General features: G+C 57.1%; 14 protein-coding genes and 6 long non-coding RNA genes across 109 annotated transcripts; 10 read left to right on the top strand and 10 right to left on the bottom strand.

Moving 5' to 3' along the window:
* Positions 1-8,613: 8,613 nt before the first annotated feature.
* Positions 8,614-14,269, bottom strand: AQP8 (aquaporin 8). The gene is made up of 5 exons (XM_086854874.1): positions 13,617-14,269; positions 11,431-11,557; positions 10,721-10,935; positions 9,025-9,159; positions 8,614-8,699 (listed from the first exon to the last, which is right to left on the bottom strand). The coding sequence occupies exons 1-5, from the start codon at positions 13,856-13,858 to the stop codon at positions 8,657-8,659; spliced, it is 762 nt and encodes a 253-aa protein (XP_086711000.1). The 5' UTR covers positions 13,859-14,269; the 3' UTR covers positions 8,614-8,656.
* A 5,386-nt stretch (positions 14,270-19,655) lies between these two features.
* On the bottom strand, positions 19,656-38,106 carry LCMT1 (leucine carboxyl methyltransferase 1). 3 transcript variants are annotated; one of them, XR_015277278.1, is made up of 12 exons: positions 37,992-38,106; positions 37,042-37,133; positions 36,412-36,533; positions 34,283-34,359; positions 33,439-33,500; positions 26,935-27,037; positions 25,591-25,711; positions 24,108-24,209; positions 23,333-23,424; positions 22,076-22,173; positions 20,246-20,459; positions 19,656-19,999 (listed from the first exon to the last, which is right to left on the bottom strand). XR_015277278.1 is itself a non-coding variant. In XM_086854003.1 (11 exons), exons 1-11 carry the CDS (start codon positions 38,066-38,068, stop codon positions 20,437-20,439), a joined length of 969 nt encoding a protein of 322 aa, XP_086710129.1. In that variant the 5' UTR covers positions 38,069-38,106; the 3' UTR covers positions 19,656-20,436. The 3 variants fall into 3 exon arrangements, 2 of the variants coding, with proteins under 2 accessions (XP_086710129.1, XP_086710128.1); XM_086854003.1 differs by having other exon boundaries at positions 19,656-20,459; XM_086854002.1 differs by lacking the exons at positions 19,656-19,999; positions 20,246-20,459; positions 22,076-22,173; ... (2 more) ...; positions 25,591-25,711; positions 26,935-27,037 and adding an exon at positions 30,081-30,716.
* On the top strand, positions 27,301-28,375 carry LOC111936198 (uncharacterized). The gene is made up of 2 exons (XR_002868071.2): positions 27,301-27,388; positions 28,207-28,375. It is a non-coding gene; the product is annotated as an uncharacterized LOC111936198 (long non-coding RNA).
* LOC147650091 (uncharacterized) lies at positions 31,835-35,504 on the top strand. The gene is made up of 2 exons (XR_015277279.1): positions 31,835-32,232; positions 32,448-35,504. It is a non-coding gene; the product is annotated as an uncharacterized LOC147650091 (long non-coding RNA).
* A 405-nt stretch (positions 38,107-38,511) lies between the features above and the next one.
* Positions 38,512-78,912, top strand: ARHGAP17 (Rho GTPase activating protein 17). Of its 21 annotated transcripts, XM_086853981.1 has the most exons (23): positions 38,528-38,668; positions 55,655-55,694; positions 59,269-59,373; positions 60,461-60,537; positions 61,632-61,743; positions 61,944-62,020; positions 62,689-62,800; positions 63,509-63,577; positions 63,734-63,815; positions 65,928-66,055; positions 66,433-66,544; positions 67,082-67,163; positions 67,576-67,656; positions 68,284-68,397; positions 68,748-68,839; positions 68,962-69,118; positions 69,259-69,276; positions 70,347-70,559; positions 72,369-72,532; positions 73,185-73,775; positions 74,863-74,886; positions 76,456-76,500; positions 77,933-78,039. In XM_086853981.1, exons 1-21 carry the CDS (start codon positions 38,616-38,618, stop codon positions 74,883-74,885), a joined length of 2,502 nt encoding a protein of 833 aa, XP_086710107.1. In that variant the 5' UTR covers positions 38,528-38,615; the 3' UTR covers position 74,886; positions 76,456-76,500; positions 77,933-78,039. The 21 variants fall into 21 exon arrangements, with proteins under 21 accessions (XP_086710105.1, XP_086710126.1, XP_086710107.1 ...); XM_086853986.1 differs by lacking the exon at positions 74,863-74,886 and having other exon boundaries at positions 77,933-78,912; XM_086853982.1 differs by lacking the exon at positions 76,456-76,500.
* On the bottom strand, positions 70,006-72,369 carry LOC147650090 (uncharacterized). Its single transcript, XR_015277276.1, has 2 exons — positions 71,048-72,369; positions 70,006-70,396 (listed from the first exon to the last, which is right to left on the bottom strand). It is a non-coding gene; the product is annotated as an uncharacterized LOC147650090 (long non-coding RNA).
* Positions 78,913-80,184: 1,272 nt separating the features above from the next.
* On the bottom strand, positions 80,185-96,254 carry SLC5A11 (solute carrier family 5 member 11). 3 transcript variants are annotated; one of them, XM_086854001.1, is made up of 18 exons: positions 96,134-96,254; positions 93,774-95,684; positions 93,174-93,680; positions 92,184-92,346; positions 91,323-91,394; positions 90,600-90,704; positions 89,932-89,991; positions 89,434-89,538; positions 87,169-87,274; positions 86,025-86,105; positions 85,429-85,634; positions 84,343-84,478; positions 83,893-84,000; positions 83,508-83,658; positions 83,150-83,318; positions 82,854-83,069; positions 81,660-81,786; positions 80,185-80,478 (listed from the first exon to the last, which is right to left on the bottom strand). In XM_086854001.1, the coding sequence occupies exons 4-18, from the start codon at positions 92,313-92,315 to the stop codon at positions 80,264-80,266; spliced, it is 1,989 nt and encodes a 662-aa protein (XP_086710127.1). In that variant the 5' UTR covers positions 92,316-92,346; positions 93,174-93,680; positions 93,774-95,684; positions 96,134-96,254; the 3' UTR covers positions 80,185-80,263. The 3 variants fall into 3 exon arrangements, 2 of the variants coding, with proteins under 2 accessions (XP_086710127.1, XP_023792782.1); XR_015277275.1 differs by lacking the exon at positions 93,174-93,680 and having other exon boundaries at positions 81,660-81,840; positions 81,921-83,069; positions 95,578-95,684; positions 96,134-96,214; XM_023937014.2 differs by lacking the exon at positions 93,174-93,680 and having other exon boundaries at positions 95,578-95,684; positions 96,134-96,226.
* Positions 96,255-98,806: 2,552 nt separating this feature from the next.
* Positions 98,807-126,739, bottom strand: GRID2IP (Grid2 interacting protein). Of its 6 annotated transcripts, XR_015277306.1 has the most exons (22): positions 122,540-123,167; positions 119,502-119,753; positions 117,718-117,803; positions 117,267-117,336; positions 115,994-116,088; positions 114,882-115,065; positions 112,769-112,923; positions 111,152-111,250; positions 109,779-109,873; positions 109,096-109,213; positions 108,030-108,343; positions 107,500-107,913; positions 106,595-106,682; positions 105,558-105,647; positions 104,492-104,688; positions 103,390-103,545; positions 102,850-102,936; positions 102,365-102,494; positions 100,962-101,080; positions 100,291-100,455; positions 99,226-99,864; positions 98,807-99,189 (listed from the first exon to the last, which is right to left on the bottom strand). XR_015277306.1 is itself a non-coding variant. In XM_086854140.1 (21 exons), the coding sequence occupies exons 1-21, from the start codon at positions 126,336-126,338 to the stop codon at positions 99,793-99,795; spliced, it is 2,988 nt and encodes a 995-aa protein (XP_086710266.1). In that variant the 5' UTR covers positions 126,339-126,739; the 3' UTR covers positions 98,807-99,792. The 6 variants fall into 6 exon arrangements, 5 of the variants coding, with proteins under 5 accessions (XP_086710266.1, XP_086710263.1, XP_086710261.1 ...); XM_086854140.1 differs by lacking the exon at positions 122,540-123,167 and adding an exon at positions 126,325-126,739 and having other exon boundaries at positions 98,807-99,864; positions 105,558-105,635; XM_086854137.1 differs by lacking the exon at positions 122,540-123,167 and adding an exon at positions 126,325-126,738 and having other exon boundaries at positions 98,807-99,864.
* A 10,170-nt stretch (positions 126,740-136,909) lies between these two features.
* ZDHHC4 (zDHHC palmitoyltransferase 4) lies at positions 136,910-145,947 on the top strand. The gene is made up of 7 exons (XM_086854923.1): positions 136,910-137,164; positions 138,190-138,319; positions 140,631-140,704; positions 141,843-142,021; positions 142,108-142,233; positions 142,960-143,204; positions 143,642-145,947. The coding sequence occupies exons 2-7, from the start codon at positions 138,197-138,199 to the stop codon at positions 143,924-143,926; spliced, it is 1,032 nt and encodes a 343-aa protein (XP_086711049.1). The 5' UTR covers positions 136,910-137,164; positions 138,190-138,196; the 3' UTR covers positions 143,927-145,947.
* On the bottom strand, positions 138,894-142,044 carry LOC147650089 (uncharacterized). The gene is made up of 3 exons (XR_015277517.1): positions 141,967-142,044; positions 141,207-141,326; positions 138,894-140,907 (listed from the first exon to the last, which is right to left on the bottom strand). It is a non-coding gene; the product is annotated as an uncharacterized LOC147650089 (long non-coding RNA).
* Positions 142,070-153,563, bottom strand: E4F1 (E4F transcription factor 1). Of its 50 annotated transcripts, none has more exons than XR_015277486.1 (20): positions 153,045-153,475; positions 152,550-152,689; positions 152,325-152,421; positions 151,512-151,717; positions 151,179-151,299; positions 150,757-150,909; positions 150,135-150,301; positions 149,604-149,831; positions 149,195-149,300; positions 148,411-148,628; positions 147,403-147,601; positions 146,621-146,781; positions 145,809-145,871; positions 145,324-145,650; positions 144,294-144,385; positions 143,624-143,707; positions 143,350-143,509; positions 143,055-143,209; positions 142,707-142,764; positions 142,070-142,479 (listed from the first exon to the last, which is right to left on the bottom strand). XR_015277486.1 is itself a non-coding variant. In XM_086854918.1 (14 exons), the coding sequence occupies exons 1-14, from the start codon at positions 153,178-153,180 to the stop codon at positions 145,303-145,305; spliced, it is 2,343 nt and encodes a 780-aa protein (XP_086711044.1). In that variant the 5' UTR covers positions 153,181-153,559; the 3' UTR covers positions 144,429-145,302. The 50 variants fall into 50 exon arrangements, 4 of the variants coding, with proteins under 4 accessions (XP_086711044.1, XP_086711042.1, XP_086711045.1 ...); XR_015277480.1 differs by having other exon boundaries at positions 149,195-149,303; positions 153,045-153,413; XR_015277498.1 differs by having other exon boundaries at positions 145,330-145,650; positions 149,195-149,303; positions 153,045-153,413.
* Positions 153,564-153,685: 122 nt separating this feature from the next.
* Positions 153,686-157,049, top strand: PGP (phosphoglycolate phosphatase). The gene is made up of 2 exons (XM_086854929.1): positions 153,686-154,325; positions 154,933-157,049. The coding sequence occupies exons 1-2, from the start codon at positions 153,698-153,700 to the stop codon at positions 155,256-155,258; spliced, it is 954 nt and encodes a 317-aa protein (XP_086711055.1). The 5' UTR covers positions 153,686-153,697; the 3' UTR covers positions 155,259-157,049.
* A 566-nt stretch (positions 157,050-157,615) lies between these two features.
* BRICD5 (BRICHOS domain containing 5) lies at positions 157,616-162,574 on the top strand. Its single transcript, XM_023937011.2, has 6 exons — positions 157,616-158,152; positions 159,901-160,035; positions 160,393-160,545; positions 160,709-160,807; positions 161,600-161,753; positions 162,364-162,574. The coding sequence occupies exons 1-6, from the start codon at positions 157,742-157,744 to the stop codon at positions 162,456-162,458; spliced, it is 1,047 nt and encodes a 348-aa protein (XP_023792779.2). The 5' UTR covers positions 157,616-157,741; the 3' UTR covers positions 162,459-162,574.
* Positions 162,575-162,850: 276 nt separating this feature from the next.
* On the bottom strand, positions 162,851-169,388 carry MLST8 (MTOR associated protein MLST8). 4 transcript variants are annotated; one of them, XM_086854926.1, is made up of 8 exons: positions 167,952-169,388; positions 167,205-167,428; positions 166,305-167,079; positions 166,153-166,228; positions 164,384-164,536; positions 164,171-164,295; positions 163,766-163,929; positions 162,851-163,332 (listed from the first exon to the last, which is right to left on the bottom strand). In XM_086854926.1, exons 3-8 carry the CDS (start codon positions 166,448-166,450, stop codon positions 163,214-163,216), a joined length of 783 nt encoding a protein of 260 aa, XP_086711052.1. In that variant the 5' UTR covers positions 166,451-167,079; positions 167,205-167,428; positions 167,952-169,388; the 3' UTR covers positions 162,851-163,213. The 4 variants fall into 4 exon arrangements, with proteins under 4 accessions (XP_086711052.1, XP_086711051.1, XP_086711053.1 ...); XM_086854925.1 differs by having other exon boundaries at positions 166,305-166,467; positions 167,377-167,428; positions 167,952-168,393; XM_086854927.1 differs by having other exon boundaries at positions 166,305-167,141; positions 167,339-167,428; positions 167,952-168,354.
* A 228-nt stretch (positions 169,389-169,616) lies between these two features.
* Positions 169,617-176,202, top strand: LOC111936190 (hexosaminidase D-like). Of its 5 annotated transcripts, none has more exons than XM_086854909.1 (15): positions 169,617-169,941; positions 172,290-172,486; positions 172,692-172,797; positions 172,936-173,167; positions 173,289-173,398; positions 173,724-173,811; positions 173,909-174,073; positions 174,147-174,330; positions 174,437-174,508; positions 174,616-174,820; positions 174,912-174,994; positions 175,196-175,274; positions 175,441-175,542; positions 175,670-175,759; positions 175,869-176,202. In XM_086854909.1, the coding sequence occupies exons 3-15, from the start codon at positions 172,703-172,705 to the stop codon at positions 176,050-176,052; spliced, it is 1,689 nt and encodes a 562-aa protein (XP_086711035.1). In that variant the 5' UTR covers positions 169,617-169,941; positions 172,290-172,486; positions 172,692-172,702; the 3' UTR covers positions 176,053-176,202. The 5 variants fall into 5 exon arrangements, with proteins under 5 accessions (XP_086711035.1, XP_086711036.1, XP_086711037.1 ...); XM_086854910.1 differs by having other exon boundaries at positions 169,724-169,941; positions 175,670-175,751; XM_086854911.1 differs by lacking the exon at positions 169,617-169,941 and adding an exon at positions 170,655-170,781.
* Positions 176,203-178,633: 2,431 nt separating this feature from the next.
* On the top strand, positions 178,634-210,162 carry CASKIN1 (CASK interacting protein 1). 2 transcript variants are annotated; one of them, XM_086854906.1, is made up of 21 exons: positions 178,634-178,806; positions 194,179-194,230; positions 195,974-196,071; positions 196,175-196,320; positions 196,406-196,501; positions 196,714-196,844; positions 196,916-197,024; positions 197,342-197,450; positions 197,552-197,646; positions 197,728-197,845; positions 199,271-199,486; positions 201,222-201,329; positions 201,438-201,556; positions 203,379-203,466; positions 204,616-204,713; positions 204,836-204,946; positions 205,019-205,120; positions 205,559-205,697; positions 205,768-207,882; positions 207,986-208,379; positions 209,034-210,162. In XM_086854906.1, the coding sequence occupies exons 1-21, from the start codon at positions 178,713-178,715 to the stop codon at positions 209,128-209,130; spliced, it is 4,635 nt and encodes a 1,544-aa protein (XP_086711032.1). In that variant the 5' UTR covers positions 178,634-178,712; the 3' UTR covers positions 209,131-210,162. The 2 variants fall into 2 exon arrangements, with proteins under 2 accessions (XP_086711032.1, XP_086711033.1); XM_086854907.1 differs by lacking the exon at positions 199,271-199,486.
* A 963-nt stretch (positions 210,163-211,125) lies between these two features.
* TRAF7 (TNF receptor associated factor 7) lies at positions 211,126-239,289 on the bottom strand. 4 transcript variants are annotated; one of them, XM_086854921.1, is made up of 21 exons: positions 238,988-239,289; positions 229,851-229,969; positions 229,607-229,664; positions 228,469-228,560; positions 224,335-224,451; positions 222,989-223,081; positions 221,307-221,340; positions 219,855-220,038; positions 219,095-219,229; positions 217,884-218,101; positions 217,626-217,699; positions 217,090-217,138; positions 216,856-216,983; positions 215,783-215,865; positions 215,357-215,396; positions 214,959-215,075; positions 213,812-213,934; positions 212,986-213,105; positions 212,570-212,701; positions 212,326-212,445; positions 211,126-211,798 (listed from the first exon to the last, which is right to left on the bottom strand). In XM_086854921.1, the coding sequence occupies exons 2-21, from the start codon at positions 229,929-229,931 to the stop codon at positions 211,784-211,786; spliced, it is 2,013 nt and encodes a 670-aa protein (XP_086711047.1). In that variant the 5' UTR covers positions 229,932-229,969; positions 238,988-239,289; the 3' UTR covers positions 211,126-211,783. The 4 variants fall into 4 exon arrangements, with proteins under 4 accessions (XP_086711047.1, XP_023792775.1, XP_086711048.1 ...); XM_023937007.2 differs by lacking the exon at positions 238,988-239,289 and adding an exon at positions 235,968-236,129; XM_086854922.1 differs by lacking the exon at positions 238,988-239,289 and adding an exon at positions 231,848-234,628.
* A 260-nt stretch (positions 239,290-239,549) lies between these two features.
* On the top strand, positions 239,550-240,186 carry LOC111936188 (uncharacterized). Its single transcript, XR_002868068.2, has 2 exons — positions 239,550-239,922; positions 240,041-240,186. It is a non-coding gene; the product is annotated as an uncharacterized LOC111936188 (long non-coding RNA).
* Positions 240,187-240,606: 420 nt separating this feature from the next.
* RAB26 (RAB26, member RAS oncogene family) lies at positions 240,607-267,389 on the bottom strand. Its single transcript, XM_086853978.1, has 9 exons — positions 267,128-267,389; positions 263,525-263,635; positions 246,587-246,628; positions 245,883-245,949; positions 245,534-245,586; positions 243,797-243,862; positions 243,587-243,643; positions 243,261-243,337; positions 240,607-242,804 (listed from the first exon to the last, which is right to left on the bottom strand). Exons 1-9 carry the CDS (start codon positions 267,350-267,352, stop codon positions 242,702-242,704), a joined length of 801 nt encoding a protein of 266 aa, XP_086710104.1. The 5' UTR covers positions 267,353-267,389; the 3' UTR covers positions 240,607-242,701.
* Positions 253,850-256,990, top strand: LOC147650087 (uncharacterized). The gene is made up of 2 exons (XR_015277266.1): positions 253,850-255,605; positions 256,417-256,990. It is a non-coding gene; the product is annotated as an uncharacterized LOC147650087 (long non-coding RNA).
* Positions 267,390-269,509: the final 2,120 nt, after the last annotated feature.

Genomic DNA, 269,509 nt, shown 5'->3' with positions numbered 1-269,509 from the left:
ATTACCCGGGTGCCTCAAATCCCGGGATATGGAAATCCTCAGATGGATGTTCCTGCCGTGCTTTGGCCTCTGGCCACCCCCAGCTTATCCCGGGGCCTGCCCTCGGTGCATAAATCCCTGCACGCAGATGCTGCACAGAAAATCGGGCTTGGGGCTGTGGCCCTGTGTCGCCGCTGAAGAGGAACAGATCACACGGACACAGGTCGAGGTGTGGTGAAAAGAAGAGAAGTTTATTTTTCCTCCCAGGATTTATAGGTTTGTGACCACGGCCAGGGATTGGATGGTCAGGATAACACTTTCCCCCTGCACTGGCCATGAGAGATGCCCATCACAAGACGTGGAACAGAAAGAATGTACACATATCTATGTTTACAGTTCCTGTCCTGGGAAAGTCCTTAGGAAACCATGTCAGCAAGCTCAGAAGCTGAGTTTTCAGGGAGACAGCCCTGGGCACCGCGCTCTGCTCCCCCTCCCCGGCAGCTCCAGCGGGGCCGCCCCGGGCACTGCCCAGCACGAACGAGCCTGGGACGAAGCACAAACCCCGGCTGGGGCTCGCTGCTCCTCACCGCCTTTATCTCAAGTTATTTCCCAATTTTTTATTATCCCGGCCCGAGGGCGAGCGGGGGCTGCGGCCGGGAGTGGCAGAGTCCTGCGAGCTGTCCCCTGGCGTCCCCCGCTGCCACAGATCATCGTGTCCCTTCAGCTCCTCACTGCCAGGAAAAATATTTTCATGCAGAGGACAACCTACCTGCCATGAATTTCCAGAAACATTTTGAAAAAGTTTCATTAAGAAAAAAAAAGGGAAGAGCGAAAAGAAAGTCCCCAGAAAGACTCGGGGCTTCACCAGTTTAGAACCCAGAAGAATTTTGGAGTGGAAAACATCTGCATGAGGCTTTCCCTGCTCTCTGGTGAAATGACTCGGGCTGGTTTTGCAGCGGTGCCTCGGCTGCTCCTGGGCTCGCTGGGCCCGAGGGCACCGCTGGGGCAGCAGGTGGGGGGTGCTGTGTCCCCTGGGCTGTTCCTGTCCCCTGTGCTGTCCCCTGTCCCCTGTCCCTGTCCCCTGTCCCTGTCCCCTGTCCCTGTCCCTGTCCCCTGTGCTGTCCCTGTCCCCTGTCCCTGTCCCCTGTGCTGTCCCTGTCCCCTGTCCCTGTCTCTGTCCCCTGTCCCTGTCCCTGTCCCCTGTGCTGTCCCCTGTCCCTGTCCCCTGTGCTGTCCCTGTCCCCTGTGCTGTCCCTGTCCCCTGTCCCCTGTGCTGTCCCTGTCCCCTGTGCTGTCCCTGTCCCCTGTCCCCTGTGCTGTCCCTGTCCCCTGTGCTGTCCCCTGTCCCTGTCCCTGTCCCTGTCCCCTGTGCTGTCCCTGTCCCCTGTCCCTGTCCCTGTCCCCTGTCCCTGTCCCTGTCCCCTGTCCCCTGTGCTGTCCCCTGTCCCTGTCCCTGTCCCTGTCCCCTGTCCCCTGTGCTGTCCCCTGTCCCTGTCCCTGTCCCTGTCCCCTGTGCTGTCCCCTGTCCCCTGTCCCTGTCCCTGTCCTGTCCCTGTCCCTGTCCCTGTCCCTGTCCCTGTCCCTGTCCCTGTCCCTGTCCCTGTCCCTGTCCCCTGTCCCTGTCCCTGTCCCCTGTGCTGTCCCTGTCCCCTGTCCCTGTCCCTGTCCCCTGTGCTGTCCCCGGAGCCCCGCTCCTGCCGCCGCCTCTCTCAGGGATGGGGGCCCGGCTCCGGCCGAGCAGGGATTTTCTGCAGTAAATCCCAGCAGGTTGTTTTACTCCACGAGCCGCGAGGTTTATTTATCCCTCCCTCACGCTTGCTCATCTGTGTTTGTCAGCCAGATCCTACCGGTTGCCATCTGCAGGAAGCTGTAAATTGTTTTCTGGCTTTTCCCTCTCGGCTGCGGCTCCTGCAGCTCCTTCCTGCTCCTCTCGGGGCTGGGGATCCGCAGCACCCGGCGCTGTCCCCTGGGTGACAGGTCCCCGTCCTGCAGGTCCTGGGGGCACAAAGCTGCATCCATGGGGTTTTTCCTTGTCCATCCCGGGCTGCTGAGGCTCGGGTGAGCCCCTGTCCCTCGGGGTGACAGTGACACACTGGGGCTCGGAGCCCACCGCATTCCCAGCTCTCCCTCTCCATTCCCTCTCCCGATCTCCCCATGGAACTGCTGCCTCTGCCCCCCAGGACAGCCGGGGGTGTCACCAGGCCTCCTCCCTGCTCCAGGAACGGGAGGGTGAATCCTCCGTAACCCCAAATTATCCTGGATCACATCCATCATGTCCTGCGAGCTGTTTTATTAACTCTCGGATGCTGAAAGCCTTTCCCCCCGCACCAGCCCTGTTCGCTCCGGACGGAATTTCCTCCCCTGAAGGACTCTCTGGGCTGGCAGCGGGTTCTCGAACGGAATTCAATCCCGCTGCTCTTTCCGCTGGAAAAGGGGCGCTCCAGGGGAACTCCCCACCCGTGGGGACCCCAACCCGTGGGATCCCGCAGCCGTGGGACCCCCGCCCGTGCCCGGGGTGGCCCCGGGCGGCCGCGCTCGCCCCGCTCCGCCCGGCTCGGGATGTCACCGTTCCCATGGCAACCGCAGCGCTGCAAAAAAGAAAACAAAAAAAGGCAGGGAAGGAGCTGAGGGAAGAGCCGGAATGGGAGGGGGCTGGGAGATGAGCAGCCCTGGGGGGTTCGGTTCCCAGGGGTCACCCCCGCCCCACAGGCACCTCCGGGATGGGGCGCGCTCGGGGTGCGGGAAGCACGGCAAGCACGGCGGGGACCTCAGCAGGGCCCTGCGGCCACCCAGGGGCCCAGGAGGGAGGGACCGGGCCCGGGACCCCGCCAGGCCGGCAGCACCGCGGCTGCTGGGGCAGGGGACAGCCCCCTCCTCACCCCCCGGCACCGCGCACCCGCCCCGACACCCATCCCGCGGGGCTGAGCGGGACAGCCTTCCCCTCATCCCGGTACAACCTTCCCCTTATCCCGGCAAAACCTTCCCCTTATCCCGGTACAACCTTCCTCTTATCCCGGTACAGCCTTCCCCTTATCCCGGTACAACCTTCCCCCCATCCCTGCACAACCTTCCTCTTATCCCGGCACAACCTTCCCCTCATCCCTGCACAACCTTCCCCTTATCCCGGCACAACCTTCCCCTTATCCCGGTACAGCCTTCCTCTTATCCCGGTACAACCTTCCCCTTATCCCGGTACAACCTTCCCCTTATCCCGGTACAACCTTCCCCTTATCCCGGTACAACCTTCCCCTGATCCCGGCACAACCTTCCCCTGATCCCGGTACAACCTTCCTCTTATCCCGGTACAACCTTCCTCTTATCCCGGTACAGCCTTCCCCTCATCCCGGTACAACCTTCCTCTTATCCCGGCACAGCCTTCCTCTTATCCCGGTACAACCTTCCTCTTATCCCGGTACAACCTTCCCCTTATCCCGGTACAACCTTCCCCTTATCCCTGCACAACTTTCCCCGCTTCCTTTCTCCCGAGCCTGGCCAGGGCCGAGCTCCGGACGCTCTGTTCCTCTGGACACCGGAGCAGAGGCGGCCCCGGCAGCACAGAGGGGCCAATTCCTGCTCCATCAGCAGCCCGAGGCTTCCTTTCCCAGCCCCGCTCCTCTCTGTACCACGCTGATCATTTCGATGGAGCATTTGTTTTAATTTCCCCAATGAGGAAGCAATCTTGTAAATATTGTGCAGTAATTAAAATGGCTATTTATTGTGCAGCGCTCTGGCTGCTGCCAGCACAGAGCACCATTAACACGATTTCCCCTTCCCTGCCCTCGCTCCGGCCGTCCCGCGGCTCCGCTGGCCCTGGCCCTGGCAAGAGGAGCTCCCCAAGCCTCGCTCCTGCTGCTCACAGGGGGGACACCTGGGACCCCCAGAACACGGCAAGGAGCGAGGGCAACACGGGCTGGCACCGAGGATTGCCTGTGCCACCCGCCACTGCCACTCTCGCCGGGTTTGCCTGAGCACAAACGAGTTCTCTGAAGCTTTCCCTGCTGTGGTTTCTGTCTGTTTGCTCTTCTCCACAAACATTCAAAGTGGCAGAAGCTGGAAAAACAGCACTTGCAAATAAACGTCCGTGCAAATCCATTCTAAAAGCCCTTTAAAATGTAAATCCCTCAGCTCGAGCAGCGCTGGGCACAGAAAGCCTTCGGTGATGGGGGGAGAGAGGCTGGATGTCGGCAGGGAGGGGGGTCTGCTCCCCCTCCAGCGGGGAAATGGGGCTCCAGGGGTCCGGGGGTCCCCAGGGGACGCCTCTGTGCCAGGGACCCCAAATGGGGACCAATGCCAACGAGAAGAAGTGAAAGAGCAAAGGACACGGCACAGCAGTGAGGGGTGTGACACGGTGATGGGACACATGACACAGAAGTGAGGGGTGTGACACCGTGATGGGACACACGACACAGCAGTGAGGGGTGTGACACCGTGATGGGACACAGCAGTGAGGGGTGTGACACCGTGATGGGACACAGCAGTGAGGGACATGTTGAAGCGTTGAGGGCCGTGGCACATGGCTGGGGATGTGGCACAGTGGCAAGGGATGATGCCCAGCCTCGGGGCCCTGCAGGCACAGCCAGGTCTGGGAAGACAGGAGCCCATCCCACCCCATCCCATCCCATCCCATCCCATCCCATCCCATCCCATCCCATCCCATCCCATCCCATTATCCCATCCCATCCCATCCCATTATCCCATCCCATCCCATCCCATCCCATCCCATCCCATCCCATCCCATCCCATGGATCCCATCCCATCCCATGGATCCCATCCCATCCCATGGATCCCATCCCATCCCATCCCATCCCATGGATCCCATCCCATCCCATGGATCCCATCCCATCCCATCCCATCCCATCCCATGGATCCCATCCCATCCCATGGATCCCATCCCATCCCATCCCATCCCATCCCATCCCATCCCGCCGATGGCGCGGCTGCCGAAGCTTCCCCAGAATTCCATCCCCACTCCCACTCCTCCATCGCCTCGCTCCCAGCTCCTACATGCAGCTGCCAGCTCACGAGCAGAGCTGGCTCCGCACGTCATCGCCCACCTCCGCTGTCCCCCGTGCCGAGCCCACGCAGCCCCCGGCCCGGGAGCACCCATGGGAGCCCCCATGGCACCGGCAGCTCCCGGGGCTGCCGCAGACACCGGAGATGAGCTCGGGGTTTGCTCTTTGCAGCTGCTCCGGGTCCGCCTCATGGGCAAAACGAGCTAAAAGGATTCATTCACCTTTTCTTTTTCAGGCTGTGATTTCTCCAGCTGCAGAAAACCTTTGGAGCTGAGCAACAGGAGAATTCCCAGATGCCTCACAGGGCATGTTCTAAAAGTGTTCATCCATCCCATCCCTCCCCAGCCTCGCTCCTGGCACCCCTCAGCGTGCCGCCTTTGCTCGGGGAGCTGCTATTCCAGGACCAGGCTTAGGGGGAACACACTGCCAGACCCCTCCAATCCTGCTGAAGGGAGGATTTGGAAGGGAAAACTCTGGAGGCTGATCCTTTCCCAGACTGCTGGTGAGCAGCAGGCACAGGGAAGAGCTGGGTGTTCTTCTGCAACCCCCCGATTGTTTTCCCCGTGTCCCCAAAGTGCTGGCAGCAGGCACAGCTGGTGGGACCTGGGCCAGCATGTGCCTGATGTCTGTGCAGCCTTTGGAGTCTCTCCCAAGTGCCCTGAGCTCATCCCAGCTTTCCATCAGGGGCTGAGTGTTGGTGCCTCAGCAGCAATGAGCAGCCCCTGACTGCCCGTGGCACCAGGACCCTGCACCCATCCCCTTCCCTACCGGAGCCCTTTCCATCCCAACAGAGCCTGGAAAACCCCAGGCAGCATCCCAGCAGATCCATGTGCCGATAAAAACACGCTGCAGACCCATGTCCAGGCCTGATCCAAACTTAATTGAATGGGAATGAGATGTATTTTATGTCCTTAAAGTACATTAAGTGCTTGGAAGTTAATTGGCATTTAATTAGCATAAATCAAGCACTTTAATAATACTCAAGGAAAAACAATGTGATGTTACAAATGCTTGATCAAAAGTCACCCTGGCAAATTAAAGATGAATGTGCCCAACACATCAGCACACGAGGCTGGGCACGGGCTGTCCCCGCTGCTGTCCCCTGCTGTCCCCAGGGACCGCAGCGGTGGCACCACTGCCCTGGAAGGACCTGCCAAGCCCCCCTGCCCTGCAGCTGCTGGGAGAGGGGCCTTGAAACCACTGTGCAGCAGGGAGATGGGGTGTGGGATGGATCTGGGATGCAGGAGGAAATTGGGATGTAATGGAGTTGGGATGTGGAAGGCACCCAGGGTGCAGGATGGATTTGGGATGCAGGAAGGACCCGGGATGCAGGATGGACCCGGGATACAGGATGGACCCGGGGTGCAGGAGGGCTCCGGGATGCAGGATGGACCCGGGATACAGGATGGATCCAGGATGCAGGAAGGCTCCGGGATTCAGGAGGGCTCCGGGGTGCAGGAAGGCTCCAGGGTGCAGGAGGGCTCCGGGGTGCAGGAGGGCTCTGGGATGCAGGAGGGCTCTGGGATGCAGGAAGGCTCCGGGATTCAGGAGGGCTCCGGGGTGCAGGAGGGCTCCGGGGTGCAGGATGGATTTGGGATTCAGGAAGGCTCCGGGGTGCAAGAGGGCTCCGGGGTGCAGGATGGATTTGGGATACAGGATGGATTTGGGATTCAGGAGGGCTCCGGGATGCAGGATGGATTTGGGATACAGGATGGATTTGGGATTCAGGAGGGCTCCGGAATGCAGGATGGATTTGGGATACAGGATGGATTTGGGATTCAGGAGGGCTCCAGGATGCAGGATGGATTTGGGATTCAGGAAGGCTCCGGGGTGCAGGAGGGCTCCGGGGTGCAGGAGGGCTCTGGGATGCAGGAGGGCTCCGGGGTGCAGGAGGGCTCTGGGATGCAGGATGGATTTGGGATTCAGGAGGGCTCCGGGATGCAGGAGGGCTCCGGGATGCAGGAGGGCTCTGGGATGCAGGAGGGCTCCGGGGTGCAGGAGGGCTCCGGGGTGCAGGCAGCAGCAGCGGTGCAGGGGGTGCCCGGTGCAGAGGCAGCCGCAGCCAAGCGCGTTTCCTGCGGGGCCGAGCATCCTCTCGAAAGAGGAAGGTGGCACAGCCCGGGGGCCCCGGCCCCGCTCCCACCGAGAGCCCCGAGCGGAGGCGGGGACGCGCTGGGGTCCCCACCGCACCCGCTCCCCACGGGCTCCCTTTGGGGAGGAAGCAGCGATTCCGCTCCATGTTTGGTTCGGCATTTTTTGGGGCGTTGCCATGACAACCGTCCCAGTGACATCTTCATGCTATTTGTCTCCTTCTGGGGGCTGCATCCTCTTCCTCCCTGGAGGAGCCGCTGCCGGGTTCCCGGCTCAGCCGGAGCCCCCGGTGCCTCCCGGTGCTCCCGGCTCCTGCCCAGCCCCGGTGCAGCGATTCCCCCTCCCCGAGCCGGGGATGCTCCGTTCCCGGAGTTCCCGCACTCCAGCATCTCTGCAGCGTTGTCCTTCTCTGAAAACGCAGCTCTGTGCGTGCCTGTGCCCCTGTGGGGGTCACCTCCCGCCACGGGAAAACAGAAAACAAGCTGAAAATAGAGAGGTGACATTGGCAGCGCCTGCCAGCCCCGCGGGGACAGCGGGAAGCTGGGAACTGCCCTGTCACAGCAGAGAGAGCGGGGAGGCGTCTGCCCCAGACCCGCAGCCCCTGCCCGGGGAAGGAGCTGTGACCCCGCTCAGGGCAGCCGGGCCCTTTCCCACTCCTCCCTCCTCCTTCCAGCCCCATTCCTGCACTGGTGCCCCGGGGCTGGGCAGGGTGGGCGGCCCAGAGTGGGGGCACAGCTCACCCAGCACAGCCCCTGCCCCAGGGGCCCCTTCGGGGGGGAGATCTGGGAAAGCAACAGGCATTTCCCATGTTAAAATTCCACAAAATTGGGAGTGACTTAAGGCAGGGAGCGCGGGGGGTTCCTGTCTGGCACCGGGAGTGCTCTCAGCGTGTTCCAGTGCAGCCCCCCCGGTGCCCACGAATCCCCCCGGGAGCTCGGGGGCCGCAGGATGAGTCAGGGCAGCGCTGCCGGAGGGGATGGATGCCCGGCTGACGCAAAGCTGCTGCGCTGGCTCCTCTCCCCCTGCCCACACAGCTCCATCCTCCCCTTCCGCTGACTCTCCTGCCTCTGGCAGCCCCTCTGCCAAGCAGCCCCGCTCCATCCCACCTGCCTCTGGCCCACCCCGGCACCTGGCTGAGTGCCTCACCCCTTGGTCCTCCTGATGCCCCGAGGGGGCAGGGACAGGACTGTCCCCAAAGCTCCTGTCACCCTCTGGGGCAGCAGCCAGGGGCAGGAGCTGCTGGGCATCGTCCCGGCCAGTCTGAGCGGGGGCACTGGTGCCCACCCAGAGGGCACAGGGCTCCCCGGCTCTGGGGGTGCCCGGGCACGGCTCGGGGGTCACACTCTGTGCGTGGGCAGTGCCAGAGGAGCCGGGGACACCACGGACACGGCGCTGCCAGAGCCCTGGGACCGTGGCTTGGCTGGGAAGTTTCCATCCTCGCTCCAGCAGCACAGGAACCGTGGCTGGCCCAGGGAGATGCTGAGGAGGGCAGGAGGAAGGGGAAGGAGCAGGGGCAGGAGGTTCCACACCGGCTGTGCTGGGCTGCACCCATGGACAGGGCCCTGTGCCCGCTGTCACTTCAGGAACAGGCGCGTGGCCTGGTCACCCAGCAGGAACCTTTGGGGAGGTGAAAGAGACAGAAATTGGGGGTCAGCGCTTCTGCCATGGCAAGGATATGACAAGGACATGGGGACAGCATCGGCCCAGCACCAGCCTGAGGCTGATTTGCCACACGAGACAAGGGTGAAGCAAAGGCACGTGTGGACACAGGCTGGAACTTTGCTGTCATCCTGTCCTCAGGGGAAGGAAAAGGGAAAGGAGTCCCCAGCCCTTGGACAGCCCTCTGGAAAAGCCTCAGCCTGGAGCCTTGTCCGATGGAGGAGGCAGCAGCACAGGGCAAAGGGAGGGTGACAGCCCCAGTGTCACCGCAGCTGTCACCTACCTCAGCAGCACCCCGACGAGCAGGGCAGCCACCATGGGCCCCACCCAGTACACCCAGTGGTAGTCCCAGCAGTTTGCCACCAGAGCTGGCCCGAAGGCTCGGGCTGGGTTCATGCAGGCTCCGGACACACCGCCCCTGGAAGGGAACAGAGCGGCTGTGTCATGGCAGAGGGACACGGGAGCAGCTCCTGTCCCCTCAGTGCTGGGACAGGGCAGCAGCGTCCCCTTCCCAGGGCCCCTTCCCAGGGCTCCATCCCAGGGCTCCATCCCAGGGCTCCATCCCAGGGCCCCTTCCTAGGGCTCCATCCCAGGGCTCCATCCCAGGGCCCCTTCCCAGGGCTCCATCCCAGGGCTCCATCCCAGGGCTCCATCCCAGGGCCCCATCCCAGGGCTCCATCCCAGGGCTCTGGAGGGCAGCGGGATTGGAGCACCCTGAGCCACGTCCTGCTCGGTGATGAGGATGGCTTTCCACGGGGGATGGGTTTCTGTGGCAGGCAGGCTCAGGGACCAGCCCGGCCCCAAGAGCAGCTGCTCAGCAGCCCTGGCGTTCCCCCCCAGCCCCTGGGGCTCCCCGGCCGGGGGAAGCCTCAGTGCCGGTGTCCTGGGGCACAGCAGAGCCCGGCTTTGCTCGGGGAGGGCTCCACGCCAGGCACGGCTCACACACAGGAGCGGGGCGGGAGCTGTAAGCATTTACAGCTTAAAGGGGTAAATATTTGCCGAGGGGTTTGTGTAAACACGGCCCGGGCTCCTGCCAGAGCGGGTGGGCGCTGCCTTAACCCGGCACTGCATTAACATTTCTAATTGCGCTCCTTGTCCCGTCACGGTGGCAGCGCGGCCGGGCTGAGCCTGGAGCGCTTCCAGCGGGGACACGAGCGACACAAAGCCTGTGTCAAAAAGGGACGAAAAGCTGTGTTTGCTCAGGGCTTCCCACCGCAAACACAGCCCGGGCAGGTCATCCCCACGGCCCGGGCTCGGGGATGCGCGAGGGATCCGGGATGCGGGAGGGATCAGGGATGCGGGAGGGATCAGGGATGCGGGAGGGATCAGGGATGAGGGAGGGATCAGGGATGCGGGAGGGATCAGGGATGCGGGAGGGATCCGGGGTGCGGGAGGGATCAGGGATGCGGGAGGGATCCGGGGTGCGGGAGGGATCAGGGATGCGGGAGGGATCAGGGATGCGGGAGGGATCCGGGATGCGGGAGGGATCAGAGATGCAGGAGGGATCAGGGATGTGGGAAGGGTCCGGGATGCGGGATCTGAGCTGAGGCTGCTCCTGCACCCAGCCCATCAGCTCTCCCAAAACTGCCAGAGCTCCCACTGCGCTCATTTGATGGCCTCCCTGGTGTGCTCGGAGTGCCTCAGTTTCCCCGGCAGCAGGGTCTGTGCGGTGCTGCAGGAGGGGGGGTCCCATCCCCGCCTGTCCATCCCACCCCACCCCAGACCCGGCTCTGTCCGGGACCCTGGTGCAGCTGCTCGGGGTGGGATTTGGGCTGTCCCCAGGTGTCCCCAGGTGAGCGGTGCCAGGCGGAGCAGGGTGCGGCGGTGTCCCCGTGGCAGGCGGAGCAGGGTGCGGCGGTGTCCCCGGGTGTCCCCAGGCGGAGCAGGGTGCGGCGGTGTCCCCGGGTGTCCCCAGGCGGAGCAGGGTGCGGCGGTGTCCCCGCGCCTGTCCCGCAGCACGGGGGGGACAGGAGGCTCACCCCGCCAGGATGTCGGCGGTGACCGTGAGGCCGATGCACAGCGGGGCCAGCGGGGTCCTGCTCCTGCCATTGATGGCTCCCATGCAGACCACGAGGAGCAGGAAGGAGCTGAGCACGATCTCCCCGAGCAGGACAGCGGGGACCTGCTCGTCAGCCGTGATGCCACCGAAGGCTCCTCCGCTGGCGTTGCCGAAGCGCTCGCTCGGTGCCACGGCCTGCGGGGAGAGCCGCGGTGGGCACCGGGCTCGGCCGAGCCCCGGGCCGCCAGATGGGCTCGCTGTCGGGGCAGCGGGGGCGGAGGGCGGCTTAAAGAGGAGCTAAACTCGGCACTTGGCGGGGGAAAGGCAGCCCCGAGCGCCTGGCGAGCGCACACGGGCTGGGGAAGGCGCTGGGCAGCTCCTGGGACCGGGGGATCCGGGCAGGGTGAGACCCCCGGGGCTGGGAAGGGGCAGCACCGAGCCCAAATGGCCCTGAGGGAGCAGAGCTGGGGCAAGGAGGGCAGGGAACCGCTCCGTGTGAACGGGGCAGCGCTGCAGGGACACCCCGGCTCCTTCTGCGCCTCCTCAGCGGGCACGGCAGAGCTCCGGAGAGATTCAGGGGGTGAGCCCGGCCCCAGAGCCCGCAGCAGCCCGGGACAGCTCGGGCAGGGCAGGGCAGGGCAGGGGGGTCCCTGTGCCCCAGCCCTGGCACAGACACCCCCGGCTCCGTACCTTTGCCAGGCCGGCTCCGATCATCCCTCCGCAGAGCTGGGACAGCCAGTAGGGGATGAGCATGGTGATGTGGAGCCCCCCGAGCAGCCACACGCCCAGCGACACCGCGGGGTTGAAGTGGCCTCCGCTGCCGAGGACAGAGCAGCATCAGCCCAGCCCAGCCCAGCCCAGCCCAGCTCCCTCCCGGGGCTCCCTCCAGGAACCACTGATGCTTTTCCAGTCCTTCCACGCTGCACAGGAGCAGGATCCGGCTGTTTCCTCTCCCTGCAGAGCAGCAGCAGCAGCCGGGCCCTCCTGCAGCGCTGCCAGGGTCGCTTTTGGGGACAGGACTGGGGATGTGTCACTGCCAGGACGGGGGTGGGCAGCAGGGATCCCCCAGAGCTGCAGGGACACTGGCAGGGCTGGCAGGCAGGGACAGGGACCAGAGCAGGGCCCTCAGTACCACAGCTAAATCCTTCACCTCGAAAAGCACAAGCAAGTCAGACACAGAGACCCTCTAATTAAAACTGATTACCATGAGACACAGGTTAATGAACAGGTTTCATAACTGATCAGCCTGATAATTGCTGCTGATGAGTCAGAGAGTCTGGGAACGATAACCACATCTGAGTGCTGAGCTGGGATGAAGCTCTCCAGGAGAGCAGGAGCTGCACTGCTCGGGGATGTGCTGCGGCTGCAGCCCGGGCTGGGGGAGCCTGGGGGCTGGGGGGGGACCTGGCTGCACACAAACCCCACCTGGGGGAGCAGCCTGGCAGGGAAAACCCTCCCGAGCACGGCTCCTCTCCAGCATCCCTGGGAACAACCCTTCCCCGGCAGGGTGGGCAGTCCTGGCACAGCTGGGGCTGCACTGGATCCCTGGCGGTGCCTGGACAGGGCTGGGAGCTCCTGGGACAGTGGGAGGTGTCCCTGCCACGGCAGGGCTGGAACTTGGTGGGATTTAAGGTCCTTTCTAATCCAAACCACGCCAGGCTTTCAGGGACCTGCAGCTCCTCACCACAAAGGTCCCCTGTCCTGCTGCCCTGGTTTCACCATGCCGGGGTTTGGGGTGCAGGGGAGCCCCCCTCAGCTCTGCCACCGTGGGTCAGGGGTCCCCACTGCACAAACCTCACCCTGGGCCGTTTTTCCTCCTATCAGGCACTGATAAATTCTCAGTCCCATTGCTCTGGGGTTTGCTCATGATCCTGGCCAAGCCACCCGGGGCAGCCTGGGGAATCCCATCCCTGTGTGGAGCTGACACAAGGGAAGGGAATGAAACTCCCCAGGGACTTTTTCAGCTTCTTCCTTGTGAGTAAATCTATATCTCAGTGCCACACAGCATCTTTATCAATGAGCAGATTTGTCTAAATGTTGCTTCTGAGTAATTGAAACCACTTTTTTTTAACCTGAAAATGCCTGGAGAAGGAGCACAGTTGGGTCAAAATGTTTTGCTCTGGCATCCTTGTAAAAGGAATCATCTCATCTTCACAGATAATCACAAAATCATAGAATGGTTTGGGCTGGAAGGGCCCTTAAATATCTCCAGCTTAAAGTTCCAGCTCCCAGAACATTCCTGTTTCAGCTTGAGCATTTTTATAAAAGGGGCTAAAAATCAAAACACTGCAATCCAAAGGCAGGTGGACACCCCCAAACCCGGGGTGTTGGGGGTGCCACCCCCAATGCCACCACCCCCCAATGGGCCACGCTGCCAGCCAGGGGCTCCATGGCGAGGCAGGGGGGCTGCAGGGGCTGCAGGGGCTGCAGGGGATGCAGGGGATGCAGGGGCTGCAGGGGATGCAGGGGCTGCAGGGGATGCAGGGGATGCAGGGGCTGCAGGGGATGCAGGGGATGCAGGGGATGCAGGGGCTGCAGGGGATGCAGGGGATGCAGGGGATGCAGGGGCTGCAGGGGCTGCAGGGGATGCAGGGGATGCAGGGGATGCAGGAGATGCAGGGGATGCAGGGGATGCAGGGGCTGCAGGAGATGCAGGGGATGCAGGGGATGCAGGGGCTGCAGGGGATGCAGGGGATGCAGGGGCTGCAGGAGATGCAGGGGATGCAGGGGATGCAGGGGATGCAGGGGCTGCAGGGGCTGCAGGAGCTGCAGGGGATGCAGGGGATGCAGGGAAGAGCCCGAAGGCAGCGGGCAGCAGCCATGGACGCTTCCCCTGCCCAGGTGCAGCCCCAGGGCCAGCGCGTGGTGTCCCTTACCTGATGTCCCCCAGGACAGCGATGGTGACCGCCAGGGCCAGCCCGTGTGCCAGGGCGGGCTGCAGCCTCCCCGTGCCCCCCGAGTCCTCCACCACCGACAGGCAGCCGATGAAGATGAAGAGGGCACTGCCCAGCAGCTCGGCCACGCAGGGCTGGATGTGGCGCTCGTACCAGTGCGGCCGCGAGGGTTTGGGCTTGAGCTCCATGTCCATCACGTCCTGCAGCCGGTGGGGCCCGGCCATCGGCAGCTGGGGCACGGCTGGGGGATGCTGGATGTGCAGGGCAGGGCTGGGGGATGCTGGATGAGCAGGGCTGGGGGTGCTGGATGAGCAGGGCTGGGGGTGCTGGATGTGCAGGGCTGGGGGTGCTGGATGAGCAGGGCACACCCAGGGGTGCTGGATGTGCAGGGCTGGGGGTGCTGGATGTGCAGGGCTGGGGGTGCTGGATGAGCAGGGCAGGGCTGGGGGATGCTGGATGAGCAGGGCTGGGGGTGCTGGATGAGCAGGGCTGGGGGTGCTGGATGAGCAGGGCTGGGGGTGCTGGATGTGCAGGGCTGGGGGTGCTGGATGAGCAGGGCACACCCAGGGGTGCTGGATGTGCAGGGCCCAGGGCTCTCAGCAGGGACAAGGGCCCCAGGAGGCTGCCAGGCTGCCCCGGACTTGTCTGAAGAGGCAGCTCTGCAGGGAGGCTCTAAATACAGATTGGATTTGCATTGCTAAGAGAAAAAAAAGGGGTCATAAAAGCTGTTGGGCCGGCCCCCAGGGATATCAAAGCTCGTTATCACTGCCAAGCCTTGGTTCAAGGCTTGGGGATTTTTTCCTTGGTTTTTTTGTGGCTGTTGCTGGTGTAGTTTTAGGGGGTTCTGCCAAGATTCAGGATGTGGTTCCTGCCATGCACACCTGGAGTGTGGCACCTGCTCAGCCCTGGGGGCTCTGTGCCTGTTGGAGGGGAAGAGCTGATGCTGCCATCCCAGAATCCCAGACTGCTTCAGGTGGGAAGGGAGCTCTAAGAAACGGGACCATCCAGTGCCACCCCCTACCCTGGGCAGGGATATCTTCCCCTGTCCCCATCCAGCCTGGCCCTGGACACTTCCAGGGGTCCAGGGGCACCCACAGCTTCTCTGGGCACCTGTGCCAGGGCCTCCCACCCTGTGAGTGAAGACCATCAATCAAAATTCCTCTAACCTCAGCCCACGTCCTGCCTGGAGATTCCAAGGCTGGGAGTTCATATCCCTTGCAGTGCTCTCAAATAAAGATGTGAGCAAGGGTGCCAAGGGATCCACCAGGCACTCCAGAAGTGATCAAACATTGATTAAACCATCCCTGAACCCTCCTCATCCCAGCAGGGATCACTGCCTGCAACACCAGGCTCAGCCCAGGCACCAGCATCTCACACCCCACAGCTCCCAGCACGACCAGCAAGGGCTCCACTGGGAGGGGTTTAAGCAGGGCTGAAGGAGCCCAGACGTGATCTTTGGAGTATTTATCGCGAGGGATTCGTGTGACACGTACCCAGTGGTGGGCACTGCCCAGGTGATCCCGGTGCAGCTCCTGGGAGCAGCAGGAACGTGCCCACAGCCCGGGCAGGGATCAGCCCAGCCCTCCAGGGACGGGCCCTGCAGCCTTGAGCAATGTCCTGCTCACAGCCCCGTGTTTGTGGCGGCTGCCTGAGCAGCGGGGTTTGTAGGAACTCCTCTCTTGTAAGCAGGGTAAAGAACGCCACCGTGGTTTATGATGTTGTCACAAGGCACTGGGGATGGGAAGGAAATTTCCACTCACCTGTCCCTGTGGCCACAGCACAGACAAGGGTCAGGCAGGAGAATCCCAGTAAAGGCACCTCTGAAGGAGCCTCCATCAGCCCATTTCCCCTCCCAAGAGCTTGCTTCCTACGGCCAACAGGTCTTGGCACCAGTGTGTAGATATCACTGGGATGTGGAGAGTGAGAGCTGGGTTTGCCTGGTCCCTGTGAACCCCCAGGCCTGGGGGATGGGGAAATGCCTGATTCAACCCTGTCAGCCCACAGGGCACCATCTCCTGGGGCCAGCTCCCAGCAGGCCTGTGGCATCCATCTGTCACCAGCCCAGAGCTCCTTTGGGAAGAATTTTAACTTGGGCAGAAGGAATCCAGATTTCATTTATTTTGGGGGTATTTAACAGGAGAGATTGATGTAGCACATATCCAGATTTCAGCTGGTCCTTCCTTGCAGCAGCTCCCACGGTGCCACAGGGGTGCTTCCAGTGCTGCCAGGAGCTGAGCTGTCCCAAATCCCAGATCCCAGATCCCAAATCCCAGATCCCAGATCCCAGATGCCAGATCCCAGATCCCATATCCCAAATCCCAGATCCCATATCCCAAATCCCAGATCCCAGATCCCAGATCCCAGATGCCAGATCCCAGATCCCAGGTCCCCAGTGGCACCAGCAGCAGGGGTGAGTCCCAGGAGCACCAGGACAGGTTCCTGGCCAGGGAAAAGGCAGCCAAGTGGCCGATCCAGGCTGCTGCTCCCCATTCCTGGCACAGGAACGCTGCCAAGGACGGTGCCACTGAGGCCAGGCTCTGTGTCCCAACAGGTGGTGGCCGCAGAGCACGGCAAGGTCACAGCCCAAACGCGAGGATTAACCCCCTGTCCTTGGCTTTTAAACATTTACCACTCTTGAGGGAGCGGGGATGCTTGCCTGAGCCTTGCAGAGGAAACGCTCCTCACTCAGGTGACAAAGACATGAAATATTGCTGAGCACAGGCCTGAAACAGGACAAAACAAAAGCACAGCCTTGAGGGAAGGGTTTCCCTTGGCTGGCAGCTCCAGCCTCAGCAGCTGCCGGGCGTTCAGAGGTGCCAGGGACACGCAGAGGACACAGCCCCGCTCTCAGAGCCATCACTGGAGATGAAATCCTCGGCACCAAGGTTTGCTCAGTAAGACACACGGAAACTCTGCCCGTGGGAAAAGGCGTGGGGATGAGAACAGATAAATCTGTTCATATCAGCAGACACTTATTTTTGTCCTTGTTTGGGCTTGCACCGATTTGTTAGATAAGTGACAATAGCAACTGTGTCAATTAGTACAGGAAGTGGTGGCACCAAACAAGACAAGGCTTCCAAAAATACTTTTTAGGAATCACAGAGAACGTTTCCCTCATCCATCCACCTGGGCAGGAAAGCCAGAACAGCCCTGTTTTATCCACCCCACGTTCCACTCCTCATTTCACCGTGCAGATCTGCCACTTTTCCTTTGCTTTTCCATACAAACCAAAGCACACAAAAGAGGGTCTGTACAGAAAACCAGATTTGAGGGTTGGATGATCTTTAATATCCCTTCCAATCCAAACAGTTCTGGGATTCTAAACCCAGACCACTCAAACTCCAAAAACCACTTAAGCAGATGCTAAAGGACATCACCAAGTACTGTCAGCACTCAGTCACAGAACCCTGGTTTGGGTTGCAAGGGATGCTGAAACCCATTGTGCCAGGGCCTCCCAGGGAAGAATCTCATCCTAAAATCCAATCTAAACCTCCTCTCTGGCAGTTTGATTCCCCTTTTTCCCCTCACTCCATGCTCTTGAAATCCTTCACGTGCTGGTCCATTTTAAAGACCAGAATCCCAGCTGCTGTCTGTATAAAAGTTATTGCAAAGTGTTCTGGTGCTGCAAGGGAAGACCCCAGCAAATCCAGCATCGGGGTCAGCTCGAGAAGAGCCATAAAGAGCAGAGCAGCTCCTGTGGCACTGCCTTATCTTCCCGTGTTTATCTCGGAGAGTCCCCGGGATTACACAACTGCTGCTGAAAGAGAACTTGCAGAATGATTTGCAGCTCGTAGCTGTGGCACAGGTGAGGTGACCTCTGGCCCTCCACTGAGCCCACGTTGTGTAAGAGTTTCCCCTCCAGTCGCTGCCTCGGTGCAGATGGAAATTTCCAGGATCCTTAATGCGGACTGGGCGTTGTCTGCTGGGGAGCAGGGACGGATTTGTGTCAGTTCTGCACTCACAGACTGGCGTTTGAGCGGGGAAAATTACCACCCAAGTAGGATGAAGCCATTCAGGCCTTAATTCTGCTATTTAAAATTCTTAATTCTGGTGTTTGGAATAAAATCCACCGAGCTCCCACAGAAGGGATGGATGCTCCTGGTCCCACACACCCCTGCAATGAGCTGGCCCCTGGCTGTCTTGTCAGCCCACCTGCTTCTCCATCCTCAAAAACCACAATCTCCTGTGCCCCAGCAGCTCAGAGACCTGGAAAATTGTGTAAACTCAGAATGGGGAGCTGGTAAATCTGCAGAGGGGCTGGAATACCAGCACTGCTATTCATTCTGCTGGGCAAGCCCTGGCAGGGACTCAACAATTTAACTTCTTGGAAGGCAATTTCTTCTATCCATCCTTGAAGAGTGAGCAGGGCACGCTCGGGGATGGGCGATGTGGCTGGGACACAGGCACAGGGCAGACCAGGCAGGCAAAGCCAGGCCAGCAGCCAGCACCGAGTGTGGACGGGCAGGGGGAGTTCCTGGCTCCTGCTGGAACAATCCGTGCCAGGGACCACTGCCTCACCTGGCCACAGACAGGGCCCAGCCTCCTCCTGAGCAAAGCTCCCCATCCCACTCCCCACTCTGGGGAACCCTTCCTGAGCACAGCTGCTCTGCAATCCCTCCCTGGGTGGGCAGGACAGGCTGCCCAGAGCAGCTGGGGCTGCCCCTGGAGCCCTGGCAGTGTCCCAGGCCAGGCTGGACAGGGCTGGGAGCAGCCTGGGATGGTGGAAGGGGTCCCTGCCATGGCAGGGGTGGAACTGGGTGGGCTTTAAAGGCTCCTTCCAATCTAAACCATTCGATGACTCTTAGAGATGAATTCTGTCGGCCCAGCAGCACCAATCCCCCGGGGAAAGGCCAGGCTGGAGCAGGAGGGAGAGGCAGAGCTCCAGGGGCAGCTCCAGGGATCCCCCATCCCACGGGCAGCAGCAGCAGCAGGCAGAGGCCGCCTCTCCTGCCTGGAACAGCCTCCTGAGCCAGCAGCTCCTGAGCTCCAGCAGCACCCTCCACATCCAAACATTCCCTGGAGAGAGCTCAGAGATTTGTTTCTCTATTTCAGTCAGCACAAGGCTGAGCACCGGGCTGCCCACCCGTCCTCCCCCACGAGCTGCCAGGGATCCTGCTTCCTTTGATCCTGCTGCAACCCCGGAGCACAGCCTGACCCAATTTCCTCACCACTGCTGCCAGCTCCGAGGAGACACTCTGCCAGAGTTCCTGGGAGTGATTTCCCTTCTCCCAGCCAGGTGCTGAGCAGCTGGGACAGGGCAGGGGCACCGTGGTGCCCTCACCCCACGGCAGCGGCTCCGCGCCGGGCTGGGCTCCCCACGGGGCAGCAAATTACACAGACACCCAAAATAGAACTGATGAGCACCAGGATCTGCCTCCTGCCAGCACAGACATTATTCCCAAACACAAAGGGATGAAATTGTGACAAAAAAAAGACACAAAAGGCTGATGGAGCTCAGGACAGCTCCGCAATGAGCCGCGCTCCAACGCGCCGAGATGAAAAATGCACCAGCTCAGGGGATGCTCCTCAGGTGGGACCAGCTCCAGGGGAACAGGTTTGGATGTTCCAGGGCAGCTGGGACTCCAGCTTGGCTCAGAAAGATGCTACAGGAGGCTCAGGGAATGTGGTCCCAAAGGGGATCTGGCTAAATTAAATGGATAATAGAGATGGGCTTTCATGCAACTCTGAATTCCTCATTTAATTCCCAAGAAATGAGCAGGACAGTGTTGGTGCATTAGTGACTGCTCAGGAAGGCTCCTGCAGTGCAGAGGGGCTCTGGTGGGGTTTGGGTTCATTTTTAACCCCTGAAGGAAAGGTCATTTCACAGGATGGGTTGGGTTGAAGGGACCTCAAAGCCCCCCCAGTGCCACCCCTGCCAGGGATCCAGGGACAGCCACAGCTCTCCTGGGCCTGCCAGCAACTGCTTTGAAAGATATTCCTGGTGAGGCATTGGGTGAGAGCAAAAATGTCACCAAACCAGACAGGAACAGGTCATTTCTAGCAAGAAAGACAGGAGACCAATTATAAATACTAAACATTTATTATTTTTCTCATAGGAAGGTTGCAAGATTCAATTTCAAACAACAGGACAAGGGCTTTCATTGCTGTTGGGATTCTGTTTTGCTTCTTTTAAGGGGAAAGAGAGAAGGAGGAACTGGTGTAAAGATACTACCAGAAGCAGTGCAAATTGAGATTAATTTCTTTCTTCAGCATCCCAGTGCTGAAACCACAAGCTAAGCCTTTCCCAGTTCAATCAAACCCATTTTCCAGTTTCTTGTACATTGCTGAACACAGCCAGGACCCTCCTTCTCCTTCATTCTTCCCCTCCAGGAACACCCAGCAGTGACAGTGAGCAGCAGTGAAGCCTGGAGAAGCCAACACACTTCATCAGAATCTGACCTGACCAGAACAGAATGCACAGAATTCCCTCCCTGCCCACCCAGGGCAGGCTCCCTCTGCTGCAGCTGCCCAGCGCTGCTCCCCAGGCTCCTGCCACCAACACCGGCTACACATCCACAAAAACACGGGAGAGGGAAACCAAAGAACCCAACAACACTTCACTTTCAGCTTTAAACTAAGGAAGGCAAGCTTTACACAGGAGTTACTGACACCTTGTGCACCGTTAGACAGCTGGGAACGGGAGGCAAGTCCTGCTCACAGAAAATGTTCCTTGAAACCACCCCAGGGCACCAGGCCCGTCCCCAGCAGCAGCAGCAGGAGCTGTCCCAGCCACAGCCCGGGGCTGCCACGTGCAAATCCCATCCTCTCCACGTCCATGGGGCTCCACAGGGCTCCCCTCCCCTCAGAAGTCGATGTTTGCCAGACCTGTGTGGAGAGAAAGAGGGATTTGGGGGAAGGAAGGAGGGTTTATCATTCCCTGCCCTTCACTGAAACCAGGTCAGCTACACACAGCAAGAAAGATGCTTTAAGAGTTAATTCATTTTTTTAAACTTAAACATAAAGGATTTAGTGTGAGGAAAGCAGGAAACGGGTTGGGCTGCACTTTTTTGGTTTTTTGACCCTTTTTTGATTGTGATTTAATTCATTTGATGAAGTCAATTTGCAGGAGCACTGGAGTTATTCATGGCAGAAGGAACACCACAACATTCAGGAACCTCAGGGTCTGCCCATGAAATGAAGACAAAGCAGGGGAAATCACCACTAACGAGGGCAGTAAATCCACACTGGATAAAAAAGCCCTGCTTTAGATTGAGCCATATCCATGTCCAGTGATGATCACCTTTGAGATCACTGCCTGTTTTAACTTCTCCCTGCACCCCTCAGTTCCCCAAACTGTCCTAAGCCCTTCTCTAACAACAGCAAAAGAACAATGCTGAGATCCCCAGCACAGGGGAACTTTGGGGCCTGAGCTCCTCTAAAAATGAGTTGTGTATTACAGTCCCCACTTCTCAGCCTGAAGGAATCCAATGCAGAACACGGCTTTTTGAGCTCAGAGCTCTGGAGGATTCAGGAGAGCACCACCACAAGGCAGCAGCTCTGTCACAGCAGCAGCAACAGGGTGTTGAAGAGCTCCTTTCACCAGTTTTTATTTGATTTCACCAGCTCTGTCAGAGGCTTTGCTGCCCAGCCAGGCTGCAGAGACCAGATCTATTCCTGTTTGCTGAGGAACAGTCAATAAAATCTGCTCTTGGATGCTCTGTCAGGAGCAGGGGAAGGGCAGAGAGGATGCAGCAATGATACAAGTGGCAGGCAGAGGTTTTCTGGAAAGACTGAAGTGCCTGAAATTGCAGCCAGAAGTAGAGACAAACTGACTGCAACAGAGTTGTCTTTCTAATCTGGACAAATACAGGCTGTGGCCATCCATCCCTCAGCCAAACAACCATTCCCCTCATTTCATCATTTCTTGGGCAGCAGCAACATCCAAATGCTACAGAAAGCCTAAATCAAGTCTCTCTCTCACAGAAATTCCAGTCTGGGAGAGGCAGAATTTTAAGGACGAAAGGAACATGTAGAAGAGATAATTTCAGAGGGAATACTTTTCCCTGGGGAGAAAGTGCTGTGAAAACTTCAGTGTCAGATGGCTGCAAATGGGGACAGAGCAGAGAAGCCTGGGATAAGTAATACAAATTTATTTTTGTGTTGTCAGGACACTGTGCCTTCATATACCGTGTGCCCATATGGCACTTCCCATGCATGGGATTTGTAAACCTTTCAATTAGCACTGATGGGATAAAGCAGGCAGTTATTTAAAGTAACCCATACGGCATCTTCTGGTGGAAAAACTCCAACTCCCCTGTACTGGACAGGCTTCCCACTTGGATGCCCAGAAAGCCTCCCAAGGCTGGGGAGGAACAATCCCCAGCTGGGAGGGGCTGCAGTCCTGGAGCAGGGGGGCTCTGAGGCACAGCTGCTGTGACATCCCAAGCCCAGCCCTCCCACAGGACATTTCCATGGCAGGATCACCCCCAGGAGAACATTACCCAGGTTGCTGCTGTCCTTGCAAGCCCAGCAGATGCAGTAGTGCTGCATCAGTTGTTCAAACAGTTCCTTTTCATCCAGGAATTCAAGGGCTTCTATTCTGCAAGAGTAAAACAAAAGTTGGGATTTGAGCTGGACTCTCAGCAGGATTTTCACTGAATTGTTCACTCCATGGGAGTGAAAACTGTGACCAGAAAGGCAGTTACCTCTCCAGGGAATAATTACAGGTATTTATCCATGATGCCACCCCTGTCAATGTATGGAACAAGTGACCCACAGGTGCTTTCAGCTCCTCATCCCTGGGACTCCCTGTTCCAGGACTCATCCCTGGAACTCCTCACAAAACCAGGGCTGCAACTGAGGCTCTGAAGGGGCCAAAGTTCCTAAGTGAACTCCCAGGTGTGAAGTGCTGCAAAGGAACACTCTGGGAAAGGCTTTTCTAAAGAAAAACCATTTGCCTCACTGCTACTGGAGGACAGAGTTTACATAACCCTATTTCCTGGCATGTGGAACAAGTGCAAGGAGCTGAACAGATCCAAGGTAGCCAAAAATGCTGCAGAGAAAGCACGAGCTCTGTGTCTTCACCAGTGCCATATGGTCCCACCACACATCCCTGTTCCTATTTAAACCACCTCTGATTTCCCCTCTCACCTGTTCAGTTCCAGGCTTGGAGAAACCCCCATACGTGAATATTTTGACCAAGGTAACTTGCTCAGCTAATTCCAACTATGAATGACTCACAGCATTTCACATTTCACATTATATCCCTCAGAAGACACTCCTTCAAATTTCCCAGTGTTTAGCATTTAATGCAGAAATATTAACAAAATCCAGGCAGATCAGTGACTGTTAAACAGCCTTTAGTCCCTGCTCTGAGCTCTGCAGAGCCAGCAGTCCCCCCCTCATGATCTCAACGTGTCATGGTTTAACCCCAGCCAAGATCTTCACAAGGAACATCTTGGGGACTGCAAAAAGTCAACACAGCATTTCTGTGGCATCTCCCATCTGCAGATTTCTGTCATGAGAGATGCCTTCTGTCACACCCAAATAAGCCACCACTACTTCCAGCCTGCTCCTGGCAGCGTTCACCCTCTGGATCATCAATCCAGGGATTATCCTGGAGCTCTGCAGAGCTTCAGGCTCAGCAATGCTGTGTCTCCCTGGGCAGCACCTGCCTGCAGCGTCCTCCCCGTTACACTTGGATGGGAAGGACCTCGGAAATGGTGTCTGCAGATGACTTTTGGGTCCAAAAGTGGTACCTTTTGACATCAGCCTGTGGCAGGAAGCTGTACACCTTCATCATATCGATGGCACGGGCGTTTTCCCAGCCATTAACCAGCAGCCGTTCCCTCTGGAAAACAAAGGGCAGCACAGCTCTCACAGGGTTCCAGGGAAAGTCCCTGAGGACGGCAGGACAGCGTTGCCCTGTAAGGATTTCTCTGGGAGCTGACTGAGCTGTGCTCTGAAGAGCTCCCAAGCTCTTCCCTAACCCTGTGCTGCTGAGCTGTGCAGGGTGAGCCCTGAGCAGGAGCTTCTGTGCAACACTGACATTCAGCAATCAAAGAGAAGCTCTGGGGTGACCTAACTGTGGCCTGCCAGGACCTGAAGGAGCCAACAAGAAATGTGGAGAGAGACTGTTTACAAGGGCTGGAGTGCCAGGACACAGGGAATGGCTCCCACTGCCAGAGGGCAGGGCTGGATGGGATTTTGGGCAGGAATTGTTCCCTGGCAGGGTGGGCAGGCCCTGGGATAGAATTCCCAGAGCAGCTGTGGCTGTCCCTGGATCCCTGGCAGTGCCCAAGGCCAGGCTGGACAGGGCTGGGAGCAGCCTGGGAGGGTGGAAGGTGTCCCTGCCACGGCAGGGGTGGCACTCCATGGTCTCTCAGTCCCTTCCAAGCCAAACCATGCCCCGATTCCACAATAACGTGGCCAGCAAAGGGCTCAGTGGGTCCCTGCTGAGCCCCCCAGGGCACACTCACATCTCAGAGCCAGGCTACCACAGCCCAGCCCCAGCCCCCTGAGCTGTGCCCTCACCTGAGAGTCCAGGGAGCTGCAGAGCTCCACCCCGGCCAGGTTGCACTGCCGGCGCTGCAGGTTCTCGATCATGATCTGCCCAAAGCGGTCCCTCATGTTCACCTCAGGGAGAGAAGGACACAAAAGTGGAGACAAAAATGTTCCCCCTTCCCAGCACAAGGGAACCGTGGGGAAAAGCAGGAACCCGCTCAAACCCTTCCAGCTCCTACGTCACAAAAGGCACAGCAGGGCAGTGAGTGGCACGGCCTCACAGCAGCTGTCACTCCACACTCCCTCCTCATCCTCCTCATCCTCCTCCTCGGGAGCTGCCCCAGGGACAGGGGCAGGGGACAGTGCCCAGGGGCAGGGGACAGTGCCCCAAGAGCGGGGGACAGTGCCCAGGGACAGGGGACAGTGCCCAGGAGCAGGGGACAGTGCCCAGGGACAGGGGACAGTGCCTCAGGGACAGGGGACAGTGCCCCAAGAGCAGGGGACAGTGCCCAGGGACAGGGGACAGTGCCCAGGGACAGGGGACAGTGCCTCAGGGGCAGGGGACAGTGCTCCAGGGACAGGGGACAGTGCCCAGGGACAGGGGACAGTGCCCCAAGAGCGGGGGACAGTGCCTCAGGAGCAGGGGACAGTACCTCAGGAGCAGGGGACAGTGCCCAGGAGCAGGGGACAGTACCTCAGGAGCAGGGGACAGTGCCCAGGAGCAGGGGACAGTGCCCCAGGAGCAGGGGACAGTACCTCAGGAGCAGGGGACAGTGCCCAGGGACAGGGGACAGTGCCCCAGGAGCAGGGGACAGTGCCCCAGGGGCAGGGGACAGTGCCCAGGGACAGGGGACAGTGCCCCAAGGGCAGGGGACAGTGCCCAGGGACAGGGGATAGTGCCCCAGGGACAGGGGACAGTGCCCCAGGAGCAGGGGACAGTGCCCCAGGGGCAGGGGACAGTGCCCAGGGACAGGGGACAGCGGGGCTGGCAGCACAGCTGCTCTGCTTTCAGCCCTCACTAACTCCCCCAGCCCTGCAGCAGCCATTTACAGCTTGCAGGATCCTGTCACTAACTCCTGGAGCCACCCAGCTCCCCCGAGGCAGTGCTTTACCTCCACAGGGAGACACAGGGCTCATGCTGATGTGCTTTTTGCTCCACTTTGCCAAAGAACACAGAGGTAATTATGTAATGTCATAATCCAGAGCCAGCACTCAGCATCGTTTCTTTCTCCTCTGCTTTAGCTAAATCAATATTCTATGGTTTTTTCCACGTATGGATTAAGTCTCAATTATTTTGCTTCAACATAGTCCAGAAATTGTCTTTCAGAATAGCAGTATTTTCTCTATATTGGGCTAAGCAAGCTACAAGTTAAAACACATTACTACAGAAATTCAGCAGAAACTGCTGTTTCTACAAAAGGACATGGCCCACTCTCATTCCTCAACAACTCCCACCTACGAGAGCAATTTTAATGCCAACAATGCAGGTCTCAAAATGCCCCTTTGGCTTTACCTGCTCATAATTAATAACCATGGCCACGGGGAAGGTGCTTGCTGCCCACTTGAGCAGGTTTGCAGACTGCTGGGGGGTCATGTAAACCAGCACACACTCGGCCACCAGCAGCGTTGGCAAACTGCAAAACAAGAACCAAAGGAGAGTGGGATTTCCAGCAAAAGAACGAGAAAAAGCTAAAAAGGATCGTGAGCAAGCAAGTCACTTCGTGTCCACAGAGTTTCCTGAAACAGCTCCATCTTTTATGAACCAGACACTGAAGTCTGAATGAAATCTCCTCATCACATTGAGTAAAACTGGGATTTCTGGCAGCTGAGAATTAATGAACTACAGGAGACTCCCGTGGTTGTGAACCAGGGATTTTAGGGATCAGTCTCCCCAGAGTCAGCCCTGAGCACAGAGCAGTGGGCATTCTCCAAGTCCTCTGTGACAGCAGGAACTGAGGTGAGTTAAAATTCCCTCTGCAGGACAATTGTGCCCTGTGGGCACAGCTCACAGTCCTGCAGAGATCAGTGAAACCAGGCATTAATTACAAATTGAAAAAAGAAAGTTTTCTCTTAAAAAAAAAAAAAAAAGTTCTGAGAAGAATTTTAATTAGACAAATTTGTTCACTTATCTCTAAAACAATTTTCACATATTATTATCTAACAAAATGTAATCTATAGTTTGCACGTTGCCTCTTCCCCCTCCATCCACAAAACAACAAAAATAGACATCCACACAAGTGATTCTTCTTCACAATTATTGAGTTTGCTTTTAATTGCTGGAATGAAAGGGGAAAAAAAGTCACTAGAAGCAGGAGAAATTCCACAAGGAGCAGCAATGTAGGCAAGCAAGGCAACATTTCAGAGGATGGAAGTGTAAAGAATTAAATGGCAATTTGATGCATTCTGCTTCCCCATATGCTCTCTCCCACCCAGCCAGATCGCTGCTATTTATATTGCTTAGATTTTAAAGGTCTGTCCATCATCCACTCAAAAACTCAACTCCTGCCCCCCCAGAGCCTCATGCTGAACAAGAAAACCCCAGAGGAGCTTTGGGATTCAGACCCCAAGGACTCCACTGCAGTCCCACCCAAAGGTTCAGGGAACAACAGGGGTTTAAGAGGAGGCCACAGAAAATAATTACAGAGATAAAACTCAGAGAATCCTGGAATGGTTTGGGTTGGAAGGGATCATGGGGACCAGCCAGTGCCACCCCCTGCCATGGGCAGGGACACCTTCCACTACCCCAGCTCCAAGCCCTGTCCAACCTGGCCTTGGACAAGGGATTCCACAAGCTTCCACTGAAAAAACCAAACCAAACCAAAACCAAAGCAAACCAATGGAAACCCTATGATCTTACTGTACATCCAAGCTGTGTTTTTTTAGCTTTTCCTCCAGATCTGATGAGAAACGGAGGTCTGCCCCCACTATGGAATATCGACTGGAGTCCAGGCTGTGGGAATCTGCAAGGCAAGAATTTGGAGAGACTAACGTTAAAAATGAGAGGCTGCTGGAGTTCTGAATCCAAAAAAACTACACAGGAGCTCATGGATTGGGAGCCAAAGCTTGGTGTGTTGTACTGAACTCTGAGCAGCAAACTCTTCCCCTTCAGACATGAATTCCCTTCCCAGTTGTGTTTTGCAGTGCTCCATCTCAGCAGACCCTGCACTGAGCCTCTCCCTCTGCAGCCACGCTGAAGCAGAGAGGTTATCCCAGCCGTTACCATGGCTCCCAGGAATGCAGAGAGAAGGAAAATGGCAAGATTAAAGGCAAGATTTTTGTTTTGTTTGGAGTGTCTTCTCAGATGGCACAAGGTATGTGTATAGGAACTACAGGAAAGTACATCAATTTCTGAAAAACTGACAATATTTCAAATCTTAATAACATAATCTTAATAACAAGATTATTATTATATCATATAATGATATAGCTATATCAACATCAATTAACTATCTATGTAGTTAAATAATAAATGTGGGGAGCAGATATGGACTTGGGGCCAAAAGAAGTTATCATTTAGCCTTTTGGTATGATTTAATGGTGGTATTTAAGGAAAGAGTCAAATTATTGAAGGGACTCTGAGCAACAGATATTCCCCTGGGATACAACAGGATCCTGTGGGTTCTTGTGGACGCATCCCAGCACGAAGGAGGGACAAATCCCAGAGTCCAGGGAGCCCCTGCCATGCTGGCACAGCTGGGAGGAGGCAGCAGAGCCTCCTGCCATCAGGAATTCTGACACCCAGCAGCAATGAACGCACCCAGAGGAGCCCAGTGCCCACAGGAGGCACTTCCCAAGGGCTCCACCAAACCCACCCAGAGCCAAAGCCCTGCAGGAATACTGGCATGGCTCTGGAACACCTCAGATATCCTGGAGGGGGTTCCAGACCTCCCTGGGCAGCCCCTTCCATAGACCACCCTTTCCATGGAGAAATTCCTCCTGGTGTCCAAGCTGAGCCTCCCCTGGCACAGCTTGAGTGAGGAAAGAAGCGAAGCCAAGTGGCTGAAGGGACAGGATGAAAGGGGTTTCCATTTCAGGAGAGGGGAACAAACAATCTGGGGACAAGTGTGGGTTTTGCCAATTATTGTATCAAGCACTGATCCAACATTCCAGAGGATGCACCTCTGTTTAGTTTTCAAGTGACCACCTCCCTGAAAGAGGCACCAGCAAATGACAACAGCTGCCATTCCAGCAACACTTGGGAGCAGATCCAGGAATCAGAAACAGTTCAGAAAGAGAGTTACAAGGGAAAAAAAAAGAGAAAAAAAAAAAAAAAAAAAGTTGTGCGGCAAATGATTCAACATTTTGAGTCAAGGCTTTTTCCATGTGCATGTTCTGTAATAGCTTTACTACTTCCCACACCCTTCTATTTAAGTGATTACATCAAGGCCATGATAATGGCATCAAAAAAAGCCACCCAAAAACCCCACCACACACAGGGAAGTGTTTAAATAGGGATTGGTTTCTGTCCATGGATACGGCACAGCGAGCGTCAGCCACCACAATTAGTAGGGAATTAATGCCAGCTCCCTGTCCAGCTTTGGAGCTTGGACACACAAATACATCAGTAAAGAACAGAAATAAAAGCCAGAAATAAACCTCAAAACTTTTTAAGGAGAGAAGGAGCACAAACACACCAAGGTGGAAGTCTGATCCGAGCGTTTTTATCATAAAATCCCAAATTGGTTTGGATTGGAAGGGACCATCCAGTGCCACCCCCTGCCATGGGCAGGGACAGCTTCCACCGTCCCAGGCTGCTCCAACCTGGCCTGGAACGCTTCCAGGGATCCAGGGGCAGCCCCAGCTGCTCTGGGAACCTGTGCCAGCACCTCCCACCCTCCCAGGGAAGGAATTCTCCTCAGTAGCTCACCTAAATTCCCCCCACTTCAGTCTGATCAGACTGAACAAGGCAAACCTCAACTGCTCCATCACCTCCCACTTCGGGAGCAAACAATCACTGATGGCAGCTGCAACTGCCACTGTTCCCAGCCTGGAGGCCAGAAATCCATCCCCAGACAGCCCAAAAGCTGCAGCACTGCTGGGACATGGCTGGCACAGCTCTGCCTCACTGCAGCTGGAGACTCTGGGGCTGGGCTGTGCAGGGCTGCACTGGGATGTTCCCTGGGGGTCCCTCCCCACTCAGGATGTTCTGTCAATTATGAAGACACCAATCTGCTGCCCAAGATCAGCAGCTGTGCTGCCAATGGATTTTACAATTCCTGCCCATCCACAGGGCAGCTGCAAAAGGAAAACCAAGTTCCAGCTTGGCAGCACAGTCATATGGTCCCCATTGATTTCTTCTGAGGAACAACAGTTTGTTTTAACTGGATTGATTTTGTGTGTATGTTCAAGCCCCTGTGCTCATTCTCACTGCAGTGCTGTGACTCAGGCCACAATGCTGGCACTGACATTTGGTGGCTCAAACCACTGAAAATCCCAAATTGCAGGTACCAATTCCTACCCAGGCACCACCACCTCGTGTTGGTTTCTAGTGAGGTTGTTTGGTTGGGTGTTCTCCTCTAGAGAGGGGATTTGTGTGGGACAAAGATTCTCTCTGCACTTGGCTGAAATGAAGGTTTGAGAAACACCAAACTCAGATTTAATTTGAGAAATGCAAGGGAGGGGGGAGAGAAGGGGAGAAGGATGAGCCCCACAACTCCACCCACCCCACCCAGGCTCTCCTGGCCCAGGCTCAGGGTTCAGCTCTCCAGGGATAATCAATAGAGAATGCTCTGGGCACACACTTGTATGTTTATTTTCCATGGCTTTGGCACAGAGGTAACAACACGAGTGGTTCCAATTTCACAGTCATAGAACAAGACAAGCTTGTAGTAACTGAGTAGTAGCAGGAGCTGCTTGTAGCTGCCTTTTGACCTCAGCACATTGAATCTTTTCTTCCCAGCAATGTTAGGAGAAGAAACTGCTGTGCTGAGGGAGCCCTCCCTGCTGCCAGGGCAGCGCTGCAGCCTCCAGGCACACCAAGCTCTTCCTCTGCCACAAGAATCCAGCTTTCTTCTCTTACTCTCTTCTCACATTAGTGCAACAATTTCCTGGAGGTTTTCCAAGAGACAGCATGCAGGATACTACTGACTCAAAGTGATTTCATTAGGATTTTCAGGCTAAGGTCTCTGGCAGCTTTACAGAGCAGCAGCCTGTGCTGCATGCTGCTCTGCCCCAGCTCAGGCTTCACTCCACCAGCCCAGCAGGGCACTGCCACACACCCAGCTCGTCCTGCAGGCTCAGGGTCAGCCCCTGCAGGTCCCCCTGACACCCACCCTGGCTCACAAGGAAATCTGGGGATGGAGGGAAGCTCAAACAACCAAGCTGGCCCAGAAGGTGTGAGTGGCACACCAAGGGAACAGCTCACCAGGGGCAGTTTGTACCTGCCCAGAGCTGCAGCACTGCCCTCCCAGCACCAGCAGCATCCCCCAGCAGAGCAGGGAACCTTGAGAATGATCTGCTGGGTACTGCCCCAGGGCTGCCTCTGCTTTCCCTGGGGCTGGGACGGGCTCACCTCGCTGCATTCCTGGGCACCACCTCTGTCCTGGAGCTGCTCTGGCCACAGCTGCCCAGCACACGCTGCCCTGATGCCACTCAAGCTGAGCATTGGCAGCAGCTCCTCATCCAGGCTGAGCAGAAAAGCTGGGAGAGAACCTGAATTGTGTCAATCTGCATTAGCACAGCTCAAAACCAGAATTCCAAACCATCTAAACAAATCATTCCTGGTACATCAGGGACAGGAGTGTGAGCTGATGTGGGGAGGAAGGCACAGGGAGGGACAGGACTCTAAAATCCTGCTCCACATCCCCACAGGAAGGAGGAACATTTGCCTACCTGGCAGTGCTGCTCCCCTGTGCCAGGTGGAATTCCCAGAACACTGCACAGTCTAACAGCTGTGCCAAAGGTGCCCCTAGGATGACACCCAGCCTTCCAGAGGCCAACAACAGCTCCAAAGGAAGAGTCGAAGAGAGGAAACACTTCTCAACACTGGCACCTAAGTTATTTCCTAGCTTTTTCTCAAAAATACTTAAAATCACTTTGTATTTCTGGGCCATTACTGAGCTCATGCTTTCATCCATCTATTTATTCTAATACCCAGATCCTGCAGGAAGGCAGCAATAATCATTTACATGTGAGGCACAAACTGTTTTCCCCCCATGTGCATCACTTTCTATTAATCCACATTGAAATCATCATCAAGTCACTAATTTCACAAGATACTTCTACAGTTCTTTACCACTCTTCAGAGTTTGGATTTGCCAACAAGCTGCCACTTACTAATCACTGTATTTTCCCAATTTTTTCTTAGTGTTGAACAACAACATACCCTCAAGCACAGATCTCCATCTCCTCCATAACAAAAATTAACAACATATGCTCGCCCTCCATCCCAGCTCCTCATCCATATGAGAACCATTCCTTCCCCACTGTGCCATTTCTTTGGCAAACTTTGCCATGGGACACAGTCAAAACACATTCCTGAAATCCAAGCACTGTGCTGATGTCCTTTTCCAATAGACAGGTTGACTTAGAGAGCTCCAACAGATCTGGGAAGCACAACTTACCTTCCCAAAAGCCACGGTGACTCTTCCTCAACACTTCTGATTCCTGTGTTCCACAGTCTGTCTGTTAGAGCTCCTATGATCTGTTCAGTCCTCCTGGCTTGGGGCTCCCTGGATTTCCCCTGGAGCCCATCTGAGTCACAGCCACAACCTTCCAGCTGCAGACAGTTTTAAATGAGAGGGCACAGACCAACCAGCAGCTGAGAGAATTCCTTGACGAGTTCCTTTAGATCTGTAGGAACTCTCTGCTCATCTGTTTGTCTAGCTATTCCAGCACCTCTCCTGCTGGCACATCCCCACAAAGCAGCTCCATTCATCCTCAAACCAGAGCTCACAGGGATCTGACCAGTGCCTGGGGTCACCTCAAACTGGAGTTCCACAACACTTCCACCATCTCCACACGTCCTGGACACACTGCTACACCCCCAAAGATCCAGCAGAGCCTACATCAGCCTGGCAACAGCAAGGTTGAGGTTTCAACAGCCAGCACTGAGAAGGAACCAGAGGAGCAGCTCCAGAGAAACCAGTTTCACCAGTACACCCCAGTGCTGTGGGAACTGGCTGTTAACAGCCCTAGATTCCAACAGTGCAGGCTGGTAAGTCTGCAGGTGTTTTGCTGCTCCAGATGTTCCTGCAGCTCTTGAGGAACACAAAGGCTGCCCCTGGCATGGACTGGGGGTGCCTCTGGGCCAGAGCTGCTGCAGCAGATCTCCCTGGGCTCAGGTGGCCCCAGCAGGGCCTGCCTGGAAGCTGGGGGTCCCCAGGAGTCCTTTTCTGAGCTGGGGCTCTGGCCTTTCCTCTTTCTCCAAAGGTACAAGGGAGATCTCTGCCCTCCAAAGACATCTGCAGGGCTGGGAAGTGAAGACCCAATGATGTGCAGCAGTAAAATCTGCAGGATGTGCCCAGAGCCCGGGCTACAGCTTGCCCAGGGGCCACAGGTGGTTACTGCAGGCTCTGCCAGGGCCACACCTGCACACACAGAGCACTTGCTGTGGTGGGTGTAGGGAATTACTGCCCCTCCTAAACTGTCCAAGGCAGCTGCTACAGCTCAGCATCTGCACTGAGAACACAAACTCAATGGAACCCAGGGAATTTTCCACAAGTAAAAAGGTTTTCAAGTGCAATCCTAGCACAAGCATACAATTCCAGAATGACTTGGGCTAGGAGGGACCTTAGAGACCATGGAGTGACACTCCTGCCATGGAGGGACAGCTCCCACTGCCTCAGGCTGCTCCAAGCCCTGGCCTTGGACACTTGCAGGGATGGGGAGTCCACAACCTCCTGCTCCATAATGAGCTTAGAAAACAAGAGAGTACAGCCACACCACTCCACCTGAAATTATTATCCTTTTAATACCAAAATGTAACAAACAGCACTCACGAGCCTGGACTGTGCAGGCTGTGTTTCTGCTGTGAAAACTCTGCTAAATGTAAAGATTTGTACTCTTAATGAGACAGAAAGCAGATAAACACTCGACAGATATTTTAATCCAGTATCCATGCCTCTCTGTAGCACTTTTTCCTTTCCTGTGACAGAAAAGGAACTACATATGAGAGAAAAAGAAAAAAAAACCAACAACTTTCTGCCAGAATAAAACCACTTAAAGAGAAGACATTTCTAACATGACATGGAACAAATGGGCAAGAGTCTGTAAGAAAAGAAAAAAGCCTCTTTTCCCTCCCAATTCTCTGTCCAAACAGCATTTCAAACATTAAAAGCCTGCCCACATAGCAGAACAAAATGATCAGAAAAGTTTTAAAAGTGCTGCAGTACATCACTGACTGAGTTTGAAGATGACTCACCTATTAGAAGAGAGTCCCCTGAATGGGATTCCATAATTGGTTTTGACAGGGGAGGTTTTGATCTGTGGGAAGAAGGAAGAAGCATCTCAGAGCAGTTAAGCCTGTTGAACAGTGTGCTTACAGTTTTTTTCTTATCATATATATATATAAGTGTGTGTGTCTGTGTGTGTGTGTGTATCAAAAGCAGCCAAGGGAATATCTCTGCCCTCTGCTGGAAAGGAAAACCTTTGCAAGTTTGGTGAAGTTTGAGCTGAGTTTCATACACAATTTCTTCAAGTTTGGAGAAAATCTTCCAAGAGAAATCCAGCTGCTCTGTAATGTGTCCTCAATAACCCTTAATGGATCCATTCCTACAGGATATTCCCATGCTGTCCTGCCTCCAGCTGATCTGGCACTTTTGGGAATTCAGCACTGTCCTCAACACTAAGAGAAGGCTTAATCACCTCTGCCCTAATTGAGTGTCCCTGGCACACAGCAAGCTCTGCTTGGTTCCCTAAAGCTTCCACACCTCACCTTCCCCAGCCTGGGACAGTGGCTGCAGAGCCTGCCTGCTAATGAACCTTTATTCAAAATGAAATTCATGGAATGGTTTGGGAAAGGACCTCAAAGCCCATCCAGTGCCAGCCCTGCCATGGCAGGGACACCTCCCACTGTCCCAGGAGCTCCCAGCCCTGTCCAGCCTGGCCTTGGGCACTGCCAGGGATCCAGGGACAGCCCCAGCTGCTCTGGGCACCTGTGCCAGGGCCTGCCCACCCTCACATCCCAGAACATGAAGAGTTTCTCAGCAGAGATGAAATAATGACACAGCCAGTCTCCCACAGCTGAACACAGGCCTCAGACTTACTTGATATTATGTATTTTTCTTGCAACGATCATTGGAAAATCCACTTCAAAATATTTTCTAGGGAGAAGATTTTCATCCTGGGAATTGCAGGAAGACACTAGAATTAGGGACACTCAAGTTTCACATGCACAGGACAAGACAGAACCTCAAATCCTGAACAGTTCTGGTTTGGCTTACGTTGGCATTTGTATCAGTGCTGTGACAACGTCCCACAGATTAAAACCCCCTAAAATCCAGCAAAAATTGGCTGAGAAACATCAGAATGCCCTCTAAGAGTTAAAGAAATTATTTAACACTTTATGTAATCACAGGATCCCAGGACAGCAGGGGGTGGAAGGGAGCTTTGGCGCCCATGCAGCCCAAGCCCTGCCCAGGCAGGGTCACCCAGAGCAGGTGACACAGGAACGTGCCCAGGTGGGGCTGGGATGTCACCAGAGAGGGAGAAAAATCCAATCTGATCTAATCCCAGACACCAGGTCACTGAAACACACACTCCAACCATGTGTTCTGGGGAGCTGGGAGAGCACAGCTACAGGAATCTGCCACAGCATTTACCCCACAGCCTTCCAAGGAAAGAACAAGGCATGGTTTGCACACCCAGACAGTGACCACACTCCAGTTCTCCTCCAGCCCACAGCCAGAGCACCAGCACACCAGCCTGCCTGGACTACAAAAGAGGGGAGAGCTCTTCATTCCATGCTGGCAGAATTTCCCAGCCTGGTGGAGAAGCTGTGCCAAGTCTCTCCCCTTTGTGATGGATGCTGCTGCCTGTTCTGGCTGTCAACCCTGGGTTTTGAGATGAAAGCAGCACTCAGAGCACTCAACGCTCCAGGAACTGGCTCCCAGCTTCTGTACATTCATTACACCACACCTGCTCTCTGCAAGGACAAAGAATTGGAATTACAGGCCCCACTTCAGCTTTTAAAATCACCGTTACCAAAACAGGACATTGGCAGAGATTTTATAGGAATGCAGGTACGATAAAAGCTTCACATCTCATGGAAAAAAAATAAATCAGAGTTGTCTCCCTTGCACTGATGGAATACAGTGAATTGTGACCAAGCAAAATGCTCCTCAGGCTTCCCTCCAGAACCCAAATTTACCAATGTAAACGCTAATGAGAAGACAATTCACTCAGAGGTGTGTTCATCCAGAACAATATTGTCATACAACACTTGAATAACTGAATTTCCATGAATTACACACACACACAAACACTCCTGTGCATGGAACAGGGTTCCCAGAGCAGCTGTGGCTGCCCCTGGATCCCTGGAAGTGTCCAAGGCCAGGCTGGATGGGGCTTGGAGCAGCCTGGGACAGAGGAAGGTGTCCCTGCCCACAGCAGAGAGTGGGACTGGATGGTTTTCCAGATTCCTTCCAATCCAAACCACTCTGTGATTCCATGATTTCCATGAATAAACTCACAACTGAAATCCCAGGGGACGTGAGGGAAGTGTGGCAGTGGGTCAGGGAGTGATCCTGCCCCTGCACTCATCCCTGGTGGGGCACAGCTGCAGGGTCCAGTCCTGATCTCCAAGAAAGACCCAGAGCTGCTGGAGAGGCTCCAGCAGAGGCCACAGAGAAGATTTGGGGTCGGGAGCATCTCTGTGATGTGAGACTGCAGGAGCTGGGCCTGCTCAGTCTGGAGAAGGGAAGGCTGAGAGGGGATCCCATCAATCCATACAAATCCCTCCCAGGGGTGGCAGAGGATGGTGCCAGACTCTGTTCAGTAACAGGACGAGGAGCAATGGCCACAAACTAAAACACAACTTCCACCTCGATGTGAGGAAGAAACTCTTTCCATGAGAGAGGAAAGAGCAGAGCCCTGGCGTGGCAGAGCCCTGGAACAGCTGCCCAGGGAAGGTGTGGAGTCTCCCTGAGGAGACATCCCAAACCCACCTGGACACGTTCCTGTCACCTCCAGGTGACCCTGCCTGGGCAGGGGGCTGGACTGGATGAGCTCCAGAGGTCCCTTCCAAGCCCAGCTCTCCTGGGATTGTGTGAGAGCTCCTGCTGTGCTGTCCCCCTGCCCTGTGAGACAGAGCCAGCCTGGAGCAGCCCAGAGCAGCCCCCCACAGGTCCCCCAGCCCCGTGTCCCCTGCCAGGCCTGTCCCTGCAGCTCTCCTTACCTTCAGCCTCCAGAACAGGGTGTCCATGCCAGCCCCAAGGTTAACAATCTGACAGTTGCATTCTGTCTTCTCTAGGAAAGCCTTGATCAGGTAACTGACCCCGTGCACACGAGCATAATAACCTGCAACACACACAAACCCTGTTACTGCCACACAACACTCGATGTTTAACACTCAGCAACACCTCCAGGCAGTCTGCAGGAAGAACAATGCCCTCTTTTCAAGATACCTAAGGGCTTTTGCTTTTCTTTTTTTAATTACAAACAAAACCTCATGCACTGATGAAACTCAGCTCCTTGGGTAAATGGAACTTTTAGTCAAGTTTCACCTCAAGCAGAGCAGAATAATTCTACAGCTGCAGAGACCCAACTGTCCTGGGTCAAACCAACACTTCTGACTGCACAGAGGAGTCAGAAACACTGGGACACACAGAGACAGCCCATTCAGAACACAGAGAGCAAAGGAACAGAGTTTTGATTCACAGATTGATATTTAAGAGATCAGCTACAACACGGAATTTCTGCTGTGAAGACACCTTGTCTCAATTCCTGCACACGTTCCCTCCCTTCCCTGACTCCCAGCGTGCACAGGTTTTCTCAGGACACGTGAGGTGTCCCCATTCCAACTTGCCTCTGTTGATCTCAGGTGCTTTCCTTTCTTTGGCTTGTCTCACAAAATACTGGATGTAAGGGTCCTTCCAGTAGCCAACACTCACAGCAAACCTGTGCAGCAGCAGGGAAAAGAGAGGATGATGAAATGAGGCCACCAAAATTTACCCTAAGAGATAGAGAGGCTGGAAAAGTCCCTCTGGCCTGGGTGTGCACATACAGACATGCTTTAAAAACCTGTTCTCTTAATTCAAGTAGTTCCACACATATATTATATGAAGCTTAGTTAGAAATTTTAGCTGTTGCCATATTCAACAAGCATCTCTTTAATGGCTGCTTCACTATTGGATGAAATTTTGCAAGCAAAGACCCAAATCTCAAATATTCTCTCCTGGGGGACCCAGAAGATGAATTGTTTGTCTCCAGACACACAAATCAGGCTTTACTTCTGCACACCGTTACATGACAAGGCGTTTGCACTTATCCCAGAGCTCCTACACATCACTTTAGCACAACGTTACTGTTTTAACACAACTTCTGAGTTTTCCAATTGATTCCGAAAGGAAAACTCTCCACCCAAGCATCTGCTGCTACCGAAGCCAAAGGGGCAGCCGGACCGACCAGCAGTAACAGAGCACAAATTCACACGCAGGCACAAGGAAACTCATCCCGTTCCAGAGCGCATCCTGCAGCAGGAATCTGGAAACTTCGGGATGTTCCTCCCTGAGGCACCCGGAGCTGCCCACACCGCTCGGAGCCGGGGCTCGGAGCAGCCCTGCCCGGGGCACCGGGGGGATCTCCCGCACACGCCCCGGGCCCGGCTCCGAGCGTCACCCTCAGCCGCGCCCGGGCCACGGAGCCCCGCCACCGCGAGAGGCCGGGGCCGCTCCCCCGGAGCCGCCCGAGCCGAGCCGTCCGCACTGCTCAGCCCCGGAGCTGCGGCCGGTGCGGTCGCTGCCCCCGCTCCGGTACCGTTTGCAGACGGACGCGTCCTCGCAGGTTCCCCGCACCGCCTCGTCCGCCTCGTCGGGGCCGGCAGCGGCCGCCATGGAGCGTGCGGGGCCCGGCCGCTGCCACCGCCCCTGCGGCCCGCCCCCCGCCGTCCCTCATTGGGCAGCGCCCGCCGGAACTCGGCAGCCATTGGTCCGCGCGCCCACCCATATGCACAGCGCCCAATGGGAGCGCGCGGCACGCAGCGCCTCGCCCAGGAAGCGGCGGCGGGAGCGCGAGGCGTACCGGGAGCTGTAGTCCGGGAGCCGCTCGGCGGTAACGGCGCGGATCCGCGGCTGGGGCCGTCCGGGGACGGGCGGCCCCGACCGAGAGCTCGCTCCGGCCGCCCCTCATAACGCTGCAGCACCCGGTGCCACCGAGAGAGCGGCGCAGGAAGAGCCGCGGCGCCGCGCAGGAGCGGCATCCGGGCTGCGGGCGGGACATCCGGGCTGCGGGCGCGGATCAGGCGCGGGGCGGGGGCGGGGCCGGAAGCGGCGGGGGCCGGGCCGGGCCGGGCCGGGCGGGCGGTGCAGGGGCGGCGGCGGGGCCGGGGGCGGCCGGGGCACAGCGGCGGGGCCCGGGCAGGCCGGGGCAGCGGCCGCCGCCATGAAGAAGCAGTTCAACCGCATGAAGCAGCTGGCCAACCAGACCGTGGGCAGGTGGGCGGCGGCGGGACGGGCGCGGGGGGCTCCGCTCCGCAGGCTCGGGGGGATCGCGGGGAGGGCTGAGGGGCGGCGGCCGCTCGGGGGGAAGGCGCTCGGTCCGTGCCGGTCCCGGGGCTCTGGCTCGCCTCTCCGGGGGTCGCAGCCACGCCGGGCGGTTCCGCCGGGCCTCGGGGATCCCGGGCCCCCTCCCCGAGCCCCCGGGGCCATTTGCATCGGGCGCTTCTTGGCCGCGCTTCGGCGGCATTCGCTTCCTTTCTGCCGGTTAAATTGGAAGTATTTGCTCTATTTCTTGCTTTCTCTCACATCTAAGAAGCCATCAGAAGGTGCCTTCTCCAGGACTTCATTGCCTCCCCACTCAATTCTAACAGAACTATCAGGAGCCCTGTAGGTACAGCTGTCCCCAGTTTCCAGCTCTTGGACTCTGGGAAGGTTTTAACTCGGTGGAACAAATCTGTGCCCACACGGGGAAGTGCCCTGCAGCAGCAGCTGTCCCTGAGCTAAACATGCAAATGTCACCGCACTGCTTTTCTAGCAGAAGTTAATGCTTTCCTGCAGAAACTTCCTTCTGCTTTCACTAAAGATTTAATCTGAAAATCAGTTCCTATATTGAGAGTATAAATTGAAAGTCTGTACTGATACTGAAAGTATAAACTTATTATCGGAGTTTATGTCTTGGTGGCCTCCTTTCCAGTAACTCCCTTAACAGGGTGTTTGTTTTGCTTGGAGCCCACACAACCCCTGGCAGGTGTGCCAGCTAATAAAGCCCAAGGAGGAGATTTTTAATAGGTTTGTTTTGCTATTAAAGAGGGAACAACTTCCCGACCAGCCTTGTCCTCTTGTTCCTGTTTCATATGAATCAATGGATTTTTTATGTTGTTGGCATTCCCTGTTTGCATGTGTTGGCCCCACAGCTCCAAATCCCGAGTGGAATTTGGAGTAATCCGGGTTGTACTGAGCAGGATAAACAGCTTGGGGTGTTTTGTGCTTCCAGGGGCGAAGCTGAGCGTGGAGCAGCGTTGGGAGGTGTGGGTGGGGAGCTGGCAGTGACCTTTGGCTGTGCAGGTGAGGGCTGTGGGGCTCAGGTGTGGTGTCTGGGCAGGTTCCTGTCACACACCTGTGCCACAGAGTCTGGGGTGCCCTGGCAGCCGGGGCATGCACGGGCTGGGGGCAGTCTGGTTCCATTCAAATGCAGACACTGCTGTCATTGGTTTTCATTAAAAGCTCTATAAATGACACCGAGTCATTTGGTATTCATTAATTGTGACTATTTCATGTTGCTCACCTGCTCACATTCCACGTGCAGGACCTTATTTTGTTTCCCAGAGTAAAACCCTGTAGTAGGGATGGCCTTTAACAGGCCTTTCAAATCTGCTTTGAGAAGCACTGCAGGACTCATGGAAGTCATGGCAGACACTCAGCAGGATCTTACAGGCAGTGTTATATGTTCTGTTGAGTTAGTGAACTCGTTTATTAGTTTTTTGCGCAGGGACTGAATGAGGAGACGAGTCCTGCCTCAGGAGGATCCCTGTGGTTGTGTGCAGAGCTGGTGGCTCGGTGTTCCAAGGCCCTGGATCCTGGGGGACCCTGCAGGGAAGGAGCTGCTCCCCAGGAGAAGCAGCGTTGGGAGGCGTTTGGGATCTGTGTCACATCCCCTGGGGCTGGTCCCTGCCTGGCTGCTGCTTCTCCTGCTCTGCTTTTCCCTCCCTCAGAGGTTCCTGGGGTGTGGGAGAGCAGCCTCCTTACCCTGAGCTCAGCAAGGCTGAGTGGGGCTGTTTGATTGAGGAGTGACACTGCCCTTCTTCCAGCCAGCTTCCAGAGCTGCCATCCTGGGCCTTGGACCCCAAATAGCAGACCTGGCATCAGGGAAGTAACATCTTAATATGGGAAATAAGGAAAGATGGGCAAGAGCTCCAGCAAAACCGAGGAATGGCGTTTATGAGAAGCCTGTGAGTCCACAGATGGAATTTATGGAGTTAGGAAATACATGTAGGAAACTAATTAAAGAGGGGATTAGCTCAGTGGAACAGGATTCCACAATAATTAATAGATGTGTTAAATATTTTGCAGCAATTATCTCATGTCTGTTCTTGGCTGCCTTAAGTGTTCAATCTGCTGCTGAGGATTTTATGTTTCATATATTGGACAGATTTGTTGTCAGTACTGCTGAGGGGAGCAGCACAAGCTCTGGGAAACCTAAAAAGTGAAATATCAGAGCTTGGGCCAGGTGACTGAGACACAGCCTGGCACTGGAGATGGCATCACAATGTTCTCAGGGCAGCCTTAGCTGGAGGAGTGAACTGGGAGTGCCAGTGTGTCTTGGTGCTGATGGCATCCTCAAGGCTTTCACATCCAGTCAGGATAATTCCCAAAAAGCAGGGCTGGGACCTGCAGGTGAGCAGAGGCAGGGCTGGCCAGGAAATCATTAGTTCCACACGAGCTGAATGAATGCATTGCTATGAAGTGGCATCTTGCCCACAACAGGCACAGGGCTGATCACCCAGGGGAACGAGCTCAGAGCTGACTTGATCTTGAGCTGTGTCCTGAATCCAGCTGCAAACAGCTGGGAAGTTGTAGTTAGGCTGAAAAAAAATTAGCTGGGGAGGGAATGGAGAAGAAGAACTTCATGAATTTCAGGTGGCCTGTGATTCCATAGGGGCCATATGCTGGGATTGCTTTTCATGGGATTTCTGTCCTAATTCCTCTAAAGCTTCATCTCTTTGGAGGCCCAGGGCTTGTATCCCCCAGGAACAGCTGTGTGTGCTTGGCCTGGGCACAGAGCCCTGGGATATGGCACTTGTGACTGGCTCAGGACATGCTGTCTCACACCTGAGGAGGTGAGGTTGTACCTTCCCTTGGGATGCTTCCTCAGCAGATCCTCACTCCAGCAGAGCACCTGAGTGTTAGGCTCAGAAACTTAAATGATGCTATGTTTGATGTCAGCAGAGTAATTCTTCACGTATCTACAAGGGCTTGTCTTGGTTTCCATACCCTTTTATAAATTACAAAGGAGACAGATTTGATTAGAAGCTTGGGAATATCCTTCTTTGTAGCTGCAGTCATCCCTAATGAAAATAAATGTTCAGAGCTATTGTCATCAAAGCTTTGCACTGATACACTAATAAGCATTTGAACTACATAGCTGAGTAATTTCCATGAGGAATGAGCCCATGGAGAGGTCTGGATCATGCTGTTTGCTTCCAGAGCTCAGGTTGGTAATTAATGACATTTCAGGCTGTGACAATCTCCACGAGCCGGCCTTCCGGCCTCTGGGGACCCACTCTGCTGCTGTTGTTATTGCCATCAGGTTCTTCTTCATCTTTTAGGGGCAATCCCTGAGTACCATTCTGATTAAAAATGATTCCAGACAACTGCTGGGGAGGTTTGGGTCTGGTGAAGTCACCCAAGATCAGACAGGTGGATTTTCTTACTGCTTTTGCTGGGAGAGATACTCGATCTGCCCTGAGGCTCTTGCAGTAATTTAAACCAGGGACAGGCAGCTCTGACTAATTAGAAATCTGGAAAAGCCCACAGAGTGCCTCAGAAGGCTCTGGTTTTATGCAAGAGGCTGACTTACTGTAGCTTCTGTGCTCGTTTCCCACTGCTCAAATACAACTCCTTGTGTACAAATAGTTTTTTCCAGGCCCTGTACTCATGGCTTTGCTGTGACTCACCAGGAGTTTTTGAACACAGCTTTTAATAGCTCCCGTCCTGCATAAAAGTTACTGTGCTGAACTATATTTAGTGTTTCTTCAAGCCACTTGGCAATGTGAGAGTCTTGAGTTGGAACATAATTATTACATTAAGCAAGTTATGTTAAAATGCCTGTTATCGAGCTATTGTACGAGGAGGAGCTGCCTGCATTTGTCTGTATGTGGAAAACCTGCTGGAAAGCAATGATTTCTAGTAATAATTCATGGAAAATGTGGATGGTCCAAATTATTCCTTTTATTTTTCTTGCTAAAGCATTATCCATTGATACTTGTCTTTCCCAGAGTTGTTCTGTGTATTATTACTTAAGGAAGGTTTTTCTGCTTCTTCATGTTGTGTTGATAGTACTTTGAAACTCGCTTTTTCAAGTGTCCAGGGTGGTAAAACAAGAGTGCATCCACCTCTCTCAATACTTCCATCAGTATAACATTAACCCTACAGTGCCATTTAATATAAAAAAAAAAATTCTTATTTGATGTTTTGCTGGTTTTGGGGTGGGGGGAGGAAATTGAGTATGACCCCAGTACTTGAAAATTTCTGGCTCAAACATCCTTTAATAGAAGTTAAATCTGCTGAGCGTTATTTACTTGCATTGCTTGTTGTGTTTGGCAGAGATGTTTGAAGAAGTGGTAAACAGCATTGAAATATTTCATATTTACAGGGAGTTTGCAGGTTGCCATTTGTCTCCATTGGAGTGCTCATGAAAAGAAAAATCTCATTTCAGTGTTTATAATCGTTATCTTAAGCATTTCCTGTTTATCTCCAAATGAAGTTCCAGGTCTCTAATTAGGAAATTGCATTAGGTCTTTCTGCGTGGCAGCTGAATGCAATGACGGGTTTAAAGGAGTCTGAGTGTGTTTAATGAGGGGGATGCTGGGCAGGGTTTAGGGCTGCAGGTGGGAGCAAAGTGTGGGGGATGGCAGCTGTTAAATAAATAAATTAAATAACAATTACAGGGGGACTGGGGCTGTTGGACAGGGAGCACAGCAGGAGCTGCCTGGCTGCAGGATATTCCTTACCTGGCTGCTCCCAGGGCACTGGGGGCTCTGCTCAGTCACAAATCCCAGCAAAGTGGAGATTCCATGCAGGGGTGGGAGCAAGGAAAGAGCTCGGTTACCCTGGCAGCGCTGCTCAGCCCCAGCAGGGCCAGCAAAGTCTCGGTGTTGGAGCCTTTATCTGCTTCCTGCACCCTTTGGGGACCTCTGACACAATGTAATGGCTTGTGCAGCTTGGGAGTTGGATTTTTCTTCCAGGACAAACTGCTAATTATAGAAAAGCAGGCAGCTATTATGTGTTCAGTTTGGGGCTGCTGCTTGTGGCGAGCTTTGGCACAAGCTGGGGGGTTTGGGTCTGTATTGTCACAGACATAAATCACAGATTATAGCAATAATTCCAGAAATGGATGTTTTAAATTGCATCCAGGCTGTGGTCTAGATTGACTTTTGTGAGCATGTCTGTTGATCCCATTGATTAATATCCACTTAAAAGGTGATTGCTGAAGCCAAAAGAAAAAATCACCTGAATTTACTGAAGATGAGGACTTTGTAGCAAGTTTCTGTCACTGTTCTGTCTCAGTGAGGAGCTTGGTGAGGCTGAACTGCTGCTCTGCTGAGCTGGAACCCCTGGTGGGACCAGAGGTACTGGCTGTGAACAGGAAAGAAAACAATTTATTCTGGCCTGGTTTTGGTGTTTCCTTTAGGTTTTGTAAAGGCACTGAGTTTATCAGGATCTTATAATTCCTCATGGGCCACGATGATCTCATGTTTAAAGTCCAGGTCATTAAGAATCCTGAAGATTAGACACTTAAGAAATTACGTTGTGTTTTTAAGGAACCTCTTCCTTGTGCCCTTACAAGGGCAGCCCCAGGTTTGAAATCAGTGAGTAAATAGTTGCTCAGCCCTCAGTTTAGAAGCCTCATCGCTTGTGATGTGCTTCCAGACCACATGAAACCTGGGAATGCCTTTCCTGGGCTGCCCAGGTGACGTGGGCAGGGTGTGATGCTCAGGGAGGTGTGGGTGGCATTTCCCACCCGTGTGCCCCGAGCCAGGGGTGCCTTCTGCGTGGTGCCATCTGACAGCACCAGGGGTGACAGCCCTGGCACCCAGTGTCCCTGCCAGGCTGCCCTCTGGCACTGGGAACCATTCCCTCCTGGCCTGTCGCTCCAGGATTCTGTGAACAGCCTCTCCCCATCTTGTCAGCTCTTTCACGTGCTGGAAGGCCACAATTAAATCACCCCAAAGCTTCTCTTTCCCAGAGAAAACTAAACAACAAACTAAATTTTGTTGACTTGAGTAATAAATGTTGTGAATTCCAGTAGGAGCCAGCTAAAGCCTGTCAGTGAAAAGAAAAAAGTAAGTACATAACTTTGTGTCGGCCTCGTGTGTCAGGTGCTGAGTGGGCAGTGGGCAAAATACTTGAGATTTTTGTTGCAGAAAAAGAAATGAAAAGATTCCAAGCTGGGGGATTTAGGTAATATTAATTGCCTTCTTGCATGCGTGTCCTCTTCTCCTTTGGCTCTGTTCAAGCTGCTGCTTGATGAAACAGATGAGATGATAAAATATTCACAATCCAGACAGACACCGTAGGATCCGCTCTGGCTGGGTCAGCCCGGGCTCTCTGTTCTGCCGGGGGTCAGGAGTGGGTGAGGATAAAGGGAGCCTCTGTCTCGAGAAAGCCTGCTCTTACAGTGCCTTCAAATGCAGAATAAAGTGTCCTCTTTCTGTGCAGGTGCCTCTCAGGTGCTTTCAGGAGGGTTTGAGGTGCAGGGCAGTGCCAAAGCTGGCACACCGTTCCCGTGTCGCGTAACCAGAGCCTGAGTCACCATTCCCAGCTGGAACGGTGCTGGGAGAAACCCTCAGGGAGGCAGAGGGAGCTGGGGGAGTGGGAAGGGATGTTACTGTCCATGGGGGTTAGGTGCACCCAGGTTTTGGTGTCTGACAGAACAGCAGGATAGGAAGGTAAAAGTACACCTGAATCCGCTCTGGTGGCAATGGCTCAGCTGAAGGCACAGGAGGTGCCTTTCTTCCTCCCAATATTTATTCATATAAAAAAATAATCCCCATCAGGGATGATTCCTTAATTCTGACTTGATCTGATGAGGGTTCTTCAGAGTGAATAATTTTAATATCAGGTTATGCCCAGAGTAAAAATCTTGAAATAGTCATGATTTGATCTGCTAAAATAGCCAGAAATGATGTAACAGTCTGTTTCAGCCTGATGCTGTAATGGGATACACTTAGAATTGATGAAAGCAAATGTATTTCTTAGCCACTTGCATGGTATTTTTAGGTTATGAGAATGGATCTGTGGCCAGAGCTCTTGTTAGAGGTCGTTGTATCAGCAATGATGAAATGCCAAATGACAGGATCTTTTTAGGAAGGGGTTAAATAAAAAGTGTCTTTACGTGTTAGAAACGTTTTCTAACATTCTGCACAGTCTCTAGAAAGAAAGAAATTGTAACTGAAATGAAGTAGCTCCAATTTTTGGCATTTAGGAGACCCTCCAGCCCACGGTGGCTTTTCCAAGGCAGCACTTGGCCACGGCACAGCTCTGAGCTACAACTCTGGGAGTTTGATTAAACACCAGTCAAACTGGGTAAGGAAGTCTGATTTCAGTAACTCAGAGCCAAGTGCCTTCACAGCAGTTGGTGGTGACAGACCAAGTGATACCCAGTGATTTGAGCAGGTGACTGTACTAGATTCCTCATTTTTCAGGCTGTTTGACTGTCGTAGGTACCAGTCTTGATGGCTAAACTCGATCCTTGGACTCTTCCAACCCAAACCCTTCCAGGATTCTGTGGTTTTAATTAAAATTTATTCCTTAGGAACCAAATAGCTTTAGAACCTTTGGAGTGTGAAGCTGCTATTCCATGGCTGATCCCCAGGACAGTCGGGATACTTGTGCAAGGTCTCCTTGGCTGGTTCCTTCTCACCAGGAAACAGCTCCTCAAAGCTGGGTGAGGTCACAGCGCTCCTCTCACTGAGGTGGAGCCTTTCTTTCCTGGACAGGGATTGTTGTCTGGTGGAGTTAATTGCACTGCAGAGTGACAGGGACATCCTGGAGCGAGTGCAGAGGGGTGAATCAAAGGGCCAGCGGGGTGCACACGCCGAGGTGCAGAATGGCCAAATGGCCTTTGGCTCTGAAGGATCGATGGAGGAGGAGTTTTTCCTTCTGTCCTGCAAATTGTGATGTGTTTCACACTGCTGCACTGAAATTTCTGTGTGTGTAACCTCACTGGCTTCTCAGGATCCCAGTGATGCTTCCAGAGTGAAATTTAAAATTAATTAAAGGGTAAGTGGTAGCTTGTACAGTTGAATATTGCACAGACCAGGCAGGTCACTGGAGAGAGCTGTTAATGCTGTTGAACACACAGATAACACATCCTCCGTGTTTAGAGCTAAGAAAGGTACTTTAGTCAGTGACAGGAAAATGAATTTCAAAGGTGGGCCGGTGTTTAGGAGATAAATTGTCCTGCAGGCAGTTTGAAAAGTCACGGCTGAGATATGGCTGGGGAAATTACAGCAGCTATTCCAATGTGGACTCTTCACATAGAAATATCAAGAAATTGTTAGGAAACATTGATCCCCAAATTAAAAATTTTATTTTCTGTAGGAAATGAAGCTGCTAAAAAACTGATATTCTCAGAGAAACCAATGTGTGAGCTGAGCTTGCAGCTTCTGTGAGCATTCAGCTGCTCTGCCCTGCTGCAGAGCGATTTCACACGCAGATTAGGTGTTCTGAGCTGCTGGTTTTTGTAGGAACAGAGCAGCAAGCCAAAGTAATCCTGCTTTTGTAACAGCAGGTCCAGGCGTGTGTTGAAGTGCAGGATCATAAACCTCCATTAGTGCGAGGCTCCCGGTTCCTTCTCAGCAAGGCAGGGCTTGAGTTCACTTGGTTTTGTGCTGGGGCAGCCTCGTGGCAGGGTGGGAATGGCCCAGCTCTGTGTGTGCTGTGTCCAGGCAACGGGAAAACAGGAGCCGTGTCCAGCTGGGATCCCGGGGATGCCTCCTCCTGCTGAAACATAATCAAGGGCTCAGCCATTAATTGTTAATCACGGCCGCGCTCAGGAAATCAGCGCAAAGGCTCCCTTGTGAAATCGTGTGCACAGGGAGTAATCCCTGGTTTGTGCCCAGCTGATTTTATATAACTTCAGACCTCCAAATTCCCTTACAGCCTTTTTACTGCTATGTCAAAGCTTCCAGCTCCTTTTTGCAGCCTGACTTTCTATTCCTGCTTCATTGTTCTGCCTTTTCTGCATTTCCTTGTTTTGCTTCTTGTGTTGATTCGGTTTGGTTCCTTCTCCAAGGCTTTCTCTTGCCAGTTTTTGTGAATCCCCAAACTTAAAATAGATAATAGTGGGCAATACATTAAAAAAGAGCAGTGTTACCTTTGGTGAAACAATCATTTCTGGACTGGAGTTCTTTGACACTTACCCAAGACTGAATCCCTGGGTGCCCTGTGCCAAGCTCTCACCCCCTTCACAGAGAAGAATTTATAATATCTGATCTAAACCTCCTTGCTGTCAGTGTGAAGCTGTTCCCCCTTGTCTTGTCAAAGTTGAAAAAAAGCAACCAAATACGCCAAAGACGCCCAGGGTTTTTTCAGCAGTTCAGTGAATTTTGTTCATTCCTGTAATGCATTTTTTTCCTATTCAGACATGTCTGTCCTGTAAAAAGCTTGTCTGTGGAAAAGGCGGTGCTGCTTCTTGCAGTCCTTTCCAGCAATTGACAATGCAAGACTTCTGGGAAATTAAAAATGTCTTGAGTTGGTGGCAATCCACCTGTCTCATGGCTAGAGTGGAAATCGGGATTTGTCTGGAAGTTCAGGAGATGTTGGAGGGTGTTTTGGTAGTTTTTTAAATTCCCTTTTCACGTGTGGAGGAGTTCTCGTGTCAGCAGCTGCTTTGGCAAGGGGACCACACTCACTTAACTGAGAGAGCTGCCAGGGCCAGGGGAATGGGAATCCCTGAGCCCTGCTGCTGTCCCTTCCCTCTGCTCCAGCCCTCCCAGCTCACACCTCTGGGCTCTGCCTGGAAAATCCTGGGAAATCTCCTGGCTGGTGCTGGGAGCTGCTGCCAGTGGGGATGGGATGCTCCTGCTGGAGATGAGCAGGACACAGCCAGGTCTGGCAGCAGCTCTGATGTCACCTGTGGGAATGAAATGTCAGCCCCAGGCTGCGCTTTCACCATCAGTTGAAGCTGATCTTAAGTAGCTGCTGTTGCTGAAAGGGACAGATTTCCCTGTCCCTGTCCTGTGCTGGTGGCCAAGGAGAGGCCCAAGGCTGCTGGGAGCTGTTTCCTGTTGCTGGATATGATTGTGGTGTTGGTGGTGCTGGAAGGAGCCACACCTGACACTTGGGATGGAGCAGTGTTCCAGGCAGGGCCCCTGGGAGGAGTGAGGGGCAGCTTTGGGGTGGGGTGACTGGAGCTGGCACAGCCTGGAGCCCAGGGGAGCCCTGGGGAGCCCAGGGGAGCCCAGGTGAGCCCTGGAGAGCCCAGCTGAGCCCAGCTGAGCCCAGGTGAGCAGCGCTGCTGGCCTGAGGTGCTGCAGGATCACTCCTGGTGCCAGGTTAAATTTCACCTGGAGCTGCTGCTGTGGCCCAAAGCACAGCAATCCCTGTGCTGGCACCATCTACTGTTGTGTTGGAAATTACACCTGACATTCAGGAATAACAATTCAGGAGTTATTTGGGTTGCTTTCTGCTGGACTGTGTCTTATAGCAGAGCTGTACCCAGCTACTTTTACATAAATGATTCTGCATAAATAAGAGGTTGTTGCTTGCTTGGGAGGGAGAGACCTTGTGTGAGAATAAACTTCTAAATGTAAATAAATACCTAGCAGTTAAATATTAAAAGCAGTTACCAAGACATGGTGTAGATGGTGTCTTTTTATTTTTAATAAATTATGGTAATAAACTGTCATGTTTGGAAAGCTCAAGTTCTGTAGTAAAGCATAAGAAATGTAGATTGTGGTACTTAAGGGAGAAAAAGCAAATCATAAGAAATACATCATCATTTGATAAGCTACACCAGAAACTTTAAAAGGTTTGTCTCAGGTTCTTTGGAGTTTTTTGGTTACTAATTTATGACAGCCTGTCATTCTTATTTTGGGGAACAAAACATGAGACCACTACAGGATTTCACCTTGCCTGGATTTTAGCAGTTAGGATGTTAATCCCCTGCAGCAGCACTTCACCTTTCCTTCACAAGCTATTAATAGTTTCACCAATCAAAATGCACTTTTTGAAAGAAGTCACATTGTTATTTGCCTGACAGAGATTTGGGGTTTTTCAAAGTCAAAAAGAATATGGGGGAGAGCTTTAATAGCTGTGACTTTGTCCCAGGTATGAAATGGGAGGTCAGCAGTCACCACTTGATTTCCTGGGATAGCAGGTGATTGGAACTGTATTACTGAAGTGCAAATTTGTGTTTGTACCCAGAAGTTGACAAGCTGTTGGACTCATCAGGTGCTCACTGAAACATCTCTTCCTTCCCTCTGTAAATGGGCTTCTACTTTTAGACCACAATTGTATTTTTGCCTGTAGAAAGTTCATTTGAAATTCCTCTCAGACTTGCAGTGCTGTGGCTGAGAGGGATCTGCCCAGTTTTGTTAGACTGAAGCCAAAAGTGCTTTTGTTGAACCACACTGTATTTGGTGGAATTCTCAAGATGTGATATTAAAACCACTCAGTGTGTGTTTTACAAGGAGGAACTCTGCAGGGCCTTGCTGCAGTGCCTGTTCCTCCAAAAGTGGCCCGAAAATAGGATTTGGCTTGAGTTGAGGTTGTTCTCCAGAGCTAAATTTACTGCCTCGCTCCAGAGACCAGCCTTGGATCCATCTCACCAATGCAGGAATTTCAATCCCCTCCTGTGAGGAGTGTCCTGGCTTTCCCTGCTCTGCACAGGAGCACTCTGCTCTCTTTCCAGGATGATTATTTCCCTGCAGCCTGCCCTGCCTCTCATTAAAGCAGCTCCAGCTCCCACCTCCAGGGCTGAGGTGGAAGAGATCAAAGCTGAGCTCGGAGAGTCAGTGACCGAGCACAGTTTGATGGGGGAACTCAGTGGAGATAATGAAGAAGGAAGGCAAAGCAGCAGAAATCTTTCTTTATTCACTCACTGAAGCCTGAATTGTAGTTGTGCAGCTCTGAGGTGTTTGGATCACTGAAATGTTTTGGAGGTGATGCACCATTTTTAAAGCAATTCTAAAGGACTGGAAGCACAGGAGCTGCAGCTGGTGGGTGAGTTCCAAAACAGCAGCCTTTGGTGGGATTTCTGCCTCACTGAAACATCTGTGGTCACCAGATTTACAATTAAATCAATTCTAATACATGTGAAAAAGCTTACATTTTTAATTTGGGTGAAAAATGAGGATAGGAGGCAAACTAAGAGTCATGCTTATAGCTGGTTGTGTGTGGTGTTCCCAAAATACTAATACTGAAAGTGAGTGCTGACTAGCACCTGACAGTGTTCTCTGAGTTATTTTTGAACATTTGAAACCCACTTCAGAATATTGATGAGTACCTTGAGTCATGCTGCTTTCCTTTCAAAAATCAGCCGAAGGTCAAACAGGCAGGAGTGAGTTGGTGGTCCTGAAACACCTTGGAGTTGGATTTTCTGTTTGTCTTGGTGAGTGTTTGAAAAACAAACCTTTTTGAAGGGAAATTGTCATCTAATTCTGGATTCCTTGTTTTGGAGAGAGCTGCTGATTCTTTCATTTTTCCTGGCAGCAAGTGCTGCCTATTGTATGTGGAAAGCAGGCAGGATGTGCTGCCAGCCCAGCAAGGTGCTCGCTCTTACCTCAGCAGCCAGCTCAGCTGGTTACTCCTGGTAACAAACACAGCCTTTGTTTGGGGAGAAACCAGCCAGCAGGGAAGGCTGGCTCTAGTTCTGTCTCCAGTTTGGGTGGATGGCTCCTTGCTTCCACTGAAACCTTTCCAGGCTTGTGGACTGGTCCCTGCCCTCCCGTGGCATCACCTCTGCCAGGGCCACCGCCCAGCAGGGTGAGTCAGGCCTTCATGGTGACATTTCAACTGAGTCACTTCTTCTGCTGGCAATGGCCAAGCTTTTATGGCTCATGTGTCAGGTTTGCTCGCCTCCCTTCCTCGTCAGCCTTTCAGGAGTGTGCATTTCATAGAATCATGGAGTGGTTGGGTTGGAAGGGGATTTAAAGCCCATCCAGCCCAACCCCAACATCTCCCACTGTCCCAGGCTGCTCCAAGCTCTGTCCAACCCAGCCCTGGGCACTGCCAGGGATCCAGGGGCTGTGCCAGGGCCTGCCCACCCTCCCAGCCAGGAATTCCTTCCCTGTATCCCATCCCGCCCTGCCCTCTGGCTGTGGGAAGCCATTCCCCCTTGGCCTGTCTCTGCAGGCCCCTGTAAAAAGTCTCTTGCAGTGGTTCTGTAGCTTTGACCTGCCTTGGGGACCAGCCCTGCTTCAGTGCTGATGCTCCAGTGATGGGCAGGACCAGGGGGCTCTCAGATGCTGTTTAGGTGAAGCATTATTTATTTTAAATCTCCAGTGGCAGGTTTAATAGACCCTCTTCATTTTACACAAGAAAATGTAAATTCTTTCCTGATGGAAGATAACACTTTTATCTCAGGAATTCCCAGCTGCTGTTTCGAGATGCACAGAGGCATCTCTTCAGGCCTGGAAGTGTGAAGAAGCTGCAGAATGACCAAGCAAAGGAATCAGTTTTTGATCTGTGGGGTGGGAGCTGTTCTGCCCACCCTGCCTGGGCTGAGGCAGGCTTTGAGCCCTGGGGTCAGAAAGAAGGGAAAAACGGAATTAAAAGGAATTATACCATAAAACACTCTGACAGGAGTTCAGTTAGGGGCACATGGAATGCATTTTAAAAATGTCACAGCAAGCCAAAGTATTGTGATTAACATGTCTGGAATAAAAAAATAGAGTCTTTCCCTGTAAAACCAATTGGCTTTTTGCTTGGGGTGTGTTAAGGCCATGCCACCCTAAGCAGGAAATGGCACCAGCATTTCTGTTCCATATCCTGTTTCATGCTAAGTACTGTATTTGGTGTCTTGAAAAGAAAATTTGCTTGAAGAAACAAGAGTTTTGTTAAAGATGGCAGTTCCTCAGTGTCCTGGGATGGTGGAGAGCAAGGCTGGCTCTGCTCAGGGATTTGGCTGAAGCTGCTGGCTGTGCTGTGCTCGGAGCCTGCCCTGCCCTTTGCTGCCTGTTCCACCCTGGAGCTGTGTCAGGGAGGCTGTTTGTCCAAAGGGTGAGCTGGGGGAGCTGATCTGGCTGAGGAGCAGCTGTTTCTGTCAAATTCTTCCACTTACCCTATCCCAGCTGCACCAGGGGTGGTATCCTGCTGGAGAGGGACCCTGCAGGCATGGGGAGCTCTGAGTGGGCAGGACACTGCTCTGTGTGAAAGTTCTGATTTCAGAGAATTCAGTAGTTTTATCCCCTTTTGTGATTAAGAGGATTATTACAGCCATAACAAATGATTATTCAGTTGTGTTTTTACAATCAGTCTCTTAAAATGCACTGCTGACTTAAGAGCTCAGTACCAGTTGATTCATGTCAAAGTTCTTGTGGTGTAGCAGAGAAGCTTCATTTCTCAGAAGCTCCTTTCCCTGGGAGCAGCTCCGTTCTGCTCCTGTGGAGCACTGCCAGCCTGGCAGATATTTTGGATTTGGGCAGCCCCAGTGGTGTTGCTGTGGTAGGTGGGGTGCCAGCCCTGCATGCCCAACATTCCTGGGCTGCTGCTGCTGTGTCCCATGTGCCAGCAGCACCCCTGGGACACACCTGTGCCCAGAGAGGAGGATCCTGTTCCAGGGGGCTGCCCCCCGAGGCACAGGGAGCTTGGAGGGGCTCCCCAGGGCTGCTTCCCCCGTTAGGAATGGCTTGGAGAGAGCTCATCTTGCAACCCAGCTTGAACTGCTTGGACTGAATGGAAATTCAGGGAATGGAAACAGCCCTGGCTGCTGCAGCCTGGCCTTCAGAGCCTGGGGCTGGGCTGGGCTGGGGGAAGAAAGAAGCCCCAGTGCAGGGTCTCCAGCCTGGTGGGCAGTGGGGAAGCCCTTGGGAGCACTCTGCAGCTTCCAGTTCTTCACTCCAGAAGGATTTCTTCATTGCTTCAATTCGATAAGGTGCAAAATAAACACTAACAAGGGCTGAGGACAGAAGTTTAGCAGTGAAAATCTGTTCTTTTTGAGAAGTTTGCTGCTTCCCTGGTTAGCTGGCAGAAGGAGTTAGCATCCCTCGAAGCTTCAGTGGGATGGAAACTTCAAACTGGTCATACCTGTAGTTCCAAGGGAGACAGGGGTTAATTCCAAGGGAGACAGAGGTTAATTCCAAGGGAGACAGAGGTTAATTCCCAAGGAGCCAGGTCCCTTTGATGGTTTGCTGCTTTCCCCTGTGCAGAGAGATGGGCTGTGCTGCTATCACAGGGTTGTGTTTTCTCTTTCAGGGTTGTGATTACTGAAAAACAACATTATTTAGTGGCTCTTTCTTGGCTTCCTTATTAAAGGTGGAATGTGGGCCTGCAGGAAGGGTGAGGTCTTCCCTCGGTGCACTTCCGAACCTGACATCAGCAGCAGGGGCTGTTGTGACTGTGCCACGCTCCTGCTGCCAGCCAGGGCTGGGGACAGATCCCACAGTGGAGATCTGCATTGGCCACTGCACATTTAGCTCCTGGAGGAACCAGATCAGTGTAAGAACAGAGCTTAAGAGAAATGAGTAAAATAATTTTGCACTTCACATAATTATCCATAGAATGTGGGTAAACCACACTTACACTGGGAAGGAGCTTCTGCAAGCACAGTACTGAGCCATCATTGCTTTTCACTCCAGTGGAGAGAATATCCTAGGAAAAAGGAAGGGAAGGATAGATCAAACTTTGTATTACTCTAAAGTTGTATGGAAGCTCTATTCTATAATTTGAATTAAAGTTGTGGCTGCAGCAGAGTAGGTTTTACAGGGATAAAAAAATAAATACATATCTGCATATAAATAATAAGTATAAATAATTGCTCTTTAACAGGATGTAACTTCCAGCAGACAAAATATTTCTGTTTGGGTGGGAGAAAAGTTTATCAATCTTGTCTGTGTTTTCCTCATCAAATAAATATTCCAGTGCTGTCAGAATATTTCAGCTGCTGTTGTCAGAGTCTGGCTGAGGTTTTGAGCTTTTACCTTATTCTGGCATTTAATAATTAACACCTTATGGTTCACAACTAGTTCAAGCAGATGATGTGCTGTAAAATTGAAGTCAAATAAATGCTTTAAAAACATAGACCCAAACCTGAAGGAATCTTGTCCTTGGAGGCTTTTGGCACGTTCAGCTGCTGAGGCCTGAGCAGGAACACGAGCTTTCCGTGCGTGCCCAGGTTTGCAGAGGGTTATTTGACAGATTGCAGGATCTGATAAAGTCTGGAGTAGCTGAGGGACTCTGGCAGCAGCAGGGGAAACTCTCTGAACAGGAAAAGTGTCCTGGAGTCCCTCCAAGTGCTCCTCGGTGTAGGTGTGTAGTAACGGTGAGCAGCAGAGAGGGAGAGATCAGGGTGAATTTATCTTTATTTTATAGGCCTGGCAAAGGGAGAATCAATCAGTGTTAGAGCCAAAGAGCCAACAACAAATAAACCTGTGTCAACATTAAACAATTTAAAGTTTGTGTAAGCTGGGATGACAAAAGGTGTGGAAACGTGTGTGTAAAGACAGGAGTGTGTCTGGAGCGTTTGTCTGGCGGTGTGGAAGCAGCCAGGGGTTCTCTATTGAATTCAGATTTTCCTGGGAATACCAGGATTAATTTCTGATGGGCTTTTCAAGTACCAGACCCTCTGTTGTACAATTAGGGAGCTCAGCAAGATGAGGTGATGGCAGGTTTGTGGTGAAGGGGTTGAGGGAGGTTTCAGGCTGCCATTCCCACTGCTTTGAGGGATAAAACTCTGCAGTGCTCCCTTCCAAAGAGGTGAGGACGGCTCTCCTGCCCTGTCGTGGTTTTATATTCCTTTGTATTCATGTGCACTGGTTGCAGTTTGCTTTGGGCTTTTCCATGTGCAGTTGGAAATGGCATTTAGAGCTTGGTGCAGTGGATTTGTGCTGCAGGCTGGGCATTCCAGGGATGTCAGGGTTCCCCAAACTCCCTGTGCTGGGGGCCAGGGCTGCCTGTGACGTGGTGAACACGGTGGTGTTTGCAGCAGTGGCAGTAATACGATTATACCCTGGAACTGAGCAGGTTTTGTTGGAATTGTGGAGACAATCTGTGACCCTGAACATGCCAGTTGTCTGACAATGATCTTTTTTCCTCCCATAGGGCTGAGAGAACAGAGGTACTCAGTGAAGACCTGTTGCAGGTATTGTAACATGTTCCATATGTCTTATATTTTTAATGTTGTGATGTGTGAGCCTGCTGAGGTTTGTGGAGTACCTCATGTGGGGAAAAATACTGCATGTGTCAGGGATGGAACCCTGGGTGTCTCTGACTTTTCAGCACATGAAAAAACAGGGGTACATTTTGAGTAGAAAAACTCAGTTACTTCTGTTTCTGAGTCCAAGCACGTGGCTTGGTGGAGGAGGAACCATTCTTGCTCTTAATGAGATGAACATGTCTGATAAGCCCATGAACCATTGGTGCTGATGACTTGCCAGTCTGTCTGAGGAGGATGAAGAAACCCTGGCTGGTTTCTGTCCTCACTGCTTTCACCTGAACAGACCAGCTGGGCCTTAAGAGAAGTGGCACAAAAATCATTCCAACTGCTCACTAATAAAAGTCTGTTAGTGCTTTAAGTGAGTGTACAAAAGCTTCTTGTTTAGCTGTGATATTTGTTCTCAGATCTGTCATGCTGACATCGATTTGTTTGCAGACTTGTCATCTTTGTGCAAATTTATCATCTCATCAAACACGACTTTGACGGTGGAGTTTAAACTGCAACTGTCACATTAACAAGGGTGACTGATTCCATGGAGCAAATCTGCCTGCAGACTTGTCCTACATAGTTGTCTTCCTCTGGTTTCTTTATGAAGGGTTTATAAAAAGAACTCAAATGAGTGAGGGAAGTCAGGCTGGCTGTTGCTGGGACCTGGAGTGTGGTGGTTATTTCTGATTAATCACAAAGCATCTCAGCCTGCTGGAGGTCAGGGCCTGGAGGAGGAACAGGGGAGTCAAGCAATGATGGAAGTGCTTCTGGTTCAGAGCTCTCCAGCTGCTCAGGTTCAGGTGGCAGCTGTGGGAGTGTGACAGCCTCCAAACATGAATTCAGCACAAATACGTGGAGTTACAGAATCCCAGAATGGTTGGGTTGGAAAGGACCTCGAAGCCCATCCAGTTCCAGCCTCCTGCCATGCCAGGGACCCCTCCCACAGCCCCAGGAGCTCCCAGCCCTGTCCAGCCTGGCCTTGGGCACTGCCAGGGATCCAGGGACAGCCCCAGCTGCTCTGGGCACCCTGTGCCAGTGCAATGGTGACCTGGAACATTTCACCCCATTTTCAGGGAGTTGCTTTATTTAAACTAGAATTACCTTCCCAGTTTGCCAGTTCTGTCCTTGATTTCTGAGGAGATGTGGAGCTCAGTGACACAGAGGATGTTAAACACCTTGGTAGCCTGCGAGGGCCCATCTGGTTTCTTGTTTAGCTGCAGAATAGTAACAAGAAGTGAAAGCCAAAAGCTCTGCTGCTTGTTGCCAAAAAAATTTTGCAAGCAAGGCTTTCCCAGGCCCTGAGCAGCCTGGCTACACCCAAGTGGAAGAATTTACTCACTTGTTTGTTTGCTCTTGGGGGCTTGTGCAGGGGCAAGAGGCTCTTATCTAACCCAAGAGTTTGGAAACTGGTGCTGCTCACTTGACAAACATGGTTCACAGTTGGGTTTTTTCATATTCAGCTCAAGCTTTGCACAGGATTGTCAACAGGTTTTTTTTGTTCTGTTTTCTGAAGGGTTGTGCTCCGTTTCAAGTGTCTGTTCAATGTGTTTCATCTGAAGACAAAGGCTATAATTCAGTACTGAAAAGGCCTTTACAATAGTCCTGCTTTCTGGCAGAGCTCTGTGGCAGAAAATGAAGCAATTGTGTGATGTTCTGTACTCTGGGGATGCCCTGAGGGGACAGACAGCGTGGCCTGTGGGTCACCTTGTCACTTCAGAGGTGGCTTGAAGGAGATTAATGTCCTCTGTGCTTTCCTTGCCATCTTTGCACTGGAAAGCAGATCAGAGAGGAGAGGGATGGCTGTGAAGTTCTGGGGTCATGTTCCTGCTGTCAGTGATGTGCTCTTGCTCTGCAGTTCAGGGGGCCTGAAGGGAGTGTGTGTGCTCCAGAGCCTTCCAGAGGAAGCTGAGCCACCACCTGGACCTGCCCAGGGCTTTGGGACCTGCCAGGGTCCGAGAGGTGCCTCAGCTCCAGGATGTCACCGTGTCCCAGGCCTGGGAAAACCCCCTGCTCTGTCTTAGAAGTTTGAACTACCTGACCTTGCAAGAATGATTTTCTTTTTTGTAACAAGAGGATGGCTTAGAATGTGGTGGTGGTGTTTCCTCCCTGGCACAGGTGCCCAGAGCAGCTGTGGCTGCCCCTGGATCCCTGCAGTGCCCAAGGCCAGGCTGGATGGAGCTTGGAGCTCCTGGGACAGTGAAAGGTGTCCCTGCCATGGCAGGGCTGGCACTGGATGGGCCAAACCATTCCAGAATTTCATTTTGAAGATAACACAAGAGAAATGAATACTCTTAGCTGCAACAATAGATCACAAACAATACCCACTTGTTCACTGATCTCCATACAGACTTTTTCCACCTGGACTTAACTTTGAATTTGTTGCTCCATGCTCTGTAGATAAAAAGCAGAGCCTTGTGCTCTCAGAGCAATCTCTGGGCACTTTCTCTGCAGTTTATTCTACCCTAGCAGATTTTTACTGAGCTTTTTGAGCACTTCAGCTTGGGTTTGTTTTGCCCTCTTGAAAATGTAAGAAGAGTGATTTCAGAGCTGTATCAAAAACTGGAGTCTGTTCAGATTATTTCTACAGATGAAATCTACTTTTTTTTTTTCCCTTGCTTTTTAAATAGAATCCATTCCAAAGGGCCTCCTGTTATTCTTGGTGAGTCATCAAAATGCAGATAAACAGCATTCTTTGGGTGCTGTGCACAGAGAGCTCAGTGGCATGAGCAGTTCTGTCCCACTGCTCATCACTTTGTTTGTTTTTGGTGTTCTTTGAAATAAAATAGTCCAAATTCCTTGCTTAAAATCCTTTAAAAAGCAGTTTATCATGTATATATTTGTCCTATTCACAGGCTGTGTATTAAGCCATGTTTGAATTAGATGCTGATAAACAGAACTTTAGTTTGGGCTTCAGCTCCTATTTTTTTTAATTCCATATCCCATTTGAATCCCAGTAGTCTCTCCCTGAAAATGCTGTTTTGCTCAGCATGTGGGAGCTTTGTCCTTGTGTTTAACAGCCAGGGAAGGCCATGCAGGAGGAGCTCACAGTACAGGTTTGTACAGTGGGAAGGAGGTGTCAGATGTGTCTTCAGCACCGACTTTACAAGGTCACAGTGAAAATGACGAGGTTTTCCCACAGTTTTCTCCCTAAATCAGCCTCTTAGGTACCTGTATGTGCCATTCATCTCAGATGGCAAGTGTCACCCTGATTCCCTTTTGCTGCAGCCAGGGCAGTGTTTTTTCCCTTTCCCACTTTCCAGTGCCATGAGTTCTGACTGAATTTCTGTGCCACTGAAAAAAAAAAACCCCATTCCAATCTCCCCCCAAGCATTTTTGCTGTCAGGCACTTCTGCTAAGCAGCTGCACTTCTTGTAAGCTGGAGAATTTGAGAAATCCGCAACCCAGAGCGACGTGTGGTACAGGGGGGAAGGTTTTTCTGCTGAGGCCAGGGAAATAACTTCTGTTTTTTGTGTTGTTTTCTCTTCCTCCCCTCTCCCCCGGGGCCGATCAGATCGAGAGGCGCCTGGACACGGTGAGGTCCGTGTGCCACCTGGCCCAGAAGAGACTGATCTCCTGTCTGCAGGGCCAGCATGGCACAGACCCTGACAAGAGACACGTGAGTACAGCTGGCTGGGCCTGGGAGAGCTCCCACAGCAGCCCAGGGAGCCCTGCTCTGTCACAGCAGCTCGCTGCTGGCACTGCTGGGACCCCAGTGGGACCCCAGTGAAAAACCCCAGTGAAAAACCCCAGTGGAACCCCAGTAAAACCACAGTGAAAAACCCCAGTGAAAAACCCCAGTGGAACCCCAGTGGAACCCCAGTAGGACCCCAATGGAACCCCAGTGAAAAACCCCAGTGAAAAACCCCAGTGGAACCCCAGTGGAACCCAGGTGGAACCCCAGTAAAACCCCAGTGAAAAACCCCAGTAGAACCCCAGTGAAAAACCCCATTTGAACCCCAGTGAAACCTCAGTGGAACCCCATTAGAACCCAGGTGGAACCCCAGTGGAACCCCAGTGGAACCCCAATAGAACCCCAGTGAAAAACCCCAGTGGAACCCCAGTGAAGCCCCATCAGCACCACAGCACAGCCTGGCACACCTCAGCAGTGCCAGGACACTTGTTGCCCCTGCAGTCTGCTGGGTGCCTGGAGCTCTGCTGACACCCAGCTAGGGGAAAATAATCTGCAGCTCTGAGCCAGCCCCTCCGATCTGGAGCTGTCCTTGGGCACTGCCACCTCCAGCTGGCTGGAAATGGTTTTCTGGACACATTTGATTTCTGCCCCTCATAGCAACACCATAGCTAGGTTTTCTTAAAGCATCAGAGCCAGAAATAATTCCCATTCACACTTTCTCCTTTTATTGAGTAACAGAGAGCAGAGACCAGGACCTCTGGGAGAGGGACGTGACGAGCTGGTTGCTTAAATCTCAGCTTAAAGCTGTTTATCTCTCCTTGGCAGTAGAGATATGCTTTGGGCCAGTCATTCCAGCTGAAACTGAGAAGAAAGTGCTTTTCAGAGTGCCTGAGAATAGGAGTCCTGGGGCTTGAAACTTTCTGTGACTTGGCATTTTCTTTGAGTCCAAGAATGAGCTGTGTTTGTGTAATAGAAACCATATGGAAGAGGAGCAAGACCTTAAGGGGATGTACTGGGGGAGCTGGAAAGAGTGAGCAGCACTAAGCTGAGCACTGTTCCTTCTGTTCCATAGAAAAAACTTCCTCTAACAGCTCTGGCTCAAAACATGCAAGAAGGATCCATCCAGCTGAGTGATGAAACTCTGCTGGGGTAAGTGTTTGCCTTTTTTTCCTGACTTGCTGTCTGACATCTTATTGCCTGCAGGGCTCTAATTAGAGCCTGTGGGTGGACAAACGCTGGTTTCAATCTAATAAAACTTAATATTTCTAGATTCTTTCTCTAATCCAAAGGGAGAAACAGTGAGCAAGCAATTTTTTTGGAATGATTTGGTGGCAAGTTTTAGGCTGAATTGCATTCCAGAGGATTCTGATTCTCTGCTATCATAAAAGCTTTTAAAATGGCTTATCTTCCTTGTGGGTTAGTAGAATTATCATCTCCATCTGAAGTTTAAAATTATGTATATTCTGCAATTAAACTGCATTTTTATTTTAAACTGAATTCTACAGGTTTACATTAATGACTTAAAATAATGTCAATTAGCATTAATGGCTCCTAGTTCAAAGTAGCCCAAATTTATCTATCCTGGCAACATGGTTATTTGCAATTTACAGGAAAGTGGCTGAAACAAATGAACCTCCACGTGCTGATTTCCTGGAGCCAAGTGGGTTTTTTCATTGCTGGTGGGAATTCTTATGGAGACAGTGTAGAATGACCTTAGAAATCTTTGAGAACATATTTCTGAGCCGCTGCAGGAGATTTGAACCTGGATAAAATCTTACAGAATTGGGATTTTCCTTATAACAAACATAAAATGAAGGTCAAGTCCTGGGTTTGGATCCTGAGACTGCTGGGGATGGGATTGCTGGGAATTGGGGTGTTAAGACCTTGACATGAAAGGGGCTTAGGAGAAAATGAAATACTGCATTGAGCAATATTTCCTGCATGTGGTGAGATGGAAGGATGGGCTTGGAAATAAATAGTGATTTCTGTGCCCTCAGGGCTGGTATAATCACCTGGATGTCTAAAAGCCTCCAAAGTGTTGTCATGGCTCAGGAATTTAGAAGACAAAGGTTTAATAACACCACTTGCCTATCCCAGATTTCTCCAAGAGAGCACAGAGCAGTTGGGTTGGGGCCACAAAGGGATGCTTTGCTTTAGCACAAAGCTTTCCAGAGCTCTGCTCTGCCTTGAATCCTTCTTCAGTCAGTGGTAACTGCCATGACAATTCCCTGTAATTCCTGCAGGAAAATGCTGGATACCTGTGGGGATGCAGAGAGTAAACTGGCAATGGAGCTCTCCCAGCATGAAGTACAGATTGAGAGAGAAGTTATAGACCCACTGTGCCTGCTGACAGAGGTGAGCTCAGCCTGGGGGGAGAAGCACATCTGCATTGATGCATAAACTGAGCAAAAGTGGTTTATCTCAGTACTGGTGTTAAAAAACTGCTTCAAAGGAGCCCTGTGTTACTGGTGGAAAGTGGGTGTGAAACCTACAATATGTGATTTGTTACAATGCACAATTTAAAATTCAATGTAAGCCCCTAATTCTCATTTCAGACAGAGATCCCAAATATTCAGAAGCAGAGGAAGCAGCTTGCAAAGCTAGTGCTGGACTGGGATTCTGCAAGGGGAAGGTAGGAGAGCATTTTAGTTACTGAGTGCTTTTCTGTCCATGTGAACTCCTTGTTGGCATCTCATGCTTGCTATTGAAATGCTGCTGTGAGCAGGCACTAGGTGCAAAAGGACAAACTACGTTTGAGTTACACCAGAAGAGGACCCATGACTGCTAGATCCAAACAGAACCAAGAGTTTGGAGTTGTTACATGCCCATACATAATTGGAAAAGTGTTGGAAACAGATCCAGTTTCCAGTTATACAAGTGTTTAACTTAAATAAGGCATCACTGAGGTTTTCAGCTTAGAGAGGGAGCAGGAATCTCTCTGTGTAACCACACCAAGTGCTTTTACAGCCCTGTGTGGAGCCATCTCACTGGGAGGGTCCTGGGTGGTTCAGCTCACCCTTTAAAAGGTTTTACACTGCCCTGAGAATTGGTGGGGACATTTTCAGGATATTCCACACCCATGCTACAGACTGGGGCAGAGGCAGGATTCCAGGTGATGTTTGTAGTTGCTGGTGGGTTATGCCAGCATGTCATGAATGGTGTGTTTTGAACCTTTTAGTTCTGTTGGAAAACCTCAGCAACTGTGGGGTTTGTTTCCTGTTGGAAGAAATTCCCACTGGCCAATAAATGCAGATTCGTGTTGAATATTGATTCTCACCAAATGAAACTTTTCTTCCCCAGATACAACCAAGCCCACAAGACTTCAGGAACAAATTTCCAAGTGCACCCTTCAAAAATAGAATCTCTTAAGGAGGAGATGGATGAAGCTGGAAATAAAGTAGAGCAGTGCAAGGTAAGGACAGGAGGAGTGTCCCTTCCACACCTGCCATGGAATTGCCCAGTTGTGCAGCTGCAAATCACCTGGCTGTGACAGTGTCTGTCCTGGGGTATTTTCATGCCAGCTGATCTCTGGATTGCTTTAGTTCAATGAGGAACTCCATCCTGGGTGTTTCTAAGTTGGGAATTTGACATTATTTTCAGTTTCATTCTGAGCCAGCTGCATCCTGGCCATGAATGAATGTTCAGGGTGTCTGGGTGCTCCAGACCATGGAGCAGCTGTGCAGTGGGAGGGACCTGAAGGAAACTGAAGCTGGGCCATCCCAGGACCGTGCTGGCTGTCACTGAGCAGTTCACATTCATTTTCAGCAGCTCTGAGCAGTTCACATTCATTTTCACTTCTCAACAGCAAATGCTCCATTGAGTACTGAGAACTGAAACCGTTTTTATTTGTAACTTGTACTTCATAACTTGTACTTGTCTTTGAGTGCTATAAATAACTGGACTGAATGGCAATATGTTTTTGACTGAAGGGGGCAACTGCTTTGTTGGATAAACCAGAGTTAAGATTTTGAGATGGTTTTGCTTGAAGAACGTTGGAGCAGAGCAGGTGCATTACAGCCTCTTAGTTCAAACTTCCTGCCAGCAAAATAAACACAATAAAATCTGTCTGTCTGTACGATTTGAGATAAATCTGCTGTCCTGGTTTGCATCTTTCCCAAAGGATCAGCTGGCTGCAGACATGTACAGCTTCGTGTCCAAGGAGGGGGAGTACGCCCGCTGCTTTGTCACGGTGAGTGTTGGCACTGGGGCTCTGCTTCAGCACAGCTGGGCACACACACTCAGTTCTCAGAGATGACATTTTGTGTGCTAAACCTTTAGTCTTGTCTTATGTGCTCATCAGAAGCTAATGCTCTTTTTGTTTTTAAAATGTGGCTTCTGTTCTCAGTTATTAGAAGCACAAGCAGATTACCATAGAAAAGCATTAGCAGTCATAGAAAAGGTCCTACCCGAAATTCAAGCCCATCAAGGTAAAGTAACCTGTGCTCTGGCTGATCCTTCTCCTTGCCTATGCCACCTATGCACAATATTCTCCTCCTCTATCTTGATTCTCTTGCATGCAGACTGATTTAATAAGGCCATTTTGATCTGCTTAACAATTTTACATTCCCAAGCATAATTCCATCTTTGTGTTCTCTGGAGTTCTCCAGCCATGTTTAACACACTAATATTAAAAAAAATATTAATTAAGGCTCTCTCTGATACCCAGGAGGGTAAAGGAAGGATTTTTCTATTTGCTTAGCTCTTTGTGCCCTTTTGCTGAGTCACACCTGGCTCTTCAGGCCAATGAAAGTTTCATTGTGATTTGGTTCTTGAGTGATTACAGGTGATTATCAGGAAAACTCCATGGATTTTAAGGAGCTTGATCTTCTTCCCCCCTCATTTTGTGCAATCCTCTTTCCCAGTGTGCACTGCTGGGAAATGGAAAGTTTGGGTTCTTGTGCTGATTATCAGCTGTTAAAAAGCTGAACTGTACAGCTTCATTTCTTCCCTAAGAAGAGCTGGAACTGCTGCTAAGCTTCTACTGTCAGGGGACTTGGAGGTGTATCACTGATGATTTGGGATGAGGATGCACTGGGTGTTTTGGACACTACTCTGAAATACTGGCTGTGCTGTCTCTGAATCCTTGGAGAAATAGGTGAACAGAGTCTGAGGGAAAATACAGTCTGAGCTGAGGAAGGCTCAGGTGTCTTCAGCTGATGAAGGTTGTAAAAGATGAAGCAATGCAATGCATAAATCAGTAGGAGCATTGTGGGAAATGGTGTGGGATATCTGTGCTGAGTGTGGGAGAGGAGGGAGTGCAGAGGTGATGCTGCTGCAGCAGCAGAGCTGTGCAGGAGGTTCTTTGTGGATATGGCTGCTTGAAATTTGTTTTTGGTGCCTGGAGAGTTTGTACAGGGCAGCTGAGCAGCAAATGCTTCAGAGCAGACTCCCTAGAAGGTGGCTGAGAAGCACGGTGGCTGAATGTGGGGAATTTCTCACGTTGTGTTTCTGGCTGCTGTGTAAATCAGAATCCCATTTAGGTTTGGGTTGGAAGGGACCCCAAAGCCCACCCAGTGCCAGCCCTGCTGTGGGCAGGGACACCTTCCATGATCTCCAAGCCCCATCCTGGGACACTTCCAGGGACGGGACTTGGAACAAGTGCTGAGGTTTCTTTTCCTGATGTTTGCTGTAATTTGCTAAGGTTGGGAAATGCCATGTTCATCTCACGGTGTGTTCATGAATGAGAGGGACTAAAACCTGACAAGGGAGGTGATGGATGTGGTTTTATAAAGAAAAGGGGTGAATTAAATCCTTTGCAGAATCACTTTGCCTTCAGAGTGCTCTTTGAAGTCCTCTGAAGCTTTTGTCTTTCTTGGCCTCTTTTCCACATAAAAGAAATAACACATCTGTACTAACAATAACCTTTTACATCTGCATTTTTTCAGTTAAAATGGCAGAAATGGGTCAGAACGTAAATTGTAGGAAAGAAGAAATTCACATTCAATTTGGAGAAATTTGTGCCAATTGGAGTTAAACAAGATGGAAGAATTAATTTGAAATTTGAATGTTACGGTGCTGGGCTGTCACCATGGTGGTTCTGATGTGACACACTGGGGCTGTTAACATCCATTGTAATTTGCTGATATAAGGAATTAAATTTAAGGAATAAACTTTTTATTAACTGCTCAGTTTTTGTTCACCTTAAATAGAGTTAAAACAAAAATCAGCCCAGGTCATGCAGTCCAAACAAAATTTTCCTCACAGATTCTTGCAGACTGGAGCTAAATCAGTGTTGTTGGAATGTGCAGCCTTGTGCTGGCACTTGTTGAGGTTTGTCATTTGTAATTCCAGTTACACACAGAATTTGTATGTGATACTCCATTCAGAAAGATGCAGAAGTATTTTTTTCTTGACCACCAGCAGCCTCATTTTCTCTTTTCTCCTGATCCAAGGGACTTTACCAATCAAGGGCTGTAAAACTCCTGCTGTAGTCTGAACGTTTCTGTGCTGTACTAGAGGCTTTCTTCTTTTCTTGCCTGGGCTATAATTCAAGGGTTTGGTAGATATCCTGCTCAGTATTTTGATACTCTCCAACTTAGACAAATGGACTGAAAAACCAGCTTTTGGAACTCCCCTGGAAGAGCATCTGAAGCGCAGCGGGCGGGAAATTGCAGTTCCTATCGAAGCCTGTGTCATGATGCTCCTGGAAACGGGGATGAGAGAGGAGGTGAGTGATTCCACATCACAGACCAGGAAATGGGGGAAGAGGGCCCAGCCAAGCTCATGAACTGGTGTCTGTTTGTTAACATGTTGCTTAACTAATTTCTCATTAAGTAGTTGGTAAATATTTTGCAACAGAAGAACCTCGGCACTGTGTGAAGTGTCTTGGAGGTGCAGGATGCACTTCCAGTGAAAATTGGAATGGGCCAAGGGTGTGGAAGAGCTGAGCCAGGGGCAGGGGACAGTGACAGGACACATGAAGGGCCAGCTGGGGAAGGCACCAGAGCTGGAATGTTCTGAAAGAGGCTGTTGTAAATCTGGTGCTGCTCCATGCTTGTGCCAGTGTGTGGTTACCAATCAATCCATTTTATTTCTGTGATGCAGGGCTTGTTCAGAATTGCTGCTGGAGCCTCCAAGTTAAAAAAGCTGAAAGCTGCCCTGGACTGTTCCACTTCCCAGCTGGATGAGTTTTACTCAGATCCCCACGCTGTTGCAGGTATTGGGAGTGTTGTGAATCCAAAGCAGGTGTAAATTGATGTGACACAACTTTGTGCTGTTCAGGTGTTGATCCCCACAGTTAAACTGGGAGAAGTTTAACAATCAGTTGAAAGTTCAGTGCACAGTTTGACACAGGTGAGTGCAGTGTCCTGATCACACCTGATGTATTTGTGATAATGGTGTGGAAAGTTCAGGTGATCATAATGACCAAACTGTCACATCTCTCATGACAAGAGTGTTCATGGTCAAGGTAGGTTAGAGCTGTGTGTAGACCTTCAATACATCTTTATAAATCCTTTGTCCTGAGGAGATGATTCAGAGTTTTACAGCGTGTTTCTATCATATTGCGCTAATTATTGACAGACCCTTTGTGTTAAGATCTGAGCAGTTCCACTGTGCAAGTGTCAGGTCTTGCCACTTTCCCTGCTACTTGGAATTTATTGCACAGATAAAACTGCAAATGTGAGGGGCAGAATTTTCCCTGAAGTCTGCAGGGAGTGCCTGAGGAGCCAACCTGTCCCTGTCTGCATTGCAGGTGCCTTGAAATCCTATTTGCGGGAGCTGCCAGAGCCTCTCATGACCTACAGCCTGTATGAGGAGTGGACACAAGCTGCAAAGTAAGCAGAGATAGCTACAGAGAAAGTCAAGCTGCATGTTTCGGTTAAATTTGATTCTTCATAGATGAACTCAAACAGCCAATTTCACACGGCTATTTATTGTTTCACTAATGGGTCTTTCATATAACAAATTATTTTAAATAATAAATAGCTCAATACAAATTGCACAAAATGTGGTGAAGTATTTATTTTGTTTAACTCTTGGGGCTGCTTCAGGCTGCACAGTATTGATGCTCAGGCACTTTGGGTGCAGGTAGAGATGATTCAGGGATCTGACAAGCAGGTTACTGAGTACAAAACATTTATTTGGCATAAATGGAAGTTTATACCATCATCTCTCTGTCACTTCAGAAACAACTGATTTCTGCCCTGAAAGTAAGAAGTTGTGGCATTTTTTTTTTTGTCCTTTCAGTATTCAGGACCAGGATAAGAAGCTCCAAGAGTTGTGGAGGATTTGTAACAGATTACCTGAGCATTACCGTGTTAACTTCAGGTAGGTGTGAACATCTCTTAGCTCAGCTGCTTTGCACCTCAAAGCCCATTAAACTAAACTCTAATCCAGGTGTGCTTTTCTTGGCCAGATTCAGTGGGATTTATAAAAATACCTCTTATTTCATGCAGCAGTGGCCTCAGATTAATTCCCTATTGACTGTCAGGAAATAGTGATGCACAGAACCTTTCCACTTATGGTTCCTGCCCTGCTCTTTGCTGTAGTTTCCAGTCTTAGAAAAATCACCTGGATATATCGTAAACATCTCATTTTTCCTCTTGGTTTTGCATTTTGGAAAGGAACCGGAACAAAACCAGCTCTGGTGATTCCTAGAAACGTGCAATTTCCATTACAGGTCATGAAACTAGCTGAAACTAAGTGTTTTTCTCTGGAAGTATAATATTTCTGTGGTTGTGTTTTGCTAAGATGGGAGCTGCTTTCTTTGCTGCCCAGTTCAACTTTGATGATTCAGGAGCAGAAGCTTTGGGCAGCTGCCAGATGAGAAGGCTGCTCATCTCATTTCCGTGTTGTTGGGAGCTCTTTCTTCAAGTTCTCGAATTTTTATTTACTTGATTTCAACAAGAAATGCTCATGGTTTCTACTGTTTAATTGTTTCTTTCCTTTTTGAAGGTATTTAATCAAATTTTTAGCCAAACTTGCCCAGAACAGTGACGTTAACAAAATGACACCGAGCAACATCGCCATAGTCTTGGGCCCCAACTTGTTGTGGGCAAAGAATGAAGGGTGAGTTCTTTTAAGAAAGCTACAAAGCAGAACTGGGTGAAGCTGTAGAATTGATAGGTTTAAATCCTTTAGTCTATTCACAGTACCAAACTGTTTACCTTAAAATTATTTCAAGTGTTCTTTCAGCCCATGCCTCCAGGTCCTTTGAGGCAGGAAGGTTTTTGGGGGTGTTTCCAAGAGCTGTGAATGCTGCTGGATAGTCTGGAGCCCAGCACAGTTGCTCTTTCTCTGGTGCTGAGGAGCTGATCCATCATGCTTAGCCTAAGTTGTTATTTAGGTAGTCTGAATTGATTTTAATTTTCTTATTTTGAGGGAACTCTCAATAAAGTGTTTTCCAATCTCTGCTGCAGATCCCTGGCTGAAATGGCAGCAGCCACTTCAGTGCACGTGGTAGCAGTTATTGAGCCCATTATTCAGCATGCAGACTGGTTCTTCCCTGGAGGTGAGCTCCTGCCACAGCTCAGCAATTTTACATTCCCCTCCTGCTCACCCTCCGTGGCTCCTGCCCCCCTGGGGATGTGTGTGTGTGTCTCAGGACACACATTCTGCCTGTCCCTCTTCCAGATGAAGATTTCAATGTGTCTGGGGCGTTCGTGGCAGTTCCTGCTGTTAATTCCAATCACTTGTCACACACTGGGAATGACTATGAATGTGGGACCCTGGAGAGGAAGAGGCCTCTGAGCATGACTGTGATGGAAGGGGATTTGCTGAAGAAGGAAAGGTAGGTGTAATTCTCATTTTAGGGGTCCATTACAGCCCTCTTCCAATGAGGCTTCAATCAGACACCTTCACTGGTGTCAGGAGAGGAATTTCATGGAAATGCTGTAGATAACAATAGTGATTTATTTCCTGTTGTTGCAGCCTGAGGATGGCTCAAAGGTAATGTACTGTTACTTCCTTCCAGTTACACTCTGCATGATAAATCCCAACCAGATATTGCTGCTCCCAGTTCCCATTCTCCTGGCACAGATTGGGGGTGGTCTAAGATTCACTGGAGCAGAAGGGTCTGCAGCAGCATCTCTCTAACTTCTGGTATTCCATGGCTTCTCTTTCAAAGCCCATAAGCTGAGGTGGTGTTACCTGGTGCCTTCATGATAAGACTTCTGAGTTGATGATGGTACAGTATTGCCACAGCAAGCAGTAGAATGCTAAAAACTCCCAGTAAAACGTGCTGTTTCCCATATAACATGTAGTGTAATGTTCATTCTTATCACTCATCATGAGTATTCAAGTGATGTGCTTGTTTTTAGCTGTTGATGCAAATGTTGTTACCTGTTAGCTGTGACCAGCCACATGCAAATTTGTCAGCACTCACAGAGGAGGAAGAAAATCAGTTTGAGATCCAGTGTTTAACACAACGAGAATAAAATACTTTCTAGAATGACTGTGCTGTATGCATTGTAAAATCTGTTAGAGTTGAGGTCTCTGTTGTTCTCCTTGAAACACAAATAGAGTGATTTGGGTTGGAAAGGACTGTAAAGATCCCTCACTCCAGCCCCCAAATCACAGCCTCTATCCAGTAGCTTTTTTTTTGAATCTCTGCTGCAACTTGGTGTGCGATAGAAACAAAATTCATGTGGCAAAATACACTTAGTGAGGAGCTACTGTGGTATGTCAGGAAAAGTCTGTATTTACACGTGAGATTCTGAGTGCTCTGACCTCATTGTCATCAGTGTTTGTCTCCAAATGTAATTGAGTAGTTTGTTCACTGACGTTTAGCTTATCCCTCTGCAGGGATAAGCCAAATTCTGTTGCATGTCTTAACATTGCTGGTGTTCTGCAGCCAGTGGAAGCTTTCATTTAACACGGTGGTGTCGTGCAGCCAGCGGAGCTTTCCTCGTCGCTGCTTTGCATGTCGGGGTTCGTCTGGGGGTGGGACACCCCGAGTCCTGCTGCTGCAGCCCCTGGGGGTGGCTGCCCGCTGTGTTCACTCTCTCTTCTCTCTGTAGCTTTGGTGTGAAGGTGCTGGAGTTCCCCGCGACCCCTCGGCGATGTGGCACTGTAAACAGAAAGCTCACATCGCCGGCCTTCCAGCCGCCTCTGCCGCCCTGCGAGCCCGCGGCCGAGCAGCACTGCCCGCCTGCCGGGGCTGAGCCCGGCCCCGGGGCTGGTCCTGCTCCCCCTGCAGAGCAGCCCCCGGCTCCGGGCACGGAGGATGCCAGGTAAGAGGCAGGGCTTGAGCTGGCAGTGGCTTGGCAGCGGCTCCGGCAGCAAAGCGGTGTCACCTGTGGCACATCTCACCTGTGGCACATCTCACCTGTGGCATATCTCACCTGTGGCACATCCCAGCTGTGCCACACCTGTGCCACATCCCACCCGTGGCACATCCCAGCTGTGGCACATCCCAGCTGTGGCACATCCCAGCTGTGCCACATCCCACCCATGGCCACATCCCACCCGTGGCACATCCTGCCCGTGGCACATCCCAGCTGTGCCACACCTGTGCCACATCCCACCCGTGGCACATCCCACCCGTGGCACATCCCAGCTGTGCCCCATCCCACCTGTACCACGTCCCACCTGTGCCCCATCCCACCCATGGCCACATCCCACCCATGGCCACATCCCACCCATGCCCCATCCCACCTGTGCCCCATCCCACCTGTGCCCCATCCCACCTGTGCCCCATCCCACCTGTGCCCCATCCCACCTGTACCATGGCTGTGCTTCCAGGATTGGGCTTCTGAAATAACACACACAGTTCTGGATGTTCCGGAATTGGTTTTGGAAAATAACATCCGTGGTTCTGGATATTCCAGAATCCATCTTCCATAACATCCATTGTTCTGTCTGTTCTGGAGTTCATCTTCTAAGCTAGTGGGAACTCTTGGGGAAAAAAATGATGAAAAATACAAATATAGACTCTTGTTTCTACTGCCCACACTGACCTTCCCAGGTTGTGTTCTAGAGATGTGCTCACAGGTGATACCAGTTTGCTGCTGAAAGAGCAAAACCTGCACTGGCAGTACCAGAAAGCTGTTGGTCTCGTTTGTTGTCTCTTGTACACGTTATGTGGATATGTCTTGTTTTGTTTATTTGTCTGTAGCAAGTGTTAGTGATGAGCAGACTTGTTTACATAGAAAACTGGCAGTCAGTTTATGATATTTCAGGGTTAGTTTCTTCAGGACAAGTAGGCACACAGGCTCTTTGCTATTTAATTTCTCTTGAAGCTCTGCAGTCGTGTCCCTGGTCTCCAAGGCTAACTGCAGCAGCCTGACTTCCTCCTGTGAAGTGGGAGCAGCACTTTGCTCTGAGCTCTTCAGTGGTCTGAGAGCTGTGATAAACCACGTGTGAAACCTTCCAAACGTCAGCCTTGGCATCTCAGGCTGAAACCCCACACTGGGGTTCGATGCAGCACTGATTCTTGGGCACAAAACTTGTTCTCAGGTGACTTGTTTACAAAACCAGCTCATTTGGAAATCCCCTGCAGACCAGTATTTCCTCCACAGATGGCTTTTGTGGCAGAGGCAGCTGAAACAAAACCCTGCGGGTCGTGTCTGAAAGTTGCACTTAAAATCTGCACAGCCTCTGTGCAAGTACTCACAGTTTACTAACAGCACCTGGAGAAATGGGGGTTGCAGAGTGCCAGGAGAAGGGTGTGAAGTTGGTCCTTTTGAGGGCTGAATTGCTGCAGGTGACTCTAAATGTAGAGAGGAGGCTGCAGGTGCACAGCCACAGGAGGGGACCGTGCCCAGAGCCAGCTCAGCTGGCCCATCCTCCATCATCAGCCACGAGCCAGCACTGCCAGCGTTCACCACTGATCTGTGCCCTCAGGTGCCACATCCACGTGTTGTTGGAGCACTTCAGGGACTGTGACTTCACCACTTCCCTGGGTACCTGTGCCAGGGCTTGATGATGCTTTCCATGTGATTTGTTTCCCTGATATCTGATCCACAGCACGGTTTGGAGAGAAGCGGCTGCAGCACGAGGCGCGTTCCAACCATCTCTAACGTGGGCTTTTTGATTTCCAGTACCTCAAAATCCAAGGACAGCTCGTCTTCAGGCACTCCTCCACCGGTGAGGAACGGCAGCCAGGCAGGCCCTGCCCCGGGCCAGGCAGTGCCCAGCACCTCCCAGCTCTCTGTCACCCAGCCCCAGAACGCTGCTGGGCCCAGTCCCCACGCCCTGAGGAGAGGTGTGTGTTTATTGCTTTTCAAGCCACTGTGTTCCAAGCCTTGATGAACTGCAGAAATGCTGCTAAAATAACTTTATCAGCATCTCTGCCCTTACACAGACAGCAGTTTAATCTCTTGGCTTGTCCCCAAGGCCTGGCTGTAAAGCATCTGTGACTTTTGGACTCTCTGAATGGTGATAGTGTCACAGTGCTGTTTAACAAACTCTCTCAAAAGCTATTGATCAGCCAATGCTTGCACTTGATAATGCACCATTTTATTTGGATAACATACCTGAGGATTTTTTGTGCTGCAAATCGTTTTCTTTGGGAGCTTGGTTTGGAATCATAGAATTACAAAATGGTTTGGGCTGGAAGGGACTTTAAAACTCATCTTGTTCCATCCTCTGCCATGGCAGGGACACCTTCCACTGTCCCAGGAGCTCCAAGCTCTGTCCAGCCTGGCCTGGGACACTGCCAGGGATCCAGGGGCGGCCCCAGCTGCTCTGGGCACCTGTGCCAGGGCCTGCCCACCCTGCCAGGGAGGAATTCCTTCCCTGTATCCCATCTGAGCCCACTCCCTGTCAGTGGGAAGCCATTGCCCGTGTCCTGTGGCTGCATGTCCCTGTGACACCCCCAGTCCCTGATGCTGGAATCTCCCCTCTTCTCTCCACAGCTGTCAAGAAGCCAGCACCAGCCCCCCCCAAACCTGCCAACCCTCCTCCGGGGCAGCCAGGAAGCCAAAGCTCTTCCCCAGCTGCTCAGCCACCTTCTGTCTCTCCAAAACCACCAGCCAGAAGCTCTTCTCCTCCTGCTCAACATGCAAACCAAGGAGCAGCCCAGACCTCCTCCCCTTGCCAGGTTTCTGCACCTCGGAGATACTCCAGCAGCCTGTCCCCAATCCAAGCCCCCAGCCACCCGCCCCCGCAGCCCCCAGCACAGGCAACTCCTCCCCTGCAGCCCAAGGGCAGCAGCCAAGGCTCTGTGGAGCAGGGGGCAGAGCAGAGCCCCTCGCTGTCCCAGCCGCAGACCCCCACTCCTCCGGGCACGCCCCCGCTGGGGAAGCACCCGGGCAGCCCCCCGGCCGTGCCCCCCGAGCCCTGCCAGGCTCCCTGCGTACCTCAGAGCGGCTCCTTGCCCCGGCCACGGCCCGTGCCCAAGCCCAGGAACAGACCCAGCGTCCCCCCTCCGCCTCACCCTCCCTCGCAGCTGCCTGCAGATGGGACGGCTGCAAACCCCGCGCAAACGGCGTCCAAGATAGTCACAGGTGAGTGCATCTCCTCCCCTGCCTGCCTGCTGAAACCTGCTGGGGATTGTTCTCCCTTGCTCTCTTTGAAACACAGAGTGATTTGGGTTGGGAAGGGCTGTAAAGAACCAACCCCCAAATCTCAGCCTCTGTCCAGCAGGGTTTGAATCTCTGCTGCAGCTCAGTGCTGTCTCCCTGGGGGCTGGCAGTGTGAAGCCATTGTAGCTGGGAGTTACTGTGGGGGGAAACCAGAAAGCACAAATCACACCTAAAACACTCCACAGCTCATTTCCAGTTAAATGCCCACCCAGCTGCTCTGCACACGAGGGTGTCCTTCCTGAGGCAGAAGTGTTTGGGGGCAAGTGGAGATGAACTTTTGTTATTTTTTTTTCCTATTTGGAAGCTGAACACTGTGACAGGAGCTCTCTGGGGCTGTCTCCAGCTCAGCATCTTGGCACTCGGTTCTGCTTGTACATCTGTTGCCAAAAAAGCAAATATTTGGAGGAGGGAGAAGATGTAGCCAAGGATGGTGGATTGCAGCACATACTGAGATAAGGACAGGGCACAAGTGGTCACTGACACGTGTTCTAGGAGGCAGAACATGCAGAGAATGTCTCACCTTATGAGAACAGAACCTTCTGATGTGCATTTAAGTTGGACATCCAGAAGCTGAAGAATCACTTATATTAAACTGTATTTCTTAGGTCAATATTTATAGAGCTTCACATTTTAAGGGCAGTCCTTGTTTTAAGACAGTCATGAAGTAAAGAAACTTTTGTCTTCTCACAGAAGCTTCATGAAGCTCGTAGTTATCAATTTGATTGGGTTAATGTTACTTTAATAAAGTTTATTTTTTTAAATGTAATTGCTGAGGCCGTTCAAAACCAGCAGATTTTGGAATGTTCTCCTGCTGAGTCGCTGCTTATTCTGGGAAATTCTGAAGCAAGAGAATACTGAGTGTGGGAGACTAATGCTTTTAAATCTACTTATAATTAATAATGGTCAAAACTTTCCCATGACACTGCAGCTTCTCTAGAATTAGACTAATGTAATTGAATGCAGAGTATCCATTCTGTTGCCTAACAGCTCTACCCCAATGCCTTCACAGGTGGGGATGGTTACTGCGAATAAGGTTTGTACTCACAGAAACTGCAATTGCAGCTAAACTGCTCCTGTTTGTAGCTTGAGTTGGGACATGCGCTTGGAACTGTGCTCTGCCAGCCCTGTGTTCTCATCCTCACACAGGAGATGTGCTCTGCCAGCTCTGTACCTCCTCCCTCCACAGCATCCTGCCTGCAACAGAGTTCAAGGCCTCTGCTGCTCAGTTGTAACAGGCCTGTGAACATGAAGTTATTCCTTAAGTCCCTGTAAAGAATTAGCTCTTCACACCAGGTCCCCAGGTCAGGTGTGATGAGTGACCTGTTTCCAACAGGCTTCTTCTCCTCAGTGCAGGCAAAAAAAAAACCATTAAAAAATCATACTGATTTCCCTACAGTTTGGTGGTTTGTGGTTACATTTTAATGTAGCTCTCACTTTAGCTTTGCAGTTATTGGGTTTTTTTTTTTGGCATAGAAAGAGGTTGCCCAGAGGAGCTGTGGCTGCCCCTGGATCCTTGGAAGTGTCCAAGGCCACGTTGGATGGGGCTTGGAGGAGCCTGGGATGGTGGGAGGTGTCCCTGTCCCTGGTGGGATTCCACAATAAAACCAGCAGTTAATGAGCTGCTTAAGCAGCTAAAAAGTAGCTTTGATTTTTAAAAGAACTGACTTCTCCTGACTGTACTTTTGTCACTATATTTAAAATACGAGCATAATTTATTCCCAGGCTGAAGTCAGAAGTGAGGCTGGGCTCTGAATCTTGACAGCACTTAATGAAGTTAACAGCAGCAGCTGTGCTAATGAGTCAAACTTCAGGGAAAGACTTAATCTAAATTTCCAAGTGTTTCATAGTTTGGACCATATTTATTTTCCCTTTAGGGTTTTCCTGGTTCTGAGGAAATTGCTTCAATGACAGCAGACAAGGGAGGGTTTGTTTTACCCCAGTGTAATGGGAGAAATCCTTGTCTTGTAATTAACATCTCGCTGGGGCTGCTTCATCAGAATTGAATGGCACCTGGCAGAGGGGATTGCAGAGCAGAGCAGAGTGTCCCAGGTGTGTGCTGTAAGCACAGGATGGAGCTGGGAAAGGAAACTGGAAATGGAACTGGGAAAGGAAAGCTCCTGAGGGAGGATTCTCTCCAAAACTGGTGAAGGGACCCAGAAGATCCAGCCTGTTCAGCTGAAATCCACTTGGGGAGGGGTTGAGGTGGCACTCAGGCTCACCTCCAGCAGTACACTCCATACTAAAGCATCCACCTTTCCCAGATCAATGTGTTTTTAAAGGATTAATAATCTGAATTAACACCACCACCTGCCACATAGGAGTGTCTGCTCTAATATTCACACCTGCACATACCAGCACTTACAGACTCACTAATTCACAACGTGCAACTGCTGTTTTTAATTGAACCTTAACGAGTGGAATGAGGGAACAAAATTAAGGTGCCAGCAAACCTCATAATAATCCCTGAGCAGGAATTCTGAACTGTTCTCAGGACACTCCTTTGTCCATGTACTGGACTTTAGGAATGCCTCAAATTCTATTTATGGTGTAAAAGTAAGAAGCCCTAGAATATTCTAATCAAAGGTTTTATTAAATAATCCAGATGTTTGACCAGCATTCAGTAGGAACTGTATTGGCAAGTGCAATGGTAAGGAACAGGCCCCTGATTGGCCGACACTGTTATTGCTAATTGCTAATTGCTAATGATTTGTGTGCTAACTACTAACCCCCAGTGCCCTGCTGTGTGTGTCCCTCGGGCATGGCCAGAGAGGGGCTGCTGCTGCTCCATTAACCCACTAAAGCCTCGGAGAGCAGAATGTGAAGCTCTCGGTGTCTCCTGGCCCCTCTCACCTTGTGCTGTCTCCGTGTACAGAGAGCCCAGAGCTGCTGTGTTCCGTGCAGAGGCTCGCTGTGGATCCCACGTCACTGCTCTGTCCTGTGTCACAGCGCTCCCTCCCCGTGTCACAGCGTCCCAGAGCAGCCCCCAGGGCTTTGGGGTAGTGCAGGTGTCCCTGCCGTGGCAGAGGGTGGGATGGGATGGGATTTAAGGTCCCTTCCAGTCCAGTCCATTCTGGCATTCTGTGGTTTAATTTCCTGCTGAGTGCCAGGCCAGCTGAGATGGGATTGCAGCTGTCCCCTCCCTGCAGCATCCCAGGACACAGATCCTGCAGGCTGCAGGGGCTGGGGCTCAGGAGCAGCCCAGGGGCTGCTTCCCCTCCTTCCAGGTCATTCAGCTCAGCAACCTTCAACCAGTAACTTCTGGGTTAACTGCAGGATTTCACGCTTGAGTTCTGAGTCCCAGTCTCTCTAGGATGCCTGTCTGCACCTCCTGTGCTAGAAAACAAGGCTTTTATTTGGATTTTCTGTTGATTTAAGTTATCTAAATTACTTCCTATGTGGAGCAGCTGCTGGACTGCAGTAAGGGATGTCATGGCATATTATAAATCAGCTTTCCAAAATCCTGACATGATGTTCAGTTACCTTTTTTTAAGCTGCTAGGGATTTTTCTGGTGTGATCATCCTAGCTGCCAGGGCAGTCAGTCACCAGAGATGCAGCATTTTGTGATCCTTCTTGGACACCTTGGCTTGGACGAAATGCTCTCCTCAGAAGAGGCAAAGACCATGACATGCCCTGTTTACACAGGAGAGAGGTTTGATCTGTACTTGGTGTGAGTAACTTCTGCCTCCTTTTGCCACCATCCTCGTTCCTGTTGCTTCTCCAAGGCACAGGTGGTGTTCCCTAGTGGATGATTTAGGTGCCAGCTTCTTTTGCTGAGTGTTTTGACATGAAAGTCCAGAGTAGCTCTCCAGGAATCTGATCCTGAATCGGATCTGTCCTCCCTCCTTCAGGAAGAAGTGGGTTTGTGTTACTCTGTCAGGACTGAAGCAGGGTCTGTAGGAGGAACAATCCAAGCTGTTCAGTTGTGCTCAGCCCTTTGTGCCCACGGGGCCAGCTCAGTTCCAGGAGCCTCCGTTGATCTTTGCTTTCCCTTCTCTGTCTCAGGAAATGCCCAGGAATTGCCGAGTCAATGAGCCGGCCCTGGCCCGGCTGCTAAACTTGCTGTTCCCTTTTTGTGCAGACTCTAATTCCAGTATTCCAGAGCCACCTCCAAACCCTCCTCCAGAGCTTCCTGCAGAGCCGGCGGGCAGAGAGCTGCACAACCACCTCCTGCTGGACATTGACAATGACACGGAGAGCACGGCGCTGTGAGCGCGGCACTCCGCCCTCCCCACGCTCCTCTCCCGGGGGAAAGCCTCAGACCTAACAGGGAAAAGCTTCTTCTGGCAACGTGGCACAACGCTGTGGAGCTGGGACTGGAGCCTGGTGGGGACAGGGAGCTCCAGGATGGCTGAGGTTGGAGAAGACCTCGCAGAAAATCGAGCCCAGCCTTTGGCCGAGCTCCGGTTTCGCCCTCAGAAGAAGTTTAATGATCTGGGTCTGGACAATGGTTTTCAAACTCCTGGATGGAAGGAATGAATTCCTGCAGGAACTCGCCTAGGAAGCGTGGTCAGTGCTGATACAGGTGGTATTAGCAGAAATTCCAGAAGAATAAGAAGCAGAACATTAGTTATTTAAAGTGCATGTCTGTATTAGGGAAATAATCCTTCCCACGGCACGGTTAGAGGTTATTTGTAGTTCTTACCCGTACCAGGAGCTGCCTCCCAAGGGCCATTCCCTCTCGGATTTGCTGCAGATTCCCCCCAAGCCATGAAGCAACCCCTGCCCCAGTGCTGGTGGTGACTGCTGGTTCTCAGTCACCCTGTGGAACTGTGGATGCATCCCGTGCCTCGAAGGACTGTCGTGCTGTAGGAGGATCTTCCTGTCTCTTTAATCATTTCATTGCTACTTAGGATCAGTACTTACCCTGATTTCATAGTTATTTGTATTAACCTGCTTTGTTCATGTGCAACTGGCAACTGTTTCACGAGGAAACCGTGGAAATGGGGTTTGTGCTTTTGTTGAAAACGGTTGAATTTTGAAAGAACTTTGAAGCAGCTGTTAGGATTCAGCAGTTGAGTGAACATTTATAAAATTAAAGATTGGTTTTTGTCAACTTAAGGCATCTTTATTCTAGTTTTGTTGCTTCCACTGGGGCCTGAAGGTCACAGCGATCCCCTGGACTGTGTAGCTTGGAGTCACTGCCTGCTCAGCTTGGTTTTCCCTGAAGGACTTCAGTGGGAGCACTTTGGGACCTTCCTCTGTCACCACACCAGCCCTGAAACAACCCTTTCTAACTCTAAATTCAGTTTGGTGAGCCACAGACTCGTCCTGTGACTGATTTCCATGTTTATCCCCCAAACTGTGCCGTGCCTCTCTGCCCCAGGCTTTCCAACAGCACTTCGCGTGCTCAGGAAGGATCCCCAGGTGCCAATTCCCTTTTTATGGTTTAACAAGAGTTATTTTCTGTTTCTGTGGACTGCTGCAGGTTTCCAGGTGTTGCTGCCCTTTGCCCAGGCAGTGCTGTCAGTTCTGGGTGAGCTTTGCTGGGACCCTGCAGTATTTTTGGATCCTGGGCAGGGGGAGGCTGTGCAGGGAGTGAGGGGCTCCAGGAGGAGCCTCCCAACGTGGCTGTGGGGCCCAGAGGTCGTGGTAGCCCTCCCATCCCCACAGACTCCAGGCAGGCAGGGAGCAGCTCTCACTCTTTAATGTTTCTGTGCAGCTGCAGAGGCCCCAGGGATGGCCCCAGCCCCAGCTTCTCCCCTGAGGCGCTCCCAGAACGGCTGGGGGTGCCCAGGCCATGAGGGGCTGCCCCTGGCCACCTCTGCCCTGGCACCCCTGGTGCCTTTGGCTGGTTTAGGTCCTTCAGCTGCCTCCAGCAGCAGTTTTGGGGCAGTTTCCAGGCCGGGGGCTGGTGCTGGTGTTGCCATTGGAGTGTCAGTGGTGGTAACTCAGGCAGAGCTCCCAGACAGGCCCAGCAGCACTCACTGCACATGAGGAAGGAGCTGAACGGGCACAGCAGAGCCAGGGGCACAGCAGAGCCCAGACAACAGCCCTGGCTCTGCTCCGGCCACTCCAGGTGTCACTTGTCCCTCAAGGCCAGAGGAGCTGAACCAAAGGGGACACAAGTGGTCGTAGCTGGTTATAGAGACATAAATAGGAGGAGAATCCAGGCTTCCTGAGTTCCAGGCAGTGCTCTGAGGCCAAAGAGCAAAATTAAATATTTAAAATAACCAAACCAACCTTCCTCAGCTGGTTGGTGCCAGGCAGGGTCTGACGGTGCCAGGGCCAAGTGCTCGGCCCTAGGCACAGCCAGGCCCCCATTAGAAATAAGGAAAATATTGTCTTTAAAATGTCTTAAATAAAGAAATAAAATTTAGAAAGCATTAGGAATGACACTAACCCTCTGCTAATCATTAATATTTACACCAGTTAGGATTAGTTGATGTAGTGTGGGGTGGCATCCCCCTGGCTATGCGAAGTATGCCCAGAGGAAGACTCCAGCACACACACACAGCAGCAGGTTGATGTTCAGGATGTGTTTCACCAGCGGTTTCTCCTCCAGGGAAGCCACGGGCAGGGGCTCTGCTTTGGGCACGTTCTCAGCACCCTCCTGCCTGCTCTCCATCCCACAGAGCCACAGGATGGTGCTCAGCAGCTTCGAGCTCCCCTTGGCCTCAGCAGCACCTGCAACGAGAGTCGGGAGGGGTGAGGCAGGAGTGCCCGGGGTCTCTGAACGCTGCACTGGAGCCCTTTGGCCAGCAGCACCAGTTCCATCCTCCCTGGAGCTCTGAGCTCAGCTCCTGCTCTTCCCAGCGTTTTAATCCATGGTAACGATGAACCAAAGCTAAAGTGTGAGCTGTGGCTGCTCGGTGCCCCCCAGCCCCCCCAGGCTGCTCTGCTCCATCCCTGCCACACCTCCGAACTGGACATTCCCAGTGCTTGGGACACGCATCATTTAACCCTGGCAACGCTCGTGTCCAAGTGTGGGACACCCCAGCAGCAGGAGAGCTGCTCATTAACCACAGCAGCTTGTTACAGATCAAAGGAACATGCAGCAAAAGCTGCAGCGTTTCATAAACAGGGCCCTGAGCCTGGCAGAAACAAGGGCTGAGAATCATCGCTGCAGAATGCACAGGGCTGGACACAGTGCCAGGTACAAGCTTTAAAACATCCTCCTCCACTCATCTGCCAGGAGCTCAGCGCAGGGCTCTGGGTTCTCCCTGCTGCTAGAGCCGAGCACAGGGCACAGAAAAGGGAATTTCATCGAGGTTTTTGTGTTTTCCTCCACCCCCCCTGTCCCAGCCAGTCCTGGCAGCAGGTGCCACGGGACAGTGGCCATGGCTCTGCATCCCATGCAGCTCCTTTGTTTCAAGCTTTTGTAATGCCAGAGAGAGCTGGAAAAGAAACTGAACCCCTGCTTGGGTAGAACATCAGGTAAAGCCTTTTTCCCCCTGGGGGGATGGAGGTCAGACCTCACTGTGCTCTGCAGCTCCTCCTGAGGGACAGCACCCAGGGAAGGGCTGGAGCTGGGCAGGGCAGGCTCAGGCTGGATTTAGGGCAAGGTTCTTCCCCCAGAGGTGCTGGCACTGCCCAGGCTCCCCAGGGAATGGGCACGGCCCCGAGGCTGCCAGAGCTGCAGGGATGCCCAGGCTGGGATGTTGGGGGTCTGGGCAGGGCCTGGGGTGGCTGATCCCTGTGGGTCCCTCCCAACTCAGCATTTTCTCTGTTCTATAATTCTATCATTCTTTCAGCACACCCTGAAGCTACAGAATTCCAGAGGAAGGAGTTTTAACATTCCCTGTCTCCCAGGCTGTCAGGAACGCCAGGGGCTGTGAGATGGGGGGTTACTGAGCACGAACACTTACATTTGTTGTCATCTGAACTATTGTCAGGAGCAGGGCTCAGCTCCAGCTGCAGCGTGGCCGGGTCCTTGGCTGCCAGCTCCTGCTTGGGCAGAGGGTCCCCACGGGTGAACCAGGTGAGACGGCTTATCTGATGGCATGAAGAGCGGTGGTGAGGAAACTGCCTCGGCCAAAATTCACCCTCCTGCCCCAGGACAGGCAGAGGGAGCAGCCAAAATTCACCCTCCTGCCCCGGGACAGGCAGAGGGAGCAGCCAAAATTCACCCTCCTGCCCTGGGACAGGCAGAGGGAGCAGCTCAGGGGTCTCTGTGGGTTTGTAGCAGCCAAAGCTGCTCATCCTCCACATCAGGATGAGTGTGCAGGGGCTGTAGCGAGGGGACAGCTCACTGTGCAGCCATCCCTGGGTGCAGATGGGTCAGCAAACAGCAAAAATAAGAGAAACTCTGGCCAGGGAGGGCTGGCTTGAAGTGGGGGTGCTGAGAGAAGAGACAACAGGTGGGAAATAGGAGGTTTGTTGTTCTAAAAGACTCGTTATAGAGGGGTGTTCTCAATGGCAGTGTGGATAGAGAGGGATGAGCACCACACAAAGCTGGAAAGATTCAGGATGGAGATGAGGAAAACTGTTAGAGGGAGGGCAGGTGAGCTCAGGACTGATCACACACCTCTGGGCATCTCCTTGCTGGGGATTTCTGAGCTCAGGGTTAGAGGATGTGGTGCTGTGTGAGCTCTGAAGCCCCCCTGCCCTTCCTTTCTGCTCTCAGTGCCTTCCTGCAGCCTCAGCACCAGGACATGTACAGAAAACATCAAACTGGCACAAACCTGCTCCAGAGGAGAGGTGCCCTCTGCCCTGGGTTTCTCTTTCTGTGAGTAGAAACGTTTCCTCGCTAAGTTAGGAAGAGAGTTGGTGAAGGTGGAATTTCTTGGAAAATAGAGGGGGAAAAGGCTAGTTTGTGATGGATGAAACACACACTCGAACTTAACAACAGCTCTTGGCAGAACCTACTGTTGGCCAGGGTGGGATTTATGGGCCCCGAGTCAGAAACAGCAGCAGAGGTGCTGCAGCAGAGGAGAGCTCACAGGTGTGACCATAAATCAAGAGTGAACAGAGGTTTGCATCTCCAGCTCATTTCTGCCCGGGGCTGCAGCGTGGGGCAGCCTGGGGAGCGTTGAGGGCTCAGGGAGCAGAGGGTGACGCACCATTTCGGGGGCAGGGGGCTCGGTGGCCACGCTGACCACGAGCACGGTGAGGGTGGAGACGGCTGCCAGCACCATGGAGAAGTAGAGGTAGTGCATGTACTTGACCACGCCGGGCCGGGCGTCGGGCTCCCCGCACTGCGGCTCGGGGTAGATGAAATCCAGCACCAGGCGGACGGCGCCCAGTAGCAGCCCCAGCAGCAGCCCCCAGAAGGCTCCCTGGGATGGGAAGGAAGGGGATTTGTGCTGGAGCAGCAGCCAGGCAGGACACAGGGCTGCTCTTGGCCGGTGGTTGGTACCTTCTCGTTGGCTCTCCTCCAGAAGCAGCCCAGGATGAACACCACGGCCACGGGCGGCTGCAGGTAGGAGCTGATGGACTGGATGTAGATGAAGAGCTGCCCACCCTGGCCAGCCTGCACCAGGGGGATCCACAGGATGGACACCACGGTGAGCAGCAGCACAAACACCCTGGGGGAGACAGAGGGGCCGTTCCTGTGAGCTCAGGCCCTGCTTTTCCTGTTGCTCAGCATGGCCAAGGTGTCCCACAGCCCTGAAGCTGCAGTGCTGCCCGAGGCTGTGCGGGGTCACCCCAGCAGCTGTGCCCAGATGTGTGTCTGGCACCCAGGCTCTGAGCCAGCTCGTCCCAGCTGTCCCCACCTGCCCACGATCATCAGCTCCCACTCGGAGCAGCGGGGACGGAAGTGTTTCCACAGGTCCATGGTGAAAATGGTGCTGGCGCTGTTGAAGATGGAAGTCAGGGAGGACATGAGGGCTGCGATCATCACTGACATCATCAGGCCCCTGAGCCCTGCGAACGAGGAACAGAGGCACCCTGAGAAACGCTGCAGGGTGGCCTCGAGGTCTTCTGTGGGCTAGAACAGACTTTTAAAACTGGTTTGAACTCTGATTTAAAATGACAGTGATGGTTTGTCCTACACAAACCCCAGTAAATGACAATTCCAGGCTATTTTCCTCTCTGAACTCCCCTCCCAGATGCCACATGCCAGCCCCACCAGCGCCAGAACCATCACCAGGCTCTTACCTACAGGCAGGAGCTCCAGCACCAGCTTGGGATAAGCAATATCAGAACAGCCAGAGGGGTTGCCACAGATTTTTTGGCAAATTTCGGGGTCTGCACAAGCCACCAGATCTGAAAGAAGCAGTGGGGAGTGAGAGGCAGCATTGCCAGGCACAGCACAGCAGTGTCTCTGAACATTCCTCTGCTGAATGTTGTAAATTGCCTTCTGAGGGAAACACCGGAGAGCCTGGGGGGCTTCCAGCAAATGTCACAGGGCTGTGTCAGCACAGCGGTGTCTGGGGCTGCTCTGGGAGCATCTGCACCCTCCTAACAGCTCCTAACTGGAAGAAAATTTCTTCATGTGCAGGGCATTTGGTGCATTGGAACCTCTGGACTTGTGCAGGAAAAGCTTCTCCAGCTCTGTGGAGTTGGCTCAGCCAGAGGGAGGGAAGAGATCTCTCCCTCAGCACTTACCTGGGAAGAGAACCCGGCTGATCATGCCTGGCATTACCATCATAAAGAGGGGCAAAATCTTCAAGTAGGAGGTCATCAAGGAGCCTCCTTTGGCGTGGGAGAGGTTTTTGGCAGCGAGGGACCTCTGAACAATGACCTAGGAATGAAGGAATGGGTTTGGTTGGCTGCCAGCAGCAGGAGCTGGCGGGGATGGAGCGATCCCAACTTTGATCTCCACTGAACTCTGGAAGTCTCAGAGGGTGATCACAGGGCTTGGCTGCGCCTCTGGAGCTGTTGCTTTGGATCCTGGCTCCTTTCAGAATGGCACAGGCAGTGCCACTCCAGCTGAGCCTGGCAGGACCCTGCTGCAGGGCCTGGCCCTCACCTCCCCATGGCCAGGATCTGCTGTTCTTCCCTGACCCTCACCTCCCCATGGCCAGGATCTGCTGTTCTTCTGCAGGGTCTGACCCTCACCTCCCCATGGCCAGGATCTGCTGTTCTTCTGCAGGGTCTGACCCTCACCTCCCCATGGCCAGGATCTGCTGTTCTTCTGCAGGGCCTGACCCTCACCTCCCCATGGCCAGGATCTGCTGTTCTTCTGCAGGACCTGGTCCTCACCTCCCCATGGCCAGGATCTGCTGTTCTTCCCTGACCCTGCGGGGAAGCCTGGCCGAGGAGCAGGACAGAGCCCGAGACAGACAGAGTTAAATAAGAGAGCAAGAAGAGCACAGCTGGAACAGCAGGAGGTGTTTTATCCCTGGCTCTGATGCTGGCACTTGGAGGGAAAGGTGAAAGGAGAAATTCACAGGTGGTTCACGAGGAATGAAAGGATTAAGTTCAAAAGCAAACAAACAAACAAAAGGCTCCTTTATGGACCGGGATTAACACACAAACACATCCTCACCCCTTTCTCCTTAGAGATGATCTAGTTGTCCATATCAAGTTTTCCTTCTTTAGGATTTAACCATCTGATTTTACTGATGGTAAAATAAGGTAAAGTAAAATAATTTCCTGATGATACCCCTCAGAAAATCAGTGCAGGTGAGGCTGAAACCCCCCAGGTTTGTAACCGGATTCAGCCAACCACAGGAAGCAGCAGTGACCCACCTGGTCTGTGCACCAGTACCACAGGGATGGGATGGTCATTCCCACCAAGACTCCTGGCCAGGGCAGGTCAGAGCTCACAGGGTCTCGGAAAATGTGGAAAGCATCTTCCCTGGGCAGGCCACAGCTGCTGTTCTCCTTGCGGATGCTGGGAATGGCATCAAAGTATTTTGCCTGTAAACCTTCAAGGCCACCAACTTCAATAAAACCTGAAATGGGTCATGAGAAGCTGTTACTGCATCCCCCCAGGTCAGGACTCTGATTCCAGTCTGGGTCACTTCGGGTGATGCTCCACAAGGATTCCTTAAAAATCAGAAGCTCGTGGTTCCCACACTGGGCTGGGGAGGAGCAGACTCTGCTGCCTGGAGCAGGTGCTGCCTCTCCTGTGGAATCACAGAATGCTGGGGTGGGGTGGGAAGGCTCTTAAAGCCCACCCAGTGCCAGCCCTGCCATGGCAGGGACACCTCCCACCATCCCAGCCTGGCCTGGGACAGGGATCCAGGGCCTGCCCACCCTCCCAGGGAAGGATTTCTCCCTAATATTAAACTTGGTGAGGCTTCTGTCAAAAGTTGAAGTGCCAAACCCCCAGGAAAACTCACTGAAGACCATGAGGGACACGGCCCCGATGAGCATGATGAGGGTCTGCAGGGCATCAGTGTAGATCACAGCTGCCAGGCCACCTGGGAGAGCAGAGAGGCACAAACTGGGATGAACTGGGTTTGTTCTCTCAGAGCACTTCACACTCTGCTCGAGTTCCTGCCCAAGCCCTGAGCCTGGCTGGGGGGTTCTGTCCCTGCTGGGGGAACTTTGGCCAATGACACTTTGGAATTGCTCAGGATCTGAGTTATCACGAGTCACCGTGTTGTCACTGCAAGCCAAAAGCAGAAGCAGTTCTACAGGAAATACATGGAAAAGCTCTAAAACAAATCCCGAGCTGAAAAAGGAGGAGGGGAAAAAAAAAGGGGCTGTGATTTTACATCACTGGGGGTGAGCAGTGGGAAAGGAATAACCTTTATTTGTTTGGGATTTCTGTGTGGCTGTTTTCCATTTGGCCACTCCTAAGCCCTGAAAGGGCATCCAAGCCTGGAGTCTTTCCGCATTACACGGCTCTTTGTGGTGTAAATCCCTCACACCTCCGGGGAGCCCCGGAAAACAGGGAAAATGTTCCCTGAGGATGCCCTGGCAGAGCTTCTCCTTAAGGCAGAGCAGACCTGCACCCACCTGGGGTGGCCTCTGAGGAGGGCTCACTTACTCTCCCCTGGCAATTTTTTCTAAAAAGGTGAGTTTTTAATTGCTTTCCCACCCCAATATCCACACTCATGGCAAAATCAGGCTGCTGGGGCAGCAGGACAAAGAGCATGGCTTGAATCACGCAGTCCTGGAATGGTGGGGTTGGAAGGGACCTTAAAGCCCCCCCAGTGCCCCCCAGCCATGGCAGGGACACCTCCCACTGTCCCAGGCTGCTCCAAACCCTGTCCAGCCTGGCCTGGGACACCTGAATGTCTCAGCTGACTGGACAGGACAGGGACAGGGACAGGGATGGGACAGGGATGGGACAGGGACAGGGACAGGGATGGGACAGGGATAGGGGCAGGGACAGGGACAAGGACAAGGTCAAGGACAGGGACAGGATCAAGGACAGGGTCAAGGACAGGGACAGGATCAAGGACAGGATCAAGGACAGGGTCAAGGACAGGGTCAAGGACAGGACAGGGGCAGCTCAGGTGTGTCCCCAGCACGCACCAGACACGGTGTACACGGCAGTGATGGCCAGCAGCCCGGCCACAGCGATGTACAGGTCCCAGTGCAAGGCCTGCTGGATGAACAGGGCCCCGGCGTACATGTCCACCTGCAGAACAGCACAGCCACACTGCAGAACAGCACAGCCACACTGCAGAACAGCACAGCCACACTGCAGGACAGCCACACTGTAGAACAGCACAGCCACACTGCAGAACAGCACAGCCACACTGCAGAACAGCCACACTGCAGTCACAGCCACACTGCAGAACAGCACAGCCACACTGCAGGACAGCACAGCCACACTGCAGAACAGCCACACTGCAGTCACAGCCACACTGCAGAACAGCACAGCCACACTGCAGGACAGCACAGCCACACTGCAGAACAGCCACACTGCAGGACAGCACAGCCACACTGCAGGACAGCACAGCCACACTGCAGAACAGCACAGCCACACTGCAGGACAGCCACCCCCAGTGGGCACCAAAACCACCCCCTTTACTGGCCCAGCCTGCTTTGGAAGTGCTTGTGGCCCTGCAGCCCCAGCCTCTCCCTGGCCAGGAGCGTTCTTCAGGCAGGTGATCACAGTGCTGGGCACCGCAGTGATCACACTGCTGGGCACTGCAGGGTATCACACTGCAGGGTATCACACTGCAGGGTATCACACTGCAGGGTATCACACTGCAGGATATCACACTGCAGGATATCACACTGCAGGGTATCACACTGCAGGATATCACAGTGCTGGGCACTGCAGGATATCACACTGCAGTGATCACACTGCAGGATATCACACTGCAGGGTATCACACTGCAGGATATCACAGTGCTGGGCACTGCAGGATATCACACTGCTGGGCACTGCAATGATCACAGTGCTGGGCACTGCAGGATATCACACTGCTGGGCACTGCAATGATCACAGTGCTGGGCACTGCAGGGTATCACAGTGCAGGATATCACACTGCAGTGATCACACTGCAGGATATCACAGTGCTGGGCACTGCAGGATATCACACTGCAGGATATCACACTGCAGGATATCACACTGCAGTGATCACACTGCTGGGCACTGTGAGGGACAGCAGGGCTGTCACGAGAGGGGAGCGTGCACAGCTCTGGGGTGAGGTGAGTTCCTCTCTTTCCCCAGGGTGGGGAGCTGGGCTGGGCAGGACTGGGGAATCTGCCCAGCAAACCCCCCCTCCCCAGCTGCCACGGCCCCAGCTGTCCCTGCTGCCATGGGGACAGGGACAGAGCAGGAGAAGTGTCCCCAGGGCTGGGCCCAGCCCTGCCCAACCAGCTCTGCAGCTACGTGAAAATGCTGGGGGTTAGGAGAGCTGCAGGACAGGCGAAGGGAGGCCAGGCAGGTGACAGCATCCTGAGCACAGGAGCTGCACTATCGGAGATTCCATCACGTGGTCACTGATCCAGAGAAGCTGAGACTGGGATCACATCCATTCCATACAGTCCTGGGGTGGGAAGGGACCCTAAAGCCCATCCCATTCCCACCCTGCCATGGGACCCCTCCCTGGCTGCCCTGAGCCCCGTCCAGCCTGGCCTGGGGCACTGCCAGGGATCCAGGGGCAGCCTGTGCCCTCCCAGGGAACAATTCCTGCCCAATGTCCCATCCATCCCTGCCTCTGGCACTGGGAAGCCATTCCCCGTGTCCTGGCACTCCAAGCCTTTGTGAACATTTTTGGGAGGTTCAGAGGCAGGGTCAGACACCGTGTCCCACTCTGGCCCTCTGTGAAAATCCCCAGCAGGGAGCCGTGTGTTGTCACGGCTCCGTGCCCTGGCTGCCGGTTAATCAACAGCCACCGAGCTCTTGTGCAAGGCCTGCTCCAGTTATTTATTCAAACAGGTGCAATAAAGGAATGAAGGATTTTCCTCTAACCCTGTCCCAGCTCCTCCATCCTGCCATAACAGCACCTGCTGTCTGCACAGGCAATAAATGTGCAAACTGGGGAGCTGCCAGGGGTGCAAAATCTAACGTCCACCCTCGGAGCCCCACCTTGCCATGGGCTATTGCTCAGCCACCAGCTTCCCCTCCTGCTGTGACAAGCATTCAGCTCCTAACTGAGCAAATAAAAAGAAGCTACTCCTTTTTGTGTAGGTTCTCCAAAAAATCCTTCCTTGGGTGTTTTGATCACAAACCCTTCTCTGCCCATCCAGGAAAAGCCTCACATTTCTCATCCTCACTGCTCAGCACGCATTTCCAAAGGGAATTAAATCCAAACAGTTTCCCCTTTTTTTTTTAAATACTTACTGATATTTTGGTGAAGATGTAGATGAACAAATAAAGCATGGCCAGGAATATCTGAATTCTTTTGCCTCCGAAACGTCTCTGCAAATACTCCGGCATGGTTGTGACCTGGGGAGAGACACGGAGGGAAGGTGGGACATTCTCTGGGACATTCTCTGGGACATTCCCATGGACGTTCCCATGGACATCCCCATGGACATCCCCATGGACATTCCCATGGACATTCCCAGCGCTGCCAGGGGCTCCCTGTGGTGTTCTGGGGGTGTTTGCAGCGGGTCAGGAGCAGCAGGGCTGCCCTGGGCTGGCTCTGCCGTGATGCTGGCACAGAGCTCTCCATGAGCTCTGGCTGTGGAGTCCCCATCCCCTCCTCAGAGGGACCCTGCTCATGGCCAGGGGCTGGCAGCACCCTCAGCCCGGCAGCAGCAGCAGCAGGAGGGGCTCAGCACCCCTCGGACACACGGACACACAGACAGACAGACACACAGACACACACACACCTACCCCCGAGGCGATGTAGATGGGCAGGAAGAGCCAGGCCAGCACCAGGACACAGAACATCCCCTGCAAAAGGAACGGAGGGAGGGAGGCTCAGCCCGGTGCTCCGGGGTGGGGTGGGATGGGATGGGATGGGATGGGATGGGATGGGATGGGATGAGATGGGATCCATGGGATGGGATAATGGGATGGGATGGGATGGGATAATGGGATGGGATAATGGGATGGGATGGGATGGGATGGGATGGGATGAGATGGGATCCATGGGATGGGATGGGATGGGATGGGATGGGATCCATGGGATGGGATGGGATGGGATGGGATCCATGGGATGGGATGGGATGGGATGGGATGGGATGGGATGGGATAATGGGATGGGATGGGATGGGATGGGATGGGATCCATGGGATGGGATGGGATGGGATGGGATCCATGGGATGGGATGGGATGGGATGGGATGGGATGGGATGGGATGGGATAATGGGATGGGATGGGATGGGATGGGATGGGATGGGATGGGATGGGATGGGATGGCATGGGATGGGATGGGATGGGATGGGGTGAGAAGCTGACTGCCAGCAGCTGGGGGCTCGCAGCGCAGCTCCAGGATCCGGGGCTGGGTCCTGGTGTCTCTGCAGGCTCGGGCGGGGCTGCAGCCTGCTCTCCTCACTCACATTCCACTCGTAGGCTGTGGCAGCGATTCCCGAGGCAGCTCCCGAGCCAGCCAGGCCGATGAAGTGCCCGCTGCCCACGTTGCTGGCAAACAGGGATGCGCCCACCTGGGGAAAGGGAGAAATCGGGTCTGGCCCTGGCACAGGGCACCGTTCTCAGCCCGGGGGAGCTGTTCCCCCACTCCTGACTGCAGAGAACATGAAATCCTTGTCAGCCTCTGCCACCTTCCCACTTTCCCTCCAGGTTCAGTGGCCTTGGCACCTCTCTCCAGCTCCTTTCACCACTCACTGCCGATTTGTGGGCGTGTTTGGGACCATCCTGCTTCCAAAGCACCCAGTCTCTTGTGGGTGAGCAGGGGAGGTGGGGGAACAGGTGGAAATGTCAGGAACCAGCACCCATTGAGGGCCCAGCCCAGCCAGCAGAGGCTCAGCACAAAGCTGTGTCCGCAGTGGGGACCCCAGGGAATTCTGGAAATCTCCAGGAGCAGCCAGGTTTTGTGAGGCTTTGGGCTGGGCCTCACCCTGCGGTCTCAAATCCAGGGACAAAAAGCCAATACAAAACTGGCAGAACACGGGAGGAACTTTTGTTTATTCCTGTCTGGAGAAGGGGGCTGTGCCCGAGCAGGAGCGATTGGCAGTGTGACTGCAGGGCAGGACCGAGGACAGGGGGGGACAGGGGGGGACAGGGGGGGACAGGGGGGGACAGGGGGGGACAGGGATACTCACAGGCCACCAGGCCATCTGTCCCCCGGCCAGGAAATATCCTTTGACGGTGCTGCGCTGCGTCTTCCACATGGACTGCGGGCACAGAGAGGGGCACACGGGTCAGCCTCGCCCAGAGACGTCCCCAGCACAGCCCCTGAGCTGCCAGCAGCTGGAGGAGAAACCTCTCCTGAGGGACACTCGCTGCTGGCAAACCCTGGGGCTGTGGCTTTCACAGAGTTTTCCATCTCGGATGTTTTGTGCAGTGAGGGAACTCAATCGCTCCGGGGCAGAGAGGAAGGCAGCGGTTCTGGACAAGAGCTGTGGAATCCCTGGGCACCAGGAGGGCTGGGGAGGATCACTGGACACTGCACGTGTGACCTCCCTTCCCCAGAGGTGATCCATGCAACACCCTGAGAGCTGTGCACCACGTCCAAAGGCAGCAGCCGTTCCCCTCTGCCTCCAACAAAAGCCATGCCCAAGGATGTCCTTCTGCCTTAATTATATATAGACCATGTTAATAATTTAAGGAATCTGCTGTCAGGACCCCTGTGGACAGGCACAGGTGATTTATAGGACAGCAATTCCTTCCTGAAGGAACAAAACATCATTGTTAGCAAGACTTTGTACTCAGACAGCCTCTTCCTCACGAGGGTTCTCAAAACCTTCCTGACACAGCCCTGGGCAGCCCTCCCCAGGGACACAGAGGACACTTCCCAGGCTGGGGAGAGGGGAAGGACCTGTAAACTCCCCCCTCTACTTGTTCAGCTGAGTCCAGATAAAAGCAGCTCGATTCCAGCCAAAAAAAAACATCCTGAGGCCGAAGCAGCCGCGTTTCCCAGCCCAGCAGGGCACACACAGAGTGTCCAACCAGAGTCTGCTCACCCAGAGCCCCACGGCCAGCACAAAGAGGAAATAGAGCACCAGCACAGCGATGTCCACGGGCTCCAGGGTCTGCTGGGGGAACACGTCCCACGAGGGGGTCACAGAGGCTGGGGGCACGCTGGTGACATCCATGGCTGAGCGCTCCTGGGCCTGACACACGCACCTGTGGAAGGATGGGTGGGTGGCCAGGGAAAGCCCCAGGGAGGTGGCTGTGGCTCTTGGAGGGTTTCAGCGTCCTGAGGTGCTGCTCAGAGCTCTGGGGAAGGCTCCTGTCCCTGTCCTTTGCCCTCAGGCACGACCCCCTGGCTGCTCAGCGGCCAGGCCAGGTGGGTCGGGGATTTCTTGTGTGATTTTCTCACTGGTGAGAAATGGCTGCGTTAGAGAGAAGGTGAAAACAGCTGGAACAGGCAGAGGGAAGGAGCAGAGCTGGGGTTACAGCCTGGGGGCCCCAGGGTGGCGGCACTGCAGGACTGGCCCCAGTGAGGAGCCAGGAACGTGTCCCTCACACGCCAGCAGAATGTGAGGGCACGTGAAGAGCAGCGCCGGCGTTTTCCTCCTTCGCCACAGCAAGAGCTCGAGCCCTGTGCAGAGCCTGGGTCTCCTCCTGAGCCAGGGAACTGTCCCCTGCTCCTTATCAGCAGCAGACACTGGCAGCGTGTCACCAAGGAATATAAAACCCCATTTCTGCTCAGAAACCCCTGATGGTGATGATGGTGGCATCACTGCAGGATCCCTGGAAGGGTCCCTGGAGCATCCCGTGGTGCTGGCCCTTGGCAGAAGGGGCAGGATAAAGTCCAGGCAGGGAGGTTGGTCGGGTGATTGAATTAATGCAGTTCCTGCCCATTTCCTCCTTCCCTCAGCCCAGCCACACTGGGAGGGCAGGACAGCAGGTGAGCGGCGGCCGGGGCCACCTCGGGCAGTCCCTGGCTCTGCAGTGGCACAGCCGGTCCCCAGGGATCCCCAGAGCAGGTTTGGGATCGTTCCTCTTACCCTGCTGAGCCGAGGAGAGGCTTCCCCCGAGAGCAGCAGTCCCCAGCGCCGGGGTCCCCGCACGCCCTGGCCCTGCCGCTGCCTCTGCAGATCCGTCCTTCGGCCTCTCTGGCCCTGCCGAGGGGACCCTTATAGGCCGCCCCCTGCCCAAGGGCTGCGGGAGGTGTGGCAGGGACAGCGGCACGGGCGCTCGGATGACAAGCGGCCCGACAAGTTCTTCCTCACCTCCCAGAGCCGGGGCAGCCTCCTGGCCCAGGGTTTCACAACACCCTTGGTCCAGCTGTGGAGCTGCAGCTGGACCTGCCCTCGGCTCACCTGTGGCCTTGGGGACTTGGCCACGCTCCTGCCCTGGTGGCACTGTGGGGCTGCTGAAGCAGGAGAGCAGCAGAGCAGAGCTGCGGGATGCAGGAGCTGCAGGATGCAGGAGCTGCAGGATGCAGGAGCTGCAGGATGGAGGAGCTGCAGGATGGAGGAGCTGCAGGATGGAGGAGCTGCAGGATGGAGGAGCTGCAGGATGGAGGAGCTGCGGGATGCAGGAGCTGCAGGAGGAGCTGTGGGATGCAGGAGCTGCGGGATGGAGGAGCTGCAGGATGGAGGGGCTGCAGGATGGAGGGGCTGCAGGATGCAGGAGCTGCAGGATGGAGGAGCTGCAGGATGGAGGAGCTGTGGGATGCAGGAGCTGCAGGATGGAGGAGCTGCGGGATGGAGGAGCTGTGGGATGCAGGAGCTGCAGGATGGAGGAGCTGCAGGATGGAGGAGCTGCAGGATGGAGGAGCTGTGGGATGCAGGAGCTGCAGGATGGAGGGGCTGCAGGATGGAGGGGCTGCAGGATGCAGGAGCTGCAGGATGCAGGAGCTGCGGGATGGAGGAGCTGTGGGATGCAGGAGCTGCAGGATGGAGGGGCTGCAGGATGGAGGGGCTGCAGGAGGAGCTGCAGGATGCAGGAGCTGCAGGATGGAGGAGCTGCAGGAGGAGCTGCGGGATGGAGGAGCTGCAGGATGCAGGAGCTGCAGGATGCAGGAGCTGCCCCGTGTCCTGCAGCACTGCTGGGCTCAGCCACTCAAAGGTTGGACAATAAATAAGGAGCTTCCAGCGGCAGGAACCACCCAGCACCTGCTTCCCACGGCTGGGAGCTGTGTCCTGACTGCAGCCTGAAGGGCCAGAGCTCACAGAGAGCCCTGATCTGCTTGGGGACAGTGGTCCCAGCACCAGGCTGGGACTGGGGACACTCAGCACCTCGGCAGAGCCTTTTCCATGCTTTCCAAACCCCCGGGATCCCTGGTGAGCTCCTGCCTGGCAGGGACGCGGGGCACTGGTGACCAGAGCGCTGCTATCTCACCTCTTTAAGGGCCAATGTGTCTTGGCTGCTGTGGAGTTTTTACTGGCACGCTTAATCTCTAACTAGGAACGGAAAAACAGGGTCTGGTATGTCAGCCTGGGGAAGCTGCTAACCCCCCTCCCACACCCCCAGCTGCCCCCTGGCACCGCTCTTAGCTCCCATCCCGGCACAGTTCCCACCCCAGGAGCCGTGGGGCCACAGAGCCGGGGAACTCCTGAGCTGGGAGGGACCCACAGGGATCACCCGAATCCAGCTCGGGTCACGGCACGGCCGGAGCTGCAGCCACACACACAGCTGGGCACAGCTGGGCACAGCTGGGCACAGCTGGACACAGCCGGGCACAGCTGGACACAGCCGGGCACAGCTGGACACAGCTGGACACAGCCGGGCAGAGCCGGGAACAGCCGGGAACAGCCGGGAAGAGCCGGGCAGAGCCGGGCACAACTGGGCAGAGCCGGGAACAGCCGGGAACAGCCGGGAAGAGCCGGGCAGAGCCGGGAAGAGCCGGGCACAGCCGGCACAGCCGGGCACAGCTGGACACAGCCGGCACAGCGGGCACAGCCGGGCACAACTGGGCACAGCCGGGCACAGCCGCACCCTGCCTGTCCCTCGGGAAGCTGTGCGGCCAGGGGACAGCCCTGCAGCTCCTGCCGTGCCCTGCACGGACATTCCCGGGCCGCAGCTCCGGCTCCTCCCGGGTTCCCGGATCCCGACTCCGCCGGGGCCCAGTGGAAATTTTGCCCGCTTTGTGAATTCAGCTCACGGCCCGCTGTCCCCCGGTGCCTGGCACAGGCGGCGGCGCTTTCCTCGCCAGAGATTGTGAGGAAGGAACATCCGAGGCATGGGAATGAAGCTGCTGGAGCCGGCCGTGTATCAGCAGCGCCGGGGGATGCAGCACACGTGGCTCCCGAGGAACCCGCGGCACCGCCGGGCTCCAAATGCCTCCTCGGGGCAGTTTTTAAAGCATTCCCGGCTCCATCCTCCTCCTCCGGCCCAGAGCAGCCCGGCAGAGCCCCGAACCCGACGGAGCTCCCGACTCGAGGTAGAAGCTGAAAGGGAACTTACTGCGCTCAGCCGGGTCTTATTCTGCTCCCCGCGCCGGGCACCAGCAGGGCTCTGCCAACTGACAGGCAGCTTAAATATTGCCAGAGAATCGGGGTTTGCCAGCGGAGCTGTTAACAGGGTCACAAGGAATGAGAAGGAATATTTATAGTCAAAGTTAAACTAATTGACCGAAGTTACTCTTTTGGTCTCCCGTGGCTCTGGTGAGAAGTGCATTATTTTCACTATCAGGGCTCCCGGGTCAAACTCCACGGAGTGCCATTCTCTTAAGCAATCTGTGCTGCTATACAAGGGACACAGAACAATAAAAAATCCGGGCTGATGTCCTCTGGAGCTGACAGCCCGTGGCACAGGGAGGAGCCGACAGCCGGTCCTGTCTCTGTGTTTGTGCCTGAGCCTCGCAGAGCGCAGGATCCGTCCGTGGGCTGGGGTTTGTACCACGCTGCTGAGGCTGCAGGTTAATCCCAGAAGCCAGTCCCTCTCTGGGAGCGAGCTGCAGCTCCTGCAGGCAGCATCACCTCCCTGAGAACCCTGACAAACCACCAGGGCCAGAGCGCACCGGGAGTGATGCTGAAGAGGAACCTGAGGCACAGTGAGCGTGGCAGGAGGCAGCTCCAGAACCCCTGGAACTGGGGTGCACAGATCCCCAGGCAGGTGGGCAGGTGAGCCCAGGGGTGGATGGAGAACGGGCACTGTGACCTCACAAACCTGACCGTGGCCCAGCCTTGAAGTTTCCAACAGGGATTTTACTGTAGGTGACCTGCTAAGGGTGTGTTTTAACCTGCCAGGGGCAGGGCTGGATGGGATATTGGGAATAAATTGTTTCCTGTGAGGGTGCCCAGAGCAGCTGGGGCTGCCCCTGGATCCCTGGCAGTGCCCAAGGCCAGGCTGGACAGGGCTGGGAGCTCCTGGGGCAGTGGAAGTGGTCCCTGCCATGGCAGGGGTTAGGGTTGGATGATCTTCAAAGTCTCTTCCAGTGCAAACTTGATGATTCCATGAAAAAATCGGTGTCTGTATTTTCTCTCCTTGCTTCCCAGCCACAGCCCTGATGAACATACCTGTAACTCTTTCATTGCAATTGGAGATGTGTTCATTTGACCTGCTATCATTTGGAAACCCCAAATCTTCCTAAAGCTGGATCCTCAAGGGCTGCAAATGCAGCACCAGGTGCCTCGTGCTGCCTCCCAGTCTATGCCACCTTTTCTCCCCTGACTTCCAGCCCTTCCAGCCTGAAGCTCTTTCTTTGTCCCTTTGGCATCTTTTATAGCACCTGGAGAATAATTACAGACCGTGGTCCTTCCAGCCACAATCAAGGCACTGACAGGGAGGGTTCCCTGCTGGTTCCACTTCGCCTTGGAGGTGCCTGGTACAAACTTGGCTGGCTGTGATCCACCCTGGCTGTGCTCTAGCTGCTCTTTTCCTCTCTTCTTGCAGGCAAGAATGAAATCCCTAAAGCATCTGAGCTTTGGGATGTCAGCTGGGATTCTCAGGGACGCGTTTGCCAGGGGATGGAGGCGCTGGAGCAGGAGCAGCCGTGGCTGCGTTCCCTGCGCTGCCCTCGGCTGCTGCCCGAGCTGTTATTTCCTTTCCAAGGACAGGCTTTCCTGGGAGGATGATCCCGTGGTCAGGGCTGATGCAGGAACTCTGTGTGAGGCTCAAAGGTGCCAGCTCTGGGCAGGAATTACCTCGTGTCTGCCAAAAAGTTTCCAGAGCCCAGGAGAAGGGGAGCGTGCAGGGAAGGGTGTGAGTGTGGGGTGGGACGTGGTGAACGCAGGCTCTGGATCATTCCCTGCTGGTTTATGGGCAGTGCAGCTGTCACAGCCACCCCTGGGGCTGGGGGCAGGAGGAGTCTGAGCACTTCAAATGGAATTTCAGGCTGGGTCAGGTTGCATGGGACCACTGGAGGTGACCGAATCTGCAGCCCTGGGGATCCCGTGCTGGTGATTTCAGCAGCTCCAGGGAAGGGGACGCACGAGGGACACTGTGGGTGGCTCTGCACGGAGCTGCTCCAGCCTCCAGGGCTCGAGCAGGCTGCTGTGAACCAGCTAAACCTCAGCACCTGACAGCGAGCTGCTCCCCATCTCCTGCTCTCATAAATCACCCCGGGACATAAACTCAGCCACAGCCAAGAATTCCTGTTCAGAGGGAAACAATTCACTGCCTCATACAGTTCACAAAATGTTTTCTTCTGAAGGCTGCAGTTAAAAATCCATACTATTTTAAGAATTTGCTGCTCATTTTGACCCCTCCAGCCTGCATGCTGTGGTGCAGGAAGCTCCTTCAGGCAGTGATTCCATGCCCAGCCCAGGCAGGTGAGAGCCTGCAGGTGTTGGGTGCTGACAAGGACAGAACTCCTCACACCATCACCAGCAGCAGCTCTGGACAGGAGACAGAGATCTGTGCACTCAGGAGGCAGAAGGCAGTAGCTTTATTTCAGGAATAGCACATAGGCGTTGGGTAGAGACTGAACTGTGAATATACATCGTCCCGTTATCAAATCATATCACCAGGAGCTCTGGCTCTTTGAAAATATTCACATAAAAATACCAAAGGGATTGGAGTTCTAACTATTCCAGAAAGTTACAACATGTAGCAAAATCTATGTACAGCATCTTCTGTCGGGACAGTTTCAAAAGAACTGGTGGTTTAAATACTGGATATGTTTTTAAAAAAGAAAAAAATAAATAAATCAACGGAATGCAGTGTGCAACATCCAAAAGGGAAGGAGGAGCAGAGGGAGCGTGGCCCTGTCCCGGACCTCTGGGAACACTACCTGGCACTTAAAGCTGTATAAACGGAGAACACTTGTGAAAATATACTTCACTTTCTACAGCGGGGTTTAAAAAAATACCAAAACCCGGAGTTGGAGGGTGCTAAGGTCTCCCATGAGTAATGCACCGGTTGGTGATTGTGTCCTTGAGGCTGCAGGACGAGCCCTTGCTCTGGCCTCGGGGGAGGGAGGGAGGGAGGGAGGGAGGGAGGGAGGGAGGGAGGGAGGGAGGGAGGGAGGGAGGGAGGGAGGGAGGGAGGGAGGGAGGGAGGGAGGGAGGGAGGGAGGGAGGGAGGGAGGGAGGGAGGGAGGGAGGGAGGGAGGGAGGGAGGGAGGGAGGGAGGGAGGGAGGGAGGGAGGGAGGGAGGGAGGGAGGGAGGGAGGGAGGGAGGGAGGGAGGGAGGGAGGGAGGGAGGGAGGGAGGGAGGGAGGGAGGGAGGGAGGGAGGGAGGGAGGGAGGGAGGGAGGGAGGGAGGGGCTGCACTGCGCTTGCTGCGGGCTCGGAAGGCAAAGGATGCTCTGCAGGGGGATCTCACCAAACTGAGCATGGGGATCTCACCAAACCCAGCACAGGGATCTCACCAAACCAAACCCAGCACGGGGATCTCACCAAACCCAGCACGGGGATCTCACCAAACCCAGCACGGGGATCTCACCAAACCCAGCACGGGGATCTCACCAAACCCAGCACGGGGATCTCACCAAACCCAGCACAGGGATCTCACCAAACCCAGCACAGGGATCTCACCAAACCCAGCACGGGGATCTCACCAAACCCAGCACGGGGATCTCACCAAACCCAGCACAGGGATCTCACCAAACCCAGCACGGGGATCTCACCAAACCTCACACAGGGATCTCACCACACACGGGGATCTCACCAAACCCAGCACAGGGATCTCACCAAACCCAGCACAGGGATCTCACCACACACGGGGATCTCACCAAACCCAGCACAGGGATCTCACCAAACACCTGCAGGAGCTGGTGGGCACCAGAGCCCCCACAGGAGCGTGCACGGGCCGGGGGATGCTGTCCCTCCATCCCAGGGACATCCAGACAGCTGAGAGACAGCCAGGGGTGGGACACAGGGCTGTGGTGGGTGTGCAGGTCTGCAGCAGCTGCTGCTGCCAGCTCCAGGTGTTTGGGGAACACAGGACAGTGGGGTTTTACCAGATGGAAGCGAAGCCCTTGGCTCAGTGATCCCCTGGAGATGGAGGGTGCTAAGGAAGCTCTGCCAGGAGCAGTGCAGGGTTCATCTTCGTGTCACCCTCACGTCACCCTCTGTCACCTGCGGTGTCTTCTCAGTGTCCACCTGCCCCGACCCCTCTGTCCGTGACTCCGCTGGGTGGTAGCAGGTGGCAGCAGCGTATTTACAACCAGACTGGACAGGAGCAAATTGCACTTTGTTGGCAATGAGTTGCTGCACCTCAGGTGGCCACGGGCCGTCACCAGGCCAGGGGAGAGGTCATCCTGGGGCTGCGCTGGCTCTCGCCCCCCTGCACGTCACTGAGAGCCCGCTGTGGGACAGAGAGGGAACGCTGAGTGTGGGGACAGCAGCGAGTGCCCAGAGCAGCTGTGGCTGCCCCATCCCTGGAAGTGTCCAAGGCCAGGCTGGGCAGGGCTTGGAGCACCCCTGGGACAGTGCAAGGTGTCCCTGCCCATGGCAGGGGGTGGGACATGGGGTGATCTTGAAGGTCCCTTCCAACCCAAACCATTCCAGGATTCTATGGGCAATCACATCACTGTCCCCTGGGCCTTGTTCTTCAGGCCTCCCCCACTGTCCCACCCTGGCCAGATGATTTTTATGTCAGAAAAGTTCCACCTCATCAGCAGCCTCTTACTCAGGTACAGCTGCTCACAAAATCCCATCCCACTCCCACCGCTCCCACACAAATAACACTGACACTGCCTGCTGGAAAACCCCTTGGGAGGCTTCAACTCACCTCAAACTTGCTCATGAACTCTGCAAAAATGCCGAAGAAGGCTTCGGAGGTTGTCATTTTTGAGTCTTCCCCGAAGAAGGAGAGCACCTTGCTGAACTCCTCCATGGCCTTGTGCTGCAGCTCGTCCAGGGAGCGCATGGCAGGCTGGGCGCTCTCCAGGAAGGACTGCAGGAACCGGCTTAAGGACAAAGAGCTGCTCCATGGCAGGGATCGGGAGCCCTTATCGATCTCTTATCACATGGCTGGGTTCCATGGCAGGGATCGGGAGCCCTTATCGATCTCTTATCACATGGCTGGGTTCCATGGCAGGGATCGGGAGCCCTTATCGATCTCTTATCACATGGCTGGGTTCCATGGCAGGGATCAGGAGCCCTTATCAATCTCTTATCACGTGGCTGGGTTCCAGCCCGGCTGGCAGCGGGGAGCCGCTGCACAGGCACGTGTGGAGGTGCCAGCAGGCTCAGCTGGCACTGCCAGCACAGCTCTCAAGGACAGATGTCCCAGCACGTTCCCTGGCGCGTGGCACTGGGGCTGTGCCACCAAAACATCCTGGCTGAGGGCTGGGGGAGCTGAGGGACTGAGGGACGGGGTGAGAGCCAGCCCTGGCTGTGCAAGGAGCCCCCGAGGCACGGCAGGGTCCCCTGGGGATGTCCCCTCTCGAGGAAGGATACGCTCATGACAATGGCAAACCTGTCCTCGGCGGTGGCCGGCATGCTGTGACACGCCTTCTGGATGTCACCCACCGTGCTGTGCAGCTCCTTCAGCTCGGCTGTCAGCGTCCTCTGGTTCACTGCAGGACAAGAGCAGGGCTGGCACACGGGGCCTGGCGGCGTTCCCGTGGCCGGGGGTCAGTCTGTCTGTCTGTCTGTCTGTCCACACCAATGTCCTGCTGTCCAGGCAGGCTGGACAACCAGAGGGTCCTGCTGGGACCAGAGGTACCAGGAGCTCCAGCTGCTCACAGCTGGAGAGGGCAGGAGTGCCAGAAGGAGCCTGGGACATTCCAAGGCCAGGGAGCACAGGGGACTCACAGCGAGGGACACTGGGAGGGGACAGGAGGGACACAGGACAGCAGGACAAGGGGGGACACACTGGCAGGAGTCTGGGCAGCCTCCAGGGACAGAAGGGTTGTTTAAGAGTTAGGCCAGATACAAATTCCAGCTGGGAAAGCTCCAGGTCCAGACCTTCCTCAAGTGGAAATTTACAGCTCCAGGCCGGAATTTGCTCCTTTATTTATCCACTGTAGCACTAATTCCCAAGGGAATTGCTCACAAACAGCAGGGGATGCTGTGCAAGGGGAATGCAGCTCCTGCTTTGTACAGATTCAGTGCTTCATTTAAAATCACAGCCTCGTGGGATCATTGAGGTTGGGAAAGCCCCCTCAGGTGATGCAGTCCAACTGCTCCCCCAGCACTGCCAAGGCCACCACCAAGCACTGTCCCCAAGTGCCACATCCACACAGATTTTAAATCCCTTCAGGGATGGGGACTCCACCCTGGGCAGCTGTGCCAGGGCTGGGCAGCATTTCCAGGAAGGAATTTTCCCTAAAATCCCACCTGAACCTCCCCTGGCACAGCCTGAGGCCGTGTCCTGTGTCACACCTGAGCAGCACCACAGCAGCAGTGTGTGGAGAGCAGCTCCAGAAAGCGTGTGAGTGGTTTTTATTGCAGAAAATGGAGCTTTGGGTCCTTGCTCGACACAGCTGTGACCGAGCTGTGAGCCCTCCACACTGACCATGGCAGTGCTGGCACCTGCAGCAGCACCTGCAGCCCTGGATGGAGGCTGGGCCACACCATCCCCGGGCAGCTGGGCTCGCTGTGCCCGCTCTGCACTCCCACCGAAGCTGGGAGCCAGGCTTTGGGGTCAGAGGGGAAGGGCAGGGCAGGGGACAGAGCCCCGTGTGTGCCAGCGCCAGGTGTGGCAGCGTGGGCTGGTGGCACCTCAACTGTCACTGAGCTCTCCTCTTGCTCAGGACCGTTCTTCACTTCTTCTGGCTCCCATCCTGCTCCTGCCGAGGCTGAGCAGCCCCTGGCTGACCCCAGACCCAAACCAAACCCGGAGCCGCACGCTCCTTTACCTTTGGCAGCGAGCGGCACTGTCGGAAGATCCTTGGCAAAGCCCAGGAGCTCTGGGAAGTGTTGGCTGAGGGATTTGGCAAGAATGTGCAGGAAGGTGGATTTCCCATCCACAGTCTTGGTGGTGTTCAGCTGCAGCGAAGCAGAACAAGTGAGGACCCCCCTGCACACCCCCTGACCCAGCTCCCGTGGTTAATGGTTAAACTGGACATTCCACGGTGCCACACCACGTGTGCCCGGATTGGTGGTGTGGAGATGTCCCTTCCTGCAGCCCAGGGCTGTCCCCACCCCTCAGGAGCCCCCAGCGCTCCAGGACCTGCTCCCACCCACAGCTGGGCCCTGGCTGAGACCCCAGACCCACAGCAGAGCCTCTCTGAAGCCCCCTGTGCCTCAACCCAGCCCCTCCACCCCTCTCTGGCACCCCAGGGTCTCTTGAGAGACAAGAGACGTCTCTCATGGGCACAGGAGCGAGGCTGGCTCTCCCTACCTCGGTGAGGAAGTTGATTTTAAATCCCGTGGTTTTGCTGGTCTTGGGCTGCCCGTTGTTCAGGTAATTCCCCATGGCCAGCACGAACTGGGAAGAGGAAACCAGGGAATGAGGGGCTGCTGGCCTCCTGCAGCCGTGTCCTCACATCCCCCAGCTCCTGGGACTCTCAATTCCTGTTCTCCACCCATCAATGTGCAGACAAACACTGTCCCCAGGGATTTCAGGAATTGCTGGGGGGTCACTGGCCAGGAGTTTCATCACTCATCTGCAAATGCCTCTGAGCGCACGGCAACCTCGTTTATCCCACCTGCCTTTTTTTGTTAAAACCGAGTGAATTAACAGCAATTTGGGACAGCTCATCTCCGGAGGGTCACGGAGGAACTGCAGTGGGGTTTGTTCTGTCTCTGGTCCATCCCAGGAGCACAGAGACCCCTCCTCAGGGGATGGGCAGTGCGGGGTGGGACACTCCCGGGGCTGGAGCTGCCGTGGGAGCTCCTGTGGGACGCTGAGGGTGACCATGAAGGGAGGGAGCGCTCTGACCTCCAGGATCTTCGCCAGCTTCTTGCTGCTTTTCAGCTCTAGGGAGGCCTTGCAAATGCACTCGTAGCTGGCCTTGATCTCCTCGGTCTTCTCCTGCAGGGTGGTTTTGAAGTGCAGGCTGCGCAGGCGGATCTTGTACTCGGGTACGGCCAGCATCTGGGGCAGGAGGAGGGCAGGGTCACCATCCCCAGCAGCACAGCCCCTCCTGCCCGGGCTGTCCCTGCCCTGCTGGCCCGGGCACCTGCAGGAGCCACAGCTCTGGGGTGGCTGGGATGGGATCCATGGGATGGGATGGGATGGGATCCATGGGATGGGATGGGATGGGATGGGATGGGATGGGATGGGATGGGATGGGATGGGATGGGATCCATGGGATGGGATGGGATGGGATCCATGGGATGGGATGGGATGGGATGGGATGGGATGGGATGGGATGGGATGGGATGGGATGGGATGGGATGGGATGGGATGGGATGGGATGGGATGGGATGGGATGGGTGCACCCATGGCTGGCTGAGAACAGAGAATGAATCAGAGCTGGGCACAGTCACTGGCAGCAGGGAGCAAAGGTGCTGCTGGCTCTGCACCTCAAACCCAGCCCCTGGGAGCTGCCAGACCCCTCGGGGATCAACCCAGCATCACCCCCACTGTCCCAGCGCCACCAGCTCCTCCCAGCCCAGGTGTGAGTGTCCTGCTGTGGGGACACCAGGTGTGTGTCAGGGACACCCTGAGTGTGACAGGGACACTCCAGGTGTATCAGGGACACTCCAGGTGTGACAGGGACACCCCAGGTGTGACAGGGACACCCCAGGTGTGACAGGGACACTCCAGGTATGACAGGGACACCCCAGGTGTGACAGGGACACCCCAGGTGTGTGACAGGGACACCCCAGGTGTGTCAGGGACACTCCAGGTATGACAGGGACACCCCAGGTGTGACAGGGACACCCCAGGTGTGTGACAGGGACACTCCAGGTATGACAGGGACACCCCAGGTGTGACAGGGACACCCCGGGTGTGACAGGGACACCACGTGTGAGTGTCCTGCTGCAGGGACAGGGCACACACAGCCCCTGTCCCGGGGCACGCCCCTGCCCAGCACCTGCAGCACGAACTGGTCGGGCTCGCTCAGCTTGCCGGGGTTCTCCTTGTAGCTCTGGAAGCGCTGCACCTCCTCCCCGTCCGGGGCGTAGAGCAGGAGCTGCTTGATGTGGGACGGCTCCAGGCGATCCGTCTCCATGGTCATCAGGATCTGCCGCAGCTCCACGTGCGACAGCTTCAGGTGGGCGATCAGGATGGCTGGGGAGGGAGGCACACACCGTCACTGCGGGGACACCACCCTCGCCCCCGAGGGAGAGCTCAGCCCTGGGCTGCCCATCACTCCCCGGGACCTGCACAGGCCTCACAGGGACACCACGGGTGGCTCTGGTCCCACACCCAGCCGGGGAGGGGTCCCTGGCAGGGGGGTCCCACCAAGCCCACACACCCTCCTCCCTACCTGAAGCACATCCTGGAGAAGCAGCAGTGACCCTCCACTGCCCCTGCCCAGGACAGGGAGCCACATCCCATCTCCATCCTTCCCCAGAGAGCTCCCTCCTTCCCCTGCCCGGGGCTGAAGGCAGCCTGGGGCAGCTCTGGGCTGCAGGAAAAGTCCATCCCAGCTGAGCTGGGCTCATCGATCGTGCCCATGGCATTGAGCTCCTAAAGCCCATCCCAGCTAAGCCAGGCTCATCAATCGTGCCCATGGCATTGAGCTCCTAAAGCCCATCCCAGCTGAGCTGGGCTCATGGGATCGTGCCCATGGCATTGAGTTCCTAAAGCCCATCCCAGCTAAGCCAGGCTCATCGATCGTGCCCATGGCATTGAGATCCTAAAGCCCATCCCAGCTGAGCTGGACTCATGGGATCATGCCCATGGCATTGAGTTCCTAAAGCCCATCCCAGCTGAGCCAGGCTCATCGATCGTGCCCATGGCATTGAGCTCCTAAAGCCCATCCCAGCTAAGCCAGGCTCATCGATCGTGCCCATGGCATTGAGTTCCTAAAGCCCATCCCAGCTAAGCCAGGCTCATGGGATCATGCCCATGGCATTGAGCTCCTGCTCCTCCCCTTTACCTTTCCAGTTCTCTACATCCCACCTGTGGCTACCTTCACCGTGGGCTTCACTTACATGTGTTGTAGGCCTTTTTGTGGGACAAAATTTCAACCACGTCTTTCTTTTTAAAGTTTTCAGGCATGAGAGTTGGCTCTGGAAGAGAAACTGAAAGATTTAATGGTGGGTAAGGACAGGCTCAGGCGGCTCCAGCGGGAGAAAACCTGCCCTGCAAACAGTGAAACCATGAATGAGAGAGAGGAGAGCGGATGCTTTGCACACAGCAATGGCTCCAGGAATCCTTGAATTCTGCGATTCAAAGATCTCCCCAGTTCAGTTGGTGCTGAAAAAGGTAAAACCAGAGGTGAAACACACAGAAAACCCCAGACTGCTCAGAAACATCCTAAAAACAGTGTCCCCTGAGACGAGCTCCACTTCACCCACTGCCAGCTGGGCATTGTGGCCGTGCCAGGAGAGCTCAGACATCCCACGTTTTTACTGGAATGCCTCCCTCGGGGATCACCAGCACTCCACACCCCCAGCCTGGACCCTGCTCTGGGTTTGTGGCACCCAAAAACTGCTGGCTGGGAGATGCCAGTGGGTCTGTGGGAGCTGAGGAGCCGTGGGGGCTGCACAGGCACAGAGCTCCAGACCCATCGCTGCTCCTGGGACACAGCCACTGATAAAAAGCAAAGAGCTGCTGGTGATGATTGCTTTGGACACAGGAATGTTTTCATGGCCTTTTCAGCGTTTCCAGAGCTCTCAAGCACTGGAGTGGTTTCAGTGCCCAGTGAAACGTGCAGAGAAAACAGATCATGGCAGCAGAGATAATTAAGGGAGATAATGAAAGCATCTCCACCTTAATGATCCGCTGTGCCACCGGCCACAAAATCCTGAGGATGAACAAAATTCATGCCACGGGTGATGTCACAGACAGGCGCTGCCTCGCTGCCCATCGAGCCCCAGTTCCTCCCAGTCCCTCCCAGTCCCTCCCAGTCCCTCCCAGTCCCTCCCAGTCCCTCCCAGTCCCTCCCAGTCCCTCCCAGTCCCTCCCAGTCCCTCCCAGCCTGCACTGGTCTCTGGTACCAGGAGCTATTTTGGGGCTCAGTACTTACTCGTGGGTTTCTGAGTCCCGAAGTGCAGCTCCAGGTCGAGGTATTTGACCATATCACTCAGCTTGTCGTAATCCGAGTCTTCCCCGAGCTGTGGGGCAGGAGGGGTCGGGAGCTGTGCTGGCACACGGTGCCCCCCTGTGCTGCCACATCCCCCCACACCGAGCTCCGTGTCCCCAGAAGGAACCAGGACAGGCTTGGTGGCACCGTCCTGTGACTGGAGGCAGTGCCCTGCAGCTTCACTCAGCTCCTGACACAGCTGGAATCCTACAGAGCATCCCTGCCTTCACCCCCTCCTCGGACATGATCCCTTTGCTGAAGGATAAAATGGCAATTCCAGGAGCTTCGGGAATTGTTTCTGCACACAGGAAAATCACTGTGAAGTCCCGGAGTGCTGGGGAGAGGGACCTGCAGGATTTGCAGTGTCTGTGGGACTGGAAGGTGATCCCACTGCTCCCCTCTGGCTGCTCAGGGCACACGGCATGTCCCGAGCACCGGGAGTTTAACCCCGGGAAGGGATTGGATCCACCGGCACCGCTTCATGCCCACCATGCCACAGGATTGCCATCCCTTGTCTCAGCCCTCAGCTCTGCTGTCCCCTGCGGTGTCCTGCCCTGCTCGGGGCTGTCCCATCACCCTGCTCCAGCCATCCTCATCCTCCCCACTGAACCCCCACATCTGCACAACACATCTGGAGGCAGCTCCGGCTGTGGTAGCCCCTCAGGGCAGGGAAGTGCCCCCGGGACTCTGTAGCTGAAATCAGCATCTCAGAGGGTCTCCAGGGCCCGTCCCCGCTGCCCAGCTCGCTCCAGTTTAAAGGACGAGGGGAAGCCCTGCAGAGCCTCAGCGCAGGTCGCTGCTCCCCAGGGCGCGGCTGGGACCCCCGTCCTCACCCGTGGGGGCCGTACCTGTCCCCAGATGGTCCCCTCCGAGTTCTCCACCTGCTCCCAGCGCAGTCTCTTGACGCTCATGTGGTTGGAGTCGCTCCTGCGGTGCAGCAGCCCCCGGTGCAGGGGGGGCGCGCAGGGCACGGGGGGCGGCGGCGGCGGAGGAGGAGGAGGAGGGATGGGGTGCAGGTGGCTCACCAGAGCCTTGGGGACCGGTCCCGAGCTGGCCTTGGTGGCCTCCGCCTTGCTGGGGCCGGTCTGGGGGTCGTGGAACTGCAGGGGGGGCGGCGGGGGCGGGGGGCTGAGCGGAGGAGGGGGGATGTGGTCCGAGAGCGTGGAGTAGGTCAGGGAGCTGCCCTCGTCGCTGCTGCTGATGTACTCGCTGCTGCTGACATCGTTGGTCACGTAACTGCCCTGGTCATCCTGGAAACTCATCTGGGGGGCGCAGAGCGGGGGGTGAGGCTGGCACCCCCATCCCCGGAGTGTCCCCGAGTGTCCCCGAGTGTCCCCGAGTGTCCCCGGCTCCCTGGGCTGCCCCACGCCGCTCTCACCTCCTCGTAGTCGTTCTCGGGGGTGAGGAAATCATCCACGATGGTGACCCGGTGTCCCAGCTGCTCGCTGAGGGCGTCCAGGAACCGGTCGGTGTCGCGGCTGCGGGGGGGCCTGGAGAAGGTGAAGAGCTTCTTCCGTCGCGACAGCGGCGAGTACTCGCCGTGCTTGGGCGACGGGGCCGGGCTGCTGTCCAGGCTCACGTACGGGTTGGACTCGGTGCTGCACGGGGAGGCCACGCTGCTGTGCAGCCGGTAATAGCAGGGCTGGGTCGCCAGCGGCTCGCTCGGCCACGCCAGCCCCGGCTTGCGGCCACCTGCGGGACAGAGCCGAGGCTGCTGCAGGGGCGTCCTGCAGCCCCCGGCACCGCCACAAGGAGCAGAGGGACAAGGGAGCTTCCCAGGCAGCGGCTGCACTGCCCTGCAGCAGCTGGGATCCCAGGGGATGCAGCACCCTGCACACAGCCCTGCCCTGCAGCTGGGATCCCAGGGGATGCAGCAGTGACCCCCTGGGATGCAGCTCGGATCCCCTGGGATGCAGCAGTGACCCCCTGGGATGCAGCAGTGATCCAGGGGATGCAGCAGTGATCCCAGGGGATGCAGCAGTGATCCCCTGGGATGCAGCAGTGATCCAGGGGATGCAGCAGTGATCCAGGGGATGCAGCAGTGATCCAGGGGATGCAGCAGTGATCCAGGGGATGCAGCAGTGACCCCCTGGGATGCAGCAGTGATCCCCTGGGATGCAGCAGTGATCCCCTGGGATGCAGCAGTGATCCCAGGGGATGCAGCAGTGATCCCAGGGGATGCAGCTGGGATCCCAGGGGATGCAGCAGTGATCCAGGGGATGCAGCAGTGATCCCACAGGATGCAGCAGTGATCCAGGGGATGCAGCAGTGATCCCAGGGGATGCAGCACCCTGCACGCAGCCCTGCCCCGCAGCAGCCAGCACTGTGCTCACACCCGGAACCATCATGCCTCCTTATAAAATGGCACCAAGAGGAGGTTGTTTTCTCCTCCACCTGCCCGGCCAGCGCCCCCCAGTGTCACCTGAGATGTCCCCAGGAGGTACCTGCAGCGTGTGGCAGCTCCGGGGCGGGGGGGGAGCTCCTGTGCAGGGCAGCGTTGCCCATCTTGCCAGCAAAGCCCCCGATCAGGCGGTTCTCCAGCTCTGCGTACACAGCCGACATCTGGGGAAGGACAGAGAGCTGCTGCCATGCCCCCCCAGACAGGGCTGTGGACCCCCAGAGACCTGCCATGTCCCCACAGAGCAGCTGGGGCTGTCCCTGGGTCCCTGGCAGTGCCCCAGGCCAGGCTGGACAGGGCTGGGAGCTCCTGGGACAGCGGGAGGTGTCCCTGCCATGGCAGGGCTGGGACAGGATGGGCTTTCAGGTCCTTCTGATCCAAACAATTCTGGGACTCTCATGAGTACCCATCTCTCTGACTCGTTAAAGGGGGGCTTCACCCCAGCCCAGGCCACTCTGCCTTGTCTGAGCCCCCCCAAGAGCCTCTCACTGATGAGGCTGCAGGGAGACACTGGCAGACATCAGCCTCATTAAGGTGACTAATTGCCCAGGGAGGTGACCTCAGAGAGGGGCTCTGAGGCAGGGACAGTCAGCCCCTGCAGGTATTCACCCCCACACGCAGCTTTCCCTTTTCCCTGCTGCCCTGTGTTCACAGAGAAGGGCTCAAACTGCTTTCCTGTGGACACACCACCCCACAGCCGTGCCAGAGGTGTCCCTCGCCCCCTCACACCATTTTGGGGTTGGGTGTCTCCGGGAGGGACGTGCCATCACCAGCCTGTCTCTCCCCAGGGATCAGGCGAACGGGGACCTCCACGGTGTCGCTGCCTGCGGGAGGGAGACGAAGCGGTCACTCCTCTGGCTGTGCCCCAGCTCCCCACAGCCCTGACCCACAAAGGGCTCCCTGTCCCTTGCTGGGACCCAGAGCGACCTCCCTGCCCAGCTCCCAGCTCTGGGGGCCCCTGGGGAGCAGTGCAGGGTGGGTTTAAGGTCAGCACGACGGTTCCAGGCTGCTCTGCTCTTCCCTCGGGGCAGCTGAGGACAGGGCTGCTCCCCACAGCTGGCCAACATCTGCCCAGACACCGCTCCTCCAGCACACACAGCTGCTCTCCGGGCTCTAATCCCCACCAGAAAAGCTCCTCGGAGCCAGGTTAGAGGATCTTCCCCCAGGAAATGTCTCAGACCCCCCTGAGAGCTGAGGAGCACCACATGGGCAGGTGATGGGGAGGTCGTGGTGAGGAGCACAGGTCCTTCAGCATCAGCGGGGATGGGAACAGGCAGGTGTGTGTCCCCAAGGGGAGGGAGGGCTGGGCCACAATGGGGATCATCAAGAGTCTCAAAGCGGCCCTGAACCATCATCTCCTTCCTCACAAATGTGGTTTTCCCTCTTTCCCTGTGAATTTGATGGAATCTGAGGCTGTTCAGAGGGAAGCCATAAATGCTGCCCCAGAAGGGAGGGCCCAGGCCAGCAGGACCAGTTCACATCTGAGTGATGGAAGGGGTTGGACACAACATTCAGCCTTTTGATCAAGTGGCCTCTTACTGAATTGGCTCTTTGGCTGTGGAATCGCTGTCCCTGGAGGTGTCCAAGGCACCCTGGAGGTGTCTGAGGCACCCTGGAGGTGTCCGAGGTACCCTGGAGGTGTCCGAGGCACCCTGGAGGTGTCCAAGGTACCCTGGAGGTGTCCAAGGCACCCTGGAGGTGTCTGAGGCACCCTGGAGGTGTCTGAGGCACCCTGGAGGTGTCCAAGGCACCCTGGAGGTGTCCAAGGTACCCTGGAGGTGTTCAAGGTACCCTGGAGGTGTCCGAGGCACCCTGGAGGTGTCCGAGGCACCTCTGGGCTGGGTGACAAGGTGGGGATCAGTCACAGGTTGGATTCGATGATCTTGGAGGGATTTTCCAACCTAAATGATTCTGTGATTCTGTGATTCTGTTTCTGAAAACGTGGATTTCCAGCCCATGCCTCCATGCTGGCTCTGCTCTGACCTCCTCCTTTGCCTCCACCTTTTCCCATTGTTCCCGCTTAGGAGCAGGTCAGGAATTTGGCACAGCAGGACACTGCAGGCACTGTCACAACCCCCAGGTCCCTGTCCCCAGTCACCCACCTGCTGCCCCCTCCTCAGGGCGGGGGGTCCGGAGGCTGCCCCGGCACAGGGAGGCCCCTCGGACGGAGCTGCGGTAGCGATCCTCAGCCTCTGCCTCAGCTGCAGCAGGAAACACCTCGGTGAGGCACAGCCAGAGCCCACAGCTCCCCACCCCTGCTACCCCCAGAGCCCCCCAGAGCCCCCCAGAGCCCCCCAGAATCCCCCAGCCCCATGGTGCTCACAGCAGCTGCCGTTCCCCGGTAGCCGCTCGCCCCATGGCCAGGGAGCTGAGCAGGTTCCAGGTGCCCCTGGCAGCACAGGGCAGGGATGGATGCACAGATGGGACACCCAGACCATTTCTCCAGCAGCACTGGCATCCACCAGCTCATGGCCCACATGAAACCCCAGCCCTGAGCTGGGCTGGTCCCAGGAAACCCTTCCTGCCCCCAAGGGAAAAGAAGGGAGTGGGGCCAGCCCTGGAACGCTGCCTGGAAGGAGCACGCAGCCCATGCACAGCTCAGTGTGGCAGCTGGGACAGGCTCAGGCTCAGCAGGATGGGGGAATGGAGCATCCATCCCTGAGGTAGCTGGCAGAGCAGCACTGGGACACGGGAGATCAGCGGAGTTTGGGAGCCCAGGGGAAGGAGCAGCCCAAATGCAGAGAGCTCTGGGCATCCAGGCACAGACACACAGAATGGACCAGAACACCAGACCATGGGCCCTGCTCACAGACTGCCCCGTTCACCTGAGGCACTGAGAGGAGCCAGGGACCAGCCTGGAGCTGGGAACAGCAGCCTGGGACAGGGAATTTGCTCCTGTGCTTCCCTCCTCCCCCGGCTGGGGATTCCTGCTCTGCATTCTGTCAGCTCTTAGGTTATACACTAATTACAGGGCATGAATTCCTGGGAATGCACAGCCCAGCTGAGCTGTGATTCTGCACACACAAAGCAGAGGTGGCTGAGCACAAATCCAGCGAGCAGATCCAGAGTGCACGGAGCACGGGACCCCAGCACAACAGGAAGGATTTGCACCAGGACTTGGAGCTGTTCCTGTTTTCTGCTAAAATCACTGTGTTCCTCCAAAAGCCTCTCTTCAAGCAACACTTTTACCTTTGCTGAGTCTAAAATTAACACATCTGTAACACATCTGTGAGTACTGAGAACAGGAAAAGCAGAAGCGATTAAGAGCACAGACACACAGATTGGGACATTTCAATTCAAACCAAAACAAACTTTTCCCCAGTCCACCTCTGGCTTTGTGCTGCCACAGAACCGGGTGAGGGTGGTGGTGAGGGGACAGGGGGACCAGGGACAAGGGGAACACCAACTGCCTTTGTGTCTTTTTGGGAAAGCAGCACCAACTCTTCCAACCACGGATGTTTCTGTGGCATCCCAAGGGATGCTGCACCACCCTTATTTTACCTCTCTGATCTGAGCTCTGCCTTTAAACCAGCTGTTCCCTTCCTGGACTTCCTCACCTCTAAGGACCTGAGCAGCTTCCAAAAGCCTTTGCTCCCAGAGTCACCCTCTCAATCCATCTTCCCTCTCAATGCAGCTCCACTCCAAAACGACAGGAGGACAAAGGACTGAGCTCCCAGGACACGGTGTGTCCGTCCCGGAGCGCGGGGGCTTCCTCTCACCTGCCAGGGCCTTGTACCCCAGAAACCTGTCAATCTTTTGCTGGCAGTGCTCCTGCTCCTCGTAGGTCAGCAGCTGGTAGATAAACTGCCAGAGGACTTGCTTGGCCGGTGTGTCCAGCACCGGGTACACATCCACAATGAGAGTGTCAATGTTCCTGCAAAACAGGAGGAGAGGGCTGGGCAGTGAGCGTGTCCCTCCTCACAGCCCCTCCTGCCGCTGCCCAGCCTCGCCTTTGCCATGGGCTCGCTCCCTCACTGCAGAGCTGAGCCATTAAACACATCTGGATGTGATGTCCCCACCTGGGGACGTGGGCAGTGCTGGCCTCAGCAGTGCTGGGTTGGACTCAGTGGCCTCAGAGGGCTTTTCCAGCCTAATGGACTCCATGATTTTATGAGTAAGAGGGGTGGGGGAGCACCAGAAAGCAGAGAGAAGCCCTGGAAAGACTTGAATTTTTTCCAGCTGCAGGTAAACAGGCTGAGGGAGAAATGCACCACAAGGGTGGCTGGGCTGGCAGCTCCTGGGGCCAAAGGCTCCATCTGATTTTGGTGTGGAGAGGGGGAAAGAGCTGTTGGGAATAGCAGGGCTGAGCACCCCATCCCAGCAGGATAGAACAGCCTGCAACAGGATGAAATTCTGCCCTGGCACAGGTGCCCAGAGCAGCTGGGGCTGCCCCTGGATCCCTGGCAGTGCCCAAGGCCAGGCTGGACAGGGCTGGGAGCTCCTGGGACAGTGGGAGGTGTCCCTGCCATGGCTGGGGTGGGGCTGGGTGGGCTTTGAGGTCCCTTCTAACCCAAATCATTCCAGGATTCTGTGACAGCCTCTGATAAAACCCTGCTGCAAGAGCAAGCAAGGGCAGGGAACGAGGTCACTGGTGAAATCTGAGTGGGATGTGGCTGGATCCCTGCACAGGACAGGGGGGATGTGCTCCGTGGCAGGATGAGGGCTCTGCCAGCCACAGCCATTCCCGTGCAGCCACCAGGAAATGCTGCAGCCAAGATTCTGGGAAGAGCGAGGAGACAAGGATGGAGCATGGAGAGATTCACTGAAGGAGGTGGAACAGGATCTGACCGGGGCATGACCAAATTAACCTAAAGGAACCAAACCCTAAAGGATCTGCCCTGTCCCCAGGCAGGACACCTGGCTGAGATGAGCTTGTGGACACCTGGCTGGGGAACCTGGAGAGCACAGGACAGCAGAGGAGCTGCTGTGACAGCAGAGGAGCTCCTGTGACATCAGAGGAGCTCCTGTGACAGCAGAGGAGCTCTGTGTGACAGCAGAGGAGCTCCTGTGACAGCAGAGGAGCTCCTGTGACAGCAGAGGAGCTCCTGTGACATCAGAGGAGCTGCTGTGACATCAGAGAAGCTCCTGTGACAGCAGAGGAGCTCTGTGTGACAGCAGAGGAGCTGCTGTGACATCAGAGAAGCTCCTGTGACAGCAGAGGAGCTCCTGTGACAGCAGAGGAGCTCCTGTGACATCAGAGGAGCTGCTGTGACAGCAGAGGAGCTCTGTGTGACAGCAGAGGAGTTCCTGTGACAGCAGAGGAGCTGCTGTGACATCAGAGAAGCTCCTGTGACAGCAGAGGAGCTCCTGTGACAGCAGAGGAGCTCCTGTGACAGCAGAGGAGCTCTGTGTGACAGCAGAGGAGCTGCTGTGACATCAGAGAAGCTCCTGTGACAGCAGAGGAGCTCCTGTGACAGCAGAGGAGCTGCTGTGACAGCAGAGGAGCTCTGTGTGACAGCAGAGGAGCTCCTGTGACAGCAGAGGAGCTCCTGTGACAGCAGAGGAGCTGCTGTGACATCAGAGCTCTGTGTGACAGCAGAGGAGCTCTGTGTGACAGCAGAGGAGCTCCTGGGACATCAGAGGAGCTCCTGGGACAGCAGAGGAGCTGCTGTGACATCAGAGCTCTGTGTGACAGCAGAGGAGCTCCTGTGACAGCAGAGGAGCTCCTGTGACATCAGAGGAGCTCCTGTGACATCAGAGGAGCTCTGTGTGACAGCAGAGGAGCCCCTGTGACAGCCCCCAGCCCAGGGCTGCCTCTGCCCGACACCGAGCCTGGCGCGGGCTCTGCTCCGGGCGGGGTCCCGGAGGAGGATGGAGCTGGCACCGAGTTACCGATGTTGGAAGAAGCCCTCCAGCGCCTTGCAGATGGTGAAACGCTCGGGCAGGGTCAGCAGGTGCTCCAGCTGCTGCGTGAACGTCCTTCCTTGGATCTTGATGCTAGAGGGGAGAATCTCTGCAACCCACTGCAGGGAGGTGAGGGCGGAGGAGCTGCTCGGGGACTCGGCAGAGTCAGAGTCTGCAAAAAAGATATTCCATCTTTCCTTGGTTTCTTTTGGGGGCAGTGGAGCAGTTGGAGGGCGCTGGCTTTGGAGCAGGTCAGGTTGGATGGGCTTTGGAACAACCTGCTCTAGAGGAAGGTATCCAAGGCAGAGGGGTGAAATGAGATCGTCCCTAATGTCCCTTGCAATCCAGACCATTCCAGGCTGCTGGGGCTCTGCGGAGCCACCTGCAAACCCCCGGGGGCATTCCCAGGGCTCCTCAGCGGGGCTGAGGGATCCCAGTGCTGCTCCCGAGGGAGAGGCAGCCCCTGCCTCCCGGCTCTGTGCATTGTGGAGCAGAGATCACAGCTGAGCTCGGGATGTGGGGACACCCTGAATGCCCCAGACACCCTGAATGCCCCAGACACCCTGCAGTGCCCCAGACACCCTGAATGCCCCAGACACCCTGCAGTGCCCCAGACACCCTGAATGCCCCAGACACCCTGAATGCCCCAGACACCCTGCAGTGCCCCAGACACCCTGCAGTGCCCCAGACACCCTGCAGTGCCCCAGACACCCTGCAGTGCCCCAGACACCCTGGGCTCTCATCAATTATTGATTCCTGCGGCAGGATAACAATCCCGCCCGGCACAGCCCCCCGGAGCACCGCGGCCACGAGGGCTTGGATTACTGCGGACAAGGACACGGCACACGCTGCACAGCAAGGACAAGGGACACCAAGGACAGTCACACAGCAGGATGAGCCCTCCTGGAGAGCAGCCAAGCCTGAGATCCAGCCTGATCCCACAGAGCAAGGAGCCACGCGCCCCGGGGAGAGGAGCATCCCCAGGCAGCGCCTTAAACCTGCTCAGCCCACGGAGGCGCCCGGCAATTCCCTCCTCCAGCAGGAATTCGGGAGCTGGCCCGGGCTCTCGGCTCTCCAGCCCCTCCTCCCTGCATTCTCACCGTTGGAGAAGCTGACGATGCCCTCCTCCACCACCAAGGTGGGCATGGCCCCGCTGCCCTGCAGCATCGACACCACCTTGTCGTGGGAGCAGTTCCTGCGGGAAAGGAGAGCCCGGTGAGAGCTGCCCCAGCTCCAGGAGAGCGCTGGGGACACACGGCTGTGTCCTCATCGTGCTTCATTCATCTTGGAAAAGCCTCCCGGTGCAGCTCAGGGCCAGGGGAGTGCGGTCCCCGCTGCCATGCCCTGGTTCTCTCCAGCTCTGCTCGGTTTTCGCTGTGCTGCAGGGAGGGAGAGCCTGGATCCTGCCCCACGCCGAGCTCCCCGCTCTGCCTGCACCAAGGAACAACCTGGCAATGCCTGTGGGCACCCTCAGCAGCGCCAGGGCACGGGAAGGCAGAGTTAAACTGCACCCAGACCCAGAAAATGATTTTTCCTTTAAATGACACAGCGCTGCAGGTCTGTCCTCGCCTGTCCTAATTCTGCACGAAAAGAAAATGCGAGGTGAATAGAAAGTTTAATTTTGTAGGTGAAAACAATCTTGGGATGCCCTTGGAGAAGGGTATGGGCCAGGCTGGGACAATGCCTGCCAAAAACACGGCTCAGAGGACAATCCTCAAGCCGGTCTCTATTTTCTGGCAGTGCTGCATCAGCCAACAGTTCGCTGGATCAGCTGAAACGTGAGAACCTGAGCCCTGACAGAGGCAGCATCAGTTTAACCTTGAAATATTCATCACCCTCTCTTGTCCTGTAGCCTCCTCCAAGCCTTTGCTCTTGGTTTTTATGCAGAAGGACACACCCGAGGAGAGAGGGGCTGCCCAGGAGAGGGGCACGGATCCCTCTGCTCCCATTGCACAAACAATGCACAGAATGAACCTCTGGGTACAAATGGGATTCCCACCTGGCTTTAAGCTTATGATCCCGTTGTGGGAGTGATTCATGGGCTTTGCTGCTTTCCAAAGCAGGACCTCAGGTGTTTAACACAGATTAAGTCAGAGTGGCTGAAATTGGGGTCTGGGGACAGTCAGAACCCCGGTTGTACAAACTGTTCTGCACAGAGAACTCAGAGGAGGAGCAGGGCTGGGGAAAGTTCTCCTCTTAGAGCCACATTTGGTACAGGAGCATTAAAGGAGCTGTCCCAGCTGTCCCCACAGGACAAACCCCTGTGCAGGGCAGCACGTGGGGACCAGCAGCTCCCGTTTCCCGTGCCCCAGAGTGACCACAGGGTGAGCTCGGCCCCTGTCCCCGGCCCTGGGTGCCCTGCACAGCTCCTACCTCATGTCCAGGCCGTTGAGGAACAGGATCCTGTCTCCAGCCTTGAGAGCAGCCTTCTCCGCCGGGCTCCCTGAAGGCACACGGACAAAGGGGCTTCAGCTGCAGCAGCCCTGGCTGGGCTGGGGGCCCAGGGACACCCCCAAGCAGGGCACCCCCTGCACCTGGCTTATCTGGGTGGGCTGGGACTGTTCACCCAGCTGGGTGCAGCGTCCAGTCTGCACTGGGAGCACTGGTGTCATTTCAGGATCGCCACTGAACACATTTCCCACTTCTCAAAACGAGGAGTGGATAAAGCCAATCTAAACTGTACCAAAGGTGCTCATTATTCCACTGGGAAAACTCCACCACTGAGCCTTGGAAAAGCCCCTTTTGCTCTTCTCTAGCAAACAGCATTTAACATTTCAAGTCCAGAGCAGAGACCAAGAAGTGATCAAGAGTCTCATGTCCTTACCTGGCAGGACAGACTCGATCCACACTGGGGCATGGCCACGGAGTGTGAAGCCAAAGCTCCTGTTGCCTTTATAAACTCGAACTGTTCTGTGGGGGCAAAAGGCAAGCAGGAGTCAGAGTACAAGATCCAGCCCTTGTTTCCTTCCCCAGCCCCTCCAGGTTAGCCCAGGTTCTCCTGAGCACTCCAGTCCCCAACGCTCCCAATGCTGCCTCAAGGTCCCCTTTGGTACCAAAGTGTCCTGTAAATGTGGTTCTAAAGTGGAATATGGGATAAATATATCTATTTAAAGAATATATATATATATATATATAACAGCTCAAAATCATCTGGTTCCAACCCCCCACGTCAGGGAGTTGGGATTGGATGATCTTTAAGGGCTCTTCCAACCCAAAGCAGTCAGTGATTCTTTATTACAGAGAATTAGAGAGACAATGTGGTTCAGGGAGCAAAGGTCTCGTTGGCTGATGAGAGAGGAATTAAATTCCTCTAGGAAATTTTGGAAGGAGCATTAGGAAATCTCCCTGCTGGGAGGCGGATTGGAGCTGGGGGAAGGCAGCATTACTGAGATCATTTCCAACCAGCGGGATCCTGCTCTGGCAGGGAGGGAGGGAGACTGTGCTGGGAGTGGATTTTGGACAAGTCACACGGAAATCATCCTGGCAGGAGGCTGGGCTGGAGCCTGGCACCCCGAGCTCCCCAGCCCCTGCTCTCCTGTTGGCTGGGGCAGGATCCTCAGGGCTGCTGCAGTCTGGCCATCTGGGCACGGCAAGTGGGTTAATCCCTGTGCTCCAGGGATTGTCCTTCCTCCTCAGCCTCGCACCCAGACACCTGCTGGGGCAGGGCAGGGCCAGACAAGGAAAGCCAGGGAATCTCAGGGTCGGAAAAGACCTTTAAAGATTATAAAATCCAAGTGTCAAGCCAGCAGCAGCTCCGTGCTCACCACGGAGCCGCGTCCTCGAGCGCCACGTTCACCCTTCCCTCAACACTTCCAGGAACGGGGGCTCCACCACTGCCCTGGGCAGCCTGTGACAGTGTTCAGGAACCTGTTCCCTGAAGGAATTTCCCCTGATATCCAAACTAAACCCCTCTGCTGCAACTTGAGACCGTTTCCTCTCATCCTGTCACTCATTACCTGGGAAAAGAGACCAGAGAGCCCAAAGCTGGCTCCAGCCTCCTTTCAGTCTGCTCTGTGCTGGGTACCCTGAACCCTGCTGGGACAACCGGGCATCCTGAACCCTGCTGGGACAACCAGGCCTCCTGAACCCTGCTGGGACAACCAGACCTCCTGAACCCTGCTGGGACAACTGGGCCTCCTGAACCCTGCTGGGACAACCAGGCCTCCTGAACCCTGCTGGGACAACCAGGCCTCCTGAACCCTGCTGGGACAACCGGGCATCCTGAACCCTGCTGGCACAGCTGGGTACCCCGGATCCTGCTGGCACAGCTGGGTACCCCGGATCCTGCTGGCACAGCTGGGTACCCCGGATCCTGCTGGCACAGCTGGGTACCCCGGATCCTGCTGGCACAGCCTGCATCCACCCAGCAAGGAGCAGACATCCCCTCTCAGCCTGCAAGCGCCACCTCAGCTCCTCTCACAGCCCAACCCAGCCATCCCTGCAGAGCTGGGGGGACACGGAGGGTGCCCAGAGCTGGGACAAGGGCCACAAAGCTGCCCGGCCTTCCAGAGGGAGAGGTTTGTGTTCATCCTGACCCCGGGAGAGTTCCACACCGAGCGCCCTTCCCTTTCCTCCCTCCACACGACCCCCAGGGAGGGGAGGCGCTACCTGCGGGCAGCCCCCGAGGCCACATTGCTGCTGATGAGCGAGGTGGTTTTGCGGAGGCTCTTGCTGAGCTCCTCGTGGCTGCGGGGCACGGAGCTGGCCCGGGTGGACACGAGCAGCCGCTCCTGGTGGTCCTCGCTGCGGCTGCGGCGCAGGCGGTTGCTGTGCTCGCTCTTGGAGCGGCACAGCTTGCTGATGAGGCTCTGCGACACCACCTCGTCAAAGCGCTGCCGGTGCTTCTTGGGGATGAAAATCCTGGGGAACGAGGCAAGGGAGGAAAGTGAGGAGCGGGGCCAAAGCAGCTGCGGCAGAGAGCTGCGGATCCGGGCATCCCTGGAAGGGAAATAGCAGAATTCCTGGTGTGCGCTTGGCCTCGGTCCTCGCAGAGCTGCGAATGCCAGGGCTGGGGACACCGGGGTGCTGGGGACACTGGGGGTGCTGGGGACACTGGGGACACCGGGGTGCTGGGGACACTGGGGACACCGGGGGTGCTGGGGACACTGGGGACACCGGGGTGCTGGGGACACCGGGGGTTCTGGGCACACCGGGGGTGCTGGGGACACTGGGGGTGCTGGGGACACCGGGGTGCTGGGGACACCGGGGGTGCTGGGGACACTGGTGGTGCTGGGGACACTGGGGGTGCTGGGGACACCAGGGACAGCAGCTGCATCTCTTCCACCATCCCATGCAGAGCTCCGTTAGAGCAGTGATGTCAAAGCCCTCCTCCAGACCCGCTTCCTCTCCAGCACATCCTCGGACCCCCAGAACGTTGCTCCCCATCTCCTGCCCCAGTCTCTGCTCTCCAGGGCCCCAGCCTTGAGTGTTCCCCCATTCCTGCCCTGCCAGGCAGGAGCGTGGTTCCCCCTGGGAGACGATGGTGCTGCACGCAGGGACCGCACGGTGACACCGCAGGCACGGGGACATCCCCAGGAACTCGCTCTGTTCCGGGTCACCTCCCCCCTGCCTCGCAAGTGGCCTTCGTGGACCCCCAGGACACCCAGAGGATGCACGGGGGTGCAGAGCAGGGTCCCAGCAGGGAGGGAGGAGGCCCCGGTGCCACCGGGGCGAGGTGAGCTCCATAACCCCGGGACACACTTTATCTTCTCCTTTTCCTTCTGCCGTCACAGCAGCCAGAGCCCGACACCTGCTCACCTTCCCCTACCCTCCGCTCGCACATTTAGGGGCTTCTGGAGGAGCTGTCATCTCCGAGTGTTTCTATAGCAACTCCTGCAGCTGCAGCCGCTGCTTTGGCAGAACCAGCTCGGGAGGTTCGGCCGCGCAGCTTCGCTCGCTCCCGGCACCTGGCGGGGTGTGAGAGCCCGGGCCCGCTGCTACCGCAGCCTCCAGGGCTGTGAGCACAGCCCCGGCTGCCCGGCCACCGCCGGGAACAGGAACTGGGCCAAACTGGTGCCACGGGACCCAGAGGGAGCGGCTCCAGGGCCGGCACCAGCGGCTACAGCCGGGGCTGGCAGGGGATCCCAGCGGGCTCCCTCGGGCAGCTTCACCAAGGAACGCAAAAACCTCGGAGGAGAGGCTTCAAATCCCAAATCTACCGGGATCAGGACATCTGTGTCTCCCCAGAACTCCAAACAAGAGCTGGTGCAGGAGAAAACAGACCACAAGCCACCCGAGGCTGGCAGATGCTCACGCAGAGCATCTGGTGACAATTTAACATAAGTAACGCATTGGTGCAATTCACAGGCGATTTGGGACTGAGCAGCAGCTAGAAAAGAGTGGAATTGTGCTAATAAATGGTTCACCCTGTGGGACAGGGGAGGATCTGAGTCCCCCAAGCCTCTGCCCCGAGCTGGGCACCCACCAGGGAGAAGTGCGAGCTCCTCACAGGCAAAATGAGCACAATCCCATTTAAGTGGCCAAATTACATCGGCCCTGCTCGTTCCAGCAGAGCTGTCCCAGTTTGCACGAGCCTCTGCTTCAGCACTGGGCTGAGGAGCTCGGCTGCAGACCCAGCCCAGGACCCGGCACTGCTCTGGGGCTGGCTGTGCCCAGAAAGGAGAGATCTGCCTGACTGCTGCAAACAGTCCCACTAAAACAGGCAAAAAAGTTTCTGTGGCTGCTTCTGCCGTCCCACAGCATAAACCTGGCTTTGTCCATTGCCATGGCACCAAGGAGCAGCACCCAGCTGGGGCTTCCCTCTCCCAGCAGATCCCACCGGGATTCAGGGAGCGTGGACGTGCCCACCCCGTCTGGGGAGGTCAAACAGAGGCAGGGTCATACAGTGCCTTCAGCTTCCTCTCCCTCCCCCTCCTCCTCAGGTGCTCTAGGTCAGCCCCAGCTCTGTTTTCTGCTGGAGAGGGGATGGGAAAGGCTCCCCCATCCCTGAGCCCTGTGCCTGCCTCAGCCTCTGCACCCATTCGGGAGAACCCAGTCTGCTCAAACACACCAGTTCAGGGCATTTTCCGGGCTGGGAAAAGTCCCAGATGCTCCAGGCTGCTTTCCCTTCATCCCATCCCCACAGCAGCCTGGCCAGGGTGGTGGCAGTGCCACTGTGCCCGTCCCCTGCCCTGGGCTGCTGCTCTCTGCCGTGTTGGGCACCTCAGCCTGTGCCAGTCTCACACTGCACAGCTCGCAGGTGTGTCCCTGGCCGCCCAGCTCTGCACAGACACTCCGGTTCCCGCAGCCCACCTCGCCTGTCCCGTGTCCCGGCTCTGGACAGCTCCTGCTCCCCGGGCAGGCCCAGCCGCTGCCGGGGCTCAGGGGACACGAGTGTCCCCTCGGGAGGGCAGCAGGGCTGGCTCCAGCTCAGCCAGGGGACACCGGGCCCCGCTCCATCACACCCCCAGCCCCACGTCCTCACCCCCCGGGCTGACCGACGGTCCTGGGGACAGAGCAGCCCCACACGGGCTCTTCCCACCACCCAACTCCCCGTCCGAGCTTGGCTGGACTCCCCCGGCAGGGCTGTCCCGGGGACACGGCGGGGTCCGCACAGCCCCCCGAGGCAGCAGAGCCACCCCCGGGCTCGTGGGGACACGAGGCTGTGCCAGCAGCCACGGGCGGGACAGCGGCGCAGGGACACGTACCGAAAATGCCGGGAGAAACTCCGGTCCTTTCCCATTTGTCAGGGTGCGGCGGCAACAAAAGGGAGACGCTTCAGATGCTCATTCAGCTGAGCCTCGGGCTCGGCTCACGCCCACCACGGGGCCGCTCCGGCAGCCGGTGCCGCCCCGCCAGCGGCACCCCCGGCGTGCCCGGGGACCGAGCCCCGACACCCCCGGCGTGCCCGGGGACCGAGCCCCGACACCCCCGGCGTGCCCGGGGACCGAGCCCCGACACCCCCGGCGTGCCCGGGGACCGAGCCCCGACACCCCCGGCGTGCCCGGGGACCGAGCCCCGGCACCCCCGGCGTGCCCGGGGACCGAGCCCCGGCACCCCCGGCTGCCTCAGCCCCTCGGACCGGCCCCAGCTGCGGCTTCAGCATCGGCCGGGAGCCTCCGCTCGCCTCTGCCGGGCACTGCTGCCCTGCCTGCCCGGCTCTGCCCCGGCTCGCAGCCGCCCAGCCTTCCTCTTCCCCTAAAAACTGCAGGCGCCGTGATTTCCAGCCGGAACCACCTCGCAACAGAAAGGAGGGCACGGCTCGGAGCCCAACTCCGGGGGGATGCCTCCCTGGCGCTAATTAGTTGACTTCTAAAGTGCTAGCGTCTAAATTATGTGCTGCAGTGAGGGGTGAGAAACCTTAAAGGCAAACGGCGCCAGGGGTGCGGGTTTTGGGAGGGGAGGTGGAGCTGCCGGGCTGGAGCAGCACCAGAGCAGGACCAGAGTCACGGGCCCAAAGCCCCGCATGGAGCATCCTGTACCCCCAGGGCAACACAGCAGCGCTTTTCAGCAGGAATAAGAGAAAACTCTTCTTTAATTGAAATAACGCCATCTTTAAGCACATCGCTGGCGTTTGATGAAGAGGATGTGAAGCTTCCCGGTGCTGCCAACATCACACACAATCTCCAGGTAGCAGCAAAGGAAGGAGACATGAAAAACGTATGGTTTAGCCCCAGAATAACCAGCAAAGACCTGACCTTGAGCCTGTCGGTTGTGCAGAAAAACACGTCCCAGGGTGGATTAAAACCCTGAGCTCCACTTGGATTATGTCTGAACTGTGCTGTGGAAACCGCTACCGGTCCCAAAAAGCTCTGCTGGTCCGGCTAAATGCTAAAATCTGGGAGAGAAAACTCTTGCAGGCTTTTCCCCCAGGACAGGAGTTCTGCTTATCGACCCCAAATTGCCGAAGCTCATCCAGCCGTGGGCCGGGGGTCACAGCCCCCGCAGCTCCCCCGGCTCCGGGGGATGTGGGGGAGCGGGACTCGCTCCAGCCCAGGAGCAGCACAGAGCTGTGATTCCATCCCCGTTCTCCCTGTGCTCGGAGGCTCCACAGTCACATCTGGCTGCAGATGTTTTGCAGATGGGACCATCGGCACCAGTTGCCAGGAATGAAGGTGCTTTTCCAGCCGGGGGTGCAGACAGGGTGCAGGGAGCCCCTCACAGCCCTTCCCCGGCCACCCCACTCGTCCTTGGGGACATCCCAAACCCCCCAGGAGCTTTTGGAGACGGTCACCCTGTCCTGACACATCCCTGCTCCAGCTCCAGCTCCAGCAGCGATTCACCAGAGCCCCCCGGAGCAGATCCACACCCCGTGCCTGCCTGGGGGTCCCTTCCCCATCAGCAGCCCAGGGTGTCCCCAGCTGTCCCCAGTCCAGTGTCCCTGTGCCAAATCCACGCTGTGCTGGTGGCTTTGTCCTTGCCCTGGCAGGTACAGGCACTCCCACAGCTCTGGGGACACGGAGACCTTCAAAGAAACCCCCAGAGAGGCTTTTCCTGCAGCACCACTCTGCTTTCCCTGTTTTCTTTAAGACGCTGGAAAACTCATCCCAAAAGAAAAGTTGTGACTCCGGCAGGGTGCAGGCGGGCCAGGCTGATCCCATCTGCATCCCAGCCCGAGTCTGATTTGCCAGAGGAATTTAATCTCCTATCAGGAGATTTCGCACCGAGGCATTTTGGTCATGACCTATTTGAACTCCGCCAATAAAAAAGGAACTCGCTCCCAATTGTCTCACTGGTGACACGTTTCGTTCCCTGCTGCCCTAATTCTCTCCTTTTTTTGGGCACTTGAGCATATGCTGGGCCATCAGATTAGGGGATTTTTTTTTTTAATGGAAGCAAAGAAGAGCTGCTTTTCCTCCACTGCCTTCCAGGTGCTTTTCCAGTGGGAATGCCGGGACCGTGGGCAGGAGGACAGTGTTCATGTCAGCATCAGCGACTCGGGAGGTCTCTCATGCTCCATCCACATCCAAAAGAGCTGGGAAGCTCTCCCCATCCTCGGAGAAGAGGGTGTGTGGAGGGGGCGAGGGAAGCAGCACAATCCATAATAAATAAATCCTAATGGCTGGAATGAAATTTCCGACCCAGGGTTGGTCACAGATGGCTGGAGCAGTTTAATACAGGAACACTCCAAGCAGTTTTACTGCCGTGAAAAACAAGCTGAGACAAATAGATTGTGTTGGGAGCGTTATTAACAAGGACTCGGTGGAATTTCTCCCGTTATAAAATAAATAATTTAAAAAAATAATAAAAACGGGAGCCCCCACTGGGCAGCGATTTCAGCCGTGTCAGGGATCAGAGGTGGCTGTGATGGGAGCAGGTTCAGCCCAGTCCAGCCCCGTCCAGCCCAGTCCAGCCCAGTCCAGCCCAGTCCAGTCCAGTCCAGTCCAGTCCAGTCCAGTCCAGCCCAGTTCAGCCCAGTCCAGCCCAGTTCAGCCCAGTCCAGCCCAGTCCAGCCCGGTTCAGCCCAGTCCAGCCCAGTTCAGCCCAGTCCAGCCCAGTTCAGCCCAGTCCAGCCCAGTCCAGCCCAGTCCAGCCCAGTTCAGCCCAGTCCAGCCCAGTTCAGCCCAGTCCAGCCCAGCCCAGCCCAGCCCAGCCCAGCCCAGCCCAGCCCAGCCCAGCCCAGCCCAGCCCAGTCCAGCCCAGTCCAGCCCAGTTCAGCCCAGCCCAGCCCAGTTCAGCCCAGTCCAGCCCAGCCACTCTCGGCTTTTCCCGGGAGCAAACGGAGCGGGGACAAAACAGCGAAGAAGAAACTGCCCCAGAGTGTCCTGGCCCAGCCCTGAAGCACAGCACGACTCACAGGAGACCCAAGCCAGCATCCCACACTCGGGACGGAGCCCGGGTTCCCCCCGGGGTTAGCAGGTCCCCAGGACGGTGGCTGTGTCACCACCAGAGCCGGTTGTTATTCCCAGCAGCTGCGGGGCAGGGATGGAGCGGAGATTCCCCCCGGAATAAAACCAGATGTTTTTAACCTGAGCGCTGCTGCCGGGGGCTGCTGCATCCCTGGCACCACCGGGAGAGCCCCGGGACGTGGGGCTGAGCCAGTGCCACAGCCCGGGGTGACACCGAGGAGGATCCCCCGTGTCCCCAGGGTGGCTCCTGCCCGCAGAGCCCGGGGATGGACTGGGAGCGCCGGTGGCAGCGCTCCGGCTCTGCCCTGCCTTGAAACCAGCTCAGAAATCAGAGCAGCAGCAGCAGCAGTGACCCCGGCCCTAAATAACCCATCCCAGCCCCGGCGCGGGGTCAGAGGGGACAGACCCCGGTGTCCCGGGCCGGAGCCGCGCTCCGCTGTCCAGGCTGATGGAAAAACCCAAATTAGAGCCTCCCCTCCTGGCGGAGTCGGCGAGCGGAGCGGCTCCGAGGCAACACGGATGCTAAGAGTTAATTAACTTCCAGCACACCTCGCTTTCGCAGTGCCAGGGGCTGCCACGTTCCAGAATTAACCTGATTTAAACCCATTTCCCCCAGTCCCGGGAAAGGCGCGTTCGTTACTCACCCGAGACAGCTCATCTTCCCCGCTGGCAGCCGGCTCTCAGCATCCTCGGGCAGAAGCACAACTGTGCACTTTGCCTACACACATCGGCCATATGGGCAGGGGATGGGAGCGGGGAGGACCCGGCACAGCACGTGCATTATCCCCGCTATCCACAACCGAGCAGATGAAAAAAAAAAATGTCAGCAAATTAAAATCTGCGGGAGCTTAATTCTGGGCAAATGGGATGAAATCCATTTGAGATAAAAAGAAAGGGAGGGGGAAAAAAAAAAAAAAATAAAAATCCGGTACTGGAAAAGGGCGGCTGGAGGAGCCGCGGGTGCAGCCCCGGGGGGCTCCGTGTGCTGAGTCGGGGGTCTGGGGTTCTCTGAGCCTTTGCAGGGAGAGCGGTGAACCCGGGGGGAGCCCAGGGAGGGGACAGCAGGGGAGGGGACAGCAGAGGACAGCCGGCAGCAGCAACAGCACAAAAATAAATGCGGCTGGTGCAGAGGGAAGATCCAATCAGGCCAGCGCGGGGGTCAGTGGGAGACGGGGCCGGACCGGCGCCTGGCCTGGGTGACAGGGACACACGGGCACACGCAGACTGCCACCACCGTGTGCCCACGCTCGGGGCATGGAACAGCAGCGGGGACCCTCGCTGGCGTCACCCCAGCACCCATCCCAGTCCCTGGCCGATGGCGCTGCCATCCTGGGCAGGAGGGGCTCATCCCAGCCCCCCGAGGGCTCCTCTCCTCCAGCCTCCTCAGCGGCCTGGATGAGAGCACAGGGGTGTGCAGGGCTGTCCCAGGGCCTGAGAGCTGGGCACAGCCTCACAGAGTGTCCCATGGGTGCTCCCAGGCTCCCGAGTCCTCCCTGGGGTGATGCCCCAGGTCAAGCCCCTGGGTCAGGTCCGATGGGCTCCTCTGCCCCACAGCACTGCCCGGGGGGGCTGCTCTGTGCCCCGGGCCACAGCAGCACCCCCACACTGCACCCACCCCAGAGGCAGTGCCAGAACAGGGACACCCCCTGCAGGAACCCCCCCAGCCCCCCCCAGCCCCGGGAGCTGCTCCAGGGCACAGACCCCAGACCCCTCCTCAGTCAGCGTCAGACTGAACCGGCTGGAATCACCCAAGGAATTCACCCTGAACCCAGAGCTCCTGAGAGCTGCTCACCACCCTGAGAGAGTGAAACCAGGGACAGCTCTTGCTTGGCAGCGAAGCCATGGGAGAGAGCCCGGGATCAGCAGCCGGGATCAGACACAGCAGCACGCCTGGCACTGCCCCCAGCACCCACAGCTGGGAAACCTGCTCTCCAAGGCACCTTTTTTATTCATTTTCTTGACTTCATTTCATTAAGATTAGACGCTAAATCTTTTCCCTGAGCTAAATATTTCATTTCCATTAAACCCAGATTAGCTGCCAGATCCACGGTGCCCCTTGCCCCAGCCCTGGCGTTAACCTTTCCCACAGGGGCAGGGGGCAATCAGGGGGGTCTGACCCTGTTTTGGGGAGCCCTAACGTGGTGCTGCCCCTGGCATCACAGGCTGGGCGTGGGGCAAGCTCCGGATGGCAGCCCCGGCTCCAGCCACGCTCTCCTCACTGGCACAGGGATTGCTGGGACAGGGACAGCCTGGGGGGAACCTGCTGTGCCCCCCACGGAGGGGCTTGGGTCCGGAAGGAGATTTGGACACTTATTCAAATCCCCTCTGTGGGGGGAAGTAATCCCGTATAATTCCCCAGGGATGATGGCTAAGGGGATATCCGAGGCATTTGAGGTATTTCCATGGATCTTGCTGGGGGAAAGAATTTCCCTGAATTGTCAGTGCTGGGGGCTTATATTTTGATTTAGTTTGGGGTGATGGTTCAGGCCTGGCTCGGTGCCATCCATCCCTGCCCCCAGCCCCAGCTGTTGGGTTCCTTGCAGAATGCTCGGTGGGGACAGGACGCGCTGGACATGAGCACCTGGGCAAGGTGACAGCGGGCAGCTGTCGGTGCCCTGCACCCTGCAGGGTGTGTGCCTGCTGTCCCCAGGTGTGCAGAGCTCTGGGGGACCCTCAGGCAGTCACAGCACAGCAGGGGGACCCTGCGTGGCCAGACCCCGAGCCTCTCCCGCAGCCTCCCCATCGCCGGGTCGCGGCAGAGACCCCGCACGGGGACGTTGTTATGGAAACTGTAATATCTTGCAATTCCTCTGATTAAAGCAGCAATTGGAAAGCTGGGCCCGGAGCGAGGCCAGATGGAGACCTGATTCCCTAATGGCCATGGTCTCAGGCTGGCTGTAATCCCACCACGTGTCCCTGTGCCAGCAGCAGCTCTGGCCACGCTGCCCAGGAGCAGCAGATCCCCCCGTGGCACCGGGCTCCGGGGGTGCTGGGGACCCCGAGCTCCAGCAGAGCAGTGCCAGGGCATCCCGGGATGAGGGAGCTCTCCCTGGCACCACGGGCAGCCCACGGCCCCAGCAGGGACCCCCCAGCCCCCACTGCCAGAGCTGCTGGCAGCGCTGCCCGAGCCTGCACCAGCTCTCACCCCGCAGAACTCAGATTATTTTCTGGCCAGGCTTTTGGAGAATCTCCAGTGGCTCTGCAGTTAATCCCATCTCCCTTCCACATCATGGCCAGGAATGGGAGCCGCAGCCCCCACTGCAGGCAGGGGCAGTGGGCTGCGGGGCCCCCACACACCCTGCCCAGGAGGGCACAGGGATGCTGGGCTAAGATGCCACCAAGCTTGGCTCAGCTGTCCCTTGGAAATCTGCTTGGCACCTTCCCTGCAGGATCCTCCCAATCCCTTCCCACGGGACCCTCCCGACCTGCCCTGCTCCCCGGGCAGCAGCAGGGACAGGGAGCCGTGCTCTGCTGGCTCCAGGGCGGCGTGGAGGTGCCCCTGGTACCTGATGCTGTCGATGAGGTGCTGGTGGGACTCCTGGGTGAGCACCATGCACAGGGCGTAGGCCAGGCACTCCACCCTCCTCTCGGCCGCGTACTGCTTCAGCACGGTGAACACCTTCTCCTTCAGCTGCGGCTGGTCCCCGAGGATGGCGTCCACCTGCAGCAGGGGACAGGGACACTGAGCAGGAGAGCGTGGGACCGTGGGCACTGCCACACGGGAAACGTGTCCCACTCCCTGCTCAGCCAAGGTGGAGGGAAGCACGCAGGGAGGAGAGGGACGCTGGAGCCCATCACACAGCCCTGCTCTGCTCTCACACACCCTGGAGCTGCTGTTCCAAACTCTGCTGGGTCACAGAGGCCCTGCAGGGATGGGGTCAGCCTGGAGTCTGCCTGGCAGAGGATGCTGCAATGGGCTTTTGGAGCTATTTGTGCTTCGTGCACCACTCCCTGTCCCCCTGGGCAGCTCCGTCCTGCCCTGAGTGCTGGGAAGCTGCTGGCAATGGGGAGACGGAGCATGAAGGTGATTGCCAGCCCTGGAAACAGCACAGACAGCTCCCAGCCACTGTCCCATCCCCTCTAGCTGGGACAGGCAGAGAAATTAGCTGATTACCATCGAGCCAGTTACCCTGCATGGGACCCTCCTTATCCAGCTCCCCCCACACTGGGAGCTGCCCCTTGTCCTTGGGCAGTGGGAGCTGATTCCTCACCTGCACCTCTCGTGTGGGATGCAGGAACCCCCCCTGACCGCCTCTCCGTGCCTGTGAGTGCTGGCTTTTCCTGAAAGGTGATGTTTCTGTGCTGCCAGCAGGTTTAGCTGCAGGAAGGGGAGAGGAGCCTCTCCCCTTCCCCGGGGCACTGGGGGTGTGGGCAGGGCTGTGTGTGCGCCCTGTGGTGGCACTGCCGGGCAGCCCGCAGGCATCACCTGCCCGGGGAAGGGGAAGAGACTTCTCTTCCAGGTGCTGCCCCACTTGGCAGCTCCCCAGAGAGGCAGCAGGACCCTGGCAGAGCCCCCCGGTGCCGCTGGCTCTGCTCAGGCACTGCGGGGGCTCCCGGCAGCAGCTCAAGGTTACCAAATCTGGGGCAGCCACAGCAGCGGGGTCCCCTGGGCTGGTCCCCAGGTCCAGCACAGGACTGACAGACCCCGCTGCTCCTGGAGGGACGGATCCCAGAGGGCTGCTGTGAAATTTCTGCCTGGGCGGGGATTGCAGAGCTTGGTGGGTGGGAATTGCAGAATCATTTCTGTCGGAAGAGAGCTCCCAGATCCTCGAGCCCAACCTGTGGCCGATCCCCCCCTTCTCAGCATCCCAGAGCCCTGCGTGCCACGTCCAGCCATATGGATGCTAAATCTGAACCACAGTGCCTGAACAATTGCAGGCCGCATGGCTCCTCAGGCTGCCTGAGAAAATAGCCTGGGAAAAATATGAGAAAGAATTAAAACAATCCTCAGAGATGCTAAACAGCCTTGCAGGTGTTGTTTTGCAGTCTTGTTTTCTCTTGCAGGAGAAGGCCAGGGGGGTGATGGGCCACCCTGACCAATGATAGTGATATAGTACTTTGTTAACCAATAAGAGTTTCTTTTCTGTACTTTCCACGTATCTGTCTATAAGACAGGGCTGAAGCAATAAACTAGGGAATTCTCGTGTTGTGACTCCCTTGAGAGTCCTGTGTCGTTCTTTAAAGCCGTTCCCAATCGGAACGACACAGCCACTCCTCCAGGGATGGGGACTCCAGCACCTCGGGGGTGCTGCCAGCCCTCACGCTGTCCCCAGCGTGTCCCTGAGCGCCCAGGGGACAAGAGAGGACATTGCCCTGCGGTTGAGACCGTGAGCACCTCCCTGGCTCCCCGGTGATGCCCTCAGGATGCCGGGACACAGCCCCAGCTCCAGCCGCTGGACACGGACACCGCTGTCCATGAATCGGTGAATTCAGGCTCTGCCGAACGCAGGAGGCTGGGAAAAGGTGACCCGCGGGTGTGAAATAGCAACCAGCAGCACCCTCCGAGCTCCCGGCCCCGCAGCGGGCGGGCAGCAGCACCGAGCAGAGCCGGGAAAAGGAGGGGGTGAGACACCCCGCGGGGTTCAGTGTTTTCTACAGCACACAGAAACTGAGGCTGCCTCAAACATCTGCGAATTCCCTCTGGAGAGAAGAAATTCTGCAGCACGCGTGCTCTGCACTCCTGCCCCGGCTGCTCGGGGCTGCCCCGGGTGGCTTTGCTGGGCTGGGAGGGGACAGGGACAGGACAGGGACAGGGACAGGGACAGGGACAGGGACAGGGACAGGGACAGGACAGGGACAGGGACAGGGACAGGGACAGGGACAGGGACAGGGACAGGGACAGGGACAGGGACAGGGACAGCTTTGCTGGGCTGGGAGGGGACAGGGACAGGACAGGGACAGGGACAGGGACAGGGACAGGGACAGGGACAGGGACAGGGACAGGACAGGGACAGGACAGGGACAGGGACAGGGACAGGGACAGGGGACAGGGACAGGGACAGGGACAGGGACAGGGACAGGGACAGGGACAGGGGACAGGGACAGGGACAGGGACAGGGACAGGGCAGGGACAGGGACAGGGACAGGGCAGGGACAGGGACAGGGACAGGGACAGGGACAGAACAGACGTGCTGATGGGGGTGCTCACACCACCACAACAAACTTGCTCTCCTGTCATCATCCAGGAATCTTTTACTTGGCTTAATGTGAGTTCAGAGATGGAGGCGGCATGGAACAGCCGCCCCTCCTCATTAATCTCCTGCAATCAGCAGGTATCTGTTTCCCACGCCCATGAATCCAAACCTCAGTGGCTATTTGTGAATCTTTAATGGAGAAGCTGACTGAGGGGATTCGCCTGATACCCACAAATCTCTTTATGGATGTCTTGTTCCTTTATTAACTGGGGATCAAAAAAAAAAAAAAAAAAAAAAGCCCTACCAGCCTGGTTATTTTCATAACAGCATTTTAAAAGGCTACTTTGAAATGGAAATTAGAAAGATTGAAAAAACAAAAAAAAACAACTGTGATCAAATTTATAATTAGCACAAGGCGAGGTGTTTGTTAAAATACCCCTAGGAAGCTTTCAGGAGCACAATGAAGATGTAATCGCGTTGATGTTTTCCTTTTTGCAACAAAATAGGAACTCAGATGTCTGGGGGGTGACGGGCTGAGGCTTTGAAGGAACATCCAGGCCCGCAGAGCAGGATCTGCCCTGTGGCTTTCTCCACGCTCTTACAGCGCAAGGGAATGAGGACTCGGGGTCATCCCCAGGGAACCCCCAAGCCCTTTGCAGCACCCATTACCATTTCATTACCGTCTGTAATTACCAGAGCCTTCTCTCGGGTGTTCCCGCCCCAAATCCGCACCCCAGCCCCGGGACCATTCCCCATCCCTGCGCCAAGGCTGGATGTGGGGATCTCCGCCGGGCGCAGGGGGTGCCCAGAACCCCTTATCCCCTATCCCGGCCTCACCTTCCTGCTGAATTCCTGCGCCTTGTGCCTCCTGTCCCTGCGGGCGGTGCCGGGCTTGGCTCCGGGGTGCCCGGCGGGGTCCCCCCGCTGCGGCCGCAGCAGCGCCAGGCGCAGGCACCGCCCGCGGCACGACCCCACCAGCGCTGCCGCCTCCTCCGCCAGCTCCACCGCCGTCCCGTCCACCTCCAGCACCAAATCCCCCGGCTCCAGCCCGCAGGCCGCGGCGGGGGACTGGGGGCTCACGCTGGCCACTCGCGGGGGGCTCTCGCTCGCCAGCTCGAAGCCGAAGCAGCCCCGGGGCCCGGGGGGGATGCTGGCGTGCTGCAGCCGGGACACCACGCCGATGCTGGGGGGGACATTGCAGCAGCTCCGGGCCAGCCCCAGCAGCGCCTGGCAGCCCAGGGAGGACACGGGCTGGCCCTCGATCTCCAGCACTTGGTCCCCGGGGCGCAGCCCCGCCAGCGCCGCGCTGCTGCCCTCCTGCACCCGCACGATGTAACACGGCCCCGAGCCGCTTATCCGGAACCCGAAGGACTCGGGCCAGCCCTGGTTGGTTGCCGGCATGGCTGCGACTGGAAAAGAAGGAGGAAAAGAGAGGAGTTGTGGTGGCTCCTCCATCCCTAGGGGTCGTTCCTGTGGAGCCCCTCGGGTGAGGGGTTACAGCGTGAGCTGTGTCCCCCTCGCCACGGGAGGAAAAGCCCCAAGAGCCTGTATTTCCTCTAGGTTTATTTAAAATAGCAGTTTTCACTCTGTCTTTGGCTGCTGGCGGTGCCACTGAGGAGGCCACGTTTGGCTGGGAAGGCTGGGGCTATTCAAATGTGACCTGTGGCACCCACAGACCCACCCCTCTCCAGGAGCCTCTTTTAGGCATCTCCTTGCATTGATTTGTCTATCAAAATGATCAGTTCATTTCTCTGACATGTTACATTAATCAATAGATGGAGTCCAAGGACTTAAACCAGCTCGATTTTAACCAGCTCTTCCCAACACTCAATATTTCAGCTGTTTGCAACTACAAAATCACTGTAAATTCATTACAGTAATCCCAGCTCTGCCAGGATCATTTCCCTGTGCCCTCTCAGTCCGGTGTGCCCTGTCCTGAGGGCAGCATCCCCAAAGGGCAGGGTGATGGTTTTCAGCAGGACTTGTCTGCGGTTCACTGAAGGCTTTGGGGCGGCTCCACGGATGCTCAAGGAGACATCGGGCACAGCAGCCCTGAACATCTGCAGGAATCGACTTTGCCCAAGGTAAACCCGGCCAGCTGATGTGCACAGTGCCCTGGGATGCCCTTCCCACGCTCTGCTGTCCAGGTGAGCTCGCCATGCTCCCTCCCAGCCCTCCCACTCCGTGGTTCTGTGGTGTGGAAGTGCCTGCACTGACCGCTGGCACTCACTAAAATAATTCACGTGTGGTTTTCCTCTGCGTTTGAGCTCAGCTGACCCTGAAGATGCTTTTTACCCCCGTGTTTATTCCATCTGTCACTGCACACACATTAAGCACTTACAAAAGTGAAACTCGGACAATTTTACCCGGGCAAATTGCCCCACAGAGACTGAGACTCAGAGGGGAAGAGCTGAGGGTGCAGCTCGGGAGAAGCCTGGCAGCAGAGGGATGAAACCCATCTGCCACCAAACCTCATCCCCAGGGCTGCTGGGCACGAGTTGTGACAGCTTCAGCAGGATCCCAGGAAGGGCTGGGTTAGGGTTAGGGTTAGGGTTAGGCTGTGCTGCAGGGAGCAGCCCGGCGGGGCAGGGGGAGCCGCACGCCCTCCACCCCGCCGCCCCTCGGCTCCAGCACTCACAGAAGTCCGCGGCCATCCAGGCGAGCCGGGGGCTCTCACCGGCGGCACCTTTGTCCCTCCGAGCTTTCGTGACTCTGCTCCATCACCCACGGGAGCGCTTCCCATGCACCCGCAGCCTTCCTTGGAGCATCTTCCTCTTCCTCGCTGCCGCCCCGGGCTCGGGCTCGCTCCGGGCTGGGTGAAGCTGCCGTGGCACCGGGACAGAGCGGGCAGGGGGCTGCTGCCCCTTCCCAGCCTTCTCAGCGGAGCCCTGCGCCCTCCCGGCTGCTCCAGCTCAGCTCCAGACACGCGCTAAGGCCTTTCTGGCCTTTTCGTTTCCTAATTAACTTTATTTCCATCACACAGAGGAGCGCGGGCAGAGTAATTGCCGTGCTCGTCCTGCCTTGAGCCCGGTGCTGACCCGAGCCCGCAGATCTGGGGGGAATTAGGAGCTGGAAGGAGGGAAACCAGATTAGTGCCCGTGCAGGGAAATCCTTCAGCCCCAGGGCAAATCCCAAGTGCCAGCGCTGTGCGGAGCAGCAGGGCCAGCCCGCAGGCAGAGGTGAGTGAGGCACCGAGATTTTGGGAGCCTACACCCGCAGGGATTTGGGGGCCCAGGATTTGGAGAGCTGTCCCCAGGCAGGCTGCTCCGTGCTGGGCTCACTGGGGTCCCCGCAGCGGGGAGCAGCCCCCCGTGCCGGCACAGACTGGCCCTTAAGCTGCTATTTCTGATTTTCTCCTCGGCTTCCTCAGCACTGAGGGATCCCAGGGCTTAGCACACTAAGAGGTTTTAGGGAATTACTCGTCCTGCTGCGGCACCAGCGGCAGGGGGGTCTGCATCTCTCTGTGGAGCCGCAGTGATGTGGGAAAACCTCCCCGGGACACGGCTGTGGAGGAGGGGCTGCCTCCTGCTCGGGACCTCTGTGCTCATGGCAGAGCTTCAGGGGATTGAAACCCACTTCTTCCTCCTCTTCCTGCTCCTCCTGTCCTCTCCAGCTCCTTTCTGGTGGGGTCTCCTGCACAAATCTCCTTCTGAGCAGCAATCCCGGGGCTCTGGGGCATCTCTCCTCCGACACACACAACTCCTACAAACTCAGGCAAAACTGCAATTCATTCCTTTTTTTGTATTTTTGTTGTATTTTTGTTGTTGTTGTTGTTCAGCCAGTGAGGTAATTGCTCCTTTTCCCTCCATTTTTAACTGACTTGAGCACTTTAAAGGCTGGCAGCGAACTTTAATCCTTGAAAGAACTGTGTTCTGGGTTCCCAAGAGAATGGAGGTGGTTTCCATCAAGACCTTCTGTCAGTCTTTGACCAGATGAGACTTTCTAAGTGATTTTCACAGTGCTTGGACTGAATGAGCTTCATCCCTCTGAGTCTCAGCCTCTGTGCAGTTATTTGCTGGCTGCTTGTCCTTGAGCACAGCCTGTAAGGGCACCGAGAGGGGACGAGCTCCTCGGCAGGGCTGCTGCCAGTCCCGGGGTGCTGGCCCTGTCCTGGCTGTGCCCAGGGATTGTGGCACACACCCCCTGCCTGTCCCCCCACAAATAAAGCACCCCCAGCCCCTTCTGTGCCGCCAGGCTTGCCAGGTGACATCCAGCCAGCCAAGCCAAGTTATTTCTGTACCTGCAGAAATTCTGCTCTCTCAGTAGGATGGGGAAAATTGTTCCCCTCCATCCTCCACCCAAGTGGCCTGGGCTGCGCTCCAGGACAGCTGTGGCCCAGGAATATTTTGGCTGCGTTTCTCCCTCTCGTGTCCTGTTGGGTGCACTGGGCTTCCCAAGGGAAAAAAGAGACTCTTCCTGAAACTCGAGCTGCTCTCCTGCCTCCCACCAAGGCGATTCATCTCCTCTTTGGCCGAAGCCCCTGGAGCATCCCTGGAACGCTTACCTGTGCTGTCCGAGCTCCGGCCAGCGGCACAGCGGGACCCAGGGCTGGGAAAACCATCCCAGCACTTTGGGAGCCTTTGGATCGGTGACGCGGAGTTTCTCTGGCAAATTCCAGCCAGGCACCGTAACCCAATCGGCCCCGGGGGGAGGTTTCAGTTGTCAGGCAGCACGGAGGGATGGGCAGAGCATCCTGCGGCTCACCCCGGCCCAGGTGAGAGGCAGCAGGTGCGGGAGCCGCCCCGCCTGGCCCGGGGGGACCGGGGGGACCGGGGGGACCGGGGGGACCGGGGTTACAGGGGAACGTGGTGCTCAGGGCTCGGGGAGGGCACGGGAATCCTCATCTAGAGGCTTCACCAAGGAACGCCGAAGGAATTTTCGGCGCTTCCTAAGGAATGGCAGGGGCTGGGCAAAGCGGGGATGAGCGCTCCGGGAGGACGGGAGCGCATCGGCCGCCCCGGGCTCACACGGGAACGGGCTCGGCACTGCCACAGTTCCCGGACCCACGGCCCGGTGTCAGCGATGTGTTTAGGGTTCTGTGGCTCCCCAGCGGGGCCGGGCTGGCTCCCGGGGCCGCCGCGGCTCAGGAGGGCGCTGGAGGCTCCGAGCCCCGGGCGGAGCCGCTTCCGCAGCGCCCGGAGCCCCGGGACTGCACCGGCAGGGAACCGAACCGGGCTGCCCGGGGAATGGAGAGCTCCCGGGAGAGCCGGGAAAGGGGCTGAGCCTGGAGAAAACGGCGATCGGGGGAAATCCTGCCTCTGCACAAATCCCTGCCAGGAGGGGACAGCCGGGGGGGCCGGGCTGTGCTCCCAGGGAACGGCGACAGGAGGAGAGGGAACCCAGGCTCAGGGTGGGCAGCAGCAGGAATTACCCCATGGAAAGGGGGGACAGCAGCAGGAATTACCCCATGGAAAGGGTGGATATCAGCAGGAATTATCCCATGGAAAGGGTGGATATCAGCAGGAATTATCCCATGGAAAGGGTGGATATCAGCAGGAATTATCCCATGGAAAGGGTGGGCAGCAGCAGAAATTTCCCCATGGAAAGGGGGACAGCAGCAGGAATTATCCCATGGAAAGGGTGGCCAAGCCTCGGAAGTGCCCAGGGAGGGTTGCAGTGCCCAGGGGGGTTTGCAGTGCCCAGGGAGGGTTGCAGTGCCCAGGGCAGGTTGCAGTGCCCAGGGAGGGTTGCAGTGCCCAGGGAGGGTTGCAGTGCCCAGGGGGGTTTGCAGTGCCCAGGGCGGTTTGCAGTGCCCAGGGGGGTTTGCAGTGCCCAGGGAGGGTTGCAGTGCCCAGGGAGGGTTGCAGTGCCCAGGGCAGGTTGCAGTGCCCAGGGAGGGTTGCAGTGCCCAGGGGGGTTTGCAGTGCCCAGGGGGGTTTGCAGTGCCCAGGGAGGGTTGCAGTGCCCAGGGAGGGTTGCAGTGCCCAGGGAGGGTTTGCAGTGCCCAGGGGGGTTTGCAGTGCCCAGGGAGGTTTGCAGTGCCCAGGGAGGGTTGCAGTGCCCAGGGAGGGTTGCAGTGCCAGGGAGGGTTGCAGTGCCCAGGGAGGGTTGCAGTGCCCAGGGAGGGTTGCAGTGCCCAGGGAGGGTTGCAGTGCCCAGGGCAGTTTGCAGTGCCCAGGGAGGTTTGCAGTGCCCAGGGAGGGTTGCAGTGCCCAGGGAGGTGCCCAAGGAGTGTCTGGATGTGGCTCTCAGGGATCCGGGCTGGGGGCAAGGTGGGCATCGGGCACGATGGGCTGGGAAGTTTTTCCAGCCTAAAGGATTTTGGGGTTCTGTGTTTCTGCCTTGGCCCGGGGCCCTGCCTGCGCTGGGGCTGCTCCATCCCCGAGCTCAGGGAATGCCAGCCTGGGTCCAACAGCTGCTCCTGTCCCATTCCAGGCTCGGGATGGACTTCCTGACGCTCTTCCTGATTTACCTGTGCTTTGTGCTGGCCACCACTGCCCTGCTCTGCCTCTGCTCGGGAAGGAAGGAGAGTTTCCTCACAAGGAGTGTCAGCAGGGCAAGCCAGGTAAAGCACTGGGCTTCCAGGTACAGAATGAACCTGCAGGGGAATGAGCATCTCCCGTTCTGGTAATCTGCCCTGCTTTGTTGTGCTAAAAGTAGTGCAGCTGCTATATTTGTTCTCCAAAAAAAAAAAAAGAAAAAAGCAGCCTGTGTGTGTGGTCAGAGTGATAATATAAAATATTCCATCCTGTTTTCATGTCTGCTCTCAAGGAAGCGGGATAGGAAATAGAAATTCACTTCCTCTGAAATTATTAATCCTGCCTAAACAGGTAATAAAAATCATTTTGGGTCTCCCAGCTCCCGTCCCTGCCTGTGCCTGTCTGGGGTGAGGATGGAGCCTTCTCACCTTCAGTAACACCACAACACAACTCTGAGAAATTAAATAAGAATCAGACCCCAGGAATTGGCAGTTTAGTGGTACTGGCTGCTGTCATTGAGAGGGAGAAGGTGGGGGAGGTTTGAGGATTAAAATAGGGAGAAAATTGTAAGTGGTGGCAGATATTTCAGGGGAAGCTCTTTAATGTGTGTGTTAATGCTGCAGGCTCTTGTTCACTAAGAAAGAGGCAGGAATGAAGAGCTTTACAAGAGGATTAAGAATTGGCATTTTATTGTAAAAATGGGGGATTGGAAAAGCACCAGTTCATTTTTCTGTCTGTTGGGCCGTGTCTGAACAAATAAAAAACAAAAAAAAAAAAAAAAACTGTAATATTCCTTGAAGGAAAAGGATGAGAGAATTATCACTTAAATTGTAAATTATATTTAATGTTGTTCACAGGAGTTCAGACAGACTTTTTTTTATTACTGGTATTATGCTTTCTTTTGGTTTATAGACACACAGTGCAGAGAAATTGATTTTTTCTCCCCCCATATCTTAATAGCTGCTGCTATGAAGTGTTTAAACAGCAGCAATTAAATTACTGCTGAGGTATGAAGCCAGTGTCTGGAGGAATCAAATCAATACCTGTGCCTGGAAATAAATACATGTGAATATAATCAATATTTTACCTGGGCTCTAAATACAGGTAATGCTAAATGTAAGGTCAGAGTACAAGATAAATTATTATAAGGAGCAATACAATACAAACCCCAGAATATCAGAAGGGTCTGAAGCTCTTAGAGAGCATCCAAAGGATGGACACCAGGGTGGTGAAGGGCCTGGAGGGGCCGTGGAGGAGCAGCTGAGGGCACTTGGCATTTCAAGGGTTGAGGTTTCCTGCACGTTCTTTCCTGCTGGGCTGTGTTTCCTCTTACAGCACACTTGAAAAAATCTTCTTTTTACAAACACTCGTCCCCCAAGCTGCCGAGCCGAGATGTACCAGCTCACACCAAAATATTTAGCATCTTCTCAGCTCCACATATGCTTTTTGCCTCCTGGTCTTTCACATCTCTCTCTCGCTGCATATTTTCCTTCCCTGTCAGCTAGAAATAGGCTGAGCCGCTCTAATTCCTGCTCTGTGTTGCTATAGAGATCTGTCAGCAGCGAGCACACAGCTCCCCAGGCACAGCCCTGCCCCAGGGATTCACTCAGTGGATTCACTCAGTGAGCAGCTTCCTTCTCCAGCACGTCCAGCCGTGCCTGGGAGGGCAATCAGACATGGAGCCATCGGCCTGGATCACAGCTGTACTTGCAGAAACTGCATTTTTGGGGGGTTGGATGGCTCGTGGATATTCTTCTCTCTCTTTTCTGGATGCCACAGGCTTTATCCCTTTGCTTATCTCCCCTAGATCTGTCAGATGGGCTGATGGAGCATATTGTAGCTGGGGAATTGCTCAGTTCTATCCCCTGCTTAACCCATCCCCACCCTACACCCACCCTAAGCTCCTTACAACTTTCACACATTAACCCAGATATGTTTGTTTGGGCCTGGGGGGCTCCCAGGAATGTGGGAACCTCATGTGGGAAACGCCAGCAGCATTCCTGCCTCTGCTCTTTCCCCATGGAAAGGGCACTCAGGAGGTGCCCAGGGAGCTCTGGAGTGCCCATCCCTGCAGGTGCCCAAGGAAGGGCTGGACGTGGCACTCAGGGCTCTGGGCTGGGGACAAGGTGGGCATTGGGCACAGCTGGGACTCGAGGAACCTGAAGGGCTTGTCCAAGCTTGGTGATTCCAGGATTCTGTGATTCTGTTGGACTTTATGATCTTGAAGGTCTCTCGCAGCTTTGATTCTGTGGTGAGAAGCTCAGATGCCCCTGAAAAGGAGCCTCCCCCTGGTGCTGTGCAGGTCCAGAACTGAGGGATGAGGGACTTGTGATTAAACCTGAGCTTGCCCCATGGCAGCAGTGATGGCCAGGTAACACAGAGCTTCATTTCCCTCAGGTGCTGTCACTGGTGATCCCCAGCCAGCTCCAGAGGGTGACACACCGGGCACTGCACAGGCTCTTCCACACAAGGTATTGCACTTTTATACCTCTGGCATTGTTCTTTATCCTATTTCTGGTTACTGGTGGGATCTCCTGCCACCAGCAGAGCTCTCAGTATCACCCTCAGATATTCTGTGTGTGTTTGGGACGCCTGTCAGGGATGACAGATTCCCTTTGAGGTTTGCCAGGCTGCTGTCTCTCCCTTCCTTGGTCCTTGTTTAGAGGGTGGTAGCCTGAAATGTTTGAACATATTGACAAATGAAGATAATGTGGCTCAGTAACAGATGTTGGTGACACTGGTGGGATCCTGCATCCCCACAGGAATCACCAGAGCCTCTCTGGCAGCTGCAGACGGAGTCAGACAGACTCTCAGTCTCCATCCCCTCCCTCAAATCCCATTAGTCTCAATCCAGCAGCCTGGACATGCAGGTGGCTGAGGGGGAAGCTGCACAGCTGCCAGCATGCAGCCTGCTGGATCCAGGTGGATTTTGTGTGTCTGTAAACTCTGGTGCCTCAGGAATGATTTAAATACCTTTTCTCTGGGGACAGCAGCTCGGTGTGGCAGCAACTTCAGGGCTGTAAATCTGCAGCTGTGCTGTGAGTGCTGGGGTGCTTTTGTGCTCGTTCTGCTGATCCTCTGCTCTGGCACAGCCTGAGACACAGAGGTGACACTGTCAGAGCTTCTGGGGACACTGGCACTCTCCACATGCTCTGGAACTGGTGCTCACCACCGCCCACCTCCTGCCACCCTCATTTCCCAACAGCTGGTTATATTATTGCAGAGTTCTTAGGATTATTTTGGGGGATTTCTTCTTTGCTTTCAGAATAGCAAATGTCTTCTGGCAGAATGTTTTGTGGCCTGTTGCTGTGGCATATTTTGTCAGCAGCAAGTGATTATAAGACTTTGTACTGACAGGGGAAAAAAAAATTCCAAAGGACATGTGAATAAAGCAGGGAATTGAGCTGACATATTTAAAGGAGTATATGTGGGAAGAAGAGAAGGAGAAGCCAGTGGATGGAGAAAACACTATTAATATGCAATCCAAGCTGGCCTGAAAACCTAAAAGAGGTGTCTCCTTGCATTTGGAAAGTCTTTGATCACCTCTGAGTGTACTTGACCCGTTAATCAGGATGCTGAGTATTAAACACTGTCCCCTTTCCTCTCCAGAAGCTGTTTGTTTGTGGTGCTGCACGTAGCCCTGCAGGCTGCAGTGTTTGGGGAATACACCTGGGAAGTGTTTGTGTACTGCAGGGAGCTGCAGTTCCACCTCCTGCCCCTGCTCCTGCCCTACCTGCTGCTGGCTGGGAACCTGGGCTGCTTCATGCTCTGCTCCCGGGCCAATCCTGGTGAGATCATGCTCGTGCCCTTTGAAAAGAGGAAAAAAAGGCTACAAATCCCATTTTTTAATTCTTTTTATTGTCTCTTTTTGCAGGTACAGTGACAAAATCCAATGCTGCATCCCTGGTGGGGGTTTATGCCTATGATGGGGTGTTGTTTCAGAGAGGCCTCGTGTGTCCCACGTGCTCCGTGGAGAAGCCAGCCAGGTCCAAGCACTGCAGTAAGGATCTGAAATTCCTTGATAACCATGGCAGTAAGACCTTCCCAATGGAATTCTCCCCCAGGAGCTGCAGTTCCCACTGCAGCTGTTCTGTTATCAGCTCAGTGCTCACAGGGCTCTGTTTGTTCTCCTGGGGTCCCATGTCACAGCTGTATCCACAGAGCTGCTTGGGTGCTTTTTCTTCTCACAGAAATCACCAGTTCTGAGGGATATTTCAGGGTCAGGAACAGCTGAGCTTGTGAGCAGCTGGAATTTAAATGAGAAATTATCACCTGTCAGGATTTTCTGTTTCACAGTCACAGAATCCTGTAATGGTTGGGGCTGGGAGGGATCTTTGGAGCCCATCTCATGTCACCCCCTGCCAGGGCAGGGACACCTTCCTCTGTGTGCTCCGAGCCCTGTCCAGCCTGGCAGGGATGAGAAGTCCACATCCTTTTATAATCTAAAATAAAGGTGGGAGCTACAAACTCTACCTTTCAGGTGCTTTGACAGGCATTACTGCGAGAGAAAACAAAGTCTTGGAGCTGCACTCTGGGTGAATAACAGAGGAAATGGAATACATTGTTTTTCTTAGGATACACAATTGAATTCATTTGCTTCAAAAGCTGCCAGCTAAACCCTGACTGCAACTCCCACATACATTCAGCTTAAAAAAACCCCACATAAAGCTCAAACTGCTGACTTAAAGAAGTGCTGAGACACTGGTTTTGCCCCTGCCTCCTCGAGGTGTCTGCAGGACGTGCGTGCACCGCTTTGACCACCACTGTGTGTGGGTCAACAACTGCATCGGAGCCTCCAACGCCGGCGTGTTCCTGCTGTACCTGCTGTCCCTGACGGCCACCGCTGCAGCCCTGGCTGCTGTCACAGCTGCACTCCTCATCCAGGTGCTGCTGCTCTCCAACATCATGCACGGCTCCTACCTGGATGCCCAGGGGCAGGAGCATCCCGTGGAGATCGCCTTCCTCGTTCAGGTCAGCTGTAAAATGTTTTCTCGTGTTTTGCTGGCAGGAATGTCGTCCTGCTCCCCCAGCGTGGGGAGGGACTGCAGGGCTTTGGGACACACTGCAGCTTTTTAGCTGTTTTACACTTAGAAAGCTGCTGAAATGTGCCACATACTTTAAAAATGGGGGAATTTTCTCACAGCGTTTGCCACCCTACAGATTCCTGTCTCCACTTGGCAGATCTGGTTCACAGAGAAGGAATTTCCATTCCAAAGACTAGCTGATGTGGTGAAGTTTAGGGAACAGCTGAGAGTCCCTGAGGTTCCTTTGTGGAGCTGTTAAAGCAGGACACAGCTGGGATGCAGATAACTCCACCAGCACATGGATGTGCATTCCAGCTGGGGCTGTGCAGTGCTCGTGGGATTCAACCCTCCCACATTTTAACTTACTTTTCTCTCTCTCTGCAGCACCTTTTCTTGACTTTCCCTAGGATTGTCTTCATGCTGGGCTTCGTCATCCTGCTCACACTCGTCCTGGGGGGATATTGCTCCTTCAGTCTGTATTTGGCCCTCACCAACCAAACCACCAATGAATGGTGCAAATCCCAAAAATTTGGGGGTTCCTCCCATCTCCCCTCGCAGCCTCATGGCAGACCCCTCGTCTACAAAAACATTTATTCTAAAGGGATCTGGAGGAATTTAAAGGAAATCTTTAACCCTCCTACAGTATTGGAAAGGAAAAAGAAAACATGAAGATATTATTGTTTCTCTGGGCATCTTTAAATGTTTCCTAAGACTTGAGTTCAGCAGGAGGCTTGGGTGCCCAGACAGATTTTGGAATGCAGAATTCACATCCTGGTGCCTCAGCAGAGCATCATTTGAGCTCCTGGTGCCTCAGCAGAGCATCATTTGAGCTCCCTCCCTCAGTCCTGGCCCCTGATTACAGGGATTTGGTCCATCTTCCCCTCTGGGAAGGGTTAACACAGAGCTCCTGTGGATCTTGAGGAAGCAGCATCTTTTTGTATCTTTCTTTGGGAAACAATTAACCCATGACTGTTTACAATGACTACAAGAGATTGTGTGTATTTAGCTAAAAAACTGACTTCTGGCAGGATCTTACCTGCAGAAACCATGTCCTACTGCAGCTTTGGAGCATTAACTTCAGGAAGGAAATTAAAGTGTCCCTGTTCTCCTCTCCTTCCAGAAATTCTTCTGTTTGAGTATAATAGAAGAGAAATTGGAAAAAAAAATATAGAGTAAGAATTTTAAATAATTTTATTTTTAAAAATGTATTTATTTACATGCTGAATCTGTACAATATGCAATTAAAAATCCACATATGGTTTAAAAAAACCAAATTCCTATACAATATGGCTTTCCAGCCCCCAGGCTGGCTCTCAGAGCAGCCTGGCTGGCATTGCAGAGTACAATGATGCATTCATAGACCAGTACATAAGGCTACTTGTCCAGGATATCAAAGGAAAGAGAAATACTGCAGTACCATGCCTTGGGAGGCCTGAAGGAGTGAGGTTAAAGGCATGAGAGTGTTTCAGTGGTGCTCAACAGACACCACAACTCCTTAGGTTTGGTTTTCTCAACTTGTTTTAAATGCATATATTGAAATAATTCCTTGTGAGACCCCACATATTTGCTACACTTTCTGAATCCTTTTAAAAACCAGACCCCTGCTGTCCCATGGGCACAGAGAGCTGATTCCCAAAGGATTTTCCTTAATTCAAGGCTGCTGTACAGAATACTGAATGTCATTTGTGACCTGTCAGTCTCCTCAGTGTGACCAGGCCCAGGGTTTAACTCATGATACTGGTTTTAGACTGAGAACACCTCAGGCCTGCCCTGTCCTGTTTTGGGTCTGACCTGTTCTGTTCTGGGTCTGCCTTGTCCTGTTTTGGGTCTGCCCTGCCCCATTCTGGGTCTGCCCTGCCCTGTTCTGGGTCTGACCTGTTCTGTTTTGGATCTGTCCTGTCCCATTCTGGGTCTGCCCTGTCCCACTCTGGATCTGCCCTGTCCCATGAAGCCACCTCCCTCCAGAACATTCCCCGTGGCTCTCTGAGCAGCCCCAGTGGCCAGGTCAGCCTGGAGCAGCCGGGCCGTTTGCAGCTGCCCCTCCCTCACACGATCACGGTCTGCACCTCCACCTCGCCCTCCTGCGAGGCGGCGATCACGAACTCCCCCGCGTGCTCCATGATCTCGATGTCCTCGGACGCCACCATGGTGACGGTGGCCTCCTGCGCGGCCAGCCCGCCCTCGGTGGCCAGCACGGCTCCGTCTCCGATGGCCGAGGCCAGGGTCATGGCCACCTGCTCGGTGAGGCTCTCGGGCGTGGCGATGGTGATGGTGTCGCCGGCGTCGGCGGCCGCGGCGCCCTCGGCCACGGTGACGTTCTGCACGATGATCTGGTGGCCGGAGTTGGCCTGGTTCACGATCTGCTGCACCACCTTCATGATGTGGCTGTCGACCTGCGAGGGGACAGGGGCTGCAGTGACGCTGATTCACTGGGAGAATTAACAATCATCGCTGCAGAGGGGCCTGACCAGCACGGGGAGCTGTGCTTTCCAGGCTGCTCCAGCTGTTCACCCCAGCAACACTCTGCAGCGTGTCACCCCTCCTGCTTTACCTCATGCCTTGCTCCCTCTATTATTTCAGTAGCCTCGCTGGTCTCCATGTCCTCAGTAGAAGTCTGAAAGACAAAGGAAGACGATTCCCTTTTTAGCTTCTTATAAAAAGAATTTTATCACCAAGATATAAATCACTAAGATCTTTTATACAATTCTTTCTGTTCCTCCCCACATGCAGTAGCTACTCCAAAGATAACTCCTTGACATTTCCTCCCAATCCCATTATCAGGAAGTAGTTAAAATTAATGCACAATGTTCACAAACAACTGAAAGAGAATGTCCTCCCTCAGCAGGATCTGGCCAAGCAGCAGATTTTTCTCCTCCTGGAGAAAAACTACGGCAGCACTCAATAATTGAGCAGTGTTACCCTGCTGGGATGAGAACTGGCTCTGTGTGACGGAGGGGAGAAAGTGAAATACAGAATTCATTGCTTTTGGCAGCCTCTGTTAGAAACAACAGAGATTATCTGGGACAAAGGAAGATAAATAAAAATGTGAGAAAATAGGAGGGAAAGCTGAAGCAAGCTTGTGAGTGGTGAGAAGTTCTCAGGCTCAGCCTCCTGCTGAACCACTGTTGGGTCTCCCCTTCTCCTTTTCCTGGCACCCACAGCACTTTGGGAGGGTGGGGAAGCTCCAAGTGCTTTCCTTCCAAACAAGGCTAATCCCACTGACTCCTGGGGCCATGCAGGTAGGACAGAGCGTGTTTTACCTTCTCCCAAAAGCCTGGAGCAGGAACATGAACAACCACAGAACTTTTCCTGACCAAACCTTGTGCTAAATTCCCAATGAGCAGGCTGGCTGCCCCCTCTCACCTCGATGATGTACTCCTGGGTGTCTGCCACCACCGAGGAGAACTCCACCAGAACCGTGTGTGGATCTTCCGAAAGGACCGTGGCTGCCAAGTTGTCAGCAGACTGACTCTCCTCTGACACTACCACTTCTTCCACCTCTTTCATAGCAAGGAGGCAGCCACCTGCATGGAATTCCAGAAAAACATCATTTTTTGTGACCAATTCTAATAGTAGCTAGAAGATGCTACGCAGCACCAGCAAGGGGATGCCATGGATGAGTGACCAGTGTCACCTGAGGGGCTCTGGGCCCACCAGGACCAGCCAAGGAGCAGCCCAGAAGAGCCCATGTGACACCAGGACCAGAGCAGCTCTCCAGTGCAATTCCAAACACCACATGAGTAAATCCAGGTGGTAAAACCACTCAGGGCTCCAAGCCACGTGTGAAGAACACACAGGAAGAATTTGGGTACATTTTAAATCACTGATCTTTTCTGTTGATATATCTCAGTATCTCCTACAAAAGTCCTTTTTAACTCCATTAAACTTCTATTATTCCTTTGGGATAACACCATCAGAACTAGCTGAAGAAGTCTGCAAATCCCTGCTTAGGAGTTAAAGGAGCAGCCAGTCCAGTGCAGCTAATCCCACCAAACCAGATTATTGGTGAGAGCTTTTCTCCGACCCTTCCAGAACATTCCCACTTCCATACGGGTCATTAGATCCACCCTCACCACCATTCCCACCCAGCCCAGGGGCAGCCTGCCCAAATCCCAGCCCTGAGCAGGCTCCCCTCAGGGCCTCACCTTTGGTTTTGAGGTGCCTGTTGAGGGTGCCGTGCTCGGCGAAGCCGCGCCCGCACTTGTAGCACTTGAAGGGCTTCTCTCCGGTGTGGTGGCGGATGTGGCGCACCAGGGAGCCCTTCTCCCGGAAACCCCGGCTGCAGAACTGGCACACGTAGGGCTTGTCCTCCAGGTGGGTACGGAAATGCACCTGCTGGGCATTCTGCACACACAGGGAGGCAAGGGCAGGGCTCAGAAAGGACACGGGCAGCTCACGGGCGCGGGGTTTTAGCTCCCGGGGTGGAACTCAACGTCCTTTGTAGGACACAAGGATGATTTTCTTGGGTGGTGGTTTAGGAGTGGTACTCCCCAAAGCAGTGCTCTCACCAAGACTCTCCAAACCATGAGCCACACACTTGTTCCCCCCCTCCCCTTTCAGTGGGCTGGAGAGGAGAATTGGAGGCACAAAAGGTGAAGATCAAGGACAAGAACAATTTACCAGAAACAGAAGTAAGATAACAACACTACCGATGACAGAGGGTACATGAAAGACTTGAGCAATTCACCTGTCTTAAGAACAGACAGAAGGAACCCCTTTCCCTCACACCAGAATGTTCTGGCCACTGCAGAAATTAACCCTGTCCTGGCCAGAACCATGACACCATTATTATGAAGGAACAGTTTCTTCAGAAATGGGGTGGTTTTACAAAGACTGTCCTTTTGCCCACTAAACCAAAATGTCTTTCTGGAATTTCAGATCACAGATTCACTGAATGGTTTAGGTTGGAAAGAACCTCAAGGGACATCTTGTTCCACCCCTCTTCCATGGGCAGGAACACCTTCCACTATCCCAGGGTGCTCCAAGCCCCATCCAACCTTGGACACTTCCAGGGACGGAGCAGCCACAGCTTCTCTGGGCATCCTATAAGAGGCAGGCGAGCTGGCACTTGCTCTTTGAGGAGCAAAACCTCCTTCCCTCTGCCAAAGGCTGGCTCTGGGGAGGCCAGTGTGGAGGTTCTGAGGGGGGCCCACCTTTGTCTTGTAGCGCTTGCCACACTTGGGGCAGGCGTAGGGCCGCTCGTCCGAGTGCACGCGCCGGTGCCCCTTGACGTGGGCTATGGTCTTGTAGAGCTTCCCACACTCCCCGCAGCGGAACCGCCGCTCGTTCACGTGCACCTCCTGGTGCTTCTTCAGCAGGTAGCCCTTGGTGAACTCCTTGCCACACTCCTCACACTTGAAGGGTTTGTACTCTAGAGGGATGGAGAGAAAAATGTGTGGTTGATGGTACAGGTGTAACTGAATTGTTACAAAAAATTGTTACAAAAAACAATCTGGAGAAGGAGAGGAATTGTATTGTCAACCACATGTGTGGGCTTTCACAGAACCCCAAAATAGCTGGGGTTGGAAGGGACCTCTGGAGCTCATCCAGTCCAGCCCCCTGCCCAGGCAGGGTCACCTGGAGGTGACAGGAACGTGTCCAGGTGGGTTTGGGATGTCTCCTCAGGGAGACTCCACACCTTCCCTGGGCAGCTGTTCCAGGGCTCTGCCACGCCAGGGCTCTGCTCTTTCCTCTCTCATGGAAAGAGTTTCTTCCTCACATCGAGGTGGAAGTTGTGTTTTAGTTTGTGGCCATTGCTCCTCGTCCTGTTACTGAACAGTCTGGCACCATCCTCTGCCACCCCTGGGAGGGATTTGTATGGATTGATGGGATCCCCTCTCAGCCTTCCCTTCTCCAGACCGAGCAGGCCCAGCTCCCAGAGTCTCTCCTCATCAGAAGTGCATGGCTGAGGTCACTTGAGCCCCAGCACCACGTTACCTGTGTGCCCCTTGCTGTGAGTTTCCAGGGCAGCAGCTTCATTGAAGGCTTCATTACAGTGAAAGCAAACATAACGTTTGTACCCGTTGGTTCTTTCTGCAGCTGTCTGCTGGAGAGAAAATGGGAAAACAGCTTTTTTCTTTTTTGTACTGGTGTGTCCACCTAGGATTGCTACCCAAATTCCCAATTAGACACTCCAGCTTTGACAGGAAAGAGATCTCTGTTGTGAAAAGAGACAGCCCATGTGTGAAGTGACATTTCCCTTAAATCACACCTGCACAATGTAACTCTAAAACCTGACACAAAGCCACGGGTACAGCAGAGACACATGAGGACAACAGTGCTGCCCACAACCAAATACAGACAAGGAAGGTTAAACAATTAATCTGTTGATGGAATACAAACATACAGACTCTTCTCCTTCCAGTTTAGCACACTGCTCCCCACATGGCTCCTCTTCTACTTCCACCCCTTTGTTTTCCAGCTCTTCTGGAGCAGCTGCCACAGGTTCATCCGGCTTCTGCACCTCCTCCACGGCCACTCTCTCAATGACAATTCCCGAATTCCTCATGGCCTGCCTCAGCAGGTTCTCACTGTTCACTTCCCCCTCGCAGGGCAGCTCCTCAGGATGCGGCTGCTGGAGGAACAGAGAGGAAGTTTGGCACAGCAAATCCACAATGTTTTACAGCAACGCCGCTGCGAGGGTCACTCTCTCTGGGGTGTCCAGTGCTGTGCCATGGGGTTCAAAGATCAACCAGGGAACACCTTGGGCTGAGGAGGAAGATGAGGTGGATCTGTACTCTCACAACCCAAGGGATGACAAACCCACACAAAAACCAGCGAAACCTTCACACTCAGATTTACTGTCAGCACCCGAGACACCTCTGCTCACGAGCTGAAATGTTGTTTAAAACACTGGAAGGGTGTTTCAGACACTCACATCTGGCTCCAGGGGTTTAGCATCCACCACGGGAAGTTCCTGCATCTGGACATGGACTTCATGGAGCACGTTTCCTTTTGCATCTGTCACGAGGTGGATGACAGGGGAGGCCTCGATGGATTCGCTCGCTATCGAGGACACCGTGTCTGTGTTGGAGCTGCAGGATCCTGCAAGGGATGGACCACGTGGGGAAATGCACCCCTCAGAAACTCCCTGTGCCCTAAAAAAATCTGCCTTAGAGCACAGGGTGCCTGTTAAGGCACCTTTGTACCAGATTCTCAGACTTTCTTGAGTTCACACCCGGCTTCAAGGTAATAGCTTCACTCCATAAATTACTTTTTTTCTGGTATAAAAAATATAAACTCAACACCACTGGAATACTTTTTATCATGAATAAGAATCATGGGATGGCTTGGGTTGGAAATGCACATCAGTTCCAACCCTGCCATGGGCAAGGACGCTTTCCACCATCTCAGGCTGCTCCAAGCCCTGTCCAACCTGGCCCTGGACACTTCCAGGGGCAGCCACAGCTGCTCTGGGCAGCCTGACCCAGAAGGAATTTCTATTAAAGTGAGGGTTTGGCTTTATCAGACAGGAGGCAGGTCCTGGCACCATCACTGACCTGATGGCAGATCATCTTTGTTGACAACTATTTCTTTGGTCACGTTAAAGCGGATTTTTTCAGTGCAAGGTGTCAGAGATTTAAGGTGCCGAGTCAAAGCTCCTGATTCCCGAAAGCTTTTCCCACATTTCTTGCATTTGTAAGGTCTTTCATCTGGAAATGACAAGAATCAAAACAACCATATTAAATCCAGCACTGCCAGGATCAGCTGTGTGTGACAGGCTGAAGAACACGTTCAGCTTTCTACAGCACACGACTGTGCCTATCCCAGAACCTTCCACTTCCAGCACCCCAAAGGCTGGGGAGCACAATGGACTCAGCTCAGGAAAACAAGGGAAGCAGCAAGGAATTCCACTGGGAGGCAAATGGATACCCACAGACAGCTGCAGTAACAAGGAACTCTTATCCTGGAGAGCTCTTACCCGTGTGCCGCCGATGGTGTCGGATCAGAGACCCCTTTGTCCTAAAGGAAGTCCCACAGAGTTTACACTCATAGTCCTTCCTGCTGCTGTGAGTGATCATGTGAGCTTTGAGGATGCTAGCCTAGGGAAAGAATTTCCTTTAAGAGACGTTCCAAGTAGTTTAAAGAGTTTACATTTTAGCTGCAAAGGATAACAAGGCTCCTTGTGAAAGCAGAACTTCCCTCTGGGAAGTGTGGCAGGCAGCAAAGCACACTGTTACTGAGTCTTGGGGTCTCTTAGTTTACAGCCAGCCTAAAAGGCTCCCAAAGCCACACCAGCAGAGGAGATACTCACAGTTTTAAATGTCTTCTGGCACAGCTCACACACGTATCGCCCTTCCTTGTTCACCTGCAGCTTGACCTTGATCAGCTCAGTGGAAATGTCCTGCTCCTGCTCCTCGGGGCTGCCCTGCTCCTCACTGACCTCCCCATCCACGTGGCCATTCGGGTTCTCAAACACATGGTCTCCTGCTACAATGACCTCTTTGATGTGCCCACTGCCTGGGAAAAGGTGGGGAGACAGTTGGGTTTTTTACAGGACAGAACTTTAGCCACAAACCATCTGCTCTTCCAGCATTTCACACAGAAATAAGGAGAAAAGTTACTTTAAACCTGCAACTCAACTATGTGCAACCTTCTCATTATGGCAGCATAAAATGGGCACTTCTGGAGTAGAGTTTAACATCTAATTTGTATTAATTAAATTGAAGGAGGGTAGATTTAGAAGCTATTGAATAGGAATTGTTCCCTGTGAGGGTGGGCAGGCCCTGGCACAGGTGCCCAGAGCAGCTGGGGCTGCCCCTGGATCCCTGGGAGTGTCCCAGGCCAGGCTGGACACGGCTGGGAGCACCTGGGACAGTGGGAGATGTCCCTGCCATGGCAGAGGGTGGCACTGGGTGGGCTTTAAGGTCCCTCCCAACCCAACCATCCCATGACCCTGATGGGGGAAGGATTGCAGAGCTGGCCCAGGGCTGCCCCCCAGAGCTGTGCAGGAACAGCCTGCCCCAAATCCCAGCGACACAGAGGTGTCACCCACCCAAGCACAACCCAAAGCCACCCCAACAGGACACAGACGAGGGAGCAGGTGCCAAGGCACCCCAGAGCTCACCTACGATGGCCGAGGCGTTGCTGATCTCCTCTGCTATGGAAGATGCTTCAACAACGATGTGAGCAACAGTTATGGACTCCTCGACAGCAGGAACCACCTGCTGGCACACAGCACGTTTCAGCAGGCCGGTTCTGCTTGTCTCAACACACTTCTCCCTCCCCTCCAACCCAACAGACCGTTGGATCCTAATTATTTGCAGCCCCGGCTCGGAGCAGCCGCCGTCACCTTTTGTCCCTCCTGGCCGAGGAGGCCGGCGAGCGCGTCGGGAGGGCGCTGGCAGCCCTTCTGCAGCTTGTGCTGCACGAACTCCTGCAGCGAGCTGAACTCCGACTGGCAGCGCCCGCACTTGTGCACGTCATCCTCGTCTGCGGGGGAAAACGCCGTCAGGCGGGCCGGGCCGCCGCGGGAGCCCGGGCTGGGCTCAGGGTGACGGGACCGCGGGGCCCGGTGGGTCCGGTAGGGCCGGCCCGGGATCGCGTCCGGACGGGCTGGAGCGGCTGCACAGCCTCTCCCGGCACCGGGATACAGCCAGCACCGCCGCCCTGCCCGGCCCGCTGAGCTGCCGGGGATGCTGGAGGGGAGCGGGGCCATCCCGCCTCAGGCACACGGAGACCCCGCCGCCTCCCGCCCCGCAGACAGCACCGGCCCGACCCCCTCACCCACCGGGCCGCGCCGCCCCCAGGCCTGGCAGTGCCGGCCGGGGCCCCGTGAGGGCGGTACCTTGCTCGCCGAAGGGCGGCGGGAGGCCGATGAGGGCGGCGGGGGGCGCGGGGGGCGCGGAACTCGCGGCCGCCGCGCCCTGGCCCGGCCCGGCCGCTTCTGCCGTAAGCGCCGCCGGCCCCGCGCCCGTTGCCATCGCGGCCCCCGTGTCGCAACGCGCCGCAAGATGGCGGCTTTACGGCCGTGTCGTCATAACAACGGGACGGGGTTCGGCGGGGAACGCGCCCGCCGCGCGGGGGTTCCGGGGGACGGCGGGTGGTGTCGGAGCACGGTCCCTCCGCTCCCCGCGGTGACCCCCGAGCCTCGGCGGAGCGGAGCCGGGCCGGTTACGGACCAGTTACCGAGGAATTGCCTAACGCGTTCCCGAACGAGCCCCGAAGCACCCCGGCCAATAGCGGCGCGCGGGGGGCGGGCCCTCGGGCAGAGCGGCCAATGGGAGCGCAGCGCGCCGGGCGCCCTCGGCGGCGCCGCGCGGGAGGACGGCGGGGACACCGGGCGCCGGCTCCCGGCGCTGTGGGCGTGGCCGCCGGCACCGCCGCCCAATGGGGACGCGGTCCGTGCGGAGCGCGGCCAATGGGGAGGCGCGGGCAGCGGGCGCGCGGGGCCGGGCGGCCAATGGGGCCGGCGGGGCGCTCGGGCGCGGCGGGGCGGCCATGGCAGACGCGATGGCGGCGGGCGGCCCGCGGCGCTGCCGGCGGCTGGAGGGCGAGGCGGCGCGGGCCGTGCTCGCCAACGCCGACACGCTGCTCTTCGACTGCGACGGCGTCCTGTGGCGGGGCGAGGCGGCCGTGAGCGGCGCGGCGGAGACGCTGGGCCGGCTGGCGGCGGCGGGCAAGCGGCTGTGCTACGTGACCAACAACAGCGGGCGGACGCGCGCGGCCTACACCGAGAAGCTGCGGCGCCTCGGCTTCCCGCCCGCCGAGCCCCGGCACATCTTCAGCTCGGCCTTCTGCGCCGCCCGCTACCTGCGGCAGGCGCTGCCGCCCGGTGCCGCCGCCTACGTGCTGGGCAGCCCCGCGCTCGCCGCCGAGCTGGAGGCCGTGGGCATCCCGCACCTCGGGACCGGGCCCGCCGCCCTGCCCGGGCCCGCGCCCGCCGACTGGCTGCAGGCGCCGCTCGACCCCGCCGTGCGCGCCGTGCTCGTGGGCTTCGATGAGCACTTCAGCTACGCCAAGCTGTGCCAGGCGCTGCGGTACCTGCTGCGAGCCGGTACCGGCTGCCTGCTCGTCGGTACCAACCGCGACCACCGCCTGCCGCTCGAGGGCGGCGCCGGCATCCCCGGTACGCGCGGCGGGGGCGGAGGGGATGGTCCCGGGGCTGGGGGGGTCTCCGTGCTCGGCTCTGCGGCTCAGCACACCGCGGTGTTTCGGTAAAACGCAAGGAGTTGCGCCTCGGCCTAAGGAAGAAGTTGCAATGGGGAGAGCAGAGCCCTGGAGCAGCTGCCCAGGGAGGTCATGGAGTCTCTGTCGCTGGAGATTTTCCAATCTCGCCTACGCACGTTCCCGTGTCACCTAATCTAGGTGACCCTGCCTGGTAGCGGGGTTGGACTGGATGATCTCCAGAGGAGACCAGATGAACCCCCTCTAGCTCCAAATGTCCTGGGCTTCTTCGAGGCAGCCTGGGCATCCCGGAGCCTTTCCTCCACAGCACCCCTGGGAGAGAGGGAATCCTTATTGCTCCTTGACTTTGGAATAGGAGTTCCCTTTTGATGCTGCGGGATGGAATTGCAGCCTCCTGGCAGGCTTTGTGCACCAGCTCTCCTGGGACTGACCCATCCCTCTGCCTGTAAGGCTGGGGTCGCATTCCCAAAGTCCCGAGCGGGTTTGTCCTGGCTGGTGTGGCCACCGAGAGCCTTGTGCCCCTAATCCCTGCTGCCTGTTCCCCGCAGGGACGGGATGCCTGGTGAAGGCCGTGGAGACGGCGGCGCAGCGCGAGGCCTTCATCGTGGGCAAGCCCAACCGCTTCATGTTCGACTGCGTGGCCGGCGAGTTCGAGGTGGACCCCGCGCGCACCATCATGGTGGGGGACCGGCTGGACACGGACATCCTGATGGGCAACGACTGCGGCCTCACCACGCTGCTCACCCTCACCGGGGTCACGGCGCTGGACGAGGTGCGGGGCCACCAGGACAGCGGCTGTCCTGCCAGGCACAGCCTGGTCCCTGACTACTACGTGAACAGCATCGCCGACCTGCTCCCGGCTCTGGGGGAGTAACGGGCCCGGGCGGCGGCCCCGGCAGTAGCGCACGCACTAGATGCTCCCCGGAGTTAGAACCCTTAGCTTGTCTCCTCTCTGTCCTCTCAGTATGGTTCTGTTTACATCTCACTCTGAAATGCACTTTGGAACAAAGGGGGCATTACGGTGCCGCCCGGAGCTGGGGCTTGGGGCTGGGGTTAATTAATTAACTAATTAATTAAGTGCACGGATCCGATGTTTGTGGGGCTCCATGGCGCAGCGTCCTCCAGGCTGAGCTGGGGAAGTGGAGCTGCTGGATCTGAGGGGAAGGATCATGTCCTGGCCAGGCTGGGCCACGGCTCAGCCAGGTTTGTTCAGGGACTCTTGGGATGTGCAGTATCTCTGGTTGTGTTTGGAAACACTTTGTGGAGCTGGTGTTTGCCCTTGGGGTGATTCCTTTCCCCAGACTGGGGCCATGTTCAGGGACACAGCCCCACGTCAGGTCACACAAATTCATCTCCTGCGTTTGACCACTGCACATTGGCACTTGTGATGCAGAGTGGGATGATCCCACGTAATTCCAGACCTTGGCTGCTGCACAGTGTCTGTCCAAGGTTTGTAAAGTGTGTGTAAAGTGCATGTACACACAGGCATTCCCTGAGCATAAAGATAGAGCAGAATATATTTAAATTATAAATAGAGTCTATGATAATATATCTTGTTTCCCAGGAGGAAGGATGAGAGGAATGTACTTCATTGATTTAATTCTCCTAAACGGTTGCATTTGGTAATGCAGAGAGTCTGTAGCCACACAGGACTGTCCTTCATTCCTGCTGCTTCCCAGAAATCCCTGAGTTAATCCATACCAAGCTCCTACTCTTCCCTCAGCTTCAGCGAGCCACTTGCCTTGGCTTTAGCTGCACAATCCCAATTCCTGCTCAGTCCATGGATGGATGTAGTGCCCAGGACAGCTGTTGGGTCCTGGCTGTGTGTGACAATAGCTCGTGCTTCCTTCCCATCCCTGAGGTTCAGATCTTCCACGTGTGCCGGCGGGGGCCAGGCACGGTGGGTGGTGAGGAGGAGTGCTGGCTTGCTCAGGGATGATTCCATTTGATCTCCAGGTGGGATTGGGCAATGAGGGGCTCACCACAGAGTGGTTTTTGTGCTGCCCAAATCCCACAGTGAGAGCTTTTCCATTACAGAATTAATTGAAAATTATATATGCAAATAACACGCTTTTATTTCATAGATTCCAGTATCTACAGTTCAATTTAAGCACTGATTTTCCTTCCTGTCCAGCTGAGGAGCTCGGGCAGTGCTGATGCCATTTCCTGCCTGGTAACTCGTCACCTTGTTTGTACAGCAATAACCCTGCAGTGCAGAGGGTCTGGCTGAACCTCTGAAAGGCTGTTTGTTTGTAATTCGGAGTTGTGGAAGGAATGTGGATAATCTTTTCCCTGCTCCTGTCTCCAGAGGAAGGACTGCAGAGTCCCAGGGGCAGAACTTGCCCTTGATCTGGGTGACATGGAGATGGACATGATGGACTCGCTGCAGGTCGTGTCATGTAACAGTGCGGGTTTGGATTCAGTCTCTGGTGCTTTTTGTGTCAGGATGTGTCAGGAAAAGGCCAGGAGAGAGAGTCCAGCATCCCCCAGGCAGCTCTGTCCCTGCTGAGGGCTCTCGCTGCCAGGGGAGCCATTGCCTGGGCTCAGGGATGGTGGAATGTGCTGGTGGCAGTGTCAGTCGTGCTTCAAAACTCTGTTCTGACTTCCAAACGGTTCTTAATCCTCTACTTGAATTCCCATTAAACTCTCAAACCTGCTCTCCCCAGCGTTGCCTCGTTTTGTGGTCTCGTCTCCGTGAGCTTTGGTGAGCCTGCCTTGGGACTCCTGGGAGTCAGGGATGCAGTTTGGGAAAGGACCCTAAATCCCCCCCAGCCCCAGCCCTGCCATGGCAGGGACACCTCCCACTGCCCCAGGTGCTCCCAGCCCCATCCAGCCTGGCCTGGGACACTGCCAGGGATCCAGGGGAGCCCCAGCTGCTCTGGGCACCCTGTGCCAGGGAAGAGTTTCTTTCCAACATCTGATCCAACCCTCTGGCACTGGAGCCGTTCCCCTTTGTCCTGCCCATGCCCTTGGCCAAAGTCCCTCTCCTTCTTTCTTGTGGGCTCCCTTCAGCCAGTTTGTTCAGCCTTGGGCTGTGCTTGATAGGAAAATGTCCAAAACCTGCTTTTTCCCTGGACAGACATCACATGAAGGAATTCTTAGCCTTTCCTGATTCCACACCTTTGTTCTGACTGGCAGGTTTGGAACATTTTGGGGGCTCCTGGACTGCTCAGGGATGCTCAGAGAACGCTGCAGCCACAGGGAGTCTCTCATGACAGGGTGACAGTGCAGCACAGGCTGTGGTGGTGCCTCTGTGGCACTTTCCCTTTCCCTCCCAGGGTGGCACAGGTTGGGGACAGCGGGATCAGCACCTGGCTCCAGCCCTCGGAGCTCCTGCAGCACCGGAGTCCCGCTGAAATGTGGGAATCGCCGCTGCCACAAGGGCAGGCTGCCACTGTCCCCTGGTCATTTGATCTCTCAAAGAGCCTCACCTGGGCCCGTGTTGGGCCGTGCCAGCCCCCAGGGCACACAAAGACCCCGATTGTGGCTCCTGCCCGTCCCGGGGCTGGGCAGGAAGAGCTGCTCCGGGCACTGACAGCAGCGCTCAGCTCCCGCTCCAGCCTCAGGTTTCCCCCTCCTGCAGAGCCCTTTGGCTGCGAGGGACGGGTATTTATGTCCCACAGACACACGTCCAGCTTCCCCAGCTGTGCCTGGAGCCGGGATCATGCCCAGTCCGTGCGTGGGCAGGAGGCAAAGCAGCAGCAGCCGGGTCCTCGTCTGAGGTGGAGGATGGACGGAGGGGACAGTGCCAGCCGTGCTGCCCCTGCAGTGAGTATTCCTGTTCCTCCTGTTCCTGCAGTATTCCCATTCCTGCAGTGAGTATTCCTGTTCCTCCTGTTCCTGCAGTATTCCCATTCCTGCAGTGAGTATTCCTGTTCCTCCTGTTCCTGCAGTATTCCCATTCCTGCAGTGAGTATTCCCATTCCTGCAGTGAGTATTCCCATTCCTGCAGTGAGTATTCCCATTCCTGCAGTATTCCCATTCCTGCAGTGAGTATTCCCATTCCTGCAGTGAGTATTCCCATTCCTGCAGTGAGTATTCCTGTTCCTCCTGTTCCTGCAGTATTCCCATTCCTGCAGTGAGCATTCCCATTCCTGCAGTGAATATTCCCATTCCTGCAGTGAATATTCCCATTCCTGCAGTATTCCCATTCCTGCAGTGAGTATTCCCATTCCTGCAGTATTCCCATTCCTGCAGTGAGTATTCCCATTCCTGCAGTATTCCCATTCCTGCAGTGAGTATTCCCATTCCTGCAGTGAATATTCCCATTCCTGCAGTGAGTATTCCCATTCCTGCAGTGAGTATTCCCATTCCTGCAGTGAATATTCCCATTCCTGCAGTGAATATTCCCATTCCTGCAGTGAGTATTCCCATTCCTGCAGTGAATATTCCCATTCCTGCAGTGAGCATTCCCATTCCTGCAGTGAATATTCCCTGTTACAGCAGCTCCTGGGCAAAGGCTGGCTCTGTCCTTCCTCCTTGGACTTGACTTTGGCCAAGGGTGTGACAGGACACAGGGAATGGCTCCCAGTGCCAGAGGGCAGGGTTGGATGGGATCTTGGGCAGGAATTCCTGGCTGGGAGGGTGGGGAGACCCTGGCACAGGTGCCCAGAGAAGCTGTGGCTGTGCCTGGATCCCTGGCAGTGCCCAAGGCCAGGCTGGACAGGGCTGGGAGCAGCCTGGGATGTGGAATGTGTCCTTGCTCATGGCAGGGGGTGGAATGGTTGGGCTTTCGGGTCCCCTCCAACCCAAACCATTCCAGGATGCCGTGATTCTATCACAGACCGTGCCTTTATTATGTTTCCAATAAAGATCCATAACTGTCCCAAGGCTGGATGAGCCCATCCTTGTGCAGCTGGAGCACACGTAATCCTGGGCTGGATTGGGTTTTTCTGTCCTTCAGAAAACTGAGAAACAGGTTATTTTTTAAGTGTGGCTGTGTTTGAGATTATTGAAAGCACATTTTCTGCTTTGTAAAAATCCTGTTATGTGCCATGAAGCTAAATTTAATTGCTTCAATGTAAGAATTAAAGTAAATTAATAGAGCCAATAGAAATGTCACAGCACTGCCAAGCTCTTTTCCTTGGTCTCATGGAGAACAATTTAGCAAGAAAATCCAGCACAGCCAAGCACAGGGAGGGGAACAGAAGCAGGGTCACTCCACACGGGATCTGATTCCAATGCTGACGGTCCCACTGGGGATTTCTGCTGTAAATCAAAATAATTGAATTTGTTGTTCCCTGTGCTTGGAAAGCTGCTGCTCCAGCCCTGCCCTGGGGGCTTTTGCAGATTTTCTGGCTGTGGCAGTGCTGGTTACCAGGATGCTGGATCTGGAATTCCAGTGCTGTGGGATAAAGGCTTCGTTTTTCCAGGTGCTACAATGTTTTGGCAGCTCTGCATTCCAACCAGTTTGCACCAGGATTTGTGCCATGAGCTGGGAACACGTTTGATGAAGAAGAATTGGCAGAAGGGTCAATTTTAACTCCTGTTCCTCCTTCTTTTGCCCTGGCTCCCAGGACAGGAGGGCCACAGTGCTGTTCCCAGCTCCCTCCAGGACCTTCTGGATCATCTCGTCCGTTGCCTTGTTGTTTTTTGCAGCTGTTGGCATCAGTGTCCTGGGGGTTCTCAGCTTCTCCCCCAGCTCTGCCCAGGTAAGGGATCCTGATGTGGGCAGGATCCTGCAGCCCTGAGCTGTGTGGGAAGCAGGTCCAGGAGGGATGGATGGGCTGAGCTCTGGGCTGAGTTTGGCTGGACAAATTCGGGAAGGCACAGACGGGGCAGGGAGGCTGTGGCACAATCTCCTGGCCCTTTCCTCCAGCACCTGGTGCCTTGGGTGCCTCTGGGGCGCTGGGGTGAGGATGGAGTCGTGGGTCAGGGCCTCCTCCTCTCCACTCAAATCCTTGAAGCCACCAAGGAGCAGGGGCCAGCATGGGGATGGTGGAGGGAGAAGCTGCACACAAGCACCAAGCAGCTGATGCTGGTGCTGCCCTCCCACTCCTGGTGCCCAGGCTGGCTCCCAGCTCGGCCGAGTGACGCTCCAGGGCCAGCAGCACCCGCTGAGGAACCAGACAGCCGTGGTGGACAAGGCCAGGAGCACCGTCACCTACCACGTCACCTCGCAGAGCAACCTGAGCGCCGCGGTGCTGTACGACAGCAGGAACGTGAGTGCCGGGGCATCCCTGCCTCCTCAGCTCCTGTTTGCTGCCTTCCTCTGCACCTTTAGGCGTGGAACACAGAGCAGGGGAAAGGAGAATGTCCATTCCAGGGGTTCCTGGGCCGGGGTGGCTGTGTGCTGCCCGCTCCAAGGGACATGTTTGTCCACAGGGCTATGTGTGCTACAAGCCGCTGGAGCAGCGAGCCTGCTTCCTGAGGAGGATGGAGCCCTGGGACCTGCAGACGGCTCTCAACACCTCTGAGCACCCCGTGAGCAGCTGCTGCAGCACTCCCGGGGTATCTGGGGATGGACTGAGCTTTGCACAGGCTCGCTGAACGTTCTGCCCTGTGTGGATTTGCAGGGTGTCTCTCCAGCCCCGAGGAGCAGTGGCAGCCCCTGCTCTGAGGGATTCATTGCTGTGTCCCCAGGCTGGGCTCTGAGCAGCAGCTCCTGGCTTTACCCATTCCCTGGCTCCTGTGGGAAGCAGCTGAGCTGCAGGCTGGGGCAGGAGGATGTGGGCCATGCAGGGGAACAGCAGGGCTCCCACTGGATTCTGTTACCTGCTCAAAAATCAGAGGGGGGAAAAACAAAGGGGGTTTGTTACCAACTCCCAGGGAAGAAAGTTGGAGGCAATCATGTGTACAGACCCTCAGAACAAAATGTCAGTGAATGCCTGGGCAGGGGCAGATTCCATTTCCAGAAGACAGAAAGCCCCATTTTATTGTGCACCTGCCATCTGCTATCCATTTCCTCAGTGACTCCTGGGGGCTCCTTGGTCCTCACCTTACTCCCAGACAAGTGTAGGAACACAGGCTCCCAAAAGGGATGCAGGGAGAGGAAAGCACCTGCCCAGCCCTGAGGCTCCTAAATGGCAAAACTTGGTAGTGCTGGGGTTGCCAGCAGCCCACAGGCAGAAAATGGGATCTGGCAGCCTCACCCTGGGACAGGAGAAAGCTGCTGGGGTTCAGAGCAGTCCTGGGCTGCCCTGGGAGCCAGAGCAGGGCTGTGGGGCTGCAGGGCCAAGGTGCCTTGGGAGGAACCAACCGGGACATTTCTTTCAGGCTGAGCAGCTGCTGCAGCACAACAACCAGACCAAGTTCTACCAGGAGTTCCTGGGCATTGTGGCAGGGGAGCAGGTGGAGCCCGGGGGCCTGGGGGAGGCCGTGCAGGCCCTGTGTGAGCACACATCCATCTTCTGGGTGCGGAGAGGCCAGGGTAAGTGGGGCAGTGCCCTTGGCAGGGGAAGCAAGAGCTTTTCTAGCACCTCTAAGAGGATCAGGCTCTCCTGCACAACAGCTGATGTATCCAGGATGGGCTGCCAAAGCCCAGGACAGCGATGGGTGACCTCTAGTGCAAAATCAAACCATTGTGTGTGTGTGCTCACCATCCCTGAGTGCTGCCTCATACCCACCCCATCCTCAGCTGTGGCACTGGGATGGGCTCTGAGCTGCCCCAGCACACAGAGCTGTGCCCTGAGACATCACTGCTTAATCCCTGTCCCCTTCATCCTCAGCCAAAGCAGCCTGCTGAGCTGTCAGCCTGCTGTGTCTCACTGCAGCTTTAATAAGAAAGGTCATTCCCTGAGGCTTTCCCTGGGGACTCTGTCACTGCAGGACCAGAGCATCCCTGGGGACTCTGTCACTGCAGGACCAGAGCATCCCTGGGGACTCTGTCACTGCAGGACCAGAGCATCCCTGGGGACTCTGTCACTGCAGGACCAAAGCATCCCTGGGGACTCTGTCACTGCAGGACCAAAGCATCCCTGGGGACTCTGTCACTGCAGGACCAAAGCACTGCTCTCACTGCTGTCCTTGCTCGTTGGCAGGGCCGGGGAGGCAGCGCCTCATCTACCTGTGCATCGACATCTGCTTCCCCAGCAACATCTGTGTCTCCATCTGCTTCTATTACCTGCCCGAGTAAGTGCTGCAGCCACAGCCACCCTCTCTGCCCTCATACTTGAACTGGATTCCTGAAAACCTCTGACTTCCACGAGGGAGCACCTACAACATCCCCAGAGCCTCCTGCTGATTCCACGCTGCAGGTCAGGAGAGTTTAGAGAAACAGGAGGCTCAGCACTGTCAGCACAGACAGTGCAGCTCTGCTCCAGGGCTGCACCTCCTCTGTAGCAATTGGGAGACCCAGGCCTGGAGGAGTCCTGGGAAGCAGCTGGAGTTTTGGGGCTCCAGGCTCTGTCCAACACAAGGTGGTTGTTGTTACAGCTGGGGGTGGTTGGCTTTAGGAGAGCAGCTCTCCAAGTCACTCTGTGAAACATTTTGAATAAAGGGATTGCAAACCAAGAGCTTCTCTTCTTCTTTACTCAGCCTCTCCCATCACTTGCAGAGGATGACTTTTATTCTCCTCCCACTGTGGGGTACAAGAACATCCAAAGCTGTGAGCAGCCGATGCCCTGGGGATTCCTGCAGCTGTGCCCGTGTCCCTGCAGTGGGATCCTGCCTCCCTCTCCCATTCCCTCCCTCCGAGGCCACACACGCTCCACCAATGTCCTGCCTGGAGCTGAAGCCTGGTCTCACCCCAGGCAGCTGCAGCTGGCCCTGGGAGAGCCCCAGCCCTGTCCATGCGGGAGGGGATGGGTACAGTGCGGTCCCAGGCTCTGGAGAGGGTCTGCCAAGGCCAGGGGAAACAAGCAGAGCTCCTGTTCTTGCCACACGTGCCCGTTATCCCAACACGCTGTCATTGAAGGCCAGGCAGACCACGGCTTTCTGGTGGCCACTGTATTCCCTCTTGATCTCTCCTGTCTCCACACACCACAGCCTGGCCAGGTTATCAGAGGAGGCTGCAACAGAGAGTGAGGAGTGGGTTATGTATTACCTTTTAAGTTTCTTTTTTACTATTACTATAAGAAATATTTTCCTCTTGCTTCCTTCAGCCATCCTTAGGGCTGGTGATGACCAGCAAGGCACAGCAGCTCAGTGCATTTCTCTTTAATTCTGCTTTAATTCTTTTGGAGAGCAGTGAGTGTGGACGTTCCCACAGGTGTGTTTAAGGGATCAACACCCTGTGAACTCTGAGATGAACAGCACAGCTGCAGATCTCCTCTCCAGCTCTAACAGCTGCCCCACTGCAGCAGCACAAAATGCTCCAGCCAGCAGAACTGGGTGCTCCCACCTCCCAGCCGCTGTGCCCCAGGCTCTGGCAGTGTCCCAGCCAGGGTAACTGGTCCTGCCTGGCTGCTGCAGCCGCCTGGCACAGCCCAGGGGGTGCCTCACCTGTGACGATGTACTGGGAGTCCCCGGAGAAGGCGCAGTCCCACATCCAGCCCCGGGATGTCTCCCCAGGGTTGTTGCTCTTAATGCTCAGCTCCGTCATCAGAGAGAAGTTTGAAGTCCTCCAGATCTTGCACGTCTGATCTGCAGAACAGGTGGCCAAGAGCCTGCAAGGAGAGGTGTGAGGGCCACCTCATCAGTCACTGTCCCCTGTGGGGCCTCTCGTTACCACAGAGCTGGGCCAGGGCCAGTGACAGCCTGGAGACCTGGCCCTGCTGCCATCAGATCTCCTTAGACCTGCACCTCTGGAGGCACAGCTGGAGCACAGCTGGAGCACAGCTGGAGGCACAGCTGGCCCCCAGCTGCCCGTGTTTGCCCTGGGAGGGAGGTGAGGAGCTGCACACTCACGTGGAGTCGGGGCTGAACTTGCACTGCAGCGCGTAGCGGTTGTGCGCCGGGATCTTGGTTTTGGGGATCAGCTGCGTCACCTCCTCGCCGATGCCGCCCGTCAGGTTCCACACGTAGCAGTTTCCCTGCAGAGGCAGGGCAGGATCCGTGTCCAGGCTGGGGAACGCCCGGCCAGCCCCAGCCCGGCTCCCGTCCCGGCGCGGCCGAGCTCACCGAGCTGTTCACGGCTGCCATGTAGCTGGCGTCGGGGTCGATGTGCACCGAGTTCACCGACACCTCGGGCTCGGGGATCAGCTGCTCGTTGTGGTCGGTCTTCAGGTCCCAGATGTGGATGGCCCCGCTCTGGTCACCCACGATCAGCTCGGCCTGCAGGGACACACGGCCCACTGGAGCCCTGCTCGGGGTCCCGTCCTGCCTCCTCCCTCCCCAGCTCAGGGCTGTTTCACACCCTGCCTGTCCCAGCCGAGTCCTGACGCTCTGCAAAAGGCTGTTTCCCTGCCCAGAAGGGTTTGCTGATTTCCTAAACCCCAGAGCAACCAGAGCTGTCCCAGTTCCAGGGCTGGGGCACAGCTACAGCTCCAAACGACAGCCACAGCAGCCAAGAGGCTTTCAGCACGTCTGAGGCAGCGTTAAGGGGCAGGCTGGCCACTGAACAGCTGAAGCACTCAAGGGTGCAGATACCTGAAAAACACAACCTGAAGTGGGTTTTCCTCTCTCCCTCCCCTTCTCAGGGAAAGGACAAGAGCCAAGGGCAGGAGTCCTGGCTCTGATCCCATGCTCAGAGCAGAAGTCAATGCTGGCACGTCTCTGCTAAAACCAGGCCTTTATCGACAGCCCTGTGCTGTCCACAGTTTTAGCAGAATCCCTGGAGGAGATCAGGTCATCAAGCACAGCTAACCCTGTCCCTGGGAGCAGAGGCTGGTCCTGAGGAGACAAACACCGCTCAATGCATTTATCTGACTGCACCAAAGTCCCTCCTGGGCTCCTCAGCCCCCTCTCAGCAGGTGTAAATGCTGAGACCAAAGTTTTCATGGCTTTACTCAGGCCGTGAGGAATCTCTGGATAACTGGATCAGCATCAGAGGGAACTGCAGAGCCACAGAACTGTCCGAACAAAAGCTGCCACCTTTGGTCTAATTAACCACCTTCTGCTAACAAAGCAGCACTGCACCTCAGCAGCATCTTGGTCAGGGATTACTTCCCATCTAAGAGCTATGTTCAGCAATATTCATTTAACATAACACAGTCTCACAGCACTGACACTCCAAGAGCAAATAACCGATCTCAAACTTAGTCTGAAATTCCTGATTTGCAGAATTAAACCTTTGCCAAATGAAATGCAAGGGAACATTTCCATTACTCAGGATTTTACAGAGGTTTGCACGGCTCTGTCTGCAGGCAAAGCCACAGCCCAGCCCAGCCTGGCCATTGGCACTGATTGATCCCTACTGATTTCCTTGCTCCTGCTCCCTTCTGCCTCTTCAAGAGCCCCCACTCTCCCTCTGCTCAGCAACAGCTGCTGAACCCACTGAACTTCAACCAAACCCGACCTGGAAGGAATCACAGCTGAAGGCCCCAGGATGCTTCTCCTTGGCAGTGGTGCCACCCTCAGCTGCCCCCACTCCTCCAGCTTTGCTCCCATCACATCCTCAGTGATGTTTTTGGGCAGAGCTCGCTCCAAGGGTGTTTTCTCCCATGGGATGAGCTCAGTGCAGCCCCTGTGCTGTCCCTTTGCAACAGCCACCAGGTCATCAGCACAAACACATGGTGTGAAGCCCCCGAGCCATGTTCTGTTGTAGCCCATCTTCTGCTGGGACACAGCTCTGCAGCCCCTCAGGTTTACCCAGAGGAGCTGTGGCTGCCCCTGGATCCCTGGAAGTGCCCAAAGCCTGGCTGGACCAGGCTTGGAGCAAGCAGGGCATGGTGAGGAGCGGAACAGGGTGAGCTTTAAGCTCTGTTCCCCAGCAGAGGCAGCCTCCTCACCTGGTTGGGGTGCAGGCAGACACAGTTGATGGGAGCATTCACCTGGAAAATGCGCTGGCACTGGAGGTTCCGGGACCTGGGACAGAGCGAGGGAGGGGTGCTCAGGGCCGGGAGCTCTGCCCCGCAGGACAGGGGAAGCCCCCGGTGCCCACCTGAGGTCCCAGATGCGGGCCATGCAGTCCTCCCCGCCCGTGTACATCCAGCGGCCGTCCTCGTGGAAGCCCACCGAGGTGATGTTCTTGCTCACGCCGTCGTAGTTGATGACAGGGTTGGGGTTGTTGGAGTTGAGGTCGTACATGCGGATGTGCTGGTACCCTGCGGGCAGCGGGCAGCGGCTGAGCGCTGGCACCGAGCTCCGAGCACCGCGCGCGGCACCAGAGCTCACCTACGGCACCAGAGCTCACCTGCAGCACCAGAGCTCACCTGCGGCACCAGCGCTCACCTGCGGCACCCGCGCTCACCTGCGCTCACCTGCGGCACCAGAGCTCACCTGCGGCACCAGAGCTCACCTGCAGCACCAGAGCTCACCTGTGCTCACCTGCAGCACCAGAGCTCACCTGCAGCACCAGAGCTCACCCGCGGCACCAGAGCTCACCTGCAGCACCAGAGCTCACCTGCAGCACCAGAGCTCACCTGCGGCACCAGAGCTCACCTGCACCACCCACGGCACCAGAGCTCACCTGCAGCACCAGTGCTCACCTGCAGCACCAGAGCTCACCTACGGCACCAGCGCTCACCCGCGGCACCAGAGCTCACCTGCAGCACCAGAGCTCACCCGCGGCACCAGAGCTCACCTGCAGCACCAGAGCTCACCTGCAGCACCAGAGCTCACCTGCAGCACCAGAGCTCACCTGCAGCACCAGTGCTCACCTGCAGCACCAGAGCTCACCTGCGGCACCAGAGCTCACCCACGGCACCAGAGCTTACCTGCGGCACCAGAGCTCACCCACGGCACCAGAGCTCACCCACAGCACCAGAGCTCACCCGCGCTCACCCGCAGCACCAGAGCTCACCCGCGCTCACCCACAGCACCAGAGCTCACCCGCGCTCACCCGCAGCACCAGAGCTCACCCGCGCTCACCCACAGCACCAGAGCTCACCTGCAGCACCAGAGCTCACCCGTGGCACCCGTGCTCACCTGCGGCACCAGAGCTCACCTGCGCTCACCTGCGGCACCAGAGCTCACCTGCGGCACCCGCGCTCACCCGTGGCACCCGTGCTCACCTGCGGCTGCGATCATGCTCCGGTCTGGGGTGATCTCCAGCGCGTTCACCTGCTGTGACTGATGTTAAGGGGGGTACGGAGCATTGGCTGGGCTGGGGGGAGGAGGAGGAAGGGATGAGGGAGATGGATGGAGGGAAAAGAAAAGAAAAGAAAAGAAAAGAAAAGAAAAGAAAAGAAAAGAAAAGAAAAGAAAAGAAAAGAAAAGAAAAGAAAAGAAAAGAAAAGAAAAGAAAAGAAAAGAAAAGAAAAGAAAAGAAAGAAGGAGGGAAGGAAGGAGGGAAGGAGGGAAGGAAGGAGGGAAGGAGGGAAGGAAGGAGGGAAGGAAGGAAGGAAGGAAGGAAGGAAGGAAGGAAGGAAGGAAGGAAGGAAGGAAGGAAGGAAGGAAGGAAGGAAGGAAGGAAGGAAGGAAGGAAGGAAGGAAGGAAGGAAGGAAGGAAGGAAGGAAGGAAGGAAGGAAGGAAGGAAGGAAGGAAGGAAGGAAGGAAGGAAGGAAGGAAGGAAGGAAGGAAGGAAGGAAGGAAGGAAGGAAGGAAGGAAGGAAGGAAGGAAGGAAGGAAGGAAGGAAGGAAGGATACGGAGTCCTGGTGCTGCACGGTGCGGGTGCAGATGCCGCTGTGTGCCTGCCAGAACCGCACCGTGTGGTCGTAGCCGGCCGTGGCCAGGATGACCGGGTCGCTGCCCACCGTGCCCTGCGCCGCGTTCATGGTGCCGCCGAGCCCCGCCCGCGCTCCGGGGACTCGCTAAAGCCCGTGGGGTCTCAGCGCGGCCCGCAGAGCTCCCGCTCCCGGTTCCGGTCCGCTCCCGGTTCCGATCCGCTCCCGGTTCCGCTCCGGTCCCGGTTCCGATGCGCTCCCGGTTCCGGTCCGCTCCCGGTTCCGATCCGCTCCCGGTTCCGGTCCGCTCCCGGCTCTGCGCGTGCGCGCGGCGCCTCCCGAGTGCGCAGCCACCACGGGCCGCGGCCTGCGGGACCGCGCATGCGCAGGAGCGGCGGGGCGGGATGGACCATGGGCGGAGCGTGGGGGGGACAGGGCGAGACCACGGCGCGCGGGGAGGGGGAGAGAGCGTTCGCAGCCGAGCCGCCAGGGGGCGCAGTGCCGGAAACGGGACGGGGGACACGGGATATGGGATATGGGATATGGGATATGGGATATGGGATATGGGATATGGGATATGGGATATGAGATATGGGATATGGGATATGGGATACGGGATATGGGATATGGGATATGGGATATGGGATATGGGATATGAGATATGGGATATGGGATATGGGATACGGGATATGGGATATGGGATATGGGATATGGGATATGGGATATGGGATTTGGGATATGGGACACAGGATTTGGGATATGGGATATGGGATATGGGATTTGGGATATGGGACACAGGATTTGGGATATGGGACACAGGATTTGGGATATGGGATATGGGATATGGGATTTGGGATTTGGGATATGGGATTTGGGATATGGGATATGGGATATGGGATATGGGATATGGGATATGGGACACAGGATTTGGGATTTGGGATTTGGGATATGGGATATGGGATATGGGATTTGGGATATGGGATTTGGGATTTGGGATATGGGATATGGGATATGGGATATGGGATATGGGACACAGGATTTGGGATTTGGGATTTGGGATATGGGATATGGGATTTGGGATTTGGGATATGGGATATGGGATTTGGGATATGGGATTTGGGATATGGGATTTGGGATATGGGATATGGGATTTGGGATATGGGATATGGGATATGGGATTTGGGATATGGGATATGGGATTTGGGATATGGGATTTGGGATATGGGATATGGGATTTGGGATATGGGATTTGGGATATGGGATATGGGATTTGGGATATGGGATATGGGATATGGGGTATGGGATATGGGATTTGGGATATGGGATATGGGGTTTGGGATATGGGATATGGGATTTGGGATATGGGATACGGGATATGGGATATGAGGCATGGAAGAAGGGGCATGGGACATGGGACATACACTGGGCACAAGGTACACAGTGTGCCAAGTATGGGACATGAAACATGGGACACGGGACACACACCGGGACCACACCAAGCACGGGACACGGGACACGGGACACGGGACACGGGACACGGGACACACACCGGGCACCAGGCACAGAGCACACACCGGGTATCGCTGGGTGGGGCGGGCACTGGGCACACGCCGAGCTCGAACGGGCACTGGGAACCGACCCCGGGCACGCACCGGGCACCGCGGAGCCGCTGCAGGGCCATCCTTTGTGCCGGTGTCGCCCGGGGCAGGGCGGGCGGCGGCTCCGCGCCTTGCCGGTGCTCCCCGCCGTGCGCGTGCGGCACCGGGGCGCTGGGCACGGTGCCCGCCGGCTGCCGGGGCCCGGTGAGCCCCCCCTCACTTGCCGCACCGGCGGGCACCGGGCCCTTTAAGAGCGGCTGCGGCGGCGGCCGTGCCCGTGCCCGTGCCCGTGCCCGTGCCCGTGCCCTTGCCCGTGCTCGTGCTCGTGCCCGTGCCCGCTCCCGGCGGTGCCCGCGGCCGCCCCGCACCTGCCGGTAAGGGCCGGGGGAGCGGGGGATGCTCGGGGCCGGGGGATGGCGGCACCGCGCAGGGATGCTCGGAGCCGCGGTGGGGACCGGTACCGGAGGATGCGGGGATGCTCGGGGGGATGCAGGGCGCCGCTGCCGCAGGGAAGCCCGGGGAGGATGCAGGGATGCTTGGGAGGATGCAGGGATGCTTGGGAGGATGCAGGGATGCCCGCGGAGGACGGAGGTGTGCCCGGGGCCGCAGCGGTGCCGAGCAGAGCCCGGAGGGTGCCGTGGAGCGTGGGAATCCCCAAGGAATGTCCTTGGCGTGGGGCGGTGTGTGCCGGGTTTGCGGGGCGTGGGTGGTGCCCCGCAGCACAGAGGGGTGGGTGGGATGTGAAGAGGGTCCCTTGTGCCCAGGGGCTGCTCTGTGTGTGCTCCAGTAGCCCGGGAGGGAACGGGATGGGACAGGGACCGCTTCTGCCCAGGGATGAGGGAACAGCCCCCTCCTGCTGCCATGGGGCTGGAGCCCCACGGGGGTCTGCAGCCTCTCCCCGCCTGTGGGGCTGCAGCCCCGCGGCCTCCCGGGGGGTGGCACAGGCTGGCAGCCCGGCTGCCCGTGGAATGCTCTGGAAGCACGTGAGAATGTGCGCGCGTGTGCTCGAAGCGTGCAGCATCGCTCCCGCCGTGGCTGCACCGTCGGGTGTGTTGGGGTTCGGCATGGAGACAGCGGGGAGCGCCCCAAACCTTCGCTGCACGGAACGCAGCGGCACCTGCCACCCCCGGCTCCCTCCCCCTCCCCCGCTAACACCTCCAGGCTCACATTTGGGTTTGTTCGCTGCCATGCTCCTCTCCTCGGGGCTCTGGGAGGTAAGCGGGGAGCTGGGCTGGATGCGGGGGGCTGGCAGCAAAACCCACCCGGGGATTTTGAGGGGGCCGGGGGTGCGGCCCCTGCTCGCCCCGCCGCCGGTGAAACGTTGAGTGAGCCCGGCCGAGCTCCCGGGGCTGCTGCCAGCTCCGTCCCCCAGCGCTGGCAGCAGAAGATGTGGCGTTAACAAATACAGCGGGTGCTCCAGGCGAGGTGCCGGCTTAGAGGGGCGGCATCCATCGGCTGAGCCTTCGCTGCCCAGGGATGTCCCCGTGGAGCAGGGATGTGCCCCTGGCTGCCCCCGGCACCCCTTGGGGTTCCCCCGCTCCATCCCGCCTGCCCCGGCCCTGCCTGTGCCAGGGAGCTCCAGCCCTGGGAACCTGCCCTATTTAAATAAGATAACGTGTATTAAAAACACCGAATCCTGGCGAGCTGACAGCGTCTGTCTAAATATTTATCCCTGTTCCGATCAGGCGCTGTGTTCCCATGACAGCGCCATTAGCACTTGGCATATTTATGGCCTTCCTGGGTGCTGGGCTCCCCATGCTGCGTGCCCAGAGGCCACTGACCCCCCCTCCTGTGTCCCCTCTGTGCCTTCCTGTGCACCCAGTGGTGACCCTGGGCTGGCAGCCATCTCCAGCCTGGCACATCCCCGCTGGGCTGTGCTGGAGCTGCCAGGAATATCCCGGGCTGGGCAGGGCGGGGAGCGGGTACCACATTTGTCCCCCGCAGCAGAGGAGCTGCAGTGCCACGAGGTCCCCTGTCCATGCAGGGAAGGAGCGCGAGGAACAGCCTGCTCCCCAAAAAGCGGCTCCTGCTCCTCCTCCTGCCCACGGGCACCGAGGGACTGGGTACCCGCGGGCACCGGGCGATGGGGATGGAGCAGGGATGCTGCAGCTCCCTCCTGCACATCGCTGTCCGCCTGTGACCTGGCCTTGCCGGGGCCCGGTGCTGTGGCCGCAGCTGCCCGGGGGGGTCCCGGGAGCGGAGCCCCCGCACCCCGCGGCAGCGGAAGGTGTCGGGAGGGATTGGGGCTGTGCCTGGAAAAGGGCTCGCTCGGAGCCCGAGGCTCAGCGCGGCTCTCCCCGGTGCCACCGCTCTGGCAACACAAACAAAACCCTCGCGATCAGCTGAGCCGCTTGGGCACCCGCAGCTGCCAAAATCTGCTTTTCGCCTCCCCAGCCTGCCGGCGCTGAATTTAACCCTGAGCTCGGCTGTGTTTGGGTGGCATCACCACAAGCGCTGGCGGCAGCAGCGCCGGTTCCGCGGGCCCGGGGGGGCTGTGCTGCCCTCCCCGGGCCTCACCCAGCACACCGGAACCGGAGAAACGGGACAAAGAAAGGGCAGAAGCGATGCGTGCGTGTGGCTCCCAGGAGGATCCGTGCTCCCCTCGCACGGCCCCTGCGGGTGCCGAGGGGCTCCGGGCCGCCACCCTCACCCCGCCGGTGCCGGTGGCATCCCCGGAGCAGCCCGGTGCCTGGGTGGCTCCCAACTCTTTCCCCGCCCGCAGGGATGCAGGCCGTGATGCCACCCCATCCAGCCGCCCTGTGACACGGCCCCTGGCTCGGGGGGGACCCGGCAGCCGCACGGGATCCCCGGCGGGGACCTGCTCTGCAGCCACCGCCCTGTTTGCTCCGGCACCGGCCTCACCCGAGCGGCCAGAGGCACAGGCGGAGCTGCCGCTGGCCCCACGCTGGGGCACACGAGGTAGGAGGGACACGGGACGCTGCCGAGCACGTCCCCGATGGGCACCAGGCTGGCCAGAGGGGCTGCCCCCATGCCGCCTTTCTCTGGGTCCCGCGCTGCCCTGGCCAGGGGAGCAGGGCACGGTACGTGGGGCTGGGTGGGCTCAGCTTGGGGTCCCTCTGGCCACTGCTGGCCACGGAGTACCAGAGCCCGTGTGTGTCCCCAGAGATCCCGGAGATGGCCTTCCAGCGGAGCCACCGGCTGAACCTGCTGCGCCTCGTCGTGCTGCTCCTCGTTGCCTTGGGCGGCATCAAGTTCCTCTTCCGCGACAGGTGAGGTGACAGCAGGCCCCCGGCGGAGTCGGGGTCCGTGGCACGCCCTGGGCTGTGCTTGCGTGGTGCCCGGTGCTGGGGGCAGCTGCTGCCCCCGTAACCCCATGGACACCCCCATCCCTGCTCCGCTCCCGGCAGCTTTACCCTGGAGCTGCACAAGCACGTCAGCAAGGACAGCGGCTTCTGGGGGGACACGGGTGACGTCGTCCAGGACATCATCCCCCAGAGCCAGGTTCTGGAGGTCCCTGCGGCAAAGATAACGGCCCTGAAGCAAAAGCAGCAGGTCCCCAGGGATGTCAGTGCTACCGAGATGAGGTTGGTCCACCTGGACCTCAAAGGAGCTGCGCCCAGAGTCTCCTACCTGGAACAGGTGAGGATGCCCAGGGACGGGGAGGAGGGGCCAAGGAGGGGATGTCCTGATGGGGCTCGGTCTCCTGCGACACCTGGACTGTGCCAGCCCCACTGCTGAGCCCACCCTGCCCACCCTGCAGGTGTTCCCCCTCCTGTCCCAGCTGGGAGCCAACGGCGTCCTCATCGAGTACGAGGACATGTTCCCCTTCAAGGGGGAGCTGGAAATCCTCAGGTCCCCGTACGCTTACAGGTGAGCAGGGCTCACACAGGGCTGCGTGCCGAGCTGGCTGTGAGGCTTGCAGCCCCCGCAGGTCCCGGTGTGCCAGGGGCTGGGTGTGACCCACCTGGCCCCGTGCCCACGATAACCACGGTCAGAGTGCCAGGCTGTGCTGCTGGGCAGACCAGCTTCCTGCCCTGACAGGTCAATATTTGTGCCCCTCAGTAAAGTGCACACATGTGTGGGGCAACCAGGGCCATGTGGGCAGGGTGCCAGAGGAGGGGGAGGAGGGGGAAGTGCCCCCATGCTCTGCTCTCTGCCCTGGCATCCCCCGCTGAGCCTGTCCCTGCCCTCCCAGCGAGGAGGACATCGAACGGATCCAGCAGCTGGCGGAACAACACAAGCTGGAGGTGGTTCCCCTGGTGCAGACCTTTGGCCATGTGGAGGTAGAGGGTCCCAGTCCTGTTCCCCATCCCAGGGAATGGGATGTTCCCCATCACAGGGGTTCCTCCTGGACACCTCCCTGATGGTTCCTCCCTGCAGTTCATCCTCAAGCACCAGAAGTACCAGCACCTGCGGGAGGTCGAGCGTTTCCCCAACAGCTTCAACCCCCACATCCCCGACACCCTGGCCCTGCTCAAGAGCATCCTGTCACAGGTGATCGAGAAGCACCGGCGCTCCACCTGGATCCACATCGGCGCAGATGAGGTGGGCAGGGGCTGTGCAGGGACCCCAGGGGTGCTCCCAGGGCTGCTGAGCATCTCCCTTCCCCCAAGTCCAGGTTTTCCACCTCGGGGAGGGGATGGACTCCAAGAACTGGATGAGCCACAACAAGGGCGACGTGGGCACCATGTACCTGAAGCACATCAAGGAGGTTCTGGGCTTCCTCACGGCGCAGTACTGGGGGCTGCGGGTGCTCATGTGGGACGACATGCTGAGGAAGATCAGCGTGGGAGCCCTGCGGGGTGAGGGGACAGGGACAGCAGCGGTGGCTCCTGTGCCAGGTTCCTCAGCAGCCCGAGGCTCCCTCCTGCTGCCGGCACCAACGTCCCCTCGCTGCTGTCCCTGCAGAGTCCGGGATAGCGAAGCACGTCTCACCCGTGGTGTGGTTCTACGCGCCCGACTTCGAGGCTGAGCAGATCGGTAAGGTGACGTGCCAGGCTCCTGGGGGTGTGGGGGGGATCCCCCCTGGTCCCCCCGCAGCCTCCTGGGGACAGTGGCACTGGTGGCTTGTGCCTGTCCCGCTGCAGTGCCGTTCCTCACCAAGTACGTGGAGAGCGGCTTCGAGGCGGTTTGGTTCGCCAGCGCCTTCAAGGGCACCACGGGGCCGGCACAGGCCTGGACCCCGCTGAGCTACCACCTGAAAAACCACCTCAGCTGGCTGAAGGTGATGCAGGCCGTGCCACGGCTGGCCCCGCTGCGCCTGCAGGGTGTTGTGCTCACCGGCTGGCAGAGGTAAGGGGTGCTGGGACCCTCCCCTGCCCTCCCGGTGCCCACAGAGCCGTGCTGGCACGGTGCAGAGGTGGTGGCTGTCCCTGTCCCGCAGGTACGATCACTACTCGGTGCTCTGCGAGCTGCTGCCCGTCAGCATCCCCTCGCTGGCCATCTGCCTGCAGACCCTGGTGAACGGTGAGTCCCCAGCCCTGCTGGCATGGCCAGGCTCACCCCCAGCTCCCGCTGCCTGCCAGAGCCCGTCCTGCTGGGCAGGGCGCTGGGGGAGGTGGGAGGCAGAGGAGGAAGATCTTCACCTCACTCACATTTGGGAGTGTGGTGAAGGCAGGGTGATGGTGAGGTGTCCCAAGCTCTTCTGTCCCTTTCCTCACCCTCCAGGGGGCTTCACAGAAGAGGCAAAGAGGAAGGTCCTGGATGTGCTGGGTTTGGAGAGCGTGCAGCTGGAGCAGAGCACCTGGTGCGTGGCACGTGGCCGGGGCAGTTGCATGAGAAGGGATGCACTGGAGGGAAGCAGGGGCTTGGTCACCCAAATGCCCTGGTCCCAGCCCTGCCAGGGTGCTGAGGTTCACCCAGCCCAGTGCACCCCACGTGCTGAGCCCTCACCTTCCCCTCCCTTTCCCCAGCGAGGGCAGGGGAGCGTTCCCCGGTGTGGAGATCTATCACATGGTGGAGCAGGTTAATGGCCACCTGAAGGAGAGCATCCTTAAGGCCCTGGAGGAGGAGAGGTAACGGGCAGGGTGGAGCAGTGGGATTGGTGCCTCTGGCCATGTTTTTCCATGGGAGGGGACCTGCCTGATGAGCAGCTCCCCGTCCCCGGTGGCCCCGTGCCCCAAGTCCCTCGTGCCTCTGCAGTGCCATCAAGGGCTGGTTCAGCCCCTACCATCGGAAGCGCCAGTTTGGGAACCCCCGCAACATGGAGAGCTTTGGCAGCAAGGTGCTGAAGTACGTGGTGCTGGGGGCTGGGAGGGGTCTGCCGGGGGCTGGGAGGGGTCCCGGGCTCGGCCCTGGGGTCCCTCGCAGGAGGGAGCTGGACCCCTGCTCTCCCCTCCAGGCTCCATGAGGACTGGGAGAGCTTTGTCCGTGACCTGCGTGCCCAGCTGGAGAGGATCTACTTCCCTGACACGGTGGAGGAGTGGATGGAGGAGAACATCAACCCCTACCTGGACCAGCTGCGGGACCTGGTGCGGGATTACCGGGCCATCATCCGCCTCAACGCCCGGCCCAAGGCCACGTAGGGGCTGCGGCCCCCCCGGCTCCCGCTGCCCCCTGGCTGGGCTTTGGGGGCCACCGTGGTGTGTGTTTGCTGGTGACGGCGCTGCTGCCGCTGTCTGCACTGTACAGAGCCCCTGCACTCCCCCCTCCACAATAAAGTATTTTCATAGATACTGCTGCTTGCTGGGGGGGCACAGCTCTGCCCCCCCGTGCAGGGAGAGGGAGCTCAGGCTGGAGTGGAGGGCTGGGGTCTATCCTGTGCCAGCTCCTGGGCCCCTGCTCAGGCTCTGATGGAGCTGGAGGGGTTGGCAGCCACAGGGCAGAGTGTGACAGAGCTCATGGGGACACCCGTGTGCCTCGTGCTGGCCTCGAGGGTGGCCCTGCCCTGCCTGGACGGGATCCAGCTTGTGGCTGCCGCGTGCTGTGTGTCCCAGGAAAGGCACCTGGGACAGAGCAGGGACAGAGGGACGTGCCGGGGCCCTGCCAGGCTCCCACAGCATCCCTAGCCCCGTGTCTGCTTTCAGTCTGTGAATCCCTGCTGGCTGGGAGGGGTGTGAGCACAGTGGCGGCTTCTTCAGCCTCCAAACTCTGCCTTCATCTCTTCCCTGTTCTCTGTTATTCCAGCACCCAGGCCCCGTGTGCTCCCCGACCCCCCCTGCTCCCGGCTGCAGGCGGGGGCTCTGCTCTGCCCCTTTCCCATCGGAAAGGCAGCTGTGCCGGGGGACGCGTGGGGATCTCTGCGTGGGATGAGCCCTCCTGCTGCTGCTGCTGTCTCCAGTTCCCACAGTCAGCTTTCCACGTGCCTGTTGCCCACAGCGCCCATCCTAAAACCCCGCTGTGCCCCAGGCTCTGCCCGTTCCGGGCTTTGCTCGGCGTGTGCAGGGCAGGAACGGGGACATTTCACTGCACATTCTTCTGCTCTGCAAAGACCAACCCGACTTGGCAAGAGCCCGAGGGAGCCTCAGGAACGCCAGGCTGGAGCTCCTCCCGCAAAGCCTGGCTCAGGGGGGGAGGAGGGACAGATCGGTGCCCCCCACCGGCCCCACAGCGTGGCCCTGCTGCCCCGTGTGGTGCCCCGGTCACAGGGGTCCCGGTGCCCCGGTCACAGGGGTCCCGGTGCCCCGCTCACAGGGGTCCCGGTGCCCCGCTCACAGGGGTCCCGGTGCCCCGGTCACAGGGGTCCCGGTGCCCCGGGGCCGGGAGCTGCCCCGTGCCGTGTCTGTGCTGGGTGTGGGGGCCCAGCAGGAGCGAGCCGAGGGGCACAAAGGGACCTTTGTTGAGGCGTTCCGTTCGTTATCAGGTGGTGGCAGATGTGAAGGAAGCCCCCGACCCGTGCGGAGCCCCAGCCCCCAGCCCGGCCGCGGCTCAGGGCCCCGTGCAGCGCCCGGCTGCGGGATTAGAGGGCAGATTAGACGGCGTTCCGTGCTGGCAACCCAAATGTCCTGGATTGGAAAGTGGGGGTGGGGAGAGGAGACGGACCCCGCCATCCCTGAGGGGGGGTCAGCCCGGAGATGGAGACTGGGCGGGAGCTGGGGGCTGTGCAGGGGGGACCCTTGGGCTCCAGCTCGGGGGGCACGGACCAGCACGGAGTGGGCAGGGGGCATCAGGGCACGGCTGGGGTCCCTCCTCCATCTTCCATCTGCCACGGGCGCTCTCACGGGGCTGCAGCTCCCGGTCCCCGCACACTGCACCCACCCGTGGGTGCACCTCTCAGTGCCCAGGGCTGTGCTGGCCAGCTGGCCAGCAGCCTTCCGGCCCCATGTGCCCCAACGCCGGTTTGCTGGAGCCGGGATGCCACGAGGCTTTTAGCTAGGAACTTGTCCGGGAAGGCAGAAATTTGGGCTGATTTCGTGCGAGTGGTGTCCGTGCTCTGCCCTTTATGGCATCGTGGGGACATTAACGCCTCGTCCATCACCGGCCCCATTTCCTATCGGGTTCCTGAGCCCTCGACACAGCCGGGAACCCTCCGCAACTCTAACGTATTTCAGCCTTAAAAGTGAAAGGGACGAATGTCACCGGCCATTGTGTCAACAGAAGTACAGAATGACGCGGTAACGAGCGCTCTACAGAAATGGAACGGCTGCTCCTGCCCGGTATCCGCTATCGGCTGCTGCGCTGGCCCGGCGGGACGGGGAGCGGCGAGGGGCACGCTGGAACCGGGCTGGGGAGCACGGGGTGCCCCTGGAGGGGGTCTGCTGGACCCCCCCGGGATCCTCCCCGAGGAGGAAGAGGCCCCGAGCACGGCCGTGTTCCCCCCGTCCCCTCCGGCAGCCGAGACCCGCCAGCTCGTTACACGGCACGGCTGCGCGGCGGCTCCCACCGGGGCGTCCCCCGGGCCCGGCACCGGGGAGGGGGATCCCCGCGCTCCGCCCGCAGCACCGGGCCCCCGCCCTCTCCTCCTCCTCCTCCTGCTCGTCCTCCTCCTCCTCTTCCTCCTCTCCCGCGCTGCCCCCCGCGCTCCCGGTGCGGCCCCCCCGCCCCGCCGCGCCCCGCCCCGGGCGCCCGCCGCCGCCGCCGCCCCCGCCCCCGCCTCCGGAGCGGGCGGGCTGGGCGGGGGGGCTGCACCGTGCCGAGCCGAGCCGTGCCGAGCCGAGCCGAGCCGCCCCCCGCCGCCCCCCGCCCCTCGCCGCGGAGGATGCTCGGGCCGTGAGCCCGCAGCCGGCAGCCCCGGCGCGGCGCAGCCATGGGCAAGGACCAGGAGCTGGTGCAGGCGGTGAAGGCGGAGGACATCGCGGCCGTGCAGAAGCTGCTGCAGAGGCCCAAGCCCGGCAAAGCCAGTGAGTGCGGCGGCGGCGGGGCCGGGCGGGGGGCGGCGGAGTGGGGGCACGCTCGGGGGGGGGGCACACACGGGCACCGGCGTCGCAGCGGCGGGCGCGGCGGCTCGGGGCCGCATCCTAGCGCTGCTCCCGGGGCCCGGCCGCGATCCCGCCCTGCCCGCCCCGGAGCATCCCCGGCCCTTCCCCGGCTGCGGCTCGTCGCAGGCGGGCGGGGACCGTAGACGTGCCGAGGACCCCCGGCGGCGCCCCGGGAGGGGCGGGGGGGCGCTGCCCGGAGTGGTTCTGAGCGTGCCGGAGGGGCTCGGAGCATCCCCGGGCGCTGCGCGGGTGCGGAGCGCTGCAAAGGGTCTCCTCGGCGCTGCCGGGCTCGGTCGGGCTCCGGCCGGGCTGCTCTCTGCTGATCCCCCGGGAGCCGGGCCCGGTGCTCCCGGGGGTTTGGGCAGGGTTTGCGGCCGGGCAGCGCCGGGCGCAGCTGCGTGTGCGTGCAGAGTGTGGCCGGGCCGAGCGGGTGAGCGGTGGGGCTCACTGCCCGCACACCTCTGCGTGTGCCCGCACATCTCCGTGTGCCCGCACACCTCTCCGTGTGCCCGCATCTCCCCGTGTGTCCACACCTCTCCGTGTGCCCACACCTCTCCGTGTGCCCGCACATCTCCCCGTGTGTCCACATCTCTCCGTGTGCCCACATCTCTCCGTGTGCCCGCACACCTCTGTGTGTGCCCACATCTCTCTGTGTGCCCGCACCTCTCCGTGTGCCCGCACCTCTCCCCGTGTGCCCGCACCTCTCCCCGTGTGTCCACACCTCTCTGTGTGCCCACCTCTCCCCGTGTGCCCGCACCTCTCTGTGTGCCCACCTCTCTGTGTGCCCACCTCTCCCCGTGTGTCCGCGCTGCCGCGGCTGCGTGTGCGGCTGTGTTTGGGTGCGTGGGGTGTTTGCGTGGCGGTGTGTACCCTGGCATCTGTGTGTTTGGCTGGGCTCTTGGCGTTTGGCGGTGAGGGGGTGTTTGGATGGCGCTCCGCGGGTATCTCCCGGTGCATCCCTGCGGCTGGCTGTGCACCGCGGGTGCGTGGCCAGGTGTGAGGCTGCGGGGGCGTGCGTGTGGCTGTGCGTGTGCGTCTCCGGGTGTACGTGTGTGTAGCTCCATGAGTATCTACTCGCTGTAGGATGTAACTGCTCCGTCGAGGCGTTCCGCCCGGGACTGAATAATTCATGGTGCTGATGCAGCCGCGGGTTTCAGGCCTGGTGCCGGGGACGAGCTGGGCGGCCGGGGAGCGTCCCTGGGGGCGGACGGGGACCGCGGGGAGCGCTCGTGTGGCTCTGGGTCACTGGACACGCGGACCCTCCATTGCTGCACCCACTGACCCTCTCTCCAGGGCGGGCACTCCCCAAACGCAGGCACCCCCCTCTCCCTGGAGCTGTGCAGGACCGGTGAGGTGTCCCCTGTCCCTGGCCATGCAGGGCTGCTTCTGGGCAAGCAGGGCCAGCGTGGTGTCCCATGTCCTGGTGCTGGGCAGGGCTGGCATGGCATTCCCCATGTCCCCTCTCTGGTGTTGCATCCACCGTGTCCACGGTGCCACATGGAGCCAGCATGTGTTTCCTCGTGCCATGCAGGGCTGGTGTGGTGTCCCCCATGTCCCCAGTGCCACCGTTGGTGTCACTGCTGAGGGACTGTGCAGGGCAAGAACCCCCAGCTCAGAGTCCACCCCATCCCAACCCACTCCAGATGCTGCTGCTGCCGTGGCCTCTTGGGGCAGCGTGTGGGTATGGGGACAACACCTGGCCTGTGCCCAGCAGTGTCCCCACACACCCCTCTCCAGTCCCTGCTGGCTGGGCACACAGCTGGCATTGCTGTGGCAACAACCAGAGGTGCCTGAATGCCACCACCTTGTCCAGCATCCCTGTCCTTCCCCTGCTGCACCTCCCAGTGCTGAGCCCTCTGGACAGCAGGCAGGATGGCCACGGGGGCCAGCAGTGCTCCCTGTGCCAGGACCACAGCCCAGGGGACACCCAGTGGGGCTGAGCCTGCTCTTGGGGTTGGATGCTCACCCCATTCCCTGCTCATCTCACCACCGGTGCCAGTGCCGGGCTCGTCTGGGGCCATTTCCCCACTGGAGCCGCTGTCCCGTGTGGCACTGGTGCCACATGTGTGGCGCTGGGTGCCATGCCCCCAGACTGGGTGCACAAGCTCCTCTGGCCACGGCAGAGGGGCTGGAGCTGTGCGTGGAGGGCGAGAGCACCCAGCAGGGCTGTCCCCACGCCGTGGTGTCCCCACGTCCCCTCCAAGTTCCTGTCCCAGGCGTGCCTGCGGCGCTCCCCGCGCCGCGCAGCACCAGGAAGATTTGTAACTTAGCTGTGTTATCTGGATAATATCCTATTCATGTGGGGTTTAATAAATGAGATTTTAAAAATCCTTGCGTGAATTAGCGCGGGTTGCTATGGTGACATGGGGCCCCGCTCGGTGCGGGTGCGGGTTCGGGGGCCCGGGCCGGCCGCAGCGCGCACCGCGCCTGCTTCCCGGGCATCCATAATTGATGAGGTTGTCTGAAAGTTGCGCAAATCAGATGCAGGGATTTGGCAGCAAACTGTTTCCCTCCCTGTCCCCTCCTTCTCGGTGCTACCTCGAAGAAATGTGGTGACTTGGCGTTTTCCCCTCGTCTCCAGCGCCGTGGGGTGGGATGGGACCGTGGGGTGTCTGCAGGAGCACCCGTGCCCACTGTGCCATCCCTGTCCTGGGCACCCGGGGGTTCAGCTGGTGGGACATGAGCCGTGCAGAGGATCCACAGCTCCTTGGCTGTGGAGTGTTGGAGGGAGCTGGCTCCTTCCCTGTCAGGCCGGTGCTGCCAGCAGCTCTTCCACGTTGGAAATGGCTCCTGTGTGGTGCTGCCGGTGCCGAGGGCAGGACCTCGAGCCAAGGGTTGGATCCTCTACTCCAATTTCTCCTCCAGCCAGGCTGGGGGGCTCTGTGAAGCACTTCCACACATGGCAGCTTCATGTGGCCAAGGAGGTGTCCCAGCACGTGGCCCTGCAGTGCCAGGACAAGCATCCAGCGTGGCAGGAACTGGCCGTGGAACCCAGGGCTGTGTCCTGTGGGACTGCCTGGTCCTCAGTGCCATCCTGCTGCCCCAGGTTGCCATCAGAACTCGTGTCCTGGTGTGTTATTGGAGCTCTGGGTGCCTCACTCAGGCACACCCGGGGCTGGGATAGCCACGCTGCCTGGCTGGGATCGGAGCTGGGCACGGAGCTCTGCACCCCCTGCCTCAGCAGGGTAACCCTGGCTAACCCAGCCCAGCCTGGCCCCACTGCCCGGGGTGCTGGTGCTGAGGCCTGGGCAGCTCTGGGTGTGCCCCCAGTCTGGGCAGGAGAGCCCCATTCCTGCACTGCTCCTTGTGCAGGGCTCTGCATCCTGCCCGGAATGGCACTGGCAGCAGCTCTGACATCTCAGGGCTTGTCCCATCCGTTCTGGCCCTGCTGCCATGTGCAGGGAGCAGGTCCTTCCCTGCTTAAGAAGGGACCTCAAAGCTCAGTGAGAACCCCCAGGGTCCTGCTGTGCCTGGGGAGCCATCCTTGGGATGAGAGAGGAGCTGCACTGGCTGCGTGGGGGTGTTCCTTCACCAGTGTTCCCGGATTTGGGAACAGTGGGAAGCAGAGCCAGAGCACCTGGGGATAGGAGCTCTGGGCAGGGCCTCACCAGCTGCCTCCTGCCCTCCGGTGTTTCCTCCTGCACAGTGGCCAGTTAATTCTGGGTTTTCTTGCCTGCATTTGATTGCATTCATAATCTGCTCTGATAACGGTATTTAATAAAACCGGGCTAATATGGCGCAGTTAGGAAATGTCTTTGACATTTTACAATTCAATTTCCATGCAGTAAAAGGCAGGGCAGATGCAAATCCAATTGTGGTGCAGTGCCCAGGGCACACGTGGCCGGCAGCGGCCGGAGCTGCCCGGTTCCCCCGGCTCTCTGGGAAAGCAGGAGCCTTCCCTGGGAGGCAGCCACCCCTGATGGCTCCTGCTGCTGCTCCCTGGCCACGGGCTCTGGGCAGAAGCTCTGCTGACAGCGATGAGCAGATGATGCTCACTGGAGTGCTGGAGCCCCTGGATGCTGCTGGCCTCTGGAGCCACCGGTGCTGAGCAGGACATCCAGAGCGGGGGGAAGGGGCAGCTTGGCCAAAGATGTGCCGGGACCTCTGGTGCATCCCCCATTCCATGGCCAGGCACTGCTCCCACGCCTCCCCCGATCCCCTTGGCAGGGATGAAGGGTGGAATGCCAAGGGGGTGGGCTGGGACACGAGGGTGATGCCAGCAAGGGGAGATGCCAGGTGTGTCCCAGGTGTCCCAGGCAGGGCTCTGAGCACGGCTGACAGGCAGGTTCCTGTCAGGGCCCAGCAGCTCTGGCTCATCCACGTGTCAGCGGGTCCCTCATAAACTTCTTGGGGTTTCCAGCCTGCGTGTGAAGCTTCGCTCCCAGCAGGACTTGGCAGGCGGGTGTGGGCTGCTGCATGCCAAGTTTCCCTCCAGAGGGGCACGATTGCTCAGCCTGGGGTGACTTCTCATTATTTTCCATTTCTTGCCTCTGTGGCTGGGCCGAGTTGTGCCTGCAAACCCTCCCGTGTCCCCTGTCCCCAGCACAGCCCCCGTGCCCAGACCGGCCGCGGGGTCCCTGCGCACCGGGAACGCTCTGGGGACCGGGGACTGTTGGCCACTGCCATCGAGGAGCAGCAGGGCTGCGGGCTGGCGGCTCCGTTCCCAGCTCCTTCACTGGCCTGGATTTTCTCTCAGCAGTCCCAAATTCACCTGGCTTGACACCAAGCAGCCCTTTGGCAGCCCCTCGTGCAGGGCTCTCCCACGGCCGCCGGCTCCGGCTGTTTGCTGCCCCAGCACCTTGCTGCCCTGTGCTGGGGGTGACACTGTGGGGACGTGGCAGGGCCAGGCTGCACCCGAGGGTGACAGTGCTGGTGGTGAGCAGCTCTGAGTGCTCTGGGTGCCCTGAGCTTCTCTCCACAGCCGTCCCAGTCGCTGCCAGCCCATCGTGGTTTCCAGTAGCCAGGCTGGCGTCTGGCTCCTCTCCTCCTCTCTGCACTCCATTTAACCCTTCCCTCCCCTTCCCAGCTGCTGGGAATTGCTGCAATCCGTGTCCTGCCCATCTCGGTGTGCCCAGCTGCCCCCAGCCCCTTCCCACCCCCCACGTGTCTGCCCATCTGGGGCTAGTGGCTCCATGGTGCTGCTGTGCCAGGGCCCAGGTAGGTCCCAAAGCAGTGGTGGGTGCTCAGTGAACACATCCCTGGGCTCAGGGCAGGTGGGAGCTGTGGCAGTGCTGCAGGTGAGTGCTGGAGGGGAGCGCCCAGCCCTTGGGTGACACCTGAGGTTGTTTCCCTCAGTGCCGGGCGCTGTGTGCTGGGGATGGGGCTCAGCACTGTTGGCAGAACGTTGGAGAACAAATCTGCTGATATTTAATGACTGGTGCTGCTGCTGGGACAGGCTCCCATGGGTGAGGGGGAGGCTTTGGGGAGCAAAAGGCAGGAGTGCCTGCATGGACACTGTTGTTCTGTCACTGCTTTGTGTCCCGTCCCTGGCCAAGTGTGCTGCCAGGGTGGGCCATGCCTAGCAGGTCACCGAGCAGCGATGTCACCTCTGCCCTGGCTCACCATCCTGTCCCACATCTGGGACTTGCCCTCCTGGTTCTCCTCTGCCCAGAGGGACAGGGCCTGGCAGCCCACCTGGCACAGGAGTGATGCCACCCGAGGGCTGGCTCTTCGTGCTGGGCTGAGAGCGGTCTTTAAGCTCTAATGAAATGTTAATAGTATTTTCCAACTCAATACGGGAGTGGAAAATGAGGTGTTTAATGCTGGGCTCTGCAGCGACAGGAGCAATCAGCCTGAGAAATGGGAAGCTGGGATGCAGAGCTGGTCTGGGCCTGGCCTGACAGCCCTGTGCTGCCGGGACTGCTCCGGTGATGGATGGGGACCGGTGCTGGCATGAGCCATCCGGTGGGGCAGCACGGTGCTGGGAGGGCATGGGAGAGCGGCTGGCTGGGGGTGCCAGCTCTGCCCAGGTCTCCTTGGTGTCCCCACCAAGGTCAGTGCCTGGAGAGCACCGAGCAGATGGAGGTGGCTGTGGGGCTGGGGTGCCCTGGGGCACAGCCGAATGAAGGGACCCCAGTGCTGTGCCCTGCCATGGTCTGTGTCAGCTGGAGATGGTGCCCAAGCAGCCACCATAGGCTCTGCTTCTGGGACCTCGAGTGGCTGCATGCTCCCCTCGTGTGCCCCCTGTGCATCCATCCCTGTGCCCGTGTGCAGGCGTGCCCCGTGTGCGTGCCCCAGCCCCTGGGCATCCGTGTGCTGTGTGCCTCTGTGCATCCGTGTGAACGGATGTGAATGCGTGTGCCTGTGTCCCCTGTGCCCCCTGTGCTCCCTGTGTCCCCTGTGCCCCCTGTGTCCCCTGTGCCCCCTGTGTCCCCTGTGTCCCCTGTATCCCCTGTTCCCCCTGTGTCCCCTATGTCCCCTGTGTCCCCTGTGTCCCCTGTGCCCCCTGTGTCCCCTGTGCCCCCTGTGTCCCCTGTGTCCCCTGTATCCCCTGTTCCCCCTGTGTCCCCTGTGCCCCCTGTGTCCCCTGTGTCCCCTGTGTCCCCTGTTCCCCCTGTGTCCCCTGTGTCCCCTATGTCCCCTGTGTCCCCCGTGTCCCCTGTGTCCCTTGTGTCCCTTGTGCCCCCTGTGCCCCCTGTGTCCCCTGTGTCCCCTGTGTCCCCTATGCCCCCTGTGTCCCCCGTGTCCCCTGTGTCCCTTGTGCCCCCTGTGCCCCCTGTGTCCCCTGTGCCCACGGCCCCTGTCCCGTGTTCCCGTGGCCTTTCTGCTGCCCACACCGGCGCTGCCTCCTGCCCTGCCGGCCGTGGGGCCGGGTCCTGGGCTCTGCCGGCAGTGGCAGCAGCAGCTGCTGATCCCTTCCAGATGTGGCAGCCGGAGCCCCGCGGGTTCCCGGCCCTCGGGAGCCGCTGGAGCAGAGACAAAGCAGCGGCTGCCCGGCTCCTGCATTGCAGCTGGGCTGTTTACGGCAGGCGCGCTCCTCGCAGCCCTGCAGCTCCGCAGCAGCTCCCTGTGTGCGCTCAGCGTCTGCCTGAGCCTCCGTCCTGCCGGGCCCCGCACGCCCCTGCCAGCCCCTTCCCGTGCCCGCCGGGCTGGGGACACTGGGGACACTGGGGCACTGGGGACACTGGGGACACTGGGGACACTGGGGACACTGGGGACACTGGGGGCACTGGGGACACTGGGGACACTGGGGTACTGGGGACACTGGGGGCACTGGGGACACTGGGGTACTGGGGACACTGGGGACACTGGGGTACTGGGGACACTGGGGACACTGGGGACACTGGGGACACTGGGGACACTGGGGTACTGGGGACACTGGGGACACTGGGGCACTGGGGACACTGGGGACACTGGGATGGCTCCTGCCAGCCCTGTGCCACCCCTGCAGCGCTGCCTGCCCGCCGGGAGCGGTGTGAGGCCTCCGGATGATGCACGGCATCGCCTGGCTGCACATCCCCGCTGTCCCCCCGGCCCGGGGGGCTGGCACACCGGGAGCTGCCAGGCCCTGTGCCCGCAGAGCTGCCCGTGCCTGTCCCTCCTGTCCCTCCTGTCCCTCCTTCCCTCCTGTCCCTCCTGTCCCTCCTGTCCCTCCTGTCCCCCCTGTCCCTCCTGTCCCCCCTGTCCCCCCTGTCCCCCCTGTCCCTCCTGTCCCTCCTGTCCCTCCTGTCCCTCCTGTCCCTCCTGTTCCTCCTGTCCCCCCTGTCCCTCCTGTCCCTCCTGTCCCTCCTGTCCCTCCTGTTCCTCCTGTCCCCCCTGTCCCTCCTGTCCCTCCTGTCCCCCCTGTCCCTCCTGTCCCTCCGTCCCGCCGGGAACGCAGCCGTGGAGCAGCAGAAGGTGGGCACGGTGCACCGGCCGCGGGTGAGGACAAACGATGGCTCTGAAGGCGTCACGTTTGAAACAGATCCCAGGGCCTGCTGTGCCGATGTGAGCTCGGAGCTGGTGCTGCAGCAGCGCCCTGAGCCTCTGATGGATCTGGGCCGCCTGCACACAGATGTGCACACATGTGCACACTCAGGGCACTCCAGGAGCTGATCTGGGCTGTCAGCACACAGATGTGCACACTCAGGGCACTCCAGGAGCTGATCTGGGCTGTTGGCACACAGATGTGCACACATGTGCACACTCAGGACACTCCAGGAGCTGATCTGGGCCGCCTGCACACAGATGTGCACACATGTGCACACTCAGGGCACTCCAGGAGCTGATCTGGGCTGTTGGCACACAGATGTGCACACTCAGGACACTCCAGGAGCTGATCTGGCTGCCTGCACACAGATGTGCACACAGATGTGCACACTCAGGGCACTCCAGGAGCTGATCTGGGCCGCCTGCACACAGATGTGCACACATGTGCACACTCAGGACACTCCAGGAGCTGATCTGGGCCGCCTGCACACAGATGTGCACACATGTGCACACTCAAGACACTCCAGGAGCTGATCTGGGCTGTCAGCACACAGATGTGCACACATGTGCACACTCAGGGCACTGAAGGAGCTGATCTGGGCTGTTGGCACACAGATGTGCACACATGTGCACACTCAGGGCACTGAAGGAGCTGATCTGGGCTGTCAGCACACAGATGTGCACACTCAGGGCACACCAGGAGCTGATCTGGGCTGTTGGCACACAGATGTGCACACATGTGCACACTCAGGGCACTCCAGGAGCTGATCTGGGCTGTTGGCACACAGATGTGCACACATGTGCACACTCAGGACACTCCAGGAGCTGATCTGGGCTGTCAGCACACAGATGTGCACACATGTGCACACTCAGGACACTCCAGGAGCTGATCTGGGCTGTTGGCACACAGATGTGCACACATGTGCACACTCAGGACACTCCAGGAGCTGATCTGGGCTGTCAGCACACAGATGTGCACACATGTGCACACTCAGGACACTCCAGGAGCTGATCTGGGCTGTTGGCACACAGATGTGCACACATGTGCACACTCAGGACACTCCAGGAGCTGATCTGGGCCGCCTGCACACAGATGTGCACACATGTGCACACTCAGGGCACTCCAGGAGCTGATCTGGGCTGCCTGCACACAGATGTGCACACTCAGGACACTCCAGGAGCTGATCTGGGCTGTCAGCACACAGATGTGCACACATGTGCACACTCAGGGCACTCCAGGAGCTCCCAGCACTTCCCAGTGCTGCTGCACAGTGCCGGGTTCATGGGAGGCCGGTGATCACCGCTGTGCCCTGGTTAATGATGCTTTGAGATGCACAACGCTCCTGGTCCCGCCCTGCAGCCAGCGTGGCCAGGTCCATCCTCCCAGGGACCCCTGGCCCCGCAGAGAGGGTGAGGAGGGGGAGAAGCTGGGGAGGATGAGGATGAGGATGAGGCAGGGCAGAATGATCTCTGTCCCAGGGTGGAGGTGAGCGGTGTGTCCACCTCTCTCTGCTCCCGTGTCCCAAGGAGGTGCAGTGCCAGCCGTGCTGGGATGGATGGATGGATGGATGGATGGATGGATGGATGGATGGGCAGACACAGGTGACAGTGGCCTTGAGCAGCCACATCCCCATCCCTGCCATGCCAGCCTCGCTGTGCCAGCAGCGGCTCCTTCCAGCCAGGGTGATTACAGAAAATTACCTGTTTGCCACGGGCTGGCAATTAGGGCTCCCTGTAAGCGACACCAACATTCATTTCCGCGGAGACGAGTGTGGGCGTGCGGCTGGCAGCGGGCACGGCGGGCGGTGCTCGCTGCTGGTCCCACGGAGCTGAGCACGACACCTCCTGTCCCAGCCGTGGGGCAGAGGCAGCACATCCCTGCGCTGTGCAAGCTCCTGCCCGTCCCTGCTGCCGCTTCCCCGCATTCCTGGGTGCTCTGGGCCGAGGCACCGGGGACCCCCAGCTCAGCAGAGCCCCGTGTGCTACTGGGGGGGCTGGGGGGCTGGCACTGCCCCAAAGGGGTCCGGCTGATGCGTGGCCTGGCTCCAAGGCACCACACGGCAAAGGTCAGGTGAGGATATGGCTCGGGGAGAGAGTGGGGATCTCCACAGCAGCTGCTGGTGGCTGCTGGGTCCCCCGGACAGCTCCAGCCCTGGTGGGGCGGCTCTGCCCTGGGTGCACCCGTGTCCCCTGTCCCCGCCTGTCCCGGCATCCCACAGGGTCAGCCCCGCGCCATCTCAGGGGACTGAAAAGTTTCCTTTTTGTAAAAATAAAAGCATCACAGTGGAGTCCCTGCTGCCTCTTGAAAGCTGCATTTAAGCTGCTTCCTGCAGCCCCGGGGGACAGCGCTGCGCGGTGACTCAGGCTGCCAGAGCCCAGCCAGCCTCCTGTGCGGATTCCGCCGCTCCCCGGAGGAGGCTCTGCCAGGGATGGGCACCCGGAGCACCTCTACATGTGCTGGGCACACGGGGGGCATCCCCCAAAAGTGCCTTGGGATTTGGGGAATGCCTGGTGCTGGGCAGCGGGGCACACAACTGCGGGTGCGCAGCTGTGATGGGCACTGGGGTGTCCAGTAGTGATGGGCATTGTTATCCAGCTGTGCTGAGAGGTTTATGTCCAGCTGTGATGGGCACTGGGGTGTCCAGTAGTGATGGGCATTGTTATCCAGCTGTGCTGAGAGGTTTATGTCCAGCTGTGATGGGCACTGGGGTGTCCAGTAGTGATGGGCATTGTTATCCAGCTGTGCTGAGAGGTTTATGTCCAGCTGTGATGGGCAGTGGACATCCAGCTGTGATGGACACCAGCTGTGCTGAGAGATGTCTGTCCAGCTGTGCTCTGTACTGCTCTGCAACGGCTCCATCCCACCCCGGCCACCTCCCAGCCCCAGGCAATCCCTTTCCCTGTAGAACGAGCTTCCCGGTGCATTATTTATACAGTCCAGATCGATCGGAAGATGATAACGGCTTCATTAGCATCTGAGCATCGCCGGCCTCAGCGCCTGACACGACCTTGGCTGCAGGAGTACAAGCTTTTCCCTGTCAGGACCAGCTCCCCGATGTCACCGTCATCACCAGAGCCAGCCGGGGCTGCTGTGGCTGCCTCGGTGGGGCTCCCACCCCATGGGGTGCCACATGCTGCGGCGGGGACCCCATCCTCGCAGCGAGGGAAAAGACGCCCCCATGCCAGGGCTCCTCGTGCGGTGCCCGTTGTTTGCGTGGCGCTCGTTAGCAGGGATATAATTAAGAGCAGCTATTTTGGATGCTTCCTTTATCCGGCAGCTCCCAGCGATGCCGCTGCAGGATCCTCCCCCCTGTCTCCGAAATAGGCGCTCGCCTTGAATGTCTTCCCTGTGGAAATTCGCTGCTTGTGGGGTCCTGTTGTGTTTGGGGGCGGCACACGCCAGCAGGGCAGTGGGGGAGCAGCGGGGATGGGGCCGGAGGGCAGTGGGATCACTGCAGAGGGCTGATGGAAGAGATGGAGAGGAGGATTTCGGGGGGTTCTCCTGGCTCATCCGCTGCCGCCATGCTGGGGAGGGGGCAGCAATGCTTTCCCCTCATTAAGTAGATGTTGATTTAGCGGAGGCTGGAGCCATCTGCTTGGAGCAGCCGCCTGCTCCCTGCCGGGGGGAGCTGGGTGAGGATGTGCTTCGTCAGCGGGGGCTTGGCCGGGAGCCCCCACGCCCCGGCCGGGCATCGATTGCTGCTGGCGCTGCCTGGCTGCAGGGGCTGGCGCATGGGCACGTGAGGGGGTGCTGGGAAGGGAGAGGAGCCCCCTGAGGAGTCCCACCATGTGGGGCCGTGGCCTTGGACACGTGTGGAGGGAAGGGATGGGGCAGCCGGGCACGGGGGTTTCACTGCAACATGCACTGGGGTGCCCGGAGCTGCGCTCGGCCACTGGGGTCCGGTCACCGCTGGGACCCCGGCCACCTGGGCACAGGTGTGTCCATACAGCGTGTTCTGGGACACCTGGAGCAGGGACTGGGCACAGTGGTGTCCCCATGGCAGACATGGGGCACAGGTGTGTCCCTACAGCGTGTTGTGGGACACCTGGAGCAGGGACTGGGCACAGTGGTGTCCCCATGGCAGACATGGGGCACAGGTGTGTCCCTACAGCGTGTTCTGGGACACCTGGAGCAGGGACTGGGCACAGTGGTGTCCCCATGGCAGACATGGGGCACAGGTGTGTCCCTACAGCGTGTTCTGAGACACCTGGAGCAGGGACTGGGCACAGTGGTGTCCCCATGGCAGACACAGGGCACAGGTGTGTCCATACAGCGCGTTCTGGGACACCTGGAGCAGGGACTGGGCACAGTGGTGTCCCCATGGCAGACACTGGGCACGGGGGTGCTCCAGGACACCCAAAGCAGCTGCCAGGCGCAGTGCCAGGGGCCAAGGTGACGCGTGGCTGGACCCTGGGCTCGGGCAGAGCGGGTGCCCCGTGCCCAGGCCCTGCACGTGCCAGCGGCTCGTGCATCACCCGCGGTGCCCAGGGCTGCTGCAGGGGAGCCGGGGCCTGCGAGGAGCTCGCCGCACGCGGAGCGCCAGCCTCAATCCAAGCGTGCATTCAGCTCCTGCGATCCCTGTGTTCAAGTGAAGGCATTTCTGGGAGCAGCGGCAGGGCCGCTCCCCGCGGCGGTGTTTGCTCTGGCAGACGCAGTTTCCAGCCGGTGTCGATGGCAGACGCTGCGGCTCCCGGTGCCGCGGGTGACAGCCGGACACGGTGGGGACAGATCCTCTCTGTGCCCCCCTCTCCTGGGGCGGGCATCGTGGTCCTGCCCCAGGGTGTTTGTGGGGTGCAAACTGCTCTGAGAGCCGTGGGGAGCCGGGCCAGGAGGTACCAGAGGAGCCCTGTGATCCCACATGGCACAACCATCACCTGAGCAGCCCATGGGGAGCCAAGAGGGGACACTGCGGTGTCCCAAGGATGGTGGGGCTCTGGGTGTCTGAGCAAAGACATGCCACCTCTCCTACAGCACCTTCCTGATGGCATCTGATTGTGCATGGAGAGGGCAGGATGGTGACTGCAGGTGCTCGGTGGTCCCTGCCACCCCTCCCGTGATCCCAGCAGAGAGGACAGCCAGGAACACACTGGGAGCCCGCTGGCAGAGTGGCCATGAAGGAGCTCTGCTCTCCTCCCCACCGTGCCCATCTCCTTTTGTAGCTGATATTTTTAATTGGAACCACTCAGCTCCCTTCTCCCTCCCTTGTTAGTGGAAGAGTTTTCCTTGCACTTCCCAGCCATTAATGAGCTCTCCTGGCTCCTGTTGCCCCCGGACAGGCTGCAAATCCCACAATGGACCTGGTGACCAGGGCACCCATCCTCCTCTCCTGCTCTGGGAACTCGGGTTATTCTGAGACCCCAGCTGGGCTCCACGCTCCAGCTGCCTTCGGCATGCTGACGGCCACTTCCAGAGCTTTAAAGAAAGTCAAACCACTGCATGGCTGGAAGTCACTGACTAAGCACTTGGCACGGGCAGTGATGGAAGTGCTAAACAGATTTTGGCAGCCACAGCCTCTCCTGCAGGTGCAGGGAGGAACAATTTGCCGCTACAGAGCATTGGGGTGGTGATGGTTTGGTGATGCCGAGGGCGGCGCGTGCCTGGGGATCGCCAACGGTGTCACCACCGCACCCTGGCATTGCCCCATCCCAGCCCCTCGCTGGGATCAACCCGTGGGAAAGGCCTGGCACTGCAGAGCTGCTGACAACCGTCTGTCCATCTGCAAGGACCCACCAGCCGGAGCGGGGCCCGTCCCGGGGCCGGGGATTGGAGCCAGTGCCGGGCACGGCGCCGCTCCTGCGCCCACCGGCTCCTTTTGTCTGCCGGCCCTTGGCATCCCTGGGGGCAGCTCGGCCCCTTCTCCTGGGAGCTGGTTCTTGGCGCGGGGCAGCAGCGGAAGCGGCGCTGGGCTCCTCTCCACCGGAGCTGAATGGCACCTTTGTTTGGGGACGCTGGCAGCAGCACGGGGCTGGCGGGGACTGGGTCAACCCCGGTGTCACAGGGGCTCTGCCCACCAGTAATGTCCAGTTCTTCCCCAGGGAACACGGGGATGCTATGGCAGGGATGGGATTTGGGAGTTTTTGTAGGGTTCCTGTCCCTCCCTACACGCTGGGGACCCCACGGTGTCCCCATCCCTCCCTGGGCATCCCTGCAGTGCTCCTTCTCGTCCCACATGAGATATCTGAGAGGAGCCTGGGGACCTGGTGGGCAGAGGTGGCCGATAGAGCCCATCCCCTGCAGCTGTCACCTGCCACAGAGGGCTGTGGCATTAGCAAATGTCCTGCAGCTCGGCCCCTCGGGCAGCCCTGGAGTGCAGGAGGGAGCCAGCGCTGTGTGCCACAGCCTCTGTCCTGCCCTCTCCTGGGCCCATCTGCGTGCCCTGGGCAGGGCTGGCTCAGCCTGGCTCCGCTGCCCAGGCTGGAGGGGCAGGGCTGGCCACAGCCCCCCTTCCTTCCCCCTTCCTGCTTTGGGTGCCCTCGGAGCCCTGCTCGCCCTGGGCTGCGGCACAGCCCTTGTGTCCAGTACCTCAATAAACACAGGGACACTGACGAGGGGACATGGTAGAGGGGGAGAGAGCACGGCCATGCTTGCACAGGGAGGGTCTCTCTGGCCTCACATTCCCCTTCCCTGCCTGGAGCAGCCCCTTCCAGCCAGCTTCTCCCAACAAGAGCTTGTCCCTGACTTGGAGTGACTTCGTCTGCTCATTCCCCCTGCCAGGTCACGCAGCCTTTGGGTCCTCTCCCATGGCCCCAGGGCCGTGCTGGGGCTCTGCTCGAGCTGTGCCCGCTGTGTTGGGCTCAGGGGCTGCTGTGTGGGTCCCCTAGCCGGGGCTCTGCCGTGCTGCTCCCACCCTCCTCTCCCTTCTCCTCCTGCTCCAGCTCCCGCTGTGGGAAGAGCAGCTCACTGGAAAGCCTGAGTGGCATTTTTCGGGTAAATCTTATGTAAATCTGGCTCCATCCTTCCTCGTGCTGCTAATTGGATTGTCCTGGCGCGGTTTAATTTCCCAGAAGCGTGGGGAGGGCTGTGCCGGGGGGGCTGGGGGTACAGGGGATGTGCCGAGCTCTGCCCGGCGGGGGCTCCTCGGGGCTGCTCCGGAGCCTCAGCCAGGTGGAGGAGCCAGGGGGGAACCCCAGGAAAACCAGGGGAGAATGGGCAGAACCTGGTGCTAGGAGGAGCCCCTGGGCTCTGCCACCTTCAGCAGGGACCCCCACCCCGAGCCTCCTGCCTGCAGGTTCAGGCAGCCTCACTCAGCACCTGTGGAGCTGCAGGGAGTCCCAGCCTTGGTAGGAAGGGACATCTGGAGCTGCCACCCATCACCTCGCTGGTGTGCCTCGTGTCCCCGCACCAGCCACCTCCTCTAACATCCTGCCGCCTTCCCTCCCTTCCAGAGCTCCTCGGATCGGCAAAGAAAGTCAATGTCAACTTCCAAGACACCGACGGGTGAGTGGGAGCCCCGGGCCCGGGTGTGGGTGCTGCGGGGTGCTGTGAGCAGGGGGATCCCGTGTGTGTGTGTGGGAATGCCAGGCTCTCCGAGCTGCCAGCTCCAGTGCCAGCGCTCTGGCTCCCGTTAGCCCAAGTGGCTGAGCCCTGCCTGCACCTGCTGGAGCAGCCACGGACGCCAGAGGAGGCAGAGGCAGGGCTGTGCCCCACATGTCACCAGGCTTTTCCCAGCGCTGTGCAGGGATCAGCCCTGCGGGGTGCCGGCTGGGAGAGCCGTGACCCCGCCGGGCACGGGCGCGATGCTCCACAGCCACATCCACGGGGCGGGAGCAGCGGAAAGGGGCCGCACATCACCCCCGCTAATCACACTAATGAGGCTGCGGGGGCTGCGGTGGGAGTGCTGCTTGTGGGGCTGGGCAGCAGCTGCCCCCGGCTCCCCCCACCCCGGCATCCCGGTGGAGGCCGCTTGTTCCCTGGGGATGGCTCTGCTGTGGCCACGGAAATGCCAGAGAGAGCAGCAGCTGGTCAGGAACAGGAGGCCACAGCAGCCCGGGCGCCTCCTCATCCTCGTGGCCAGGGTGGTGGCGCTGGGCATCCCCCGGTACCTTGCCATCGCTGTGCCGGCTGCTTGGGGACATCAGCCCCGGGGCCACCTGCTGCCCCGCAGAGCCACAGGAGGGCTGGGGAGCTGCAGGGCCCTGCTCGTGTCCTGCTCCTGGAAAGGATCCCCCGGGGAGGCACAGGGCAGCACAAGGCTCCGTGTGAGCTCAGCCAGCCCCGTGCCTCAGTTTCCCCATCCCTGCAGTGCCGGCTGGGGGTGCCGTGGCCGAGCACGGTGCGGGTGTCCCCTCGCTGGCCCCGGGGCCGGTGCCCCGAGCCTGGCCGAGGTGGCCGGCTGGGCCGGGAGGTGCCCGAGGGAAGCCCCCGAAGCAGCCCCGGGGAAGGCTGCGATTTGCACCATCTTGAGCGGATTTGAGCGGGGCGCTGGAGCGGAAAACGTTGACATTTCCCAGGCAGACGTTGGGGATCGGCCTCCTGTGCCGGCTGTCTGCTCGCATCGCCGCTCCCCTCCGGGCATCGCAGCCGGCAGCTCCGGGGGCATCGCGGTGGCTGCAGCGTGCTCCCCACGGGGACGTGTCCCCCCAAAAGCGGGGCCTGGGGGATGGTCACCCCACACCTGCCCCTCGGGCAGCCGGCAACCACAGAGGCCAGCGCGTCCCGGGGGCTCCGCAGCCCGTTCCCATGGCCCGGGGATGGGATGGGGGCACGGCTGTGCTCCAGGGCAGCGCTGCCAGCGCAGTCGCACGGAGCACGCCGCTGCCGGGAGCACAAGTAGGTCAGCTCCTGGCCTGCTTCCCTCCGGCTCCGGGAGCTGCGAGAGCACAGCGGGTGCGGGCCCGGGGGCTTTCCCCAGCCCACAGCCCGGCCCGGCACCGGGCAAGGGCAGCGCTGCCATCTGCGCTCACGGCCGCGCTGCTGGGGCCGGGCTGGGGGAGTGGGTCAGTGGGGAGGGGGCTCCCCGGCACCCCCACCCTCCGTGGGACACCCCTGTGCCTGCCCTGCCCACCACCTCCGGAGCAGGCAAAAGCCCACCGAGGGATGTGGGGCGGCTTTCCCGGGGACAGCACACGCGGAGGGCAGAGCGCCTGTCCCGGGGCGCTGCAGAGGCGCAGCTCGGAGCTCTGGGTGCTGGCCAGGGGTTGGCAGGGCCACGGGGACCCCTGACACCAGCCCGGTCCCCAGGTTCTCTGCTCTGCACCATGCGGCGCTTAACGGCAACACGGAGCTCATCTCGCTGCTGCTGGAGGCTCAGGCTGCCGTGGACATCAAGGACAACAAAGGCGAGTCCCGGGGTGCCGGCCGTGGCCCCCTGCCCTGTGCCCCACCGCGGGCTCTGCCTGCTGTGTTGGCACATGGAAGCCTCACGGCTTCTTGCCCCCGCAGGCATGCGGCCCCTGCACTACGCGGCCTGGCAGGGCAAGAAGGAGCCCATGAAAATGGTGCTGAAGGCAGGTTCCTCTGTGAACATCCCGTCGGATGAGGGCCAGATCCCCCTGCACCTGGCGGCCCAGCACGGCCACTACGACGTGGTACGGAGAGGGACGGGGCTGGCGGGGGGCTGGTGCCACCCCCGAACCCCTGCCCTCACCCGGGCGGGGTTCTGCTTGTCCCCAGTCGGAGATGCTCCTGCAGCACCAGTCCAACCCCTGCATCATGGACAACTCGGGGAAGACGCCCCTGGACCTGGCATGCGAGTTTGGCCGGGTCGGGGTAAGTTCTTGCAGGGCTGGGTCTCCCCAGGGGAGGGCGGGGAGGGGAGGGGGCGCTCCGGGGGTGCTGGAGCAGCTGCAGGGGCACAGGGTGGCCGGCACTGGGGACACGCGGTGCCAGGACCGCAGGGGAGCTCCGGCTGCTGGCAGGAGGGGAGCTGGGGCCCGGGGGCCGCCCTTGCAGCCCTGCTCCGTCTGTGTTTGCTGAGCCAGGTGGTCCAACTGCTCCTGAACAGCAACATGTGCGCGGCTCTGCTGGAGCCCAAACCGGGGGACACCACCGACCCCAACGGCACCAGCCCCCTGCACCTCGCCGCCAAGAACGGCCACATCGACATCATCCGGTGGGTGCCGTGGGCAGGGGTGGCGGTAGCGGTGCCCCCCGTGCCCCGCTGACCCCGCTGTCCCCCCGCAGGCTCCTGCTGCAGGCTGGCATCGACATCAACCGGCAGACCAAGGCGGGCACGGCGCTGCACGAGGCCGCTCTCTGCGGCAAAACGGATGTGGTGCGGCTGCTGCTGGATGTAAGGGGCCCCCTCGGCACCCCCAGGCACCCCCAGGCGCCCCCGACCCAGCCGGGGGCTGTGGGAAGGGGGTGACCCCGCAGCTGGGGGCTCCGAGCGGCTCTTGCAGCTCTGCCAGGGAGCAGAGCTGAGGGTCCTGGAGGGGAAACACCAAGGGCCTGGGGGGTGCACACCACGGGGTGAGGGTCACAAGGGGGGTACACGCGAAGGTCTGAGAGCTGTGCCCTCCAGCTGCTGGTCTCCTGGTGGCCCAGGGAGTCCCAGGGGTGGCAGGATGGCGACCAGCCTCCTCCCAATCCCTGTCGGTGCCGTTGCAGAGCGGGATCAACGCCCACGTCAGGAACACCTACAACCAGACGGCTCTGGACATCGTCAACCAGTTCACCACCAGCCAGGCCAGCAAGGAGATCAAGCAGATGCTGCGGGGTAGGGGGTTGGAGGGCACGGTGCTGGCACGAGGGACGGCGGGCTGGGGGTGCCACCCGCCGCGGGCGAGCGGCCGGTGACGCTCCCGGTGTGTCCCGCAGATGCCTCCGCGGCTCTGCAGGTCCGGGCCGTCAAGGACTATTGCAACAACTACGACCTGACCAGCCTCAACGTGAAAGCCGGGGATGTCATCACGGTGAGTGCGGCCGGGGGGGCCGGGGACACCCCGGTGTCGGTGCTGGCCCCCGGCCCGGCCCTGACCCGGCCCCTCCCGCAGGTGCTGGAGCAGCACGCGGACGGGCGCTGGAAGGGCTGCATCCACGACAACCGCACCGGCAACGACCGCGTGGGATACTTCCCCTCCAGCCTCGTCGAGGCCATAAGCAAACGAACAGGCAAATAATCCCCCCCCTCTACACCCCCAGCCCCGGGGAGCCCCGTCGGGGTTTGGTGGGGACCGGGGGGTCGGGGGGTGCAGCGGTGAAGACAAAGCGGGGTGAGGTGATGCTCCTGGTGCATGTGGGGTCGGTGTCCCCGCCGTGTGCATGGGGACGGTGCCTTTGTGTGGGGTCCTCATTGCGCCTGTGGGGCCGGCGTTCCATCGAGGGACGTGCAGGGATGTTCCCGTTGTGTCTGCGGGCTCGGTGCCCATGGGGTGCCTTGGGGTTGGTGCTGGCAGCCCTGGGGTGTGTGAGGGTCAGCCCTGGCCGCCCCTGGGCTGGGGGAGGCGTTTGAGGCGCCGGGAGGTTGGTGCATGAGGAGACCCAGAGGTGTCACTGCGGTTTGGGGTGACGGGCACAGCAGTGGGGTCGCAGGAGCTGGTGCTCAGGGTCTGTGCAGGCAGCAGTGCCAGGGAGCTGATGCTGCCACACAGAGACCTTCCAGCCAGGGGCCATCTCAGGGATTGGCCCCTGCTCCCCCGCCCTGTGGCTGCCTGTCCCCATCCCCATTCCCATCGTCATCCCTTCAGGCTCCTGGTGGGGTGTGCAGCCCCTCGGGATGTCCCCAGGCTGTGTCCTCTGCCAGGAGTGTCCCAATGGGGCTGGTGCTTCTGCAGGCAGCGCTGAAAGGCCCCACATCAACCATCTCACCCCACCCCTGGGAGCGGATCCTGGGGGCAGCCGCACCATGGGGACATGGGCAGGGAATGGTGGCACTTGAACAGTATCTCAAGGGAGTAGCAGCACAAGTGGCTGCCGGGCAATCCAAGTGACCCTGGAGGTGCCAGGTGCTGGCCAGGCAGGGGCAGAGCCACCCTCCAGGCATGGGCTGTGTGCCAATAACAGATGCCATCCATGTCTCCTGGGCTGTGCTCCGTGGCTCCTGGGCTGCAGCTGGCCCACAGCAGTGTTAGCCAGGCTGTCCGGTGGCTGTGCTGGGACAGCAGCTGTGTCATGGCTCAGAGCCGGCCGGGCACGGCGGTGCTGCAGCCCTGGGATGGCTGTGGGGAGCAGGACCCCGGCAGCCCGGCTGTGAGCCCCCCGTGAGCTGACCCGTGGGGCTGTCCCGGTGTCCGTGCGGGATCCGCGGGATGTGTCCGTACCCTGCGCCGGGCTGTGCGTGTGCTGAGCTCCCGCTGCTGCTCCTCGGCTCGGCTCCGCATCGGTTGGGTCTCGGTTCTGGCTTCTCCACGTCCCTTTGGTTGCTTTTTTGATTTGCTGCCTTTCCCCCACTTTATTTTCTTTTCTTTCCTTTTTTTCCTTTTTTTCCTTTTTTTCTTCTTCTTTTTTTTTTTTTTTTTTTTCTTTTTTGGCGGCGCTGAGCGTGTCTCTATTATTTTGATTCTTTTCATTTTGTCTCTTGTTATGTTTTATTATCAGGTTCATGGGAGACTGTAACAATCCCCCAACACTTCCAAAAGATCCCGCTCCCGGCTTACGGGGCTGCTGTGCTAAACGGTGACGCCTCGTCCCATCCGTTCCATTCCCTGCCTCCACCTCCACCTCCACCACCACATTCCCATCAGACTCTTTTCAGTTCCTTTGGCTATCACAGGCTCTCCCCTAGCAGTGCCGACGAGCCGCGTTATGGACAAGGTAGTTCACCGCTCGCTTCGTGCTCTCCATGGATTTTCCTTTCTTTTCCTTTAAAGCGTGTGTCGAGTCTTTTCTCTCTGCTCGGCCTCTCCCCGTCAGCGGGGGGCTGCAGGGTGTGTGTGTGTGTGTGTGTGTGTGCATGTAGCGTGTGCATGCGCCTGCATGCCTGCAGTGGGGGCACACGGCTGGCACAGGCGTGCCATCGCTCCCCCTGCACACCCGCGCCCTGTGCCCACGGCACAGCCCTCGCCCCCCGCCCTGCGCTCCTGTCCGGCCGCGTGGGCACCCCCAAAGCGCTCACAGCCCTGTGCCAGGGGCAGGGCTGGCAGCACGGTGCCACAGCTCCGTGCCACGGGCACAGGGAGCCTCCCTGCAGGGCCCGGCTCTGAGCGGGTCGTGGCTGCGCACGCGGAGCTGGAGGGGCTGCGGCACCGGGGGCTTTCCCAGGGGATGCTCTTGGGGCAGGCAGAGCCCAGCTGAACCCTGGGGACCATCCCCGGGACACAGGCAGGTGACGGATGCTGCGGGTGTGTGCGTCGAGAGCACCCAGGAGCAGGGGGGTTGCAGGGGCAGTCCTCGAAGGCTGGGCCAGGGTCTTTGCACATGCCCTGGTGGCAGTGGCTGAGGAGGTTGTGTTGGGGAGCACTGGGTGGCCGTGCTGACACTGGGGACACGGGAGCACTTCTTTTCTCCAGGGCTTTCTCTCCTGGTGGGGTTGCACGGAGTCTCCCCTTGGTGTGACCGTGGCATGTGCAGCTCAGGGATGTCCCAGCCTGATTTGGTGGGGCTTTTGTTTGTCCCCTGCTGTGCTCCTTCAGTGACTTTTATCACCTTGTACCACCTGCCTCCCGCTATGTTGGTGCTGTTGGAGTGAGCAGCTCCATGAACAGAACTGGCCTGGCTGGCAGTGGGGTGACAATGTCCCACAGCTGGTGGCAGGGTGGCAGTGCCCTGTGGCTGGCAGGACAGTGGCAGAGCCATGGTGGGGCTGTGGCAGCACTGGCCTTGTAGGGCTGTTGTCCACCTCATCTGATGCTGTTTTCCCCCCTGGGCTCAGAGCTGGGTGTTCCTGGTTCAAGCGGGACCTGGCAGAGGTGGCCAGCACAGTGAGCTGGTGAGGAGCCATGCCCAGGGGTCACCCTCAAGCTGTGGCCCAGAGGAGGGCCAGGTCCTCTCGTCCTCTGCTGTGTCCCCTCTGTGTCACCAGGGTTTCAGCACCGGTGCCTGGCCCTGCATGGCCCCTGTGTCCCCCCAGATGGGTGCAGGCAGCTGCAGGAACATGCAGCACTGCCTGGGACAGGGGACAGTGGGGTGGAGACCCCAGTCCCCACTGCTTGAGTTTGCCCAGCTCCCTTTGCTCCCTGGACTGGGTCATGTCCCCATCCTGTCCTGTGAAGGGATGACACAGTCCCTGTCCCTTGTCCAGGCTGAGGACACTGGAACACCCCCCCAGGGTCTGTCCCTGGCTGGCGGTAGGGAGGGAATGTTCTGCACAACGGGGCCCAGGGCTGGTCACTGTCACCTCTGCCAGCTTGGGGTGGGAGAGGGCCCTAGGACGGCTCTGGCATCCCTGGGCACGGACACAGCCGGGGTCCCCACACCTTCCTCGTGGGGTTATTCCCACGTGCAGCCGCGCCAGTCCCGGGGCCGTGGTCACCGGCTCCGTGCCACAGCCGTGCGAGCCCGAGCGCAGAGCCACGCACCTGACGGCCGCTCTCTCTGCTCTGCCACCAAGGGTCCCGCGGGGCCGACATGAGCCCGTCCCACCTGTCCCCGTCGCAGGGCGGATCGGCCACGCCAGCCCCCACCGAGGAGATCTGGGTGCTGCGGAAACCCTTCGCAGGTACGGCGAGCTGGGAGCGGCCGGGGCGCGGAGCCAGGACGGGGCTCGGCCACACCGTGGTGTCCCCCAGCAGCGCCAGAGCCCTGACAGCCTCTCCTCTGTGTGCAGGTGGTGACCGCAGCAGCCTGGGCAGCACGGGCAGCGTGGCCTCAGCGCGCAGCTCGGGGAGCGGGCAGAGCGCGGGCAGCGGGGCGCATGCCCTGCACGCCGGCTCCGAAGGCGTCAAGGTAAGGCGAGTCCTGAGTTGGCCGTGCCAGCTGCTGTTGGCTGCGGTCCTGCAGCGTTTGCTGCCTGCCCTGACCTCAGCTGGGATCGCCGCTTGGCCGGGTCCTGTCCATACCCTGTGTGCCACCGGCTACGCTGTCACTGACACTGGACACCAGCGTGTCCCCTCCACCTGGCCCCTGAGTGCTGCCCGGGCCTGGGCTCAGCCCCCGGCAAAGCATTGCACGGGTCTGTCCGGGGCTGCTGTGCCACATCTCTGCCACCACTCGCAGGGACCTCCGCACTGTGCGCTGCCCTGCACACGCTGCTGCCACCGGCACGGCACAGTGCCACCGGCACAGCACACTGCTACTGACACGGCACACTGCCACCAGCACAGCACACTGCCACCAGCACAGCACACTGCCACCGGCACGGCACAGTGCCACCAGCACAGCACACTGCCACCGGCACAGCACACTGCCACCAGCACAGCACACTGCCACCAGCACAGCACACTGCCACCGGCACAGCACACTGCCACCAGCACAGCACACTGCCACTGACACGGCACACTGCCACCAGCACAGCACACTGCCACCAGCACAGCACACTGCCACCAGCACAGCACACTGCCACCGGCCCGGCACAGTGCCACCGGCACAGCACACTGCCACCGGCACGGCACACTGCCACCGGCACAGCACACTGCCACCAGCACAGCACACTGCCACCAGCACAGCACACTGCCACCGGCCCGGCACACTGCCACCAATGCACTGCTGCCACCAGCACAGCACACTGCCACCGGCACAGCACACTGCCACCGGCCCGGCACACTGCCACCAGCCCGGCACACTGCCACCGGCACAGCACACTGCCACCGGCACGGCACACTGCCACCAATGCACTGCTGCCACCGGCACGGCACACTGCCACCAGCACAGCACACTGCCACTGACACGGCACACTGCCACCAGCACAGCACACTGCCACCGGCACAGCACACTGCCACCGGCACGGCACACTGCCACCAGCACAGCACACTGCCACCGGCACGGCACACTGCCACCGGCACAGCACACTGCCACCAGCACAGCACACTGCCACCAGCACAGCACACTGCCACTGGCCCGGCACACTGCCACCAATGCACTGCTGCCACCGGCACGGCACACTGCCACCGGCCCGGCACACTGCCACCGGCACAGCACACTGCCACCAATGCACTGCTGCCACCAAGGCACTGCTGCCACCAAGGCACTGCTGCCACCAGCACACGGCACTGCACTGCACACGCTGCTCCATCAGCACCGCACACAGCCAGCAGTGCCAGCAGCACCGCACAGTGCCCTGCACGCTGCCCTGGCACCGCTGGCACAACAGCCCTGCACTGCCCCTGGGCTGTCCCGTTCCCAGCCCGGCCAGCCCACCGAGCCCGCGTCCCCTGGCACCCTGCCTGCCCTGCCCCCGAGCCCCGCCACGCTGCCAGCCAGGGGGGCTCCGTCTTGTGGGCACAGGGGACCCCAGAGCCCGTGCCGGCGGCCTGGGCTGGGTGTGTGCCAGGCAGGATTCGGGGTGCGGCGGTGCCGTGGGCTCCTGCTGCCGGCAAAGCACCATCTGCTGCTCCTGCTCTCCCCGCTGCCGCCGAAATCTGCTGCAACCCTCTCTGCCCACCCTCGCCCGAGCTGGCGGCACCCGCAGCACCCGCAGCATCCACGGTACCCGCGACACCCGCGACACCCGCGACACCCGCGACACCGCCACACGCACCCCCCGGCCCGCCGGCCCCCTCCGCCCGCCTCACTCCTGCCTGCTCTCCCCCCTTCCCGGGGTGTTTTTCAGCTGCTGGCAACGGTCCTTTCCCAGAAGGCTTCTGCGCAAGAGTCTGCCGTGGGCGATGGGCCGGCCAAGGCGCAGGACATCCCCGCAGGTGCGTGCTGCGGCCGCCCGGCTGCCGGAGCAGGAGGAGCCCTGGCCGTGCCGTGGATCCAGGGATTTGTCTTTTTTTTTATTGCCACGGCACCCGTCGCCAGAAGAAAAACGTGTGGGTAAAAAATGACTCTCTCGCCTTTCGGCTGCTGCCAGGCCTTCTCCTGCCTCGGTTAGTGGGGGCCCGTGGGGGGCGGGGGGCGGCGTGGGGCGGGCAGGGGGGGCACCGCTGCTCCCCGGCCCCTTCCCTTCCCTGGCCCCCCGCCAGCCCTGCTGGAGCCCGAGCGGGGGTCCCCCCCCGCCACCGCCGTCTGGGGGGCTGCGGGGAGCATGGCCACGCCACGGGGTGCCCACGCCACGGGAGTGGCACGTGCCCGGGAATCGGGGGGACAGACGGGACATGCACAGGCGCGGGTGGGCGCGGGGGGGATGCCCGGAGCTGCCCGGGCTGCGGGGAGGGAGGAGGCTGCGGGCAGAGAGACCTGGGGAGGGGGATGCGCTCGGGGGAGGGGGGCGCAGACGTTGCCAGGGAGAGGGGGAAACATGCCGGAGCGATGCAGACGCAAGTGGGATGCAGACGTGAGGGAGATGAACACGGCAGAGGGATGCACATGTGAGGAGGATGCCCACGCGAGTGGGATGCAGATGCCCGAAGGATGCACGCACAGGGAGGATGCACGCACACACACACACACACGCACACACACACACACGAAAGATGCAGTTGCTGCTTGGGGGGAAGAGGCTTTTCGTGTTCATCCTGATCAGAAACATGAGGCAAAAATTTCAGGGCAGCGCTCCTTACCCTGGAGGTTGGGCACCAAGGGATGCCCGGGGAGGGGGCCCAGAGGGTTTTTGGCAGCGGGACCTCTCTGGCTGCTGCCTGGGCACCCGGGACACTCTCTCTGGAGGAGAGGTCTGGCTGAGTCCCACTGCTCGGGGCCGCAGCTCGCCTGCCCCTCCCCGAGGAGCAGCACCCTGTGCAGGGCAGCGCGGGCTGCTCGGGGCTGCTGTCGCTCTCCCCTCTCGGCCCTGCCAAGCTGGGGGTGCGGCTGTGGCTCCCGCCCAGGGCAGGGCTCGGCTCTCCCCTCCACTTGCCAGAGCCCGGGCAGGGCAGCCCCGGCCCCGCTGACCGCCACCCCTCCGGCAGGTTCGTCGCGGTCGCAGAGCGTGGCCAGCTCCCCCTACGCCCCCCAGCCCCCCGCCGAGCCCCAGCTGAAGAAAATGGAGCTGCCGTCAGAGGGGAAGGTGAGCGGGCAGCGCTGGGTGCCGTGGGGAGCATGTGGTGGGCACAGCCTGGGGGACACGGGCAGGGCTGGCGGGTCCCCGTCCCCAGAGCTGCCCCCATGCATCTGTCCCTCGCACCCCAGAGCTCGGAGGCCGTGTACCAGTGGCTCTGCAAGTTCCAGCTGCAGCTCTACGCGCCCAACTTCATCAACGCCGGCTACGACATCACCACCATCAGCCGCATGACGCCGGAGGTGGGGCCGGGGGCGGAGGGGAGGGAGGCACGGCCGGAGCAGGGCGGAACTGACCCCCCCTCTCTGCCCCAGGACCTCACGGCCATCGGGGTCACCAAGCCGGGGCACAGGAAGAAGATCGCCTCCGAGATCAACAACCTCAACATCCCCGAGTGGCTGCCCGAGTACAAACCGGTGAGGGCTGTGCGGGGCCAGGGGGACAGAAGCCGCATCCGTGGTGGCAACGAGTCCCCCCTCGAGGGAGGGGTGGCACTGGACAAGGGTGGGAGTTGGCTCCATGGTCCCAGAGCTGCCCACGTCCCCTCCTGACAGCTCCCCAGGGACCATCAGGCTGGTGCCAGCTGCCATCCATGTGGATGTGGCACTGTGTCCCCTGTCACCCCTCCTGCCCCCATGTCTGGGCACAGTGAGAGGCTTCCCATGGGAATAGGGCTGGGAATAGCCCGGGATGCTTGTGGGGCACAGGGACAGCACAGGGACAAGGAGAGTTCTCTGGGGCTGTGATTCCCCAGCAAGATGGGATCTCCTGCCGTGGGTGCTGGGGTGCCTGGGGTGGCAGGGCCAGACCCCGCTGCCAGCTGGTGCTGAGCCATGCCCCACACCCCACCCCAGGCCAACCTGGCGCTGTGGCTCTCCATGATCGGCCTGTCCCAGTACTACAAGGTGCTGGTGGAGAATGGCTACGAGAACATCGACTTCATCACCGACATCACCTGGGAGGACCTGCAGGAGATCGGCATCACCAAGCTGGGTAAGGCCTCGCGCGCGGCGCTGGCTGCGGTGGCCTTGGCGGTGACACTGACGGCCCGTGCCGCCCCCAGGCCACCAGAAGAAGCTGATGCTGGCGGTGAAGAAGCTGGCGGAGCTGCAGCGCGCCGAGCTGGGCAAGTACGAGCCAGGCACGCTGAAGAGGAAGGCGTCGGGGCCGTGCCCAGAGGTGCTGACCATCGAGTCCCCCCCGCCGGAGCCACCCGAGTGCCAGTCGCCCAAGATGACCACCTTCCAGGACAGCGAGCTCAGCAGCGAGCTGCAGGTGGCCATAACGGGCGAAACCCCCGAGGAGGCCCCCGAGAAGGCGGCGAACCCCGCGGCCCCCGGTTACCGCTCGCCGCCGGCGCTGGGCGGCCGCGCCCGGCTGATGAGCAGCTCGCAGGAGTTACTGGGGGACGGCCCGCGGGGCGCCCCCGCCGCCGCCATCTCCAAGAGCCAGGAGTACCTGGCGGAGGGGGCCGGGGAGAGCCCCCCTGCGCCGCCCAAGGAGAGCCGCCCGCCCCGGCACGGCCACCCCGTGAAGCGCGCCAGCGTGCCCCCGGTGCCCGGCAAGCCCCGGCAGCCCTTCCCGGCCTCCGCCGGGCAGCTGACGCCGCCGCAGACCCCCGGCAAGGCACGACCCTCGTCCCCGCAAGGCCCGGGTGCTCCTCACGCCACCGCCAAGGTGAAGCCCACCCCGCAGCTGCTGCCGCCCGGCGAGCGCCCGGCATCGCCCCGCTCCCTGCCCCAGTCGCCCACGCACCGAGGCTTCGCCTACGTCCTGCCCCAGCCCGCCGAGAGCGAGGCGGCGCCGCCGGGAGTGCCCGTCCTGCCCGTGTCCGTGCCCGTGCTGTGCCTGCCGCCGGCGGGCGAGGGCGAGGAGGAGCCGGGCAGGCCGAAGAAGCGGGCGCACAGCCTGAACCGCTACGCCGCCTCCGACAGCGAGCAGGAGCGGGACGAGCTGCTGGTGCCGGACGCGGGGCCCTACGCCACCGTGCAGCGCCGCGTGGGCCGCAGCCACTCGGTGCGGGCTCCCGCCGGCGGCGACAAGAACGTCAACCGCAGCCAGTCCTTCGCCGTCCGCCCCAAGAAGAAGGGACCCCCGCCGCCCCCTCCCAAGCGCTCCAGCTCCGCCATCTCCAGCGCCGGCATGGCCGAGGACTTCCCCAAGGAGGGTGAGGGCGAGGCGGCCGCCGGAGCCCCGAGCGCAGAGGGCGAGGGCCGCCGGGAGCAGCGGCGGGCGAGCGACCTGGGCGGCAGCGTGGACACGGGCAGCGCCGGCAGCGTGCGCAGCATCGCGGCCATGCTGGAGATGTCCTCCATCGGCGGCGGGGCCCGGGCGCTGGCGCTGCAGAAGCCACACGTGGCGACCGGGCCGGGGCCGGCGCCGGCCAAGGCGCCCGAGGGCTACTACCTACAGCCCGGGCCGCCGCCGGGCAGCCCCGACCGAGCCCGCGTGGCCACCGTCCTGGCCACCGTCAAGCATAAGGAGGCCATCGGGCTGGACGGGGAGGTGGTGAACCGGCGGCGGACCATCAGCGGCCCGGTCACCGGGCTGGTGGCAGCCGCTCGCCGCGAGCGCACCGACAGCGTTCGGTCCGAGGCGGCCGCCGACGGCCCCGGCGAGCGGCTGCGGGTGGAGCGCGGCGGCTCCCCCGACGGCATCCCCTTCGCCGAGGACGGCACCCTCACCATCAAGCAGCGGCCGCGGCCCCTCGGCCCGGCCCGCGGGGACACGGGCGAGGGGCTGTCCCCGGCCCACCGCCACGGGGACCTGGCCAAGGTGGAGGCCAGCGCCACGCTCAAGCGGCGGATCCGGGCCAGGCAGAGCCAGCAGGACGGCGTCCGCTTCGTCCTCACCGAGTCCGACACCGTCAAGCGCCGGCCCAAAGCCAAGGACAAGGAGCCGGCGCTGGAGCCGGCCACGCTCGCCGTGTACCAGAACGGCACGGGCACCGTGAAGCGGCGGCCGGCCTCGGAGCTGAGCGGGGCCGAGCCGCCGCCCACCCCGCCGCCCGCCGCCCGCCCCGACGGCCCCGAGTTCCTCCCGCCGCCCGCCGAGCCCAAGAAGCCCTACAAGCCGCCGGTGTCCCCCAAGCCTGTGCTGACGCAGCCGCCTCAGAAGATGGCCGGGCCGCCGGTGCCCGTCCCCAAAAAGGTGCCCGTCCCAAGCCCCGGTAGCCCAGGTAGGTGCCCCGCCGCTCCCCTGGGCCGGGCGCTCCGCGGGGCGGACGCCGGGGGTCCCAGGCGGTCCCGCCGCCCTCCTGCCCCTCTCCCTTCTCTCCGCAGAGGTGAAGCGGATCCACGGCACGCCGCCCCCGGTGTCCCCCAAGCCCACGCCTCCCCCCACGGCGCCCAAGCCCCCCAAGCCCCACGCCGCCATCCAGTCGGTGAGCGCCAGCTCCACGCCGGCCCCGTCGCCAGCCCGGCAGCTGAGCCCCGCGGCCAAACCCTCCAGCACGCCGCCCTCGCTGTGCTCCAGCCCCGCCAAGCCCCTGTCCCCCGGCGCGCAGCCCCAGCAGGTGCCGGTGAAGCCGCCGCGCTCCACCATCGCCAGCCCGTCCCTCGACAGCGCCGGCCCCGAGCTGGCGCAGCAGAAGCTGGAGGAGACGAGCGCGTCCCTGGCCGCAGCGCTGCAGGCTGTGGAGGAGAAGATCAAGCAGGAGGACAGTCAGGCGGCAGAGTAAGGGGGTGCGGGGGTGCAGGGTGGGCCCTGGGGAGGCTGTGAGGCCACTCGGTGTCACCGAGCACGGGACGCCGTAAGGAGCGGGCTGTGACACCGCGGTGGGACCGGGATGGTGCTGGGGGACGCTGGTGGAGCATCAGGGGACGCTGGCTGGAGCAGCGCTGGGGAGGTGACATTGAAGGACATCTTGCTGGACACGGGCAGGGGGACCTAGGCGTGCGGGGGCCTGGCTTGGAGAGGGGACACCGGGGACACGGGGGACACCGGGGACACCGGGGACACCGGGGACACTGGGGACACCGGGGACACCGGGGACACCGGGGACACCGGGGACACCGGGGACACGGAGCCAGAGCGCTGTGCCGTGGCACTGCGGACACAGTGCTGGGCACCGCAGCGCAGAGGGGCAGGAGGGCTGTGCCGGGGGGCAGGAGGGCTGTGCCGGGGGGCAGGAGGGGGCTGTGCCGGGGGGCAGGAGGGGGCTGTGCCGGGGGGCAGGAGGGGGCTGTGCCGGGGGGCGGAGGGGGCTGTGCCGGGGGGCAGGAGGGGGCTGTGCCGGGGGGCAGGAGGGGGCTGTGCCGGGGGGCAGGAGGGGGCTGTGCCGTGTCCCCGTCCCCTGCGCTGCCCTGACCCGTCTCTGTCACTCCCCAGCTCGGCCGTGGAGTCGAAGAGCACCGTGAGCATCCTGGACGACATCGGCAGCATGTTCGATGACCTGGCGGACCAGCTGGATGCCATGCTGGAGTGAGGGGCGCCAGGGCCCCGAGAACCTCAGGGCTTACGTGGGCACAAGGGCACAACGATCCACGACCCCCCGGCCCCTCTGTACAGCCGTCCCCTCCCGGACATCCCGTCCCTCGGGGTTTGCACAAAGAAGAAGATACCTCAGGATTGTGCTCACGGACTCGGCTCCGGCAGGACTCCCTTTTGCAGAAGCAAAAAAAAAAAAAAACCCAAAAACCACAGAAATAAAACCCAACAGAAGAAATAAAGCAACACGTTCCGGACCGAAGCGGGGCTCCGGGGGGCTCCCGAGTGACCCGTCCGGTGGCCGCCCGTGCCCCGCCAGCCCCGGCGCCGCGGGTCACCGCCACCCGAATGTAGCACAAGCCCTGCCCGGTGTCACCCACGGCGTCTGCTGGTGGCGGGGCCGGGCGGGAAAATGCACTTGGGTTTCTTTGCTCCGTTTTTAATTTTTGATTTTGAAACTTTGGTTTTCTTTCTCGGTCGGCGTTGGCGGAGGGCGGGCAAGGCTGGCGGTGGCCCTGGGGGCAGTGGGACGTGTCCCCTGCCTGGTCCTTCCCCGCCCGGGGACAGGACGGTGATAAGCTATATAAAAAAAAAGAAAAAAAAAAAAAAGTATTAATTTATTGGAGGGGGAAAAAAAAAATAAATAAATAAAGATATAAAGCAGATTTCCCCCAACCCCAAAATAATAAAAAGAAATAAACTTTAACAAATATATATTTAAAAGATTTAAAAATATTAGCAATTATATATAAAGCAGTTTAAAAGAAATCAAGAGAAAACTGGATTTTAGCTTGAGAAAAACTATTAGATTATACTAAGCTGTGTGTCTTGTGGCAAACTCATTTTAAGAGTAGCACAATATTTACCTTTTCTCTGGGTGGAAGGTACGTGCGAGCGGTTCTGGTCGGGTTTTCCGTTGGGATTCAGTGTCGCGTCTTTCTTTTTCCACCGTTACGAACTCAAAGGATGTGCCTTGTTTTATGGAGGTTTTTGTTAATTCTTACACTGGAGGTGTTTCATTTCTTTTGGAGTGTCTTCAGGGTTCGGTTTGGTTTCTTTTTTATTGCTTTTGTTGTCGGTCTGTGTCTGGGTGTGTGTGGGTGTGCGTGGGTGTGCACGCGTGTGCTCGGTGTGTCCTGCGGGAAGCACCGCTGTATATTCCTGTACAAACTGGAGTTGGAGTCTGGTTCAGTCGCTTGAGTCCTGATGAATGCATTTTTTGCTCGTGGTTTCCAAACAGAAGTGTTGCTGTTCCTTTCTTTTCTCGAGATGTGGAGTGGTCTCTCCCTCCTCCCCTTCTCCCTCCCTGCCCTGTCTCCCCCATCTCTCCCATTGTGGTCGCTGATCCAGATGTGTTTGGCACAACTTTGAAATTTCTTTTCAAGAAAAAAAAAAAAAAACCAACAAAACACACACAAAAAAAAAGACTTTAAAAATAATTTAAAAAAAAATAAATAAATCACCCGCCTGAAAATATCTGTTGAAAAGAAAAAAAAAATATGTATCTAAAAAAAAAAAATCCATAAAGTTCTACATGATGGATATATACATATATATATTTTTTATGATTAAGTTATGAACTCTGTATCGTATCCCATCTGTCCAGCTCTGCATCTTGGTGCTGCTCCCTGCTCTTCTGTGCTTAGATTTCACCTCTACTTGTCTTTATTCTTCCTATTCTGAATTGTAGATGGCTCGTGGTGCTGTGAAGACGTTTGCTCCTATACCAAGTCTGGCAACAAATATTTAAACAAAAATAAAAAAAATAAAACCCCTGCCGGGCTGCCACCACTGTTTGTGTCCCCAAGCCCTCCCGAGGCCTGTGCTGGGTGTTTGGTGTCGTGCCAGGTGTTTGTGCTGCACGGTCCCAGGGCACCCCTGGTTGCCTCTGTGGGGTCCCCAGTGAGGTGCCCGGGCCCTACACCCCGATTTTCACCCCACGGGGCCAGTGCTGGCTCCTGGTTCCCTGCAATAACTCACACTGGGCAGGAACAACTCTTTCTGCTTTTATTGTCAATGAAGAAATAATCAAATCTATATTACAATCTTAAAAACAGTAGAAAATGTGAGTAAAAATGCAACGGAGGCTTTTTGTCTTTAATGTGGAGACCATTATTACAGGGTGGTGAACAATGGACTTGTGGAACTTGATTTGAGAACTAGCTGTGGCGTAAAAATCGTACCTGGCTACTCAAGGAAACACCTCTTCCCAGATGGACCGGCCCGGCACCTTGGCAGTAAAATTAAATACTAGAGACAGAAAGGGGTCGGGTGCCCACCCAGGGTACGGCCAAAAGCTCAGTCCTGCCACGCACAGGGGCTCAGCCTCCCGCTGTCCCCGCCAGGACAGGCCAGTCCTGGCGCTGGCCCCGAGCCCCAGTGTCACCCTGGGGTGTCCCCAGCTGAGGAGACACAGGCAGAGGAGGGCACTGGAACAGTTTCCTCTTTTCCAATCATCTGGGGCAGATCTGAGGGGACACCTGGAGCGTCCGTGGGCTCTCAGAGCCGCCGGCCGAGGGGCAGCAGCAGCAGCAGGCAGTGGTCGGTGCAGGAGGAGCTGCAGCAGTCGTTTCAGTGGTGTGGTCACCCACAGGCCGATGGAGGGGAGAGTTTTTGGTCTTTCAGTGTGCAGGACTCGTGTGACGCTCTCGTTAGCACGTCCAGACCTGCGGACAGACAACGGCAGCGCAGGCAGTGACTCCTGAGCAGCTTTATGGGCTTCTCCTCAGCCCCAGAGCTTCCCTCTGGGCTGCCAGCATCCACAACACCGTCAGGAGGGAAATCTCCCACCTGTGGAGAGCCATCCCCTTGTTCCAAAGAATCCCAGAATCATTAAGGTTGGAAATGACCTCCGAAATTATCAAATCCAACCTGTGACTGATCCCTACCTTGTCACCCAGCCCGGAGCACTGAGTGCCCCATCCAGCCATTCCCCGGACACCTCCAGGGATGAGGACTCCACCACCTCCCTGGACAGCCCCTTCCATGAAGAAATTCTTGCTGGTGTCCAACCTGAACCTCCCCTGGTCCAGCCAGAGGTTTTGTCCTCTTGTCTGGTCACTTGTTCCCTGAGAGCAGAGCTCAGCCCTCACCTGGTTCCACCCTGCTGTCCCTGTGACGATGGCTCCCAACTCATCCAATGCCCCAGTTCCAGCACTGGACGAGCCCAAACCTCACGGGAGAGCAAACCCACCTTGACAGTGCTGTCCACGGCGCCGGAGAAGAGGCGGCCGCGGGAAACGGCGAGGGCGGTGACACTGCCCTGGTGGCGCAGCAGGGTCTGGGTGCAGATCATGTTGTCCATGCTCCACACCTGCGGGGACACGGGGAGCGGGAGGTCACGGGTGACCCACGGGGGCCCCGTGACACGCAGGGGATCCCCTGCCCTGCCCTGCAGGCTCCTGGGCCGTGCCAGCCCGCGGGACCAGCCCACGTACCCTGAGCGAGCGGTCGTAGGACGCGCTGAAGACTTTGGTTTGATCGGGCGTGGAGATGACGGCGAGGGCGTAGACTGTCCCCACGTGGCCGGTCAGCGTGCGGACCTGCTCCTTGGTCTCGATGTCCCACACCTGCGGGGGAGAGCCACGCTTGGGGACAGCGCTGAGGCCACTGAGCTCCCCTCTCAGAGGGGTTTCCACTGTCAGGGTGGTGCTGTGCCCGAGGGATGGCAGAGCCAGGTGCTGTGCCCAAGGGATGGGCAGAGCCAGGTGCTGTGCCCGAGGGATGGCAGAGCCAGGTGCTGTGCCCAAGGGGACAGGCAGAGCCAGGTGCTGTGCCCAAGCAGACAGGCAGAGCCTGTGCCCATCCCCACGCCCCTGTCCCCATTCCCAAGCCCGTCCCAGCTGATCCATACGTGGATGAGGTTCTCGTAGGTGCCGCACACGATGTGGTGGTTGGTGACGGCGATGGAGTACACGCTGCCTCCCGACGTCTGCAGCACGTGCACACACTCCAGGTTCCGGATGTCCCAGATCTGAGACAGAGCGAGCACAGGCAGGATGAGACCCTTCTCCAGGGGACAGACCCACTGCAGCCATTCTGCACAGCCCCGTGTGCCCACATCACACCTTTAGGGACAAACCTATCCAGCTGGGAATGCTCAGCACTGAAGAGCAAATCCCTGTTATCTTATTTAGCTGGATATTTAAATATCCAGGCTGGAAATGTGTGGAGGCTTCACAGCCTTTGTGTGTGACTGCACACATGTGCACACACAGCCCCATCCTTGACAGCACTAAAACCCAACACAAATTAATAGAGATTCATTAACACTGAGAAGGGCAACTTCCAATTTTCCTGTGTCCTCCAGATGCTGAGAGGTGAACGATTCATCAAAACCTGAGCCTGCACAGAGGAGGGAGGGCACTGGGAACCCTCACAGGGATTTATGGTAACTCTGCAGCCAGACAGTGACCTTCCCCCGTTATCAGCAGGGTGTCAGTGCAGATAAGGCTGTGGCAGCCGCGAGGCGCCACGCCTGAGGCCCCAGTTCATCCCAGTGAGCTTCCCCAGCAGCTCCCGAGGCCCAGCCTGCAGAGATGGAATCAGTACAGGAAAATCCCACGTGTCAGCAGTGCTCTCACATCCCAGCAGCTGCCCCTGGTGCTGCTGCCCCAGGGGAGAGCACAGAGGGGAACAGGGCGAGGTGGCTCAGGGTGTCACCAGTGCCAGGGTCCCACCTTGATGGTCTGGTAAGATCCACTGTAGAGATAGTTCTGGGAAGCCACCAGCGCTCGAACCCAGTGGTTGAGACCTGTCAGCTCCTTCTTCAGCTTGAGCTCAGTACCCACAATATCCCACACCTGTGGAAAGCAGGGACACACACAGGGAGGAACCTCAGCAGGGCTGGGCAGGACACGGACAGCAGTGCCCACCCTCCCTGCCCACCCTGCTCGAGGCCCTCCCAGCTCCTCTGGGGATCCTTGTGCCAGCTCTCCTGCCTGATGGGAATTGCTTGATCTCACTGACTTGCAGATAAAATCCAGTAATTGCTGAGGAAGCACATTGTCTGAGGGAGCCAGCCTGGAGCCTGCATTATTGCTGGCAGAGACCCTTCCCTAGCAGAGCCACAGGCTGCAAAACCTAAACCACAGCTGCAGCAAGAACTGCCCTGCACTTCCACTCCCAGCCCTGGCACGCAGGGACTGGCAGATCTCACTCTCCCCACTCTCAGCCTGCTTGGCTCGTTGGCAGGAATGGCCAGGGATGACAAACCCAAAAGGCCCCAAACTCTCCTTGTGCTCTGTGGCTGCTCCAGCCTCGAGCCCTGTCCAGAGCTGAACCACTCCAGGCCCCAGATAAAGAAAAGAGCACAGTCCTCTTACAGATGGACAGGCCCATAAGCTGTCTCACCAGGAGCTGGAAGCAGAACCACGGGAATCTAGCCAAGGCTTTAAAGGGCAGCCTGAAAAGCTGTTCCTGATTTCTGCATGTTTGAGGTGGGGAATGCAGACTCAAGATCCTTTGGAGGCGGTTTCAAAACAGACAGCCAGTTCTGGAGCCCAGACACAGTGCCCAAAGGCCTGGGCAGGTCTGTTGGGGGCCTGAGGACACACACGCTCAGGAACTGCCAGGATACTCCAGCTGCAGCCTCAGGTTTACAGAGTTGGAAGAAATACAGTGTTTTTGCAGCCAGAGAACAGCTTTCCCTTGAGCACTGAGCATGGGCTAAACCTCTGCAGTGCTGGCTGCTCTGCGGCTCAGGAGACCTTAGCAACAAGGTCACCTACAGGTCAAAATGCCACTTCCTTCCTCTTTGGACACTTCTGCACGGGAGTTGGCACTCCTGGTCCCCCAAGCAGCCCCAGAGGAGCCCTGGAGCTGCACCTTGATGGCTTTGAGGGAGCCACTGAAGAGCATGTTGTGTGAGGAGACCAAAGTGCAAACAGGATTGTCGTGTGCTCGGATCGTGTTCACCTTCTGCAGGTTTTGAATATCCCAGACCTGCAAACAAGAATCATGGAATGGTTTAGGTGGGAAAAGCCCTCTAAGATCAAGTCCAGCACTGTCAAACCCACCAAAGCAGAACACCCATGAGGGGCTGGGCAGGCCAGCAGCCTCCTGCTCCCAGGCAGGAGCTGGGAGTGGGAAATCCTGCCCAAGGACAGCCCCAAGCCCAGCCCAGGAGTGGATGCAGCCCACGGGGGTTTGTTTTCAGTCCCACAGCCCTGTGAGAGGAGGGACAGTCCCTGCTGCAGAGCAGGCTGAGGCTGCCCTGTACTCACGATGATGGTGCAGTCAGCAGAGCCACTGTACAGCTTGTTCCTGCAATGACACCGGGACACAAAGCGGGGTCACCGGGGGACAGCGCCACGTGCAGGGTCCCACCCTGTCCCCAGGCACTGCGGGGGTCTCGCTGGGCCAAGGCTGTGCACACCCACCCCAGAGCAGGCCCAGCTCCTGTGGGAGGCCAGGCTGGACTGGACACTGGAGCAGGGAGCCAGGCACCCCACTGGTGACCAGAGGAGGAAACCAGGACAGGGGGAGACCAGAGAGACACGCTCTTTGTTCATTTTTCCACAGCAAAGAGGCAAGATGCGCCTCTCATGCCTATTCTGGCACAGGACAGAGGATGGGAATTGTGAGGGCATGGTCAGGGGCCCCAGGGCTGTCCCCACTCTCCCCTGGGACAGCTGCCCCTCCTCACTCACCCCTGGATGCAGAGAGCCAGCACAATTCCATCATGACCCTCCAGGGTCTTTTGGCACTTGTATGTGGTACAGGTGTCCCACACCTAACAGAAAACACATGGCAGAAGCTGGAGCCGGGGCAGGATGTCAGCACCCAGAGGAGGAAACTGTCACCTGGGCACTGCCTGTCACCTGGGCACTGCCTGTCACCTGGAGGCTTGGCTAGCAAAGGGAATGGACTGCAGAGGGTCAGCATGAGGCTAACAAGACACAGGCCAGCAGCAGGAATCAGCTGCTCCAGCTCTGCCTCCCTCAGCCCAGGCCAACACAACACAACTGAGACAAAGGAGAAGCTCTTAGGCTCCTGCTCCAGCCCTTCCCAGCCCAGGGCTCCAGTGGCACAGCACAGCTTCCTCTGCCACTGCAAAGGCTCTTCCCCTGAGCACACACTGCTCTCTCAAGAGGAACGTGGGAATGTGGTGCCCAGAGCAGCCAGGACAGGGGAGAAATCTGCTTCCCTTCCCAAACACACAGCAATATCCATTTCCTTCCCTGTGGCTCTAAAGCCAGAGCTCTGCTCCTGGCAGGGTTAGCTGTGGCAGCCCATGGGGGTCCCCAGCCTGGCCAGCAGCCACCAGTGACACTGGGAAGGGCTGGTGAGGCTGCAGTGCTGTCAGTTTGAGTCACTGAAAACAGAACAAAGGAAAACAAACACCCCATAAAATAGGGAAAGGACACACTGGATCAGGGACAAATGTTTTGTTCAAAGATGACTTTTTATAACAAAAGAACATAAAATCAGAAGCTGAAATAGTCCTGAATACCCTAAATGCCACATAAAGCAAAACCAGCAGCTGCAGGAATGAGATTCTAATCAGGGCTCTGCAAAGTTCTCTGTTTGTCTCTCAATTTCACTAGCACATAATGTTTCCTTGCAGAGAATTTTGTCCAACTATAATCACAAAAACTCATTTGATTCTTTGGAGGAAACTTTAGGAAGCAACATCCCCCCCACCCCCCCCAACCCCACAAATGAGCTCAGCTTCTGTACCACGTGCAAGTGCAGAGGGTGCAGGGGAGAGGGAAGCTCTTACCTTAATGGTTTTGTCTGAGGAGCCACTGAAGAGCAAGTCTCCTATGGAGTAGACACACAAACACCACACGGGGCCCTGGTGGCCCACAAAGGTCCCCTTGCATTTGAAGATCTGCTGAGGATCATAGGCTGCAGAAAGGAGAGGCAGGTGAGGGAGATGTGAGAGCACCCAGGAGGGCTCCCTGGGCATCCCCCAGGGCCAGCCCGAGGCAGTGGGGACCTGGGGGATACTCACATCCCAGGATGCCCATGTTGAGCCGAGCATTGATGTGGGAGAGCTCATCCTGAAAAACACAACAAGCTGTGTGAGCTGTGGATCCATCCAGGCCAGCCTGCCCTGGACATGGTTTAGGACTGTCCTCTCCACTGCCACAACCCCTCCTGTCTCCTTGACTCCCACAGGGCTCTTCCTCAGCGGCAGACTCATCCTCTGACCAGAGGTCTCTGCTCTACTCTGTGACTGCCACATCCCTCTGTCACCTCCCTGCAGAGACCACAGGGCTCTGACAGCACCTCAGACCTGCACTAAACTCTTGAGTATTCAGAAAGGCCCAGAAATACCTCTCAGAATATACTGTCCTCACTCTGCAATTCACCAGACTGCTTGGATCTGCTTATCTCCCCACTTCCTCCAGGCAGGGAGGAGGGGACAATGCCCCTGTAGAAGGCCCAGGCTTTGGAGCAGAAGGCTCTCCCCAGAGCCTCTCCCCACTGCAGGAGAAGCCCAGGTAGGAGCAGAGCTGGTAACTCCACCCCAGGGCCCGTCCTCACGTTCAGCATGGAGGCATCCCTGCGGAATTCCATCAGGTCCTCGCTCAGCTTGCTCTGGTTCTCATCCAGCACATCTACGAGAGAGGGACAGCCCCAGAGTCACTGCAGAGCCACTGATGGCATCCCAGGGAACAGGCAGAGGGCACCCACTGCCACCCAACCTCGCAACACACCGCTGCCATCAGCAGGGAAAGCATCACCACCCAGAGAGCCTGTCCCTGCAGCTCTGACCACTGAGCTGGCCTGCTGCACACTCACCAAACTTCAGCTCCAGGTTCTTCTCCAGCTGGTCGATTTTCTCGGAGAGTTTCCCCAGCATGGAGCGCAGGAAGGCGATCTCCTGGTCCTTCTGGGCCATTGCCACCTGCATCTCGTGGAAGCGATCGTCCGTCTGCTGCAGGAACTCCTTCAGACCCTCGAACTTGCACGTCTCCAGGTGGGTCTCGTAGGTGTCCTGGTTTCCTATGAACGTGCACCTGAGGGGAAGGCAGCACGTGGAGATTCCTTGCTCAGCTGTCTCCTCAGGGGAGCTCCAAGGCCCCTGTGGGTTCCCAGCTGCAGGGATGCTGTGGTTCGTGATCCTTCAGAGGATGGACTTGATCACCTTGGAGCTCCTTTCCAATTTTAATGATTCTATGATCCTGCTGGGAGAGGCAGCTGCAGGACAAGAGAGGCCAAGAGCTCCCACTCTTCTAGCCAGGGCATTGGCCCCAAACTGGACTGTCTGTCTGGGAAGTTGCAGGGAAAAGCAGATACTGGGCAGGAGACAGTCTGGCATCACTTTGTAGTGTTCACCAGAAGCCATCAAAGCCAAGAGAGAAAACTGCAGCTGCCCTCAGCAGCTGCTGACTGGGGCCTGCAGCATGGTTGCTCTGCCAGGACTTGCCTTGCTCTGCCTCTGCCAAGACATGGCTTAGGATCACTGAATCATAGAATTGTTGAGGCTGGAAAAGGCCTTTAAGACCATCGAGTCCACTCATTCCCCCAAGGCCACACCTACGTGGAACTTAAACCCCTGGGGGATGGGGCCACCACCAGTGCCCTGTGCCAGTGCTGGAAGAACTTTCTGTGAACCCTCTTCCTGCAACAGTAAACCCAAGCAGGGGCTGCCCTGGGGCTGACAGGGAATCCTCTGAGGTGGATCAGCACTTCCCTGCCCTGGGACAAGGCCTGGTTGTCCAGACACTGCCATGGTGCTCAAATCACCCTTATCCTCATCCCCCTCTCCTCATGCTCTGACTCCAGCTCTTCTGCCTGTGCACTCATCCTCCTCCTCACCAGGCACTGTGACCTGCCTGTTCCCACCTGGAGGCTCTGGGGCTGCCTCCTGCCATCCCTGTAACCCCCAGCTCAGCCTCAGGCCAACGCACAGCCCTGGGGAGAGCTGCTCAGAGGCCCCGGGGCTGCCAAAAGGCAGCTCAGTAATGAGCTCAGTGCAGCCTCCCCACCCTAACGCGTCAGCTCCTTACCCGTATTTGGAGTGGGGACACTTGATGTGCTCACACTCCTTCAGGTGAGCCTCCAGGTTCATTTTGAGGAGGGGAGGGCAGCTGGGGTTGTTGGGGCAGCGCACGGGCCTGTAATCACAGCTGCTCTCATGATCCCTGTCCACAGAGAGAAGGAAAGGCAGGGAAAATCAGCAACAAGCAAAAATTAATGGGAACAACACAGATCCTCAGGAGAGGAGCGAACCAGCCCTGTGAGGCTGTCAGATGATCCAAAGCCTCCTGCTCTGAGACTGCAGTTCCAGGTTTAAATTCTCATTTGGCCAGAAAATTGAGAGTAATAATAGGCCACATTTTTACAGGGCACATCTACTTCTGCAGCTGATGGGCTGAGCCTTCAGGCAGCCATGGACAGGGAAAATAGGGAATGCATTTAGCATGGGGAGGAAGATAGATTTCAAATTCACAGGACATAACCAAGATAATTCCTCTTACAAAAAGAATCCCAAGTTCTCTACTTGACCACGGCCACAGAGTTTCATCCCAGATGCGAGGTGGCTGCTGTCACAACACACCCCCTGTGCCAGTGCTGGCACTCAGGGAGCAGAGAACAGCGTCCTTCCCCTGACAGCAGCCCAGTGCCTCCATCTGAGCTGTCCCCTGAAGCCAGGCTGCCCACGCCCCTGGCACAGCCGAGCAGAGCAGCGCTGCAGGAGCAGCTCGGGCAGGCCAGGCTGGCACAGCCCTTTCCCTGCAGAGGCTGCAGGCTGGAAGGAGCACTCACTTCCTGGCACTCAGCTTGATGGTGAAGGGGCAGCCACGGGGGTCCACCTCGAAGGCGGTGGGCTTGCTGCTGGCAGCGGGCCGGCAGCCGTACTTGCAGTGGATGAACAGCTCCCCGATCTGCTCGGCCACCGCGATGTTGTTCACCACCACCGTCAGCTTGGCGTTGTCCACGGGGCACTTCTCTGCCAGGGAGGGAAGGGTGGCACGGTCAGTGAGGGCTGAGATGGGGCACGAGCATTTCCAAGAGCTCCTGCGTGGAAATTGCGTTTTTCTGCCTTCCCTGGTCGAGTCAGCCAACTCTCAGGTGAGGTGGAAAGAGCCAGGAATATTCCCCCAGGGTCTGCAAGCCATTATCTTTGGTTTGTCTTGGGGCTTAGAAAAGTCACAGTTGATGTTAATCTGTAAAGATTTGAGGGAGCTGGCAGTGAAGAAGCCCACAGTGATTCAGACTGCCTTGTGCTGGCTGAAGGGTGAGTGTTCACAGGCAGTGAGCACAAATCACCAGCCAGGCCTCACTCAGCTCCTGCTGCCAGCAACCACTGAAACCCAGAATCCTTTAGGCTGGAAAAGACCTCCAAGATCACTGAGTCTAAGCCTTGGTCTGATCACCATCTTATCAACTGAGCTCTGCCACATCCAGTTGTTTATGGAACACTCCAGGCATGGGGATTGCAATTGCAAAGCCTTTCGCTACAGATCTGTGGGCTGGGGTTGATTCAGCAGAGCACCGTGAGGGGATTAACATGCAAAGCAGAGGGACCTCCTGCATATGGAACACAAAAATCCCGAGGAAGAAAGAGCTGCTGCTCTGCAGGGCTCCCCAGGGAGCCTCCTCGGGGCTTGCTGCTCTGGTAATGCCAATGGCTTGGCTCTGTGCTGAACAACAGCTTGCCAAGAGGGGCACAGGCTCCTGCCAAAAAAAAAAAGTCTTTTTTTGCAGCCAGAGTCCAACCAAGCAGGAGCTGGTTAGCCCAGGCCAGCAGCCAGGGGCTTGGGCTCTCCCAGGGCTCTGCAAGAGCTGGCTGAGCTAAAGCAGCTCAATGGGGCTCAGTCAGGGACCAGAGCCCTGGCACTGAGGGGATGGGGGTGCAGGGGTTGATGCCAAATGTGGCCCCTGGCTCTTTATCCAGGCAGCCACAGAAAGCTTTCAGTTTGAAATCAGTGGGTCAACCCTGGGCGAGACATGTATTATCCTGGGATTATCCACTGCATTTTCCAGGATCTGAGAACATCCTGTGCCCAGGGGCAGGGGCCAGCCCTCTCTGCAGTGCCCATGCTCCAGAGTGTACCAGCAGCCCCCAGCTCCTCACTGCTGCAGCAGCATGTCTGAGTGCCAGCGTGTTTTAAGCCCTTTGGACATTTTTCAGCAGGTTTCTCTTTAGGTGAAAGCAAATAAACCAGAAAATAACAGTGTTTTGGCTGCATCACACAAGAACAGTTCTGTACTCACCAGATGTTAAGGCACATCTCCTGCAAAACGTGTGCTGTGGAGACAGAGAGGAACAGCAGCGTCAGCGTAAAACGAGAGCGGGTGAATTATTCCCTGTGGCTATCTATGGGAAAGGTGGGAGATACCAAAGCCTGTGGCTCAGGAGCCTCAGCAGCTGTTCTGCCTGTTTTAGCTCAGCACCACAGGGCAAACCCCAGCTGCTTGCTCAGGCAGCTCAGGGTGAAGCACAGGTCCTGCTCCTGAGAGCACTGAACACACAGGCTGGAGCTTTGATGTTCTCCCCGTTCAGGATCAGGCCATGATCGTGGTGCCAGCCAAAGCCAGGGGCGTGTTCTGCCACATTCTGATATTCATGGGATCACAGAATCCTGGAATGGTTTGAGTTGGAAGGGATCTCAGAGATCATCAAGTTCCAATTGCCATGGGCAGGGACACCTTCCCCCAGACCAGGGCTCTGAGCTCCATCCAGCTGCTCTTCAACACACCCAAGCCTTTCCTACCCTCCACATCTGCACAGGGCTTCTCTACTTCACCCTCCTCTGTAGCCCATGTCAGCCCTCTCATTGCCCTGAGAAGCCCTGGAGGGAAGGGGAAGCCTGGCCTCTCGCTGTCCTTGCCCAGTCAGCCCATCACATCCATCCCTCTGGAGCAGCAGAAGCTGCCCTGTCCTGCTGCCAGGCAGATGGAACAGCTGGTTTGTAAGCCCATTAAATGCTCTGTAAATTTCAGAGCACTTTAAACAGCTCCCCTCTCCGTTCTGACAGTTTAACTTGACAAAGTAGCAAACACCATCTAACACACTAATGAACATAAAGGCTGCAGCATTTCACTGGTCCTGATCCTGCCCTGTGCATTCCCTGGAGCCTCCTCAGCCACATTCCCTGGCCACAGAGCCAGCTCTTGGCAGGGCTGGGAGTCCCCCTCTGGAGCTGTTATCTGCTGCCCTGCTCCCGTGGCCTTTTCCTGCCCGGCACAGCTGCACCGAGCTCCCTCCAGAGCTGCCAGAGCAGGACTGCAGATGAAGCCAGGCTGCTTCCTGCAGTGGGGGTTTTTCCACATTAACCAGTAAATCTGTGTCTCTGTGCAGAGCTGCTTTCTGGAATGGAGCAGCCAAACTGCACCAGCTCTGAGGGAATAGCACCCTCAGTGCAATAAACAATCCTGAGCTCTGCTGCTGTTGCTACAGCCCCATCCTGGTGATCAGAAGCACATCAGAAGCATTAGAGCCATCTCAAAGCCATCTTTCTTCACAAGTAGCACAGAAGCAGGAATAATATACAGCTTCTATTACATCCCAGTAAAATGGAATCCAGAAGAACATTCATAATACCCCGTGCCTTTCATTTGAGGATCTCAAATCCCTTTGCAAGCATTAACTAAATGAAGCTTCAAGCCATTCTTGTTTTATAAGCAACACTTCCTTCACAAGTGAAACACAGCCATTCCTGGGGTGCCCAGGAGCTCCTGCAGAGCCCTTCAGGAGGATTTTCAACCTCATGGAAGCCACAACAAGGAGACTGAAGATGGCCAGGACAGGGTGGCCAACAGTACAGCTCTCCTGGGAATAGCCACCCATTTTAATTAAGCCCTAGTTTTGCTTGACAGTCCCCAGGGAGAGACAGAGGGGACAGCCCAGGCTTGGCTCTGGCTCACACAGGATATTTGGGAGAGCCCTGCCTTACCCCACAGGTTGTGATGACGGGATCCTTAAACACACTGCAGCACAGCTGGCAGCACAGCTTCACGGACGGCTGCTCTGCAAACACCAGGGGCTCCTGCAGGGCACACAGAGGGACACACACAGCGTGGATTAGTCCAAATTCAGCTCTGCAGAAGGAATAACACAATCCCTCAGTGGTGAGCCTCAGGGGCACACCGAGGGTTCCATCATCTCAACATAAAATTCTGTCTGGATCTGCTGAGTTGCAGTAGGGGAAGAACGAGCTTGGGAATGGCTGGGGTCCCTCAGCTCATCACAAACTGGGGGCCACCAGCATCTGGCAGGATCAGCACCTGACAGCAAACTGCACACACCAACTTCTTTGCCAATGGTTTGAGTCACCAGAACTGCGTGAGCTGCACTGGCTGGGACTTGGTCTTTGGCTGGCCTGATCATAGAGTTGTCAAAATTGTACTAAGCCTGAGCTTAAGAGCCATTTTAAAGCAGCCTGCACTCTTGTGTTTTTGAAGCACTCTGAAGGAAGGGCTCATTCACTCCTTAGGAAGCAGAAACAACATGGTTTCTGCTGCAATGGGCTGATCTCTCCAGTTCTGTTTACCAACTAGGACAGCCAGCACAGGGCTCCAAAGCACATCCCCCCAGAGCACCACGGCTCTCCAGGGCTCCAAGCACATCCTCCTGGAGCACCATGGTTTTCCATGCTCACGTTTCAGAGCATTTCCAATCAATCTCTGCAGTTCATTCTGTCTTTATGCTGCTCTCAGAAATGCAAATACAGCCCCCTCGGTTCCTAACTATGAATCTTATCTCTTTTCCCAGATCAGTGGCAGAATGCTGCCTGACCTTTTATTCATCCAGTCTGGGGTTGGTTACTGGGCCACAAGCTAAGCTCAGTTTAAAAGTATCCTCCCCCAGCATGTAGACAATTCCTTGCACCCTCCAGGGGCTTACAATGAAGTCTGTGGGGTGCCACTCAGCCCTGAATGGGGATGGGGCTCCAAATCCACAGGGAATTGTATTTCTCTTGCTGCCTGGGGCCAGACCACCAGCCTGAGCCTTACAGCCAGACCTGCTCTGCTGCACGGCCAGGGAATCACACAGGACTTTGCAAAGACTTACAGTTTTCCTGGGAAGCAGAAAAGCCTCACCATTGTCCTTTCCAGGCAGGGAAATGGTACATGAGGAAGCAAAGTCAGTGGTGGAAGCAAAGTTAAAAGCAGGAGTCTGAGCCAGGCATCGCACGAAATCTGCCCGTGAGAGCTCTGTGTACTCACGACAGTCCACTAAGTTACTCTTTTGACATTGAGCTTCCTAATCCTGCTCCTTCAGACAATCCCAAATACCTACTGGCTCCTCCTCTTCCTCATGGAGTGAGAACGTGGAGCGCAAGGACATGTTGGACTCGGAGTGCAAGGAGCGGACGGAGATAGCGGAGTCGGAGCGGCGCGGGGTGCTGATCGGAGGCTGCGGACACAGAGCAGCTCTGGTCAGTGCAAACAATTCCCAAACTCCAGGAAAAGCCTTCAAGTGCAGTTTTCCCCCTCCACAACACTCAGCTGCTCCACTCTCAGCTGCACTGAGTGCTGTGTGCCCTTGCCTGCACCCTGCCCAGGGACGGGAATCACTTGGGTTTAACTCCCTAAGCCAGGCTGACACGGAAATTCCAAGCACATCCCTTTCTCCAGGGTGCATTCCCTGCACACTTACCGTGCACACCTGCAAAGCCACGGTCTGGAAGGATTAATCCTTCATGGAAAGCTCCGTAAATCTCCCCCAGAGACTGCTCCAGCTCCTGCAATGTCTCTAATCTCTGCAGCAGCACTTGTTGTTGCACTCACTATCTAACTTCTGCCAAATTTCTTTGCGTAAGTGTGGAGACTTCCTTCTATTGAATTCTCTGTGAGCCCGGCTCTGCCGCTTCCTGCTCGGGAGGGGAGAGCGGAGCAGACACCGTGTGCACCAATCCAGAGAGATCCTCTGCCTGTGGCAGCCTCGGGATTGGCTTTGGGGGAATGCTGCTGCTGGAATATTCACCAGCAGCACGTCTCCGAGGGTGGAATATCAACCATCAGCACGTAGCCAAAGTGCCACTCGGTGTCAAAGCGCCACTGGGGACTGCAGACCGTGGGGAGACGGGATTTGAGCATCCAGTGCAGCTGGGAGTGCAGCCACTGCGGGGTTAGTCTGGAAGAGATGCTGCTGGTGGACTGGAAAAGGTGCAGGGAGGAGGAATAAAGGTTTTCAGGGAGTAGAATGGATGCTTTGACAAAGAAATGGAAGAATGAAGCCAGGAGCTTCAGACGCTCCAGACAAGGCACGATGGATGAGCATCTGCACGTGTCACACTCCCCAAGGCTTGGCTGCAGCCTCTGGTCCTGAGGAGTGTTGGCTGGAAGGAGCTCTGGACATCCCTGGCTGCCCACTGGAAAAGGGACTGGCCCTGGCCCAGGCCTGGCACTGCTCAGGGAACAGGGAAAGCTGCACGGACCAGACTCTGCTGAGTTCCTGCCCTGCACCTTGTAAGAAAAACGCTTTTCCTCGTGTTCCCTCTGAGCCTGGGGAGCTGCATTCTGTGTGCCTGCCCTGGGTGCAAACGGGTGACATCAGGCCCAAGGACAGACAGAGGCAATGCAGGAGGGCTGTGGGGCAGGAAATTCAGCAATGAAAGCTGCGAGATGAGGTTCAGAAGCTGCTGCCCTCCCCAGGGACAAAGCATGCTGCAGTCCCAGTGCAGCCTGCCTGGGCTGCAGGAGAGCAGCAGACCAGGATCCTGCTGGCTCCTCACACTGCTCTGCTGCTTCATTTTTATGATCCTGGGCTCTGAGGAACTCAGAAATGCTGCATCTGCTTACAAGCCAAAGCACAAATGTCTTTCCCTGAAAGACAGTGTATTTATTGACTAAATACATAAACCTTAAGGAGGAATGGTTATAATGAGGTAAATCCATTTTATGCGTATCCATTTATTTTATTATTTTCCTCTACTAGTAGCAGAAATTATTAAAATAACCAGAATGACTGTGCACAGTTTGCAGTCTGGAGGTGACAGGGGTGAGGGCAGCAAAGGCAGGCTGTGCAGGGAGGCAGGAGTGTCACCAGCAACACCCAGTGAGCATCACCAGCAGAGAAGGGGAGCTGCAGCGTGCTCAGGAGGCAGGGGTGGGAGACACAGAAGGTTTGTGGCTCAGCTCCCTGTGTCCTGGTTTGGATAATGCTGGTGTTAACTGCACAGCAGAGAAGGGGATGTGCTGAGAAGCATCCCTCACTGTCCCTGTGGGGACAACACAGAATGGCAGAGGGCATGCTGGCAGTTCCACACCCTCTGGGTATCTGCAGCCTTGCCTCTGCCAAGCAAACAAGGATAAAACTCAAGAGACCTCATTTCTGCACTAAACATCAGGCACACCTTCAAACAGCCCAAGGATGGAGCACTCAAACACCTGATGGAAGATGGAGAGATTTTTGCTGGCAATTCAATCCAGCCTCTGGCTCAGAGGTGAAGCTCCCTGAAAACAACAGGCTTTGGACAGCCAGGCAGCCTCCATCCATCGTATCCAAATGTTCCAAAATTCAGCTGCAATCTTGAGCTGCACTCCCAGCACCTCAGCCTCCAGCTGGTTCCAGCTCCATGCAGGCACAGCAAGGTGGGAACCTGTGGCACTGTGTCCAGGAAGGATGACAGAAGCCACTCAGTAATCCCTGCCCTGCACACAGAACACACTGTTCCGCTTTGTTTCATTAACAGCAGCTTTACAAGGAAAGAAAAAGGGGTGGTGGAGGTCACAGGAGAGCTCAGAGTCATCTCCAACTGTCTCTCTGATGGCTGAGAAGCTCTTGGCAGCTTCTGGAGGAGGGAAAACTCAGTGATGAGGAAGGGAAATCCCAGATTATTTCTTGACAAAGCAAATGAAGCTTCCTAAGAGGGTTAGTGAGTCTGCCTGGAGCAGCAGGCAGAGCAGGACCGAGGTGGTTCTGGTTTGTCAGCACCTCACGCTGCTTCCTGAACCACTCATTAATCTCACTATTTTTGCTAAAGAATATTTAACACTCCAGGGAAAGTGGGCTGAGACTGTCCAAGAGGATTGAAGCTGGCTCTCAGCAGAGATCTCCCCCACTCTTGGCTGCTCACCCCAGTTTGTGCCAGTGGGGTTTTCAGAGGAGTCAGGGAGTTTCATTATCAGATCTGGCTAAATGAAATATTTACAGCATCCCCTCCTCTGGAAAAATCCTCTCCTCTGCCCTGTGAGAACTGCCCAGCTTGTGAAAAGGGCATTGTGAGCCCAGCACTGAGCCCACAGGGTCTGTGCTGACAGCCAGGGGTGGCCTGAACACTGGCCCAGCTCATGGGGTCAGTGGTGGGCTGGAGAGCTGCATTTGCCAAGGACACCAGGCAAATTTTCAAAGGACTTGTTAGAAAAAAGACCAACAACAAACAAAACCCCCATGGGCTCACATAAAACACAGCAAGATCTCTGAGCAACAGAAGGAACTTTAGAGGATGCTGACAATAAAATTCTTTGCAATCTGGTGTCAAATTTATTTTAAGAAGTGCTGCAGCTCCTCACTGTTGCTGACCCCAGTCTCTAACTCCAGCAGCAATGATCCATTTATGTCTGGCTTGGAAATTGGGTCTTGTAACCTAAGCCTACAAGTATTTAAGTTGAAGTTTGCTACTAATATGTTTAGATCTGAAGAAAGCCTGTGGTTGTGAGATGTGGCTGGAGCACCAGGGACAAGAGGAGGTCCAGCCTTGGAGCTGTCCATCCTTTCATCAAGGTTTGCTTTGCTATTCTTGATTTAATTGATTTAGCTAACTTACTTTCTCTCCAAGCAGCTAACACTGGAGCCTGTTAAATCACTAAATTCCCAAGAAGAACTTGCTCAGAAGTGAGTGAGAAAACTGGATACAAAATTGGGAACTGCTTTACCACCAAGATACTGGGAGACATGGGAATGGTCTGTGTGGGAAGCCCAGCACAGTCCATAGTGCCCAACATCCCACTCTGCAGGTTCCAAACCCTCTCCCTGTGGTCAGAGGCCCCATCTGGAGGTGGGAATAGGAATGGATTCTGTAACTCCACAACTGCAGAGCCAGCTGGGATCCATCCAACAGGGCTCTGCCTGGTCCCAGTCACAGCCCAGACATCCCCTGCAGGAGCTGTTTCCTGCTGTCCCAAGAGCCAGGTACACCCTCCCAAGGAGGCCCAGGGATTTGTAGTTCCCAGGCTTTGGATCCACAGAGTTCAAACAGTGTGGAAAGCAGCAGGAGCAGCCCCAGCCTAAAGCCCCAGGTCAGAATGAGCTGCTTCCCCACGGCGCCAGCCTCGGGAGCAGCCAGGAGCGCTGAGGCTGGTCCTGCCCCTGGGGCACATGTAACACAGAGAATGATGAGGCAGGCAGAGGAGTCCAGAGGAGCTCCAGACACCTCTTATTTCACTCCTGATCAGCTAAGCCAGTCAGAAGGGTCCTGACAACACCTACCATGCCATCATCCTCGTCCCGTGGGGAGTACGTGAGGGTGCTGGAGGAGGACGGGGTCCGACGGTGCTGCTTGAAAGTATTGGTCCCGTCAGCTTTAAAGGGAATTACAAAAGAAAAACAAGTATTTAGGCTCCTCAGAAACATTTCCAAGCTATGGGACAGCCTCTGTAGCTGTGAGTGATCCTTAGACAAGGAAAAGACTAGGGATTCTCCAATGCTGGTTCATGACTGGATGTATCAGCACAGGCAGAACCCTGATCTCTGAGAGCTTGCCCAGAAAAGAGCACAGATAATATTCTGTCAGGTCCACAGGTTAAAAATACTATTAAAAAGAAACTTTATACTCCCACATATCTCAGTCACCAATAAAAATTGCCTGGATCCAGGGAGGTCTGGATATCCCTGAGGCACAGGGGAGCCATGCTAAATTAAATATGAAATATTTGTATAGAGATCATGTATCTGACTCTTATACTATCAAAGCCTGAATGTAAATATTCAGGAGTCCAAAACCATCCAGAGTCCAGGACAAATGTAATTCAAACATTTTTCCTGGGCAGATGTTCATTTCCTTATCAAAATCAGTGTCAAGTGTTTTTTGTCTCTATTAAAGGAAGGATATTTGTATTCCAAAATGAAACCAGGCCTCTTCCTACATTCACCCCACGTGTCAGGGCTCAGGCTTCCCTCACCTGCTGAGCTTAGAGGAACAAGGCACAGGAATTGTAAATGAGCAGGGACATTTGCATCCCCTCCTGTCTGAGCTAAAAACGGCCACGGGGTTTTACCAAAGCTCCAGAGTGACTCACAGTCAGGCACAGAAGGAAGATGGAAATTTTCAGCATTGGTGACAATTCTCACAGGGATCAATAAGATTTGGTGCTGAGCTCAGGATCAAACCCTGTTGTACTACTCTGTTTTCAGCACTGCCATCCCAGTGGCACTGCTCAGTCTGCCTGAGGAGAGAAAATTCCTGTGCCTGCTCATTTCCATCATGTCAGGACACTTGGGCTGCATAACACCAAACCCAGCCCTCAACACCTGGGTAATGACCAGAGAGATTCTCCCAACAGCTTTATGATCTGTAAAACAACAACCACCACCCTGGGATCACACACAGTACACGTGAAACACTCACCCTTTGTGATGGTGGTCACAGCAGAGAAGGCTGGTCCAAAAGTTGTTTCCATTCTTGTCTGCAATATTGAAAAAATGAATGTCAGGACATTTAAAGCCTTCAGACTCTGCCTGAGCTGGTGAAATACTGCATACACAGCTTTTATCTGTGAAAAATGAGATTTTAAGTGGCAAGAAAATACCCTGTTTGAAAAGCAAGGATGAGAAGACAGGAAGCAGCCCTGTGCCACCAGCAGTGGCCTTACCCCGTTAGTGTTTTCAGAAGTAGTGATGCTCGTTGTGCCACTGGAGAAACGATTGTAGCGAGCGTTCTTGTTTGAGCTCATAATCTAGGCCAGCATCTGTTAGTCATGGGAAGCTTGCTCTGTGGAAGAAGAAGGACACAAAGGGAGTTAGGCTGGTTGTGGGTATTTTCCTGGGCTCAGAGAACACTCTTCTGCAGCACAAAGCCCAAGTGTTTACCTAAACTCACATAAACCTGGATTTTCAGAAGCAAGAGGTGAAGACAAAGACAGATTCCTTCAAATTATTCCTGAGTGAGTGTTCAACATTTTTTAAATATGATTATTTTATAATAAGAGCCTCATTTCTCTTCGTCCACAGTTTCACTAGGCTCAAGTTTGCAAAGTCAAGAATTCCACAACAATAATCTGCAGAAACACAAGGAATTTGCTTTCTTTAACCTCTGCTGAAACCTGATAGTGCTTCAGGGCACAATTATGCTGCTGTCCCAGCAAATCTGACAAGATGCTCTCAGTCTCCTTCAGAGCCAGGACAGCCTCAGGAAGGAGCTGCAGCTCCTCTGCCATCACACAGAGGTGCTCCTGGCTCAGTTTCTCTCAGAGAGGACAAAGCTCAGCCTGGCACTGGGGAGGTGAAGTGTCTCAGGTGTTTCCAGCAACTGGTTTTCTCTAATCTGGGAGTGACAAGTCCTAAATCTCCAAGCTCTTTATAAAAACACCACTGTGATTTCTCCACTTTACAACAAGGGAAACTGAGGCTGAGTGAGAGAGCTGGGACCTGGGATTTGTGCAGGGATTCCCACCCCCTTGGAGAGCCCTGGCAGGGGCTGGGCACATCCTGCACAAGCATTTTAAACACTGCAGAGGTGACAGCTGAGCTGTCCTCGGGCCAGGCTCTGCTCAGGGCCTGACACAGCACTTGCTGGGGCTCCCTGCAGCTCTGCACCCAACAGCAACAGCAGAATCCTGAGCAGGGAATTGCTGCTCAGGTCTAGACTCTCAGAAACAACTAGAATAGTCAAAAAAATCACAAAAAAAACCCCAAAATTACAAAGAAAAACCCATCATAAATCCTGAAACCAAACCCAAAACCATCTGAAAAGCAGGGATCTGGATAATGTTTTCCAGACACGTGACAGCACTGTCCTGGCTGCTTGCAAATGCCAGATCCCTGAGGAGATGCTGAGCACAGAGTCTGGAGTTGTCTCAGAAGCAGCAGGAATGAAGCAGAGTTGTGCTGCAGCATCGGGGAGACCTGCAGAGTTTAAAGCTGGGCTCCAGCACACCAGAAGTTTGGCTTTGGCCATCCTTTTATTCCTGTCCATGTTCCTGAGGCCACAGAGAGCAGAGGGAGGGTGGGAGAGGGCAGACAAAGGGTTTGGGCCACTGTCCCCAGGAGATGGGAGCCCCACTCATGCAGCCTCTCTCCCTCTGGCAGCTTTGGATGAACCACTGCAGCTCTTGGCTTCCTCCAGGCAAAAATTCTCCCCCTCTGCACAAGCCTGAAGATTCCCCTTTTCCACTTCAAAGCCTGAAGATGAGAGGTCTCCAGCTGGGGTCTCCAGATGATGCAGTGCTCATAAATTAAGCAGAGCAAGTATTTCCACGAGTGATGGCACAAACTGCCGCGTTTCCTGGGATTTCCCTTCTCAAGGTTTCATTATCTCATGTCCAGTAACATGTGTATCACTAAAATTCCCCTCTCCACAGGTTCCCTACATCCAGCAGTACAGCTGGGCTCACCACTCTCCTCTGGAAAAGGGATTCTGCACTCTGCTCCTCCCATTATTGGGTGGAAATAGAGAAATATTCAAATTTCCAGGGATACGAATCCATGCAGCACCTACCCACACACCCTTTATCCTACTCAGAGGCAGCAGAGGATTTGCTCCCACTTCATCATCCACGTCAGTTAAGGTGAAGGGAGCCTTGCATATCAGATATTCCTCTGGGGGTTTAGGGCAAACAGTCATTCCCAGATGGAAAGAGAGGAAACCCACCCTGATGGAGGATCGTGGGCTGTCTGGAGACTCAGGCAGAGCTTTGTTCCCTCTCGTTTTCAGGGTATGTATCACCTTCAGATGGAACAGATGGAGACTCAAGCAACGGGAAACACTCAGAGACAGGGAAAACAAAAATGGGGATAAAGTGACAGCGTGAGGAGTTGTGTGATATCATTAAAGGCTGGCTCAGATGTGCCACAAGCAGTGACTGCAGCCACCTGAGCCACTGCAAGGACCCTTCAATCCAAAAAAATCCAAAGTGGGGAGGGAATGTGGAATACAGGGATTTTCCACTGGCTGTTTATAAGCTTGACCTGTGCCTGCAGCTTGGCTGAGCAAGGTACCTGCAGCAGCAGCAGGGAGCCTGCTCGTGTCTGCTCCAGAGCAGAGGAATGTGAGAAATGGAAAAAATGTCCAGCAGAATATCAGCCAGGCTGCACAACATCAGCAGCCACAGCGCTTCTGATGCCAGCCCAAACCTCTGCACCCACCACACACAGGAGCATCTCAGCAGAGCAGACACCCAGAGCATCGTCTGACAAGCTCCTCACACCTTCCTTTCCATCTCAGAGCATTTCCCAACTGATATCAAAGAAATTAAAAGGAGGTAGAAAAGAGCTGATGGTGTCAATGTTAATGCCAGCTTCCCACAGCACTTGTAAAAATCTCTGCACCTTTGCTTGGCATCTGAACCCTGCCAGCTACACTGTCCTGTGCTCCCAGGCCTGAGGATGAGTGTCCCTCTTGGTGCTGGGAACCCAGCCTGTGATCCAGATTCTACTTGCCTGGATTTATTTTTTAAATTTTATTTTAACATGCAACATCAGTGGTTTTTACAGTAAACAAAGAGGAGGGAAAATCTTCCCAGGAAAAGGGAAGCTGTGGGGGCCCGATATTCAGTAAATCCCACAGGTGATCATAACCAGATGTGGGGGAGAGCAGGGATAGGTTTCAGTATTTGCACATCACAGGGATCAACTCGAGGCTTTTGAGTGAGAATAAAAGCCTTAAAATCCTGCTGTAGTAATCCAGGCAAGAAAAATCCCAACCAGCAGTAGCTGCAGGGGGAAGCAGGGCTCCTTCTCCCCACTCCAGCCACAGATCAGCCCATGGCTGCACCTCAGAGCTGGGAGGAAAATCAGCACAAGGGCTTGGATAATTCTCCCTCTCTGCCCACTGAAGCTCTCTCCAGGGTTATTCACCCCCAAGAAAACTGCTGGACTAGCAAATTGTCCAGTGGGAAAGGCAGGCACGGGTTATCCTGCCCTGGCTGACGTGAACTGCCTTATCTCACAGCTTGGGTATTTATGGCGTAAGACACGAGCTTCTGTTCCTCTTACAGCACTCACAACAAGAAGGGTTACACATCCTGGAGAGTGTTGGCACATCCCCAGGGAAATACTCCAACAACAGCACCGGCAGCTCCCTGGGACAAGGGCAAGATGTGCAGGTGCCAAGGGTGTTTATGGGCTAATTAACTATTCTGTGCCCATCAGCACCTCAGGGTGACGAGGACTGTCAGCATCTGGTCTGACCTGTACAGCACAGGCTGTAAGAATGCAGAGCCACAGCAGATCCCTGGAGCCTGCTGGTCACTCCTCAGCCCAGGGAACAGCAGGACACGGCTCCCAGGCACCGCTGCAGAGCTCAGCTCCTGGCTGAGGATGGTGAATAAAAGCCAGCAGTGAAATCACCACATCTGCAGGTGACACTCAGCTCCCCCGAGCAGTCAAAACCAGCTGGTGGTGAAGAACTTGTGAAAAACCCCACAAAACTAAGGAGACAAAGAGGCTAAAATCTAAAAGACCTGAGCCAGCAGGACATTTCTTACACTCTTCAGATGTCACTCAGTGCAGGAGGGACATTAAATACGACCAGAAGTTCAGCCTTACTGACAGGATGTGGCACCTCCACCTGATGAATCTCTGAAACAGTCTTTTTACCGTTTATACATTTTTCTTATGTCACACCAGCTTTTCTGAGTGTCTTACAGTGAGACCATAATTGTACTGAGCCGTCATCAATAAAAATAAAAGGGATATTTTTAATTGCTCCTACTTTTACCACTGACTGCAGGACTGAGAGAGAACATTCAACAGCTGTTTGAACACTGCCATGCCTTTGAACAAATGGAGTTCAGAAAGGAAAAGCATTTCATACGGTGCTTTTCCTAAAGGATAATGAAGCCTTGGGATAGAAGAATACTTTATGTTAAAACCTGAAGCTGTAACTTTCAAATGTTCCCATATCTGGATCAAAAGTGATTGCTCTGGTGAAACGAAGCAGCTCAATTTTCCCAGAAAAAAATAAAATCAAATTAGAACTTAAAACAGAGGCCAATATTCAGTCCTGTTCCACGTCACAAAAGCTACATTTGAAACTTTATTTTTATTTCAGGTAACCTGGGAGGATCCACCTACAACACCAATTTTGTTATGCAGCCCAGGTCTCAACAGTTCTGACCCTGCAATCGAAATTGTCCTGTGTGGGCTCAGCACCTCCTCAGTCACTGCTGGGCAGGAACATTCACAGCTCTGCCACACAGGGACCTTAATCAAAAGGTGCTTTAAAATTTGGCCCTGCCATTGCAGAGCTGCGTGCTGTGCCTCTCACAGCTTGTGCTCTTCCACATCCTCCACAAAGAACAGAACCCTGAGCCCATCACATTGTTCAACTGTGGATTTGGTGAAGGAAAAAGAATAAAACCCCAGCCAAGCCCTGAAACCAACAACGTCCTCCCCCTCCAAGGCAAAAACATCTCAGTTCTGCTGCAGTTCCTCGGGAGGGAATGGCCAACTCCACGCAAGGCAGATCCTGATGAAACATCTCACACTTCAGAAGCTGAGAACAGTCACTCTCACCACTCACACCACAACTGCTGCTCACTGGTGCTCCTCAGACTTGTCTGACAGAGAGAAAAACCGGCTGCCAAGACCCCACGGGGTCCTGTGGGCTGCCTCAGCTCTGCTGTTGGTCTCTCTGCTGCAAATCTGACAGGGAGAGGGGCTTGCAACTCAACTGAAAAGCCCTGCAGACATGGCAGGGCAGCAGCAAAGACTGGGGGGATGGAGAGATTTGGCCTCTGCTCTTCCAAGGAAGCCAGAGAGGAATGTTTGTCTCACCTGGATTCTGCTCTCCTGGAGTCCTGCTAGAGCCAAAGCAATCAAAGCTCCTCTCTCCTTTATTCCCCAATTCCTGTGCCATGGCTGAGGCCTTTTCCAGCTGCTTTGCCACACAGTTGGCTTCAGTGCATCCCTGGGAAAGCTGTAACCACCCCATCACACTGTGGGATTCTTCCAGATTAAAGTCATGGGAAACCTGAGCCCATAACCATGACTCAAAAAGCACAAAGTATCACTTCCACCCCCTGCTCCCCCCAACATCCTCCAAAGCTTTGACACCTCGTGACACACACTCTTCTCTGCCCTCTGGATGCAAACACAACACTTCAAAGATCCAGCTGAAATGCATCATCTCCTTCAGGAGAAAAAAAAAAAATCCAGAAAATTCCAGTCACCTGCTCTTTTTTGTAAAGTTTCCTTGGACTTTGTCACTGAGAACATGCAGGAGGTGCCCGTAGATACCAACACTCATCCATCAAATTAGTGATCCTTGGAGAAACAGCACCAAATCCTTGATTCCAAAAGAAATCAGGGCATGTGGACACTTCCACGATGGCAAATCTACTGATAGCTTTGAGACAGAAGCACCACTGAGTGTCCCACAAGCCCCAAACACCACGGATTAAACTCTCCCCCAGTGACTCAGAATTCCAGGGGAGGCAGTGGGACACCACTTCTCACAAACCCTGCCTAAGGAACATCGAGGATTTCCCACTTCTGGAACACCAGGAACAACCTCAGGACACACTTGCTGGGGTTGCTGCAATCAAGCATTTTGTGCCCTTGCAAAGGTCACTCCAAGGGACCATAAAATCAGTGTAACAGCTGCTGGACAGGCCACAGGTGCCCCCTTCCTGGGGGGACTCAGGTACCTCCTGCTCTCTCCTGAGGGATAAACCAGTTCCTCTCTCTCTGCTGAAGAGGAGCAGCTTCCCCAGGAATGCTGCTGACAGCCTGACACCCGGAGCCAACACTTCTCCTTGGAGGAAACTCACCCTTGGCCATCCCGGAGCGGCGGAAGCCGGCGAGATGCCACCACCATGCCCGGTTCCTGAGCTGTGGACAGGATTTTCCTCGGCCAAAGTGCCTCTTCCGCTTCGTGTGTGCGAGCGAGGATCGCTCCCCACTGATGTAAACACAAAGGCATGCGGAGCAGTGGGCGAGATGTAAATCCAGCTGGAAAATCCCACAGCTCAGCCAATCTCCAGGCTGCCTCCCAGCTTTGCCCCGGCTGCTCCAGCTTCAGTTTAGTGCAGGAAAAACAACCTCGCTCTCAGCACACATGGATTTGTTCCCCTGATCAGAGAAAGCTCTGGGGACAGAAAAGTCCTTCGCTTGCTTTAAGGGGACTTTGAGTTTCTCACGTTCTTTTATTCAGAATTCTGAATAACAAACAACAACACGCTCTTTGCCTGGAGAGACAATCCAGGGAAATGCAGTTAAATAAGAACAGCCACAAAAAGGCAGAGCTGGGGAGCAGGACTGCCCCGAAACACAGACACTGATGGTGGTGCCAGGACACCCCTCCCACAGCTGAGGCTTTCCTGGGCCCAGGCACTGCCCTGCTCCAGCCCCAGGACACCTCGTTAAAAGCAGGAAGGTGACTCTGAAGCTCCAAGCTCAGCTCAAGGCAGAGCAGGGGCAGCCTGAATGGGTAATTTGGGGTTCTGCTGCTTCAGGCTCCTGGGGGTCTTGCTGAGCTCAGAGAAGGGTGACATGTACCCCTGTGAGCAACCAGCTGCCTCCATCCTTGTGCCAGCTGTCCCTGCAGCCCCTGATCCAACCCATGGGCACAGGGATGTGCTGGTGTGTGCCTCACCATGACCACGGCAAAGAGGCACAGGCAGGGAAGGGACAGCACAGGGAATAAAAACCGGGAGGGAAGAGTTCCAGCAGACTGAACATGGCTGTAACCCGAGTACTGGAACCCAGGAGGGATTTTCTCTCCAGTGCTCTCCTCCTGGCACACCTGGGCTGAGATACGCCGTGAGAAAGGTACAGTCACGCTCCAGGAAATCCCACACTCGGGGCCAGCAGGGCTTGGAAGGTCCTGAGGAACAGGGGAACGCTCCAGGTGACCGATGGCTGAACCCCAGTGAGGCTGCAGAGTGCTCAGGAGTGGCCAGGAGCACCCCCAGGGCAGAGCTGGCACCAGCACACGGTGCCCTACAACCATCCAGAGCCTGCAGGGCTCCCTGAGGCTCTGGCAGCACCTCGGGGTTGTGGAGCCCTGGGAAGGGAAGGGCTGACTTCAGGCATGGAACAAAAACTTCCATACGATGTTCACACATGGGTCTAGGCCATCAGAGGCTGTGCTGCCACAGGAGAGCTCACCCTGGGATCCAAACCACCCAAAAACTATGGATTGGGGTTTTTTTGTTTTCCTTGAGTCCAGTCAATATGAAAACCCCACGTGAGTGTTAGCAGTGAAGGTACCAGCATCCCCTGACTGGAAGAACCACTGTGGCTCAGGTTTGCCATTTCCACAGGGTGAAACATTCCCTCCCTCTGGCCGTGTCACCTGCACACAAACCAAATCCCAGCGCCAAAACCTTCTGGGTGGATTCAGCCTGTCCCTTCCCTGCTCCAAACAGGGGACCCCAGGACCTGGAGGGAATCCAGCAGGCTGCAGACAGTGCCTGCTCCTGCAGCTTCCTGCATGATTTTAGGAATTTCCCTTCCCAAGGGAGGAGCAGGTTGCACATCAGGAGGAATTTCTGGAAAGGGTTGTCAGGAATTGGAAGGGGTTGCCTGAGGAAGTTCAGAGTCCCCATCCCTGGAGATGTCAAAGGAATGCCTGGACATGGCACTCAGTGCTCTGGGCTGGGATCAGGCACAGGCTGGACCCAATGGTCTTGAAGGTATTTTCCAACCTAAACAATCCTGAGATTCTGTGATCTCACACTACTTTCACTCATCAAGGGCTTTCTGGAAGCATCCTTCACACCCCAAACCCTCTCCTGCAAGCCCCACCATCCTCACTGGATGCTGGAAGCTGGAAGCACTGACAGACAAACACTTGAGGCCAAAATGCAGCAGCTGTTTAAGAGGAACCCGACTGCTCAGCGCAGGCTGAAAACACATCACTGGGGGGGAAAACGCACAGGGAGGCAAAATTAGACTGCTGGCACCGAAACAAAGGCAGAGCAACGTTGCCAAAGTGGAAAAAACAACTGCTAGGTCACAGTTCTTAACACAGCTACGCCCTGGCAGGGACAAGAGCCTGGACCTGGCGCGTTATGGATACGCCAAACCCAGCTCCTGTAACACTCAGCAGCCCCTGGCAGCAGAGCCACTGTCTGTGACCCCAGCAGAGCTCAAAGGGAGGCTGAAGCCAAGGGAAATCCTCCCTTCTGCTCTTCCCAGCCCAGGGATCCCACAGGGGCAAAGCGTTTGTCTGTCACCGGGACAGCAGCGGCAGGGGACAGAGCCCAGGAGCTCCCTGGAAATGAGAAGAGGATGGCACAATCTACAATCCATAATCCACAATCCATAATCCACAATCCATAATCCACAATCCACAGCCTGACCCACACCTGCAAACGTCCTGGGGTACTACGGGACCGACCCCAGATATCCCACATTTTACACACTGTGCACCCAAAGCCCAGGGAAATGAGGTTACTGGCGGGCAGGAAAGAACCAGCAGCAGCACGTGCTGCGCTCGGACAAGGAACGGAGCAGAAAACGACGAAACTTAAAGAGGAAAAGCCAAAGCTAAGCAGAGTCTGCGATGAGAGGCAGCGAACACACCGGGAGGGCAGCGGGGGCGATGAGCGAGACCTGGGAGGGATTCACCGGGAACGGAACAGCGCAGATGATGCTGGAGCTCCTCTGAGCGCCCCAAGAGAGCCGCTGGCACCCCCAGACACAGCGGGCCGTGGGCACGGGGCAGCCCCGGGAGCCTCCGCCGCCACTTCCCCGGCCCGCGGCCCAGCTCCCCGGCCCAGCCCGGGCCCTCCCCTCACGGAGCCGCCCGGCGCGGCCCGCCCGGCTTCCCTCGGCCCGCCCGTACCTCCCAGCGGCGGCGGCGGCCGCAGCGCCGGTGCCCGGTCCCGGCACATCGCGCCCGGGCCTGATCTCCGCTGCCGCCCGGCCCGGAAGAGCCGCGCCCAGCGCTCCTCGGGACTTGTAGTCCCGTGCACCGCTTCCTGCCCGCGCCGCAGAACCGCTCGGACTACAACTCCCAGCATCCCCCGCAGAACGGCACTCCCTGCTACAACCACTGCTGCTACTGGTTCAGCCCGGCCTCCTGCAGTGACCAATCAGGAGATGGCAACAGACGCCTCGGGCCACGCTGCGCTGTCCATCGCCATTGGCGCGGAGGAGAGTGGCGGCCAATCAGCGCTGGGAGAGGTGGGGCGGCGGTCACGCCAACAGCTGGCGATTGGCTGTGCCCACAGCAGCCTGACCAATTGCGGCGTGGCAGACGCCATAAAAGACGTAGCGTGGAACACGAGCATTCTTTTCAGCCAGAGGTGCGGGAAGGGGCGGGCGGGAGCGGGGCTGGGAGCGGGGCCGGGAGCGGGGCCGGTAACCGGGGGTATTACCGAGGGCGGGCCGGTGATGATCCACATTTACCTTTCTGACACCTCGTCTGAGGGCGGCGGGCGGCCGCAGCCCCTGCTGAGCAGCCACGGCTGAGGTCCGCGGTACCGCGGCCCGGCTGAGCGGGCGGTCGGAACCTCCCCCTCACGCGCTGCCTTCTCCCCTCAGGGCTCGGCGGGAACCGGCGGTGGCGGCGTCCCGGAGCCTCCGTGCCCGATCCGCGGCGGGGCCCGGCGTTCTGGGCCGCTAAAACACGCTGTCCCCTGTTCCGGGGTTTGCGGTAAGTGGGGCTGAGCCCCATAGGGAAATCCTCTACAACTTGGAAGCACAAAGATGCAGCAGCAGAATGGGCTGGAGGAAAGAATTCACCGACTTTAACTCGCCTTCATGGGTTAGTTCAAGGTGAATGTCTGGGCAAGGTGATGGGTGCAGTAGTGTGAGTAAATGAAGGGATTTACACTTTTAACTTCAATGCTACAGTGTGTAGATGGACAATTTAAACCCTTTTTTTGTTGTTTAGCTCCGTGGAAGATAACAAGGTACTCCTATAATGTTTTACCAGTCTCAAGACCAGCCTTATTCCTAATTTACTGCTGTATTTCTGCTTTGGCTTCTATATAAAACAAATTTTGTAGCTTGTGGGTGAATAAAGTTTTGTAAAGTCTGGGTTTTGCTTTTGTTTATCACAGTTTCCATGGGTGACACATAACTTTACAGACTGACAAAACTTGTGGGTACCCGGTGGAACTGGAGTGCATTGAAATTTGCTGCACTTTGCTCAGCCCCACTCTCTTCTTTGGAATCTTGGAGTCACTTTGGTTGGAAAAGACTTTTGAGGCCCAAGTCCAACTGTTGTGCCACATGCACGTGGCTGTTCCATCCCTTCGGGAATGGGAACTCCAGCGCTGCCCTGGGCAGCTGTGCCAGGGCTGGACAACCCTTTTTGGGGAGAAATTCCCCCAATATCCAGTTTAAACTGGATTATACCCTAGTTCTGCCACGTGGATCCAGATGGGTTCAAGGCTGAGCTGAAATATTTGAATGCCTGACAGTGCTGTGTGTTTAGACAATCAAAACACCGAGCCATGGAGGTTATTAAAAAATTTTATTAACAGGAACGAACGAAAAGCTGTAAACAAGAGCCAGCAGAAATGAGATGTAGCAGGTGAGGCCGAGTCCTCGCACGTGGCTGAGCAATTAACTCGAATAATTAACGCTGAGCAATTCCGCGTGGTGGCAGCAGAGCCCCATGGAAAAATCAAATCCCAAATGGCCGTGAGGAGGAGCTCTGGGGCCAGGCCAGTGTGAGGCACTGGGAAAACAGTCCCACACTGGGAACTGGTGACTGGGAGAGAGGGGCTGAGCCTGCTCCAGGTTTAGGTGTAAACTACAAACATGGCTGTGAGGCCTCTGCTGCAGCAGAGTGTGTTCCCCACAGGCAGGCTGGAAGTGCTCCGAAGGGAAACATATACATCTTCCTCATTTAAAGGAGTTTTTATTATTTTTAGTCCCACACTGAGCAAGAGGTGAGCAGTTGTCAGCTTTGTGACCCAGACAGGAGGGAGAGGGAAGGTAGCAACCTGACATTAGGAATCCTAATCCATTAGCAATCATAAATTTTGCCTTTAGGGAGACTCCTTGTCACTGCAGGATGGGGCTGCTACTGCTCCAAGGGCAGGATAAGGAAACAGTCTTGGAGCTGCCTGGCTGTTCCATGTTCCTGTTCCTGCCCCACACAAAACCAAATTACCGGGATGAGGGGGCCCTGACAGCCCCCCCATCACAGCTTCATCTGGCTGCTCCTGCAGGACTGGCAGCAGGATTTGCCAGGAATGTTCCTGCAGGAATGGGTTTTCCACAAGTGATTTTGAAATTTAAATCAAGACAATTTTAAGACTTGTCTCTCCCCTAAAAATACTATTTTGGGAAAAAGAACAGGTTCATTTTAAAATCCTTTTTCACCCCGTGAAGCTGTAGCTGCTCGTGTAGCTGTAGCTCCCTGAGGAGTGAAGCTGGGAGCAGGTGGGAGCTGCACAGGCTCCTTGTGCCCATCAGGAAAGTGGTGCTGGAGCCAAAATCCCAGGCAAAATGAGGGGCAGGGGGATCTGAGTCAGCAGCTGGGGCTGGTGCTGGCTGGAGGGCAAAGGATGGGTTCTTCTGTTTCATTTGGAGAAGCCACCGAGGCTCGGCGCAGCAGGCACCTGCTGATGTGTGCGTGGAGTTTTCAAAGGGAAGAATTGCCAAAGGCCAAACACTTCATCCAGATTCAAATTTGTACTGAGAAGTGCAGCTTGACAAAAAAAACAGCCAAAAGCCTGACACAGACCAAAGGGGTGAGGAGGCCCTTGAAGAGAGCTGGCAGGAGTCTGCAGCCTGTAAAATCACTGCCTGCAGCTTCCCCCCAGCTCTCTGCGGTGAAAAGAAAGAGCTGCCCAAGAGAACTTTGAAGATATCAAAGCGTTGTTGCAGTCTGAAAACACCATCACACTTACAGGAAGGTATTTAGAATAAGCTGCACTACATTAGGTTTCTTCTCAAAGTACTAGAAAGGGCAGAAGGAGGAGAAGCAGAGCCTTTCCCAAAGGGATGAACATTCAGAAATCTCTGTACACAGCCAGATGGGCAGGAGCTCACTCAGACAGCCAAGCTCTGCCTTTGCAGGGAACAGGAGAATCCCTCACTGGAAGCGTGTCCCACCTCACAGGGATGGACAGACAGGAGAAAGCAACTACAAAAATGTGTGCCTTTAAACACACCCTTCCTGCATGCCCCAGGCCAGGGCTCTCAGCTGAGTTCCAGCTACACAGGGAAGGAAAAGGGAATTCAGGACTTCCTCCTACCCAGAGAAAAAATCAGGACTTTTTTCTTCCTAGGTGGGGAGAAGGTGTTGGTTCCCCTGTGTCACACCCTGGCTCTCACAAGGGTTACAGCAGCCTCACAGAGCAGGCACAGAAGGAGACCCCAGCCCCTTCCCAAACATCCACCTCCCACCTGCGAGCTGTGCAGGAATGCTGGCAAGGGGAGCTGGAGCCGATGGATGCGACTGGGCTGCAGAATCTGAGAGCTTCTCCTGCTGCTCCTGTGCTCTGGTCTCAGCTGGCCTTCGGGGCAGACACAGACACGACAGACAGACAGACATGCACACACTGCCCATGGGCCCGAGTCTCTGTACAAGCACGTGTTAGGACCTGCAGCAGCCCGAGCCTCGCACTTCCTTCTTCACGTAGTCGTGGAGCTTGAATTTGGGCTCGTTGGGCAGCTTCATGGACCTGTGCTTCAGCTCCCTGGGAAAGGGGAAGGATGTTACTCCTGCTGCTGCTTCTGGCAGGGAGAGGATTTGGTCTGGAAGGTGCCAGACAGGGTTTGGACAAGGGCATGGAGTGGCAGGACAGGGGCATGGCTTTCCACTGCAGGGATAAATGGGATGTTTGGAAGGAATTCTTCCCTGTGAGGATAGTGAGGCATTGGCACAGGGTGTCCAGAGAAGCTGTGGCTGCCCCTGAATCCCTGGAAGTGTCCAAAGCCAGACTGAACAGGACTTGGAGCAACCTGGGATGGGTGGAAGGTGTTCCTGCCCGTGGCAGAAGATGGAACCAGATGGGCTTTAAGGTCCTTTCCAATCCATCCCATCCCAGGATTCTGTGATTCCAAGCTGCCTTGCCCAGCTCAGTTGATCTCAGCATGGCCTGGACACTGCTAAAGCTCCTCATGACGACAAGGCCACTGCTCTGGTCACTTACTTGGCGATGGCTGTGAACGCTAATTCCACGTTGAGGCCGCTCTTGGCGCTGGTCTCCATGAAGGGCACTCCGTACTCCTGTGGGATGAGACACAGCCGTGACAGGAGTGGCACCAAGGGTGGTCCCGGGGCTCGGGGAGTAATATTTGAGGACAAAGAAGCAACAGGTGTTAGTAGAAACTTGAAGAAGAACAGATGAGGAGAAAGGAGAGAGCGTGACAAGGGAAAAAAAGCCAAGTGTTCTCAGGTGTATTTTGTGTCAGGCTGGTCTCCAGGTGACCATTTCCTGTGCACACCCTCAGGGACATCCTCAGGTACCTCACCTACCTTGGCGAGTTTCTCTCCATCTTCCCTTTTCACCACTCTGTCCTGGGCTGAATCCACCTGTGTCAGGAATGGCAAAGAGCAATTTGTGGGGATTTGGAAGGTCACCAGCGTGTACCTCCCTGTCCCCTCATGCCCTTCCAGGCTCCCCTGCCTGTGGCTCCAGCGTGGGAGGAAGAGGAGGCTGTGGCAAAGCCCTGGGGCCAGGCTCACCTTGTTTCCCAGTAACATGAGGACCACATCCTGCTGTGCGTATTCATGGATCTCTGTCAGCCAAGCCTGGAGGGACACAGCCAAAGAGAGGGGTTGGCAACAGCTCCAGGAGGAGGAGGGGAATGGGAATCACGGGGAGCTGCCCCAGTCCTGGCATGGACACCCTCGGCAGGCAGTGCTGCCATCCCAGGCAATGCTGGGGGTGTTCCATGGATGATCCCTGTCACCCTGGGGTGTCCCACTTTGGCTGCTACCAGATCCCCATTTCCCAGGAAAAGAGCAGCTTTCTGACCCCCCTGCCCACTCCATCTGCCCAGGGGTGCTTGTAGGGCTTTGACCCCAATTCCCCCTCAGCTGGGATGCTCAGACTGAAATCCTTTCAGAGGACAAGGCCAAGGGTCGGCTCTGGGATGTGCCTGTACCCACGTCCAGCACGTGCTGCCCCAGTGCTGAGCACACTGCTCCCAGCAGGCACCAGAACCTGCCCCCCTGAGCTGTGGGGTGGCTTCCCTGCCCTCTAATCCAGCCTAATCCAATCAAACCTGCTCTAATTCCCTGTAATCCCTGACCCCATGGTGTGAGCAGCCACCTGCTGTCTCCAATGCTGTTGCTTCGTTCATGGTGATTCCTGGTGATCCCCGGTGGTCTCTGGTGATCCCTGCTCCAAACCCTGCCGGAGCCCAAGACGTGGCTGTAGCCCCAGAACCACACTGCACCCAGGCTGGGCTCAGAGTGCTCAGTTCCATTGTGGGCTGGAGTCACTCCTGACTCCTTTTGGATGCCTTCTGACTCCCCTCTGGCTCCAGGGTGACAGGACCTGCCCTGTCCCTGCCATGGGACTGCAGGCACAGGGAGGGGTGGCAGGTGTGGTGCTGCTGAGGGAAGGATGCTCTGGAGCAGGGAGAGCTCCAGGCCCCCAGGGGATTGGGGGCTGTGTCACCCCAGGAGCTGATGTGACACATCACAGCCCCAGGGTGTTGATGCCACCATGGCATGGGGTGTTTGTGCAGGCACAACTGCTTCCCGTGGATGCACACGGTGTTCTCATGCAATTACATCCAGTCCAGTCAGGGATAATTGCTCCCCGGCTCAGGACATGCTCTGGCAGTGCTGGTACAGCTGGCCACATGGGGCTGGTGTGGTGAAGGGAGGGGACACTGAGTGCCCAGGTGTCCCTGACCCCCCCACTGCAATGTGGGCAGCATCTGCTCTCCCCCCTGGTGGGTTGGAGAGCCCCAGCACCGCTGCCCTGAAGGACCCGGGGGAGGGAGCAAACTGGGGCAGCAGCAGGCAGCCCCCAAAGCTGGCAGGAAGGGCTGGCAGGCTGGAGACGTGCTGCACCATGGGACCCTCTCCCTGCCAGGTCTGCACTAAGCTGGGGGACAGTGATGTGCCCAACCCCGACCCACTGGGACCTGAAGGAACAGAGGGGGATGAGGGAGCAGCTCGTTGGGGAAAGCGCCGGTGCTCAGCTACCTCAGCAAGTTCTGTGCCAGTGCTGTTAATTACACAGCGTTAATTGGCTGGAGCAGTGAATCCATCACCCTTTATTTGCTGTGAAAGGCAAAACCTTCTGGGCCTGTCCCCTGCCTGTCCTTGCAGGTGCTCAGCAATAACCACAGCCCTTCTGCAAGTGACCACAGCTCCCACCTGCAGCACACACCTCCTGTACCAACCACAACCACAACCCGCCGGGCACGCGAGGGACAGCAGGAGGGGCCGGGGGTGCTGCTGTACCTGGATGTTGTCAAAGGACGCTTTGTTGGTGACATCGTAGAGCAGGAGCAGGGCTGTGGAGAGAGGGACAGGCCGTTAGTGCCTGTGCCAAACCGAGCCCATGGCTCAGAGCACACTCTGCAGGTCACGGGTGGGGATGGGAGGTCCCTGTGAGATACAGAACACATTAAAATCCAGCAAAACAACACTTCCCACTGCTGGTGTTTGCAGAGCCTCCTCCATCCGCAGCAGCTGCTTCCCATGGAAAGGCACTCCAGTGATTCCTGGCTCAGCTGGCCTGGAGTGGCAGCTCAGGGCCCCCGAGAGCCGGAGCGAGGGGCTCCCCAAGAGCAGAGCTGGCCGTGCTTACCGTGGGCATCGCGGTAGTAGGCGTGGGTGACGCTGCGGAAGCGCTCCTGCCCGGCCGTGTCCCAGATCTGGAAGGCAGACAGGAGCAGAGGGATCAGACCTGACTCACCCAAACCAGCCCAAACAGCCTGGTGCAACCCCAGGAAGCCTCTCCAGCTTTTGCTCCCAGGGACATCAATAGGAAAAATGACCAGAGGAATAAATACAGAAGCAGCCTCTTCCCGCTCCTCGGCGTGGGGACACGACGTGGGCAAGGGCTCCCAACACGGCCATTAATCAGAAAATCCATGGAGCAGATGGATGCATGGGGACCCACTAATGTGATTTATCAGTCCTTAATGCAGCAGGAGGGCTGCAGAGTGCACTCTGCTGCCTGGGGGATCTGTGTTACCGAGCTCCAGGCCAAGGGCTCGGAGAACTGTCAGGTCTGAGGGGGCTGGAGCAGCTCTGGCTGCAGGGACACATGGGCTGGGATGGGATCACTGTGGCCAGAACAGGCCCCAGCCCTAAGCAGGCTCCTGCCAAGGGGACAGAGCAGCCAGAAGGGTCCATAAGGCTGTCCCAGGGCAGGAGACACAACCACAAAGGATGGAGGTGGGGCCCCATTTTGGGGGTGCTCCTCTGCTTTGTCCTGTGAAGGAGCTTTGTCCATCTCTGAACACCCTGGGCAGCAAGGGAGATGATCCTAGGGACATGGGGACATACCTGCAGCTTCACCTTCACCCCATCCACCGTCAGCACCTTGTTCTGGAAGAGAATGGAAAGGGCGGTGAGGGGTGAGCACAGCTGCAGGACACCAAGGGAGGCACAGCCAGTCCCCATCCCAGTGTTTCCCCCAAACCCTCGGGCTGATCCCCTCTCCTGCTTCTTAAACTCCCATCCACTGGTCCCAGCACCTGCAGAGCCATTCTCACCGTGGCCCTGCCAGAGGATCTCTCCCTGTATCAGCACAAGATGCAGAGGATTTGGGTACCTAAATCCTGGCAACACCCAGCTCAGGCTGGAAACCTCCGGCCATTAATTAATGAGCACCAGCATCCCACTTTAATGGCCTTCAAAAGACAGAATCAGCCACTCCACATCCAGCCAGCAAATTAAAAATAACTCCTGCTCCTGCCTCCTGGACCTGTTTTCCCCCTGGTTTCTCTCTCAGGATGTTTTCTCATCCTGTTTTGCTTGGTTTTAGGAAAGGTGGAACCAAGGAGGAGAAGGGGAAGTGTCTCTCCACACTGTGTTTTCCCCAAAGCCAGTGGGGTATTTTGTGTGGAAGGATGCCCTGGCAGAGCTGGGAGCTGTGTGGGAGCCCCTCAGTGCCCCTCAGGGTGGCTGTGCCAGACAGGGAGGGCAGGAGATGGATCCCGTGTCCCAGAGCAACCACCACCCCAGCAATCTGCACCAGCCTCTCCAAACATTAAAGGAATGCAAGCCTACAGAGCAGTGGTCCCAGGAGAAGAAGCAGAGAAGAGATTAATTTGCTCACCAGATCCACAGAAATTAGCACAGTAATCAGTGGGACGTGCTGGAAACACGGCCAGGGAACAGCACACCAGTGGGATGAGGCAGCTGGTGGCTGCTCTGGTGATAATTTAAATCCCATTTCCTCCATTTGCTCTGGAGCTGGTTTGGGATGCTCCCATCTCCCACGTCACTTGGGATGGCCAAGGCTGCCGTGAGCCCGGCTGGGCTCTGCTGGCTCAGCCCTGGCTCACCCACCCCGGCACTGGACACGCCACCAGTGCCACCAGACCCCCGCAGGGATCATGCCAAGATCCATCCCTGCACATCCCACATTCTCAGCACCACCACCCCTTCAGGTGCTGGCAAGGCTCTCCACTGATAGTTCTGATGAGGGCAGAGGGAGCACCTCATCTCCTGCACATCTACACAAGGATCCGGCGAGGAGGAGAGGGCAGGAGAGAGCCGGAGCGCCGAATCCTCCGTCTGCTCAGGCAGGCACAGGGAGACGGCCGAGGTTTATAAATACCTTCAAAGGCAGCGACTGAGACGGGGGAGAGAAGTGATTCACAGCCCGGGAGCTGTAAAAATAGGCAGCCAGGGACTGGGGTGGGGGAGCTGGGAAGCACTTGGGGAAAGCCGGGGCTCGGGGAGCTGGCCAGTGCTCCCTGCATGTGGAGCTGAGACTTTGCCAGCATGTGATACCAGGGCTCCTGAAGGCTTGAAGAGCCTAAAAATCCCAGGGTACCCACTGCCACAAAGTGCTCCCTGGACCTGGGGGCCTCTGCCCAGGGTTCCCAGGTGAGCAGGGACAGAGCCATGCCCAGGGCAGAGCCCCAGCCATGGCAAACGGTGCTGAGCTGCACCTCCACCTCATCCCAGAGGACGGGAACAGCCCTGTCCTGACCTGTGCCACAGGTGAGACAGGGCAGTTTGTGCTCTGCAGGAGAGCCACTCTGAGCTCACCTTGCTGACCAAAACCCCGGCTCCTACGTGCAGGTGCCAGCAGCTCATCCTGCAGGGACATCCCACAGGCTCTGCACTGGGACAATGCCATTCCAAACCCCATTCCCAGGTGCTGGCAGCCAGCTGCCAATATCACCTGCCAGGGATCATGTCAGGGACCGCAGAGGAAGGCAAAGGTGCTGTGTTTCACTATCAGCCCCAGCTCTTGGCATGGGGGGATGAGGCCATGTGTGTGATAGATGGTGACAGGGGACAAGGACACGGTGAGCATCACACTAAAACCAGCTCCAGACAGACATGGCCCTTCCCCATGGCCGCATGAGCAGCTCCAGCTCAGAGCAGGGTGTGTGGCTGTGCCCAGGGACGTGGCCACGTCCCCAGTGTGGCCTCCAAGGCTGACAGAACACTGTGGGTGGAAGGGAGGGAGGGAGGGAGAACATGGCCCTGGCTCTGAGCATGGATCATCCAGGCCAAAGCCACCTTGAAGCATCTGGTGAGCAGCCAAAAAAGCCGAAGCTCAAAGGTGCCCCACATGCGCTGACCTCCACTTCAGCAGTTAATTAACACGGAGCCGGCAGCAACAGGAGTCACACTAATTACGACTGACCTATATTTTAGAGTGGTAAATGCTTAGACCTAATTAAAGTCTGCACAGGGATCCAGGTGCTGCTGGACCAGCCTGGAGAAAAGATTGATTTTCTGAGAACTGGGCGTGGAATAGAGCAGGGTTCCAGGGTGAGAAGCTGTAGAAGTGCTCCTGCAGGCAGGAGACACAACCAGAGCATCACTCCAGCCACCATCCCCGCCTGCAGCCCAAAGAAGTTTGCCCAGAGCAGCTGTGGCTGCTCCATCCCTGGAAGTGTCCAAGGCCAGGCTGGACGGGGCTTTGAGTAACGGGGTTTAGTGGGAAGGGTCCCTGCCCAGGGCAGGGGTGGATTAAGGTCCCTTCCAACACAAACCATTCCAGGATTGTACAGTCCCTGCCTGCCCCCAAGCACAGGGTGGCTGCAGAACAGGGGTGAAGAAGCCAAGGAGAAGGTGGGAGGAGCAGGGTGGGAAAGGGCAGGGGGGAAAGGGCAGGGGGCTGCTGCCAGCAGCACACACCAGCGGGGTTCAGATGAACCAGATGTCTCACTGATACCATGGCTAAGTGACTTGCCTGCTTCCAATTTTTAATTTTATTTTTTAAGGAGCTGCCTCAATTCCCTCCTGTCAGCCCTTCCAAGGCACAGCTGGGGGCTGAGTTCCTAATAAGCATCCAAAGACAAAAGACGCCGTGTGTCAATGCACTGAGACGTGAAATGTGCTGCCAGCCCTGCCGGGGAGGGGAGGGGCTGTGCTGCTCAGGGCTCCTTCCTCATCTCACCCCTTTGTTAGAACAGAGGCTCCCAGCAGCCTCCTGCCACAATTCGGGCACGAAAACCATCCCTGCACCTCAGCTCTGCTGTCGCCCTTCCCAATTTCAGTTTTTGTGTCCTCTTTCCTGGGGTGGAACAAACGTTCTTGAACTTTCATCTAGCAGGGAATGCCTGCAGTGCCTGGGGTGGACAAACGCGATGCTCCCAAGTTAAACAATCTTTAGGACATCAGATAAAGCTGGAACCTTGCAGATGCAGGAGAAGTTAAATTACCAAGTGCAGATGGTCCTCAATTAAGAGCAGCATTATCACACAGCGAGGCACGATCCCAGGATCGGCAGCAGAAGGGAGGGAGGGGAAGGCGATGGAGCGAAACCTCCGGGCACAGACGATGCTCCCTGCTCTGCCCTCACGGCAGCTGAGGATGGACAAACACCACAGCCTGGCTCACAGGGTCCCACAGCACCCGTGAATCCCACCAGGAGCAACTGGCACACCCGCAGGTGCCTGAGCCTGAACCCTGAAGCTGCAGCACAACCCAGGATCAGCATCATCGACAACCCGGCCTCTCCCAGCTCTTACACGCATGAACTCATTAATTAAAGCCTTTAAAGTTAAATTGGATACATGGATCGATTTGCTTGGCAATTAACAGCACAAATGGGGAGCTGCTCACTGGCACCATTCAGGCTCCAGGCACGGGACCCCCAGCCTGGCTCCCTGGAGCCTGTGGCTGCTGCTGGCTCCAGTGGTGCTGCCCAGGAGTGCCACCCAAGCACCCCTTGCAAAGGCGGGCTCCACTTTGCCCATGGAAAAGAAGCCCCTCAAATATCACTATTTGGGCCTTGGAGGCATCTCCTGCAGCTGAGGGGGGGGAAATTCCTGTCAAAATGGGGATAAAAGGCATTAGTGACTATAGATCAAAGCAGGCGCTGGGGCAGCACAGAGTTAATTAGTGCTGGTAATGAGCTGTGGGACTGACAGCCACCCAGAAATGTCATTAGGTTGTGGTGTCACCGGGCCAGGCCACCCGGGAGCAAGGGACAGATTGGGTTATCGTTCATTTCAGGGAGCCAGGAGCCAGCCAGCAGTGAGGACTGGCTGAAGGGATGCTGGAGCACCCCAGCCCCGTGCCAAGGCCTGACCACGAGCCAAATTCCCACCTGGCAAAGCCCAGGGAGCCCCTGAGAGCACAAACACTCCTGTGCCAGGAGGAAATGGGATGAGTTGTGATATAGCAGACACACAAATAACCACCACCTCCAACGGCGGCTGCAAAAATAGACCGAGGATCGATATGGAAATCTGCCCAAAACAGCAGGACACTGCATTAAATTTGCTCGTTAAAACCTTGAGGTTTTCTCAGACATGCGCAGCCAGGGAGCTGCTCCTGGTGGCTCAGCATCTCTCCAGGCACAGCACGTGGCTCAGGGACATCCCAGCCCGATGCCACAGCCAGGATCCAGCAGCTTTGTCCCCTCAGTGCCCCAAAACCTGGTCCCTCTAAACCCGAGCAGTGCCCGATCCAGCACAGCCCAGCCATCAGCAGCTCCATGGAGAGCACAGCCAGCCACTGCTCCACGCTGGGAAAACCCTTCCAGGAGCACATTCCCTGCAGGAGAGGGGAGGGCACAGCCTGATGCCATGCTGGAACCTGCAGAAAGCCTCTGGGGATGGGGAGAGCAGGGCAGGGTGTGGGCTGGAGGCAGGCTGTGTGGCTGGACACGGTCCTGCTCCAGCCCTGCCATGTGGGGCTGGAGGATGTCCCAGCACTGGGAATCACATTCAGTGATCCTCTTCCTCCTCCTCAGCTGTGCCACCACCACGAACACTCATGAGCAGCCCAGGGGAGACACAGGTGGCCAAAACACCCCAGCACGGCTCCCTCTGCCTCTTCCATAACTCTTCCCTTCAGAGAAAAATCCCAAGCATCCATCTCCCGGGGCAGGTGATGAATTCCTCAGCAGCTCTGTGCATTTGCACTGTGCAGCTAAAAATAGAAACTTCTGCCTTGGGATGTTTTCCTCCCCAGGCCTTGCGCACTCCTGCCTGCAGCCGCTCCAGCGCCGGTGCCAAGATCCTTTCAGAGCCCACAATGTGCTCTGGCTGCTCAGCTCCTGCTCAGTTCCTCGGCAGATCCCAGGAAAAGCAGATTACCACCACGGCCCCTCGCAGCACACAGCGCTTCCACCCCACAGCCCCTTGCAGGGGTCACCCCACCCTGTCCCCTTTGCCACGAGCACAGCCCTACACAAATTCCCCCCAGCCCTGGTGTCCAGCTGGGCACATCCTCTTCCCCACAGCACCCAGCAAGGGATGTCAGCAGCACCAGCCTCTGTCCAGAGCCGTGTTCACCACATTAAATCCCAATTAACATCTCCCTGGCTGCCAGCCCTGCCGAGATAAGAGTCCAGGCTCTTGTTTGAGCACACACACTGAAGAATTAGTGATTTATCATCTTCTAGTCACATCAGCCTGCAAATAAAAGGGTTTTCTGGCAAGAAGAGAATCCTGTCTCAGGGACAGATTAGAGGTAAGAGGATCTGTTTAGGATTATACATTTTAAATTCAGCCCTGCTCTGGTTCTCGGCATCGCCCGCAGCATTCGCAGTCCCGGGTGGAGGTCGTGTTCCCTCCCAGCCTGGCTGCTCCATGAAACCAGCAAAGTCCTGGGATGATCCATGGGAAGGTTCCTTGAGGGAGGCACAGGCAGACCTGACCTGATGCTCTCAAGCCCAACGGGGCTGCTCGAGCCCATCCCAGCAGGAGGGAGATGAGGCTTTGAGATGTCCTGAGCCCCAATCCCACAGGCAGCCAGACAAACCCAGCCTCAAAATTCCACAGGGCAGGATCTGCTACAACCACCCTGGAGCCCAGAGGCACCAGGAGGCAGCAGCCAGCAGGAAGGCTGCAGCCCATCCCTGCAGCTCCAGCACACGGGGCAGGATCCTCCCCACCCAGGGATGGTCTGCACATCCCCTCCCCACCCTGGCCTGTATTACTCACCCCTTCCATCTCTTTTTTCCCCCACTTTATTAAAAAAGGGGATATTTTAAAAAATATCTCTGCTTGCTTCTAAACAAGGAAGCCTTGGAAACAAAGGGGGCAGAGATGGCTCAGGCAGATCTGTGCCCATGCTGGCAATAAGAAACGTGGCACTCGACATATTTATCTTCATTTTCCTCATCAAGGCCACGCCACGCTGCAAAGCTGAACAGGGATCTCCACGGAGCATTTATTGCTCTATCATTTCTCATCTGCAGCAAGCACGGCCCCGTCAGTGCCACAGAGATGAAAAATGGCTCATCAGGTCCTGTTAGACAGGAAATCGTTTATCTGGGGAGAAATAAAGCCTAGCAGCACTTTTCTGACCTTAAAGGTCTTTTCCAACCTAAAAGATTCTAGGATTTGCCTCAGTGACTACAGCAGCCTGGGCTGAAAACTTGCCTGAAGAGTCTGAGAAGACTTTATAATCCAATTAAAAAAAAATCAGGGCTGAACATCCAGCAACAAACATTCTGTCAGCACCCAGCAGTAACACAGCAGTGTCTGCAGACAGCACTGCAAACAGCATTATTAAAGAGCACTTCTCATCCCTAAAGAAAATTAAATCCCCAAAGACCTGACAAAGGAATCTGTAGCTTTTTATCCCAAACGCTCCCATCCTTCACCCACAGCCAAGGCAGACAGCTCCCAAAAACTGCTGTGCAGCAAACCTGAGCTCAGATTCTTTGAGGGATTCAAGGAAAAGAGAGTGACTGAACAGCTCTAATGAGATTTTCTGATGTCTGTACGAGTCCAGTCAGCCTCCAGGACTGGCACCATCAGGTCCCAGTGCTCCCTGGTAGCAGAGCCCAGCTCTGCATGGGGCACTGGCAACAGGGCCAGCCAGGGCTGAAACGCAGCAGGTCCCAGCCCCCTGTGCAGGGCAGGACCCTGCTCAGCCCTGTGGCCGCTCCCCAAAGTGCAGTGGAGCTTTCTGAGGTTTCACCTTCTCCTCACCAACCACAATGGTTCCACTTTGCCTGGGTAGAAATGCCACCCTTGGGCCATCTGCCCCTTCCTTGGGCAAGAACAATCCTGAAATCCCCCAGGACAGAGCTGGGGACATGGGGGCTGAGCGGGCAGAGCCCCCATCCCTCCCCTGCCAGTGGTGGCCATGGGGATGCACCCACAGGTGGCACAGGAGCGTCCCCAGCTCAGGGCTCCGCCAGCGCAGGCACCGTGCGCTCAAAGCTTTGATCTTTGCAAAGCTTCTCCTTCTCCCTGGCAGCAGTCCCAGCTCTCCCATTTTCTGCTCTGCTAGAGCAGGCTCTTCCCCAGCTTTGGGCAGCACTGAAAGCCCCGGGAGATGCAGAGGTGCTGAGGAATTGCGGCACGCTCAGCGCATCACCGGCACTTCCACGCCGAAACAAACCCAGTCAGTGAAACCAGCCTGGCCAATCCAACTCCACCATTTGCTCTCCCTGTGTGGGGCTCTGGAGCAGAGCTGCAAGCCAGGAATGTGCTGGGAAATTGCCCCAGAGAGGCAAAACACCCCAAATCCTTCCCTGTGCCTGCTGGTTGTCTGGGCAGCAGTGCAGACCGCACTCCTGGGAAGCTGTGCCAAGACATTGCCAACCCTTTCACAAACAAAACCCACACACCACCTCCTTGATTATCTTTTGCTGCATGTTTAGGAAGCCCAGCCTCAGCCAAGAAGTCCAGCTGGAGCAGGCAGGTCCTCAGAGAGGATTTCCACCTCTGCACTGGGCTGTGGGGCTGATTCCTGGATCCCTCCTGGTTCCTGCTCCCGCCGCTCTCCCCCAGCACGCCCGGCTTCAGGAACAACCTGACCTCACGTGTGTATTATTCAGGAGGGAAAAACACATCACATCTGCCAGGCATTAACGCTTGCTTGGGAACAAAGTTATTTTGGGCACTGTTGAGCGCTTGTGCCGTTAATTCATGCACGTTGGAGAAGTGCAGCTCGTGAATGGGTAGAAGGAAGTTGGGGCTGAGCCACAGCGGCGCTCGCTGAGCCCCAGCCTTGCCAGGGGCCACCTGCACGTGTCACCCCCATGCAAAGGGGCCTGGGGAGCAGCCCCACAGGGCAGGAGCCCCTCTCCAAGCTCAGCTCCTCGGCACTGACTGAGCAGTGCTCTGGGCAGGGGAGACAGTGCTCAACACCTGGGAGAAAAGCTGAATAATAAAGCCCAGCCATCTGGGAGCTGCAGGAAGGGCTCCCTGGGCTCCCCAGAAGGGCTCTGGACTGACCCTGCCCTGGATGCTCATCCAGGGACCGTTCCCCTCCCATGGAGGACCTGGCCAGGGTCTCCACTTGGACCCTGCAGCAGTGAGGCTGGCTGAATTATTCATCCCCACATGTTTTACTCAATCACCAGCTCCAAGGAGGCAGCGAGGCACGGAGGCACCGGTGGGACCGGCTGCTGGTGAGTGGCACGAGGAGCCAATCCAGCGATTTCTACCAAATTCAGCATCCAACACAGGGCAAGGTCTCCACCGGTGGGGTCTGCACTCCCCAGACAGGCTGGGGCTGCCCAGGTGCCTTCAGCAGCCTCCTGCACTTGGCTTTGGGGGTGAGGAGATCATTAACAGGGAGTTGTTGCAAGGATGGAAGCACAGCCAGCTCTCCCTGGGGGATGTGCCAGGCACTGGGGCCGGTCCTGGTGAGGAGGAGCAGCAGCCCCGGCGTGGGGCAGGAGCCACAGCTCCTCCCCAGCCCAGCACACATCACACATCACACACGGGGCTCTTCCCCAGGAACAGCGTTAATGCCACTGAGCCTTCGCTGGCATCGTTGCCGTGGTGATGCTGCGCAGGCAAAGCTGGAAAAGCCAAAGCTTCCATTTCCCCAGTGTGTCACTGAGCCTGGGAACATCGAGGCTTGGCAGGCGTGAGGAAAATGTCCCGAGATGTGGGCAGATGGCACAAGGGCTGGTGAGGTGGGTGCGGCGGCTTCGTGGCATCGGGACCCCAGCAGCTGGGCACGGCTCCCACCGCTCCCCTCCTTCCCATAAATTAATTAGAAAAGCCCCACACAACATGGAACAAAACCAGGTGTTCACACCAGGACCAGTCACATCCTCAGAGACGTGCTAATGGTTTTCTGGCCCCTCCAAGATGATCCTTCCTGCCTGCGGGTAGAACTGACTCAGCCCTGCCACACCAACATCTTCCTCAGGCTCAGAAGCACCACTGAGACCCCCAAAGCACCCACTAAACTCCTCCTCACCCTGGGATAACCACAGCCCAGGGCAGTGGACATCACCCTTTACAGCTGAAGCACCACGAGCTCCCAGCTCACATCAGTTATGATCTGGGAGAAACACTTTTTCCCAGTGGAGGCATAAAGATGATTATTTGTTGTTGCTTCCGAGAGATTCACCAATGCCTCAGGGCAATGACTCGGTGCTGAGCCAGGATTAAAAATGCTCTATGTCCCTGGTACACAAACAAAGCTGAGTGAGCTCCAGGGCTCTGCTGGGATCCCGAGCCAGGGCAGCTCCAGCAGCCTGGGATGGAGCAGTGCCCGGCTCTGCCCGTGCTGCCAACAACAAACTCTTCTCCTTCCAAAGGCTCTGCAGGCAAAGCCCTCAATCCCCCATTGCCATAGGAACAGTTTGTGCCCCATCACCATCCAAGGACAGGGACACACCACACTGCAGCTCCCTCCACCCCAAACACAGCTCTGACTGCCTGGATGGGGATGGGTTTCCCTAATTTTTCCCCATTTTTTCCCATTTTTCCCCCAAGGATGATGACCTGCTGGTGCTCACTGTTCCGGGCTTTGGCACATTGGATTGCTGCCCTGCCTTTGGCCACGGTGATGCTCAGAGCCACCACCACAGGGAGCAGCAGAGCCCCAGGGATGGGAGCGAGGCTCAGGTCTCAGGGAAGCTGATCTTTGGTTTTTCAGGGAAGAACAGCACACAGCAAGCAGCTGGTGAGCTCAGCCAGAGCCAGCTCCTGCCACTGCAGCACTGCCAACCCCGGGACTGGCACCTCACCCTTCCCACAGAGATCATCAACATCCACCCTGGGAATAACCCAGAGCCTGCTGAGAGCAATAATTAATTAACAACACGAGGCAGCAGATCAGCAGAGAGGCAGCAAGGGCTCAGTGGACCACAGGAGCTGAGCAAGGCAGAGCCACGGGGCAGGGATGCCCCAAATGCCCATCCTTTGGGCTCTGGGGGGGTTGCAGACACCCCAAAACCCAACTGTCCCCTCTTTCCTGGGTGCCTTCCCTCTGCTTTCAAAGAACAACCCAGTTCTGCACAGCTGAGTTCAATATTTTATCACAAATAAAAGATGAAAGTGAAATTAAGCCAAATGTATTCCATTAAATATTCAAACCATTTAGACTTACTCTGGCCCCATTTAAACGTTTTACTGACCATAAAACGCTCCCTCACAGGTCCTGGCACCGGGAGCGGGTCCAGCCCGGCTCGGATCCATGGCAGTGGATGCTCCAGTGCTCAAATTGGGCTCTCCAGAGCCAATTTCCCACCTGGCAGCAGCCAGAGAGGAGCCAGCAGGGCAGAGCCGTGTGCCCACAGCCTCCCCCAGCCGCAGCCCCAGCTCACCCCGCTCCTCAGTGACCCTGCTGAGCTGGAGCAGGGTCTGACCCACACCCCTGACACACCGTGCCTGGCTGCGAGCTGCATTTCCCAGCCGAGTTTCCCATCGTTCCCATCCTCTGCAGGGCTTTTGGGCTCCCACACAGCTCTGAGCAGGAGGATACAGAGGCAGGTTATGTCCCTTTACAACCTCCCTCCTCCCACCAGCAGCTCCCAGGTCTGTGTTTTCCTTGCCTGTGTCCTGGCACTGCAGGTCCTGAGCAGCCCAGGCCTTCTGCTCTCCCCCTGAGCTAATGAAATCCCTTATTCCAACCACCCCACAGCAGGCCAGACCCACAGGGACACCAGCTATCAACAGGCACCAGCAGAGCTGCAGGAGCCTGGAGCCACTGGTGCCCTTCCAGAAGCATCTCACAAACCCCACATCCCCAGCGCTGTCATGTCAGCTGAAATGGATACAAAATTCCACATCCAATCTATTCTGGGTGGTATTCCTGACACCAAGGAGGTGGAGAAGGCACCTTCCCACCATCCTGCAAAGAGGATTAAGCTGGTTAAGAGTTTCCTTAACCAGGCTCTGGGGCTGGCTGCCTCTCCAGCTGCTCAAGCACTTCTTTGCTTTGAAGCCACTCATCTTCTTTCTGTGCCTTCCCCAAGGCAGGAATGGAGCCCCTTCTCCACTGGGATCACCGCCTGCACGCTGGGGTTTCTGTGCTGCAGAACTGGGGGTTATTATTTTCCAAAAGCAAGAGGCAAAGGAGGAGGAATAAAAGCCCGGGAGCTGCGAGGAGCGGGCGCAGCCGCCACGGGCACCGCTCGCAGCATCTCTTGGCAACTGAGCCCTGCATGCAAATGACAGGCACCGACTGCAAAGCTGTGAGTGTCCCTCTGCAAGGGAGGCAGCAGCCACGGCAAGAAAAGCAGAGCTTGGCTTCCCATGGGAAATGGATATTTACTGCCCCAAGAGCCCAGCCTGGGAGAGGGGAACAGGCACCGGCCCTCGGAGTCACGTCAAGGGCTACGATCCCAGCGTGTCCCAGCTGAGCTGTGCTGCCCTCCCTGGGCCAGACTGCCAGGATCTGCCTCCCCTGATGGATTTGGGCAGAGCTGGCCCCGACAGCACCGCTGACAGCATCGTGTCCGTACCCTGGGAGCAGCCAGAAGGGGTGGGAGCATGGCAGGAATCATCGGAGACTCCTGGAATGGTTTGGTTGGAAGGGATCTCAAACACCATCCAGGTCCAACCTCCTGCCGAGGGCAGGGACACCTTCCACTACTGCAGGCTGCTCCAAATCCCATCCAGCTTGTCCTTGAACACTTGCAGGGATGGAAATCTGCTCTGGGCAAACTGAGCTCAGCTCTCCATAGAATGAGAAATGCAAAAATATGAAATCAGCTACTGGCTGCTATTAAAATTCATCCAGCAATGGGAGCTGCAGAACAAACTGATTTTCAGACAAAGAGCTGCTGGAAACACAGAAACACGGAATGGTTTGGGTTGGAAGGGACCTTAAAGGTCACCCAGTTCCAAACATTTGCCATGGGCATACTCAAGGTGGGAGCACAGGCATTCCCTGCCTGCTCCTGCCCCACCTTCCCCATCCTGGTTGCAGCTCTGCTCCACTGGCACAGCCCCATGAAGGAGAATTTGGTCCAAGCAACTTGGCAGCACCAAGATGTTTCTCCCAGGAAAAAACCACTTCCCTCCAGAGCCCCTGCCCTGGAGACCAACCTAAACCCACCCCCTGCAGCAAACCCCCATCCTGACCCCACACAGCAAAGGAGAGACTAAACACTCTGCCCAGTGCCTGAGTTCCTTCCCTCCAACATCCAGAGATAATTTTGCACAGAAAGACGCTGAAATTAATTTATTTCCATTTCTTTCTTCCGGCCTAAGAAGCAGCTCCCCTCCCACTTTTTCCAGATTGATCCATCAGAAAATGAGCCCTGCTAATGCTCTGTGCCAACCACTGAGATAAAAACCAGCCCAGGAGGCTCCAGGTTGCTCCAGCCCTTCAAAGGAGGGTTGGTCCTCCAGGAAAAGGCTGGGAGGGCTGGGATGAGGGATGGGGTGAGGGATGGGGTGAGGGATGGGGTGAGGGATGGGATGAGGACAGGGATGAGGACAGGGATGAGGACAGGGATGAGGACAGGGATGAGGACAGGGATGAGGACAGGGATGAGGACAGGGATGAGGACAGGGATGAGGACAGGGATGAGGGCAGGGATGAGGACAGGGATGAGGGCAGGGATGAGGGCTGGGATGAGGGATGGGGTGAGGGATGGGGTGAGGACAGGGATGAGGACAGGGATGAGGACAGGGATGAGGACAGGGATGAGGGCAGGGATGAGGACAGGGATGAGGACAGGGATGAGGCCAGGGATGAGGGATGGGATGAGGACAGGGATGAGGACAGGGATGAGAGATGGGATGAGGACAGGGATGAGGGATGGGATGAGGGCAGGGATGAGGACAGGGATGAGGGCAGGAATGAGGACAGGGATGAGGACAGGGATGAGGGCTCTGCTGGGACCAGAGCATCGCCCCAAGGGCAGGGATGTGGGTGCCCACTGGGGACCTGCAGATGCTCAGGGCATCCACAACCCCTCTCCCAGGACATGCACACCTGGGACCAGCCTGGGTGAATCCAACTGCTCCTCTGCACACCCTGCAGGGCTGGAGCAAAGGTTTCCATCCTCCTGCACAGCTCAGCTCGCTGCAGGAGCCGGGGGCAGCCCACGGAAGGTGCACACAAACACAAACACAACAAAAAATACACAGAGATACAACAAATGTCCCATGTAGAAAAACCACAATACACAGCAGCGATTCCAGGCCTGAGCAGCACGGGGCTGAGGGTAATCAGGAGTCCTCAGAGCTCAGGGCCAGCGGTGACAGGTTGTGTTTACAGCACAGAGCTGTCCCAGATTAACCACGGCGCAGCCAAGGCTGGAGCAGAGCACGGAGCCTCCCGAGGGGGCTGTGCTGGGGAGCAGCTGAACCCTCACTGGAGCAAACCTGTGCACATCAAAGCTGAGCCTTCAAAGGAAATATCCCCTTTTTCCCAAAGGAAATATGCCCACGGCCTGCCCTGCCAGCCTGGAGCTGCACTGAGGCACCGGGGCTGGCTCCCTCCTGCTCCTCCTCTCCATCCTGGGGCAGCAGCAGAGGAGACACCACTGCACACCCACAGTCAACCAGGAGATGCCACCCTGCTCTGAGCTCTGCCAGAAAGCTCCATCCCCCTGATGAACACAGGAGCCATCACCCCTGCTAATGCAAAGAAGCTCATTAGCACTTCCCAGGGAGAAAAGGCTCATCCTTAATTTTTTTTCTTTATGGTTCTTCTCCTTTCAGGTCCAATTAGTACAAAAATCTTCCCTTGCCCAGCCCTGCAGAGCTCAGGGCTGGGAGGACCGGGCTGGGCAGCCCCAGGGAGCTCAGTGTCACTGGGGACAGGGACACAGTGGCTCCACGTGGCCCTTTGGCTTCTCTGCTTCCCCTCCCATCACTCAGCTGTCACGACAGGACACAAATCCCGCTGGCTGCACAGCTTGAATTTCTGTCGAGGTTTCTGCAGCCTTGCCAAAATTACAAGAAGAGGCAGCTCCTTCCGTGGCACTGAGAAAATCGGGATTCACACCCCTGAGCACTGAACCTGCTCCTTTCCAGGAGCCCCTTCTCCCCGAAACACAAACGTGTGAAGTCAGGACAGCACCCAGGGGCTGCCCTGAGAGCTGCTCTGCCCTCACCTGTGGGATCTGCGGGGAGAGACCTCCCCAGGCAGAGGCACCTGCCAGACAGGACCTGGGCACAGCTCAGGGAGGGCGCTGGGGAATCGTGGTCTGGCAATGAAACCTTGAAGGTGACACCTGTGACGCTGAAGGCAGAGCAGGGTTTGTCCCCCAGCCTGGGGGAGCAGCGCAGGAGCTCGGGCAGGGTTCTGCTCTGCTGGGAGCAGGACCCCTCACCCAGCACTGCACCCCCACCCAAACCCTCAGCTCGGGGACACCCTGGCCCTGTCCTGAACTGGGAAAGCTGGAATTATCCCCAGGAGATAAAGATCCTCCCCCAGCAAACCAAATTTTCCTGGGACAGAACACTGAGAACCTCCAAAGCTCGAAGCCAACAGGTGCCATTTTGATGCCTTTTGTAGAATTACAATCACCTTTATTTCCCCAGCATCAGTGCTTTGTTTTCCAAACACACTCAGATCAACATCCTTCTTTGTTTAGGAGATGATAATAAACAAACATGTCGTGGGAGGTTCTCCCTCACATAAAACAGTAGGAGGGAACAAACCTCAGGGGCCATTAGGAATAGTAATGCCAGATTAATTTTAAATGGATTTCTATTCATTTACATCCGCTCTGGCCTATGTAATCCATTAGCCATAGCTTGGGTGCATCCAATGTTTTGACATCCCTGAAAATGAGCACTGGATCCTGGATCCCACCGGCACCAGTGGATGGGGAGAGGGGGAAGCTGGGCTGGTGCCCCCAGCACGGCTCCATCCCATGGCAGAGCACTTGCAGGGACCAGATGGCATCAGGGAGAGAGGAGATGGTCCCAGGACAGTGTCAGGAGCTGGGCAGCTCCATCTCTGTGGGTTCCCGAGCCAGGATGGGACCTGGCAGTGCCCACACGAGGTTGTGCGTGTGCAGGAGCGCAGCTGCCACAGGCGCCAGCCCTGGGGAGCTCCCTGGAGCCAGCGAGGCTCCGAGTGCGGCACAAACCCTGCCAAAACCCCACAAGGAACCCCCTGTGCTCGCTCAGCACCTCTCACAGAGCACCCAGAGAACACAGCAAACCCCAGCGACGCTTCCCACCCCAAACAGCCCTGCCTGCTTCAGCCAGAAAAGCCCTGCCAAACCGCGGGGAGCAGAGAGCAGGAGCCGTGATACCACAGTCCCGTGATTAAAAAGACACAAATTAAAACCAGCAGAAGCCTCCGGTGTTGCCACCCCAGAGCATCGTCTGCACGGCGAGAGGGACGATTACCAAACAGGATTATCCTGGGGGGAACGGAGAGGCACATCAAAAAACTATTTCCATGTCCCCCTAAAATTAGGAATGCCTTACAAGGATGGGAATAATGAGTTTTAGGGCACAGACATGATCTCCCCCACTGCATAATCTGCCCATTTCAGAGCCATGTAGTTCTAGCAGCTCTATTAGAGAAGTAAATTAACCCTAATTTGATTGCTTCTCAGTAACAGTCATTTCAGCGCTCTGATCAATAAGTCACAGGGTTTTATGGCTGCCCTCTCTATCAATCACTGCAATCAGTAATAAAATGCTTTTATTTGAAGAACACCTGAAACACTGTGTAATTACCTTTGTATAAAATTACAGACCCCAATTTACCCATTCCACCTGCAGCAGCTCCCAGCCTCGCTCAGCATGGAACATCCCTTCCTTCCTTCGGGCTTTCTGAGCCGTCCTTCACCCCTTCCCAATGTCACTGCACCAGTTATTACTCACACCCCAGCCAAGCAGCAGGCTACAAGAGACACTCATCCCCCAGAAACCCTCCAAGAAAAGTGAAATTCCGAGATCCTGCTGGGAAAAGGCGCTTGGGAAGACTCAACGCGGGTTTGTGGCATCACCAGCAGCTCTTCACAGCACCCAACCATGGCAGAGAGAGATGGCACAGCCCCGGGATGGACTCAGATGTTCCTGCCTGCCAAAAGATGCTCTGGGCACTCTGGGGATTGCAGGGCATGACGTGATTCCCTTTCTTCCCCGCACTCCACCTGTTATTCCCTGTGAGGAGCAGCTTCCCACTGGCCTCTCTGGAGCTGCACAGCTCCGACCGCTGCCCCTGCAGCTCTCCCAGCACCGGGATGCTCCAGCTGCTCCCAACCTCACTGAGACCTCAGAGATCCCCCAGCACAACACATCCCCACATCAGCACCCCAAAGCTGTGCTCAGGAGATTCTTCCAGGGCATTCTGGTTTAGATCAGTTTTGGTTTTGTTGTTTCAAGAAAAAAAATGAACAACTCTTAAAAAACACCAAAACTGCCTTAGGGAAATGTTTTCATGGGCAGATGTCAGGCCTCAGTTGTTCCAGGAATTATCCCCAGGATCCTGGGCAGAGGCCACTCTCCCCCATCCCTGTGCAAAGCTGTAACCAAGATGCTGCTGCTGTCACACCCCGAGAGCCCTGAGGCTGGCCAGGTTTAAGTCCTGCGAGCAACATTTAGTTACCCCTCTGCAAAATCCATCACTCACCTGCCAGAGCCCCGGGAAGGGCCAGGGAGCCCCCCAGGCACTTACCCTGAAGTCGATTCCCACCGTGGAGATGAAGCTGCCGGCGAGGAAGGCGCCGTCCTTGAAGCGCACCAGCAAGCAGGTCTTGCCGACCCCCGAGTCGCCCACCAGCATCACCTGCAGGGAGGGAGGGAGGGAGGCAGGGAGGGGTGTGAGGCTCCAGGTTTTGGGAATGCAGCCCCCCTGCAGCCATCACCCCGCTCCACCACAGCGGGAGCTTGAGGGGAGGAAGCACATCCAAGAGCAATGTCCCCTCAGGGGAGGGTGGGGGAGACCCACAAGGGGATTATTCCCCAGATGTGTCACCAGGCTGGGGACACCTTCCCCTGACAGGTCCCTCGTGGGGGCACAAACCCCCTGGAAACCGAGAGTGGCCCCAGCACACCCACAAAACACCCCAGCACCCGTGGGGGGACTTCAGGGGATCCCCAGCCATGAGTGCCAGCTCCAGGGGTGCACCCTGCCCTCGCCTCCAGTGGGACCCACACCTGCCCATGGAGACCCTCCCAGTCCTCCATGGATGCCAAGGGAGCAGCTCCCGGAGCCACCTGCCTCAGTTTCCCCACCCAGCAGCCGCCCTGGGCACAGACAGGGCAGGCAGCTCCGTGCCACGAAGCAACCACGGCAGAGCAGAGGCTGCTCCCAAATGCTGCTCCCCAAAACCTCTGCCCACACCGAGAGCCCCACTGCCCCCCAGGGCACTGACCCTGCTCCCCTCGGTGGGACGGCACCGAGAAATCCGGGAGCAGGGAGCCAGGCTGTGCCAGCTCCTTCCACACCTGCCGGGGCAGGTTCCCTCTCTGCCATCAGCCTTCCACGAGCCATTAACCCGTGACAGGATTTCAATGGCTTTACTGCAGGGACCGTCCTGGGTCACACCGAACCCTCCCAGGAGCTGCCACAAGTGGCAAATGCCACCCCCCTCCCCTGTGCAGCTCAGCCCCGGCTGCAGGTGCAGCTCCTTTTGGCACTGCCAAGGAGGGCAGGACCTGCCCACGGTGCCACACATCCCCAGCAGAGCCCTGGCACACTGGTGTCCCACAGGAGCAGCCTGGCACAGCGGGGTGAGGGCAGCCAGAGCCCAGGGGAGTATCAGCGTGAAGCCAAGGGAAGGGAGGAAAGAAGTCATTTTAGTACAAAATACTGATTTTAAAAAAATTTTCCTGATATTGGTTTGGAATAGGTGACCCTCAACAGCAGCTTCTCCCCACTCAGCACCAGCAAAGCCTCAGCAGGGCATGCAGAGTGCCCAGGGCCAGGATCCAGCCCTGTGCCACTGCATCAGGCACAGATCAGGAGCCTCAGGAGAGGGGTGGGGAAGGAGAAAGTTTAATAAACTAGGTTTTTACTGGATACAAAGCAATTTCTGTCTGCCACCGGTTCAAAATCAGCCAAACCATTAGCAGATGTTTTGCCTACCCGGTGCATTTGGGCTTATCTGAGACCCATTTGGCTCACCCTCATGCCATGGGGACAATCCCTCGGGACAGCCCCAGCCTGGGCAGGCAGAGGTGAGCTCCAGGAGCCAAGGACCAGTGCAAACACAGAGGTGGCTCCATTTTAGGGAAGCTGTTGAACCATTAGTGCAGCTGTATCAGGACCAACCACCTACTGAAGCAACCAAACACATCTCTGGAACGTCCCTCTGCAACCCCACATCCCAAACCTCAGCACCTCCTGCCCCACATCCCAAACCTCAGCATCTCCTACCCCCCTACCCCACATCCCAAACCTCAGCACCTCCTACCCCCCTACCCCACATCCCAAACCTCAGCATCTCCTGCCCCACATCCCAAACTTCAGCACCTCCTGCCCCACATCCCAAACCTCAGCATCTCCTGCCCCACATCCCAAACCTCAGCATCTCCTGCCCCACATCCCAAACCTCAGCACCTCCTGCCCCACATCCCAAACTTCAGCATCTCCTGCCCCACATCCCAAACCTCAGCATCTCCTGCCCCACATCCCAAACCTCAGCACCTCACACCCCACATCCCAAACCTCAGCATCTCCTACCCCACATCCCAAACCTCAGCATCTCCTGCCCCACATCCCAAACCTCAGCACCTCGTACCCCACATCCCAAACCTCAGCACCTCCTGCCCCACATCCCAAACCTCAGCACCTCGTACCCCACATCCCAAACCTCAGCATCTCCTACCCCACATCCCAAACCTCAGCACCTCGTACCCCACATCCCAAACCTCAGCACCTCCTGCCCCACATCCCAAACCTCAGCACCTCCTACCCCCCTGCCCCACATCCCAAACTTCAGCATCTCCTGCCCCACATCCCAAACTTCAGCATCTCCTGCCCCACATCCCAAACCTCAGCATCTCCTGCCCCACATCCCAAACTTCAGCATCTCCTGCCCCACATCCCAAACCTCAGCACCTCGTACCCCACATCCCAAACCTCAGCATCTCCTGCCCCACATCCCAAACCTCAGCACCTCCTGCCCCACATCCCAAACCTCAGCATCTCCTGCCCCACATCCCAAACCTCAGCATCTCCTACCCCCCTACCCCACATCCCAAACCTCAGCATCTCCTGCCCCACATCCCAAACCTCAGCATCTCCTGCCCCACATCCCAAACCTCAGCATCTCCTACCCCACATCCCAAACCTCAGCACCACGACTGCCACAGGCACCGAGCTCCCAACACCACACACCAAGGTGGGACTTGCCACAGCAAACCCGAGTTCTCCAGGCTCCATCCCCGGGCTCGGCTACCGAGATCCGTGTTAGAAACACAGAGGGGTTTCACCGACTCGTGGCCTCAGCTGAAATCACTAAATGAGCCCCAAAATCGCTACGTGAGCCCTAAAATCATCAAATGAGCTCCAAGCTGCGCTTGTGTCAGGTCGCATGATGAAGTGGGGAGGAAGCAAATCTGTTTGCTCTGTGACTCGCTCGCCAGGATCTGAAGCAGCGAGGAGAAGCCATCTGAGCCCCAAAGGCTGGGGACATCTCAGCAGCAGCCCGAGCGCGTTCCGTGCCCCTCGAGGGCTGCCATCACCCTGCTCACAGCCCCGGGTTTCTGCAGGTGAACAAGGACCCGGGAGGTTACGGCAACTCCCCGGAGCAGCCTTTGGCCGTCACTTGCACAAGTCCCGCAGCAGCAGCCCCCGCCGAGCGAGACCCCGACCGGGCGGCTGCGGAGGGAGCAGGGGATCCAGGCAAGCAGGGATGCAGGGATGAAGGGATGCAGGGATGAAGGGATGAAGGGATGCAGGGATGAAGGGATGCGGGGATGCAGGGTTGCAGGGATGAAGGGATGAAGGGATGCAGGGATGCAGGGATGAAGGGATGAAGGGATGCAGGGATGAAGGGATGGAGGGATGCAGGGATGAAGGGATGAAGGGATGCAGGGATGAAGGGATGGAGGGATGCAGGGATGAAGGGATGAAGGGATGCAGGGATGCAGGGATGAAGGGATGAAGGGATGCAGGGATGAAGGGATGGAGGGATGCAGGGATGAAGGGATGAAGGGATGCAGGGATGTAGGGATGCTCGCCCGGTCCTGGCCCCCGGGAACTTCGGGGACGCCACATCCGACCCGGTACCCGCCTGACCCCGCACTCCCGCAGCCCTGCCCTGTCCCGCACCTTGAAGGCGAGGTCGTAGAACTCCCCGCTGCTGCTCAGCGAGGGCCGCCCGGCCGCCGCCGCGCCGCCGTTGCGGGGCAGCTCGGGGGCGGCGGCGGCGGCGGCGGCGGCGGAGCTTCCCCGGGGAGCAGCGGCGGCTCGGCCGGAGCTCTGTGCGGCGGGAGGCAGCGCGGCGGAGGGCGCGGCACCGCCGCCCTTGCTGCGAGCCGCCTTCTTGCGCGACATCCCGGGGCCGGCACCGCGGCCGCGCCGGGCGCTGGGGGCGCGGGAGCCGCCGCCGCCGCCCGCGCCGGCCCCGCCCTCGCCGCCCTCAGCCAATGGGAGCGCGCGGAGGGCGGGGAAAGGGGCGTGGCCTTATCGCTGGCTCCGCCCCGCAGCGCCGGCACCGGGAGCAGCGGGAGGGACCGGGCGGCACCGGGGGGCACCGGGGGGCACCGGGGGGCACCGGGCGGCACCGGGGGGAGCGGGCACGGCGAGAACCAGGTGCGGGAAGGGTCTGTACCCGCCTGAAGGGGGTACACTCACCGCGGTGCCCGCTCCCCGCGCCGCCTCTGCGCAGCCCGGCCGCGAGGCGCCGTAGCGCGGGGGCACCGGGAGGCGCCTCCGGTGGGTCTGCAGGAGCGGAGGGAACCTCGCAGGCCGGGGAGCAGCGTGGGGTGCCCCACGGCAACGCCGCACGCGGCAGCCCCGCAGCGGGGCGGGGGTGCAGCCCCACAGCCCGCTTTGGGTCCATCCCGCTCGGGGTGGCCGCAGGCTCGGGGTGCGGGGCAGGCACGGTCCCGCCGGCCCCGGCAGCATCCCGCGGGGCTGTGAGCGTGCAACCGGCTCCAGGCCACGGGGACATGGAGCGTGGGCGGCGGGACCGGGAGCGCGGGTTCCCCCAGTGTGTCTCAGCACCTGGTTTCAGTGAGCAGCGCTTGGTTCTCTCTCTCTGCTCACCGATGTCACCTGAGGTCCCCCTGCTACAATAAATGTCCTCGGCTGTGTGATGCGATCCGGCAGCACGGCCTCAGCCTGGCTGGGAACGGAGGCCTGGACAGGCACAGCGAAGCAGGAGTGTGGAATAAATCACTGTCAGAAGCCGGGCAGGCACATGGTGAAGATGGAATAAGTGACAACGCTGGCACAGGGAGTGACAGCTGACACGGCAAGGATCAGCATCCCAGAGAGCCTGGGGCCAGCGCCACAGCTCGGGTGACACCGTGGTGATGCTCAGGGGCACGCTCACGGTGGGCATGGATGAGATTTTCCCTTTGGGAGCATTTCAATCTATGGTTAATCCCTGATTAAGGGCCCTGAAGCACCCCCTGGGGAGGAGGAGGATGAGGAGCAGGCAGCAGGGTCCTGATGGATTTGACCATGGACAAGGGAGAAGAGCCAGGTCAGGAGCTCCTGGGCACGGCTCCTGGGTGAGATCCTCCTTCTACCATGCCAAGTCTCGGGCTGTCACAGGCTCCAGGGAACGCTGAGGAGCTCTGGGTCTGCAGCGCTCCTCCGACACAGCTGAGGCTGAAGGAAAAGCTGTCACGGTGGAGGCTCATCATCCCACTCCCCTCGATTCCGACGATCCAGCCGGGAGATGGAGGAGCTGCCTCGGCACAGCAGACTGGATGCCACGGTTCTGCACTGTAATCTGATTTTCCAGGACAGCTGCAGTCAATAGAGGCTGAGGCCTCGGAACAAAGTGCAGTGCAGGTTTTTAACCGGTCCCTGGACCACGGCCGTGGTGCGGCTTCTCCTGGTGGTACCCGCTGGGAGGAAGGGGGTGCACGGCCCCGGCTCCCCGCACCTCCCACTGCCCAAGGACTTTGTCCCGCTGCCATCCCCGGTCGGAGAGGATGGAAATCTCCATCAGCAGCCCCGTGCTCCGGAGCAAACAAAGCCAGCTGTTTATCACCACCGCATCAGGGCAACGCCGGAGGAGATGGCTCTGTACAGCCAGCATCAGCTCCTGGATCCTGTACCAAAGGTCGTGTGCTCCACTGGCTGATCCCCAAACCTGAGCCTCAGCAGAGCTCAGAGCACCGCGGCCAGGAGCATCTCCAGCAAGTTTCTGTCCCGGAGGAAAGGCGTGTGTGGAGACACAGCCTGCTCAGAATCGCAGTCACGCCTGGAGATGTTGCTCCTCATACATTTACAGGAACTAATCAGATAACGGCAGCTGAACTAAGGGGGATATATTTGCTAAAAATAGCTTAATGGAACAACAGACGCCTGGAGATACGGCGTGCCTCGGGGGAGCAGGGCTGCGGCATCTGGCAGGGCTCTGAGCAGGGCTAGCCGGGACTCCGAGCCGTCTACATAAATGTAAATTTGTTCTTAAAGGCAGAAAAGCAGCTTGTCCCCATCAGGGTGGTCAGCCCAAGAGGGCCGGTGTGCTGC

This window comes from Cyanistes caeruleus, chromosome 17, assembly GCF_971803275.1.
Source record: "Cyanistes caeruleus chromosome 17, bCyaCae1.hap1.1, whole genome shotgun sequence".
Classification (NCBI taxonomy): domain Eukaryota; kingdom Metazoa; phylum Chordata; class Aves; order Passeriformes; family Paridae; genus Cyanistes; species Cyanistes caeruleus.
The sequence above is the reverse complement of the archived record's forward strand: the minus strand, read 5'-3'. Positions and strand labels throughout refer to the sequence as shown.

What these genes read in the sequence shown, in the direction of transcription:
- AQP8 (XM_086854874.1), bottom strand. Translation starts at nt 13,858, where the DNA reads ATGGCCGGGCCCCACCGGCTGCAGGACGTGATGGACATGGAGCTCAAG. An exon ending in GCTGTCCTGGGGGACATCAG is followed by an intron (nt 11,558 to 13,616) that starts GTAAGGGACACC and finishes TGTCCTCGGCAG; the next exon opens with CGGAGGCCACTTCAACCCCG. An exon ending in TCGGAGCCGGCCTGGCAAAG is followed by an intron (nt 10,936 to 11,430) that starts GTACGGAGCCGG and finishes CTCTCCCCGCAG; the next exon opens with GCCGTGGCACCGAGCGAGCG.
- LCMT1 (XM_086854002.1), bottom strand. Translation starts at nt 38,068, where the DNA reads ATGGCGGCCGCTGCCGGCCCCGACGAGGCGGACGAGGCGGTGCGGGGA. An exon ending in GACGCGTCCGTCTGCAAACG is followed by an intron (nt 37,134 to 37,991) that starts GTACCGGAGCGG and finishes GCTGCTGCACAG; the next exon opens with GTTTGCTGTGAGTGTTGGCT. An exon ending in AGGGGACTCTCTTCTAATAG is followed by an intron (nt 30,717 to 33,438) that starts GTGAGTCATCTT and finishes GTTCTCTCCCAG; the next exon opens with CTTTTCTGCTCAGCCTGGAT.
- ARHGAP17 (XM_086854000.1), top strand. Translation starts at nt 38,616, where the DNA reads ATGAAGAAGCAGTTCAACCGCATGAAGCAGCTGGCCAACCAGACCGTG. An exon ending in CAGACCCTGACAAGAGACAC is followed by an intron (nt 59,374 to 60,460) that starts GTGAGTACAGCT and finishes TCTGTTCCATAG; the next exon opens with AAAAAACTTCCTCTAACAGC. An exon ending in GGCGTCCAAGATAGTCACAG is followed by an intron (nt 73,776 to 77,932) that starts GTGAGTGCATCT and finishes CTTTTTGTGCAG; the next exon opens with ACTCTAATTCCAGTATTCCA.
- SLC5A11 (XM_086854001.1), bottom strand. Translation starts at nt 92,315, where the DNA reads ATGGATGTCACCAGCGTGCCCCCAGCCTCTGTGACCCCCTCGTGGGAC. An exon ending in CGTGTCCCTCATGGTCTTCA is followed by an intron (nt 85,635 to 86,024) that starts GTGAGTTTTCCT and finishes GACCCATTTCAG; the next exon opens with GTTTTATTGAAGTTGGTGGC. An exon ending in TAGTTCAGATGACAACAAAT is followed by an intron (nt 80,479 to 81,659) that starts GTAAGTGTTCGT and finishes CTCTCGTTGCAG; the next exon opens with GTGCTGCTGAGGCCAAGGGG.
- GRID2IP (XM_086854135.1), bottom strand. Translation starts at nt 122,574, where the DNA reads ATGGGAAAGGACCGGAGTTTCTCCCGGCATTTTCG. An exon ending in CGGGACTCAGAAACCCACGA is followed by an intron (nt 105,648 to 106,594) that starts GTAAGTACTGAG and finishes TAAATCTTTCAG; the next exon opens with TTTCTCTTCCAGAGCCAACT. An exon ending in CCGACCAGTTCGTGCTGCAG is followed by an intron (nt 103,546 to 104,491) that starts GTGCTGGGCAGG and finishes CTCCTGCCCCAG; the next exon opens with ATGCTGGCCGTACCCGAGTA.
- ZDHHC4 (XM_086854923.1), top strand. Translation starts at nt 138,197, where the DNA reads ATGGACTTCCTGACGCTCTTCCTGATTTACCTGTGCTTTGTGCTGGCC. An exon ending in CTGCTCCCGGGCCAATCCTG is followed by an intron (nt 142,022 to 142,107) that starts GTGAGATCATGC and finishes CTCTTTTTGCAG; the next exon opens with GTACAGTGACAAAATCCAAT. An exon ending in AGATCGCCTTCCTCGTTCAG is followed by an intron (nt 143,205 to 143,641) that starts GTCAGCTGTAAA and finishes CTCTCTCTGCAG; the next exon opens with CACCTTTTCTTGACTTTCCC.
- E4F1 (XM_086854916.1), bottom strand. Translation starts at nt 153,180, where the DNA reads ATGGCAACGGGCGCGGGGCCGGCGGCGCTTACGGCAGAAGCGGCCGGG. An exon ending in CAAAGATGATCTGCCATCAG is followed by an intron (nt 150,302 to 150,756) that starts GTCAGTGATGGT and finishes CATCCCTTGCAG; the next exon opens with GATCCTGCAGCTCCAACACA. An exon ending in TCACAGCAAGGGGCACACAG is followed by an intron (nt 148,629 to 149,194) that starts GTAACGTGGTGC and finishes CCATCCCTCTAG; the next exon opens with AGTACAAACCCTTCAAGTGT.
- PGP (XM_086854929.1), top strand. Translation starts at nt 153,698, where the DNA reads ATGGCAGACGCGATGGCGGCGGGCGGCCCGCGGCGCTGCCGGCGGCTG. An exon ending in GGGCGGCGCCGGCATCCCCG is followed by an intron (nt 154,326 to 154,932) that starts GTACGCGCGGCG and finishes TGTTCCCCGCAG; the next exon opens with GGACGGGATGCCTGGTGAAG.
- BRICD5 (XM_023937011.2), top strand. Translation starts at nt 157,742, where the DNA reads ATGTGGGAATCGCCGCTGCCACAAGGGCAGGCTGCCACTGTCCCCTGG. An exon ending in CCAGCCGTGCTGCCCCTGCA is followed by an intron (nt 158,153 to 159,900) that starts GTGAGTATTCCT and finishes CCTGGCTCCCAG; the next exon opens with GACAGGAGGGCCACAGTGCT. An exon ending in TCAACACCTCTGAGCACCCC is followed by an intron (nt 160,808 to 161,599) that starts GTGAGCAGCTGC and finishes CATTTCTTTCAG; the next exon opens with GCTGAGCAGCTGCTGCAGCA.
- MLST8 (XM_086854925.1), bottom strand. Translation starts at nt 168,080, where the DNA reads ATGAACGCGGCGCAGGGCACGGTGGGCAGCGACCCGGTCATCCTGGCC. An exon ending in TGGCAGCCGTGAACAGCTCG is followed by an intron (nt 164,296 to 164,383) that starts GTGAGCTCGGCC and finishes CTGCCTCTGCAG; the next exon opens with GGAAACTGCTACGTGTGGAA. An exon ending in CTCCCAGTACATCGTCACAG is followed by an intron (nt 163,333 to 163,765) that starts GTGAGGCACCCC and finishes TCTCTGTTGCAG; the next exon opens with CCTCCTCTGATAACCTGGCC.
- LOC111936190 (XM_086854912.1), top strand. Translation starts at nt 172,132, where the DNA reads ATGCGTGCGTGTGGCTCCCAGGAGGATCCGTGCTCCCCTCGCACGGCC. An exon ending in AGGTCCCCGTACGCTTACAG is followed by an intron (nt 173,399 to 173,723) that starts GTGAGCAGGGCT and finishes CTGCCCTCCCAG; the next exon opens with CGAGGAGGACATCGAACGGA. An exon ending in TCCACATCGGCGCAGATGAG is followed by an intron (nt 174,074 to 174,146) that starts GTGGGCAGGGGC and finishes CCCCAAGTCCAG; the next exon opens with GTTTTCCACCTCGGGGAGGG.
- CASKIN1 (XM_086854906.1), top strand. Translation starts at nt 178,713, where the DNA reads ATGGGCAAGGACCAGGAGCTGGTGCAGGCGGTGAAGGCGGAGGACATC. An exon ending in GGACATCAAGGACAACAAAG is followed by an intron (nt 196,072 to 196,174) that starts GCGAGTCCCGGG and finishes TTGCCCCCGCAG; the next exon opens with GCATGCGGCCCCTGCACTAC. An exon ending in CGAGCCGCGTTATGGACAAG is followed by an intron (nt 199,487 to 201,221) that starts GTAGTTCACCGC and finishes TCTGCCACCAAG; the next exon opens with GGTCCCGCGGGGCCGACATG.
- TRAF7 (XM_086854921.1), bottom strand. Translation starts at nt 229,931, where the DNA reads ATGAGCTCAAACAAGAACGCTCGCTACAATCGTTTCTCCAGTGGCACA. An exon ending in CCTCAGACAAAACCATTAAG is followed by an intron (nt 215,866 to 216,855) that starts GTAAGAGCTTCC and finishes GTTTTCTGTTAG; the next exon opens with GTGTGGGACACCTGTACCAC. An exon ending in GCTCCCTCAAAGCCATCAAG is followed by an intron (nt 213,935 to 214,958) that starts GTGCAGCTCCAG and finishes TGCTTTCCACAG; the next exon opens with GTGTGGGATATTGTGGGTAC.
- RAB26 (XM_086853978.1), bottom strand. Translation starts at nt 267,352, where the DNA reads ATGTCGCGCAAGAAGGCGGCTCGCAGCAAGGGCGGCGGTGCCGCGCCC. An exon ending in GGGTGAAGGTGAAGCTGCAG is followed by an intron (nt 245,950 to 246,586) that starts GTATGTCCCCAT and finishes TCTGCCTTCCAG; the next exon opens with ATCTGGGACACGGCCGGGCA. An exon ending in GCGTTCACAGCCATCGCCAA is followed by an intron (nt 242,805 to 243,260) that starts GTAAGTGACCAG and finishes CCCCTTTCCCAG; the next exon opens with GGAGCTGAAGCACAGGTCCA.